This window comes from Ranitomeya variabilis, chromosome 1 (assembly GCF_051348905.1).
Source record: "Ranitomeya variabilis isolate aRanVar5 chromosome 1, aRanVar5.hap1, whole genome shotgun sequence".
In the NCBI taxonomy this organism is placed as follows: Eukaryota; Metazoa; Chordata; class Amphibia; order Anura; family Dendrobatidae; genus Ranitomeya; species Ranitomeya variabilis.
The window spans coordinates 455,032,257-455,300,251 of NC_135232.1; the positions used below are offsets into that span (position 1 = coordinate 455,032,257).

Consider the following 267,995-nt stretch of genomic DNA (forward strand, 5'->3'; position numbering starts at 1 on the left):
GCTAATAGTGTCTGCCCCATTGGGTTTTTACCTTCCCCTTGGTCAACATGTTAGGTTATTGGTTGAATTCGATGGACTTAAGTCTACCTTCAACCTTAAAAAACTATGAAACTCAATTAAGTGGGAAAGAAGTGTTTGCTCGTTCGTCCACTGACTGGCAGCATATTTCAATGGGCCAATAATTGTAAACAAGTGTTCTTATGTACAGCTCTGGCAACAATTAAGAGACCACTGCAAAATTTTCAGTTTGTCTGATTTTTCTCTTTATACAGTAGATATATTTTTGAGTAAAATTGTTCTTTTATTCTATAAACTACTGACATGTCTCCAAAGTTCCAAGCAATAAATTTTGTATTTATTTTCTGAAAATGAGAAATAGTCAAAAAAACAAAAAAATGCATTGCTTGCAGACCTCAACTAATGCAAAAAAACAAGTTCCTAATCATTTAGAAACAACAATACTAATGGGAAGAGTTCAGAAATCAATATTTTGTGGAATAACCATGATTTTTAATCACAGCTTTCATACGTCTTGGCATGCTTTCCACCAGTCTTTCACATTGCTTTGGGGTGACCTTATGCCACTCCTGGTAGAAAAATGTAAGCAGTTTTTTTTTGTTTGATGGCTTGTGACTATCCATCTTCCTCTGGATTACATTCCAGAGGTTTTCAATGGGGTTCAGGTCTGGAGATTGGGCTGGCCATAAGAGGGATTTGATGTGGTGGTCCTACATCCACACCTTGATTGACCTAGCTGTGTGGCATGGTGCATTGACCTGCTGGAAAAATCAGTCCTCAGAGTTGGGAAACATTGCCTGAGCAAATTGCCTCCATCAAATTTCACAGTGGGTGCAAGACACTGGCTTGTACGCCTCTCCAGGCCTCCGTCTAACCATTAGAGGACTAGTTGTTGATCTGGGGATGCTTTAGCAAGGTTGGAATTGGGCAGGTTAATCTTTGTGAAGGACGTATAAACAAATGTCAATTTACATAGCTGAACAACAAAAATATCCAAACCCTGTTTGTGATATTGTGGTACATATCAATAACCTTGTTTCTTTCTACTTCTTAGTTCAGACACGGTCTTCTAAAACTCCTCTGCTTCCAATACTGGAGAAAGCAAGCAATAGGGAGAAAGAAACTTGATGGAGCCAAAGTGAAACAATGTAACAGACAAAAAAAATGTAATAGACAAAAGAGAGTCGCTTTTAGCTCATCCTCTGTCAGTTCCACAGTAGCAACTGGTGAGACAGACACCCAGGAATCAGTTAAAAAGACAGAAAACATTTATGGGACTAAAGTTAAAATAATCTATGTAAGGTCTCTACAGCTTCCAAATATATAAAAATATTGCATCTAGAAAATGCGCTGTACTACAGTTGTGTTCAAAAGTTTACATACTCGTTCAGAATTTTTGCTTTCTTGGCCTTTTTTTCAGAGAATATGAATGATAACACCAACACTTTTTCTCCTCTCATGGATAGTGGTTGGGTGAAGCCATTTATTGTCAAACTACTGTGTTTTCTCTTTTTAAATCATAATGACAACCCAAAACATGCAAATGACCCTGATCAGAAGTTTACATACCATGGTGATTTTGGCCTGATAACATGCACAGAAGTTGACACAAATGGGTTTGAATGGCTACTAAAGGTAACATCCTCATATGTGACCTGTTTGCTTGTAATCAAGGTGTGTGCATAAAAGCTGTGTGAGTTTCCGGGATCCAGACAGACTCTTGCATCTTTCAAAGCAAAAGAATTGTCAACAAATCTTCGGGAAAAGTTAGTTGAACTGTATAAAACAGGAAAGGGATGCAAAAAGATATCCAAGGAATTGATAATGCCAGTCAGCAGCATTCAAACTGTGATTAACAAATGGAAAATCAGGGGCTTTGTAAAAACAAAACCACGGTCAAGTAGACCATCAAAAATGTTGTCCACTACCGCCAGGAAAATTGTTTGGGATGCAAAGAAAAACCCACAAATAACATCAGCTGAAATACAGGACTCCCTGAAAACTAGCGGTGTGGCTGTTTCAAGATGCATAATAAGGAGGCACTTGAAGAAAAATGTGCTGCATGGTCAAGTCGCCAGAAGAAAGCCATTACTGTACAAATGCCACTAAGTGTCTCGTCTACAATATGCAAAACAGCACAACAGACAAGCCTCAAAACTTCTGGAACAGGGTAATTTGGAGTGATGAGACCAAAATTGAACTTTTTGGTCACAACCATAAATGTTACATTTGGAGAGAGGTCTACAAGGCCTATGGAGAAAAGAACACCATTCCTACTGTAAAGCATGGGTGGATCACTCATGTTTTGGGGATGTGTGAACTACAAAGGCACAGGAAACCTGGTCAAAGTTTAGTAAAGATGAATGCAGCATGTTATCAGCAAATACTGGAGAGAAATTTGCACTCATCAGCCCGGGAAGCTGCGCATGGAACGTACTTGGATGTTCCATCATGACAACGATCCAAAACGCAAGGCCAAATTGACCTGTAATTGGCTACAGCAGAACAAAGTGAAGGTTCTGGAGTGGCCATCTCAGTCTTCTGACCTCAATATCATTGAGTCAGTCTGGGGAGATCTCAAGTGCACAGTTCATGCTAGACAGCCCAGGAATTTACAAAAACTGGAGGCTTTTTGCCAAGATTTGTGGGCAGCTTTACCATCTGAGAAAATAAAGAACTTCATCCACAACTACCACAAAAGACTTCAAGCTGTCATTGATGTTAGAGGGGGCAATACACAGTATTAAGAAATGGAATATGTGAACTTTTAATCAGGGTCATTTGGATGTTTTGGGTTGTTATTATGATTTTAAAAGAGAAAACACTGTAGTTTGACAATAAATGGCTTCACCCAACCATTAACCATGAGTCGAGAAAAAGTTTTGGTGTTATCATTCATATTCTCTGCAAAAAGGCCAAGAAAGCAAAAATTCTGCTGGGGTATGTAAACTTTTGAGCAAACTGCATGTGCACCTGACAGTCTATGTACAGGGAAAAACCTTTTACTGCAAGAAAAATTGCATTATTTAGATTACCTACTGTAGCAAAGCCAGGGTTAAATCCTAGCTCTACAGATTCTGATTATGTGCACCGGGCTGGCTCTGCATATTACTAGACTGTGTGTTCACCTTTGTCAGTCTGCTAGGGGAAGCTGAGCAGACTGGATTATGGTGGAGCTCAAGAGAGAGACAAGTCAGAGTCTCTCTCTGTGAAGAGTCTATAGTGCCATGGGTAATAACATGGAGGACCTTGCAGACCAAAAGCCAATAAAGAGAAAAAGATCCTCCAAAAGCAAAATAAATTAATTATTTTGGTTTTAATTACAAATGCACATTAAAGAAATGATGACGACATAAAAATGAAGGAGATGGCAACACATGCTGTACAGAAAATTAAAGACACTCTGCAAGGGAATAGATGATGAATACATGCAGATACTGTTAAATATAAAGTGCATCGATAAACAGGTAAACACCTGTTGCCAGCAAAATCTCATAAAGCAGTGGTTGTTATAGATACTGAACATCTCAGGGAGCAACAAAATATATAGGGTAGAAGACAATATTACTAAAGTGCTAAGTGCTTGAGATACAGATATAAAGCAACGTGATGCTGGAAGGCGCCCCAAACCTGTGTTGCAGGACAGAAGGGACAGATGTCAGAAGTAACGCTTGTCCACCAGACGTTGTATCCGGTTGCCTTAGTTACTGTCATGTGGCAGCGCTTACCTCCTGAACCGCGTCACACACCACGATGAGATAATGCATATGACCGGAGGGCATCAACCAGAAGTTATGCCGGAGAGTCATGGTTACCGTCGTGTGATCATCGTAGGTTGCGTCCTATGAGAGACGCCCACCTAGTAGCGTCATATGGGTATGCCCCTAAAACAGAGTTCATTCATCCCTGGGATCATCCTAGAGCAGTACTAGGAATAAACCATGCCCACTTTGTTGGGTCACAGAGGAGCAGTGTGCTTGTGTGTCCATGTATGCAATATTGGAGTCTAACGTCACATGCCGGAAACCATGGCTCTCCGGCGTAACAACCACTGCTTTATGACATTTTGCTGGCAACAGGTGTTTACCTATTTATCGATACACTTTATATTTAAGAGTATCTGCATGTATTGCTCATCTATTCCATTTTACAGTTTCTTTTGTTTTCTGTACAGCATGTGCTCCCATCTCCACTTTTATGTTGTCATTATGTTTTTAATGTGCATTTATAATTAAAATAAAAAAAATAATTTGTATTTATTTTGCTTTTGGGGGATCTTTTTCTCTCTGTTGGCTTTTTCTTCTCTCTGTGAAGAGTCTGCACCGGCTTTGTGCACCAAACCACATATATCAGTGGTTGCTATGAATAAGTTTTGTTTGACTGAACTGGGACTAGCTCAGCTGTGTATGAGTAGCCAGGGTCTCTATTGTTTAGTTAGCGCCTGGAGAATGCTAGGGATTTATATGTATAGTTTTGTTTTGGTATTGTACAACCAGTCGAAATAAACCTAATATTGTTTTGATACAAGAATCCAGTGTCTGTGTGAACACTACCTCTGCTGAGCGTGAATCCCTACACTACCTGAACATAAAGGGGACCTTTCACTGGATTTTTTTAAAAATTTAAACAGAATACCTCTTCCAATTACTGATGTTCCACTTATTCTGAAAAATATTTTATTTTTCTCTGCCTCTCTTTTACAAATTTATGCCCCACGAAAGTAAAATTGCAAATTTTTCCTTCAACCTAGCCTATAGTACAGAATTTCTAAGAGGGTGTTTGCTTTTTCTCATCTGATGACAGCCAATGAAAACACCGCCATGCTTAGTTTTGTGATATATGCCTATTTAATTTAAGGGAAAACTTGCACCTTTATTACCAAGGGGGAAAACTTTGGAACAAATGAGCGCAGAAAAATAAGAAAAAATGGTCCAGAATTAGTGGAACATCAGGAATTGGAGCAGGTACTCGGATAAAATGAAAAATATTCAATGGAGCAGAGAAAAAGCAATCAGTCCCATAGGTGTATGTGAAATGACTTCTATAAAGCTGATTGGTCCTCTCTTATTTGCCCAGCACCAATGCAGCTAGGAGTGTTTAATCTGAGATGGGGCATTTACCAGGCTGCACCTTCCTATCAGCCAGCCTGTTTTGGATTTCTTATATATCAATATTAAGACTAAAGGTACCAGTATACAGTAGTCTAAAGTTTATTTAAATGGACAATTTTAATCAAAATAATCATCTGTCAAATTAAATTTAACAATGAATGATTTACACACCATCATTGCCTGAAAATAAGTCAGCTATGTTAACCTTTTTCACCCAATAGTGGGTATAGTCCATGAAAGATTTATCTTTAAAAGTACAATACCAGAAAGACAGTTTGACCTAGACTCCTATTCTAAGTGTTAACAAAAGGGTTTTCCGGAATAACATTCTTCACCCCATTGGTCATTGCCTAGATACAGTACATAATAAAAAGAGCTGATATTTACACCTTTCTGAGTCAGGTACTGCCTCTCCGACACTACTCCAGAGATTATTTACAGGCTGTAGTGGGAATGTCAAGACTAATTTTCTATTCATTAGAAACATGAATTTATAAAAATAGCTACTGTGAAACATGGGGTGGCTGTGTTCTTTACATGGAGCTGTTTGAGTGCTGATGGTGTCAGCAGCTACATTTCATTCATGGTATCATGAATTCACAGATGTATTGCTGTATATTGAAAGAGAAGATGCTTTCATCACTCCGTGCCCTTGGTAGAACGGTATAAAAAAAGGCAATTCCTGAATTGCTGGTTTTTGTCCATTCTGTCTCCTAAAAATCGGAATAGAAAGCGATCAAAAAATGTCATGTGCCCGAAAATGGTACCAATAAAAACGTCAGCTCGTCCCGCAAAAACCAAGCCCTCACATGGCTCCGTCGGCCGAAATATGAAAAAATTATAGCTCTCAAAATATGGCGAGGCAAAAACTAGTTTTCGCAGCAGCCAAACATAAAAATTCTATATGAATCTGGAATAGCTGTAATTGCTCCGACCAGAAGAATAAAGTCGCCTAATCACTTATACCGCACGACGAATGGCATAAAAAATAAAACCAATTCTTCAACTGCTGTTGATTTTTTCATTCTGCCTCCCAAAGATCACAGTAAGGCTCTGTGCACATTTGTCCTGCGCTGAGCGCTTACAACGGGATTTCCATGTAACTCTCTGAAATACATGATTCAGACGGAACATCTGGCGGAAGATTCCCTATAATGAGGCAGATGGAGGCACTGTGGGCACCATAGGACCTGTGATCCGACGGTGTCCATCTTTTTAGGATTAAATAAAAGTGTTGTCGGCTAGTTTTGTGTTCTGAAAAAAAGTAAACCACGGAACAGAGGACAGATGGAGTCCAGCGTAACTCTGCTGCCTCATTGTAGAGAATGGATCCATCGGGGGTTTTATCTGAATCACGTCACTCAGATTTAGATGGAAACCGAAAAGTAAGTGACCAGCATAGAGCGCAGGATAAATGTGATCCCAAACGTTATGCAAAATGTTCCCAGTAAAAGCTTCCACTCAATTCACAAAAAAAGCAAGTCCCCACTCAGGTCTGTCATCTGTTAACGGAAATATTGGGGGCTTGCACGTTACTGGTAGTACAAAGGCTCTGGAAAAGCGAAATGGCTCCTCGCCCGCCAAAAGAAGTTCAGCAAATTCTCAGCTCCCAAATCCAAATGCCCCCCTTCCTTCTGAGTCCCAGTATGCCTAAACAACATTTAGCGCCCACGTTTGGCATTTCTGTAGTGGTGAGAGCCCACCTAATTTACAAGTGCGTGTCTCCAGAAGCACAGGCTGGGCATAATGTCCTGGTCACTACAGCATACTGGTCACTACAGTTTGCAATTTTCACTCGTCAACATCCACTGCTGCCTGTTTCTGGAAAACACCCATGGAGTCAAAATCATCACTACATCTGCAGATAAATTCCCAAAAGGTTATAATTTCCAAAATGGGGTCACTTGACGGGGGCTCTGCTTTTCTAGCACTTAGCGGCTCTTTATATGGAATCCAAACTAGTCTTGGAAAAGCTGCGTTCCATGAAGCAAATAGCGCTGTCCATCCAGTCACTTCATATGGCAAAGTTGTACTGTACAGCCACATATGGGGTATTTCTACATTCAGCAGAAATTGTGGGACAAATTCTGGTGCCATTTTTACCCATTTCCCAGTATGAAATGTAAAACTTGGGGCTAACACACAATTTTGGTGGTAAAAATGTAAATAATTTTTTCTTCACTTCCCAATGGTATAAAAGTTTATGACAAACCCGTGGTGTCAATATAATCACTGCTCCCCTAGATGAATTAATTGAGGTTTAATTGGTAAAATGGGGTCACTTATGGGGCGTTCTACTGTTCTGGCACCTCAGGGGCTCTGGCAATGTAACATGGCACCCTCAAACAAGTGCAGCAAAATCTGCACTGTAATATGGCACTGCTTCCCTTCTAAGCTTTGCACTGTGCCTCAAAAGTAGTTTGGGGTATCGGTGAACTCAGGAGAAATTTCACAACAAACTTTGGGGTCCATTTTCCCCTTGTGAAAATACAAAATTTATAGCTAAAAAAGATTTTTGTGGGAAAAATTTGATTTTTTATTTTCACGGCTTAACGTTATAAACTTCTGTGAAGCACCTGTGGGTTAAAGGTGCTCAATACACATCTAGATAAGTTTCATAAGGGGTATAGTTTCCAAAATGGTGTCACTTGGATCAGCGACCTGTCAGAAGCCATACTGATGAATACCTAATCAGAGCATCACATGATGACCCCCCCTGTAGTGTGAATATAAAAATGAATATTTTGAGTCCATATTGAAATATACAGAATGCATTCAGACCATGACAGAGCAGCATTTCACATCATACATTTACACAGACAATGCTCATAATGACACCATCTTGACAACTGTTTACTGATTGTCTGAAAGCTTTTAACTCACAAATAGTTCTATGTTTTTCTATGTATGTTTTATCTTATTGTAAAACATGGAGGTTTATTTAACCTCTGTCTGTTGTGGACTTATGTAATCCTTTTGGAGCTTTTATATTCTGGGGTTTATTGCCCATTGTCTGATGTTTGCCTGATATCTCTGATTCATCTTATCCCAAAAGCTGGCCACTGGAGGGCGAGGCTGAAACCAGAATTACACAGTGTAAGTCACTATATAAAGGCCAGAGAAACATGACTAAAACAGAAGCAGAAAGTTGGATACTGTACTTATACATGTACAGTGTTGTAATACCTGCACAAGTGGGGATGCCCATGCAGTGTTGTGAATTTTCCCAGGAGGCTCTCTGTCTTGGTGCATGCTCTGATATTTCAAACAGACGATGTTAAAAAGCTCCTCGGTGATTATGTGAGTATATGTACTTAATCTTTATATGTATTTAATCTTTGCATGTTAAAATATACAAAAATGTATGCAATCATACTATTCCTTTAATTTTGTACTTTGAAATAAAATTGCGTTATTTCGCAAGTAGTAAACTTCTTTAAAGCCGTATATGAACCTTAGTGTTAAAAACTTGGTAATACACCACCACAGGCCACCCCAGAGCATGAGCATATCATTAACTCAAAACTGAAAATAAAGATTAAACAAAAACCACAAGTCAGATTTCATCAACCAAGATATCATCATAATCAGTATAACGGTGCTGACCTGACACTGTCTGTAGGTTACTGTGCACAATCCTGCTGACAGGTTCCCTGTATTTTGTGTGATACAACTCTCTAATTTAAGCCCCTTTCACACATCAGTTTTTTGCTATCAGTCGAATTTTGAAAAAAAAAACGAATCCAGCAACTGAGGCCGCCGGATCCGTTTTTTTCTCATAGCCTTGTATTAGTGATGGATTGCCTCACGTTTCATCCGTCGTTCGTCGGATCCATCGAAAATTGTTTGTCCAGCGGCCAGAGACGACGGACAAAGTAACGCTTTTTGTGTACGTCGAAAAAACGAACAGCGACGGATCCATCGCTGTCCGTCGTTTGCTCGAATGGAAGCCTATGGGCGCCAGATCCGTCAAATGATGAAATCGGCGACGGATTCCATTTTTTTTTTTAACTGAGCAGGCTCCAATTTATTTAGGATCCAATTAGCCAGATCCGCTAGTCGGATCTGTCGAAAAAACAAATCCGTTGCATCAGTTTTTCACAATCTGCAACGGATCTGTCGATCCGTCGAGCCAATGGATTGTGACTGACAGCAAAAAAACTGATGTGTGAAAGAGGCCTTAAGGGAATAAAAATTAAAAGTTTGAAAACTGCAAAATTGTCGCCAAATTTCTGCTTTTTTTTCACAAATAAACAGAAGTCATATTGAAGAAATTTTACAATTGCAAAATTTGGCCTGGTTATAAAGGCGCAAACAGGCTTGGGGAATTAAAGAGGTTAACCGTGATGTAACTCAAGGACTCAGTACAAAATTTAAACTCTGAGCCCCCACCTGCAGGTTCGTCAGATGTAATAATAAATAATAATTTTTATTTCTACAGCACCCGCATATTCCACATCACTTTTAAATTTTACAGGGGACTTGTACAGACCAAAAAGACATAACTCAATATATACCAAAAGGAGTGAGGGCCCTGCGCGCAAGCTTACATTCTATGAGTAAATAGGGGAGACAAGAAAGGTAAAATGTTTGGCTCCTTATAGCGTTCCAGATCCTGTGAAGACAACCGTGTTTGCCCTGTTATGTAAAGATTTCCCCATTCTGTAATAATGCCCCCTATTCTTACCCCTTCCTGCAATGTCCCTCATCCTATGCCCTTTCCTGTAATAATGTCCTCCATCCAGGCCCCTTCCTGTAATGTCCCCCAATCTGGGCTGTTCCGGAAATAATGTCCTCCATCCTAGGCCTTTTCCTGGCATAATGTCCCTCATCTTGGTATGTCTCCATCCTGGGCCACTTCCTGCTATAATGTCCACCATCCTGGTATAATCCTGGGCCCCTTCCAGTAATATATGCCGCTCATCCTGGTATAATGCGCCCCTTCCTGGGCCCCTTCCAGCAATATACAGTTGTGTGAAAAAAGTTCGCCCCCTTCCTGATATCCTATTCTTCTGCATGTTTGTCACACTTAAATATTTCAGATCACCAAACAAATGTAAATATTAGGCAAAGATAACAAAAAAATGTAGTTTTTAAATGAAGGTCTTTATTATTAAAGGAAAAAGAAATCCAAACCTACAGGGCCCTGTGTGAAAAAGTGATAGCCCCCCTCTGCTCTTAAAACATAAATTGACTGTGGTTTATCCCATCTTTGGGAAGCGAAGTTCAAATTCCCTAGCCACACCGAGGCCTGATTACTGCTGTGCATGTTCTCAATCAATAACTCACTTACATAGGACCTGCCTGACAAAGTGAAGTAGACCAAAAGTTTCTCAAAAGCTAGACATCATGCCGCAATCCCCCCAAAATTTGGAACAAATGAGAAACAAAGTAATTGAGATCTATCAGTCTGGAAAAATTTATAAAGCTATTTCTAAAGCTTTGGGACTCCAGCGAACCACAGTGAGAGCCATTATCCACAAATGCCAAAAACATGGAACAGTGGTGAACCTTCCCAGGAGTGGCCAGCTGTCCAAAATTACCCCAAGAGCGCAGCAACGACTCATTCAAGAGATCACAAAAGACTCCACAACAACATCATAAGAACTGCAGGCCTCACTTGCATCAGAGTTCCAAGATGAAAACCACTGCTGAGCAATGACAAAGACTCATTTCAGTTTTGCCAGAAAACATCTTGATGATCCCCAACACTTTTGTGAGAATACTCTGTGAACTGACAAGACAAAAGTTGAAACTTTTTGGAAGGTGTATGTCTCATTACATCCTGTACAGAAGTAACAGCATTTCAGAAAAGAAACATCATACCAACAGTACGATGGTAGTGTGATGGTCTGGGGCTGTTTTGCTGCTCCAGGCCCTAGAAGACTTGCTGTGGTAACTGGAACCATGAATTCTGCTGTCTACCAAAAAAGCCTGGAGGAGAATGTCCGGCCATCAGTTTGAGACCTCATGTTGAAGCACACTTGGGTTTTGCAGCAGGACAATGATTCAAAACACACCAGCAAGTCCACCTCTGATTGGCTTAAGAAAAACAAAATTAAGACTTTGGAGCGGCCTAGTAAAAGTCCTGACCTTAATTCAATTGAGATGCTGTGGCATGACCTTACATAGGTGATTCATGCTCGGAAACCCTCCAATGTGGCTGAATTACAACAATTCTGCAAAGATGAGCGGACCATAATTCCTCCAGAGTGTTGTACAAGACTCATTGCCAGTTATTGCAAATGCTTGATTGCAGATGTTGCTGCTAAAGGTAGCCCAAACAGTTATTAGGTTTAGGGAGCAATCACATTTCACACAGGGCCCTGTTGGTTTGGATTTATTTTTTCCTTAATAATAAAGACCTTCATTAACCCCTTCACCCCGAAGCCTGTTTTCACCTAAGTGACAGGGCCAATTTTTACAATTCTGACCACTGTCACTTTATGAGGTCATAACTCTGAAACGCTTCAACGGATCCTGGTGATTCTGACATTGTTTACTCGTGACATATTGTACTTCATGATAGTGGTAAAACTTCTTCGATATGACTTGCATTTATTTGTGAAAAAAACTAAAATTTGTCGAAAATTATGAAAATTTAGCAATTTTCAAACTTTTAGTTTTTATGCCCTTAAATTAGAGAGTTATATCACATAATATAGTTAATAAGCAACATTTCCCACATGTCTGCTTTACATCAGCACAATTTTGGAAACATAATTTTTTTTTGTTAGGGAGTTATAAGGGTTAAAAGTTGACCAGCGATTTCTCATTTTAGCAACAAAATTTGCAAAACCATTTTTTTAACGGACCACCTCACACTTGAAGTGACTTTGAGGGGGTCTATATGACAGAAAATGCCCAAAAGTGACACCATTCTAAAAACTGCACCCCTCAAGGTAATCAAAACCACATTAAAAAAGTTTATTAACCCTTCAGGTGCTTCACAGGAATTTTTGGAATGTTTAAAAAAAATTGAATATTTAACTTTTTTTTCACAAAATTTTTACTTCAGATCCAATTTGTTTTATTTTACCAAGGGTAACAGGAGAAATTGGACCACAAAAGTCGTTGTACAATTTTTCCTGAGTACACCGATACCTCACATGTTGGGGTAAACCAATGTTTGGGCACATGGCAGAGCTCGGAAGGGAAGGAGCGCCGTTTGACTTTTCAATGCAAAATTGGCTGGAATTGAGATCGGAACCCATGTCGCGTTTGGAGAGCCCCTGATGTGCCTAAACAGTGGAAACCCCCCACTTTTGGAAAGAAGACCCCCTAAGGAACTTATCTAGATGTGTGGTGAGCACTTTTAACCCCCAGTTGTTTCACTAAAGTTTAGAATGTAGCGCTGTGAAAATTTAAAAAATCATTTTTTCTTTCCACAAAATTATGTTTTAGCCCGCAATTTTTTTTCTCCCAAGGGTAACAGGAGAAATTGGACCACAAAAGTTATTGTCCAATTTGTCCTGAGTACGCTGATACCCCGTATATGGGGGGGAACCAGTTTGGGCGCACGGCAGAGCTCGGAAGGGAAGGAGCGCCGTTTGAAATGCAGACTTAGATGGATTGGTCTGCAGGCGTCATGTTGCATTTGCAGAGCCCCTGATGTACCTTAACAGTAGAAACCCCCCACAAGTGACCCCATATTGGAAACTAGACCCCCCAAGGAACTTATCTAGATGTGTTGTGAGAACTTTGAACCAACAAGTGTTTCACTACAGTTTATAACGCAGAGCCGTGAAAATAAAAAATATTTTTTTTTCCACGAAAATGATATTTTAGCCCCCACGTTTTTATTTTCCCAAGGGTAACAGGACAAATTGGACCCCAAAAGTTGTTGTCCAACTTGTCCTGAGAACGCTGATACCCCATATGTTGGGGGAACCACTGTTTGGGCGCACAGGAGAACTCGGAAGGGAAGGAGCACTGTTTTAGTTTTTCAAAGCAGAATTGGCTGGAATTGAGATCGGACGACATGTCGCGTTTGGAGAGCCCCTGATGTGCCTAAACAGTGGAAACCCCCAATTATAACTGAAATCCTAACCCCAACCTTAACCCCAGCCCTAACCCTAGCCCTAACCCCAACCCTAACCCTAACTCTAGCCCTAACCCTAGCCCTAACCCTAATGGGAAAATGGAAATACATACATTTTTTTAAATTTTATTATTTTTCCCTAACTAAGGGGGTGATGAAGGGGGGTTTGATTTACTTTTATGGAGTTTTTCGGCAGATTTTTATGGTTGGCAGCCATCACACACTAAAAGACGCTTTTTATTGCAAAAAATAGTTTTTGCATCACCACATTTTGAGAGCTATAATTTATCCATATTTTGGCCCACAGAGTCATGTGAGATCTTGTTTTTTGCGGGACGAGTTGACATTTTTATTGGTACCATTTTCGGGCACATGACATTATTTTATCGCTTTTTATTCCGATTTTTGGGAGGCGGAATGAACAAAAACCAGCAATTCCTGAAATTCTTTTAGGGGGGGCGTTTATACCATTCCACGTGTGGTAAAATTGATAAAGCAGCTTTATTCTTCGGGTCAGTACGATTACAGCGATACCTCATTTATGTAATTTTTTTATGTTTTGGCGCTTTTACACAATAAAAACTATTTTATATAAAAAAATTATTGTTTTTGCATCGCTTTATTCTGAGAGCTATAACTTTTTTATTTTTCTGCTGATGATGCTGTATGGCAGCTTTTTTTTGCGGGACAAGATGACGTTTTCAGCGGTACCATGGTTATTTATATCCGTCTTTTTGATCGCGTGTTATTCCACTTTTTGTTCGCCTGTATGATAATAAAGCGTTGTTTTTTGCCTTGTTTTTTTTTTTTTTTTTTGCGGTGTTCACTGAAGGGGTTAACTAGTGGGATAGTTTTATAGAGCGGGTCGTTACGGACGCGGCGATACCAAATATGTGTGCTTTTATTGTTTTTTTTTAATTTACATAAATAAATGGATTTATTGGGAAATGCTTTTTTTTTCTTTATTTGGGGATTTTTTTATTTTATTTTTATACATCCTATTTTTTTTTTTTTTTACTTTCTACTATTGTCCCAGGGTGGGACATCACTGTTTTAGATCAGATCGTTGATCTGACAGTGTGCATAGCACTCTGTCAGATCAACTATCTGACAGGCACGTTCCAGAGGCTTGCCGTCGCCTGCTATTAGGAACTCTCAGCAGGCGCCGGCAAGCCAGGTCATTTCATGACCCGGAAGGAGTCCCGCGGCCATCTTGGATCCGGGGACTCCTTCCGGATCACCGGAGCAGCGCGAACTCATCGCGTTGCTCCGGTGGGAGAGCGCAGGGAGCCCCCGTCCCTGCGCGATCCCCCTCTATGCCGCTGTCACTACTGACAGCGGCATCAGAGGGGTTAAATGCCTGCGATCGGCGCTAGCGTTGCTGCGGGGTGTCAGCTGTCATATACAGCTGACATCCGCACCCGATCACCGCGGCGCTCAGCGCGAGACCGCGGTGATCGATGCGCCGTACTAGTACTGCGGCTGGCACTAATGCAGTGCCGGCAGCGCAGTACTAGTACGGCGCATGTCGCGAAGGGGTTAAAAAGTAGCATTTTGTGTTTACTTGTGTTATCTTTGTCTAATATTTAAATGTGTTTGGTGATCTTAAACATTTAAGTGTGACAAACATGCAAAAGAATAGGAAATCAGGAAGGGGGCAAACACTTTTTCACACAGCTGTATGTCCCACATCCTGGGCTTCTTCCAATAATATTTTCACTGTTCTGAGTCTCCATTCCAACAACTGTAAAAATAAATAAATAAACGATTTTTCTCACATTCCCATGACGTGCGGTATCCTCTTCTGTAACCAGAGCAGAGGCCAGCAGCTGACTTAAGCATGCCGGTGCCAGAAAAATCATGACATCACTGCCATGCGCTGCCAATGACTGGCATGCAGACGTCAGCAGCTGGCCACTGATTAGCTGGCAGTGTGTATTACAGAGCAGGGACCCGACGTCAGCAGCTGGGGTCTGCAGGCCCCGTTTCCAAACACGAGCCCGGTCACGGTCACACCTTCTGTAACCGTGATCATTACGCTCCTGATATTAAATGTTATTAAAAAAAAGTAAAAAAAATGTTGAGATATTAAGTTCTGTACAAGTTAAATAAAGATATTAAAATAGTATATAATATATATTAAAATATATAGATTGATGACACAAAAGATCAGTGCTAACATACAAAGCAGACATGATCATAATAAAGAACATTTACACCGTGGCATTTTGCCTTTAATAACTGACAGGACTCATTTTATTCTGAGCAGAGCAGTTATATCTTAGATGGCAGCTCCTGCATAGTTCTTGCTGTAAAGTGGCTCCCAGATGAGATGTCCATAGGCTGGAAACTTCTGCTGCCTCCATGACTAATGTTCATATGGCTTTGTGAGAAGTCTGGTTCTGCCCACAGTGGCAAAAAGTCTGCATTACTTCGTTCTGCGTGAATTTCTCCTCTGGAGCTCGCAAGAGTGTGGGCATCAAGCTTTTCCTGGAATATTAAAGAAACAGTGTTACAGCCACACCGACACCGCATGGGCAGCCTACGCTTTAAACACCACTATGGCAACAAATAGAAAAAAATTGTTACACTAGCGTTAAGCTAACATTGGCTGCATTTATACATAGCCTACATATTACTATGTTCACATGCAAAGTTTTTGCTGCATTTTTTTTTTATGTAGCCAAAACCTGCTGTCTTGGCAGTAAAACCGATACTCGTTTTGCGGCGTTTTTGCTGCGTTTTTTTAAGTGTGGATTACATGTGCGCTTTGTCTACAGCACGTTTAATAAAGTCAGTTTTGTTCACCAAAAACACAGCAAAACATGCTATTGCTATGAAGAAGGATCATAGGTTATCCGAAACGCGTTGCATTATTGTACTTGTGTTTTCTCTATTTTGGGGGGAATATCTAATAAAGCGATTACAGAGTTTTATTGGAGCTGGATGTTTCCACACTTTTCTGCATTATCGCACACAGCCCATATTATCCGTGCATACGCTAGCATAACTGGACTTTTTTCATTTCCATTGCAAAGTAGGTTTATTAACAAAACATTCTGATATTCACAATAAACCGATAACACAAGAAGAATTTAAAGGGAATGTATCAGGTCTCCAAACGCTATTAATATTAATCCGCAGCAGGTTAATAGAGTTCTAAAGCTACCTGGCCATTTTACTTAAGGGAGGAAATTAACTTTATTCTTTCCAGCCTCTTTCAATCATAGAGGCGTGCCGGCGCGGCGTCAGTCACCATAGTGAGCGGCAGCTATAAGCAGTCTCTGCACTAGTACAGCCCGGACTGAGACTGAAACTGCTCCTCAATGACTAAAGCCAGAGGCTGCCAGTACTTATAAAGTTCATTTCTTCATGGCAGCAGGGCTTTCAGTACAGCAGCCGGGCAGCTTTAGAACGCCATTAGCCTGCAGATTAACGCTATATTTGCAGGTTAACAGTAACTGGGTCATTACAATTTCCCTTTAAATAGCTCAACACAACTAATAAAACAAGTGGTTTCTCCAGACTGAGTCTGCTCTCCTGGTCTACGTGTCTCACACTGGTAATGCCCACTGTCAGGTACAATAAGCCCTGGAGACAGATTCTCAGGAAGATCTATTTCTGGACCATAGATCTTAACAGCTCATTTAAATATTAAAATAAACATGGATTTCTCTGGAATAACACACTGGAGTGCAGATATCAAGATATTATTTTATTCAACATCCTAGAACCTACAGTACATGACCATGTAGACTATTTAGGAGGGTTGATCCAACTGACCGATTCCCTTTGACAGTTCCTAGATATTCACTTGGCAGCATAGTTCGCAAGTTCGAGGTTATAGGTATGGTCACAATGACTAAACAGCCTGGGTGTGAAAGAAAGTGGAAGCTGTCACCACCAGATTCCAGAGGAGGCAGGTGGTCAAAAGCTATAGGGGGACTGCAAAAGACCTGCAGCAATATTTGGTGACAGCAGGCACAGTAAGGTCATGTTCTCTCAGCAGTATTTTGGTTGGCATTTCACATCAGTATATGTAAGTAAATTTATGCATGTGTTTCTATTACACTTTTCCTCTGATTGGTCAGTATTTTACATCAGTGTTTGTAAGCCAGAGCCAGGAGTGGAACAAATACTGAACGTGTGAATGTGGCTTAAGTAGCCTACTTAATGCTGAAGGTCTCCATGACCGAACTCCAAGACCAGAAAATACTTGCTCAGCAATCTTAGGCAAATGCTTAGCCTACAGGAGTCCCTGTACCCATTTCTGTGGCTTAGCCAACAAAGCATTTAGTTTGCCACATATAATATTGATGAATTTCTCTAAAAAACATATCCCTTCTATTTTATGTTAAAAGATGAATAGATCCAGAAGAGAGACACAATATATAAAAGAGCCCTTCTGTTTATGGTGATACATTATTTCACTGCCTGACCCCAAAATAGGTTAATAACAAAAAGCAAACTCAATTATGGTAAGCCACCACTGCCCACACATGGAGTCCCGTGTATATGGATCAACGTTTACCACAGTTAGGACCTTGGCCTCACGAAGACAAGCGGTCTGCAGCTCGGATTTGAGAGCAGCAATGTGCTTTTCATGGAACACTATCTCGCTTTCCAGATTAGATACTTTGGTGCACACCATCTGATACATGTCCAAGAAGCTCTTGATCATGGTCTGTAACAAAGAGAAGACAGAATAACTCAACATATGCATACAGTATTCGTTTATTCCCTGGATTACTTCTTACTTTGGAAATCCAGAGTCTATGAAACTCACATTAATCCATGTCAAGGTGGCCACCTTCATTTATGCTTTTGGACAATATCTTATAGACATAACGGAAGGAATGAGTCCTAAAATGTAAGATCCGTATTTCTATAGCCCAGAATACTGATATAAATGCAGAATCACCAATAACGGTGGCCTGGAATATAATAATTAGTTCAGAATGCACAAGCACCTCCAGCTTAAAATACATGAACATCATGGATGAGATAAATACTTGCTACAGAATAAATGTTCAGAGCAACTGAATTTTATTGTAAAAAAATAAATAGATTAAAAAAAAAAGTAAAGCAGATTTGATTTTTAGATGACTACAGCCACCACAAGATGGAAGTTGGAACAATACCGAATACAGAGGCTGTATATAACTAAGTGCAGTAAGTTCTTCCATACTGTGCATGCAGGCTCTTTAGGGTTGTCTCAAGATGTATTTTTAGGAGCTCACCATTCCCCTGCCTCCTGACTTCCTTCTTGCCAGGGGATGATGCGCTTCTAATGATGGACAATTTATGCCCACAGAACGGTTATGGTGATGACCTGAACTGTGCTATCTTAGATGCAGCTTTGCCTCTGAAGTATCGGAGGAGCACTAGAGCATTAAAGCTGGCTAGATCCAGCAATCCTATGAGTTTCAGAGCAGCACTTACAAATTCTATAGCAAAGCGCTTGAAAGCTCTAAGCTTTCCTTGCAGTAGTGGCAGGAATTCTAGATAACAAGTAATACACAATAGAATCAAAAATATCTCTGTTTTTGAAACAGGCAGAGGATTTTTAATAAGAAGGAAGTTGCCTAGTTTTAAAAGAACTTTGTAAATTCACTCATATAACAAAAAGGAGACAATCCATTCAAAGGAGTTTTCCATGATCACAGTACTGGTGGCTATTGATGATCGAACATGCTTGGATAAGGTGGTCTCAAACATATTTTTCGAGCATGCCAAAGACACTCGGTTAGCACCTGAGCATCACTACTGATAGCCTAACCTTAAAATAGGCCCTTATTATCAGATTGGTGGAAGTTGGACTCTCAGCATCGCAGTCAAGCTGTTTAAATGAGTTGAGATCTGCGGGTGCAGCTGTCTGCTTGTAGGCCACCAACTTATTAACTGCTGTTCTTGGTATTGCAGCATAGCACAGGCCCCCTTTAAGAGCTGATTGCTAGGGATGCCAAGAAAGAAAAACAAAGAAATATGGTGCTACTGATTTTCTATACTTCTGATGCCTCCAATGGTAACTTTTTTTAAATTATTTATGTTAACCAAGATGAAATTTCCATTTCCATCTAGCTCAAATACACTAATGAAAAATAGGGATTTTTGTGTACTCACAATAAAATCCTTTTCTCCGAGCCAATCATTGTGGGACACAGACCGTGAGCGTTATGCTGCTGCCACCAGGAGGCTGACACCAAGTAATACAAAGAAAGTTAGCTCCTCCTCTGCAGTATACACCCTCATGCTGGCTCCCAGAGAACCAGTTCAGTGCAAAAGCAGTAGGAGATCAATAACAACATATAAGAGTATAACATGTCAAATTACGAAAACAAGCACAAGGCCATTAACAGGGTGGGCACTGTGTCCCCCAATGATTGGCTCAGAGAAAAGGATTTTATGGTGAGTACACAAAAATACCTATTTCTCCTTCGCCTGATTGGGGGACACGGCCCATGGGAGGTCCCAAAACAGTCCCTGGGTGGGGGCAACATAACAGATCAGGCCATGCGTAACCGCTGCCTAAAAGTGCGCTACTGCGGCCTGCAGAGTCCGCTAGTCCAGATTCGCCGGTGCGAAAGTCTGGGGGAGAATATTTTAGAGCTTGAAAAATGTGTGCAGACTGGACAAAACCGTAGCTTTGCAGGCCTGCTCTGCCGACACCTGGGCCTAATGGCCCAAGAAGCCCCTATCGACCTACTGGAGTGTGCCCTGATCCCCGCTGGGATAGGCCGACGTCTGACAAGGAAATACCCCTGGATAGTGGAACGAATCCACTTGGTTATCGTGGCCGATGAAGCGACAAGACTCTTCCTGTGACTATCATGAAGCCCAAACAAAGCGTCCGACCTTCGGAAGGATGCCGTCCTCAATAAGTACCTCTCAGAGCTCTACTTTGTCCAGAGTGTGTGGAGAACCTGTTCCATTTTGTGGACTGGTGCCGCACAAGACGAGGGAAGAACGATGGCCTCGTAACGGTGGAAGTACGATACCACCTTGGCAAAAAAAGACACGGGGACGGCCTGATGACAACCCTGACTGGAAGGAAAAAAGAAAAGGGGTCTGAAAGGACAGAGTGGCTAGCTCCAAAAGCTCGACTGAATGACATGACCGCAGAGAAAAGGCGACCTTTCATGACAGTAAGGCCAGTCCGGATAAGAAGGAGTCTCCTGAAGACCCCCAGGACCATTTTAGGTCCCAAAGATCTAGCGATATGCGATAGGGATGTACCACATGTGAAAACTCCCTGCATGAAAGTCTTTACTTACAGTGTTGTTGCAGTAAGACCAAAAAGGCCAAAATCTGGACTTCCAGCAAGCTGAGTGCCAGGCCTGAATCTAGATCGTTTTGAAGGGAAAAAGGGGTATGTATCCATGATCCCTGCCCCAGGTAAAATGTGTACTGAGGCGACTTGTTGTGAGAGTCCCGCCTGGATCAGAACCCAGGATTCAATGGTTGATAAACACGGGACCCCCGGGATCTGGTGACAAATCCGTCCCTGGGGAGAGGGGAAACGGAACTGACACCACGGAAGAACCAGTGCATGCCCTGCTATGGCTTTTAGATCTCTAAACCGAACTATGAACTTGAGTACTTTGGCATTCAGTCTGGACGCCATCTGATCTACATCTGGAGTTCCCTAGTGAAGGCAGAACTGTTGGAAAACTTCTGGATGAAGATCCCGCTCGTCAGAGACGAGACCCTGATGGCTGAGGAAGTCTGCCGCCTAGTTTTCTACTCCTGGGATGTGCCCTGCCGAGATCACCGAGTGATTGATCTCGGCCTATCGGAGAATGAGAGCTACCTGGGTCATGGCTGCCCGGCTGTGGGTACCCCCTTGATGATTGATGTACGCCACAGCTGTGGTGTTATCCGATAGAATTCAGGTGGGGAGACTCGCTGAAGACAGTGGAACTGCTGTAGGGCTTACTGTATCGCTCGTATCTCCAGAACATTGATCAGGAGTTTGGATTCCCGTGTTGACCGGCGGCCTTGAGCAGTGTGGTGATGCTCCCCAGCCCAGAAAACTGGCATCTGAAGTCAAGAATAACCATTGACCCGGGAGAAAGGATCTCCCCTGGTTGAGGGAGGAGCTCAAAGTCTACCATTTGAGAGCTTGACCCGCAGAGACAAGCGAAGCAAAAAGGACTGCTTCCATTGCCGCCACCATTTATCCCAGAATCCTCATAGCAAATTGGATGGAATGAGGAGACAGGAGTGACAAAGTGCACGAGCTCCATGTTGGAGGACTAAGGCCTTGTTTCTAGGGAGAATCACCAACCCTCTGGAGGTGTCCAGGATCATCCTCGAAGGGATAGCTGCTGGGCTGGAAATGGGGAAGACTTACTTAAGCTTATCAGCCCGCCTGGTGAGAAAGGGTACAAGAGATACAGACTGACTCAGCGCAGTCCTGGAAGGACGGACCTTTGACTAGGACGTTGTCCAGACAGGGCAGGTCGACCCTCCCTGAGAATGCAAGATGGACATGACAGCCGCCATGATCCTTGTGAACACTCCAGAAGTGGTAGCACGGCCAAAGGTCAAAGCCGTGAACTGAAAACGCTGTTTACAAATGGCGAAGCACAGGACTTTTTGGTGAGGAGAAATCGGACTGTGGAGGTAATCATCACGAATGACGATAGATGCCAGAAAACTTCACCTTTCTCCATTGAGGTAATGACCGAAAGGAAGGACTCCACCCAAACAAGGCGGACCTTGACAAACTTGTTAGAAGTTTGAAGTCCAGAATCGGTCCTACCTTCCCGTCCCTTTTTCTCTTTTTTTTCTGAACCTAGATCCCCCAGATCAGACTGTCTTGGACAACCCTTCCACTGCTGGTTGGTTCTATAGGCAACTTGCGATCCTTTGATCCTGCGAGGGGAAACGCCCTGATTGGAAAGAAGTAGTGGATTGGTTCCAACTTGTCACCGAATAACCGACCACTCTGGTAATGGAGTTATGTCAGAGACTTGCTTGGACGCAGAGTCTACTTTCCATTCTCTGAGCCATAATTCTCTTCTGATTGTAATGGCCGCGGAACTAGTCGCATCCAAAGGGGCGTGAACCCAGTCTCCCGCTCGAGAGATTTGATTGGCGATCTGTACTGCCTCTGAGGGAAGGTTACTTGTCCTGAATCGAAGTAGTTAGGGTCCCCGACCAGGAGACCATTGCTTTAGCTACCCATGTGGTGGCTAAGGAAGGGTAGAGCGCTGAAAGCGAGGCCGCAAAGACGTAATGAGTCAGATTTTTTTTATCTATCGGTCCGAGGGATTTTCGATTGATGACCCATTCTGCAGAGATAGAAGGGTGTTTGGAAGCCAGTCGGGATACTGGCGGGTCTACTATCAGAGACTTGGCCCAATCTTCTGCACGTACCCGGAGAAGCTGCCGGGCGGTAGAATGCGCAGCTGTATCCAGCAGGTCAGAATAAACCATCTCTTGCTGTCACTGCTGTCTTTGGACAGTGTAAGGTTAAAGTGATGAACCCTCGATCCACCATCCCCTTAACAGGGAAGTGTAGAGGGGCCGTCCGCCTCCTTGCATAATCCGTTAAACAATGGTGATGCAGTGAGGGCTGCACGGATGCCAAAGGAGCTGCCTCTGTACATCCACGGAGTGGACAGGGCTGGCTGTCCGGCATTAAGCCTGGCTGCAGAAGAGGATACATGAAGGTGACACTCCATGTGCTCATCTGTTGATGGTGTGAGGAGATCGGTGCCCTTTAAGGGACAATCAACCCTAAAAATCAGCCGAGACATGGCATCCCATGTCGCAGAAGAAGATACAAGGAGGCAACACTCCATGTGCTCATCTATTGATGGTGTGGGGAGATCGTTACTAGTGATGAGCGAGTATACTCGTTGCTTGGGTTTTCCAGAGCACGCTCGAGTGGTCTCCGAGTATTTGTGACTGCTTGGAGATTTAGTTTTCCTCGCAGCAGCAGCATGATTTGCGACTGTTAGACAGCTTGATTACATGTGGGGTTCTCTAGCAACCAGGCAACCCCGACATGTACTCAGGCTGGCTAACAGCTGTAAATCATGCAGCTGACTCAACAAAAACTAAATCTCCGAGCAGTCACAAATATTAGGAGACCACCCGAGCATGCTCGGGAAAACCCGAGCACCGAGTATACTCGCTCATCACTAATCGGTACCCTTTAAGGGACCTGTAGCCTCTTTCGCTACAGACTTCTGGTGAGAGAGAGAGAGAAGAGGTGCTCTCAGATGCCAAAGCGCATGATCGGTCGGTAGACGTACTACGGATCCATTTTCCAGACTCCTGCATGTTTCAAGAATGCTTGAGGCCCTGGTAACCAACGGCCTCCTTGTAGAAAGGGATCCATCTACCTCAGTCATGGGAGCTGTCCGATCCACGGAGAGATTCAATCGCTTTGTTCAGAGAAGCCATGGATAGCGACAGCGACCCCACTTAGGGGTGCTAGGTACACTGGAACTGGAGACAGTGGAGGGCTCCTGAGCGCATTTGGGATCACCGGCATTGCGAACTCGGAGCTTTTAGGAAAAAAAACATATGCTGACATGGGTTATAAAACAAGTGCGATTTCTGATAAGCCTTAGGATGGGACATCGTGTACCCCTGTATGTGCCCCCTTTAATAGGGTTTCCCACAGAGAATGGGATACTCAAAAGAGAAAGAGGGAGAGCATTGCTCTTTTACCCAGATCCTGTGTCCACAGCCACTCCTGCAGCTCACTGTGGTCAGCGATGAGATGGTCAGTGATGAATATGGCTTCTGTGCATGTAAACTGTCGCTTCCGGATTGTAGAGTGTATGTCCGAAAATGACAGGGGTTCCGGAAGATGGCTGCCGAGATTTGCATGGGCGCTTCTCGATTCAGAGGAGAAGCACCAGAATAGTGGGCGGAGCAGCCGATGGCGCGTCACAGCGCGAGGCGGGTTCTCCGGCTGTGACCTACACAAGGCCTAAGCTGGGGGTTAAATTTAGACCCAACGCTGTCCAATGCAACCGGAACAACGCCGGACGGTCGCTACCGCTGCCAGAGGGTCTCAAGAACCTGTGCCGCCTGCGCTGACCCCCCCAGCCATCGTAGCTTCATCGGAGCGGACTCAATGAGAAAACCTCCTGCGTGAGGCGCCGGCATCTCCGGGAACGAGCCAGCCTGTGCTGGGCAGGGCCGAGGTTCTTGGGCAACCCCAGCATCTCCTATTCGTGGCCTTGTATGACCAGGCGGCCCTGAGAGACCAGGCAACAGTGTACAGGGCTGTTATGGGTTCGCACAGAATGCCTCCACGGTTCTGGCATGGACGCCAGATATGGACTCAGTCCTGACATCTGCATCCCCCTGGTACAGGAGGCAGCTGGACAGTTGGAATGCTCAGAGCCCATAGTCCCCGCTTACCCGGAGAGGCTGCCTGATGGCAGGCACTTAAGCTGACACAGCAGGTGAGGAGTATTACCTCCTGTTTGCCGTACTCACGGTGTGGGGATAAAAGGGAAAAAACCCTCGATCCACCATCCCTTTATGGAGAGGTCTCATCAGCCTCCTTGTTGCGGTGGGACTGCACAGACGCCAAGAGAGCCTCTGCATATCCACGGAGTTCAATCCCCTCTCGGGTGGTCAGGGATAGTAGTCCGGCTTTCGACCTGGCTGCAGAAGTGGGTACATGGAGGCGACACTCCATGTGCTCATCTGTTGATGGTGCGGGGAGATCGGTGCCCTTCAAGGGACCCATCGCCCCTAAAAATCAGCCCAGGCATGGCGTCCCACGATGCAGGAGAGGATACGTGAATGCGACCCTCCACGTGCTCGTCTGTTGTTGCATTGCCTCTTCATCCGAGGAAAAAGTAAAAATCAAATGTGTAAAAAATTTAAAATAAAAAATAATTTCTTGGTCTGAATAGCAGACCCGTGTGCCTCCTACGGACACTAAGCAAGAACTGGTTCCCTGGGAGCCAGCATGAGGGTGTATACTGCAAAGGAGGAGATCACTTTCTTTGTATTACTTAGTGTCAGCCTCCTAGTGGCAGCAGCATACACCCACGGTCTGTGTCCCCCAATGAGGCAAAGGAGAAAACGTCCTTACAAAAGATAAGGCAATGTTACATTCAAACTTTTGAAAGGCAAACAATAGTCGGATATTAATACCTGGCAAACAGTAAAGTCCGATCCTCCTGTGTACCCTTTCATTTCAAAGATTTTTGATGATAATTTTGGAAGCTGGAAAGTGAAATCTTGCCGTGATGTTGTTACCCGTGATAAGGAGATTTGATCTCTAATCTAAAAGAAGGAAAAAAAACAAATAACAAAATTTTAAAAATGAATAATTTGCAATGAGACATTTCACTAATTCTAAATGCTTAAAAAGAAATACTAAATATTTAACAGATTTAAAAAAATGCTAAGTTTATGCGTTTTTTACGCTGCGTATTTGTTACAAAATGCAAGTAACCGATTTTACTTAACAAGTGCAGAAATAGTGTGCAGAAAATCTGCAACATGTAAAACTCACCAAAAGCTCATCGTGGGAATGTAGCCTAAGGAAAATAAAAATTAAAGCAAAAAAAAAAAAAAAAAAAAAAAAAGGTTTACAGTATGAAAAAAATATATAGATGTAAAAATTCAAATCACCTTCCTTTTTCTCCATTAATAAATAAAAAATAAGAAGATTTGGAATCGCAACATCCATAAAAATTTCTACCAAAATATTTTAATTAACCAAAACAATAAAGTGAGAAAAAAAAAATTGAAACACCAAAACTGCAGGAGCTATGTTTTATTACAGCATCTACCTAAAAAATAGAAATAAAAAGAGATTGAAATGTCTTATGTGCCAAAAAATGGTAACAATACAAACATCAGCTTGCCATGCATAAAACAAGCCCTTCAAAGGCTTCCTCAACAGAAAAATAAAGATTGATTTTTTTTGTACACACAGTAAAACGAATACTAAGCATGCAGAAGAAAGTGTAGCATTCCTTTAATAACTGCTCTGGTAACGGTCGCTTGTAGTATCCTTATGTTAAGACTATGCATCCCTAGATGCACAGTTAATAGCCACACAAAGATGTGGACCGCAGACTAAGTAGCAGCCCTATGGAATAAAATGCAGATGCCTTTAGACACAAGACTCAAGAGGCTTCTACACAGAAGGGTGTGAGAAACGTGCCCTAGCCGATGAGCCCTCGCTTCCGAATAGGTACATGGAAACTAGACAATATTAGCCCTAGAGGTTGTTTGATCTCTGCCAGAACATACTGGGATGAACTACAAGGCAACCAAATGGAGCTGTGAGACAAGTAGAGCTGCAAAGCACTGACTAGTCAAATTGTGTAAGCACCTCTCAAAGAGATAAAAGGCAAAGTACCTAGAGGAAGTAGAGTAATCTCCTCATTAAGCTGAGAAACAAGGCAAAAGACGGGAGCTGAAAGCCAGACCGCTCTGTTTCAAAGAAGTAGAGAGACAGTTGAGAGCCCCCTTGGAGAGTTGCCTGATGGAAGAGATCGCTGGAGAGTACAAATTTGCCCTGGCAGAAAGCCGAAATGGGGAGATTTCTCTGATTAGCACAAAAGGAGAGAACTAAAGGGCGTATAAGACCATATTGAGGTACCCCAGATCTAGGCAGGCTAATACAGTGGCACCTAAGTTTGCCTTGCCCAGGTGGGTTCAGACCTATGGCCTACAAGTAAAGTCCTGATGGACCACGATAGCCAAAAAAGGAATCTGATCATTGCGAGGCAGCCCTGGCTCAAGACAGACAAGCAAAAATTAAAAAGCAGGTAGGTTCCCACCTAAGATGAAGAGGCTCTCTAAATATGATAGTAGAATCGTGACTACGGCCCTTGTTCTCTGATTGTAGTCCGACAAACCAAATCAGAAAGGCTTGAAGCCTTCTGAACTTCGGACCCAACAGTCATGCTCAGAATTCTGAGCTTAGCATCCATTCAAAATTTTCAGTCCAAACTGGGAATGGAGAATCCTGCCTTGATAGGGAAAGACCAAGATTTCCCTAAAATGTAGAAGAGCCTTGATCAGTTCGAAACCTGTCACCTACAGTGGGAAACTCCAGAAGTGGAGCAGGTAGGCTTCTTGGAAGACCATCAGAGACATAACATCTTCAAACGCCCTGGTGGTACAGGCATCACAACAGAAGTCAATCATCTGAACAACCTGTCTTAACACTCGAATGAGAAAGAACTGGCTGATGCTATCCTAGGATTTTAAAAGACTGAAACACTGCTTGTATTCTTTAAGCCACCCATCAAAGCCAAAGGTGAAAAGGGCTAGGGTAATGTGGAAACCACCTTGGGGACCGAGATAGATAAGGCAACCATTTGTTCAGTTTAGTGTTATCTTTTATGCTATGTGTGTATTTTTCTTGTGATATATTTTATCATTGGACCAGGGTTGGGTAGGGGGGGGAGTGGTTGGGAATGGGGAAAAGATTGTGGGGTATTTTGGAAAAAAATTCTGTTATGTTCTGAAAACTTTAATAAAAAAATATGTGATTAAAAAAAAAACTGAACAAATGGGTGTCGGCTGCCCAGGTGTAGTCTGGTTGGAAGGAGATAGCTTTTTTTCGAAGATGTATTCTTAGCTTCAGGCCCAGGTGGCAGCATATTAAAACTTGGGTTCCTGTGCCCTCCAATGAAGCAACCGAGAAATCAAAAAGGTTTGGGGCTCAGATTCTAACACAAAATTCAAAATTTATTTTCACCACAGTAAAAAAAAACTGAAAAAAATGATACATGTTTGGCATCACCGTAATCATACTGAATCGGATAATAATTTTGTGAAGTCATGTTCACATTGCAACAAATGAATACAATAAAAAGAGAGCCCAAAAGACAACAGTAGAATTACCGGTAGGTAGCCGATTCTCTCGGATTCTACGGTCGTGCGACCCTGCTTACATTGTCTGTTGCTAGCTGACCATTGACTTAACTGAGGTGTTAGTGAGCTCGTTCATGGGAATTTTGAAACTCTAAGGTTAAGTTCCCACAATGAGTTTTTATGCTGTGCATTTTTTGCTGGCTACATTCCCCATGAGATTTAGTGAGTCTTTGATTCTGCAAATTTTCAGCAGCATTTCTGCACCTATTATGTAACGTTCATTTTTTTTCACTGCCTTTATATTGTGTTTTTTATGCTGCAGTTTTTGTCTCTTTTTGGTATGATATGCTGCTTTGTTTTTGATAGTTTCTGGTATTTGGCTTTGACAACACTTTATTGATATTGTCATGCACGGATCACATGTGTTTTACATGTAATGTCAACTGTTATGATCTGGTGACCTTGGAGCCGCATGAGAGAATTTCTCAGGAGTAGGTGGTACCTGTACTGACCGCAAACCCTAAACTAACACCGCAACTAGAAGTAGCCGTGGGATGTACCTAACACGTCCTAGACACCTCGACACAGCCGGAGGACTAAATACCCCTATAGATGGAAATGGGAATTCTATCTTGCCTCAGAGCAGAACCCCAGAGGATAGGCAGCCCCCACAAATATTGACTGTGAGTATAAGAGGAAAAACACACGCAGGCAGAAAAACAGGATTTAGCAAAAGAGGCACTTCTAGCTAAACAGAAAAGGATAGGACAGAATTCTAAGCGGTCAGTAATAAAATCCTAAAAATATCCACAGCAGATAATACAAATATACTACATCTAACTAAAGACATAGAAAGTATATCTGCATCTCCTGAGAATCCAGAATGACTGAAAAATCCAAACAAAGTCTAAGCTGGACAAAAACACAATAAATAGCACTGAATTGCAAAGCACACTGCATGTGTGCACAGAGACAAAAAACCAGACACTAATCTTAGCTGAATTGGCAGCAGGGCATGAGGAGCCAGAGAGAGATGCAATCCCTCCAAGTACAATGGACAACTGGCGAGGACTCATGGATCCTGCACACCTAAATACCTAATAGAGCTGAAATCAGCAGAAACACCTGCCCAGGATTACAACCCCAAGACAACTGCACTTCCACCAACAACCACCGGAGGGAGCCCAAGAGCAGAATTCACAACAGTCAACATGACATATTAAAAAGAGACAAAAACATAATGAAAAAGCGCAAATAACCTAATTTAGCTAATAGGTGCCGAAAATATGCAATATCAAATACTTATCTTTGGAACATAGCATTGTTTGGAATATAGCTTTAGGCTGCGGAAAATAAAGCACAGGGGTATGAGATTTCTGCTGGAACTATGGGACGCTGCGTTTTTTGGGTAGTGAAAATACGCAGCATCAACTACTCACCAAAAACTCATCGTGGGAACTTAAAATTAATGTTCTTTTACTGAGCTCCTCTCTGCTGATTCATGATCCAATGAAGTGCAGCTCTCCTTTAATGCGGTTTGTGGTCATAAATCAGCACAGAAGCCATCCATAAAACAGATAAAAGAAGCTCACTGACAGATTCTCAGATAACTCATTCTGCATCCAGCAATATACAGAGCAGCCCAGAGGCTACAGAAGGCAGGCAGTGCAGAATTTTTTATTAAACCGAATAGCAAAAACAAAATAATTGTCCATAAACTTTAACCCCTTCACGACATGCGCCGTACTAGTACAGCGTATGTCGTGTCTCCCGTTTGATGTGTGCTCCAGCGCTGAGCCAACATCTTTTCCGGCACATGTCAGTGCTGTTTTGAACAGCTGATGTGCCCAGAACAGCCGTGGGTAGAATCGCGATCCACCCGCGGCTGTTAACCCGTTAAAGGTCTTTGACTAGAGAGGACTCACATTAGGTTCCCATTCAGATGAAGACTGTATTCTCAGAGAGGAAAGGTATTGCTAGGACCTTGTATATAAGAAATGCCTTATCGTGGCTACCAGGTACACATGAATTCGCCAATTTATGCGCTAAACTTTCTAAATTTTTCATATTTCTAGTGCAGTAGTGCAGTATAATTTTCATGTATCATGTTTGCATGTTTTAGCGCCGCAGTGTGCTGCCTCATTTATTTGACTGTGTACGAGTTGGTGACTCTAGGTTCAGCACCTGTTCACACTTAGTCTATGTTTGGATGTGACAGTCAGTTTTTTTAAATTAAGAACTTATAATAACCTGGAGAATCCTAATGGCAGGTGAGTTTTAGCATTTGGTGAACATGTTAAAAAAAATCATTAAAAAAAAAAAAAGTGTGGGATTGCACTTTTTTTGCAATTTCATCGCACTTGGAATTTTTTTCCCATTTTTGAATACACGATATGGCAAAACCAATGATGTTATTCAAAAGTACAACTCGTCCCGCAAAAAACAAGCCCTCACATGGCCGTATTGACAGAAAAATAAAAACGTTATGGCTGTGGGAAGAAGGGGAGTGAAAAACAGAAACGCAAAAAACGGCTCCGTCATGAAGGGGTTAAGCCTTAAGATGTAGATTAACCTCTGGCCACTAGAGAAGTTCTTACCTTCTGAAATGTCACTGCAACTGATTTCATGTGATCTGTCAGGATTTCCTTTTCTCTGTAAAAATGAATAGTAAAGTTATGGCGGCATAATTCATATATCCTTCACAGAAATTATTAATCTGGGGTGGCCTTAAGCAGGGAATAACTAGGTGGAACGATGCATGGCGTGCCTTCAGAGAACTATCAGACTAATTGAAATGGAATTCACTAGAAAAACAGGACTAAAAATCAATAAAATATCACTGAAAGAGAAAAAGCTGCCATATTTGCAATACCATGTCCAGACAAAAATGCAAAAACAGGATGCAGCAGACCCCCATGATGAAGGTGGGGGCAGCACTGGTGCAACACACTACTAAACTAAACACACAAGATAATGAGGATCCGCCATGTGGGTTGCGAGCTTGTGCATTTTGGCCAAAATAATAACAAATACCTCATTCATTATTTACATCTTTTTTGCACCTTTTTTTTGCAGGGTGCAGACCGGGTCTTTCCAGTGGAGGCTGGGTAATGTGGGGTGTCTAGCTGTGGGTGCACATATGGTCTTGGCAGCCCACCTAATGTAATAGTAGGGGCGTTAGTAATAGGCTGCTATACGGCTAGAGGTGCATCTCATGTAATGGTGTGAACGACACTCTATGCAGTCATGTGTGCAATTATAATATTAGGCAGCAGCCCCACAGATATTTGGTGGGTCAGTAAGTGGTTGCACCGCACCGGTGCTGCCCCCGCCTTCATCATGGGGGTCCTACTGTATCCGGTTTGGACATTTTTGTCTGGACAAGGTAGTGTAAGTATGGCCGATTTTTCATTTTCTAATATAAATCTAGTTTCACAAGTGGATTCTTTTCTGCAATGGTTCATCAATTTCGGATGAGAAAAGTATAGAGGAACTTCTCCTTTACGATTTGCAAGAATTAAGATTCAAGCAGCATAATGCACGCAATCCTTGCTCTTACGGAAATTACCATACACATGGTTAGGTTGTTGACATGAGTTACTGACAAATGTAAGGTGTGTCTATCCTCTCCATGTTCTAGCACATCGTGTCTCTGGCACACAAGCGATACCCCATGCTCACCGAGCTGCTGTGCGCAGGGCACCCTCTGCCCTAGAGAGGCTCTCTTCCAGAAGACGCTTGTCCTGCTCCACCTGGGTCAGTTGTCTGTCCTGCTGATGCACAAGTTGATCTTTCCTATGCAGTACCAGTTTCGTCTCAGAAAGACTCTAAGCCAGAGAGAGAGGATAAAAGCTCTGACACAGCAATGTATGCAACAAGCTACCGAACGAAGAACATAGGCTGGCATCATGGGCGCATTTCATTGGGCTCAGAAAACCGGACACTTTTGTTTTTGCAGCTCTCAGATTCATTTATTTTAGACTAATGTTAAAAGATACATTTATTAAGTAATCCGGTGACACCAGTCATCGGATCGCCATTGTGACTACAGCCAGATTATCCCCTATCCTTGTATGCATGGTTCCTATAAAAAAAAAAACACATCTTACTTACCTTCCCTGTGCGCCCTCGCTGCATCTCGTTCCGGTGCCAGCAACTCTCCCGGCCAAGTGATCACGTGGTACTGCTCTTTAAAATAATGAATATTCACTCCACGCCTATGGGAGTGGAGAGGGTTGAATATTCATTACCTTAATGAGTGGGGGACACGTGATCGCTCGGCCAGAAGACTGGGACCGGAGTGAGATGCAGCGAGGGCGCGCAGGGAAGGTATGTAGGATGCGGCTGTAACTGTGCGCGCTAAAAGAGAAATGAATACTCACTGCCAGCGCAGTGAATATTCATTTCTCTTTAGCAGCGAGCACAGTTATAGCCGCAGCTGCCGGCTCCTGCCTCCTGTGACCCACTGATCCGCCTCTTTACGTCCCCAGCCGTCTTTCTGGGACAATGACTCGTGTATAAGCCGAGGGGGTGTTTTCAGCACAAAAAAAATGTGCTGAAAAACTCGGCTTATACACTAATATATACGGTAATTTGTCCACCAATAGATCCTAAAAGATCTCAGGGAAGCACCCGTCCCGTGATGATGCCAGAAGTCACAAAATTTAGGTGCAGCTCTGAGTTGCGCCTAAATTGTGTGACTTTTCAAAGCTTTTACACCAGAATTCTGGAAAGCTTTGATGAATAGGCTCCATAGTCTTTATCAGGCCAAGGGCATCATGTACAGTCAATACAATATTTAAAGTGAACCTTGCACATTCACAACAAAGCTCGCACCTTATGAGCTTCTGAGAGGGTCTTCTCTTGCTCTGCTTTCTCCCTGGAGTGGAAGTCAATCTTGGAATTGAGCTCCAGTAACTGCTGAGACTGCTCATTCAAGAGAGTCTGCGCTTCTTGCTCTCGCACCAATGCGTTGTTCAGCTCATTGAAAATGCTTTTATACGTCTCATAGGTAATCATTTTCTGGAGAAAAAAAAAACTAATAAAAACAATCCCCTAATATTGAATAAAATCTAAAAGTATACTTATATAAATACTTATGTAAATAAATAAAATCTATAATTACTGTATATTCTAACTTTCTAACACGTTAGTTCTTAGCCTTTTTTGACATTTTGGAAAACTCCTGTTCCCCTGCTGTAGTTTGAATTCAATTAAAAATGCGCTTTACTCACCCTCCTCGGGTCCAGCGTGTAGTTCCCCGTCATTCCTCCTGGTGTCTGTTCTTGTCTGAAGCCCAAACTACACATGGACAGAGCCGCGGCCAATTCATGACCTCAGCGGCTAGAGAGGCTAGTGCTGTCAACTCAGGCAGAACCGCTGAGCTCAGGGATTGGCTGCAGCGCTGTCGACGTAAAGTCATCACTGTAGACAAAAACAGGCACCGGGAACAACAGTGGAGACTCAGCGATGGAGCCAGGGAGGGTTTTGAAGTCAAACAACAGCTTTGAGACAAGTCTTTCAAAACCAGAAAATCCCTGTAAAGGGAACCTGTCACCTCAAATTGGCGGGATATTAAAATGATTTGTTACCGGTCCGATGGGCGGCGTATCCTCTTCATTTCTCCACCCCGTCCGTCCTGGTTTTCCACAATATTTTAGGAATAAGAGTATGCGTGCACCATAGTTGGCGCGTGCGCCATGCAGTCTTCGGTGGCGCACGCGCAGTATGCTTTGCCCTACTGCGGGCAAAACCGAAAAGCACTACTGCGCATGCGCCCGCGCACTATGTCCCGGAAGTATTTTGCTGTGTTCCGGGACATAGTGCGTGGGCACATGCGCAGTAATGCTTTTACTCTTATTCCCTAAAATATTGCGGAAAACAGGGACGGACGGGGTGGAGAAATGAAGAGGATACGCTGCCCATCGGAGCGGTAACAAATCATTTTAATATCCCGAAAATTTGAGGTGACAGGTTCCCTTTAAGCAGCACAGGAATTGGTGTAAGTGTATGAGATCTTTTTCCACTGGTCAGTATAAATAACATGTAATCAGAAAAAATAATTCTAAGCAAAAACACACAGCTACAGTATACACCAGAATGTCGCTTAGAAATTATTCACTTTATTAGAATAGCGAAAATTACAATGTATTGGGATAATGGCCAAGGAAGGAACACTAACATTGTTTGCAACAATACAAATAAGAATACTAAAATAACCAAAAGGTGAAATCTGAAAAATGGTGGGGAACATGGAACGGAGTGATCTCGGGAGCCGAGATCTTAATCTGTGCATACACTGCCTCCGGCGGCCATTTTCTCGGAGACCGCAGCATCGAGGCAATAGAAGTGCAGGGCTTTCACAAAATGTTGCCGGGGCCGCCTCCCGCACCACTGAGCACCGCCGAACCTGCCGCACCAAGATGGGATGGGAGGGAGATCATCACCCTGCAACGTCGGACCACTGAATTTTGGGGGGAAAATAGTGCGTCTTATACGGTAATTCGTCATTTTAAGTATTCTAATGAAGTGTCTCACTGCTGTTATGATTAAGCTATATTAAGCTCAGGGGTTCTGTTAGATATAACGGTGATACCTATCATGTATAGTTTGTTTGTTGTTGTTTTAATGTCACTTTAATTTTGTACAACACCTCATTTTATAGCAAGTAATTATTTTGTGATTTCTCTGCATTCCAAGTGACTTTCTGTTCCTGGGTTTAATGGTCTTAGCACCAGGACCCTCATTGATCAATACTTACGACATGTCACCATATGTTAAAGGGCTTTTCCAAAACTTTTTTTTACTTTGCGACTAAGAGCTAACAGGGCAGATAGTTAACTAACCGCCTGTTCTACTCATTGCTAGCTCCACCTCTTCTGGCTGCTGATGTCATGCTGATTGACAGCCAGCTCCCTACAGTTTGGCAATGGGGAAGGGGCTGACAATCAACATGACATCAGCAGTCACATGACTTCCACATAGCAGAGCGGACGATAAGACTATGCTCTGATGCCACAGAATCGCCGTCAGGATGTGACGACAGAGATTGTGCTGGGCAGAACAGGCAGGTAGTTAGCAACTTTCTGCTTGTTAATTCTTAGGCTCATAGTAAAAAAAAAAAAATTAGTTTTGGATAACCCATTTAAATATTCTAAGACAATGAGTAACCTTTAAAGGGAATCGGTCATTAGGTTTTGCAACCCTTTCTGAGAGCAGAATAATGTAGAGACAGAGACCCTGATTCCAGAGAGGTATCACTTACTGGGCTGCTTGTTATAGTTTTGATAAAATCACTTTTTTCAACAGGAGATTATCACTAGAGGATTAGAAAACCTGCTGCCATGTAGCCCTCCATATTCATGACCTCTGTATAACCTCACCCCTGATTGGCAGCTTTCTGAGTATGCACAGTGTAAATGGAAAGATGCCAATCAGTGTTATATAGGGGTTATACAGAGCTCAGCATTCAGAGAACTGGTAGATCTGCAGCCAGTAAACCGCTGGAATTGTGGTCTCTGCCCCACTGTTCTCAGTTGGGGTAGCGAAATTATGGTGACAGGTTCCCTTTAACATATTCGACAACTGGCTTAGAGTGGGGTGAGTTTTATGCTAGCCATTAACGTCCATTGGTACTGCGCCATTAATCAGACATGATGGCTTAACCCTCTGATTTATATTTTTTCCTATCCATAGGCATTTTATAGTTCATAATGAAAACAAACAAACAAAAAAAAAAGTAAAATGAACAAAGGCATAAAACGCAATACGCAAATTAGGTGTCCCAAGACAACACCAAATCCCAATAAGAATGACATGTCCTTACAGATTGCTGGAGAGGTTGGTTCTGTGCTGCACTTGTGTCACGGATTTTCTGCTTAATATTCGACAGCTCCCGGCGCAATGAACGCCGATCTATTTCTGCTGCATGTAGCCGCTGGGTGAACGCAAGGATTTGCTTTTTCAAGAGAGCCAGGCACGTCTGTAAGCAGATAAGAGAACTAGCATTACTGGAGTGTGCAATGGGTACACGATGTCCTAAATTGGGAGAGGTAATAACTCTACACAAGGATCATTGTTATGTCCACACTGGTTGGCTATGCTTCAGCAGAAATTTCACAGAAGTAAAATCTGCACACGAGAGTGGATTTTATGGTAAAAATCATGCAGAATCACCGAATATTTCACCCTTTGCATTGCTAAGAGTGAAATCCGCCAGTCAATTTATGCTATAGATTTTCGTTGTAACGCGTGGATAAAAATTAGCAAAATCTCATCCACAATACAGAGGATTTTTTTGGCAGACTGGATGTACCCTAAGTGAGCAAACAAATCCAAGTCCTCAGACTAGCCATAATAATGTATTGAGAATTCTGCACTTCCATGAACAATGGGCATGGTGAATAATTAGGCAGCGGAATGGTTTTATGTCTCTTATAAATAACTACGTTGTAAATGCTCTCATACCACAATGGGAGTTGTGCTAGTAAGCTCCACAGATGAAGTCTGGAAGTTGATTCTGTGAAGTCCACACATCAGTCTGTGCACAAGACTGTCAGGGTCCCCAGAAATGGAGAATCTCTGGAGTTCTGCACGTCTAGCTTCAGACCCCACATTCAGATGGCTCATCAGCTTAGAGAAACAGTTCTTGGACGCATCTGTAAGTCGCATTTGTGATCTAGAATCCAGGTCTACAGTGGAGAAATATCAACAAAATCATGAATCCAGGAGTCAATTTGACCCTATTTAGAGGCTATAGAGCGGCAGTAGAAAATTACAAACATGTGCAAGCAGGGCTGTGGAGTCAGAGTCTAAGTCGGTGTCTATTTTGGTGGAGTCGGAGTTGCTATAAAATGGACCAACTCAGACTACTAAAATATATAATAAATTGGGTAAAATAGTACAATGCAAGATGTGCTGAATATTTTTTCTTAAGATTTTGGGAAAGTTATGAAATGTCTTATAAATGTCTGTTCTGTCCTGATCTGGACTTTTAGTTGAGATGAATCTGTGCTGCACTTTATGCACATGCTCAGTAGTCTAGCTCCTCCTCCACAGATGAGATCAAAAAGGCACTCAGTGGTGCAGCACCTAATTAATGATTGAGCGATTGCTTGCGCTGAAACCCTCTGTTGTAGACATGGCCAATCCTCAGGTAACAGTAAATGGAGGTGAATGGACACAGGTGGCTGAATTAAAAGAATTACTTCTTCACTCATTTACTACAACTAAAAATTTAGGAGCTGAGAATTTAACTCCTGGCATTTTTAGAAAGGAGAGGAAGAACTTGTTGTTTTGCTTGTTCCACAGAGAAGGTTTAATCACAGATGGCATTGTTGCTTCAATGAAACAGAGAGGGATACTGCTATTAGAAAATAAAATTCTTCTGGCAGCTGTTTATGTGGACCAGAGTCATCATATATTGCTGGATGATCAACAGCTTACTAAAGAAAAAGGAGCTTTGATTGAGGTAGCAGTTAGGAGGAGTGGGCTACAGGACAGCCAAGAGCAAGAGGACTCAGGTCCTGCCAGTGCTGTTGCTGCCGTTTCTTTATCCTCATCAGATGAAAAGTTTCATTCCGAAAAGTATTTGGACATGGAGCAGGCAAAGCGTTACTGAAGGGAAAAAGATTTTACTCCCACAGTAAACACGTTGACCATATTTCAGCAAAGTTTTCATTTGCTCTTAAAGAAGTAGAAGAGTTCAATCGTTCATCAAAACTTACTGTGCACAAGGCAATTCTTTTATACCCTGAAATTGTTAGAGATGTTGCCCGTGTGGTCACCGCTTTGCAACCAACCCAAGTTAGTGTTGAGAGGTTGTTCTCAAGCCTTAAAATAATTAGGTCAGCTTTGATGCCATCTATGAAGGAGGACCTGATGGAGGCGATACTATTTCTCAGAGCAAATTCATAGACTGCACAAATGTTATTCAGTACGTTTTTGTTAACTGTTTTTCCCACTTACTTCATAGTGTATTGCATGTTTACAATTTATTAAAGTTTTTTTGTGTTCGAAAGATGTATTACAATAAATATATTCTATGTTCTATCTAAATCGTGTGATTATTGTATCATAATGGTCATTAAAAGCCTGATGTTACCATTTTACTACAGTAAATGTATCATTTAAACATAAGCCATGTATGAGAGAGTCAGAGTCGGAGCCAGAGAAATTGAAGAGTCTGAGTTTTGGCTTACCGACTACACAGCCCTGTGTGCCAGCAGTAGATTTCTAGGCACACTGACTGACTACATGGCACTGGACGTAAAATCTAATTTATGGAAAATATTAATAAAATACCACCATGTTATGATCCAGTCCGGAGTTTGTTTTCTGCTATTCTCTCTCTGCAGTGGTCATACGGGGATTAACCCCCTCTGCCTCGTTCTGGAGCAGGCTGGGCTTTTTCAGAACTCTGCAGTTTACTGGCCAGCGTTAGTGATAGTTCATGCTTCCAGGATACAGCCGCTGACCCGGATACCCTGGTAATCCTTCTGCCGCTGACATCCCGTATTTGTGTGAGACCCGTTCCCTACCCCTGACTTAGTGTTCGTCTGGTGATTTTCCTTACAGTGTATGACTCAGCCTGATCTCTGAACCCACCTCTTGCTTTCCATTTCTGATACTTCGTTCCCCGACCGGCTTTGACTTCTGGCTTGTACCCCGACTTCGTCTTACGTCTCACGTTTTGAATAACACGCTCCTGTTTGGTTCTGACTTCTGGCTTGTCTCTGACTTCGTGCTTTGCTGTTACCTCTGGTACTTCTGCTCCTGACAGTTTCTGACTGCTCGTCTGACCACTCTTTCCTTACCTGTAGCACCTGTGCGGCTGCTCAGTGTTGCTACGCTGTGAGTGTGCAGCCTCCCTTCCCTCACCAGCACCCCCTGGTGGAGGCTGTGCTGAACTGCACTGCAGCTGCATCACACACCAGAATTATAGAGCTTAAAGACATACATTTACCTTTCTGGTTTAAAACCCCAAACAAATCAGACATCGAAGTGGTGACGGCAGACAAAAGGTCAGTGCTGGTAATCCACTTCAAGGCTTCTTGACAACGCATCATTTCATCCTGTGGCCCTATAAACCAATAATGAAATAGGTAAAGTGTTAATCCCATCTTAGCCTTTCATGACAGACAGGAATCTCTCATTTTAGTGGCCGGCCACTGCGCGTTTTTGTAACTTCCATAGAAATGAATGAACCTAAGCTGGTGTCCGATTGAGGTTATTCACATCTCAGCCATGAAAGGTTGGGATTGGAATAACCTTTTAATTCACATTTTTTTTATGGACTGTGGCCAAAAGCAAAGGAAAAGAAAAATCTGTGATATAGCCCAAAAGCAATTGTTGTCATTGGCAAGGTTATAAATGTCTGATCGCTGGGAATCAGCCCAATCACCAAAATAGAGGTCCAGAGACACATCCCTGAATTTGGTGTCTCAGCCTCTATTCTCCTACTGTCTTCAGATTAAATATCAAATACTTTCTGAAAGATTCCCTTTAAGCATGCACAATACCGCTCCATTAACAACGTATGGGACTGACGGAGATCTGAGAACAGCAAACAACTGTCTCAGTCAGCCCCACAGACACTGAATGAAGTGACCACAGTTACATTTAAACTACGCAGCAGATCCAGTAGGATCAGAACTTCCAGTCTAGTGGCTCCCACCAACAGATATTTATCCTGTGAACAGATGAGAATTGTTCATGCAAAATGCATTAATTCTATGAAAGAAATGGAAATGGATTGTAATTTATTACACAAATAGTTTTATTCTACATGGCCAAAAGAATATGGAGCTCTGAGCATCACGTTCTACATGGCCAAAAGAATATGGAGCTCTGAACATCACGTTCTACATGGTCAAAAGAATATGGAGCTCTGAACATCATGTTCTACATGGTCAAAAGAATATGGAGCTCTGAACATCACATTCTACATGGCCAAAAGAATATGGAGCTCTGAGCATCACGTTCTACATGGCCAAAAGAATATGGAGCTCTGAACATCACGTTCTATATGGTCAAAAGAATATGGAGCTCTGAACATCACGTTCTACATGGTCAAAAGAATATGGAGCTCTGAGCATCACGTTCTACATGGCCAAAAGAATATGGAGCTCTGAGCATCACGTTCTACATGGCAAAAAGAATATGGAGCTCTGAGCATCACGTTCTACATGGCCAAAAGAATATGGAGCTCTGAGCATCACGTTCTACATGGCCAAAAGAATATGGAGCTCTGAGCATCACGTTCTACATGGCCAAAAGAATATGGAGCTCTGAGCATCACGTTCTACATGGTCAAAAGAATATGGAGCTCTGAACATCACGTTCTACATGGTCAAAAGAGTATGGAGCTCTGAACATCACGTTCTACATGGTCAAAAGAATATGGAGCTCTGAGCATCACGTTCTACATGGTCAAAAGAATATGGAGCTCTGAGCATCACGTTCTACATGGCCAAAAGAATATGGAGCTCTGAGCATCACGTTCTACATGGTCAAAAGAATATGGAGCTCTGAGCATCACGTTCTACATGGCCAAAAGAATATGGAGCTCTGAGCATCACGTTCTACATGGCCAAAAGAATATGGAGCTCTGAGCATCACGTTCTACATGGCCAAAAGAATATGGAGCTCTGAGCATCACATTCTACATGGCCAAAAGAATATGGAGCTCTGAGCATCACGTTCTACATGGTCAAAAGAATTCTGTACTTTACTGTGTTAACCTCACAAGTCAAACTGTAACCAACTGTAACCGTCATTTTAATTTTTATTTGATAAATCAATAGTACACATGAAAATAAGGCATCAAAACTATGAATTAACACATGTGGAATTATATACTTAACAAAAAAGTGTGAAACAACTGAAATTATGTCTTATATTCTAGGTTCTTCAAAGTAGCCACCTTTGGCTTTGATGACTGCTTTGCACACTCATGGCATTCTCTTGATGAGCTTCAAGAGGTAGTCACCGGGAATGGTCTTCCAACAATCTTGAAGGAGTTCCCAGAGATTCTTAGCACTTGTTGGCCCTTTTGCCTTCACTCTGCGGTCCAGCTCACCCCAAACCATCTCGATTGGGTTCAGGTTTGGTGACTGTGGAGGCCAGGTCATCTGGCGTAGCACCCCATCACTCTCCTTCTTGGTCAAATAGCCCTCACACAGCCTGGAGGTGTGTTTGGGGTCATTATCCTGTTGAAAAATAAATGATGGTCCAACTAAACGCAAACCGGATGGAATAGCATGCCGCTGCAAGATGCTGTGGTAGCCATGCTGGTTCAGTATGCCTTCTATTTTGAATAAATCCCCAACAGTGTCACCAGCAAAGCACCCCCACACCATCACACCTCCTCCTCCATGCTTCATGGTGGTAACCAGGCATGTAGAGTCCATCCGTTCACCTTTTCTGTGTCGCACAAAGACACGGTGGTTGGAACCAAAGATCTCACATTTGGACTCATCAGACCAAAGCACAGATTTCCACTGGTCTAATGTCCATTCCTTATGTTCTTTAGCCCAAACAAGTCTCTTCTGCTTGTTGCCTGTCCTTAGCAGTGGTTTTCTAGCAGCTATTTTACCATGAAGGCCTGCTGCACAAAGTCTCCTCTTAACCGTTGTTGTAGAGATGTGTCTGCTGCTAGAACTCTGTGTGGCATTGACCTGGTCTCTAATCTGAGCTGCTGTTAACCTGCGATTTCTGAGGCTGGTGACTCGAATAAACTTATCCTCAGAAGCAGAGGTGACTCTTGGTCTTCCTTTCCTGGGGCGGTCCTCATGTGAGCCAGTTTCTTTGTAGCTCTTGATGGTTTTTGCAACTGCACTTGGGGACACTTTCAAAGTTTGCCCAATTGTTCAGACTGACTGACCTTCATTTTCTTAAAGTAATGATGGCCACTCGTTTTTCTTTGCTTAGCTGCTTTTTTCTTGCCATAATACAAATTCTAACAGTCTATTCGGTAGGACTATCAGCTGTGAATCCACCAGACTTCTGCTCAACTCAACACAACTGATGGTCCCAACCCCATTTATAAGGCAAGAAATCCCACTTATTAAACCTGACAGGGCACACCTGTGAAGTGAAAACCATTCCCGGTGACTACCTCTTGAAGCTCATCAAGAGAATGCCAAGAGTGTGCAAAGCAGTCATCAAAGCCAAAGGTGGCTACTTTGAAGAACCTAGAATATAAGACATAATTTCAGTTGTTTCACACTTTTGTTAAGTATATAATTCCACATGTTTTAATTCATAGTTTTGATGCCTTCAGTGTGAATGTACAATTTTCATAGGCATGAAAATACAGAAAAATCTTTAAATGAGAAGGTGTGTGTCCAAACTTTTGGTCTGTATATAGAATTTGTTTTGCGGTTGCTGGATTTTACACTATCTCTTGCATGGTTTCAGCGCTCAGGAGCCAGCCTGATCCCTCTGTGCACTGTCTCAATGTATCTCCTACAACAGTGAGCTGATGAACTGTTTGTTTTTCTCGTAGTAACGCAATCCCTTTACTGTACTGATAGTTGCCTGCGCGTGTATAAAAGATCTGTTTTGGTGCAAGAGATGTGAAGGAATATAGTGACCATGATTGACATGATTCTGTATCCAATCACACACATTGCTTCCATCTTTGGCTTCCTACATGCATTTATATTGAATAGTATGAGCTAGTGCTGTAATTACACACCGAGAGAGATAAATGCAGCTGAATTCTGACTCAATTTACATCAGATTGCAGTCACTTTTGCTCCTTAGTCAACAAGAGGCTGAAGGGGGCATTGCTTAAAATGAAACCTATGCCAACATTTTTGCACAAAATATTGGTGCAATCAATTCCAAACACATATGGGTGAAAAGTTGTCTAAAGCATGAGAAACATGATTCCTCCATATACAAGGGAAGCTAGAGAGCAGTGGGGATAGAAGCATGTGACTTGTGATATATTGCACTTCAGGGAGGAGGAGATGGGAGATAACCACCTATTCAGTGTATCAGATGTCAGACAAGAATGAGATAAAACACCAGAAGCACGATCATGTAACTGAATGATATATGCATGGTCTTACTGATGGTTTTGCTGTTTTGGTCTCCTCCAGGACACACCAAAAGACTGGGTCCTTTATTCCTGACTCCTCTCCAAGTAAAGAGTGTCCTGCTAGATCGTCCAAGTTGCTGAAGTCTTTTAGTTGCCAAAACCACTATGACACCACGTCGAAATACATACATCATACATGCAGAACATTTAGGACTTTTTGTGGAACCACTATTCTTTTGAACGTCACTGTCAGACAATGCTTGTACTAGATTCCGGATTTCGCTTTGGACATCTAAATAAATGTTCATCTGGTCTTGAAGGAAATTTCTCTGTGTGGATAAAGTGTGAGCTCTACTGTACAGTGGGTATAACGCACCAGCCATGAGAGCACAGGCTGCAAGTAGAGACTTATGGTCCTTTTCTGTGTTAATCAGGAGATTTTTTATGTGCACATTCTCCAGTGCCATCTGATCTTTGGTTTTTTCACAAATGGAGATCTTATCTTTTGATTTTTCTGCAATTTTTAGATATTTCTGCAAAATAAAAACATAATGTATCACTTTAATATCAATGTACAAGACCAGTATTTACTGGTATCAATTCTACAATTGGCTGCTCTAAATTCAGAAAATCACATTGGATCTTTTTATGTAAAATGCTGCACTTTCAATTTACAACTATGGAGGAATCCAAGAACCTAAAGCAGGCTAGTCATCATAGACCTATCTTACAGGAGCAGACTGGGCAGTTTTAAATGGGTTCTTCAGGAATAGAAAAACTATATATATTCCATTGGATATTCTCTTTTAATACTGGAGATACCAGCAGTACTGAAATAAGAAAAGACTGCTCACATACCTGACCACACTGTCTATCTAATCTAATATTGGAGATACCAGGAGTACCGAGGTAAGAAGAGGCTGCTGTCCACCCTATCTGATCTAATACTGGAAATACCTGGAGTGCTGAGGCAAGAAGTGGCTGCTGTCCACCCTGGCTATCTGATCTAATACTGGAGATACATGGAGTACTGAGGTAAGACGAGGCTGCTCACACTACTGTCCACCTGTCTATCTGATCAAATACTGGAGATACCTACAGTACTGAGGTAAGAAGAGGCTGCTGTCCACGATGTCTATCTGATCTAATACTGGAGATACCTGAGTACTGAGGTAAGAAGAGGCTGCTCACACTGCTGACCACACTGTCTATGTAATCTAATACTGGAAATACCAGGCGTACTGAGGTAAGAGGAGGCTGCTGTCCACCCCATCTGATCTAATACTGCAAATACCTGGAGTGCTGAGGTAAGAAGAGGCTGCTGTCCACCCTGTCTGTCTGATCTAATACTGGAGATACCTGAAGTACTGAGGTAAGAGGAGGCTGCTGTCCACCCCATCTGATCTAATACTGCAAATACCTGGAGTGCTGAGGTAAGAAGAGGCTGCTGTCCACCCTGTCTGTCTGATCTAATACTGGAGATACCTGAAGTACTGAGGTAAGACGAGGCTGCTGTCCACCCTATCTGATCTAATACTGGAGATACCTTGAGTACTGAGGTAAGAAGAGGCTGCTGTCCACCCGTCTTTCTGATCTAACACTGTAGCTACATGGAGTACTGAGGTAAAAAAAGGCTGCTGTCCACCCTGTAATTCTGATCTAATACTGGAGATACTTCAGTACTGAGGTAAGAAGAGGCTGCTCACACTGCTGACCACACTGTCTATGTAATCTAATACGGGAGATACTAGGCGTACTGAGGTAAGAAGAGGCTGCTCACACTGCTGACCACATTGTCTAGCTAATCTAATACTGGAGATACAAGGCGTACTGAGGTAAGAAGAGGCAGCTGTCCACTCTGTATCTGATCTAATACTGGAGATACCAGGAGAACAGAGATCAGAAAGACAGTGTGGACAGCAGCCTCTTCTTATCTAATATTGGAGATACCTGAAGTACTGTGGAAAGAAGAGGCTGCTCACACAGATGGCCACCTTGTCTATAAGATCTAATACTGAAGATATCACGAGTGCTGAGGTGAGGCTGCTTTCACACATCAGGTTTTTTGTTTCAGGCTAAATCCGGCGAGTGTTGGAAAAACTGGATCCGGCGCAGATTGTGACAAACTGATGCGACGGATCCGTTTTTTTGACGGATCCGGTTAGCCTATCTAGAGTATTGGCTAAAAAAAAAATGGGAGCATGCTCAGTTTAAAAAACCGTATCAGGCCGCCGGATCCGCTTTTTTCCGGATTCGGCACCTTCCGGCTCCCATAGGCTTCCATTCTAGCAAACAGCCGGAAGCGCCGGATGCGGCGCTTCAGGCTTTTTCGCCGGAGACAAAAAACGTTGCAGTAGACGTTTTTTTTCAGAAGCCGGAATCGGAATTTTAGCCGGATCCGGAAAAAAACGGAAGGAACGCTGGGCCATGCGGCGCGATCCGGCGCTAATACAAGTCATTGGGGGAAAAACCGGTTCCGGTTTTTATTTTTTCCGGTTCCGGTTTTTCTCTTAAGAGCCGGATTTAGCCTGAAACAAAAAAAAACTGATGTGTGAAAGCAGCCTAAGAAGTGAATGGTCATACTGGTGACCACACTGCTTATCTAATCTAATACTGGAGATACCAGGCGCACTAAGGTAATATGAGGCTGCTGTCCACACGGTCTATCTGGTCCAATACTGGAGAAACCAGGAGTACTGAGGTAAAAAAGAGTGGATAGCAGCCCCTTCTTATATATTACTGGAAATACCTGTAGTACTGAGGAAAGAAGACGCTGCTCACAATGCTTTTTTCCTCATAATCAATTTCTCAAAAAAGACCTTTCTTTGTGATCTGGGCAAATTAAATACTGGAACCACTGACATTTAAGAGGGCAGGCTAGTTTGGTCCCCCATTACTGAAGTGTCTGTTTGTCACTCTCTATTAGGGTGTAGGAGACATGAGCACAACTAAAATATTTTGCCCTTTTAAACCAGAAATGAACATTTAAATAGTAATAATTATGAAAGATAAAGCATGTAGATAATGTCATAGTTTTTTCCTTTACCTGTGCTTTGGAGTTAGTCTCCCCAAGGAGAACTGAATAATGTTGTTCTAAATCTTTAGTCTTTTTTTGCCAGGCATTTTGCTGTTCTTTCATCTGCTGAGTGAGTCGGTCAAGTGAGTCCTCATGTTTTTTTTGCAGATCCTTCAACACATCAGCCTTGTTCTTGCAAGCATGTTCTAGATGGAAAACCTAATAAAGAGAAGGAGCATTGGAGCATATGTAGCTGGCATAGGAGTCAAAATATCATGTGTATGTGTGCGACACTTAACCATGCAGAATACATTCTAACATTATATGCATGAAAAAAACAGACTCAAATAACTGTACCTTATTTTTGGCTTGGTGGACGTCAGAGAGAAGGGCATCTACATTCTCCTGCAAAATAACACAGAGTTCTGGCCAAGAGAAGTTACCCTCTAGGCTTTCTGGTTCTTTTAGAAGCACACAACCTGATACCAGCTGCTGATATAGACCGTGAAGAAATGTTATCTTCTCCTGAAAAAAAAAAGAAAGTGTTTCTATCAAAATGTGTCAAATGTAATTAAACACATATGTAAAATGTATAAATATTACAGAACAACCACTTATTAATTTCTCTTGGATGTTGTAGAAGTATAAAGTAAAAATCTATACCGGCCTCCAGTACCGAAACCGCTACCGCCTCCCTCAGCTCTTTGTCCTTGGTTGGTCTCCTGACATAAACAATGACACTTAATCACTGAAGTCCTTTAGCACCCGTTGATTGGCTGCAGCCTTCACATTTACAGTTTCTTCCACTCGGATAGGTCTATGAAGGCTGTAGCCAATCAGCGTCCACCTACTGGCTGCAGTAGTCAAAAGACATTCCTTATGTTAAGAGACCAGCACAAGGCTGAGAGTGGAGGAGCAGCACTAGCCTGGGAGTCTAGTATAGACTTTGGTAGCCTGGGGCCATTAATAAGGGGTTGTCCACTAGTGGACAATCCCTGTAATATAGAGTTTGCTCCACTCTTCCTAAAAGGTGTTTAGGTGAAGCTCTAAGTGGATATTTGTAGTTCTTCCACACCAAAGTCACCCAACCATGCCTTCATGGGCCTTGATTTGTGCACCAATGGGGCAGCCATTTTGGACCTTCCCAAAAGCTGTTCATACCAAGATGGAAACATAACTGTCCACAAAGTCTTTATATACTGAAGCAGTAAGATTTCCCTTCACTGGAACTAAGGGGCCTATGCCTTAAATGGGTTGACCGGTCCAAATCGTTAAGTCTGCAGTCACTTTGTGTGACTGCAGACTTCTGAATCCCCCCAGTGAACGCACTGTGAGTTGTGGGAATTTGCAGCGTTCTGAGCCAGGACTGGAGGGTATGTTAATCTTATACATACGTCTAGCCACAACCTATGTAGTGGGTGCAGCCTCGCTACATACAATTGTGTTGAGAAAGGGTGAGACCTGACTAGACACGTGGCCAACTAGATGGCGGGGCCTTGAGCCATACAACTGTATTGAAAGAAGTATTTATAACTCATACATACCCTCCGGTCCTGGCTCAGAGACCGGTGAATCAGTGCACTGGGGGGGATTCATGAGTCTGCAGTCGCACAGAGTAACTGCAGACTTATCTATTTGGACTGGACAACCCCTTTAATGAATCGGGGGCCAATGGCCCTCATTTATGCAACCTGTCAAGCAAAAAACACCACGTTTCTGTTATCGGCAACCAATCTGTATCAGCTTTCATTTTTTTTTAACTTCATTCGTAAAATGAAAGCTGCGCTATGATTGGTTGACTGACAACAACAAGTCTTTCCTGTTAGACAGTTTTGATAAACCAGGCCCTTTATACAATAAAAGAATGCGCAGCCACAGACTGCTTTGTTCTATTTATTAATTTTATTAAAAGTTAGGGCCAAAACCACTTCTAAGTGCTCCTAAGGCCCCCAAAAGGTCCCGACTTTCTACAAAAGTCAGATGCTAACTAATCTTACAACCCTCTGGAGCCGCTTTCAGTTAAACAGTGAGATTTTGCTCCTTGCACTAACCCAGTACTGCCAAGTACGAGGATACCCAGGAGTAACATATTGAATATTTGGCAGTCCAGGGATATTGGAAAGTGCGCGATCTCGCTCTTCTACTGCGAGAGTGGCCACTGAGGTTCTGCATGTAGAAAGTCAAGCTCTTGAGGACCCAAAAATAAAGGTGGACATGTCGGTATGTAAACTTTCCAGTAGCATTTAGAAAGATGTTTTATACCTCTGCCTCCTTCTGAAAAGTTTGGGTTATTGTCTGGATTTCACGTTCCAACTCCAAGCCTCTCATCTTTTCCTGCTCCCAGATGTCACGCGCCTTCATAAGTTCGGTCTTAAGCTGGGCTATGTGAGACTCTCTCTCCACACAAGCAACATCGAGTCTCTGTAACTCCTTCTTGGACCCTTGTTGTTCCGATCTAGTGTTCTGAATGACACAAAGACATTTCAAATGAGAATACTAGTCGGTAGGGTTGAGCGAAACGGATCGTTCATTTTCATAAGTCGCCGACTTTTGGTAAAGTCGGCGTCTCGTGAAACCCGACCCCTATGTGGGGTCGGCCATGCAGTACGCGATCTTGGCGCCAAAGTCGCGTTTCGTATTACGCGTTTAGCGCCATTTTTACAGCCAATGAAGGAGCGTGGGCAGAGCGATGGCATAGGGGTTAGGGCGCGCATCATTTTATCGCTTGTGCGCAGTAGCGATCTGGCAGCTACAGCGCCCAAATTTTGCACATACACACTACTAACATTAGTAGTGTGGAATATGCAAAAAAAAAAAGGGATATGAGATGGTTTACTGTATGTAAACCATGTCTCATATCATGTCGGGTTTAGGCAGGAGAAATGAAAAGCCGGCAATTGAATTACCGGCTTTTCACTAACACCGCTGCGTATTTCTCGCAAGTCACACTGCTGGTCCGTGTGGAATCCGTATTTTTCTCGCCCCCCATAGACTTTCATTGGCGATTTTTTTGCGCAATACGGTGACAAACGCAGCATGCTGCGATTTTGTATGGCCGTACAGGACCGTATATTATGGATGCGTAATATACGGCAGATAGGAGCTGGGCCATAGAGAATCATTGGGCCGTGTGTAATGCGAATTTTACGGACGTAGTTTATGCGCTCATACGTCCGTAAAACTCGCTAGTGTGAGGCCGGCCTTAAGCTGTACACAGATGAGAGTTGGGAGGCTACATAAGGCTATGTTGACACATTGCGTTTTTGGCGTTTATATATATACATTATATATATATATATACAAAGTTTAAGCTTACAAAAAGCCGGTTTTGCTGCTTTTATTTTTGCTTAGTTTTTGCAGCATTTTCATCACGGTACTTTTGTCTTTTGTGTATGCTGATAAAGTTTAGTTAACCCCTTCATGACCCAGCCTATTTTGACCTTAATAACCTGGCCGTTTTTTGCAATTCTGACCAGTGTCCTTTTATGAGGTAATAACTCAGGAACGCTTCAATGGATCCTAGCGGTTCTGAGACTGTTTTATCGTGACATATTGGGCTTCATGTTAGTGGTAAATTTAGGTCGATAATTTTGCGTTTATTTGTGAAAAAAATGGAAATTTGGCGAAAATTTCACAATTTTCAATTTTTGAATTTTTATTCTGTTAAACGAGAGAGTTTATGTGACACAAAACAGTTAATAAATAACATTACCCACATGTCTACTTTACATCATCAGAATTTTGGAAACAACATTTTTTTTGCTAGGAAGTTATAAGGGTTAAAATTTGACCAGAGATTTCTCATTTTCAAAAGTTTGAGGGGTCTATATGGCTGAAAATACGCAAAAGTGGCACCATTCTAAAAACTGCACCCATCAAGGTGCTCAAAACCACATTCAAGAAGTTTATTAACCCTTCAGGTGCTTCACAGCAGCAGAAGCAACATGGAAGGAAAAAATGAACATTTAACTTTTTAGTCACGAAAAAGATATTTTAGCAACAATTTTTTTTATTTTCACAAGGGTAAAAAGAGAAACTGGACCCCAAAAGTTATTGTACAATTTCTCCTGAGTACGCCGATACCCCATATGTGGGGGGAAACCACTGTTTGGGCACACGACAGGGCTCAGAAGGGAAGGAGCGCCATTTGACTTTTTCAATTAAAAATTGGCTCCAATCTTTAGCGGACACCATGTCGCGTTTGGAGAGCCTCTGTGTGCCTAAACATTGGAGCTCCCCCACAAGTGACCCCATTTTGGAAACTAGACCCCCCAAAGGAGCTTATCTAAATGCATAGTGAGCACTTTGAACCTCCAGGTGCTTCACAAATTGATCCGTAAAAATGAAAAAGTACTTCTTTTTTTTTTCACAAAAAATGTATTTTAGCCTCGATTTTTTCATTTTCACATAGGCAACAGGATAAAATAAATCCTAAAATGTGTTGGGCAATTTCTCCTGAGTACACCGATACCTCACATGTGGGGGTAAACCACTGTTTGTGCACACGGCAAGGCTCGGAAGGGAAGGAGCGCCATTTGACTTTTGAATGAAAAATTAGCTCCAATCGTTAGCGGACACCATGTCGCGCTTGGAGAGCCCCTGTGTATCTAAAGATTGGGGCTCCCCCACAAGTGACCCCATTTTGGAAACTAGACCCCCCAAGGAACTTATCTAGATGCATAGTGAGCACTTTGAACCCCCAGGTGCTTCACAAAATGATCGGTAAAAATGAAAAAGTTTTTTTTTTTTTTTCACAAAAAATTTCTTTTAGCCTCAATTTGTTCATTTCCACAAGGGCAACAGGATAAAATGGATCCTGAAATGTATTGTGCAATTTCTCCTGAGTACACTGTTTGGGCACATGGCAGGGCTCGGAAGGGAAGGAGCGCCATTTGACTTTTTTGAATTAAAAATTAGCTCCAATCGTTAGTTTGGAGAGCCCCTGTGTGCCTAAACATTGGAGCTCCCCCACATGAGACCCCATTTTGGAAACTAGATCTCCCATGGAACTAATCTAGATGTGCGGTGACCACTTTAAACCCCCAAGTGCTTCACAGAAGTTTATAACGCAGAGCCGTGAAAATAAAAAATCATTCTTCTTTCCTCAAAAATTATTTTTTAGCCCTCAATTTCTTATTTTCACAAGAGTAACAGGAGAAATTGGACCCCAAAAGTTGTTGTCCAGTTTGTCCTGAGTATGATGATACCCCATATGTGGGGGGGGGGGGGGGGAACCACTGTTTGGGCACACGTCGGGGCTCGGAAGGGAAGTAGTGACGTTTTGGAATGCAGACTTTGATGGAATGATCTGCTGGCGTCACGTTGCGTTTGCAGAGCCCCTGATGTGCCTAAACAGTAGAAACCCCCCACAAGTGACCCCATTTTGGAAACCAGTCCCCCCAAGGAACTTATCTAGACATGTGGTGAGCACTTTGAACCCCCTAGTGCTTCACAGAAGTTTACAATGCAGAGCCGTGAAAATAAAATATCATTTTTCTTTCCTCAAAAATTATGTTTTAGCAAGCAATTTTTTATTTTCACAAGGGTAACAGGAGAAATTGGACCCCAATAGTTGTTGCCCAGTTTGTCCTGAGTATGCTGGTACCCCATATGTGGGGGTAAACCACTGTTTGGGCGCACGTCAGGGCTCGGAAGGGAGGGAGCACCATTTGACTTTTTGAACGCAAGATTGGCTGGAATCAATGGTGGCGCCATGTTGCGTTTGGAGACCCCTGATGTGCCTAAACAGTGGAAACCACTAAATTCTAACTCCAACACTAACCCCAACACTAACCCCAACACACCCCTAACCCTAATCCCAACTCTAGCCATAACCCTAATCACAACCCTAACCCCAACACATCCCTAACCACAACCCTAACCCCGACACACCCCTAACCCTAATCCCAACCCTAACCACAACCCCAACACACCCCTAACCACAACCCTAATCCCGACACACCCCTAACCCTAATCCCAACCCTAACCCCAATTCTAACCCTAACCCCAACACACCCCTAACCCTAACCCTAACCACAAGCCTAATCTTAACCCTATTTCCAACCCTAGCCCTAATTCCAACCCTAACCCTAAGTCTATGTGCCCACGTTGTGGATTCGTTTGAGATTTTTCTGCACCATTTTTGAAAAATCTGCAGGTAAAATGCACTGTGTTTTACCTGCGGATTTACCGCGGATTTCCAGTGTTTTTTGTGCAGATTTCACCTGCGGATTCCTATTGAGGAACAGGTGTAAAACGCTGTGGATTCCGCACAAAGAATTGACATGCTGCGGAAAATACAATGCAGCGTTTCCACGCTGTATTTTCCGCACCATGGGCACAGCGGATTTGGTTTTCCATAGGTTTACATAGTACGGTAAACCTGATGGAAAACTGCTAGGATCCGCAGCCAAATCCGCACCGTGTGCACATAGCCTAATTCTATCCCTAACCCGAATTCTAACCCTAACCCTAGTTCTAAACCTAACCCTAGTGGAAAAATAAAAGTAAATATATTTTCTTTATTTTATTATTGTCCCTACCTATGGGGGGTGATAAAGGGGGTTCATTTACTATTTTTTTTTAGTTTGATCACTGTGATAGGTTTATCTTTGGGGAGAAAGATTTGCGTTTAGTAAATATATATAGTCATTATTGGACATTGAGCATCAGGGATTGTGTCGAAAGAAAAATTATATGATAGGACATAAAAATACCTCAAGGTTTTTTCGCATGGCATGTATGATTTGTTCAGAAGATTCAAGTTCCTCTTTCATTCCGGCACAGATCCGTTTTCTGGTCTCCAGCTATTGAGGGGAAAAAAATACACAAAAATGTCACTTGGCTCAATACTGGTTCGTCATGAAAATTTTACACGAGTTTTCGAATTATTACTGGATATTTCAAATTAAATCATTAGTATATCACATTATTCTGATACTACTTAAGGCCTCATTCACACATTCGTGGGAAAAATCCTGCGATCTGTTAATATACTGAGCTTGAACTGAGGTGACCTCATCACTGGCTTTTTCCCACAGTACTGAGGCCACAGCAGTTCAGCCCTGCCCTGGACACGCAGCCTCACTGACCAGCAGTAACCACGATAATGTCACCGCTGGTCAATGATGCTGCACTCGCAGCAGTTCAGTCACGGTTGCATTTTGGTACTGTCCAGGTAAAAAAAAACTATTTATCCCCTAGACATGGATTACGGCGTGGGACAGAACGACGGAGAGGTAAGGGATATTGTTGTTTATTTATTTTTGGTTTATTACAGGAGATGAGGGCTTTAGTGGAATTAGGCATTAGGTGTATAACTGTGTTTGTTATTTTTAAATAAAAATGGAACGGTGTTTTGTTTTATTTCTAATAAAAGACTTTATACTGGCTGTGTGTTTATTTACCATGTGACTATAGGATTAGTAATGGATAGGTATCTTATCCATTACTAAGCTGTGGACTTGATGTCACCTGAAAATACAAAGGTGACATCAACCCCACAAACATGAACCCCACTTGCCACCGCTACCGGGCAAGTGGGAAGAGCCAGGCAAAGCACCAGAATTGGGGCATCTAACAAATGCGCCGTTTCTGGGCAGCTGTGGGATGTTATTTTAAGGCTGGGGGGCCTATATCAATGGCTCCTTACCAGCCTGAGAATACCAGCCCCCAGCTGTCAGCTTTACCAAGGCTGGTTGTCAAAAATGGGGGGACCCCATACCATTTTTTTTCAATTATTTATTGAAATCATTAAAAAAACAGTATGGGGACCCCTCTATTCTTGATAACCAGCCTTGCTGAAGCTTACAGCTGAGGGTTGCAGCCCCCAGCTGTGAGTTTGCCTGGCTGGTTATAGAAAATATGGGGGAACCCACGCCGGGTTTTTCATTTATTTATTTATAGCACAGGCTGCGCGTGAGGAATACTGTCATCAGCTGTTCCTGCTGTCACTGTTATTAGTGGCAACAGGTGTAGGCTGATGGGAGTAATAGTCTCAAAAGTCCCCGCCTGCTGTCATTGTTCTCACTTGAATACAACTCTCAGCATTCTCCCCTGATCGCGCTGATTGCCGGGAGAGCAGGGTAGAATGATGAGAGCCATCTTAAGCACCCGGCGTCGGGAACAGCACTTACTGTAGTGCTTCTTTCCTGTCGCCCATCCGTGTAGTACTGATGCGGCACACGGTTGCCACACATGTGTCGCAAGTATTATACACACGGACACTGTCATCTACGGTACCGGAAAAAACAGACGTGTGAAACCAGCCTAATACAGTTTTGGAAACACTATAAGTTACAACTTACAGAAATATTTGATTTTTTACACTGGTCAGAGACTGATTGATCATTCAGGAAGATACAATGTCTGACTGCAATAAGAGTGATAGTAAGCAATGCACCAAAGCCTTCAAAAGTCTATCTTCACATTTGTATCTCAAGCCCAGGCTCAGCTGTATCTCAAGCTCAGATTATAAACACAACAAAGTGGAGCTGACTGTGCTTTCTAGGAGGACTCTCATTTTGTCCAACTAAGGCCCTGGATAAAACTGAACCCTGCAGTAATATGGAACATTTTTTCAGGAGACTGCGCCTGAGGGAATATTTCAATGATACAGAAGATTCAGAAAACACTAGGACTGAAGGAAAAGGGATCCCAACAACCAAGAAGAGGTCAGACTGGACACCTGCACCTGGAAGCAACCCTCAGTTGGATAAATATATAGACTCCTTCAGACATTTGATAAAATCCACCATCATAGATACAAACAGGAGACAACCATCCAACATCAGTGCCCAGGAGAGAAAGGCCATACAGTGTCTGAAAACCAACAAAGAAATCATCATTAAACCTGCTGACAAGGGAGGTGCAATAGCCATGATGAACACATCAGGCTATATGAAGAAAGAAAATAGACAACTTATGGACACACGCTACTACAAAAAATTGGAGTCGGGTCCTACACAGGACTATTACAAGGAACTAAACAAGTTGGTATCTTGTCTGCCCGACGAATCCATAAGAGCCGATGACCTGATAGCAGAAAATCCACAAATCTGGAAATGTGGGCACCCTTACTGAGCAGGTATCTGGATGGGTAGAGGGTATTCTTAAACCCCTGGTAAAGGATACACCCAGCTTAATTCAGGACACAACTGACCTATTGAATAAACTATCAGCAATAGGTCCTCTACCAGAAGGAACCATCCTGGCCACCATGGATGTGGAATCTTTGTACTCCAATATCCCACACCAGGATGGATTAAATGTCTGCAAATTCTTCCTGAAAAAGACAGGGACTGATGCTGATTCTATGGTGAAACTTATAAAATTCATCCTCAGCGGCAATTTCTTTGAATTTGACAACAAGATATATCTACAGGAGACTGGCACAGCAATGAGAAGTAAAATGGCCCCACAGTATGCAAATCTTTTCATGGGCAAGCTTGAAAGTGACTTTTTGTCCTCATGTCCCATCAGGCCTCTGGCCTACTACCGCCACATTGATGACATTTTAATCATCTGGACGGAGTCTGAGCCACAGCTAAAGTCATTCCATGAACAGTTTAATCAATTTCATCCAACCATCAACTTGACACTCAACTACTCCTGCACTGAAATTAACTTTTTGGACACCATTATTAAGCTGCAGAACAATGAAATGGAGACATCCCTGTATCAGAAGCCAATCGACCGTCCAACATACCTTAAATGGGACAGTTTCCATCCAAAACACATAAAAAACTCCATTGTCTACAGCCAAGCCATCAGATACAATCGTATATGTTCCAACCCCATGGATAGGGATGAACACCTTGGTCGCCTCAGAAAGACCTTTTTGAATCAGGGCTACCATCCAAGAACAATTGAAAACCAAATTACAAGAGCCACCAGAATATCATGGAATCACCTGCTACATTACAAAGCTAAAGAAGAAAATAACCGGGTACCTCTAGTAGTCACCTACAATCCAAATCTGGAGGTGCTAAGGGGAGCTGCACGGAAATTACAACCTTTACTACAAAAAGATGCCCGATTACGATCCATTTTTCCAGACCCCCCCCACTACTGTGTTTTAGGCAGCCCCCAAATCTAAGAAGCATCATTGTCAAAAGCTCCCTGTCCTCTCCCACAGCTGCAGGAACCTTTCCCCGCAAACAGAAAAAATGTAAAACCTGTCCATTTATAATGACCACGGACAAGATAAAGATCCCCAATTCACATCAGGACTATAAGATCCCAGGTACTTTCAGCTGCGACACTTCTAATGTGGTGTACCTAATTATTTGTACTAAATGTCCAACTGGGGGTCTGTATGTAGGGGAGACAGGGCAAAAACTGAGAACAAGGATGAACTCTCACCACCACACAATAAAAGAAAAAAAGAATGGATCTACCTGTGGCAATACACAGTGGCAATGTCTCGAGGATCACAGCATTATGGACATGAGATTACTTGTATTATAGGGTAATTTCAAATCTCAGAGAGACAGAAGAGTTTGGGAGTATAAATTGATGACAACTTTTGACACACTCAGTGCAGGAATGAATGTGTCACATGGAGTTATGTCTTTTTACATCAGTTAAGGAATTTGCTCCTCAGACTGTGTGGGGGCATCATAACACAGAACTAGACCCCAATCAGAGGACAATAAAACATTCACACGCTTTATCTATGAACTGTTCCAATATTTATGCACACAACTGTTTATCACTCTCCCATAATGGTAATTCTGCTTCACGTCACTTGTCTTATCTATAGCATTATTTCTGGGCTGTATTGTGCATAAATGTGTGATTCTTCAGAATTTGTATTAGTCTATGCTTGATGAAGGGACCTGAGTATTCTCAAAAGCTTGCAATTTGTTACCATCTTTTCAGTTAGCCATTAAAAGGTATCAACCACTGAGGACTCTCAATCTAATATATAAAGCTGAATGTGTGTGTGTGTGTATGTATGTATGTATGTATGTATGTATGTATGTCCGGGATTGGCATCTGAACCGTAGCAGCTACAGCCACAAAATTTTGCACAGTCACACGTCTGGACCCCGAGAGCGTCATAGGCTATGTTGTGAGGTGAAATTTTAACCCCGCGCTTTCCAATTCACCAAACAATTTTGCCCCTATCTACATAATGGGGAAAAAGTGAAAGGAAAAGTGTTGGAGGCGTCGCAGCTACAGGCACAAAATTTTGCACAGTCACACGTCTGGACCCTGAGAGCGTCAAAGCTATATTGTGAGGTGAAATTTTAACCCCGCGCTTTCCAAGTCACCAAACAATTTTGCCCCTATCTACATAATGGGGAAAAAATGAAAGGAAAAGTGTTGGAGGCAAATTAACAGCTGCCAGATGTGAACAAGGGGGACTTAAAGAATGACAGCGATGGCACCAAAGAGTATATACTGTACAGTTGCTAAGGTGGGGCCCCAACATGGGATAATCACACCACCACGGGGATATGAACACACACACAAAATGCGCCACACACTACCACGTGCTCGAACACATATACCACCCTCAGTGCACATTTCACCACACATACACCAACCTCGCCACATACAAGTAGAAACACAAAAGTCGCCGCTCAAAACTCGCCACGCGCAAAACTCTCCACATGCAAAACTCGCCACACGTGCAAAACTCGCCACACGCAAAACTTGCACACGCAGAAAAATTGCCACACGCAGAAAAATTGCCACATGCACAAAAGTTGCAACACATGCAAAAGTTGCCTCACACAAAACTTGCACATACTCAAAAGGCACCACACATAAAACTCGCCACGCGCAAAACTCGCCATGCGCAAAACTTGCTGCACACAACTTGCTACACTAACCTGTCACATGCAACTCGACACACAAAAAGTTGCTACACGCATGTCGCCACACAAAACTCATCTCACAAAAGTCCCTACATGCATGTCGCCACACGCAACTCAACACACACAACTTGACACACGAAACTCGCCCTAAAACACACACAAGTCTGGTATCCTTCAAAAATAAAAATCTGATTAATAAGCAGACAAACTACAAGAGCAACAAATGTACCATATAGGAATCCGGCAGCTGTCAGTCACATGACCAGTCTATTATGTGTATGTGTGAGCTAATATATACTGCCAGGGGGTGGGCTTACTGTTGGCTGGGGATTTATCAGGCTGCCATTTTAGCTTACAAATACTGAGGTAAAAATACTGACCAAATAACGTGTGAACGAGGGCTAATACAGGAGGAGATGGCATACAGCTATATACTATATACAGGAGATGACACACAGGTATATACTATTTACAGGGGAGATGACACACAGGTATATACTATATACAGGAGGAGATGACACACAGATATATACTATATACAGGAGAGATGACACACAGGTATATACTATATAGAGGAGGAGATGACATACAGGTACATACTACATACAGGAGGAGATGACATACAGGTATATACTATATACAGGAGGAGATGACACACAGGTATATACTATATACAGGAGCAGATTACCTACAGGTATATAGTATATACAGGAGGAGATGACACAGGTATATGCTATGTATAGGAGGAGATGACATACAGGTATATACTATATACAGGAGATGACACACAGATATATACTATATATAGGTGAGATGACACACAGGTATATACTATATACAGGAGATTACATACAGGTATATCTAATATATAAAGCTGAATGTGTGTATGTATGTATGTGTGTATGTCCGGGATTGGCATCTGTACCGTCGCAGCTACAGCCACAAAATTTTGCACAGTCACACGTCTGGACCCCGAGAGCGTCATAGGCTATGTTGTGAGGTGAAATTTTAACCCCGCGCGTTCCAATTCACCAAACAATTTTGCTCCTATCTACATAATGGGGAAAAAGTGAAGGGAAAAGTGTTGGAGGAAAATTGACAGCTGCCAGATGTGAACAATGAGGACTTAAAGAATGAGAGCGATGGCGACAAAGAGTATATACCGTACAGTTGCTAAGGTGGGGCCCCGACATGGGATACTCACCACACACGGGGATATGAACACAAACACAAAATGCGCCACACACTACCACGTGCTTGAACACATATACCACCCTCAGCACACATTTCACCACACACACACACCAACCTCGCCACATAAAAGTCGAAACACAAAAGTCACCACTCAAAACTCGCTACATGCAAAACTCGCCATATGCAAAACTAGGCTCACGCAAAACTCGCCACACGTGCAAAACTCACCTCATGGAAAACTCACCTCATGCAAAACTTGCACACACAGAAAAATTGCCACATGTACAAAAGTTGCACCACATGCAAAAGTTGCCTCACACAAAACTTGCACATACTCAAAATGCACCACACATAAAACTCGCCACGCGCAAAACTCGCCATGCACAAATCTTGCTGCACACAACTTGCTACACTAACCTGTCACATGCAACTCAACACACAAAATGTTGCTACACGCATGTCGCCACACAAAACTCATCTCACAAAAGTCGCTACATGCATGTCGCCACACGCAACTCAACACACACAACTTGACACATAAAACTCGCCCTAAAACACACACAAGTCTGGTATTGTCCTTCAAAAATAAAAATCTGATTAATAAGCAAACTACAAGAGCAACAAATGTACCATATAGGAAATACGGCAGCTGTCAGTCACATGACCTGTCTATTATGTGTATGTGTGAGCTAATATATACTGCCAGGGGGGAGGGCTTCCTGTTGGCTGGGGATTTATCAGGCTGCCAATAGCAACCAATCACAGCTCAGCTTCTATTTTGCTACAGTTAATTAACCTGAGCTCTGATTGGTTAATATAGGCAACAAAGACATTCTCAGTATAACAAAGCTAATATATGTTGTGAAATGCTTCTATTTGCTTAGTTTTTGCCTTTTAATAATTACATTTCTATCTATTTGTTTTGTGGTTTTTGTGTGCAGAATAAATTTTTGTTAACACATTCTATTTTGCTAACAGCAGTCATTAACCCGGGCGAAGCCGGGTAGTACAGCTAGTTCTAAATATTTTTCTATCTCAAGCTCAGAAATTAGTTGAAAAACAGGTCAGATTTAATGGCGCAAATAGAACTATTTAATACACAATTCTTCCCTAGTAATTACAGCACCGAATACTAATCAATGGGATAAGCTGTCCGCTGCATCCAACACTGCACCGTGAACGGAAACCACAACAGAGACGCAAATAAAGCCTAGGTTACACTTTATTTCAAGATATTTGTATTTTCCAATGGAGATTTCTGTGTATATTTGAAAGGCATTATATTAAAGGGGTTATTAGAAATTTGGCTTATTTTTTTCGTATGGTGCTAATAACTTTCCAGCAGTTATTTGCGGATTGCTATGTTAATAAAGCAGTGCCTTCTCTTCAGCTCTCCTGTCAACAAGGCATCTCTTCCGATGTCATGCTGATTGACAGTTGGATTCCTGAAGCCGGAGACGGCTGTCAATCATCATGCTGTCGGAAGTGAAGCCCTGTCAGAGCTGCTCTGTTGACTTGAGATTGAAGAACGGAGGAGAGTCACCTCATGAGCCGGAAGAGATAGTCACTGGGCAGAACAAACCGTTAGTTAGCAATCACCTGCTGGCAAGTTCTTATACCTGTATATTGTGAGCCCCATCGGGGACAGCGATGATAATGTGTGCAAAGAGCTGCGGAATATGATGGTGCTATATAAGCAAAGCATAATAAGAAATCTTGCAACTTGATTTATTTTTCTTTACATTTGTAGATCGAGTTATATAATTTTACTTTTTTTTTTTTTAATTTTTTAACTAGAAAAAAAGGGGATGACAAACATTTAATCTTATTATTTATTTTGATCCGCAGTGTTTACTGACAGTGTGCACATACCCTTAGATTTCGTTAACTTTTTTTTCCCTAATTACACATTTTTTTGTCCCATTATGAGACTTGTAGCCCGGAATTGTTTCATAGCTTGTGCTATATACTGCAGTGAACATTTGCACTTCCAACGTGACAATGATCCAAAACATGAGGTTTATGATTGAAGTAGAGAAAACTGATCTTCAATGTTCTGACCCCAACATCATTGACACCTACATGAGAACACAAACATTTAATTTTGCGCTAGACAAGCAAAGGGTTTCCAGGACCTGACATTTTCTTTTTTTCATCAAGGATGTGACTTTTTTTGCAGCAAAAGGAGGCAATACAATCTAAGGGAGTGCAAACTTTGGAACAGGAGCATTTCTTTATTTCCTTTATTGCTATGGCTTGTGGACTAACTTTGCTATTCGGTGATGTATGACAGATTCATTTAAAACTCAATAAAAAAATAAAAGATCTGTTTTATCTCACGTTTTCGTCAAACGTGTTGCACAAGTTACAAATTCTGCCCAGGGTAAGTAAGCACGACTCAATTCTTTCCTCTTTCAAATATATGAGCCACTTCTTCATGCAAGAAAGGATGCTAGGTTTTGAATGAAGATGAGACTAAATAAGCAGAAATGCCTGGGTTCATAATGTGACTAAACCTGTAAGTGAACTCATTTAATTCAGCACTTTAGGCCATGTCGGAAGGAAAATCGATGACAGCAGTGATTTCATTCGCTTGTGCTGGAAAGCTGTCAAGTCTCAATTCCCAGACCCCAGACCTTTGATATAAACTGGAGGAAGAAAAAGCTACAGCAGGCCAGAGGCGAGTTGTTTGGAGCCAAAAAGTGGCAGCGTTACCTCATTAGACGTGCTTTCCAGCGTGTTCTGGTAATCTGTCAAGGTATGTCTCAGAGCCGCAATAACAGCAGGTCCAGCAGCGATATCTTTATCACTGAACGTCCCTGGGGAATACAAGTAAATGATAAGACACGGACAAAGTCACAAAAGGTTGTTAAACACTTGTAGAAAAAAAATCAAGATACGTGACTTCTCCTGTTATATGAGCCATCTTAATCATTTTAACTAGTATAAGTATATATGTAGAGATTATAATATATATCTATATATATATCTATATATCTATCTATATATATATCTATATATCTATATATATATATATATATATATATATATATATATATATATATATATACACACAGTACAGACCAAAAGTTTGGACACACCTTCTCATTTAAAGATATTTCTGTATTTTCATGACTATGAAAACTGTACATTCACACTGAAGGCATCAAAACTATGAATTGACACATGTGGAATTATTTACTTAACAAGACAGTGAGAAACAACTGAAAATATGTCTTATATTCTAGGTTCTTCAAAGTAGCCACATTTTGCTTTGATGACTTCTTTGCACACTCTTGGCATTCTGTTGATGAGCTTCAAGAGGTACTCACCGGGAATGGTCTTCCAACAATCTTGAAGGAGTTCCCAGAGATACTTAGCACTTGTTGGCCCTTTTGCCTTCACTCTGCGGTCCAGCTCACCCCAAACCATCTTGATTGGGTTCAGGTCTGCTGACTGTGGAGGCCAGGTCATCGGGCGTAGCACCCCATCACTCTCCTTCTTAGTCAAATAGCCCTTATACAGTGCAGTGGCAAAAACCATCAAGTGCTACAAAGAAACTGGCTCACATGAGGACCGCCCCAAGAGTCACCTCTGCTTCTGAGGATAAGTTTATCTGAGTCACCAGCCTCAGAAATTGCAGGTTAACAGCAGCTCAGATTAGAGACCAAGTCAATGTCACACAGAGTTCTAGCAGCAGACACATCTCTACAACAGCTGGAGACTTTGTGCAGCAGGTCTTCATGGTAAAATAGCTGCTAGAAGAAGAAGAGACTCGTTTGGGCTAAAGAACACAAAGAATGGACATTAGACCAGTGGAAATCTGTGCTTTGGTCTGATGAGTCCAAATTTGAGATCTTTGGTTACAAACACCGTGTCTTTGTGCGACGCAGAAAAGGTGAATGGATGGACTCTACATGCCTGGTACTGATGCTCAGTAATGTGTGTGGCCTCCACGTGCCTGTATGACCTCCCTACAATGCCTGGGCATGCCCCTGATGAGGCGGCGGATGGTCTCCTGAGGGATCTCCTCCCAGACCTGGACTAAAGCATCCGCCAACTCCTGGACAGTCTGTGGTGCAACGTGACATTGGTGGATGGTGGGAGACATGATGTCCCAGATGTGTTCAATCGGATTCAGGTCTGGGGAACTGGCGGGCCAGTCCATTGCTTCAATGCCATCATCTTGCAGGAACTGCTGACACACTCCAGCCGCATGAGGTCTGGCATTGTCCAGCATTAGGAGTAACCCAGGGCCAACCGCATCAGCATATTGTCTCACAAGGGGTCTGAGGATCTCATCTCGGTACCTAATGGCAGTCAGGCTACCTCTGGCGAGCACATGGAGGGCTGTGCGGCCCTCCAAAGAAATGCCACCCCACACCATTACGGACAGACTGCCAAACCGGTCATGCTGAAGGATGTTTCAAGCAGCAGATCGCTCTCCACGGCGTCTCCAGACTCTATCACTTGTGTCACAAGTGCTCAGTGTGAACCTGCTTTCATCTGTGAAGAGCACAGGGCGCCAGTGGTGAATTTGCAAATCCTGGTGTTCTGTGGCAAATGCCAAGCGTCCTGCACGGTGATGGGCTGTGAGCACAACCCCCACCTGTGGACGTCGCGCACTCAGACCATTCTCATGGTGTTGATTTCTAATCGTTTGTGCAGACACATGCACATTTGTGGCCTGCTGGAGGTCATTTTGCAGGGCTCTGGCAGTGCTCCTCCTGTTCCTCCTTGCACAAAGGCTAAGGCAGCGGTCCCACTGCTGGGTTGTTGCCCTCCTACGGCTCCCTCCACATCTCCTAGTGTACTGGCCTGTCTCCTGGTAGTGCCTCCAGCCTCTGGACACTACGCTGATAGACACAGCAAACCTTCTTGCCACAGCTCGCATTGATGTGCCATCCTGGATGAGCTGCATTACCTGAGCCACTTGTGTGGGCTGTAGAGTTCATCTCATGCTACCACGAGTGTGAAAGCAAAACCAACATTAAAAATTGACCAAAACATCAGCCAGAGAGCACTGGTAAGAGATGTGGTCTGTGGTCCCCACCTGCAGAACCACTCCTTTATTGAGTGTGTCTTGATAATTGCCAATAATTTCCATCTGTTGTCTATTCCATTTGCACAACAGCATGAGAAATTGATTGTCAATCAGTGTTGTTTCCTAAGTGGACAGTTTGATTTCACAGAAGTTTGATTTATTTGGAGTTATATTCTGTTTAAGTATTCCCTTTTTTTGAGCAGAGTATATACTGTATATATATACATACTGAGTATGTACTGTATTATATATATATAAGTTTGATTTAATTAGAGTTAAATTCTGTTGTTTAAGTGTCCCCCTTATTTTTTTGAGCAGTATGTGTGTGTGTATATATATATATATATATATAGTGAGAGAGAGTTATTCTGTATAAAATATCGGCACTAGTGATGAGCGAATATACTCGGTACTCGAGATTTCCCGAGCACGCTCGGGTGTTCTCCGAGTATTTGTAAGTACTCGGAGATTTAGTTTTCAGTGCCACAGCTGAATGATTTACATCTGTTAGCCAGCATAAGTACATGTGAGGGTTGCCTGGTTGCTCGGGAATCCCCACATGTACTTACGCTGGCTAACAGATGTAAACCATTCAGCTACGGCACTGAAAACTAAATCTCCGAGTACTTACAAATACTCGGAGGACACCCGAGCGTGCTTGGGAAATCTCGAGTACCGAGTATATTCGCTCATCACTAATCGGCACCTTTTAGAAGCACTTGTAAATGATGAAATTAATAAAGCACAACCACATTCTGCAGCGCTACAATATATTTAATGTTCCCTGCATCTGTATAGCCCGATTCTCATTTCTATAGGAGCTAAGAAAATTGCAGCCTTCTTGGTAATATTTGGGGCTTCCATAGAAATGAATAGAGAGATACACTAGCAATACTGCCTCTCCATGCAATGGCCCCCTTCTGTAGGTACATGCATGTCGAATTAGTGCAAGATGCATCTTAGTATGTATGGCATATCCTGTCGATATGCCGTAAATTTCCCTTCTCTTTTCACGTTAGTAAATCACGTGAAATATTAAGCCTCATTTATCATAGCAATTTAACTGTAAAACTGTCCTGTTTCCCAAAACAACCAATTAGTGTTCAATTTTCATTTCTTAAATTAGTGAGAACATTTCAATTCTTGAGAACACCGATTCTGTTAGGCCCCTTTCACACATCAGTTTTTTGCCATCAGTCGCAATCCGTCGAATTTAAAAAAAAACGAATCCGGCGACTGATGGCCCCGGATCCGTTTTTTTCTCATAGACTTGTATTAGCGACGGATTGCGACAGATGGCCTCACGTTTCATTAGTCTTTCGCCGGATCCGTCGAAAATTGTTAGTCCGGCGGCCGGAGACAACGGACAAAGTAACGTCTTTTGTGTCCATCGAAACGGACAGCGACGGATCTGTCGCCGTCCGTCGTTTGCTCAAATGGAAGGCTATAGTCGCCGGATTTTTAACTGAGCATGCTCAGATTTTTTTAGGATCCAGTTAGCCAGATCCGCTAGTCGGATCCGTCGAAATAACGAATCCGTTGCATCAGTATTTCACAATCTGCGACGGATCTGTCGAGCCAAAGGATTGTGACTGATGGCAAAAAACTGATGTGTGAAAGGGGCCTTAACAGCGTAGCAGACAAGGCAGCCCACAACCAGATAGGCCCTTCTGGCATTTGCCAGAATTGCCAGATGGCCAGTCCGGTCCTGGACACCACTCCAGCAGAGAAATAAAAAAAACAAAAATGTTTTATTGCTGCTTTGGGCTATGTGCACACGTCCGGAATTGCCGCGGAAATTTCCGCGGCAATTACGGAACTCCCTGCCGCGGGAAATACGCATGCGGAATTGGCATGTGTTTTCCCGCTAAACACTAGCGTTTTGCAAGCGTAATTAACTTGCAGAATGCTAGCGTTTTCCAACCGATCTGTAGCATCGCTTGGAAAACTGATTGACAGGTTGGTCACACTTGCCAAACATAGTGTTTGACAAGTGTGACCAACTTTTTATTATTGATGCTGCCTATGCAGCATTAATAGTAAAAAGATATAATGTTAAAAATAATAAAAAAAAAATTAAAAATGGTTATTCTCACCTTCCGACGGCCCCCGATCTCCTCAGCGGTGCACGCGGCGGCTTCAGTTCCCATGGATGCTTGGCGCGAAGGACCTTTGTGATGTCACGGTCACGTGTCGTCATCCCAGGTCCTTCGCGCAAAGCATCCATGGGAACGGAAGCCGCTGTGTGCACCGCTGAGAGGACTCCGGGGGCCATCGGAAGGTAAGTATATCATTATTTTTTATTTTAATTCTTTTTTTTTTAACAGGGATATGGTGCCCAGTCCGTGGAGGAGAGTCTCCTCTCCTCCACCCTGGGTACCAACCGCACATGATCCGCTTACTTCCCGCATGGTGGGCATAGCTCCATGCGGGAAGTAAGCGGATCAATGCATACCTATGTGTGCGGTATCCCCGCGATTCCGCAAAATTAATGAACATGCTGCATTTTTTTCCGGAATGCGTTTCCGCTCAGGAAAAAAACGCAGCATGTGCACAAAAATTGCGGATTGCATTCTAATAATAGGATGCTTAAGGCATGCCTTTTTTTTGCGGTTTTATAGCGAAAAATCAGGAACGTGTGCACACAGCCTTAATACGAGTAACACGGACAGCTTTTCATTTAAGTAATTTTTAAAAATGAGGCCCAATATCTTTAGGAAGGGCACATCATGTGGCTGGGAGACAACTGGCTGTAGAAGCAACCTTCCTTACTGTCAAGAAATTATGGAAACCAACCTATTATAGCTTAGTGCACAACCACTCTACACCTGAAGGCACATAGGCTCAGGGAGAGATAAGCTCCTTTGCTTTATACTTATAGGGGTTTCCAGTCTAAGGGATCATACTCATTTGGGAGAAAAACGGACGAGTGCAATCCGATAAAAAAAAAATAAAAATTGGGACCCGTGGAAGCGTGTATAACGCGAAACGGCCGTCGTCCTGTTTCTCTGCCTGTACCATCTGCCCTGTACCTGCTTGCATTACCTTGTCCATGCAATTCGTTTGAAATAAAGGACTAAGGTTTTTTCGTCACTGGATTTTGTGAAGTGTTGCTGCATTTTTTCTTTCTTTTAAAAAAATCGGATTGCACTCGGACCAATGTTATTCAATGGGTGACATCTCATCTGCGATTTTTTCTCAGCTGAAATCGGACTAAGAAAAAAATCGCAGCATGCTGTGATTTGCTGCGTATTTCGGATGAGACTCGCCAATGTAAGTCATTAGATGAGGAAAAAAAAAAAGGTGCACGGCATACGGACCATCCATATGCCATCTGTTTTTACAGATATATTACCATTCTGTGGCATAGAATACTGTAAATGGTCCTGTAAATGATTGTAGAAAAATAGTTGCAGCGGAAAAAAATGCATTGCATACACATGTCATACGGATGCTATGTGAGAAAAAGCATGACACTCGCATGGCACTCGTCCATTTTTTTTTTCGGTCCAGATTACGGACCGTTTTTTTTTTCTCGCAAATGGGTCTGAGCCCTAAAACTACAAGTCTGCAAGCACTCTATGTGACTGCAGACTTGCGAATCCTAACATTATGCGCACTGCACTGTGAGGATTCTCTTGTGTCGGGAGAATAGGGGATGTGATCGCAACTATGCGGTCATGTGCCAACTAGACTGTATCCAGCCTCACTCAATGCAAGTGAATTGAGTAATGAATAAATTGACCAAATTTAACTTTGCAGTCTTCTACACCTAGATGATGAATGCAATTGCTCCTAAACACTACCATAAACATCAATACGCAAAAAACACATATGTGTATAGTTACAGCGTAGTTAGGGAAGGATAGGGAATTTCTAATCAAAGAATCTTAGAAACTAGATTAGATTATGGCAATTAATAGCCAATTAGGATGAAAATTATTTTGCATTTAGGACCACTCCTTTAATGTTCCCTGAGAATAAAAAAAAAAATAAAGAAAATGTCATAATAAATAAATTCATAATTACCTTGAATTAGCAAATCACAACTGTTTTGTCTATAGAGCTAATGGTTATAACACATCAAAATAGCTGCCGTCTTGTTACACGGACAGAAGCCTGCCCTAAAATGTTAACAGGTCAGAAGCAAGTGTGCATATGTACTAGGAAGCTTTGTTCCTCTCCATTCATGTGCAGAAAAATATCCTCCAAGTGGATATTTTTATCGAATACTCGAGAAATTAGGGGTACCAATGTAAGAAGAGGCTGCTCACACTGCTGTCCACACTGACATTCTGATCTAATTCTGGAGATACCAGGAGTCGTGAGGTGAGGTAAGAGGCTGCTCACAACCAGTCATTCAAATCTAATACTGGGGATATCAGGTTGCTGAGGCAAGAAGAGGCTGCTCACACTGACATTCTCATCTAATAATGGAGATATTTGTGCTTCTGAGGTAAGAAGAGGCTGCTCACACTGCTGTCCACCCTATCATTCCGATATGATCTTGGAGATACCAAAAGTGTTGAGATAAGAGGAAGCTGCTCACACCACTGTCCACCCTGTCTTTTCGATCTAATACTGGTGATATCATGAATCCTAAGGTAACAAAAGGCCACTCACACATCTGTTCACCATATCCTTCTGATCGAATACTGGAGATATCAGGGATACTGAGGTAAGAAGAGGCCGCTCACACCCGGTCTTTCTGATCTAATACTTGAGGTACCAGGCATGTTTAGTAAGAAGAGGCTGCTAACACTACTGTGCACTGTGTCATTCTGAAAGCTAAGAGACTGCTGTGAGCTAAAAATTGCCTGACAGTATTGTGGCATAGATTATCTTCAGATGACAGCAGCTGGCACAAGCATCTGTCCTACCCCCACCTGTCTTCGTAATATTGGACAGGTTTCTGTCAAAGAAATATACAGCGGTACTAAAATGACAACCTTGCTTGAAAAACAAGTACGATTTGCATTCAGGTATTTCTATATTTCTATTTTTCTTTTTCTATTACCAGAGAAGCCTTTACCTCATTCTGTGGCTAACTATGTACAGTAATACACAAAGGCTGTATAAACCTAAAGGTTGAAGAATAAAAAAAATTACAAAATATTTTGTTTTCTTTGAAAGATTGACAATAAATATGGGATAGAGCCGATCATAAGACTGTAAAGCTGGGATCACAAGAACGTTGATTCTCTCATGCGAGAGAATTGGATTGATTATGGTAATGACTCTTAGATTGAACTCTGAGCAGAGCTTGAACAGAGTATCAGCTTAGTGTGATCCGAGTGTCTAGGATGAGAGAATCGTAGCACAGGTGCTGAGAAGAGGGAGAACTTAATTTATCCATCTTGTCCATTGTCTCAGTCTGCGGGAATCGGACTGCCATTGACGTCTTAGTGCAGTCCGATGTTTTACACACACCTATAGACTTGTATAGGTGCACGCCACCCAATTTGCGCAGCAAACTGGCATTTAAAATTACCACAGTGTGTATGCACACCTATGCATTGCACTTCTGCCAATATACGATCTGGCTCAAATTTATGTTTTGGTTTAGATTTTTGTACTTGTCCAAAAAGGAGAGTGGCTCCCCTTTTTGGGCAGTTCATTGTATTTATACAGCATTCAACAGGAAGGTGTCTGAACAGTCAGGACACAAGTTTTTTATTTTTTAAGTTCCAAAATGCAATCTCCGGAGACTACTCTTAAATGACATCTCTTTCCATGGCTCACAGCTCCAAACCAATTCCAAGAAATATCAAGCTATCACTGGCAAATACCCATGCTAAGAGGCTAAGAGGTGATTACTGATACCAGAGGGGAGTGGAAAAAGTAGAACAGCTGAGATAACTTAGGAGGAGAGCTCTAGAGCAGAGGTCCCCAACCGCCGGTCCGCGGACCAGGACCGGGCCGTTGGGGTTTTTCAGCCGGTCCGCGGCGCCGCTGACAGCTAGCGCCGCGTTTTCTGCCGTAGCCGTGACAGCTCGCAGCTCCCGGCAGAGAACATTATGCAGGACGGGGTGGGGCGTCGGGCGGGTCTTAGTGACGCAGCCCTCCACACTGTGAACACAGTGTTCCTGACGGGGTGGGGCGGCAGGCTCTCCTCACTGACACGCCCCCGGCAGAACATGTTATGTGGGGCGTGCTGGGGCAGCAGACTGGCTTCAGTGACGCGGCTCCCGGTACCGGTGTTCAGTGTGTAGCGCTGCTAAGCAGCAGCGCTGTATACACTGACGCTCAATGTACAATGCTGCTACTTAGCAGCGCTGTACACCGAGGTCCCGCCAGCATCCTCCCCATACAGCGCTGCTCAGGCAGGAGCAGGGACAAGCAGGTCATGTGTGTCCAGCGCTCCTTCCCCTCCTGCTAGCTGCGAGTTGGAGGGGGAGGGGCCATATGACCAAAGCCCCGCCCCTGCCCCACCCCCACCGGGCCATGGAAAACTGTGGTCTTGCTTAAAGCCGGTCCCTGGTGCAAAAAAGGTTGGGGACCTCTGCTCTAGAGGACAAAACCGAACAGCTCATCTCTTGCAGCACTAGAAGAAGGGAAAGCTGCACAGCTAACTGGAAGGCAAAGTAGATCCAACCAGTGTAGGTTTGTATTTAGCCAAACGCTGCGATCTTCTGACCTCGGAAATAAAGGAAAAACTCTGCCGTGGGACTCCTGTACTACTACTATTCATTTACTTACTACACAGTATTTGCTTATTTGGTTTTTAACTTAGGTTCTGCTGGTTAAATGGCCACAGTGTGAATGCCCACCTATGCATTGCACTTATACCAACATATGCTCTGACTCAATTTTGTTAGGTTTTCCCATAAGTGATGAGTAGAGCACAGGTCACACATGTGCATTGCTGCTCTATTCTAGTGGAGAAAAAAAGTTCCCAATCGGTGCAGGTTTGAGCGGTCGGGCCACCACCGAACAAAAAGTTATCATCTATCCTGTGCATAAAAATAACTTTTCACCAAACATCCCCTTTAATAAAAATGACAAATCTGTTATAGTTTGTGTTTTAAGATAATTGTGACTTTAATGAATATCATGAAATATTAATTGACTATAAAATAGAAAATAGCGGCTGCTGATACAAAAATTCTCTTGTTAAGTCTTTAGTGTCCTACATGACCTTTATGAATCTCCAACCTTACATGAGATGTAGAACTTGGCTTAGTCCCATGAAAACATCTGCTCCCTTTGCAGGTACATTGAGAAGACTTTTCTCTCTGTTGGATTCAATGTCTAACCTGTGTGCCCTTTCCTGATGGGTCTCCCAAATTATACAACTAGTAAATCAACGTATGGACTGACAACAGCAGGTCCTCTTCCCCTTAGCCTTTCCCGGGCAGTCAGCATAGTGGACTGCTGTGAGGACTACTTCAATCATGTCATCAAACGAGAATGTGCAGGGAAGGTGACTGAAGGAGACATCTGTATAATTCCCACAATGGAGTCATTTTATAACATTGACAGATGCATCTGTCATATTGGACCTTCAACTAACCTGATAGACGATGGTTTGGCGTTTTAAAGGTTTCCACCAGTATCTGCAGTTCGCTCATGTTACATCCGTAAGCCTCCTCCAAGGACAGCTGGTTTTTTTTGCTCTGATTAACATTAAGAAAGTCATTACATTTCATAATTAAACATAAAAGCCATGTACCACCATCACTGCATGAAATTATCAGAAACTGGCTAAAAATCTATTGATACTGAAGTGGTTGCCACACAATTCTTTAATTTACTTACACTACAGTTCAAAAGTTTAGGCACACTTAGAAATGTCCTTATTTTTTAAAGAAAAACACAGTTTTTTCCAATGAAGCTCACATTAAATGATTCAGAAATACACTCTATACATTGTTAATGTGGTAAATGACTATTCTAGCTGCAAACATCTGGTTTGTAATGCAATATCTTCATAGGTGTATAGAGGCCCATTTCCAACAACCATCACTCCAGTGTTCTTATGGTACTTTGTGTTTGATAACTGTGTAAGAAGGCTAATGGATGGTTAGAATACCCTTGAAAACCCTTGTGCAAGTATGTTAGCACAGCTGAAAACAGTTTGGCTGTTTAGAGAACCTATAAATCTGACATTCCTAATCTGGAGCATTACATTTGTTGGTTCCATTAAACTCTCAAAATGGCCAGAAAAAAAGAACTTTCATGTGAAACTCGACAGTCTATTCTTGTTCTTAGAAATGAAGGCTATTCCATGCAAGAATTTTCCAAGAATCTGAAGATTTCCTACAAGCTCTGACCAAAGTAGAAAGAGAAGTGGGAGGCCCTGCTGCACAACTGACCAACAAGACAAGTACATTAGTGTCTGTAGTTTGAGAAATCGACACCTCACAGGTCCCCAACTGGCAGCTTCATTAAATAGTACACGCAAAACGCCAGTGTCAACGTCTACAGTGAAGAGGCGACTCCGGGATGCTGGCCTTCAGGGCAGAGTGGCAAAGAAAAAGCCATATCTGAGACTGGCTAATAAAAGGAAAAGATTAATATGGGCAAAAGAACACAGACATTGGATAGAGGAAGATTGGAAGAAAGTGTTATGGACAGATGAATCCAAGTTTGAGGTGTTTGGATCACACAGAAGAACATTTGTGAGATGCAGAACAACTCAAAAGATGCTGGAAGAGTGCCTGATGCCATCTGTCAAGCATGGTGGAGGTAATATGATGGTCTGGGGTTGCTTTGGTGCTGGTAAAGTGGGAGATTTGTACAAGGTAAAACGGATTTTGAATAAAGAAGGCTATCACTCCATTTTGCAATGCCATGCCATACCTTGTGGACAGTGCTTGATTGGAGCCAATTTTATCCTACAACAGGACAATTACCAAAAGCACACCTCCAAATTATGCAAGAACTACTTAGGGAAGAAGCAGGCAGCTGGTATTCTATCTGTAATGGAGTGGCCAGCGCAGTCACCAGATCTCAACCCCATTGAGCTGTTGTGGGAGCAGCTTGACCGTACGGTAAGCAAAAAGTGCCCATCAAGCCAAACCAACTTGTGGGAGGGGCTTCTGGAAGCAAGGCGGGGAAATTTCTCCAGATTACCTCAGCAAATTAACTGCTAGAATGCCAAAGGTCTGCAATGCTGTAATTGCTGCAAAGGGAGCATTCTTTGACGAAAGCAAAGTTTGAAGGAGAAAATTATTATTTCAAATTAAAATCTTTTTTTCGAACCTTGTCAACGTCTGGACTAGATTTTCAATTAATTTGGCAACTCTTGATTAATGAAAGTATGAGTTTTCATGGAAAACACAAAATTGTCTGGGTGACCCTAAACTTTTGAACAGTAGTGTACATAAAATATAAAATTTTCTAGTAGGGTTTGTGCCTAGATAACGTCATTACAAAGTTCTTGTAGTGCCCCCATTCTGTGCTTTTCATTCATTTTTAGATTCTATTCAGTGCTCTTTTAGGGTATGTGTCCATGTGCTGTATTACATCCGGAATAGCTGTGGATTGAAAGCTGTGTACAACCGCAGTGTTCAATCCGCAGCGTCCAGATGTTACAGCATAGTGGAGGGGATTTTATGAAATCCCGTCTCCACTATGCGTGCGAACCCGCATTCGGCAGCCCTGCGCATGCGGCGCGTCGTTTTAGAACGTAGCATGTCTGTTTACCTTGCGCTGACGCTCCATCGCCGCAAGGTAAATAACAGGGTCCTACATATGGGGTGCAGTGATTCCGGATGTGTGCAATGAACACATCCGGAATCACCGCGCGTACAGAAGAGGGCGGCGCTTTGGGAGGAGTGAGTTTTCCGCTCCGTCCAAAATGCCGTCAATCCGGTCAGTGGACACGGACCCTTACGGTGTTAAAGGGAATCTATCAGAAATTTGTTGTGACCTCATCTGAGAGCAGCATAATGTAGGAAAAGAGACCCTGATTCCAACGATGTATTACTTAGTTTACTGGGTGCAGCGGTTCTGACACAGAGTTTTTAGATTTAGTAATGCAGCAGGGCTGAGAAAGTTAACCCCACCCACAACCGACTCCGTATGTACATAGTCTATAGACAGTGAGTTGATTATCACAGAAGGGGGTGGAGTCAGACGAATGATTGCTCGCCAGCTAGACCCAGCAATGATAATCACAAGGTGATAAAACCTTCAACGTTAGTAAACAACAGTATGCAGATTGACATGTGACAGATCATTGAAATCTGTGTTTCAACACCAACCTTATGCTGTCCTCAGATTACATAGATGTTATCAGCGATGTGTCACTTAATGGACTGCTTGGTGTAGATTTGATAAAAATCACTGTTTTATCAGCAGGAGATTATTACTAGAGGACTGGCAAACCTGCTGGCAGGTAGTCCAACCATGCCCTCACTGATTGACACCTTTCTGCACATGGGCAGTATACGCACATATAGTCTCCTGCACCTCTGTCATTAGAACAGATCAATAATATTTTCAATTATACAATAGGTCTATATGTCTGAAAAACCCCAAACAAGACCTCATTTTACAAACAGCATCCCTTAAAGGGAATCTGTCACCTCATATTTTGTATATAAAATGCGGCCACCGCCATTAGGGGCTTATCTACAGCATTCTGTAATGCTGTAGATAAGCCCCCGATGTTACCTGAAAGGTAAAAAAAAAAAGTTAGATTATACTCACCCAGGGGCGGTCCCGCAGCGGTCCGGTCGGATGGGTGTCTCAGGTCCGCTCCGGCGCCTCCTATCTTCATCAGATGACGTCCTCTTCTTGTCTTCATGCTCCGGCGCAGGCGTACTTTGTCTGCCCTGTTGAGAGCAGAGTAAAGTACTGCAGTGCGCAGGTGCCGGGCCTCTCTCGCCTTTCCCTCAACAGGGCAGACAAAGTATGCCTGCACCGGAGCCGCAGCATGAAGACAAGAAGAGGACGTCATCTGATGAAGATAGGAGGCGCCGGACCGAACCATCGGATCGGACCGCAGCAGGACCGCCCCTGGGTGAGTATATTCTAACCTCTTTTACTCATCTTTCATGATACATCAGGGGCTTATCTACAGCATTCCAGAATGCTGTAGATAAGCCCCTGATGCTGGTGGGCTTACCTCACCCGTGATTTTGGGGGTGACAGGTTCCCTTTAAGAAATTTTGGTGCAGTAAGCATTTTGCGCAGGTGTTTTTTCAGAGAATTGTGTAACATTTGGACACAATCAAGAAATACTACATTTTTTCCACTAAACTGTTGCTTTAGTTTCTTTTTTTTTTTTCATTTTCACAAGTGGTAAAAAATTAACCCGACAATTTGTTAAGCAATTTTTCTCAACACTGAGCAATAGCAATATGTGGTGGGAAACTACTCTATGGACACAATTGAGGTAATGAAGTAAGCCTTCACTCAATCTCAGATCATAAAAAATGGAGACGCTACAGGTCTCGGATCATTTTTTTTTACCAAATTTTGGAATTTTTTTTACCACCTAAATAAAAAAGAACCTAGACATGTTTAGTGTCTATGACCTGGAGAATCATAATGGCAGGTCAGTTTTAGCATTTAGTGAACATGGTAAAAAAAACAAAAAAAAAACAACTGTGGGATTGCACTTTTTTGCAATTTCACTGCACTTGGAATTTGTTTCCATTTTCCAGTACACAATATGTTAATGGTGTCGTTCAAAAGTACAACTCGTCCCGCAAAAAACAAGCCCTCACATGGCCATATTGACGGGAAAAAAAAAAAAAAAAAAAATGATGGCTCTGAAAAGAAGGGGAGCAAAAGACCAAAACTAAAAACCGAAATACCTCCGGTCATGAAGGGGGTAAAGGAGACCGTTACTTTTAATGTATGCAGCAATACGGTGGTTCAAGTCACTTAAGGGGAGTAATGAATGTAGTATAAAAAAAAAAAACAAACATAAAGGTTCAATATCATCCCCCATTCAAAAGTAAAACTCATCCTGCAAGAAACAAGCCCTCATAGTTCTATGTGGATAAAAAAGATATGGCTCCTGGAGGAGAGGGAGGACAAAATTTTAACAAAAAAAATAAAATTGGCCATGTCGGGCAGGGGTTAAAACTGCAAATATAAAAATCTCATGAGTCTGTACCTTTTCAATGTTCAGTTCCATTGCGGCCAAGCTTTCTTCGGAGGTCTTCAGTTTCATAGCCTGATCTATTATCATTCTGTTTTGCTTCTCAATTTCCGCTTTAAACTCCTTCACCACATAGGAATACTGCTTCTCCAAACTGGAATTAAGATGAAAAAATAAATATAAGTAATGAGATGGAGTACAACTTCAGAAATGTCTAAAAGTCTAAAGAATACTACACACGATATTCGAGCTATGATAATGATACAAATGCCCGAAATTGTAATGAAAACTGACATTACATGCATTGTTCTAATCTTCTGCTTTAAAGAGCGCACTGCTCCTGTTCTTCTCCACTTTCTGCTGCCTGGTGAGCAGTGCGCTCCCCTAGACTAACAGTTCAGATCAGTGGTATGGTCATGCCTCTGGTCTGAACGGTGCGCTCTCATATGCTGCAAGCAGACGCAAATTTGCCCTTGCAACATCGGAGAAGTACAATGGCACTAAAGCTTGTCGGATCCAACGAGTCGGTCAGCTTCAGAGCTGCACTCCTAGCCTAGGAAACCGGTCACCTTTGATAGGTTGCTGAAATGGCTGGTAACCTAGGCATTGAGCAGTAAACTATAACATTAAAAACCCTTCCATTTTTGAGACCTGAGAGAATTTTTTTACAAGCACTTTGCAATTTTAACCATTTAAAAAGTTGTGCTAACCCCATTAAATAAATTCCCCCATAATTATAGACCATCAAGTTGTCTTCTTGTCAAGATAGCAAATATTCCACGTAGTTGCTATATCTATCAAAGGGGCTTTCCAACTCTTATCATTGTCGGCATTGGTGAAGAAGCCACCACTGAGACCACCAATGGCTAGGAGCACTGTAGTGTGCTCGCCTTATTTTTTTTCCTTCACAGGCCTACAAGACTAGACAACAATAGCGTAATGTCAACAAAAGCTGCATTCATGTAATAATAGTGGAGATCTCACAGATGGGCTTCTATCAGACATACAGTGATGAAATATCCTAAGGAAATGTATATTAAACGCCTTGTTCCTAGTTTCCCAGCAGAATATTGCTAATTGCTGGTGATCTATAATCTATATAGCAGAACATACTCAGACACCTTATTTTTCCAGACAACCCCTTTAAAGAGGTTTTCCACTACTTGTACATTGATGGCCTATCCTTAGGATAGGTCATCAATGTCTGATCGTCCGGGGTCCGACACCCGGCAACCGTGCGACTCAACTGTTATCTGAGTCAACGGCGGCCGCTGCCGGAAGTGCTTACTTGCGGTGCTGGCAGTCTCACATTAGCCTCCTATTGATTTGAATAGGAGGCGGATGTGAAGTACCTTCGGCGACAACTACAAGTGGATGGCCAGATCCGCAAGTAATTACTTCAGACCGGCGGCTGCGGCCACCAATAACAGCTGATCGACGGAGTTGTCAGATCCAGGCCATTCAGACATTGGTAGCCTATCCTTAGGATAGGTCATCAATGTGAAAGTAGTAGACAACCTCTTTAATCATTAATATTATTACACTTACTCGAGCAGTTTTCCTGCCAATTCTACTGAAGTCGCCTTTTCTCTATTATAGGCATTTTCAACGTCTCGAAACTGACTCCTGATGAGGTCTAAATCTGATGAGGTTTGTGTCTGGCTGGCCTTTTCCACTTGCAGTGAACCTTCAAGATCCCGAATGCGGAGCTGGGAAAAAAAAAGTACTCAATTAATTTTACAGTGTATCAGGTCATTCTGTTCTGCAAAGCAATGGTAGTAAGTTGTCCATACATGGTAAAGTTTATTGTTACAATCCAAATTGTTCTACAGAGTTTACAGTTGTGCTCAAAAGTTTACATACCTCGGCAGAAGTTTTACTTTCTTGGCCTTTTTTCAGAGAATATGAATGATGACACCAAAACTTTTTCTCCACTCATGTTTAGAAGTTGGATGAAGCCATTTATTGTCAAACTACTGTTTTCTCTTTTTAAATCATAATAACAACCCAAAACATCCAAATGACCATGATCAAAAGTTCACATACCCCATTTCTTAATACCGTGTATTGCCCCCTCTAACAATAATGACAGTTTGAAGTCTTTTGTGGTAGCTGTGGATAAGGTTCTTTATTTTCTCAGATGGTAAAGCTGCCCACTCTTCTAGGCAAAAAGCCTCCAGTTCCTGTAAATTCCTGGGCTGTCTAGCATGAACCGCACGCTTGAGATCTCCTCAGAGTGGCTCAATGATATTGAGGTCAGGAGACTGAGATGGCCACTCCAGAACCTTCACTTTGTTCTACTGTAGACTATGACAGGTCGACTCGGCCTTGTGTTTTGGATCGTTGTCATGTTGGAACGTCCAAGTACGTCCCAAGCCCAGCTTCCGGGCTGATGAGTACAAATTTGCCTACAGTATTTGCAGATAAAATGCTGCATTCATCTTTCCTTCAACTTTGACCAAGTTTCCTGTGTGTTTGCAGCTCACACATCACCAAAACATCAGCGATCCACCTCCGTGCTTTACAGTAGGAATGGTGTTCCTTTCATCATTGGCCTTGTTGACCTCTTTCCAAATGTAACGTTTATGGATGTGGCCAAAAAGTTCAATTTTGGTCTCATCACTCCAAATTACCTTGTTCCAGAAGTTTTGAGGCTTGTCTCTGTGCTGTTTTGCGTATTGTAGGTGAGATACTTTGTGGCATTTCTGCAGCAATGGCTTTCTTCTGGTGACTCGACCATGCAGCCCATTTTTCTTCAAGTGCCTCCTTATTGTGCATCTTGAAACAACCACACAGCTAGTTTTCAGAGAGTTGTGTATTTCAGCTGATGTTATTCAAATTTTAAAATCACCAGGATATGTGAACTTTTGATCAGGGTCATTTGGATGTTTTGGGTTGTCATTACGATTTAAAAACAGAAAACACAGTAGTTTGACAATAAATGGCTTCATCCAAGCACTAACTATGAGTGGAGAAAAAATGTTGGTGTTATCATTCATATTCTCTGAAAAAGGCCAAGAAAGCAAAAATTCTGTCGGGGTATGTAAACTTTTGAGCACAACTGTAGGTCCTCAGATAACAAAACTGTCTAGCCCATGTTCACATGTTACGTATTTGCTATGATTTTTTTTTTTTGTAGCCAAAGACTGATCTCTTGGCTGTAAAAAAAAAAAAACCTGCATCCAAAACGCAACCGTGTTTTTCAGGATCGCAAAGTTCAGCTTTTCTAATAGCTTGCAAGCATAAACAATACCGGTTTTACACCACCAATGTAAGACATAAAACACTTTTTGTAAAAAGAAAGGGCAATTTGATCAAACTATTTAGGGGTAAGAATTTTTTCTTATGTTATAAGGCAAGACATTGTTTATTTTTAACACATATTATTTTAATTACCGTATATACTCGAGTATAAGCCGACCCGAGTAAAAGCCGACCCCCTAATTTTGCCACAAAAAAATGGGAACACTTAATGACTCGAGTATAAGCCTAGGGGGGGAAATGCAGCAGCTACCGGTAAATGTCAAAAGTAAAAATAGATACCAATAAAAGTAAAATTAATTGAGACATCAGTAGGTTAAGTGTTTTTGAATATCCATATTGAATCAGGAGCCCCATTTGATGCTCCATAAAGTTTATGATGGCCCCATAGGATGCTCCATATTAAAATATGCCCCATATAATCCAGCATAAAGGTTAATAATGGCCCCATAAGATGCTCCGTAGACACATTTGCCCAATATAATGCTGCACAAATGTTGATTATGGCCCCATAAGATGCTCCGTAGACACATTTGCCCCATATAGTGCTGCACAAATGTTATGGCCCCATAAGATACTCCATAAAGATATTTGCCCCATATAGTGCTGCACAAACATTATGGCCCCATAAGATACTCCACACAGACATTTGCCCCATACAATGCTGCACAAACGTTAATTATTGCCCCATAAGATGCTCCATACAGACACTTGCCCCATATAGTGCTGCACAAACGTTATGGCCCCATAAGATGCTCCATACAGACACTTGCCCCATATAGTGCTGCACAAACGTTGATTATGGCCCCATAAGATGCTCCATACAGACACTTGCCCCATATAGTGCTGCACAAACGTTGATTATGGCCCCATACAGACACTTGCCCCCATATAGTGCTGCACAAACGTTGATTATGGCCCCATACAGACACTGGCCCCATATAGTGCTGCACAAGCGTTGATTATGGATTATGGCCCCATAAGATGCTCCATACAGACACTTGCCCCATATAGTGCTGCACAAACGTTGGTTATGGCCCCATAAGATGCTCCATACAGACACTTGCCCCATTTGCTGCTGCTGCGATAAAAAAAAAAAAAGTCACATGCTCACCTTTCCGTCGCTCAGGCCCCCGGCACTTTCAATATTCACCTGACTTCGTTGCGGCGCCGCTCCATCTTCAGCGTCTTCTGCACTGACGTTCAGGCAGAGGGCGCTCACTAACTACGTCACCATGCCCTCTGACCTGAGCGTCACTGCAGAAGACGCTGAAGACGGAGCGGCGCCCGGAACAAGGAGAAGGTGAATATCGCGCAGCGCTCCCCTCCCCGTTATACTCACCTGCTCCTGGCGCTGTGCAGTCCCTGCTTCCCCGACGCTGCAGCTTCTCCCTGTACTGAGCGGTCACCGTTACCGCTCATTACAGTAGTGAATACGCGGCTCCACCCCTATGGGAGGTGGAGCCGCATAATCATTACTGTAATGAGCGGTACCATGTGACCGCTCAGTACAGGAAGAAGCTGGGGAGCCGGGCAGCCAGGGACCTGCTGGGACGGCGCCAGGAGCAGGTGAGTATAATTAGACAGCCCCCGCTCCCCCTCCCCTGCCGACCCCTGGGTATGACTCGAGTATAAGCCGAGAGGGGGACTTTCAGCCCCAAAAAAATGGGCTGAAAATCTCGGCTTATACTCGAGTATATACGGTATCATTGATTCAATTAAACTATGCTTGGAGTGGGAAGAACCTAAAGGATTGCTTTACAAACTTAAGGACAAATTACATTACTATAAAAAATTACACTACATCTAAGCTCATTGCTTTCTATGGGTGAAAAAAACTCCAAAAACGCTGAAAGAAGTGACATACTGCAGATTTTAAAAGTGCTGCAGTTTTTCAATCAAGTTAGGAAACAAAAACAAGGGTGTGCGTGAAATTTGAGAAATCTCAGCTTTAGCTAGTGCTGTAAAAAGCAGCTTTTAATTTGCATTAAAAAACGCAGAAAAATGAGGGAGCAGAGGCGGGTTTTAAGTGCAGAGGTGGTAGATAAGTGCATAGTTCAACACAATATCATAGTTTAACATAAGAGCAAAGTTGGTATTTTTCTTCTTTTATCTGTACTGTTTATCCCCATTTAACATGTGCTCCATGGACAATGCCACCAGGTGTCCACATTGTGAGATGTATGCATGCCTTGAACAGCCATTTGATGGTGAATATATTTGCACTTGATGTCAGGAGTTACATGTTTGAAAGCCCAGCTTGCAACACTCAGGAGCACTGCAAATCTGGAGAGGAGTTTAGAGCTCACTGAGCATGTGCTGGTGGAGGTCAGTGATATGGAGGAGGGTGGATGTGGGGAAGATCAGGACCCAGAAGTGGGTAGCTGGGTAACAGTTAGAAGAAGGGGTAGGGGAAAAGTGCCAGAGAGCCCAGTCCTGATCTGTCACAACCAAGTAAATATGCTTGTTTGGCTGAAATTAGGAATACAAGCCCAGGACTGGGATCACTACAGCAGGACATTGCTCCTAGCAACCAGGAAAATTACTGCTGTAGGAAGAAGGGAAATAGGAGTGCAGCAAAGGCCAGACAGATGGTGGTGGTAGGGGACTCTATAATTAGGGGGACAGACAGGGTCATCTGCCACCGAGACCGCGAGTGCTGAATAGTGTGTTGTCTGTCGGGTGCTCAGGTTCGACATGGGCGTGGAAAGGAGCAAATATTAATTTTTTTTTTAATAGCGAGCTCAGTGTTATACGCAGCAGCCGGCTTCTTGCAGCTGCCAGGCTTTCACGTGTGCCGCTACTTAAGGCAATGAATATTCACTGAATTCCACTCCGATATGCGTGGGATGCAATGAATATTCCTTCCCTTTAGTAGCGGCACACGTGAAAGCCCGGCAGCTGCAGGAACTTGGTGGCTGCGGCTGACACTGTGCTCGCTAAAGAGCAATGAATACTCACTGAGCTCCACACCATAGTCCCGACGTGGAAAACAGTGAGTATTCCGGCAGCTGTCCTCGGCAGCTTGTATGCAGCGCATGACGCCACTGCCATGCGCTGCTTACAAGCATAAAGCAGCCGATAGCATCTGAACAGGACGCTGCAAGGGCGCGCAGGGAAGGTAAGAATGTTTCTTTTTTTTTCTGCTGGGGCCCATGCATACCAGGATAAGGATGGGGGATACATACCAGGATAAGGATGGGGGATACATACCAGGATAAGGATGGGGGCTACATACCAGGATAAGGATTGGGGCATGCATACCAGGATAAGGATGGGGTACATACCAGGATAAGGATGGGGGCTACATACCAGGATAAGGATGGGGGCATGCATACCAGGATAAGGATGGGGGATACATACCAGGATAAGGATGGGGGCATGCATACCAGGATAAGGATGGGGGCTACATACCAGGATAAGGATGGGGGCATGCATACCAGGATAAGGATGGGGGCTACATACCAGGATAAGGATGGGGGCATGCATACCAGGATAAGGATGGGGGCATGCACACCAAGATGGGGGCCAATCATACCAGGATAAGGATAGGCCATGTATACCAGGACGGAGATGGGGTCCATGCATACCAGGATAGGGATTGGGGCCATGCATACCAGGATAGGGACCGGGGCCATGCATACCAGGATAGGGACCGGGGCCATGCATACCAGGATAGGGACTAGGGCCATGCATACCAAGATGGAAATGGGGTCCCTTCATACCAGGATAGGGACTGGGGCCATGCATACCAGGATGGAAATGGGGTCCCTTCATACCAGGATAAGGATGGGGCCAATTATCTATATATATATATATATATAAAATTGTCTAAGGGTTTTTCTGTCTGTCTGTCCTGGAAATCCCGCGTCTCTGATTGGTCGAGGCCGCCAGGCCTCGACCAATCAGCGACGGGCACAGCATAGCGACGATGATGTCATAAAGGTTGCCTCGACCAATCAGCGACGGGCACAGTCTGCCGCGAATTCGCCTCGACCAATCAGCGACGGGCACAGTATCGACGTAGATGTCATAATGGTTGCCATGGCGACGATGATGTCATAAAGGTTGCCTCGACCAATCAGCGACAGGCACAGTCTGCCGCGAATTCTGGAATCATCATTGTCCATATACTACGGGGACATGCATATTCTAGAATACCCGATGCATTAGAATCGGGCCACAGTCTAGTGTCGGGGTCGTAACGACAATAAATCCTCATTCACCAGTCATTCCAAATTAAACTATAAGCACGTGGTACCGGGTAAGAATGAGTCAGACAGGTAGCTGGTTCAATCTCAGTGCATGCTCGTGTGACTATATGTGTCAGCCACTGTCACAGCAACTGAACTTTATTTTCCAAATACACGGTACTAAAAAGGAATGCAATAGGCGGGGTTTAAGCAGTATATGTCTAGTGCTCAGTCCTTCTGATTCGTTCGGACGTCTCCTGGTGATTTCTCCTTCCTTCACATTCCTGAGTTCCGATTTCAGAAGAAATGAAACTTAACCTTTCAGATTCTAAACTGAAGTGAAGAATGAACACTGGCAGCCATCTTTAATACAGTTACATTTGCATTAGCAAGGGAAAACTTATTGTTTCACAGTATAAGATATAAAAGTACAAAAAGTATATAAGAAAATATATTTTCACCTTGACACTAGTCTACTATATAATTGTCTAAGGGTCACTTCCGTCTCTGTCTGTCCTTCTGCCTTTCTGTCTGTCACGGAAATCCCAAGTCGCTGATTGGTCGTGGCTGTTTTGCCGCGACCAATCAGCAACGGGCACAGTCCGGCGGCAAAATGGCCGCTCCTTACTCCCCGCAGTCAGTGCCCGGCGCCCGCTCCATACTCCCCCCAGTCAGCGCTCACACAGGGTTAATGGCAGCGCTAACGGACCGCGTTATGCCGCAGTGTAACGCAGTCCGTTAACGCTGCCTATGCAGCATCAATAGTAAAAAGATCTAACGTTAAAAATAAAAAAATCGTTATATACTGGCCTTTCCAGCTCCTCACCGGTGACTGCTCCATGCATTGCGATCTCGCGAGACCGCTACGCCATCATCTCGCGAGACCGGAGCGTCGGTAACCGCTTCGCCTGTATCCGGGGGCCAACGGAAGGTGAGTATATAACTATTTTTTATTTTAATTCTTTTTTTTTTTTTAAAAAAGGGATATGGTGCCCACATTGCTATATACTACGTGGGCTGTGCAATATACTACATGGGCTGTGCAATATACTACGTGGGCTGGGCAATATACTACGTGGGCTGTGCAATATATAACGTGGGCTGTGCAATATACTACATGGGCTGTGCTATATACTACGTGGGCTGTGCTATATACTGCGTGGGCTGTGCAATATACTACATGGCTGTGCTATATACTACGTGGGCTGTGCAATATACTACGTGGGCTGTGCTATATACTGCGTGGCCTGTGCAATATACTACTGGGCTGTGCAATATACGTGGGCTGTGCAATATACTAAGTGGGCTGTGCAATATACTACATGGCTGTGCTATACACTACGTGGGCTGTCTTATACACTACGTGGCCTGTGTTATACACTACGTGGCCTGTGTTATACACTACATGCGTGGGCTGTTATATACTACGTGGCTGTGTTATATGCTATGTGGGCTGTTATACACTCCGTGGGCTGTGCTATATACTACGTGGCTGTGCTATATGCTCCGTGGGCTGTGTTATATACTGCATGGCTGTGCTATATACTCTGTGGGCTGTGCTATATACTCCGTGGGCTGTGCTATATACTACGTAGCTGTGCTATATACTACGTGGCTGTGCGATATACTACGTGGCTGTGCTATTTACTACGTGGGCTGTTATATAGTACGTGGCTGTGCTATATACTACGTGGCCGGCTGCGAACAATCAGCGAACTGGCGCGGGATTTGAACCACGCTTCGCTAATTGGTCGCGGCTGGCTGAATCCTGTGTATTCAATGTATTATTCTAAAATCTTCATAAATAAACTACATACATATTCTAGAATACCCGATGCGTAAGAATCGGGCTACCATCTAGTACCAGGATAAGAATGGGTGTATGCATACCAGTATAAGGATGGGGCCATGTATACCAGGTTGAAGATGGGGGCTCTGCATACCAGGATAGTGATTGAGGCCATGCATACCAGGAAGGAGATGGGGGCCCTGCATACCAGGATAGCGATTGGGGGTCATGCATACCAGGAAGGAGATGGGAGCCCTGCATACCAGGACAGAGATTGGGGCCATGCATACCAGGCCGGAGATGGGGGCCCTGCATACCAGGATAGGGATTGGGGGTCATGCATTCCAGGATGGGGGATATTAAGTGTAGAATTGACCACATTTTTTGCTTCAATTTTTTTTCTAATTTCCTCCTCTAAAACCTAGGTGCATCTTATGATCCGGTGCGTCTTATAGTCCGAAAAATACGGTAGATAAATGTCGAGTAATGCACCTAGGACGGAGTAATCCTTTTACTGCATATACGGTACATTAAATGGGACCATACTTGGGACTACAGAACAGGAGAAGGACTTGGGTATTCTCATTACAAGTAAGCTGAGCAGCAGTACTCCATGGCAAGCAGCAGCCGCAAAAGCAAATCAGATTTTAGGGTGTATGAAAAGAGATATAAAATCCCACGATCCCAACGTATTATTACCCCTTTATAAACCACAGATGAGGCCACTTCTAGAATATGGGATCCAGTTTTGGGCTCCACATTTTAAAAAGGATATTCAGAAGTTAGAATCAGTTCAAAGATGGGCACTAGATTATTACAAGGGATGGAAGACCTCTTGTATTATGAGATGTTGGAAAAGGTGGGCTTGTTTAGCTTAGAAAAATGGTGTCTCAGAGGGGATCTCATTTACATGTATAAATGTCTGGCACATGACTTAGTCCTCAGTATGGTCTTTAGAAGGAATATGGGGCACTCATTACATTTACTGTTAGAGCAGTCAGACTGAGGAATACCGACCACAAGAGGTAGTAATGGCAGACACTATAGCAGTATTTAAAAAAGGGCTGGAAGATTTCCTTGATACACATAACATTGAGGGTTATAGTTACATTAGTGACAAATGTACAATTGGTGAAGGAAGGGTGAACATGATGGACCTAGGTCTTTTTTATACTTATATAACACTGTAAAAATGCAATGTGTGAACAGATCCTAGTAACAGGACTGCTTTATTTCCCCTTGGCAATCAGTCTGCCCTAACTTTTCACATCATAGACTACTCAGAAAAAATAAACTGGTTTGATAAAAGAGATCCTTTAACTCTTTTCCCCATACAGACTTCTTGCACTTTTGCTGTTTCCTTGCCCCCTTTTTCATTTTTTTTTTTTTTTTTTTAAAAACATGAAAAAATAATTCTTTCAAATTGGGTGAAATGGTTGAAAAAAAAAATCCCAATTCCACCATCAATTATTTTACAGAGTTCTTAGGCTGTGTGCACACGTTGCAGATTTTTCGCATTTTTTTTTCGTGTTTTTTCGCTATAAAAACGCGAAAAAAACGCATACATTATGCATCCCATCATTTAGAATGCATTCCGCAATTTTTCTGCACATGATGCGTTTTTTTTTGGTGGAAAAAAAACGCATTGCGGTAAAAAACGCAGCATGTTCAATAATTTTGCATATTTTTTGCGGATTTCCCACTATATTATTGCATTTTGAACCTCCGAAAAAATCCGCAAAAAAAAACGCACAAAAACCGCGGTAAAAACGCATGCGGATTTCTTGCAGAAAATGTCCGGTTTTGCACAGGAAATTTCTGCAAGAAATCCTGAACGTGTGCACATAGCCAGTTGTAAAAATGAGCCGACAACAAAAAATATATAAAAAAAAAATAAACTGGTTTGTGTCGTCATTTTCTGAGCCACCGGTAATAAATTGGTTTAAAGGCGTGCTGAGCTGCAGTTTTTCTTGAATCCATTTTAGGGTGCATAAAATGTTTTGTCGCTTTTATTCCATTTTCTGGTGAAAGTGCAGCAACCAAAAAAGGTAATTCACCTGTTTCAGTATTTATTATTTTTGACCATTAACAGACAGGTTTAATAATTTTATATTAGGAAAAAATAATCAGACTTTTACATACACAAAAGATACCACACGGTTTTTTTAAATTTATTTTCCTTATTTAAAATTGAGAAAATTTTGTATTTTTTTTTTTTAAATGCTTTTTTTTTTTTTTTTTTACTTTCACCGACTTGGACCTGGCGTGGTTTGATAATTTGTTCCATATAGTGCAATAACACAGTATTGCAGTATATAGTAAAATTCTACTATGATAGAAAGACCAGGACTGGGGCGACGGGGTTGTTAGAAGCAGATGCACACTCCATACTTGCACACCCTAATTGTGATGTACTATTACATAAGGACATGTAAAGGTGTAAGGGTATGTGCACATGTTGCGGAATTTGGAAAATCCGCAGTGCAAAACCACTGTGGTTTTCACTGCGGATTTTCACGCGGTTTCTTCTGCGGATTCCTCTGCGGGTTTTCAACAGCACTTTCCTATTGGTGCAGGTTCAAAACCGCGCGGAATTTTCTGCAGCATGTGCACTACGGATTTTGTTTTCCATAGGGTAACATTGTACTGTACACCGCATGGAAAACTGCTGCGGATCTGCAGCAAAAACCGCAACGTGTGCACATAGCCTTAAGGTTTAAGGTACTAAACAGAATTTGGGACAATTAAAGGGAATCTGGAAACAGATTTTTTTGCTATCAAAAAATCTGAGAGCACCATATTATGGGGCAAAAAGGCCAGATTCCAGGGATGTGTCACTTACTATCTTGTTTGTTTGTTTGTCTGCTATAGATGTAGCAGTGCTAAGGCTTTTGGGCTGTGTATTACCCAGCCCACACCCCTGACTAGCAGCTGTCTACACTGAGCAATGTGATCAAGCTGCTAATCAGTGGCGAGGGTGGGGTTACACAGATTAGCCGGACTGATCTGCACGTGAGATGTAGTCCTGTAGTGTTAACCTCCTACTGATAAAATACTGATTTTATTGAAGCTACAGCACACAGCCTAATAAGGGACACATCCCTGGAATCAAGGTCTTATGCTCTATATTATGCTACTCTTGGATTTAATAACAAAAAGCTACAGACAGATTCCCTTTTATAAGTGTTTACTCACCTAATTAGGATGCATTTTATAAATGGGGTTTCAAGTCTTGTAAAGTTGGAGCATATATATAACTAGGATACATCCTGACCTTATGATCACTTGAGGACAGACCTCTTGGATCCCCACTGATCCTGAAAATAAAGAAGTCAAAATGCTGCAGACTTTTCACTCTTTTCCTTGAGAATGGCAGCGAGGCTTAATTCATAGAAAATGTAGTTATACTACAGTTCTCTCAAGCACTGGTGACCGATGCACCACAAGGCAGAAAAGCAATGAACAGGCCCCCTTCATTTGCCCCACCAGTCTGACCCCACTGATGATATACTGGTGGCACATTCTAGTGATATGTATAAAGACGCGAATACACCATTAATGCGAACAATGGTCTCTGAGCAGAAAGTGCAGAGATACACAGTGTTAACAATTCGGATTGCACTCCGCGATTTGAGTTAATTCTATAAAGGGGCTTCATCTTCATAAGCAATGAATGTTTTCTGTGCCTGTACAGAACGGGAAAATCTGGGAGGCTGTCATGTAGTATCTGTAGGATTGCCACCATCTTCACATATGGACGCAGAGACGGTTCAGTCCATATTTTACACAGCAGAAAGAGGGGAAGCCATTGATAGTACTCCCTTTCCAAGCACAAGATCCCCGCGTACTACATTTGATTGCTGGCCCTGCAGTGGACACCTCCCTTACAGCTACTGTAGTGGGTCTCCGAATAACCCGATTTGTGAGCTACCTGGATGATTTCAGAGTTAAACTTGGATTCCAGATGTGCTGCCCGTTCTGCTTCGATGCCCTCCACCAGACTCTTCACTCTCTCGGTTGCAGCCTATAAGAAATCAATGATAGGACATAGGGATGGTGTTAAACAGATTTTGCTTATCTATTTAAAGGGAATCTGTCACCAGCATCTAAGTGCAGCATAATGTGTAGAAAGACTCGGATACTAGTGATGCATCATTTGGTTTACTGGGTGCTGCAGTTGTCATACAATCAGTTTTCAGATGTAGCAGAGCTCAGAAAGCTAATCCCGCCAACACCACAGGTCTCTGTGTACATAGTTTATTGACAATGAGCTGCTAACCAGTGATGTGGGTGGAGTTGGACCAGGAGGCACGTGAACAATAGTCTGAGCAGTGATAATCTCCTACTGATAAAACAGCAGCACACAGCCTAATAAGTGACATATCACTGAAATCGGTGTCTCAGCCACTACCTCATGGAGTACACAGCAAATATCTGTTGACAGATTCCCTTTAAAAAGACTGTGAATGTTCCACTGATAAAAATATAAATAAATTTTAAGATCTATTGAAAAAAAAAAAAGACTACAAAAAAAGCAAACAGTAAACGTATTATGCTAACCATCTGTATAAAATTCACAGGGTGAGGGTATTAGAAAAATGTAACCCTCCAGAAAACTCACCACCAATTGCCCTGTTCTGTTATTAGGAAATCAGGTAAGGCATAACATCAAAATGCAATAATACGACACATATAACACATTTATTCTACCATTGGACATGAAAATTATGCAAACACATACTTTTATGATACAAAGCATGTCGAAAAACTGTTCACTGACGGATTTGTAAATTAAAAAACAAACAAAAAAAAAAACAAAACATGGGCTCGTCCAATTACAGTTTATCTATGAAAGTGCTGATTTTCCAAGGCTGAAAGTGGTCTACCTATGATGTCAATTACAGGCCTCTCTCGCCTTTTTAAGTGGGAGAACTTGCACAATTTTCCCCACTATATCTCTTACCGATAGATGTAACTGCGCAAGCGCAACCGCCATTTTGCTGAATGTAAATATTTTTTTGTAACTGAACAATAGCATGTATGTAAAATAGGGGACCGGTCACTGAGGGATCATTGACCTGTCATAAGCCATCGGTGAATATGTAAGCAGATCACCATAAAAAGCCCCACCACCACCACAGGCCGCCCCGAAGCACGAGAATCTTATTAACTGAAAACTACAAATACAGATTAAACAACCACAAGACGGATTTCATCAGGTATCATTTTAATCAGTATAACAGCACCAACCTGACAGTGTCTGTAGTTTACTTAGCAAAATCCTGATGACAGGTTCGCTTTGAAGAATAAAAAAAATATACATATTTGGTATCACCATTAATTAAATGTGTTAATGAGGGTAATGTAATATTTGCATGGAGCTGCACAGGGGGCCCGGGGAGACGATGTTACTGGTGAGCTCTTAGTACCCTGAATTCAATGAACGCTGTAAATAAAACTACCTATATCTCTTCACCAGGCACAGGATAATAATTTACCTCAAGTTCCTGCTTCAGTCGGTTTTCTCTTTCCAGGCCGAATGCAATCTCGCTCTTTTGTCTCCTCGCAGTATCCAGATGGCTGTTCTTTTCTATATCCAGTTCTTTTAATTTTTGCTGCAGTTCTTGTATGATCAGGCTTTGCTTCTGAAAACAAAAAAAATGGAAAAAAAAAAATCACAAGATATTACATTAACATCTTATAAAGGCTTGTCACAAATCAGAATATTAATTGCTAATTGTTAGGAGAGGCAGTAGTTTAAAGAAGGTGTGGCGCGCATCCAAGCAGTGAAGCCTTTTCAATGTTTCCATTGCTTTGTCTATTTGTCAATGGTCGTGTTCTGAACTGCAACATGGTCCTATTCATTTTTATAGGACAACACTGTAATAATCTCTCCTGTCGCCCTTATGTAGATGACAAGCAGGTAGACGAAGATGTAAAAACTGCAAGAGCGCTGTGGCCCCTTCACAGAGATGATCGGCAGAGGATCGTCCTACATTACATTTTTCAGTTAATGTTCCCAGTGCTGGTGAGAAGCAGCTTCCACTGAGCGGTGTGAGGCAGTGACTAGTGTCACAGGTTGGGGTATCGCTCTACGTTCTCCCCAGGATGCGCACGGAGGTGTATTGAGGCCATGGGGGTGCATTGCACTTGCTAGACAGGTTCGGGTGCGACATGCTCAGAGTTGCCGTGGCGGGCTGTGGTGTTTCAGCGTGACAGTCACCAAGGCATGGGTAAGGGTACGGAGGAAACGATACCAAGGGCCCAAAAGCAGATATTTAGATGACAACCTGAGCTGCGGGGTTAGGGAACCCAAAATAAACAAGGTCGATACCACCCAAAACTGGCCCAAATCTACGGTTAATCAGGAAATTAGCGTGTCGTCTGCAATGGACAACGGGGTGGTGGGTGGTCCCGTAATGAAGTATGGAGAAGAAACACAAAGGGGAGGGATGCTTGCGTCAAGCGATGGTTTCGGTCCCTACTTTGGTTTCTCAGCACAGTGTTGGCGGGGATGTCACAGGGTCATGCAAATGCCCTGTCACGCGCCCATGTGGGATGACAAGTGTTCAACCCCACAGGTTTGAGATGTGTGAGACTTACTGAGTCTTAACTAGAAGATACCACCGTGATACCGAGAGGGTGCAGGCAGCTTGTAAGCACAGGGATACAGGGGCTGTCGTCTTTATGTGGATTAAGCAAGAAGCGATGTATCCTTGATTTCCAAGCTTTATAGAGCTGCTGGGGAGGCGAGAAACAGCAACTGAGGTAAATCTTGACATAGCATGTACTCAATGTGTCTGCAGGGGGCTCTGAGTGCATGCTGTAAGAGACTCAAATAAACCCTTTAGGAGCAGCTATGTCCCCCCCCCATCAATTAGATTACACAATAGCTGCTTGTAAATTGTTATTCTAGTAAATTAACCATTTACAAGCAGCTACATCCTCCTCTTGCAGATCGAAACCTCAGAAGCAACTGTATCTTCCTCCCTTATCTGGACTGCGTAATACACAGCCATAATTTATTTCGTAAAATTCAGGCTCTTGACTGGAGGAGAGAAAAAATTGAATTTCTCAGAGAAGAGAATCTGTTAAAATGATAATTCCCAGTGGGTCATGTGATATTGCTGTGTCACATGACCACTGCAGCCAATCAGCCATCACGGATTGCCTGGAACCTTTACTATTTTGGCAGAGTGGATGACCACTATCAAGAAATGTTGATGTGCTTCAGCCAATCAGTCATCTGATTGGCTGTAGTGGTCATGTGATACAACGTCATATGAGCCACCGGGAATAGCAGTGCCTGTAATGTAGAACTCATATCAGATATAAGCTCTGTATTATGTACACAAGTTTAGCAACGTCACATCACAACTGGTCATATATATCATGTGTCCTTTCCTTAATTTCCTCGTGTCTCAAGATGTCCCAAGATGATAAACTTAAAAACAAAAAACAACCAAGATCTGAGCTACTCTACGTGCCATAATGTAGCCATCCAGCAGCCGTGATGTGAGGGCAGCCAGTGGACAGTTCTGCTGGCATGCTGCAGTCATACACCCACACGGCAGATACCTGAATGTCGGCTTCCAGACTGCTCTTCTCTGACATAAGCATCTCCTGGTCCTTTTGGTACTTTTCAATCTCAAGGTCTTGACCCTTCAAATCACTGTCAAGTTTTTTCTGTGCTTCCTGCCAATTAAACTGTGTGCTCTGGAACTTTTCTTCTACGGTGTGCATCTTTTTTTGGAGTTCTTCAATTTGTGCTGTTTGTGAAATACAAATTCCTTTTTCATATTAATACATATATTGCAGTAATATCCTAAAAACAAGTTTTACAGCAGGGCAGGATGACAAATCAAATCACCAGTAAGTGTTCAGTAAATATTTGCTCATCACAGAGGTCATCCCCTCTCTGGGGGAGATCCATAAGACAGAGCAAATAGCTGCCCGGTAAGGGGGACTCACTCTAGTGAACCCAGCCTCTCCATACGGTGTACTACATGGTCAGACACTGACTTAAAGGGAACCTGTCACCAGGAACAACACTGTTAACCTGCAGATATGGGGTTAACTGGCAGGTTAACAGCGCTATGATGCTGTCAGGCGCCTGCGCACAGCCCAATGCAGATGGGAGAAAATGATATATATTCTCCCCGCCGCATTCAGTCATAGGGCGGCACTGGTTTAGTCACCGCTCTTAGTATACAGTGTGGCCGCTGTGTCATCGCCGCCGGCCCTGACTGACACTGGCTCTACATTGGGGTCGGCTGTCAGGCAGGACCTGGTGCATAACCGGTGCCACCCATCCATGACTGAATACTGAATGCTGGCAGGGAGAATAAAGATCATTTTCTCCCCACTGCACTTGGCTAAGTGCAAGCGCCGGACAGCATCATAACGCTGTTAACCTGCAGAATGACCCCATATCTGCAGGGTAACAGCGTTATTTCTGGTGACAGGTTCCTTTAATAGTCCTTAGAGTGCTAGATCACTACTGTAAAGTGCTGTCAGATAAAGCGCTATTTTTCTGGAATAGAAGCCTACTATAGTCTCATGACAGATTACAAGGCTTGAGAAGTCAGCCGACTTTGATAGTGGTTGGGTGCTTGCACCTAATGGAAAGCTACTTTACCTTTAAAAAGTTCTTGTTCCTCAACGAAATTGTCTTTCTCCTCTTGCAGAGCTATTCTTTCCACACCACACTGCTTCCTTGCCACCGCCAACTCATATTCCAGACTCTGACGAACAGCTTCTCCTTTCTCAACTTCAGAACGGAGCTTGGCCAACTGGCTCTCACAAGACAACAGCTAGGGACAAAATGGGATATGCATGATTTGGGTTCCATTATTACAGTGCTCATTTTTAGATTAGGACAACTAGCTGAAAACGTACTGCATCATTTACTAGGAGCTTCTTCTGAGAGGAAAAGAAGAGGAACTCTAGTGCCACCCTGTCAGAGGCCTCTCACCCAGCCATACTAGATTTCCCGCTTTGCACTGATGAGGGGGCAAATACTTGAAACCGGTGTCTGTAAATGGAGATTCTGGTTTGGCCTCTTATCCCAAGTCGTGTGGGAAGGCTACTTCCAATAGGCGGCACTAGACCTCTTCCTAACTAAAAAGGCTACTTCATTATTCAAATTCTTAGTGAAGAATTGTAAAGCTTATAAGGCAAAAATGTAAGCTTAAAAGGGAATCCGTCAGCAGGATTTCACCCTTAAACTATTTATATACTTATGTAGCTCTTTCAAAGGCAAGTCCAGCAATACTATTACATGACCAGTCTGTTCATCAATTACTGAGATATTAGCGTTCTAATTGATATGCAAATGGATATGGTAGATCTGAAGCCTTTGTCACTCCAGCTCTATTCTTTGCCTAACCCCTCCTCCTCCTGCTTCAGCTCAAGAATTTACGCTGAGTAAGGGCTGTCATTGAAGTAGGAAAAAGCAGTGCGGAGCAAGGAATAGAGCTGGAGTGACAGAGGCTTTAGATCTACAAATAGTTCTACAGCCTCATCTCCATATCAATTCAAATGCTGATTTCTCAGTAATGGAGGAAGGGACCGGCCATGTAAAGATGTTGCTGGACTTGTCTTTGAAAGACCTACATGCACATATACGTAGTTTGGGAGGGTGAAATCCTGGTGGCAGGGTCCCCTTAAAATCGCTATACATGTTAATGAAACTACTGAAACTGCAGATTTCAGTAAAATCAGCTATTTTGTTCCCTAGGAGCACCAGCGAAAGAGCACAGCGAGTCCACATGGGGAGTTGAAGGATTGAAGCTCTACTTACTTGGCATGGTGGAGAACGATTCCCATCCCCCCTTCTCCTAGGTCAGCCTCTCTTCTTTGCACATAGACCAATGCAGTGCAAGTGAAACCACATACTGGAGTTATTGCCAATCCAGCAAGTAATTCGCAGAATGAATTTAATAGATTAAAAAAAAACTTTTACAACTCAATAGCAAATAAACAAACAGAGCCAAATCTACCGGTTTCAGAGTCCCCCTTCATCAGGATATTATCAATCACTCTGGTATACTGTATGGTGTGACTGAGTGTGCACTGATAATAGCTATATGAAACCTGCTAAATTAGTTAAAATAAATGGAATACATTTTTTTTTTCACTGTAAAATGTTGATGTAGCCCCAAATCTTTTCCCCAACTAGGGGATTGAAGAGCCAGTGTCAGTGTGCACACCAACACTGACTGTTGCTGCAGAAGATTGGATGTCAGTTAAGTCGCACACCTTCACACTGATCAGCGAGCGAATAGGTGAGCATATATACACTGCTCGAAAAAATAAAGGGAACACTAAAATCCCACATCCTAGATATCACTGAATGAAATATTTCAGTTGCAAATCTTTATTCATTACATAGTGGAATGTGTTGAGAACAATAAAACCTAAAAATGATCAATGCAAATCAAAATGAATATCCAATGGAGGTCTGGATTTGGAATGATACTCGAAATCAAAGTGGAAAATTAAATTCCAGGCTGATCCAACTTCAGTGGAAATGCCTCAAGACAAGGAAATGATGCTCAGTAGTGTGTGTGGCCTCCATGTGCCTGTATGACCTCCCTACAACGCCTGGGCATGCTCCTGATGAGGCGGCGGAAGGTCTCCTGAAGGATCTACTCCCAGATGGGTTCAATCGGATTCAGGTCTGGGGAACGGGTGGGACGGTCCATACCTTCATCTTGCAGGAACTGCTGACACACTCCAGCTACATGAGGTCTGGCATTGTCCTGAATTAGGAGGAACCCAGGGCCCACTGCACCAGCATAAGATCCTCGGACCCCTTGTGAGACCATATCTCGGTACCTAATGGCAGTCAGGCTACCTCTGGCAAGCACATGGAGGGCTGTGCGGCCCTCCAAAGAAATGCCACCCCACACCATTACTGACCCACTGCCAAACCGGTCATGCTGAAGGATGTTGTAGGCAGATCGCTCTCCATGGGGTCTCCAGACTCTGTCATGTCTGTCACATGTGCTCAGTGTGAATCTGCTTTCATAAGCACAGGGTGCCAATGGCGAATTTGCTAATCTTGGTGTTCTGTGGCAAATGCCAATCGTCCTGCACGGTGTTGGGCTGTCAGCACAAGCCCCATCTGTGGACGTCAGGCACTCAGACCATCCTCATGGAGTCGGTTTCTAACCGTTTGTGCAGACACATGCACATTTGTGGCCTGCTAGAGGCCATTTTGCAGGGCTCTAGAAGTGCTCCTCCTGTTCTCCCTTGAATAAAGGCTGAGGTAGTGGTCCTGATACTGGGTTATTGCCCTCCTATGGCCCCCTCCACGTCTCCCGATGTACTGGCCTGTCTCCTGGTAGTGCCTCCAGCCTCTGGACACTACAATGACAGACACAGCAAACCTTCTTGCCACAGCTTGCATTGATGTGCCATCCTGGATGAGCTGCATTACCTGAGCCACTTGTGTGGGTTGTAGAGTCTGTGTCATGCTAGTGCAGCGCCCCAGAGTCCTGGTCGTTGCAGTACTGTCGCCCCGCCACTAAGGGGAGTGATGGTACGTCTGATGGCACTTAAGGAGTTTACCTGACCAGGTATCACTGTCACACATTACACTTCACATTCTGGCCACCAGGGGGAGCAAAGGGTTCTATGTATTAGGCCACTCCTCACACTCTGGTAAAACTGGGGGCTGGATAGGAAGTTAGAGAGAAGCTGACTGGGTTTTGCCCAGGTAACATCTAGTGAGAGAAGAGCGTTGCTTGGGAAGATCCAGGGGGGTCCCTGTCAGGGGTGGGATCCTGGCAGTGGCCTAGTGAACAGGACAGATCGTTACGGAGCCGCGCCTGCACTTCATTGAGGCGGCATCCTAAGAAAGGACACGAAGCGAAGTATATTGTGGAGAAGTGAGAAACGAGATCAGAGCACAAAGGCGATAGAACCAGTAGGAGTCGTGCCCCGAGATCAGCAACATCCTACTGAGGCGCGTAGCCGGAACGCTGAGGAAGTATTGGGCTCCACGCATTACTTCAAACCAACGTCAGGGCAGTTAACTTTAGGTTGGCTGTCTCACCTAAATCACCTAATGAAGACAACGGAGGCAATTGTGGGAGAGGGGCGTCTCTAGGGTCCCTATAAAATAACTCTAGGCCTACCCCGTCATACGGGTGCGTCCTATCCATATCATCTGGGGGACGGAGAGAAAGAACAGAAACATACACGACAGTTGTGAGGACTATTCCGTGGTGCTCAGCAGGGAAGTACTACAACACCCAGGCGTTAGTAGGTAGGCACTGATTTCCACCTGCAAAGGGAACTCTGGATGTGCCTTCGGACCGGCCGGTCTCAGCCAGCCCTGTTAGCAGTGCTCTGGATTGTGGATGCCGAAGCCTTCAGTAAAGAGGTAAAGAGACTGCAACCCTGTGTCCTCGTTATTTACTGCGACCTACACCACCACCTACACCTTTTATTGGGCGCCCCTTAGCAGGACCACAGACGGGGTCAGGCCACCGTGACATCCTCAGAATCGATAGACCCGGTATACCGAGTACCCCGCCGTCCTGCGTCTGGGGGCCGCTCCACTAACACGAGTGTGAAAGCACAACCAACATTCAAAAGTGACCAAAACATCAGCCAGAAAGCATTGGTACTGAGATGTGGCCTGTGGTCCCCACCTGCAGAACCACTCCTTATTGAGTGTGTCTTGATAATTGGCAATAATTTCCATCTGTTGTCTATTCCATTTGCACAACAGCATGGGAAATTGATTGTCAAACAGTGATGCTTCCTAAGTGAACAGTTCGATTTCACAGAAGTTTGATTTACTTGGAGTTAGATTCTGTTGTTTAAGTGTTCCCTTTATTTTTTTGAACAGTGTATGTATATACACATTGGGGCTGCTGGACACACACTAGCACATACCTTATGGGTGAGATTAACATGGCCTTATTACCTCTTTTTCTTCCCACCTTAGGATTTATTATAGGTTACACAACAAGTTACTGATGTGGCCAAACTAGGAACATACACTGCTGCATTTTATAAGGCACTATGCCCTTTTTTGAAATAGCTTATTACATATGTGTTCAGCATGGTATGTTTATAGTGTTCTGTTAAACTGAACCCGTGTTGCAATTTCAATGTGTTCTGTCCCCCGTATACGAGCTCTGTCTGTACCTTGTCTATGAAGTCTGGATATATATTTAGTCTACATTAATAAATTGAATTGTTATATTTTAATAAGAAATAGTCTTGGGTTTATATACTCCGAGCTTTGTTGTAGGAGATATATATATATACACACAGTTATATGAAAAAGTTTGCGCACCCCTATTAATCTTAAGCTTAATGTTTTGTAAAAATTGTTTTTTTTTGCAACAGCTATTTCAGTTTCATATATCTAATAACTGTTGGACACAGTAATGTTTCTGCCTTCAAATGAGGTTTATTGTACTAACAGAAAATGTGCAATCTGCATTCAAACAAAATTTGACAGGTGCATAAGTATGGGCACCTCACCAGAAAAGTGACATTAATATTTAGTAGATCCTCCTTTTGCAGAAATAACAGCCTCTAGTCGCTTCCTGTAGCTTTTAATGAGTTCCTGGATCCTCGATGAAGGTATTTTTGACCATTCCTCTTTACTAAACAATTCCAGTTCAGTTAAGTTTGATGGTCGCCGAGCATGGACAGCCCTCTTCAAATGATCCCACAGATGTTCAATGATATTCAGGTCTGGGGACTGGGATGGCCATTCCAGAACAGTGTAATTGTTCCTCTGCATGAATGCCTGAGTAGATTTGGAGCGGTGTTTTGGATCATTGTCTTGCTGAAAGATCCATCCCCTGCGTAACTTCAACTTTGTCACTGACTCATGAACATTATTGTCAAGAATCTGCTGATACTGAGAGGAATCCCTGCGTCCCTCAACTTTAACAAGATTCCCAGTGCCGGCATTGGCCACACAGCCCCAAAGCATGATGGAACCTCCACCAAATTTTACTGTGGGTAGCAAGTGTTTTTCTTGGAATGCTGTGTTTTTTGGCCGCCATGCATAACGCCTTTTTGTATGACCAAACAACTCAATCTTGGTTTCATCAGTCCACAGGACCTTCTTCCAAAAAGAAATTGGCTTCTCCAAATGTGCTTTTGCATACCTCAGCCGACTCGGTTTGTGGCGTGCTTGCAGAAACGGCTTCTTTCGCATCACTCTCCCATACAGCTTCTCCTTGTGCAAAGTGCATTGTATAGTTGACCGATGCACAGTGACACCATCTGCAGCAAGTTGATGCTGCAGCTCTCTGGAGGTGGTCTGAGGATTGTCCTTGACTGATCTCACCATTCTTCTTCTCTGCCTTTCTGATGTTTTTCTTGGCCTGCCACTTCTGGCCTTAACAAGAACTGTACCTGTGTTGTTCCATTTCCTTACTATGTTCCTCACAGTGGAAATTGACAGGTTAAATCTCTTAGACAGCTTTTTGTATCCTTCCCCTGAACAACTATGTTGAATAATCTTTGTTTTCAGATCATTTGACAGTTCTTTTGAGGAGCCCATGATGCCACCCTTCAGAGGAGAGTCAAACAGGAGAACAACTTGCAAGTGGCCACTTTAAGTAGCTTTTCTCATGATTACATACGCCTGGCTATGAAGGTCAAAGTTCAATGAGGTTACAAAACCAAAAAAAGTGCTTTAGTAAGTCAGTAAAAAGTAGGTAGGAGTATTTAAAACAAGAAAATGATAAGGGTGCCCATACTTATGCACCTGTCAAATTTTGTTTGAATGCAGATTGCACATTTTCTGTTAGTACAATAAACCTCATTTCAAGGCAGAAACATTACTGTGTCCAACAGTTATTAGATATATGAAACTGAAATAGCTGTTGCAAAAAAATTTTTTTTTATAAAACATTAAACTTAAGATTAATAGGGGTGCCCAAACTTTTTCATATAAGTGTATATATAGATATATCTCTATCAGAAACCATGAAGGCTCAGTTAAGAAAACTGCTTCACAGTCATAAATGGATCCCTACTAAATATGTGTTCACAATATGTGAACGCATATTTATAATGAAGTGAATGTGGCCGACACTCCGCCCACCCATGGCCAAAACCCCGCCTTCTTTAAGTCAGCCAATTAAATTGACGAATGGGTGGAGTTGGGGTCAGGTGGGCTGAGTTACGTCAGCCAAACACCGGAAGTTCATGCCCAGTGAGAGCCATTCAGAGAATTCAGATGCTGTACAACCTGACGGGTTGTTCATCTGCTCACTCCCTTGTCTCCTGCACACCACACCATTCACTTTATTGAGATGTTGATATCATCTTATATGGATTAAAGGAATTCAGCAAGAAAGACCGGGTGAATGTTCCATTTCTTTGTCTACGTAATAAAAGTAGGTTCTGTCAAGCGTGTAATCGTATGGAAAAAAAAAAGGAGGACGACAATATTGAGGAATACAATGAATGGAATTTAACACACTAAGAAATGTGCTCCATAAATCGGGAAGGCAGTGCGGGTAAAATGGAGATGCCCGTTTGTTAGGCAATCCCTGCATATGTTGTGGCTGTTGACCAGCATCGAAACATGCAGGCATGGGGACTTGAACATATTATTAGAGCACGTCGAGGTCACTCAGTTAGCACCCGAGCATGAACGGACTCGGATAACACCTTATCCGAGCACGTGCCCTCTTCAATAATTCCTATATATTATTTTTTCTTTTTTCACATGAATCATTCATGTTTATTATGCTGGCAGCATATTTTCTGCATTTAACATCTTATTGTAATTGGGTGGGCTCTACTTAATTTAATATGGCATTTCAGATGTTATAAGTTCTATGTACAAGTAGAGAAACTTCTTGAATGTGTCATGACTGTTGTCGGGTGTCCCAGGACCAGGGGCTCCTTCCCTCTCCCTAACACTAGGGATGCCCTAGTTCGCCCTGTTCCCTGGATTACTTTTGATGGTGAAGACGCCGGGGCCACATACCTTGCCTTAGCTCCTGAATCTGCCCTTAGTCCGAACCCCTCCCCCACCCAGGGAAGAGGGGAGTAGTAGTATACCCTAATACACCAAACAGACTAACAAGGTAATACGAACCAGGATAAAGGAAAATACCAATCATACAAATATACTCACACGAACAACAAACGCAACAACAGGGAGTGAGGATGGGGTTAAACAAAAATAGGAGAATAAAGGGGATTATCACACTCTCAAAACCTAGCAACAGTCTCAGATAAACCCACCAAACGCCTTCTCCAATAACAAGCATCAACCAATAACCACAAGCCATGCAGCATAAGCCAGCTCTGACAATGAGTGTTAGCCAGGGCCTAGTTTATATATGAGATGGGAGTGGCTAACAGTGAACAGCTGAGAGCCTTAATGCAGGGAAGCTTCCAGGAGCTCTTTAACCCCTTCCCGACCTGTGACACAGCGTATGCGTCATGAAAGTCGGTGCCAATCCGACCTGTGACGCATATGCTGTGTCACAGAATGATCGCGTCCCTGCAGATCGGGTGAAGGGGTTAACTCCCATTTTACCCGATCTGCAGAGACAGGGGGAGTGGTACTTCAGCCCAGGGGGGGTGGCTTCACCCCCCCGTGGCTACGATCGCTCTGATTGGCTGTTGAAAGTGAAACTGCCAATCAGAGCGATTTGTAATATTTCACCTATGAAAATGGTGAAATATTACAATCCAGCCATGGCCGATGCTGCAATAGCATCTGCCATGGCTGGAGACCCCGATCTGTCCCCACCCCACCGAGCGCCCCCACAGTCGTCCTTTTTGCCCCGATCTCCGTTCCGCTCCCCTCCTCCCTCCTGTCGGCTTCCCCGGTCCTCCTGTCCGCTCCCCAGGTCCTCCGATCCCCCCCCCCCCGTGTTCCGGTCCCACCCCCCCATACTTACCTAGCTCCGATGTCCCTCCCGGTGTCCGGCCGTCTGCTTCATGGGCGCGGCCATCTTGGAAAATGGCGGGCGCATGCGCAGTGCGCCCGCCGAATCTGCCAGCCGGCAGATTCGTTCCTGCACATTTTGGTCGCTGTGATAAGTTCTATCACAGCGATCAAAATAAAAAAAATAGTAAATAAATCACCCCCTTTATCACCCCCATAGGTAGGGACAATAATAAAATACAGAAAATATAATTATTTTTGTTTTTCCATTAGGGTTAGGGTTAGGGGTAGGGTTAGGGGTAGGGTTGCACTTAGGGTTGCACTTAGGGCTAGGGTTGCACTTAGGGTTGCACTTAGGGCTAGGGTTGCACTTAGGGTTGCACTTAGGGCTAGGGTTGCACTTAGGGCTAGGGTTGCACTTAGGGTTGCACTTAGGGCTAGGGTTGCACTTAGGGCTAGGGTTGCACTTAGGGCTAGGGTTGCACTTAGGGTTGCACTTAGGGTTGCACTTAGGGTTGCACTTAGGGTTGCACTTAGGGCTAGGGTTGCACTTAGGGCTAGGGTTGCACTTAGGGCTAGGGTTGCACTTAGGGCTAGGGTTGCACTTAGGGCTAGGGTTGCACTTAGGGCTAGGGTTGCACTTAGGGTTGCACTTAGGGCTAGGGTTGCACTTAGGGTTGCACTTAGGGCTAGGGTTGCACTTAGGGTTGCACTTAGGGTTGCACTTAGGGCTAGGGTTGCACTTAGGGCTAGGGTTGCACTTAGGGCTAGGGTTGCACTTAGGGTTGCACTTAGGGCTAGGGTTGCACTTAGGGTTGCACTTAGGGCTAGGGTTGCACTTAGGGCTAGGGTTGCACTTAGGGTTAGAATTAGGGTTAGAATTAGGCTATGTGCACACGGTGCGGATTTGGCTGCGGATCCGCAGCGGATTGGTCGCTGCGGATTCGTATCAGTTTTCCATCACGTTTACAGTACCACGTAAACCTATGGAAAACCAAATCCGCTGTGCCCATGGTGCGGAAAATACAGCGCGGAAACGCTGCGTTGTATTTTCCGCAGCATGTCAATTCTTTGTGCAATTCCGCAGCGTTTTACACCTGCTCCATAATAGGAATCCGCAAGTGAAATCCACACAAAAAACACTGGAAATCCGCGGTAAATCCGCAGGTAAAGCGCAGTGCGTTTTACCTGCAGATTTTTCAAAAACTGCGGAAAAATCCACACAAATCCGCAACGTGAGCACATAGCCTTAGGGTTGGAATTAGGGGTAAGACTAGGGTTAGGGGTGTGTTGGGGTTAGGGTTGTGGTTAGGGTTGGGATTAGAGTTAGGGATGTGTTGGGGTTAGTGTTGGAGTTAGAATTGAGGGGTTTCCACTTTTTAGGCACATCAGGGGGTCTCCAAACGCGACACGGCGCCACCATTGATTCCAGCCAATCTTGCGTTGAAAAAGTAAAATGGTGCTCTCTCCCTTCCGAGCCCCGACGTGTGCCCAAACAGTGCTTTACCCCCACATATGGGATACCAGCGTACTCAGGAGAAACTGATCAACAACTTTTGGGGTCCAATTTCTCCTGTAACCCTTGGGGAAAAAAAAATTGCGGGCTAAAAAATTATTTTTGAGGAAAGAAAAATGATTTTTTATTTTCACGGCTCTGCGTTATAAACTTCTGTGAAGCACTTGGGGGTTCAAAGTGCTCACCACACATCTAGATAAGTTCCCTTGGGGGTTTAGTTTCCAAAATGGGGTCACTTGTGGGGAGTTTCTACTGTTTAGGCACATCAGGGGCTCTGCAAACGCAACGTGATGCCCGCAGAGCATTCCATCAAAGTCTGCATTTCAAAACGTCACTACTTCACTTCCAAGCCCCGGCATGTGCCCAAACAGTGCTTTACCCCCACATATGTGGTACCAGCGTACTCAGAAGAAACTGATCAACAACTTTTGGGGTCCAATTTCTCCTGTAACCCTTGGGAAAATAAAAAATTGCGGGCTAAAAAATTATTTTTGAGGAAAGAAAAATTATTTTTTATTTTCATGGCTCTGCGTTATAAACTTCTGTGAAGCACTTGGGGGTTCAAAGTGCTCACCACACATCTAGATTAGTTCCTTGGGAGGTCTAGTTTCCAAAATGGGGTCACTTATGGGGAAGCTCCAATGTTTAGGCACACAGGGGCCCTCCAAACGCGACATGGTGTCCGCTAATGATTGGAGCTAATTTTCCATTCAAAAAGCCAAATGGCGTGCCTTCCCTTCCAAGCCCTGCCGTGCACCCAAACAGTGGTTTACCCCCACATATGGGGCATCATTGTACTCAGGACAAACTGGACAACAACATTTGGGGTCCAATTTCTCCTGTTACCCTTGGGAAAATAAAAAATTCTGGGCTAAAAATCATTTTTGAGGAAAGAAAAATTATTTTTTATTTTCACGGCCCTGCGTTATAAACTTCTGTGAAGCACTTGTTGGTTTAAAGTGCTCACTATGCATCTATATAAGTTCCTTGGGGGGTCTAGTTTCCAAAATGGGGTCACTTGTGGGGGAGCTGCAATGTTTAGGCACACAGGGGCTCTCCAAACGCGACATGGTGTCCGCTAACGATTGGAGCTACTTTTCCATTCAAAAAGTCAAATGGCGCGCCTTCCCTTCCGAGCCTTGCCATGCGCCCAAACAGTGGTTTACCCCCACATATGAGGTATCGGCGTACTCAGGAGAAATTGCCCAACAAATTTTAGGATCCATTTTATCCTGTTGCCCATGTGAAAATTAAAAAATTGAGGCTAAAATAATTTTTTTGTGAAAAAAAAAGTACTTTTTCATTTTTACGGATCAATTTGTGAAGCACCTGGGGGTTTAAAGTGCTCACTATGCATCTAGATAAGTTCCTTGGGGTGTCTAGTTTCCAAAATGGGGTCACTTGTGGGGGAGCTCCAATGTTTAGGCACACGGGGGCTCTCCAAACGCGACATGGTGTCCGCTAAAGATTGGAGCCAATTTTTCATTCAAAAAGTCAAATGGCGCTCCTTCCCTTCCGAGTTCTGCCGTGCGCCCAAACAGTGGTTTACCCCCACATATGAGGTATCAGCGTACTCAGAACAAATTGGACAACAACTTTCGTGGTCCAGTTTCTCCTTTTACCCTTGGGAAAATAAAAAAATTGTTGCTAAAAGATCATTTTTGTGACTAAAAAGTTAATTGTTAATTTTTTCCTTCCATGTTGCTTCTGCTGCTGTGAAACACCTGAAGGGTTAATAAACTTCTTGAATGTGGTTTTGAGCACCTTGAGGGGTGCAGTTTTTAGAATGGTGTCACTTTTGGGTATTTTCAGCCATATAGAACCCTCAAATTGACTTCAAATGTGAGGTGGTCCCTAAAAAAAATGGTTTTGTAAATTTTGTTGTAAAAATGAGAAATCACTGGTCAAATTTTAACCCTTATAACTTCCTAGCAAAAAAAAAATGTTGTTTCCAAAATTGTGCTGATGTAAAGTAGACATGTGGGAAAAGTTATTTATTTACTATTTTGTGTCACATAACTCTCTGGTTTAACAGAATAAAAATTCAAAATGTGAAAATTGCAAAATTTTCAAAATTTTCGCCAAATTTCCATTTTTTTCACAAATAAACGCAGAAATTATCGACCTAAATTTACCACTAACACGAAGCCCAATATGTCACGAAAAAACAATCTCAGAATCGCTACGATCCGTTGAAGCGTTCCCGAGTTATTACCTCATAAAGGGACACTGGTCAGAATTGCAAAAAACGGCAAGGTCATTAAGGCCAAAATAGGCTGGGTCATGAAGGGGTTAATATGAAGGTGAAGTGCTTCTAAACAGTGAAGGAGTAGGAGAAATCAGAGGCTCTGGTCTCCTGGCTCCTCTTTGTTGCGGTAAACCTGTGACAGAATGATAATTTAATACTTTACCTCTGTTTAAGATATTTTCATACACACATTTCTGGTTAGCAAGGGATAAATACAACCCCATTAATGGGGTTGTTTGGTTTGGTCTTATAGTCATGGGCTTTTTTAATTGTTTTAATCATGTTTGTGGTTTGTTGTATATTAAATAAAATCAATTTATTAGGTGATCCCTGTATTTGTATACTTCTTTTCTTTGATTGTGTGTATTTTGTACTCATTAGGTGGATCCCATTAATATTTGGTGGTGCCCGATACTCTTATATTGATAGCTCACCTCTTCATTATGCTTTGCAACCAACTCTACATTTTCACTTTTAGCCTTGTTAAGTTTATAACGGAGCTCCGCCACTTCATTTTGATCTTCAAATTCATGCTTTAACCGCAAAGACCTAAAAAATAGACAAAGTTTCTTAGAAAGAGAAAGTCCCTTATGGAAATTACATTCTTGTATGAGCCCTTAATCCATATGTGTGTACATAAAGAGAGTCATGACAAGCAACTGGAACACGGTGGGGAGAATCCGGCTGGTGACTGCACAGGACTAATCAGGTTCCTCCCTATGGTTATCGGCTGGCTTTTCAAGTTATGTTTTCTCAAAAACGCCGCAGTTTTTCAAAGTAAAACATACCTCGCTGCAATCGTGGAGCAAGGATCCAATTCATGTTGCCCCTGATGTGGGCATCATAAATCTAATGCCAGGTTCCCTTTAGGATGAACATTTTAAAGGGAGAGAGCACATGAGTCCAAATATATCCAGTGTCCACCCACCCAGCCTGAGTGACCTCTGCAGATTGTACTGAGCAGTGTGAGGGACGCTGTCAATCAGGCAAGGTGAGATGGATTTTCATAGCGAGTACACCAGCCTCAAAGTTCAAGATCTATTTAACCCCTTTCCGAGCCCACATCTTTTCCGGCACAGGTCAGCTGTTTTGAACAGCTGTCATGTGCCACTAATAGCCGTGGATGGAATCGCGATCCACCTGCGGCTGTTAACCCGTTAAATGCTGCTGTCAAAGTCTGACAGCAGCATTTAACTTGTGCTTCCGGCAACTGCACCCGAAATCTTGCACAACGGTGACCCCGCCACGTGATCGCGGGTCACCGATGGGTTGGCATGACATCCAGAGGTCTCTAGCAGACCTCTATGGTTGTCACTGCCAGACTGATATGAGCACCACCCTATGGTCAGTGCACATAGCAAGTGAGCAATTCTGTTACATACAGGCGATCTGATCATCACCTGTATGTAGCAGAGCCGATCGAGTTATGGCATCTTCTAGTCTTCAATGGAGACTATTGAAGCATGCCAAAAGTTTAAAAAAAAAAAAAAGGTTTTTAAAAAAATATTAAAAATATATATAAAATCACCCCCCTTTTATCCCATTCAAAATAAAATAAGAAAAAAAAAAATCAAACATACACATATTTGGCATCGCCGCGTTCAGAATCGTCCGATCAATATTAAAAAAAAAAAGTCAACTCGATCAGTAAATGGCGTAGTGAGAAAGTCAAAACACCAGAATTAAGTTTTTTTGTTTGCCGCAACATTGCTTTAAAATGCAATAACAGGTGATCAAAAGATCGTATCTGCACAGAAATGGTATCATTAAAAACACCAGCTCGGCGTGCAAAAAATAAGCTCTCAATTAAACCGAGATAATGAAAAATGGAGACGCTACGGGTATCGGAAAATAGCACAATTTTTCTTTTTAACAAACTTTGAATTTTTTTTTACCACTTAAATAAACAAGAACCTAGACATGTTTGGTGTCTATGAACTCGCAATAAACATAAGGGTGAATGACCTCGGGGAGATCAAAACATCCAACACCGCGGAGACACCATCACGTGTTTCTCAACGCAGTGATCCAGAACACTGCCCCCATCTCTTATGGGAAATATGCAAATGCATGTAGAAAAGCCGCGGAGACACCATCACGTGTTTCTCAACGCAAGCAATGAATAGCCAGGTCTTTCACCGGGAAGGAACAACCACGGGAAGGGCAGCATCCAATAAAGGAAAACCACCTATGCCAAAACATGGTATCCATCCACAGACAGCTGTTTCGTGGTGTTTGCCCCTCATCAGTGTGGAGTAGGAAACTGGCTATTTTACTAGGCACTGCTCCTAATAGGCAGTTTCCTACTCCACACTGATGAGGGGCAAATACCCCAAAACAGCTGTCTGTGGATGGATACCATGTTTTGGCATAGGTGGTTTTCCTTTATTGGATGCTGCCCTTCCCATGGTTGTTCCTTCCCGGTGAAAGACCTGGCTATTCATTGCTTGCGTTGAGAAACATGTGATGGTGTCTCCGCGGCTTTTCTACATGCACTTGCATATTTCCCTTAAGGGATGGGGGCAGTGTTCTGGATCACCGCGTGGAGAAACACTTGATGGTGTCTCCGCGGTGTTGGATGTTTTGATCTCTTGATCTCCCCGAGGTCATTCATCCTTATGTTTATAGTCTTTTCACTAGGCACTGCTCCTAATAGCCAGTTTCCTACTCCACACTGATGAGGGGCAAATACCCCGAAACAGCTGTCTGTGGATGGATACCATGTTTTGGCATAGGTGGTTGCCCTTTATTGGATGCTGCCCTTCCCGTGGTTGTTCCTTCCCGGTGAAAGACCTGGCTATTCATTGCTTGCGTTGAGAAACACGTGATTGTGTCTCCGCGGCTTTTCTATATGAACTCGCAATGACCTGGAGAATCATAATGGCAGGTCAGTTTTAGCATTTAGTGAACATGGTGAAAAAAAAAAAACACCCAAAAAGCAAGTGTGGGATTGCACTATTTTTGCAATTTCACTGCACTTAGAATTTTTTACCCAATTTTCTAGTACACAACATGGTAAAACCAATGGTGTCGTTCAAAAGTACAACTCGTCCCGCAAAAAGAAGCCCTCACATGGCCATATTGACGGAAAAGTAAAAAAAGTTACGGCTCTGGGGAGCGAAAAACGAAAATGCAAAACCGAAAATAGCTCTGGTCGTTAAGGGGTTAAATATGTATGCAGGGTGTATTGTGAAATCTGGCCACAGAGCCACTTGAATGCAAGTGACCACCATAGAAAGTAACTTTTTGAGTGTTCAGGACCTCCACTCTATGCGCGCCTATTTTATAATATTTTACTAGTACTCCTTTTACCTCAAGGGATATTTGAAATGTATCTGAAAACACAAATCAAATCAAATGTGTGGACGACATACTGTTAAGATTACGGAAACAACAGGTTAATAGTGGACTCCATTTACAGGAACAGCACATTGTGCTTTAATAAGATAGGGATCTACAATTAATATGGCTATTAATCACAATCTTACCATGTAACTTCATTAGCAGCGGCGTGGTTTGGAGAAATTAACGTCATCTTGTCCATGATCGTAGCTGTTATATTCGGCACAGGACAACGTCTGTTATTTTAAATTGGTCTTCGTCTCCCAGACGCGGAGCCCCATGATGACATCTTATATGGATTTATGACTGCGGGTGAAAGAAAAAAAAACAGATTGATAGAAAAATAACGGTAAACCCTTTTTGAAGAAGAACATGGTGTCTGATTTGCTCTGAATGTTGCCCCATGTCAGGGCAATGTCAAAAGCCGAATTTAATAATTATCCGTAGAAAAAAGGATGACCACCGAAGCCGCACAAGTTGATGCTATTGCTCCCATTGGCCCTCACACATGTAGGAATCTAAAAAAGGCAAATTAAAGCCGAGCAGAAGGATATGTGGGTTTGTTGGAAAAGACCCAGTATAACTTGTAATTTATTCATTGTGCTGCCTGGAGTTTGTATATAAATGAGTCCAGTGGGCGGTCCTACTAGTGATTGACAGCTACCTCTGCATACACCGACTAGGCCTGCCCACTGGACTCATATATACACTATGTTCCAAATTATTATGCAACTGACATTTTTATCGGATTTTCCTAAATGGTTGGTGCAAATGACAGTCAGTCTAATAAAAGTAATCACCCATTAGAGTATACATCGCATTTTATTGAAGAAACCTCCCAATGATAACAGTATAATCCCCCAAAATGAATAAAAACTCAAAACGCACTGTTCCAAATTATTAGGCACAGCAGAATTTCTAAACATTTTATATGTTTTAAAGAACTGAAAATGCTCATTTGTGGAATTAGCAGCATTAGGAGGTCACATTCACTGAACAAAAAAGCTATTTAACTCCAAAACATCCCAACAGGCCAAGTTACATGTTAACATAGGACCCTTCTTTGATGTCACCTTCACAATTCTTGCATCCATTGAACTTGTGAGTTTATGGAGAGTTTCTGCTTGTATTTCTTTGCATGAAGTCGGAATAGCCTCCGAGAGCTGCTGTTTTGATGTGAACTGCCTCCCACCCTCATAGATCTTTTGCTTGATGATACTCCAAAGGCTCTCTATAGGGTTGAGGTCAGGGGGAGATGGTGGCCACACCATGAGTTTATCTCCTTTTATGCCCATAGCAGCCAATGAGGTATTCTTTGCAGCATGAGATGGGGCATTGTCATGCATGAAGATGATTTTGCTCCTGAAGGCACATTTCTGCTTTTTATACCATGGAGGAAAGTTGTCAGTCAGAAACTCTATACAGTATACTTTGCAGAGGTCATTTTCACACCTTCAGGAACCTTAAAGGACCCTACCAGCTGTTTCTCCATAATTCTGGACCAAAACATGACTCCTCCACCTCCTTGCTGACTTGCAGCCTTGTTGGGACATGGTGCCATCCACCAACCATCCACTACTCCATCCATCTGGACCATCCAGGGTTGCTCAACACTTATCAGTAAACAAGACTGTTTGGAAATTAGTCTTCATGTATGTGTGGGTCCACTGCAACCATTTCTGCTTGTGAACACTGTTTAAGGGTGGCCGAATAGTAGGTTTATGCACCACAGCAAGCCTTTGAAGGAGCCTACACCTTGAAGTTCGAGGGACTCCAGAGGCACCAGCAGCTTCAACTATCTGTTTGCTGCTTCGTAATGGCTTTTTAGCAGCTGCTCTCTTAATCCGATGAACTTGCCTGGCAGAAATCTTCCTCATTATGCCTTTATCAGCATAAACACATCTGTGCTCAGATACAGCCACAAATCTCTTAACACTTCGATGATAACGCTTAAGTTTTCGGGAAATTTCTAATGTTTTCATCCCTTCACCAAGGCATTGCACTATTTGATGCTTTTCGGCAGCAGAGAGATCCTTTTTCTTTCCCATGTTACTTGAAAACTGTGACCTGCTTAATAATGTGGAACATCATTTTTAAGTAGTTTTCCTTTAATTAGAATCATCTGGAAAACCAATTATCACATGTGTTTAAGATTGATTTCAGTGATACATTGAGCCCTGAGACACAATACCATCCACGAGTTTATTTGAAAAACAAAACAATTAAATCTTTATCACACTTAAATCCAATTTGCATAATAATTTGGAACACAGTGTACAGTGGGTACGGAAAATATTCAGACCCCTTTAAAATTTTTCACTCTTTGTTTCATTGCTGCCATTTGGTAAATTCAAAAGAAAAACTGAAATATCACATGGCCATAAGTATTCAGACCCTCTGCTCACTATTGATTAGAAGCACCCTTTTGAGCTAGTACAGCCATAAGTCTGTAGCGCTCTGGCCGACGGGCCCCATTTTTAAGCTGCAGGTGGACTAGGTCCCGCCTGCCCTCAGGCATCCCCCTGGTCTCCGAAGTCCTGCTCACCCAGTCAACGCTCCCGTGACAATTCCTCATGCAGCAGCATCTGTCCGGAGTACGTCCTCCGCTCCCTCGCTTCCTGGTTGCAGGGGAGCGAGCACAGAGTGCGTGTGCGCCGCTGTCAAAGCATTTAAAAGGGCCAGCGCACCCTTTTTCTTAAAATGTCCTCTCAGCCAATCGTGGTGAGTTCTGGGTGTATTTAAGGTCCGCACTTCCTTTGGGAGGTGCCTGGGCAATTTTGTGTTTATTCCTTAGTTGCTGTCCTCAGGTCGCAGACAAGCGCTTGCTCGTGTGGTCTTTATCTTCCTTTCATTAACACTCCATGTTTTCTTCTAGTTCCGTGTCCCATCTGTCCATCATCTGTCTGCGGACTCTGTGGGTACTCTCTGGATCATCTGGTACTTCCCCCTCCAATTCCCAGGACCTCCCGTTTGCTTCTCAGGTGTGTCTCTATCCCTCTCGGGTCTGACCCTCTGGTCTTGGAGCCGTTTCACTTGAGTCTCCTTAGTTGTATCGGCACAGTCCCTGTATAGGTATCTCAGTCCAGGGGGTATTCCCTGTGGGTCTTCTTGTTTTATGTCACCAAAAAAGTCTTGCAATTTATCTTATGTCTTTGTCACCCTGGTTCCTAGGGTTCAGCTTCCACAGTATACTGTGGTCCAGTGGGTTCACTATCCCCATTCTGCCTGCCTCCGTGTGACAAAGTCTTCTTGGGAATGATGCAACAAGTTTTTCACACCTGGATTTGGGGATCTTCTGCCATTCTTCCTTGCAGACCCCCTCCAGTTCCGTCAGGTTGGATTGTGATCGTTAGTGGACAGCCACTTTCAGGTCTCTACAGAAATGCTCAATTGGATTTAGGTCAAGAATGGTCAGAGTTGTTCTGAAGCCACTCCTTTGTTATTTTAGCTGTGTGCTTAGGGTCATTGTCTTGTTGGAAGTTGACCCTTCAGCCAAGTCTGAGGTCCAGAGCAGGATATCTCTGTACTTGGCTGCATTCATGTTTCCTTCAATGGCAACCAGACGTCCTGTCCCTGCAGATGAAAAACACCCCCATAGCATGATGCTGCCACCTCCATATTTCACTGTTGGGATTGTATTGGGCAGGTGATGAGCAGTGCCTGGCTTTCTCCACACATACCACTTAGAATTATCACCAAAAAGGTCTATCTTCATCTCAGACCAGAGAATCTTATTTCTCATAGTCTGGGAGTCCTTCATGTGTTTTGTAACAAACTCTATGCGGGCTTTCATATGTCTTGAACTGAGGAGAGACTTCCGTTAAGCCACTTTGCCATAAAGGCCTGACTGGTGGAGAGCTGCAGCGATAGTTGACTTTGTGGAACTTTCTCCCATCTCACTACTGCATCTCTGGAGCTCAGCCACAGTGATCTTGGTTCTTCTTTACCTTTCTCACCAAGGCTCTTCTCCCTCGATTGCTCATTTTAGCTGGACGGCCAGGTCTAGGAAGACTTCTGGTGGTCTCAAACTTCTTCCATTTAAGGATTATGGAGGCCACTGTGCCCTTAGGAACCTTGAGTACTGCAAAAATTCTGTTGTAACCTTGGCCAGATCTGTGCCTTGCCACAATCCTGTCTCTGAGCTCCTTGGCCAGTTCCTTTGACCTCATGATTCTCATTTGGTCTGACATGCACTGTGAGCTGTGAGGTCTTATATAGACAGGTGTGTGCCTTTGCAAATCAAGTCCTATCAGTTTAATTAAACACTGCTGGACTCCAATGAAGGAGTAGAACCATCTCAAGGAGGATCACAATGAAATGGACAGCATGTGACTTAAATATGAGTGTCTGAGCAAAGGGTCTGAATACTTATGACCATGTGATATTTCAGTTTTTCTTTGTTAATAAATTTGCAAAAATTACAACATTTCTGTTTTTTTTCAGTCAAGATGGGGTGCAGAGTGTACATTAATGAGAAAGAAATGAACATTTTTTAATTCACCAAATGGCTGCAATGCAACAAAGAGTGAAAAATTTAAAGGGGTCTGAATACTTTCAGTACCCACTGTATATAAACATGGGGAGTACAAAGAAACAAATTACAAGTTTTATGGAAACTTTTCCCACAAAACTGTATATCAATCTGATCAGCTCCTCCTGCCTGTAGATCACTTACCATTTTCAACACAACAGGTTCCCTTTGATATACAATAAAACAACATATCGGTGTCCAAAAATATGCACAGCTATCTATCAGGCCATACTGTTGTTTAGCACCCAGGCTTTCCATATACTGTTGTTTAGCACCCAGGCTTTCCATATATAAATGCAAATCCTTGGCTTTTATAATATTGGGATTCACAGTACCAGAAAAAAAAGTAGCCCTCATTTGTTGGCAACAATATCACTATTGATTGCTTTTTCATCCCCAAAAATGCATAGTAAAGTAACTGTATAGTGAGCTAGAGGACTTAGCCCATATAAAAAACCATACCAGTACTATACATTTTAGTAGTTCAATGCCTGAGAAAAATACTTTTAATTCAAATGCAAACTGGGACTCGTTACACCACCGGAAATAGAATTTTGGTTATTTTCCCCCACTTCTGATTGACCTGAACTCATCCCGCGGGTGTGCAATTCTATAACTTTAGCCTAGCTTTCCATAAATAAATGGGTGTACACATTCTCCCTGGCTCCCCTAAGCAGACGCTGCTCGCCAATGAAGATGAAGCTGGAGATCTTATCACCGAGCACAATGTGGGTTAAAACATATTTCTTCACATATCACTGCCCTGCCCCAGGCCACCGACTGAAGTATGTGATACAGCTCGTCAGCTGACACACAGGTCTTGAGAGTGGTACGTCTTCAGTCTGCAGCCCATTTTAGCTCACTCTGGAAGAACTCCTTTAGCCCCAGAAGAAATGTAATTCTAGTGGTGTTGGCTATTTCTCCCGGCGCCATGACGCCTTTATGTAATGTGACAATTGTAGTCAATCAGCGGACGTCAGCTCTGAACGAATACTGACAGCCTGCAGCCGATCAGTGGTTATTTCACTGAGGAGAGACATAGTGCCAACATCATGCTAATTGCCGCGAGCAGGACTTTTTTCTTGATCTTTCAGTATTTGAGTATTGATGACAAGTTATATCACATGAAAAAAATCTATTTTTTCCTGACTACTTTTCTGAAGTATGTTGTCAATTATAAGAGATAAGAAGATGGATTCATGCGATTTCAGCCCAGAATCGTGGTCAGTGGTGTCTGGCTGCTAGACAGGAAGCCCGCAAATCACTTACCTTCCAGCGTCCCCAGCGCAGCAGTTCATTTGTCAGGGTTGGTGCAATATCATGTGCGCATTGTGATGAATAAATGACGTTATACTGGCCCTGGCTAATAAAAAACCCAAGCCATGGATGCTGGAAGGTAAGAGATTCGAGGGGTTCCCATCTACTGGCCAGGTTCCACTGACCTGGATGATGGACCAGACCGACCTTCTTGTTTGTGTAGTAGGTGAAACATGAGAAACTTTCAGCAGTCTCATTTAGGCTACTTTCACACTAGCGTCGTGCACTGCCGTCGCTATGCGTCGTTTTGTAGAAAAAACGCATCCTGCAAAAGTGCTTGCAGGATACGTTTTTTTTCCATAGACTTGCATTAGTGACGCAGTGCCACACGTCGCAAACGTCGTGCGACATATCGTCGCCACCAAAAAACGTTGCATGTAACGTTTTTTGGTGCGTCGTGACCGTCTGCCCCCGCCTCCCCGCACATCACAATGGGGCAGCGGATGCGTTGAAAAACAGCATCCGCTGCCCCCGTTGTGCGGCGCTTTCACTGCTTGTGTCGGTACGTCGCAACGACGCAATTCGTCGTGCGTCGTACGATGCTAGTGTGAAAGTAGCCTTAGGAGAACCTAGAATGCTAAATGCTAAGAATGCTAAAAGCTGACGGGGGTACACAGTGTTATTTAGACCCCGTGTCTTCTCTACGGCTTCAGGTGGTCATTTTCCTGAGGTGACTTTGCTGTCGTGCTTGCGGTTCTTTACACTGTGAAGTATAGGGAGCAAGTGGCTACTTAGCGGAAGCCGCTAGAAGAATGTGCATAGCTCTTTTCAACCACTTCACTGTTTCTGAACACAGAATTAAGAAATTACGTATGGAACATATGCACAGCAGTGTTGTTTTGATGTTGCTGCGCACTATGTCCATTTTATGGGGTGAACTCCACCTCAACAAGACTTTGTATGCATATACCCACACAATGATCAAGCACTGATGAAAATCTGACTGAAACTGGTCCAGTTGTTTTTTTGTTTTTTTTCCACAAACGGAAAAAAAAATTGTCTGAACTTGGCCTCAAGCCTCATTCATATGGTCAGTTTCTCTCTTACATAAAATAAAAACACAGTGACATGGGTTTGGGCAGTTTACACCATCAGTTTCATCAGGGTTTCTTGTATGCAAAAGCAAGTGACGGAGAATTCTCAGGCCTCTCCTATCCCAGGGTGAGTACCGGACATGCACCTGGGATGCCATCAGAGGGCTGCCTGAGTATTTAGCTGACCCATATAGACTTGAAGGACTCAAATCAGTCATGTCTTTGCTTTGATTTGTTTTTTTTTTTATAGGTACTTGTATTTATTTTTTAGCAGATCATATGAATATCCCCATAGATTATAATGGATACATGTTTCATCCATGAAAACCAGAACACCTACAAAGAAACAGATGCCTGAAGGAAGACTAAGGCTATGTCTTCAATGAAACCCTGCAAAGTGCCCTGGATGAAGCTGCACCTCCTATACATAGAACAACTCAGCACAGACGGCGACAACCGTGGCACACGTTGCAAACACGTTTCCTGCAGCGGTGCTACAGGTGCGCCGAACGTCTGTGGAGAAAATCTAATCTACCCGAAGATTTCATCCATTATAAGTTCATGCTAAAAACATACAACTCTGCCCTTCACCTCTCCAAACAAACCTATTTCAACACCCTCATCATCTCACTATCCAATAACCCTAAACGTCACTTTGACACTTTCCAGTCCCTACTCAACCCAAGAGAGCAGGCCCCAACCATGGATCTCCACGCTGACGATCTGGCCAATTATTTCAAAGAAAAAATTGACCACATTCGACAGGAAATCATCTCCCAATCTCTTCATACCATGCACTGTCCTCCCTCCCCCACTGCATCTAGTTCACTCTCTGACTTTGAACCAGTTACAGAAGAAGTAAGCAGGCTCCTTGCATCTTCTCACCCGACCACTTGCACCAGTGACCCCATTCCGTCACATCTCCCCCAGTCCCTTTCCCCGGCTGTCACCTCTCACCTAACAAAAATATTCAACCTTTCCCTCACTTCCGGTATTTTTCCCTCCTCATTTAAGCATGCCATCATACATCCATTACTTAAAAAACCCTCCCTCGACCAAAACTGTGCCGCTAATTATAGACCTGTCTCTAATCTTCCCTTCATCTCTAAACTCCTCGAACGCCTGGTCCACTCCCGTCTTACCCGCTATCTCTCAGATAACTCTCTTCTCGACCCTCTTCAATCTGGTTTCCGCTCTTTACACTCTACTGAAACTGCCCTCACTAAAGTCTCTAATGACCTACTAACAGTTAAATCTAATGGTCACTACTCCATGCTAATTCTCTTGGATCTCTCTGCAGCATTCAATACTGTGGATCATCAGCTCCTCCTCACTATGCTCCGCTCCATCGGCCTCAAGGACACCGTTCTCTCCTGGTTCTCCTCCTATCTCTCTGACCGCTCCTTCACTGTATCTTTTGCTGGTTCTTCTTCCTCTCACCTTCCCCTTACTGTTGGGGTTCCTCAAGGATCAGTCCTAGGCCCCTCCTCTTCTCTTTGTATACTGCCCCTATTGGACAATCAGTAGATTTGGGTTCCAGTACCATCTCTATGCTGGCGACACCCAATTATACACTTCTGCTCCTGATATCATGCCGACCTTTTTAGAAAACACCAGTGATTGTCTTACCGCTGTCTCTAACATCATGTCCTCCCTATATCTGAAACTGAACCTGTCAAAAACTGAACTCCTCGTGTTCTCTCCCTCTACTAACCTACCTTTGCCTGACATTGCCATCTCTGTGTGTGGTTCCACCATTACTCCAAAGCAACATGCCCGCTGCCTTGGGGTCATCCTTGATTCCGAGTTTTCATTCACCCCCCACATCCGATCACTGGCTCGCTCTTCTTATCTGCATCTCAAAAACATTTCTAGAATTCGCCCTTTTCTTACTTTCAACTCTGCAAAAACTCTTACTGTTTCACTTATTCATTCCCGTCTGGACTATTGTAACTCTCTACTAATCGGCCTCCCTCTTACCACACTCTCCCCGCTCCAATCTGTCCTGAATGCTGGAGCCAGAATCATATTCCTCACCAACCGTTACACCGATGCCTCTACCTTGTGCCAGTCATTACACTGGCTACCCATCCACTCCAGAATCCAGTACAAAACTACTACTCTCATCCACAAAGCACTCCATGGCTCAGCACCACTCTACATCTCCTCTCTGGTCTCAGTCTACCACCCTACCCGTGCCCTCCGCTCTGCTAATGACCTCAGGTTAGCATCCTCAATAATCAGAACCTCCCACTCCCGTCTCCAAGACTTTACACGTGCTGCGCCGATTCTTTGGAATGCACTACCTAGGTTAATACGATTAATCCCCAATCCCCACAGTTTTAAGCGTGCCCTAAAAATGCATTTGTTCAGACTGGCCTACCACCTCAACGCATTAACCTAACTATCCCTGTGTGGCCTATTAAAAAAAATAAAAAAAAAACAAACATAATCAGGTTCCTCTCATCATGTTCTCATACACTTCATGCAGTTAATAGCACTCTGTGTCTGTACTGCTACATACTTAGGCTGTTAACTGGTTCATGCAGCTTTACATGAACACCCGAGCCTTACACTATGGCTGGTCCAAATAACTAAAGCAATTGTTACCATCCACCTCTCGTGTCTCCCCTTTTCCTCATAGTTTGTAAGCTTGCGAGCAGGGCCCTCATTCCTACTGGTATCTGTTTTTACTGTTATGCTGTAATGTCTATTGTCTGTACAAGTCCCCTCTATAAGTTGTAAAGCGCTGCGGAATATGTTGGCGCTATATAAATAAAATTATTATTATTATTATGTCTAAACGTTGCGCTTTTGCTGTGGTTTTTATGCAAATTTTAAGCCGCAGTATCTCTAAGCAGAGGTTGCACGTCCCGCGCCTGATGCTGCCCACGGATTGGCCATGTGTTAGCGGTCAGCATCGCATGGACCAGTGTTCCAATAGGGCAGTTCAGATGACAGTTTCTCCTTGTGGACCAAGTGGCCGTGGGAAACCTATCGCAGCAAGCACTGGATAGCATCAGGATATACGAGTGTCTGATGGCGGTCTTACGGGGTGAGGAAGGACCCACCAGCCCCCTGTACGTGTCGGGGTGATGTGCAGCAGCTCAGTCCTACACAGAATTGCCCCCACATGGATGGTTGCTATGGCAACCACCGGTTGTGTGGCCGGCAGGGGTGTATGGACTAGGTGCAGGGGCGTCACAGGAGAAGTGGGGCTGTGCTGCATTGGGGCTCCCGCCTTGCCAGTATCACCACTGGTGGTCCTAGTGTGCGGTGGGCACAGGTTCCCCGGTCCGCAGCACCCACCAATGTTGAGCAGCTAGTGCCACAATATGGGGGTCTCACACAGTCCTACCCTAGGGATGAAGGCAGAGGACCGGCAGCAGCTAATGGAAGGAGAACCACAAGTGTCAGCTCGCCATCCGCCTGCACCATGGCAGCACGGGCCCCTACCTGCTCCCTGCGATCCGGCCGCTTATTGTTCCCATTGATGACGTTCCTCGGCTTCTATGTCCCGCTGCAGCGCCCGCCGGAACAATCTCTGGCCTCTGATTGGTGGAATCTGTGCTCTCTTGTAGAGCGAGAGATCTAATTGGTGAAGAGGAGCAGCCGGATTCCACTCTCCGGAGGGACAGTCGGTTGCTATAGGCAACAAGGGGGACGCTATGGAAGCCGATAGGAGGAAAAAAAGATGGCGGCTGACAAAGTCGCAGCTATGTAAAAATTCTGTAGAAGTCACACAATTCTATACACTGATAACAACATAACGTCAGATGCGGCTAACGTCAATTGCAGTAACACTGATAACCACTAGGTGCCGCTCACACACGCTTCCTATAACATACAGAATGGATTTTAAACGTCTGCATTAGTCACATGTCATAGCTGTCAAGCACCTCGCAGCTTCCGCCAATCCGGGCAGAGGGGCGTGGTCTGTCACAGGACCAACCAGTAACGGGGAAGAGGCGTGGACTTTCAACAAACAAAACTTTATTCCGGGCTTGGTGTGCTAGCAGTGCACTTCCTTTCTGGGCTCCTGACGTGCCTGTCCTGGTAGGGCTCGGGTCAGGTCTATGCCCCACGTCTAGGAGGAGCAGCCACCCGTGGCAGGTGAGGGGCTGGGTGGGCTCACGCTGGCTGTGCCTGTCATGTGACCTCTCTGTAATGGAGGGGATGTGCTGCTGGTAGCATGAGTGCTGTGCCTGCAGAGCCTGAGCAGCAGTGTGGAGGCCGGACTACTGCCATGTGTCAGCGGGACTACTGCAGGAATAGCTCGAGGGGTTTCCAACAAGTGGTGCCTGTCACGACTAATGGGGGCTCCAAACTATCCCCCGTCAGGACACGCGTCTGGGGCGCCTCTGGCTGTTCTAACCTGCTCCATAGCCAGACAGCAGACCCTGAGGTGCAATAGGCCCTGTACAGGCTGGTACCATTACACCCCCTGAAGAATCCTTTATGGCTGGAGTATTTGAGCTGTGAGGGCAGACTACTTAGCCCGGAGGCGCTGGCTTACTGTGGCACCTTATTGGTCTTAATGCATAGCTAATAAAGTGTATTTATGTAGGTATGTTATTCTCTATCTCCCACATATCCATATATAAGGTGCTATTCCTTGGTGGATATTGAGGTTTGTCTGCTATTATATTGTTGGGAGGTGTAAAGATTCCCAAGCTCCCTCACAGAAGGTTTTCTCCTTGGATTACATGATTGAATCCATTATTATTATGATTATTATTATTTATTTATATAGCACCATTAATTCCATGGTGCTGTACATGAGACGGGGTTATATACAAAGTTATAGATATCACTTACAGTAAACAAACTTACAGTGACAGACTGGTACAGAGGGGCGAGGACCCTGCCCTTGAGGACTTCTACAGGATTATGGGGAAGGAGACAGTAGGTCAAGGGTTGCGGTAGCTTCGATAATGTTGAGGTGGTCGTGTGGTCATTACAGGCTGTAAGTTTTGAAGAGATGGGTTTTCAGGTTCCGTTTGAAGGATCCAAATGTGGTGGAAAACCGGTTGTGTTGGGGCAAAGAATTCCAGATGATGGGGGATATTCGGGAGAAGTCTTGGAGGTGATTGGATGAGGAGCGAATAAGTGTGGAGGAGAGAAGGAGGTCTTGGGAGGACCGGAGATTACGTGAGGGAAGATATAGAGAGATTAGTTTGGAAATATACGGAGGAGACAGGTTATGGATGGCTTTGTAGGTCAGTGTTAGTAGTTTAAACTGGATACGCTGGGAAATTGGGAGCCAGTGAAGGGATTTGCAAAGAGGGGAAGCAGGAGTGTAGCGAGGAGAGAGATGAATTAGTCGGGCAGCAGAGTTAAGGACGGACTGGGGGTTGCGAGAGTGTTAGAAGGTAGACAACAAAGGAGGATGTTGCAGTAGTCAAGACAGGAGATGATGAGGGTATGCACAAGCATTTTGGTAGAGTGAGGGTTGAGGAAAGGACGAATTCTGGAAATATTTTTGAGCTGTAGGTGGCGAGAGCTTGGATGTGTGGTTTGAAGGACATGGCAGAGTCAAGGGTTTCTGAGGCAGCGGATTACTGGGACAGGGGAAAGTGTCAGGATTTTATGCAGGTAAAATCCTGACCAAAAATGCACCTGAGGTCACTGGCAGGTCACCTGCGGTGTTCCTGCGTGTTTTGCTCATTGTAGCAACATGCTGCGTTCTGAAAAAACGCAACGCATGTGCGTTTTTGCTTGAAAAACGCATACGTTTTTTAATGCACAGTGGAGACGGGATTTCATTAAATCACCCCCACTATGCTGTAACATCTGGACGCTGCGTTTTTGACGCTGCAGCTCAGTGCTGCATCAAAAACGCAGCGTTTCCTGAACGTGGACACATACCCTTGTATAGTATTTAAGATTACGCAACTAAATTTTATGTCCTAAGAGAAGTCATCAGTGTCAGATTTGTGGTCTGACACCCATGACTCCCACCAATTAGATGTTAGCAGGTACTGGACTTGTACAGTGTATGAAGCCACAACACCTCAGCTGTGTACACATTGTGATATTTTCTGGTACCGCCGCTCAGTTCCCATAGAAGCAAATGAGGGCTGAGCTGTAATACCTGAGCACAGCCATTACAATCTATGGCGCTGTAGTATTCTGCCTTTGAACACTGTGTACTACTAGTCTGCTTTACTGACTATGTGGGTGGCAGGTGTTTACTCCTTCCATTCTGATACTGATCTATGCGAAGGGCAGAGTCAGACATCCCTATAAATTGGAATGAGATTAGATTGCAGTGCACAGACTGGCTGGTGGCTCTCCAGACCTGAGCGTGACACCTGCATAGTAATACCTGCAGCTTTTGCGTGCAGGAGAGCCGCCAGCCACTCCATGCACTGTGTTCCGATCTTGCTCCGATTTTATACGGACTTCTAAGGTAGGTCATTAATATTTGTCTTGGACACCCCTTTAAGTTCTTGCTTTATTTGTATGTTGTGAGAAGTCATTCAAGCCTTGCCTAAAGATTGCAGCACGATTAATAGAATTGAGAAGCCTAGTGCTGTAGATTTCCTCCTTGGAGGGGTAGTGGTGAGGCTTACATGACGAAGCCGTATACTAAGAGTATATATCTGTACGTGTGTGTATGTGTGTATGTATAATATATATATATATATCTCCAACTAACACAGCTTTAGACTTCCAAACATTAGAAAACCTAAAATGACAACACGAGTGAGAGCAAAATGGGTTTACTCAGACAATGTTGTCAAAGCTGACTCATTTGTATATATAAAAAACAAAAACGACACAGCTTTATGCAGCATGCAGGGTAACCCACAACATGAATGCTACTTCTACTAAACCCAAACAGCCATAATAAAATATTTGAGAAAATGAGGCAATTATTGAAGTTCACCCCGGTGCTACCTACTTCTGCCGCAGATATACAATAGCTGGGCACGTCGCAGTGTACACCTGATAAACGTCAAGCTGTGGTGCTTATCTCGTAAACTTTGGACTTTTCCACCAGTGGCAATCTCTGAGTTGGTCATTTAACATTTCATAGCACCTGATTCTGTTTGCTTAGCTTTTTATTCTTTTTGAATTTGCTGGATAATCGTTTTTGCTTTTGTTGGAAATGCATAATGGAGTTTCGATGAGTCAGCCTGATTCCGCTGCACGACCAGCTCTACCCTCACCTACTGTATCCTCACCCATCCCTTGTAGATTGTGAGCCCTCGCGGGCAGGGTCCTCTCTCCTCCTGTACCAGTTGTGACTTGTATTGTTTAAGATTATTGTACTTGTTTTTATTATGTACACGCCTCCTCACATGTAAAGCGCCATGGAAAAAATGGCGCTATAATAATAAATAATTCCATATGATTGAATGCTGTAGGTCTCGTTAGGTGAACATTTTTCAGAGAATATGAATTTTCCACTTTTGACAAGTATCTTTCTTCTTGATAGAGCTCTTTTTGATGATCTGCTCACGGAAGACTAGTAGCCATAGCTGTTCCTGCTGAACAGTCACAGATTTTCCCCACTGATGTCTTTGTCTTCTCGAGTGTGTGTAGGGGGTAGTCTTACCTATACATTTTATGCAGGAACCCATAAAGTTTGCCGTCCTGGCAGCCCTAGCCACACCACCTGAGGTCTCAGTAAATTAGTTTGTGTGCAGAACTTTTTGTTCAGCACCCACATCCTACACACACATACCTTTTGCGGTTTATAAGAAATTTCATGAATTTCATATGACGTCCTTCGCAAATATTAACCTGCCCAATTCCAGCCTTGCTGAAGCATCCCCAGATCATCACCGATCCTCCACCAAATTTCACAGTGGGTGCAAGACACTGGCTTGTACACCTCCCCAGGTCTCCGTCTAACCATTAGACGACCAGGTGTTGATCTGGAGGATGCTTCAGCAAGGCAGGAATTGGGCAGGTTAATCTTTGCGAAGGATGTAAGAATCAAACCGCATACAAGGTTATCCTGGAAAAACAGTTGATTCCTTCTGCTCAGGCAATGTTCCCCAACTCTGAGGACTGGTTTTTCCAGCAGGACAATGCGCCATGCACACAGCTAAGTCAATTAAGGTGTGGATGAAGGACCACCACATCAAATCCCTGTCATGGCCAGCCTAATCTCCAGACCTGAACCCCATTGAAAACCTCTGGAATGTAATCAAGAGGAAGATGGATAGTGACAAGCCATCAAACAAAAAAAAACTGCTTACATAATTTGTGTACCAGGAGTGGCATAAGGTCACCCCAAAGCAGTGTAAGACTGGTGGAAAGCATGCCAAGACGCATGAAAGCTGTGATTAACAATCATAGTTATTCCACAAAATGTTGATTTCTGAACTCTTCCTGAGTTAAAACATTAGTATTGTTGTTTCTAAATGATTATGTACTTTTCTTTTTTTTTTTTTTTTTTTTGCATTAACCCCTTCACCCCCAAGGGTGGCTTGCACGTTAATGACCAGGCCAATTTTTACAATTCTGACCACTGTCCCTTTATGAGGTTATAACTCTGGAACGCTTCAACGGATCTTGGCGATTCTGACATTGTTTTCTCGTGAAATATTGTACTTCATGATAGTGATAAAATTTATTCGATATAATTTGCGTTTATTTGTGAAAAAAAATGAATATTTTGCGAAAATTTTGAAAATTTCGCAATTTTCCAACTTTGAATTTTTATGCCCTTAAATCACAGACATATGTCACGCAAAATACTTAATAAGTAACATTTCCCACATGTCTACTTTACATCAGCACAATTTTGGAACCAAAATTTTTTTTTTGTGACGGAGTTATAAGGGTTAAAAGTTGACCAGAAATTTCTCATTTTTACAACACCATTTTCTTTTAGGGACCACATCTCATTTGAAGTCATTTTGAGGGGTCTATATGAAAGAAAATACCCAAGCGTGACACCATTCTAAAAACTGCACCCCTCAAGGTACTAAAAACCACTTTCAAGAAGTTTATTAACCCTTCAGGTGTTTCACAGAAATTTTTGGAATGTTTAAATAAAAATGAACATTTAACTTTTTTTCACCAAAAAATTATTTCAGCTCCAATTTGTTTTATTTTACCAAGGGTAACAGGAGAAAATAGATGCCAAAATTTGTTGTCCAATTTGTCCTGAGTACGCTGATACCCCATATGTCGGGGTAAACCACTGTTTGGGCGCATGGCAGAGCTCGGAAGGGAAGGAGCGCCATTTGACTTTTCAATGCAAAATTGACTGGAATTGAGATGGGATGCCATGTTGCATTTGGAGAGCCCCTGATGTGCCTAAACATTGAAACCCCCCACAAGTGACACCATTTTGGAAAGTAGACCCCCTAAGGATCTTATCTAGATGTGTGGTGAGCACTTTGACCCAACAAGTGCTTCACAGAAGTTTATAATGCAGAACCGTAAAAATAAAAAATCATATTTTTTCACAAAAATGATCTTTTCGCCCCCAATTTTTTATTTTCCCAAGGGTAAGAGAAGAAATTAGACGACAAAAGTTGTTGTGCAATTTGTCCTGAGTACGACGATACCCCATATGTGGGGGTAAACCACTGTTTGGGCGCATAGCAGAGCTCGGAAGGGAAGGAGCACTTTTTTACTTTTCAATGCAAAATTGACTGGAATTAAGATGGGATGCCATGTTGCGTTTGGAGAGCCCCTGATGTGCCTAAACATTAAAAACCCCCACAAGTGACACCATTTTGGAAAGTAGACCCCCTAAGGAACTTATCTAGATGTGTTTTGAGAGCTTTGAACCCCCAAGTGTTTCACTACAGTTTATAACGCAGAGCCGTGAAAATAAAAATTCTTTTTTTGTTCACAAAAATGATTTTTTAGCCCCCAGTTTTGTATTTTCACAAGGGTATCAGGATAAATTGGACCCCAAAGGTTGTTGTCCAATTTGTCTTGAGTACGCTGATACCCCATATGTGGGGGGGAACCACTGTTTGGGCGCATGACAGAGCTCGGAAGGGAAGGAGCGCCATTTGGAATGCAGACTTAAATGGATTGGTCTGCAGGCGTCACATTGCATTTGCAGAGCCCCTGATGTACCCAAACAGTACAAACCCCCCACAAGTGACCCCATATTGGAAACTAGACCCCCCCAAGGAACTTATCTAGATGTGTTGTGAGAACTTTGAACCCCCAAGTGTTTCACTACAGTTTACAACGCAGAGCCGTGAAAATAAAAAATCTTTTTTTTCCCACAAAACTTATTTTTTGGCCCCCAGTTTTGTATTTTCCCAAGGGTAGCAGGAGAAATTGGACCCCAAAAGATGATGTCCAATTTGTCCTGAGTACGCTGATACCCCATATGTTGGGGTAAACCCCTGTTTGGGCACACGGGAGAGCTCTGAAGGGAAGGAGCACTGTTTTCCTTTTTCAACGCAGAATTGGCTGGAATTCAGATCGGATGCCATGTCCCGTTTGGAGAGCCCCTGATGTGCCTAAACAGTGGAAACCCCCCAATTATAACTGAAACCCTAATCCAAACACACCCCTTACCCTAATCCCAACAGTAACCCTAACCACTCCTCTAACCCAGACACACCAACCCTATTCCCAACCATAAATGTAATCCAAACCCTAACCCTATCTTTAGCCCCAACCCTAACTGTAGCCCCAACCCTAGCCGTAACCCTAGCCGTAACACTAACCCTAGCCCTAACCCTAGCCCCAACTCTAGCCCTAACCCTAAAGGCCCCGTCTCACTTAGCGACGCTAAAGCGATCCCCACAACGATACGACCTGTCAGGGATCATTGCTGCGTCGCTATGTGGTCGCTGGTGAGATGTCAAACAGTGAGATCTTCCCAACGATCGCTGCTGCGATCTCGCTGTTTGACATCTCACCAGCGACCTGTAGCGACCTGTACAACGATGTCACATGGGAGCTATTATGACGATTCAGTGTCTGAGTCGTCAACGAGGTCGTTGGTAAGGTGTCAAACACAGCGATGTGTGCTACCCAGCGGGACCTCAACGATCAAAAAAAGGTCCAGGCCATTTCGACACAACCAGCGATCTCACAGCAGGGGCCTGGTCGCTGCTACGTGTCACACATAGCGAGATCGCTACTGAGGTCGCTGTTGCGTCACAAAACTTGTGACTCAGCAGCGATCTCGCTAGCGATCTCGCTTAGTGAGACGGGGGCTTAACCCTAACCCTAATGGGAAAATGGAAATAAATACATTTTTTATTTTTCCCTAACTAAGCGGGTGATGAAGGGGGGTTTGATTTACTTTTATAGCGGGTTTTTTAGCGGATTTTTATGATTGGCAGCCGTCACACACTGAAAGACGCTTTTCATTGCAAAAAATATTTTTTGCGTTACCACATTTTGAGAGCTGTAATTTTTCCATATTTGAGTCCACAGAGTCATGTGAGATCTTGTTTTTTGCGGGACGAGTTGACGTTTTTATTGGTTACATTTTCGGACACGTGACATTTTTTGATCGCTTTTTATTCCGATTTTTGTGAGGTAGAGTGATCAAAAGCCAGCTATTCATGAATTTATTTTGGGGGAGGCGTTTATACCGTTCCGCGTTTGGTAAAATTGATAAAGCCGTTTTATTCGCCGGGTCAGTACGATTACAGCGATACCTCATTTATATCATTTTTTTTATGTTTTGGCGCTTTTATATGACAAAAACTATTTTATAGAAAAAATAATTATTTTGGTATCGCTTTATTCTCAGGACTATAACTTTTTTATTTTTTTGCTGATGATGCTGTATGGCGGCTCGTTTTTTGCGGGACAAGATGACGTTTTCAGCGGTACCATGGTTATTTATATCAGTCTTTTTGATCGCGTGTTATTCCACTTTTTGTTCGGCGGTATGATAATAAAGCGTTGTTTTTTGCCTCGTGTTTTTTTTTTTTTTTCTTACGGTGTTTACTGAAGGGGTTAACTAGTGGGGCAGTTTTATAGGTTGGGTCGTTACGGACGCGGCGATACTAAATATGTGTACTTTTATTGTTTTTTTTTATTTTATTTAGCTAAAGAAATGTATTTATGGGAATCATATTTTTTTTTTTTTTTTCTTTATTTAGGATATTTTTTTTTAATTTTTTTTTTTTTTTTTTTTACACACGTGGGGAATTTTTTTTTTTTACTTTTTTACTTTGTCCCAGGGGGGGGACATCACAGATCATTGATCTGGCAGTGTGCACAGCACTCTGCCAGATCTGCGATCTGCTGTGCAGGGCTGCAGGCTTACCAAGTGTCTGCTCTGAGCAGGCACTCGGTAAGCCACCTCCCTCCCTGCAGGACCCGGATGCCGCGGCCATCTTGGATCCGGGACCTGCGGCGAGGAGGGAGGTAGGAGACCCTCGGAGCAACGCGATCACATCGCGTTGCTCCGGGGGTCTCAGGGAAGCCCGCAGGGAGCCCCCTCCCTGCGCGATGCTTCCCTATACCGCCGGTACACCGCGATCATGTTTGATCGCGGTGTGCCGGGGGTTAATGTGCCGGGGGCGGTCCGTGACCGCTCCTGGCACATAGTGCCGGATGTCAGCTGCGATAGTCAGCTGACACTCGGCCGCGCTCCCCCCCGTGAGCGCGGCCGATTGGCTATGACGTACTATCCCGTCGAGGGTCAGATAGACGTACTATCCCGTCGAGGTGACCTGGGCCTAAGGTCACAGAGGGGTTAATTGAGGTCTGCAAGCAATGCATTTTTTTATTTTTTTTTGTTTTGACCATTTCTTATTTTCAGAAAATAAATACAAAATTTATTGCTTGGGACTTAGGAGACTTGTCAATAGTTTATAAAGAAAATAACAATTTACATTTTACTCAAATATACCTAAAAAGAGAAAAATCTAGACAAACTAAAGTTTGCAGTGGTCTCCTCTTAATTTTTGCCAGAGCTGTATGTTCAGTCCAGCACTAGATGATTTACTGGAGAAAGCATCAGATTAGCACAAATCCTTGTCTGAACCAAGGGTTTTAAGAAGAAAAGCCTTTTGACCCCCTCAGTACAGGGAAAGAGGGAAACTGTGACGCAGCAGTTAAAGGGAATAAACCTCTTTTTCGGTCAGAACCAGCGACAAGACAGACCATGATGGCGCCAGAGCGGTAGGAGGCCTTATCTCAAGATTCCTTTCCTAGTGGCAGAAGATTTCCTCAGATCGGGAGTCCCTGGAGTCTATCAAACTAGGAATGAAAATGGAGTTCTCCTCCTATACCCCCCCCCCCCCCACACACACACACAGTGCCTGAAGGTAACTTACATTTGATCCCACAGGTTACAAAATGCCCTAATATCCGGTTTCCAGGATTTACTATCTTCAGGGGCAATATCTCCAGTTACAGAGAGAGATTACAACAGAAGTCATTATTTTCGTCTGTTTCTTGTAAAGAAACTATGCTGATCTTGCAGGATAATCATAAAACTAAAAGCTCTGTCTAAACCATCGCATCACTTACAAAAGGTTCAAAATGGAGTCCATAAAAATCTACCGATAGGGGAAAACTGTCATCATGGCAACCATCAACTTCCAGGAAGTTTATTATCATGACCCCATCCATCCAGCATACCGAAAATTCTTGATATTTGCAGTTACCCAGAGACAAGAGACGCACTTTGAGTTCAATGTCCTGCCCTTTGGAATTTCATCAGCACCGCAGGTTTTTACGAGAATCATGGCAGAGGAAGGTTCATCAGGAAGCAGGACATCTGCATCATAGTATTCATGCATTTTGCGATCATTCTCTAGTAATGGAAGCAATGATACGTTGTTCTTTCAGCGGGGATCCACCTGGTAACCAGCAATGGTAGCAATCCGGGCCACTCAGAAGTTATTGCTCAGTCACAGCAGCATATACTGGCTGGTGTGCCAGGCTACCCAGAGGCAACGACAACCTGTCCTTTTGTTGGAGGTTTATGATCTGGGTCCTCTGTATTCCCCTACCTAGCCATGCTCCAGTGATGACTGTGAGTTGCTTTGAGTGTCACCCTGCTGTAAACACTGTTCCTCATACTCCAAAAGTGTCCCCTGGCTGGACAGTTGGGTACCTTGCTGTTGTTGATACAGGAACCCACCCTCCGAGCAATGTTTGAATGGTCCCTGTTCCTCTTGCTCCTCTTCCTCGTGTGCCATCCCCTCATCCATCATCTCCTGAAGTTGATTTTAAAGCAGGCATAAAAGTGGTATAGTAATGCTCATGATGGCCTCATCACCGCTGGCCATGTTGAAGTATTCAAAGCAATGAAACACAACACACGCGTCCCTCATGGAGGGCCACTCGTTGATGGTGAAGTGGTGGTCAGCAGAGCGACTCAGTCTGGCGTGCTGCAGCTGAAACTCCACTTTTGTCTGCTGCTGCTCCCACACTCTCCAGCATATGCAAGGTGGTTGGCTGCAGCTCGAAACGCGAGCAGCAGCAGGACAGTGAAAGAGTACCTTCACAGTCAGCAGCAGCTCTGGCATATTTGTGTAATTTTCTAGGAAGCTCTGCACCATCAAATTCAGCACATTTGCCAGGCAAGTGATGTGCATCAAACTCGCTAGGTCCAGAGCTGCTATGTGACTTTGCCCATTATCGCATACCACCAGGCTGGGCTTGAGGTGCTGTTTAATCCTTGTCCACAGCTCCTGCGTCGTGTGGGATTTCCGTGTGGCTGTGCTGAAGTTGGTTGTGCAGGTCTTATGTGATCGGTTGATGAGCGAATGGTGGAAGCTGAGGAGAAGGCACCCTGAACAGAGAAACGTCCAAAAATCCTCACTGCTGGTAGGACGTGCGCTAGAATGCTTTTCCGCCACCACTACATTTAACCAGTGGGTATTTAGGTAGATGTAACATCCCTGGCCATGCTTACTGGTCCATGTATATTGGTTATGTGGACCTTGCCATTGATGGTGTTGAGCATTGCACACCTAATTTGGTCCGCAACATGTGCGTACAGAGCAGGAATGGCCCACCTGGAAAAGTAGTGGCTACTGGGAACAATGCATTGTGGGACAGCTACTGCCATCAGTCTTTTTTTTTTTGTTTGTTTGTTTAAAAAAAACTGTGTACACCAGCCGGAATGGCAGCATTTCAAAGACCAAAAATTTGCAAATACTGTCAAGCAGGGACCATGAGTAGGGGGATTATTTCCTCCCTAACTCGAGGAATTGGGATATAGAGAGCTGAACGCTTCCATAGGATGGTGTGGAGATGCTCAATGGTTCTGTCGCATTCTTTCTGGGGAGGCAGGTGTCCCTACTGATCGTGAGCTGGAAGAAGTGACTTGGCAGCAGCAGAAGAGGGATCAGGAGGAGGCTCAGATCTGTCATATTTTCTGAAGTGTGTACTTCACTGCACCTTGTGCTTATAATTCAGATACCTCATCATGCAGGTGATGCTCAGGTTCAGAATATGTATGCCTTGCTTCAGGCTCTGACAGTACAGCGTGCAAATTGCTCATCTTCAGCACATTGCCTGAAGAAATGCCACGCGAGGGAGCTCCTTTTTGAGATTGCTTTTGCGTCAGTGTGGTGAGCAGTAGCAGCCGATGTATTGGCAAGGGGCTGCCTGCTGTGCTTTTGCGCCCTGCTCCCTCTTTTGCTGTACTGATGAGGCAGCGTGACCACCTCGTTTTTCTCCAAACTGCGCACTTCACTGATATGGCCTTTGCTCCAAGTGAAGTCTAGGACCTAATCACTCCTCTCATCTTCCACCCACTCCTTACCCCTGCCCTCCTTGCCGGTCTGCACACTGCAGAAAGCCGCTGCTGTTGGCAACGGTTTCGTCATCCTCTGAGATGTGCTTCGGTGGTCCACTAAAAATGTGCACTAGTCCTCTCGCGTACTTCATTCTCCAACCTATTGTCATTATTGCCACATCTACAAGGCAGGCTTGAGGTGGAAGGAAATGTCGGCTCTATATCCCATATGCAGTCATTTCATATTCGATTGTAGGAGACAGAGGCGTAGCTAAGGGTTCAGCTCAGGGGGGGCGAACCATCTGAGTGGGCCCCTAACCCTTGATTACAACTATGGTGGCACACTTTAATCATGGGTATAAGGGGAACCTCAGCAGATGATCCTGCTGTAATCGAAAATGTATAATGGCCCCCGCATTAGCCCCCACGTTGTATCTCCCTTGGATTCTGGTCTCTGTCCCTTTCTGTGGGCTGCAAATTGCAGAAAATAAAAACAACTAAGGCTACGTTCACATTTGCGTTGTGCGCCGCAGCGTCGGCGACGCAACGCAAACAAAAACGCAACAAAACGCACGCTAAAACGCTGCGTTTTGCGACGCATGCGTCCTTTTTTGCCGAAAGTTGGACGCAAAAAAAATGCAACTTGCTGCGTTATCTGCGCCCAACGCTTGCGGCCAAAAAAACGCATGCGTCGCAAAACGCAGCACAACGCATGTCCATGCGCCCCCATGTTAAATATAGGGGCGCATGACGCATGCGGCGACGCTGCGGCGCCGAACGCTAATGTGAACGTAGACTAAATGCGCATAGAGTCCATCATATGGGAATAGGTCCCTGAATGAATCCAGGTAACCCTAAAAGGAATACTCTTGTCTGGACAAGACCCTAAAGAGGTGAATGGAAAGAAAGAGGAAAGCAGAAGAAAGGGGGGAGATAAAATATCACACAATGAAAGAAGAAAGTGCACCCCCCTGTATGTCATCTCTTCTTTTTTTCCCTTCTCCCCATTTGCGGGCCATGTTATTCAGACTGAGTATACATATGCATCAATATGTGATTGTGATTATCTATACTCAACTACTGGCTGTTCCCATTTTTATTCTATTTGGCTCATCATATACAGTATATTTGTCCCCAACTTTTATAGGGGATTCTTATTGTTTATATAAATGGCATTTTCATGTTTGTTACCTTGCATTTACTGATATGAGATCACACACACTGGACTGCTAGGACCCTGACCCCAGCTACAGGACCACATTACAAGAGAGAGTCTCTCTCTGTGTCTCTCTCTCTCTCTGAGAGACAGAGAGATAGACAGAGAGAAAGAGAGAGCGAGAAAGAGACTGACAGAGAGACAGAAACAGACTAAGAGACAGACAGTCAGAGAGAGACAGAGAGAGACTGAGGCAGAGAGAGACTGAGAGAGACTGACACAGAGACTGAGATCGAGACTGAGAGCAAGACAGAGAGAGAGTGAGACTGAGACAAACTGAGAGAGTGAGACAGAGAGACTGCCAGAGTGACAGAGACTGAGAGTGACAGAGACTGAGAGAGACAGACTCAGAGAGAGACTAAGGCCGGAGACACACTGGTGCGAGATACGGCCGAGTCTCGCTGGTTAAAAGCAAGCTGTGGCACCTGCATTCCGGAGCTGAGCGTGCAGCTCCATGTATTGCTATGGAGCCGCACGCTCCGCTCCAGAGTGCAGGTGCCACAGCTTGCTTTTAACCAGCGAGACTCGGCCGTATCTCGCACCAGTGTGTCTCCGGCCGAAGACAGAGACACAGAGAGCGAGACAGAGGGCGAAACCTTGACTGAGAGAGACAGAGAGACAAAGAGACAGAGACTGAAGAGAGACTGACAGAGAGAGAATGACAGACAGAGAGACAGACAGAGACGGAGAGACTGACAGAGACTGAGAGCGAGACAGAGAGAGAGCGAGACAAACTGAGAGGGAGACAAAGACTGGGCCAAAGAGAGACTGCCAGAGAGTGACAGAGAGACTGACAGAGACAGGGACTGAGAGAGACAGAGACTGAGAGACAAACTGAGAGAGAGAGCGAGACAAAGACTGAGACAGAGAGAGACTGACAAGAGACAGAGACTGAGAGACAAACAGAGAGACAAAAACTGAGACAGAGACTGACAGACACAGAGAGACTGACCCTGAGAGACAGACTCAGAGACTGAGAGAGAGCGAAACAGAGCTAGATAGAGCGAGACTGAGAGAGCAAGATAGAGAGTGAGACTGAGAGACAGAGAGTGAGCGAGACAGAGAGGCTGACAGAGACAGAGCAAAACGGATGCAAGAAACCTCAGGGACATGTCAGGAGGGGAGCAGTGTCCTGCCTCCTCCTCACTGCACAGTGCAGTCACCTCCAGCCCCCTGCAGCCTGAGCTCCTACGTCGTCCTATCTCCTGCCCTGCTCCTGTATGCAGGGCTCAGGGAAGAAGCAGCGTCCTGAAGTCTCTTCAGCAGACACCACACAGCCGGCAATGTGTGCATGTCTGCAGTATGCTGGAGGCAGCAGGTACAGTGCTGGCACCCAGCGTCCCCGGGTACATGCTCCTCTACAGAACAGACCGCAGCAGAGCAGGGAGATTCTGTCCCTGCTCTACCGCAGAGCTCAACTATATTGGCGTGCACAGCAGGCTAATGTAGTTAAGGGTAGCGAGGCTCCAGGTGGGCCCCCTCTGAGCTCCGGGCCCGGGGCGACCGCACCCTCTGCCCCCCTGGTAGCTACGCTACTGGTAGGAGATCATCTAGGTATGTCTCGTAACTTGGATTTTGTTAGCTAGACTTGTCTAATTGTAAACCTTTTTTTTATATTGTTATATACTTGTTAATGTGGCACTTGGTAGTACCTTGAATTTTAGTTGATTTGCAACTTCTAAAGCTGGCTAGTGGTTGTCTGGTGTCTTATCTAGTCCACATGGAGCTGTTCCACACATGAGCCTGTGGGAGGACCCTGTGGGAGGACCCTGAGGAGTCATGCAGAGTGGATCAGCAGATAATCCTTCCCTGTAGTACAGAGGTAGCATGCACTATGTACGGAGAGGCGGGTGGCCCGCGGGTGGAGCTGGGTGACTTGTCAGTCTTCTCACTGATACAGATGCCTGTGTGAAGTTGCTGAAGTATAGAAGACTATGGCTCCTGGGGTCTGAGGTCTGTCTGCTTCTGTATTGTGAGTATTTGTGGCTCTTCTCGTAGTGAGGGGTTTCTGTTAATACAAGCTGTGTAAGCGCCTCAGTATCTTTTTATACATGAAGGATTTTTTTGTTTTTAAATCCTTTTTTTTCATGAAAAATCTGTAACAGACATTAGGGTATACAACATTTCAGAGCGTTTAGTTATCCCAGAAAGTCTGTAGGTTTAAATACCATAGCAATTGGAAGGCACATTTATTAGGTATTGCAAGTATCAATATGTGAAAGCCCCTCTCATAAAACTGCAAACCACGAATATCGGCTCTTGAACAAGGTTTCAAAAAATTATCAGATTCAAACAGACTAAAAAGCGTGACCTACAGCAGTTGTGTAATCCTGTAACTGGAGGAGCCGAGTACAGCAGAGGATATGGTGAATGGCACCCTCACCAACCATCCTAGATTTTATTACATTTCTAAAGACTCGCTTTTTGGATACATAGAATGTTAAGTTGGAACTTGGGGGCCTCTAGGGTCATCATGTCCACCCCCCTGCTCAATGCAGGATTCACAAAGGCTATTTGCGTGTACACGTTGCGGATTAGACTGTGGAATTTTCTGTGCAGATTCAGCATTTCTTGGCAGGTCAAAATCTGCGCGTTTTTTATGCTTTTTTTTTTTTTTTTTTCCGTTCTTTGCGGATTTCTTTTTTTTTTTCTACCCCTGTGGATTTCTATTATGGAATGGGTGCAGAAACGCTGCAGATCCGCAAAAAGAATTGACATGGTCCTTTTTTGAATCTGCTGCGTTTTCTGTGCAGAGTTTTCTGCACCATTAGCACATAATTTTTTTTTTCCCATTGATTTACATTGTACTGTAAGGCTAGGTTCACATTTGCGCCTCGTCCGCAACCGCATGCAAAAATGCATGATAACGCTGCGCTTTTTTATCCGCATCAACTTACGCATGACGGATAAAAAAAAGGAACGTTTGTGTGCCTTTTTGCATGCGTTTCCATTTTTTATGCGCATGCATTTGATAGGAAAAAAATTTCAGGAGAATTTCCTTTTCCTTGGCACAAGCCATGCCAAGTGGGCGTGGCTCAAGGGATTTCTGTCTATAGACCCTTGTGCAAACGCAATTGTATGCATTTTCTTGCGTTCCCATAGACTGTAATGCGTTTATCCTTGCGCATGCGTATGGCGGTGGAAATTTGCCACCACAAAAATTCTAACATGGTGCGTCATCCGCACCAGGGCCAGACTGGCCATTGGGCTCTTCTGGCAAATGCCAGAAGGGCCAGTGTCAGTAGTGGGTCGCTCGCCAGCGCCGTCAGAGAGCTCCCAACAGCACCAACTCACCCCCCCCCCCCCCCCCCCACACCAGCACCAACTCGCCAGCGCCGCCGCATTCAACTATACCGGCGTCATTACAGTTGAATGCAATGATGGAGGAAAGAGCGTCTGCTGACGCTCCCTCTCCCATCATTCCCCGCTCTGCCTCTGACACTGCAGGTGTGCGATGATGTCATATCATCTTGTACCTGCTGTGTGTCGGGCGGGCAGACTGCAGCTTCTGAAACCGGAGCAGCGCGGGGCACGAGGAGAGTTGTTTTGTTTTTTTTTTGTTTTAATATATCAGAGTGATAACTGGATTGTGGGGGCTGTATTACATTCTATGGGGGCTGGATGCATTACATTCTATGGGGCTGTGCTCCATTACATTCTATGGGGGTTGTTCTGTATTACATTCTATGGGGGCTGGCTGCATTACATTCTATGGGGGCTGTGCTGCATTACATTCTATGGGGGCTGTGCTGCATTACATTCTATGGGGGCTGTGCTGCATTACATTCTATGGGGGCTGTGCTGCATTACATTCTATGGGGGCTGTGCTGCATTACATTCTATGGGGGCTGTGCTGCATTACATTCTATGGGGGCTGTGCTGCATTACATTCTATGGGGGCTGTGCTGCATTACATTCTATGGGGGCTGTGCTGCATTACATTCTATGGGGGCTGTGCTGCATTACATTCTATGGGGGCTGTGCTGTATTACATTCTCTGGGGGCTACATTTTATTCTATGGGGGGGGGCTGTATTGCATTCTCTTGAAGCTACGGTATAGTCTATGGGGAAAGCATTATACTATATGAAGAACTATGGGGTGCATTATACTATGGGAAGTGAATTGTACTACAGGGATGACAATGACGGCATTATACTACATGGAGCACTATGAGGAATGTATTATACTATTTGGAGGACTGTGGCAGTACATTATACTATATGGAGGAGTGTATTATACTATATGGAGGAGTGTATTATACTATATGGAGGACTAAGGTGCACATTATAATATATGGAGGACTATGGGGTGTATTATACTAAACAAGCAAAATGCTGCCTATTCATCGAGTGATTGGATTGTTTATGTGGGAACAGAAATCCTTGTTCTCAGCAGCACATCGCCAGTGTAAACTGTAGTTGTTCTGCTGATAACATGATACTGTATGGGGACAGATTGATCTAATTGTGATTGTTTTGTTCCCTTCATTCTTTCTCAGTTGGTGTAAAGAGGCCGGGAAACAAGCGAACGACTTCAGTATTGTCGATCACACTCGTTTAGCGGCCTGAGATCAGTGCATGTAAATACAGCAGAAATGCTTCGAAGGGAGACCAGGCAAGGATGGTGACAGTTGTAGTTAGCACCCGGCGCCTGGGAATAGCGCTAACTCTACTGCTTTTCCCAGCCGCCAGAGCATTTAATTCTGGTATGTGTAATGATTTTTAGGGTTGATGTCAGCTGCGTAATGTCAGCTGCTATCAATCCCTGGTGTATGTAATGGAGAGGTGTCTATCAGACACCCCCACTACTAGCCCAGACCTGGTGAGACCCAGCGACTCTGAATAGCGTTGACAGTAGTAAAAGTACCGCTCTTCACACTCGCCGAGCTCAGCGCAAGACCCGGAATATCTGGAGAGCGGTGACGTTACTGATGTCACCGCTCTTCAGAGTCACCGGGTCTTGTGCTGCACAGCGGAACCAAAGTGGCTGTAGGCAAAGTGTATGGAGCATCAGAATGAGGTTCCATAGCCTTTGGTCGTCTCAATCCCTTCATTATCTAAGAGATCCAGTTATGTAGGTAAAGTAGCGGCTTTTCTTGGTACTGCAACTAAAAGCAATAAATGGGACTGAGCTGTAATGCTGGATACAGCTGTAATTGTTATATAGTCGTGTTACTCTCCCCTCACTTCTTTTAACCAACAAGTGTACAAAGTTATTATACAGTCACCATGTGACAAGTGGGCCTGTGTAACTTCAAATGCCAGGGCTGAATTTTAGTCCCAGTCCGACCCTGATCTGCACCCAGCCGTACGCAGCAAAAATACGCATGCTGTAAAGCGTTGCGGAATATGTTAGTGCTAAATACAAATAAAGATTTATTATTGTCTTCCATGCATGGCAGTCGATGGACAGGCAGTGCTAATTCAGCAGGGCAAAGTTACCCAAAACATCTGCCGTATATGCCGTGGGCCATGTTTTTCCCATGTAAATACTTTTTCATTCTTTTCAAAAAAGTCTGTATTACTGGGTAAGTAGTTAGTCCTGAAATGCACCACAGTTTGGTGTAAAGTTCTGATCTAAAGTGAGCCAACTGAGAAGTGGCATCATTAAGGCAATAGTGTCTTACATGTGTGAGGATGTGCCAGATGTATTATAGCGTGAGCCACTGCTGTATCTTTAGCACTTCTCCTGCCCGTCTCTAGGATTATGATGTCCTTAGCAGTGAAAACATAGGTATTATTGTTCTGTTGGTATCATTACAGCTACCTGTGATAGCGGAGCATATCATGTGATTTCATAAAAGCATGTTCTCACAATCCGTATCATTTTCCATAGCCTTACTATATAATGTGCCACGGTTCCACCCCTCAGGGTGTCAGTGATGCAGTTACTGGCAGCTTAGGACGGGTTCACATTAGCGTTTCTGTGCACAGCCTATGATCCCCATAGATCCGCATGCGTCATGCGTACATTATATTTAACATTGTGTATTCAGGGACATGAGTTTGCATGCGGATGCATGTGCATGTCGTTTCGCGGTGTGCGGCATTGTCCGGCAAGCACATGTCGCTTTTTTTGAGGCGGCAAATATTGCGCAATCATGCGCATGCGGATGAGTGCGTAAAATAAAAAAAAACGCATTACTGCCTATGGGAACACATTGGTACGCAAGGACACCTATAGTATATAGCAATGTGGGCACCAAAATAAAAAAAGTTATATACTCGCCTTCCGGCGGCCCCTGGATCCAGCCCAGGCATTTAGCGATGCTCCTTGCAACGCTACGGTCCCAAGAATGCATTGCTTCAATAACACGTGGTGATGTAGTGGTCTCGCAAGACCGCTACGTCCTCTCCGGTCATTGCTGCAATGGATTCTGACATTGGCGCAGTATTTAAACACCGCTTCGCTGATTGGTCGAGGATGGCCGGGCACGACCAATCAATCAGCGAAACGGTGGGACAGGAGCATCGTGAGGGGCAGGAAAAGCTGCTGCCGATGCCGGAAGGTGAGAATATCACGATTTTTTTTTTTGTATTTTTAACATTATATCCTTTTTCTATTGATGCTGCATAGGCAGCATCAATAGTAAAAAGTTGGTCCAGGATGGTCGCTGATTGGTCGCGCCCCACCGGCCGCGACCAATCAATCAGTGAAGCGGTGTTTAAATCCCGCGCCATAACCCGTGATGACGTAGCTGTCTCGCGAGACCGCTAAGTCATCTGGCTAATTTCGCAATGCAGCACTGGGAACGGAAGCTGCCGAGAGCATCGCGAGGAGCTGGAAAGCTGTGGAGGAGATGGAAGGTGAGAATAGCATGAATTTTTTTTTGTTTTATTATTTTTAACATTATATGTTTTTACTATTGATGCTGCATAGGCAGCATCAATAGTAAAAAGTTGGTCCGAGATGGGGCGACACACTGGCACGGACTGGAGGGGAGTAGGGAGGGGGCACTGACTGGAGGGGAGAAGGGAGGGGCCAATTTGCGTCCGGACTAAGCCTGTCGCTGATTGGCCATGACAGACGGAAGTGGACCTTAGATGATTATATGTATAGAAGTGTGTGTGTGTTTTTTAAAGGGTGGTCCCAAGACAGAGTAATTTTAATTCTAAATTCCCATTTGATGCCATAATATAAACTCTTTTCTAATATTGAATTAAAAATTTCCAATCCTTCCCTAACTACACTCACTTCTTTTTCTATAATTTTTTTTCCCCCCTTTCCATTTTGATGCTTTCTTTGGGTGTTACAACATGTACTGGGATTCTCAAAAGACAGCATTATTTATTAATTATTATTATTGACATTAGTGAGACTTGTTTCAGGGGCGATCTATACAATGGTGGCGTGCTATGTAGCCGGCTCAGATCAGCAGTAACGAGCTGGCAACAGAGCTGTGTGAGAGTGTACCAGCTATGCAGAGACACACGCCACCCCCACAAGTGATGTGACTGGTTAGACCGCTTATTATTTTTTTTCTTCTTTTTTTTTGCGCCGAGCTGACGTTTTTAATGATAACATCTTGGCGAACTTTTTTTTGTCGTTACACTGTTTAGCAATCGGGTTAATCCTTTTTTTTTTTTTTTTTTTTTTTTTTTTATATTGATAGATCGGGCGATTCTGAACACGGCAATACCAAATATGTGTATGTTTTTTAATTTTTTTTATTTTTTTTTATTTGAATGGCTAAAGGGGGGTGATTTAAACTTTTATATATTTTTTTTAATATTTACAATTTTTATTTAATTTTTTTAAAACTTTTTGCGTGTTTCAATAGTCTTAATGGGAGCGTAGAAGCTGCAGTTGTCTGACTGTGTAGCAGAAATGCTCACTCTGCTGGAGACCTATGGTTGTCATGCCAACCCATCAGTGACCTGCAATCACGTGATGCGGTCACCGATGGGTGGCATTTTCTACGCACTTCTGGTAAGTACAAGTTAAATGACACTGTCAGAGATTGACAGCAAAATTTAATAAGTTAACCACCGCGGGTGGATCGCGATTCCACCCGCAGCTGTTAGAGGCACATGTCAGCTGCTCAAAACTGCTAACATGTGCCAGGAAAGATGTGGGCTCAGCGCATCAAAGGGGGAGACACGACATGTGCAGTACATGCCCACATCAAATGGAGGGATTCCGATGTGGGCATATTATTACGCCCAACGTCTGAAATGGGTTAAAACAAACGTCATTGGTGCTTTAGGGAGCGGGGGCTGTGGCAGTGACTGCATCCTCTGCTCCCTGATGACGCTTTGAGTTTCCCAGCATGCACTGGGATTCTCAATTGAAACATCATCAATAAGGAAGCTGGGAAATGCAATAGAATAGCTGTTAGTCAGGGAAGGAGAGGAAATGTTTAATGCAAGTGTATTATAAGAGTTTAAATTATGGCACTAAATAGGGAGGTACAATGAAAATTACTTGGCCTTTAAAGGGATGGTCTGAAGGGCAAAGTTTCCATTGTGACGATGAGTATTTGGTGAATTTTTTGCACCCACCCTAGGGTATGTGCACGTTTAATATATATATCTGAAGAGCCTTGCGTTGCCTGGGCATAGTAAATATCTGTGGTTAGTTATAGCACCTAATTTCTCTTTTCCCGAATGGGTGAAAAATGCTCAAAAACTTGATGTTCTGCCGATTTGAAGCCGCTTCAAATCTACAAGGATACCATAAGATACTGTAAGAATTTCCCCATGTTTCAGCGTTTGCATCTTGGCGCAATCTGCAGATATGCTGCAGGTAATGTAAGTACATGGGGTATTTTATTCTTCATTCACCTGCTGGGACACAACCTGTGCGGAAACTTGTAGATTAGCCCAACTGAATTGGGCTCTGGCTGATCTGTGTAGATTGCAGCACGTCTGTGGCAGATAGCTGAGATTTCTCCTGTGGTAAATCTGACACCAGAGTCTAGCCATTGAAGCTATGGGTGGGTTGCTTTCAATCTGTGTTCCCGTATATAATTTCTTTAGGATCCCTGCCATGTAAGGAGCCATGGTTAGTGCTGCCCTTTGGCCCCGTTTCATATCTCTTCTGGCTTCTCATTGATTTTTATGAGAATATCCTGTATTTGGGAACTGAGACTTCACCTTTGATCCAGTAGATTTGTTGAGGCAAAGTTCTCTGCTGGGCGGGCTCTGGTATAGAGCTGGGGGTGGCCATGTTCTGACAATGTCAGGGATTTCGCTGAGTCACCGCCAAGTGTTTGTTTTTGTTTCGCAGCCATATTACACATCAGTATTCTGTATAGGACATAGTTATATAATTAAAGAAAAAGCTCAGTATTACTTTCTACAGTCAGTGACCTATTGTAATGACGAGCACGTTCCATATGCCCAGTTACTTCAGGTGCAGCTAATATACGGTAGCGGTTTCCTATCTGTCTGGGGTCATTCTGTACTCCTGCAGCTAGTGATGGAATACAAGGAATAATAGTTATGGCATCAAATAATGGTTTGTGGTCTCATCAATTTAAAGAATTTGTCCCCCTTCAGAAAAGTTTTACCTACAAGCTCCGTCAGCAGCATAAAGACAAGCTAGAACAGCTGAGTGAAGCGGTTGTCTGTCACTGTGGGTTTTGGTTTTTTTTTGGGGGGGGGGGTCTGGCTATGAACGGAGATTATAGAAAAATCTTTTCTGAAAGTGGGAACCCATTGGACCTCTCTGGGGGGCTCAATCTAGCAATGAGTATTCTAGCATTCTTCACTTTCGACATTCCTGTTTGTGATTTGTTTATTATCAAAAGACTCTTGCTGAGACCTCCTGCAATCAGCTGTAATCTGTTGTGGAGTCTGGTAATGAGTGTTCAGTTTTCCCCTTCTCCTACTACAGCACCACCTGAGCAAGAGAGAGGGGATTTGCCCATCAAGGACAGGAAACCTACTGAATATAGGGGCGGTACCTCTTACCCACATTGGTGTGGTTTCCTGTCCTTGAGGGAACCTTAAGTGAAGAAGCAAGGACGGTACTGAAAGAAATCTACTCACCTGGGCCTGGCTGGTGGCTGTCGGGATACTTTCCTGCAGTACCAGTGGGTCTGGAAGAGCCACTGTCTGTCTGAGATTGGGCAGAGGTGCGGATGCTTGCAGGCAGAGACCTCTTTTCTAAATGTGTTCGGCAGTCGCACTGACCCGAGTCTGCGCATGCACAGGGCGAGTTGTATTGGCATGTCCTGGTGTCGAGTGTGCCAGAGAAGTCTGACCCGGCAGTAGATGGTGAAAACTTGCAGGAGGGGTCTGGAGAAAGTGCTGGAGCTGTGGCTGGTCCCTCATCTAACCCCTTCACTACTGGGCTATCTTGCATTTTTGTTTTTTGCTCCACATCTTCCCAGAGCCATAACTTTTATTTTTCAAATCAAAATGGTCATGTGAGGGCTTGTTTTTTGCAGGACGAGTTGTACTTTTGATTGACACCATTGGTTTTACCATATAGGGTACTGGAAAACGGAAACCAATTGCACATGCGTTTTTTTTAAAAAATTTTTTATTTACCTCATTCACTTAATGCTAAAACTGACCTGCCATTATGATTCTCCAGGTCATTATGAGTTCACAGACACCAAACATGTCTAGGTTCTTTTTTAGTTAAGAGGTGAAAAAAGAATCCAAAGTTTGTTTAAAAACCTAAAAAAAAATTCTGCCTTTTCTGAGACCCATAGCGTCTTCATTTTTCGTTATCTGGGGCTGGATGACAGCTTAGTTTTGGGCGCCGAGCTGATGCTTTTATTGATACCATATTGGTGTAGATACGATCTTTTCATCTCCTGTCATTTCATTTTACCTATCGGATTAATTCTATTTATGTATTGATCTTGCGATTTCTGAACGCGATGATGCCAAATGTGTGGGTTGTTTTTTTTTATGGGGCTAATGGGGTGTAATTTTTTTGTAACCCCCCCCCTTAACGACATGCGCCCATATATATACTGTTTTGTGGGAGCTGTTTTCCCGCAAACAGCATACATGTATATAGTATATAATAAATACAACAACCACTGATGCATGTCATTTGCAAAGCTCCAACCAGGAATGCGCCCCGCAATAGACATGAAGGATAACAGGGAAACTCCACTAATGCATAAATCCTATAGAAAAACTCGGAGTATATATACCCATTGAGTCATAAGTAAAAAATGACAACTTTTATTAAGCATAATCAAATCACATAAGTCACAAACATTACAGACAAAGTGCACGTATAATGCATGTGCGGCGGACAAACCACACTGCAGATATCACCTGGGGTATATAAGAGGCAGAAATTGCTGACTACTCTGGGCCTGCTAATAAATCAGTAGAGCATGTTTATCAATTTAAAGTGCATAGTGCTCCTTAAAAAAACGGCATGTGCCTGATCCTTCCATCCATATCATTGCTCCATAACCCACAGTAGGTACAAGTGTTAATCATATACTACTGCCAACCTTACCCAAATGTCGTTGGTGTCAGTGTGTGTCCGGCGGCCCCGACGCGCGTTTCGCGTGAGCTTCCTCGGGGGGACGTAATTGTGTGTCTAACTGGGGCTGCATTTTAAAGGACAACAACAGCTGTGGCGGCCATAGCGTTTCTTAATTGGCGCATGCGCACCGTCACCTCTGGGACGCCGCGCCCATCATCCCCGGCGCTCACGGCGCTGCGAACAGGCAGAGGAAAAATCCTCAAGACGTCATTTCCTGTTCCGCCGCTGATGAGCGCAGGTGGATGATGGTCAGCAAGCCCCAGTACGGCGCGCGTGCGCGCATACACCAGCGGCCATTTTACCCAAGGGATAAACTAAGGGCAACTGAGACACGTAACGTATCATTATTTATAAAAGTGTGGACCTAAAGTGACCGTGCCAAATAGAAAACAATAAAAAGAAAAAGGATAAAACAAAAACAGAATGAGGAATTCGTACAACTAACTCCTATAATAAGAATTAATTCTCACATAATTACTATATAAAGTGCATAACTTCGTGACTGTTCACAAATATGACAAAGTGTATAATGAAGGACTAAGTCTAACAAAAAATTATTATGTGTATACCTCTTGTGCCAACTGTATATAGTATATGTACGGCGACACGATTGCACGGCCTAATGCTGCGTGCCGCAGCGATCAGATGCAGGTGTCGGCTCTGTGTGAGATGGGACACCCTGCAGCAATGCCCATGATTGGTGCTAGCACCAATTGCGAACATTTTCTCCGCTGATGCTGCGGTCACTAGTGGGGTCCCTGCACGCTTCCATCAGAACAATGCATTCGTGTAATCCGGATGAGCTCAGTGGAGACCCACAGCCGCAAGATGGCCGCATGATCCTTCAGGGTCCAGAAGGGAAGGTGGCTTGTGAGTGCCTACTCTCAGCAGGCGCTACCATGCCTCCTTCCCTGCCTGTCAGGTGTTAATGTGGTAACCTGCAGTACAGAAGCATTAGAGAGTATCAGATCAGTGATCTGATACTATACAGTTATGTCCCAGGATGGGACAATGTAAAAAAAAAAAAAAAAAAGTAGGAAACAAATTAAAGTAATTAAAAAAATAAATAAATAAATAAAAAATAATCCCCAAATAAAGAACAAAAAACAAATATTTTTCCAATAACTGCATTTTATGTAAGTAAAAAATAAGCAAAAGTGCACATTTGGTATCGCGTGTCTATAATGGCCCGCTCTATAAAACTGTCCCACTAGTTAACCCCTTCAGCCAACACTGTAATAACATACAAATTAAAAAAATGCTTTTATCATCATGCCACCGAACAAAAAGTGCAATAAAACGCGATCAAAAAGACGAATGTAAATAAAAATGGTACTGCTGAAAACATCATCTTGTATGCCAAAAAACAAACCGCATTACAGCTCCATCAGCGGAATAATAAGTGTTATAGCTCTCAGAATAAAGGAATGCAACAATAATTATTTTTCTATAAAAGTTTTTTCTGTAAAAGCACCAAAGCACAAAAAAAATCACTGTAATCGTACTGACCCAAAGAATAAAGCAGTCTTATCAATTTTAGCACACGTGAAATAGTTAAAAAAAAAAAAAAAAAAAGAAAAAAGCAATTCCTGAATTGCTGGTTTTTGTTCATTCTGTCTCACAAAAATCAGAATAGAAAATGTTCAAAAAATGTCATGTGCCAGGTACCAAATAAAAACGTCAGCTGCAAAAAACAAGACCTCACGTGACTCTGTGGGCCAAAATATGGAAAAATTATAGTTTTTGCATCACCATATTTTGAGAACTATTTTTCACAATAAAGTCTTTTAGTGTGTGACAGCAGCCCAGCATAAAAACCTGATATAAATCTGGTATCGTTGTAATCGTACCAGCCCAAAGAATATAGTCGCCTAATCGCTAATACCACACGAGGAATGGTTTAAAAAATAAATAACCAATTCTTCACATGCTGTTGTTTTTTGCCTCCCAAAGATCGCAGTAAGGTTTGGCGCACATTTATCCTGCACTCTACGCTGATTGCTTACATCGGGGTTTCCTTGTACAACTCTGAAATATGTGATTCAGACAGAACCCACGGTGGAAGATTCTCTATAATGAGGCAGTTGGAGGTCTTGTGGACACCATAGGACCTGAGATCTGGTAGTGTCCTTCTTTTTAGGATTGCATAAAAGTGCCGTTGGCCACAGTTTTGTGCACTTCTGAGAAGGACACTGCTGAACAGAGGCCAGGCTGAGTCCACAGTAACTCTGCTTACTCATTATAGTAAATGGATCCCTTGGGGGTTTCAGATGTCACATTACTCAGAGATTTAGATGGAAGCCCCAAAGTAAGTGCTCAGCGTAGAGCTGCGGATAAATGTGATCCCAAACGTTATGTAAAATGTTCCCAATAAAAGCTTCAGCTCAATCCATAAAAAAAGCAAGTCGCCAAACAGGTCTGTCATCTGTTAACGGAAATGTAGGGGGCTTCCACATTACTGGTAGTACAAAGGCTCTGGAAAAGCTAAATGGATCCTCGCTCCCCAAAAGAAATTCGGCAAAACCTCTGCTCCCAAATCCGAATGCCCCCCTCCCTTCTGAGCTCCAGTGTGCCTAAACCACAAATAGCGTCCACATGTTTGTCATTTCTGTGGTGATGAGAGCCTTCCTAATTTTACAGGTGCGTGTCTCCAGAAGCATGAGCTGGGCATAATGTACTGGTCACTACAACGTACTGGTCACTACAACGTACTGGTCACTACAACGTACTGGTCACTACAACGTACTGGTCACTACAACGGCAGTTTGCAATTTTCACTCAGCAACATCCACTGCTGCTTGTTTCTGGAAAACACCCATTGAGTCAAAATCGTCACAGCATCACTACATTTAGCCATGATAAATTCCCAAAGGGTTATAATTTCCAAAATGGGGTCACTTGAGGGGGTATTTCTATCACTAGGGGCTTTTATATGGAATCCGCAAACTAGTCTAGGAAAATCTGCGCTCCAGGAGGCAAATAGAGCTCCATCCCTCCCGAGTCTCCCTGTATGGCTAAGTAGTACTGTACATCCATATATGGGGTATTTCTACATTCAGCAGAAACTGGGGGACACATTTTGGTGCCATTTTTACCCATTTCCCAGTATGAAATGTAAAACTTGTGGATAATACACAATCGTGGTTGTACAAATGTAAACTATTTTTTCTTCACTGTCCAATGATATAAAGGTCTGTGACACACCTGTGGTGTCAATATAATCACTTCACCCCTAGATGAATTCATTGAGAGGATTACTTTGTTAAATGGGGTAATTTATGGGGGGTTCTGCTGTTCTGGCACCTCAGGGGCTCTGGTAATGTAACATGGCACCCTCAAAAAGTGCAGCAAGATCTGCAAAGGAACTCCTTTACTTCTGAACTTTGCACTGTGCTTCATAAGTAGTTTTCCACCACATATGGGGTATCTGTGAACTCAAGAGAAATTGCACAACACATTTAGGGGTCCTTTTTCTCTTGTTACCCTTGTGAAAATACAAAATATTGGGTAAAAACACTTTTGTGGGAGAAATGTGATTTAAATTTTCACAGCTCAGTTATAAACATCTGTGAAGCACCTGGGGGTTCAAGGTGCCTACCACAAATCTAGATAGGTTTACTGAGTGGTCTAGATTCTAAAATGGTGTCACTTGTCGGGGGTTTCCACTGTTTAGGTGTCAGGACTCTGAACATTTTGATTACCTTTTGTGCATTACTGCCCTTTTCCAAGATGGCACCTTTGGTCTCATGTGCACTGTGTCTTCCAGCTATATAACTCCACCCCAGCCTTTAATCTGTGCTAGAGTATTCTGCCTTGCATCCAGCTCCACCCTGGTGACTCCCTGGCTTTGCACCTGCTCCTGTGAACCTGTGTGGAGATCCTGCTACTCAGCTCTGAGTTTCTGCTGCATACATCGGTTTCCAGTAATCCTCCTCCATCTGGCTGCTTGTTTGTTTCCATCTGCATTTGCTGGACATGTAAGCTGTTGCTGCTCTGCTTAAACCTGAGACTTTTACCCAGGCCTCCCTGGTTGTGCCAAGATATTATTTGAACTGCCTTATAAGCATATCTATCTGTGTTTGGACTACCAAGGACTTATTCGTGTCAAGTATCCTCAAGAATAATTGTGCTTCATAGACTTTCTGCTTGATTGCATTTTGCTCTGAAGTTTCCTATAGACTGCTGAGCTGCATTTGATATTTGCACCAAGTGTTGTGGACTTGACTTTCTCTCTGCACCTGTTTGAATCACCGTGTGATAATATAGACTTTACCACTTATAAAACTGTGTCCTGTAGTTGTCTTGTTCCACGCAAAGAGTCTCCTGAGTTATCCCTTATAATCATTACATTAGGCACATCAGGGGCTCTCCAAACACAACATGACAACCGCTAATTATTCCAGCATATTTTTCATTCAAAAAGTGAAATGGCGCTCCTTCCCTTTCGAGCCCTGCCGTGCACCCAAGCAGTAGATTTCCCCCACATATGGGGTATCGGCGTGCTCAAGAAAAATTGCACAACAAACTGTATGGTGCAATTTTTCCTATTACCTTTATGTAAATGCAAAATATGGAGCTAAAAAGATTTTATTTCGGAAAAGTTATTTCTTTTATAACGTTGAGCCGTGGAATTAAACTTCTATGAAGCACCTGTGGGTTCAAGGTGCTCAATACACATCTAGATAAGTTCCCTAAGGGGTCTAGTTTCCAAAATGGTGTCACTTGTTGGTGGTTTCCACTGTTTAGGCACATCAGGTGCTCTCCAAACGCAACGCGGAGTCCGCTAATTATTCCAGCAAATGTTACACTCAAAAAGTCATGGCGCTCCTTCCCTTTCCAAGCCCTGCCGTGTGCCCAATCAGTAGATTTCCCCCCCCCCCCCCCTTTCCACATATGGGGTATCAGCATGGCCAGGAAAATGTGCACAACAAATTGTATGATCCATTTTCTCCTGTTACACTTGCGAAAGTAACAAAAAATTAGGTCTAAAGGAAAATTTTGGTCAAAGAAAAGTACCGTATATACTCGAGTATAAGCCGACCCGAGTATAAGCCGAGACCCCCTAATTTTGCTACAAAAAACTGGGAAAACTTAATGACTCGAGTATAAGCCTAGGGTGGGAAATGCAGCAGCTACCCGTAAATGTCAAAAATAAAAATAGATACCAATAAAAGTAAAATTAATTGAGACATTAGTAGGTTAAGTGTTTTTGAATATCCATATTGAATCAGGAGCCCCATATGATGCTCCATACAGTTCATGATGACCCCATAAGATGCTCCATATTAAAATATGCCCCATATAATGCTGCACAAATGTTGATTATGTCCCCATAAGATGCTCCATAGAAATATTTTGCCCCATATATCGCTGCACATGTCCCCATAAGATGCTACATACAGATATTTGCCCCATATGTTGTTGCTGCGATAAAAAAAAATCACATACTCACCTCTCGTCGCTCAGGCCCCCGGCACTTGCTATATTCACCTGTCCCACGTTTCACTGTTGGCGCTGCTGTATCTTCTGCGTCCTCTGCACTGACTGTTCAGGCAGAGGGCGGCGCGCACACTAATCGCGTTATCACGCCCTCTGACCTGAGCGTCTCTGCAGAGGACGCGGAAGACACAGCGGCGCCGACGGTGGGACAGGTGAATATGCCCCCGTTATGCTCACCTGCTCCTGGCGCGGTCCCTGCAGGTCCCTGGTTCTCTGGGCGCTGACAGCTTCTTCCTGTATTGAGCGGTCACATGGTACCGCTCATTACAGTAATGAATATGCGGCTCCACCCCTATGGAAGTGGAGTCGGGTCCATATTCATTACTGTAATGAGCAGTACCATGTGACCACTCAATACAGGAAGAAGCTGCCGGCGCTGGGGAACCAGGGACTGCGCCAGGAGCAGGTGAGTATGATTACACAGCTGCTGCTCCACTTCCCCTGCCGACCCCTGGGAATGACTCGAGTATAAGCCGAGAGGGGCAATTTCAGCCTAAAAAAAATGGGCTGAAATTCTCGGCTTGTACTCGAGTATATACGGTAAATGTTTCTTTCCTTCCACATTCCAAAAATTCCTGTGAAGCACCTGACAGGTTAATAAACTTCTTGAATGAGAAATCACTGGTCAACATTTAACCCTTTTATAACTTCCTAACAAAAGAAAATTGTTTAAAAAATTATTCTGATGTAAAATAGACATGTGGGAAATGTTATTTATTAACTATTCTGTGTGATATGGCTCTCTGATTTTTAAAGGCAGACAAATAAAAAGTTTGAAAATTGAGAAATTTTTGCCAAATTTCCGTTGTTCGTGGAAAAAAAAAAGAAAAAAACAAAACACAACAAGTTATCAAAGAAATGTTACCACTATCATGAAGTACAATATGTCACAAAAAAGGAAGGTGAAAACATTCTTCGGGTAAAGGGATTATATTTTTGTGTTTGTTTTTTTAACTTTACCTGCTTCAATAGTCTCCATGGCAGACTAGAATCTGCGATTATACGATAGTTTGTGCTATGTAGAAATCGCAGGAACGCGGGATGTCGTCACGGAAAGGAGGCAGATCAAGAGTTAAAGGTTTTATTTAACATTAAATGCACTCCATGCAGGGAGTATTAAGTTACAGGGTAGTGATGGGGAATGGGGACAGAACTGGGAGAGTGGCAGGTTAGGACAGAGACAAACCATAGTTCAGTAACTAAAGAAGACTACAGTCTAAGTCTCTCCTCATGTGTGCAGCGTCTGAGTTCCAACGGTGGCACCGACAACAGTGGCTTGTGATTTCTCGATGAAGTCTGTGACGAATGGGGATCCAACGGTGGCACCAATAACAGCGGCGAGTGTCATCTCAACTTAGTCTTTGAAGAGAGAGTAACTTTCCCATGCCCACGTGTGTCTGGCACGGTACTGAGTCCAATGTATGAAACCGCCAGAACAAGACTTCGCTCCGCTGTGTACATGAATCCTGGGTAGCCGAGCACGGGCCTAATATGCCTGTCTCTGTGTCGCACACCCAGTGCAGTCTCCGGCGTCAAGCCTGAGTCACCTCCAGGCTCGGAGGATAGCGGGGTATGGTTGGTTGATCGTCTACCAGCAATGGACCTGTATGCAGGGGTACTGTCGAGTCGGTCTGCCCAAACGGATCGCTCTGCCCTCACAGCGGACACAGCACCCGACTCGCCACTCAGCTCTCCCACCCGGCTTCTTTCCCATGTGAAGGCGCTATTTATCTCAGCCCCGCCTACTACAGTCACATGCAAGGGTTCGTCCTGGAGTGAAAGTCTTCCACACTGCAACATAAGTGCCAGCCCCGGTAGTTCCAGAGCCGGCATGAGAAAGATACCCTCGTTCTGGTTCTTTCCCTTACAGCTACACAGAGCACGGCTTCAGCTGTCTGGCAATGACAACCACAGGGGTCTCCTGCAGACCCTGGATTGTTATGGCGACCCGCGGTCATGTGCGGGATTAGTGACTCTTCGAGCGAGATCATGTTAAGTGCCGCTGTCAGAGATTGACAGTGGCATTTAACATGTTAACAGCTGCGGTTGTATCACGATTCTACCCGGGGCTGTTGGGGGCACATGTCAGCAGTTGAAATTCACTCACATGTCCTTGAAAAGACGTGGGCTCAGCGCAGGAGCCCACATCAAAGGGGGAGATCTGACATGCGCTGCACATGTAAGACGCATGTCGTGAGTGGTTAAACGGAGATCTGACTCCCAGAGAGCGGGTTTGCTATGGCTCTCATTCTCTTGGTAACCTGGATGGGCAGCAGCATCACTCCGGGGGCAGCAGCGGCAGCCGTCTGAATGACTGGAAGACCAGACAGAAGAAACTGGCCAGGTTGTGAGTCCACAGATCCAGGGGAGAAAGATCATGCAAGAGCTGTTCCAGCCTCTGATTCCGGTACCCTAGAACAAACTCCAGAGTGGAGTGTTCACCATGTTAAATGGGTCCTGTTTCTGTTTATTTTTACTGTGAAAGGCCTAAGAAGTTCAAGAACCTAAAAAAAAGTGTGCACTGTACAGAGATAAGTTACCAAGTTCATAACAGAAGACAGATTGCGTACAGAAAACTATCTGTGCAAAGTACCGCAACTTAGCCACCATGTTTTCAAAATCCGTGATTATGGCAGAAGTGAAGGATTCCATTAAGTCTCTTATTCAAAAGGAAGGTAGTGAAATGGAGAAAAAGTTTAGGCGTCAAGTGACTGACTCAGATGATTCTATAAAATAAAAATGAATCTGATTTCTCTTCCATGTTTTGCCATAGAAAACACAGATAAGTTATTTAAAGCTGTAAGAGGCCAGTATGGGTATCTTGGATACTAGAAGCCCCAGATAAATTCAAGACCTCATGTTTGGTGTATTTGAAGAGAAAAACAGACGCACCTTTCCCATTAATGAGCAGTTCCAGATGCTCATTATTAGGGAATGGAAAAAGAGAAAAAAGATTTGTCATATAAAAAGAGAGAGCCTTATGATGATGAATCAGCGTTATTGAGTAAAATAGATGTAGCGGTGGCACAAATCATCCAGCAAAGTCTACTTTGCCCTTTTGACGATTTGGGCGCTCTAAAGGACCCCCCTGGATTGGAAAGTGGTTGGGTATCTGAAGCAGACCTCGGAGTCCTCGGTAGGAGAGATTCGGCATTCCCAGAAGCTGGTGGCGAAACGCGCATCGGGGCGCTTTACATGTAAGGAGGGGTATACATAATAAAAAGTACAATAATCTTAAACAATACAAGTCATAACTGGTACAGGAGGAGAGAGGACCCTGCCCGCGAGGGCTCACAATCTACAAGGGATGGGTGAGAATACAGTAGGCGAGGGTAGAGCTTGGTCATGCAGCGGTTTGGTCGATCGGTGGTTACTTAAGGTTGTAGGCTTGTCGGAAGAGGGGGGTCTTCAGGCTCTTTTTGAAGGTTTCGATGGTAGGCGAGAGTCTGATGTGTTGTGGTAGAGGGTTCCAGAGTAGGGGTGATACGTGAGAGAAATCTTGTATACGATTGTGGGACAAGGAGATCTTGTGAGGATCGGCGGTTGCGTGCATGTAAGTACCGGGAGACGAGGTCACAGATGTATGGAGGAGACAGGTTGTGGATGGCTTTGTGCGTCATGGTTAGGGTTTTGTACTGGAGTCTCTGGGCAATGGGGAGCCAGTGAAGGATTGACAGAGGGGAGAAGCTTTGGAATAGCGGGGGACAGGTGGATTAGTCGGGCAGCGGAGTTTAGAATAGATTAGAGGGGAGGCCACAGAGCAGGAGGTTTCAGTAGTCAAGGCGAGAGATGATGAGGGCATGGACTAGGGTTTTTGCAGATTCTTGGTTGAGGAATGTACGGATTCGTGAAATATTTTTGAGTTGAATTGGGCAGGAAGTGGAAAGGGCTTGGATATGTGGTTTGAAGGAGAGATCAGCGTCAAGGATTACCCCGAGGCAGCGAGCTTGTGGGACTGGGGAGAGTGGGCAGCCATTTACTGTAATGAATAGGTTCGTTGGGGGGGAAAGAGGATGAATTCTGTTTTGTCCATGTTAAGTTTCAGAAAACTAGCAGAGAAGAAGAATAAAATATTAGACAGACATTGAGGGATTCTGGTTAGTAGGGAGGTGATATCTGGTCCACAGATGTAGATCTGTGTGTCATCAGCATAGAGGTGATACTGAAAGCCGTGAGATTCTATGAGCTGTGATCAGTTACATTCCAGACAACTACAGCAAGCCATATTCTGGGGCGAAAAAGACTTGGCTGTTTAGAGTGGAAGATAACTCTCGCTTCAGTGACTATCGATCCCCTGGCAAGGTGGCTGAAAGTAGGGAATATGTCGGTAGGAGTTCCTTGGGTGTATCGGATCAAAGATATAACTACGGACACAAGCTCAAATGTATGGGGAGAGCATCTGAGGGACTGTGTGGTCCAGGACATTTGGTCAGGAAGCAAAAGGATAAATTCATTGAACACGTAAGAGCTGCTGGCAGTAAAATATGCAATGGCAAAATTCTTTCATCCCTTCCGGGTCGTTATGTTCGCATCCTGGCAGACAATCGGACAACAGTAGCCTACTTCAACCATCAAGGGGGCATTAGATCCCGCTCTGGTGGTAGTAAAAGCAGAACATCTTTTGATACTAACAGCATTGCATATAAAGTGGAAGGAAAACAGCAGAGCAGATTTTCAAAGTTGGAACCAGCTAAGATGAGACGAATAGGTGCTAGACCGGAGAATATTTCAACAGATTGTAGATCTGTGGGGCCAGCTAAGCATAGACCTGTTTACTAACAGCAGCAGGGTTTGGTTTCTTGTAGGTTTTGTGGCCAATGCGAACATGCGTTTATGTGCTGCATGTATGCCAACTCAACCCAAGCTTAATTTTTGTGTTTTTCTGTTTGCAAAAAAACAAAACAGGAAGGTGAGAATATTGCTCTCTAGATCCAAAGAGGAAACCTCACGGCCAATACGCGTTTTTAGCTGAGACCCCAGAGAACATGATTCAAGTCATTTTTTTACCGACCCAGTGTTACAATCACCAGTAACGGAATAACTGCGACAGCAGAAAGTCCGATTTTCCCATTTTAATTTCTCTCTTCTCTGATGTGCTCCCCTGATACCCCTCTTCCCCGGTACCTCTGATGTCCCTGGAACCCCCCTGTGAAGTCCCCCGGACCGGCAACATCATCTTCTGGGAAGAAAATGGCAGGCACATGCACAGTGCGCCCGCTGAGATCTGCCGGCCGGCACCCAGCAACAATAGGGTCTCACAGTGATCAAAATTTAAAAAAGTAAATGAAACCCCCCCTTTATCACCACCTTAGTTAGGTAAAAATTATTAAATTAAAAATATATTTATTTCCATTAGGGTTGGGCTAAAAATGGGGTTGGTGTTATTGTTGGGATTAGGGTTAGGGTTGGAGATAGAATTGGGGGTTTCCACTGTTTAGCGTCCCCATTGATTCCAGCCAATTTTGCGTTTAAAAAGTCAAACTGTGCTCTCTCCCTTCCGAGCTCTGGCATTCGCTCAGTGGTTTACCCCCACATATGTAGTATCGGCGTATGCAAGAGAAATGGCGCAAGAAATTTTGGGGTCCATTTTCTCCTTATAGCCTTGTAAAAATAAAAAAAATTGGTTCCAAAGAAAATTTTTTGTGACTCTTTTTTTTTTTTTTCTTCATTTTTTCCTTCTTTTTAGTTCTCGTTAAGCACCTGAAGGGTTAATAAACTTCTTGAATATGGTTTTGTGCACCTTGAGGGGTGCTGGTTTTGGGTATTTTCTGTTATATTGGACCCCCCCCCCCAAACTCGCTTCAAATGTGAGGTGGTCTCTAAAAAGAAAAAAAAATGGTTTTGTAGATTTTGTTGGAAAAATGAGAAAATCGCTGGTCAACTTTTAACCATTATAACGTCCGAACAAAAAAAAAAAGTTTCCAAAATTGTGTTGATGTGAAGTAGACACGTGGGAAATGTTATTTATTAAGTATTTTGTGTGATACCACTCTAATCTAATTTTCCGCTTTTTTTTTTTTTTTTTTTTTTTTTTTTTTAAATAAATAAACGCAAGTTATATCGAAGAAATTTTACCACTGACATGAAGTACAATATGTCATAAATAACATTCTCTGAATCAGTGCGATACGTTGAAGCTTCCTAGAGCTATATCTATAAAATGACAGTGGTCAGAATTGTAAAAATTTGCCTGGTCATAGGTACCAAATTGGCTCTGTCACTAAGGGGTTAAACAAGCAAATTAACTGCAGCCCTGAACCCTGTGTTTTCTGAAACTGGAAAAACCCTTTTAATTCACTTGGACTGCATTTTCTATTCAGTCTATACTAATAGTCTCCTATCCTCAACGTTGGAATTGAAACACGTGAAAAAAGTTATGGAATGATTGAAATTATAGCATTTGTAGATCATGATATACAAATGACGCAAAAATGGAAACCACATTTTCCAAACCTCTCAATTCATTAGCGTCAGTGCCATACGCAGAAATGTACGTACGTGCACGCCTTGCCATGCTATCAATCTGTTATATGGAGGTTTTTGCAACCTAATCTGAGGGCAAAATAACAGATACCTGATTATAGCGATGTCACTTAGTGGGTTTCCTGCTGTAGTTTTAGTTTCAGTATATTTATTTGAAATTTTCAACATAACATAACATGAACAATTCTCCATACAGAAGAACAAGGCGAATCATTGTTATGTATAACAATTATTAAATGGAGAACGTAACTAGACATGGGTATAGACAAACATAGAAATATGAATATATCACATACAAAGGGAAGAAAAATCAGGGTAGGGGACAGCACTATTGTCTACATAATAATCAGTAGCTACTATTCAGAAGGCGATAATATACATTTAAATTATCACTCGTGTTAATCCGGGATTCAAGTTGACTGGGTCTAGAAACCCTCAAATAACCAGGATAATGTTTATAAATCCTAGGAAGACTCACTCTACTATGGGTGCGACAGTACATTAACATCGGACTACCTATGAATAACCTGTTAAGGGGAAAGTGTAAGGGCCCGAGTCAGAGGAGCATCGGGGCAGAGGTCAATCCAGGGACTCCAAGTCCGCAAAAAGGTGTTCCATTCATCATTCCTAGTTGCTTGAATCCGTTCATATAATAGAATCACATTTACCCTATCTTTTACTATCTTTTACTAATGAGATGGAAAGCATCGGGGTTCTCCATTTAGCTGCTATGTGGATTTTGGTTGCCATGAAAATGGCAGTTACCAGTTTATGTAGACTCTTTGAAAACCCACGGTGCCTCACTCCCAGCAGAAAAACTGTGGGATCCATGGGTACCTCCCTTCCAAAGATCCGGTCCACAATTGACTTAACCTCACACCACAGGGCCTTGACGACTGGACATGTCCACCATATGTGTAGCATATCACCTGGGACATTACAGCCCCTAAAGCAGTTTTCAGATATGTGAGGGTATATAGCATGAAGTCTTGATGGGACATGGTATGTTCTATGTAGTACTTTAAGTGACGTTTCAGCTAAAGAAGCCTGATGACTGCCTTTTGATAAGGTGTCACAGCATGTATGCCATGTCTCTATAGGGATAGTGAGTCCTAAATCTTCTTCCCACTGTAGCATATATTTTAATTTCCCTTCCGTATGTGGTATGTTAATAACGGAGTATATCAGGGAAATAGTGCCTTTTCCCATGGGGTCATTTATACATTTCTGCTCAAAACTGGTTGCACAAAATGTGATCCCATGGGACATAATTTGCCTAGCAAAATGGAAGACTTGGTTTATGCGTAAGGCTAAACGGTGGTTCATGTCGCTGAATGAATTCTTGCCTGGTGAATAGAATATTGAATGGGGAACCAAGATGCCTCAACATAGTAATACCTTTTAAGATCCACCAGGCAAAGAGAGGGTTCCAAGCCCGGTAAGAACATAGGGTTATGGAATAATGAGGTGAGCGGGGAAAATTTGGACTTCAGCCCGTATCTGAATCTCTCCTTCCTCCACAAAATCAAAGAGAGAGCCGAAAAAGGTGCATTAACAGAGATATTTTGCGGGAGCTTCTCAGTAGTCCACAGAAGACCTGGTAATGAATATGGCCGTAGAAGAAAAGATTCCAACTGTACCCATCTAGGGCTACCACTATTAGAGTTGAGTTTGGCCATTTGGGCTATTTGGGCGGATTTGTAGTAAAGTGCGAGATTGGGCAGTGATAGTCCTCCTATTCTTCTATGTAGAAACATTATATTTTGCTTAATGCGGGGTCTCTTTCCATTCCATATAAATTTTGATATAATCGTTTGGATATCCCGGAAAGTCTTGGATGATATCTTTATGGGGAGCGAGCGAAATAAATATAAGAATCGCGGGAGGGATATCATCTTTATAGTGTGCAACCGGCCCAACAAAGATAGATGACCATTTAGCTATATCGACCTGGAAGCTTCTAATTAAAGGGGAGTAGTTCCATTTAAAAAGAGATGATTTGTGGGTTGTAAGATAGGTCAAGAAGTGTTCCTTCTTAGTAAATCCAAACTGTGATACTAAGTTATCCTGATCTCTCTTAGGAGTGTTAATAAATAGTGCTTCAGATTTATCAACATTAATTTTAAGGCCCGATATTGTTTCGAAGGAGCTAAGAGAGAATAGGTTGGGGAGGGTAGAATAGGGATTGGTAAGAGTCAGAAGGAGGTCCTCCGCGAAGAGACTGACTTTGTATTGTTCGCCAATACCAGCGGGTCCTAATATGTTGGGATTATTTCTAATGGCTTCAGCCAAAGGCTCCATGGCCAAAGCAAACAATGCTGGCGATAATGGGCACCCTTGACGTGTTCATCTTTGTATGGCTATAGGGGTTGGGTTGGCAGATGGGAGTTTGAGGTATGCAATTGTTGTATCATATATTAGCTGGAGACTAGAGATTAATTTTTGGGGAAAGCCAAATTTAGTCAAGACTGTGAAAAGATAGGGCCATGATACTGTATCAAAAGCTTTTTCCATGTCAAGAGCTAACACCATAAGTGGCTTTTGGGAACAGTTTGCTGAGTGAATAATATTCAGGTTTCTTCGTAGGTTATCTGGTCCTTGCCTCATAGGAATAAAACCTACCTGGTCTCGATGTATTAGTGAGGGGAGTATCTTGTTAAGTCTATCGGTGATAATTGATGTGAATATTTTAAGGTCGACGTTTAATAACGAAATAGGTCTGTAATTTTTAACTAATAAGTGATCTCTTTTTGGTTTAGGAATGACCGTCACGTGAGCCACATAGAACTCAGGGGGCATTTGGGAGCCATTTAGGAGGGCATTACAGAAACTTTTAATATGGGGTGTGAGGAGGTTACCAAATTTTTTATAATATAAAGCCGTGAGGCCGTCAGGGCCCGGGGCTTTTCCAGCTTTTAGTTTTTTGATTATCAAATTAATTTCTTCAGTTAGTATTTTCCTGCTGTAGTTTTGATCACTGTTTAATGCTTTAGCACTTGGTGAACAAGCATTCTGATCTTTCAATAGCTTGACTGTACATAGTATAAAACATGCCACCAGTTACCCATCTTCAAATCAATGCAACGACACAGCGTTCAAAAAGACAGGGTAGGCATCATCTTGAGTAGCCTCTTTTTTTTATCTCCGCACTTCTGCTACCTCCAGTAATCAATCACATAGGCCCATTAGGCAGTAGTTAATTTTTGCCAGGGGCTGTAGATCTATGTAATCACCGGCCTTGGAGGATGTTCAGCAGATCAGTTGTGGCACAAAACTACAGTCCTTTCAAATGACAACTTTCTGGCTTTAATAAACACCAAAAGAAATCAAGAATAAAGATGTTGTGGTCAGTATTTGTTACTTTTTTAGAACAAGCAGAGGGGAAAAATTATGGACTCACTCAATTATGTGGGGAAAAAATTATGGAATCACCCTCTTTAATTTCAATTCCCAAAACTAACACCTGCATCAAATTAGATCTGCTCGTTATTCTGCATCTAGAAAGGTGTGATCACACCTTGGAGAGCTGTTGCACCAAGTGGACTGACCTGAATCATGGCTCCAACACAAGAGATGTCAATTGATACAAAGGAGAGGATTATCAAGCTCTTAAAAGAGGGTAAATCCTCACGCAATGTTGCAAAAGATGTTGGTTGTTTACAGTCGGCTGTGTCTAAAATCTGGACCAAATACAAACAATATGGGAAGGTTGTTAAAGGCAAACATACTGCTAGACATCAAAGTGTCTAGACCGGAAACTTAAAGCAATATGTCTCCAAAACAGGAAATGCACAACAAAACATGAGGAACGAATGGAAGAAAACTGGAGTCAACGTCTGTGACTGAACTGTAAGAAATCGCCTAAAGGAAGTGGGATTTACATACAGTACAGACCAAAAGTTTGGACACACCTTCTCATTTAAAGATTTTTCTGTAGTTTCAGGACTATAAAAATTGTACATTCAGTGAAGGCATCAAAACTATAAGTTAACACATGTGGAATTATATGCTTAACAAAAAAGTGTAAAACAACTGAAATTATGTCTTATATTCTAGGTTCTTCAAAGTAACCACCTTTTGCTTTGATGACTGCTTTGCACACTCTTGGCATTCTCTTGATGAGCTTCAAGAGGTAGTCACCGGAAATGGTCTTCACTTCACAGATGTGCCCTGTCAGGTTTAATAAGTGGGATTTCTTGCCTTATAAATGGTGTTGGGACCATCGGTTGTGTTGTGCAGAATTCTGGTGGATACACAGCTGATAGTCCTACTGGATAGACTGTTAGAATTTGTATTATGGCAAGAAAAAAGCAGCTAAGTAAAGAAAAACGAGTGGCCATCATTACTTTAAGAAATGAATGTCAGTCAGTCCGAAAAATTGGGAAAACTTTTAAAGTGTCCCCAAGTGCAGTGGCAAAAACCATTAAGCACTACAAAGAAACTGGCTCACATGAGGACCGCCCCAGGAAAGGAAAACCAAGAGTCACCTCTGCTTCTGAGGATAAGTTTATCCGAGTCACCAGCCTCAGAAATTGCCGGTTAACAGCAGCTCAGATTAGAGACCAGGTCAATGCCACACAGAGTTCTAGCAGCAGACACATCTCTGCAACAACTGTTAAGAGGGTACTTTGTACAGCAGGCCTTCATGGTAAAATAGCTGCTAGGAAACCACTGCCAAGGACAGGCAACAAGCAGAAGAGACTTGTTTGGGCTAAAGAACACAAGGAATGAACATTAGACCAGTGGAAATCTGTTCTTTGGTCTGAGTCCAGATTTCAGATCTTTGGTTCCAACCACCGTGTCTCTGTGCGACGTAGAAAAGGTGAACGGATGAACTCTACATGCCTGGTTCCCACTGTGAAGCATGGAGGAGGAGGTGTGATGGTGTGGGGCTGCTTTGCTGGTGACACTGTTGGGGATTTATTCAAAATTGAAGGCATACTGAACCAGCATGGCTACCACAGCATCCTGCAGCGGCATGTTATTCCATCCGGTTTGCGTTTAGTTGGACCATCATTTATTTTTCAACAGGACAATGACCCCAAACACACCTCCAGTCTGGGTAAGGGCTATTTGACAAAGAAGGAGAGTGATGGGGTGCTACGCCTGATGACCTGGCCTTCAGTCACCAGACCTGAACCCAATCGAGATGGTTTGGGGTGAGCTGGACTGCAGAGCAAAGACAAAAGGGCCAACAAGTGCTAAGCATCTCTGGGAACTCCTCCTAGATTGTTGGAAGACCATTCCCGGTGACTACCTCTTGAAGCTCATCAAGAGCATGCCAAGAGTGTGTAAAGCAGTCATCAAAGCAAAAGGTGGCTACTTTGAAGAACCTAGAATACAAGACATAATTTCAGTTGTTTCACACTATTTTAAGTATATAATTCCACATGTGTTAATTCATAGTTTTGATGCCTTCAGTGTGAATGTACAATTTTCATAGTCATGAAAATGCAGAAAAATCTTTAAATGAGAAGGTGTGTCCAAACTTTTGGTCTATACTGTACATAAAAGGTAAATGAAAGCCATCATTAACACCTAAACAGAAAAAAAATAAGGTTAAAATGGGCTAAGGAAAAGCAATGGTGGACTTTGGATGACTGGATGAAAGTCCTATTCAGTGATGAATCGCGAATCTGCATTGGGCAAGGTGATGATGCTGGAACTTTTGTTTGGTGCCGTTCAAATGAGATTTATAAAGATGACTGCCTAAAGAGAAAATGCAAATTTCCACAGTCATTGATTTATATGGGGCTGCATGTCAGGTAAAGGCACTGGGGAGATGGCTGTCATTACATCTACTATATAATTGTCTAAGGGTCACTTCCGTCCTTCTGTCTGTCACGGATGTTCATTGGTCGCGGCCTTTGTCTGTCATGTAATCCAAGTCGCTGATTGGTCGCGGCAAAACAGCCACGACCAATCAGCGACAGGCACAGTCCGGCGGAAAAATGGCCGCTCCTTCCTCCCCGCAGTCAGTGCCCGTTCCGTACTCCCCTCCAGTCTGCGCTCACACAGGGTTAATGGCAGCGTTGACCGCGGTGTAACGCACTCGGTTAATGCTGCTATTAACCCTGTGTGACCAACTTTTTACTATTCATGCTGCCTATGCAGCATGAATAGTAAAACGATCTAATGTTAAAAATAATTAAAAAAAAAATCGTGTTATACTCACCGTCCGTCGGCCCCTGCATCGACAACAGGCCTTTCCTGCTCGCGACGCTCCGGTAACCGGTCCATGCTGCGATCTCACGAAGTGATGACGTAGCTGTCTCGCGAGACCACTACGTCATCATCTCGCGAGACCGCAATGCACTCTTGAGACCGGAGCGCACGAGCAGCGTCGGTAACCTCTTCGCTTGGATTCGGGGGCTCAGAAAGGTGAGTGTATAACTATTTTTTTTTTTTTATTCTTTTTAACAGGGATATGATGCCCACATTGATATATAATATGTGGGCTGGGCAATATACTACATGGGCTGTGCTATATACTACGTGACTGGGCAATATACTACGTGGCTCTGCTGTATACTACGTGGCTGGGCAATATACTACGTGGCTCTGTGCTGTATACTATGTGGCTGGGCAATATACTACGTGGCTCTGTGCTGTATACTACGTGGCTGGGCAATATACTACGTGGCTCTGTGCTGTATACTACGTGGCTGGGCAATATACTACGTGGACATGCATTTTCTAGAATACCCGATGCGTTAGAATCGGGCCACCATCTAGTCTTCAATAAATGCACAAGTTTGTTTATATTTTGGACACTTTTCTTATCCCATCAATTAAAAGGATGTTTGGGGATGATCAAATCATTTTGAAAGACAATGCATTCTGCCATAGAGCAAAAACTGTGCAAACATGCCTTGAAAAAAGACACATAGGGTCAATGTCATGGCCTACAAATAGTCCGGATCTCAATCCAATTGAAAATCTTTGGTGGAAGTTTTAGAAAATGGTCCATGACAAGGCTCCAACCCGCAAAGCTGATCTGGCAACAGCAATCAGAGAAAGTTGGAGCCAGATTGATGAAGAGTACTGTTTGACACTCATTAAGTCCATGCCTCAAAGACTGCAAGCTGTTATAAAAGCCAGAGGTGGTGCAACAAAATACTACAGATGTGTTGGAGTGTTTTTTGTTTGTTTTTCATGATTCCATAATTTTTCTCCTCTGCTTCTTCTAAAAAAAAAAAAAAAAGTGACCATTACTGACTGCCACATTTTTTGTTCTTGATTTCTTTTAGTGTATCTTAAAGCCAGAAAGTTGCCATTTGAAATGACTTTAGTTTTGTCCAACGTCCGTGATCTGCTTTTTTTTTTTTTAAATAATAAACAATTGAATGAACATCCTCCAAGGCCGGTGATTCCATAATTTGTCAGGGGTTGTGGAATACTTGGTGGACAGCAGTGTGAGCAGCCTCTTCTTACCTCCACAACCCTGGTATATTTTGTGTGAGATCAGGTTCTCCAGTGGGAGGACCGCTTTCTACACGTGAAGGGAGGAAGCAGAAGCAGAGCTTTGTACTGCACACATTGACTGACTGTCATACGAACATTCTTGTATCTGGTTACATTAACGGAAACCCATCCACGTGTGTGTGCTCTGACTGTCTGCAGCCTTTACTACACTCAGCGGCCACTGTTTGGCTGCTACTGTGGCATAATATTTCACTTGTCCTCCAGGAGACTCTGGAGGAATGGTACTGATCCAGGAGGGAAGTATGGAGTGTTTTTAATCTGATAGTGGAGCTATTAAGAATCCGTTCTTCAGTAGAAGACAGTGAAGGAACTGCACACCTCAAGGCACTTGGAGATGCTGCAAATAGGATTGGTCAGTATTCCTATCCGTTGATTACACCGCTGTAACTACAGTATTACCTTCGTTTCGGTTGAAGACCCTTCATCAGATATATATATGCTATGTTGAATGCATATAGGTCTAGGGGCTCCAGGCTGTGCGGTGGGATTCCCCCAAACTGGGACAGACGGGATTCAGCTGTAACAATGGCTGCGGTGTGTCTTAGCCTTAGAAGAGCTTTCACTTTCTGCTTGTCTAAATGTTTCTATAATTATTGCAATGATGTATATAAAGCATGATTTGTGCTCTGGGCAAAATGTTTTTCCTTTTTTGTCTCCTGCTCTAGTTGCACTCCCTTTACAACAAAGCATTCCTCTGAAGAATAGAACATTGCTTCCTTGAACTTTGTCCCCGTTCTTAGTCTGACATGTAGAAATTTGAAATGGAGCAACTAATAGTTTTGCTGAGCAAACTGTTTTCTTATTTACTCTGTATTCCTGAACTAGAACTTATTGCATATGTTCTATAGTTTAACAAGTAGTCACCGTTCCCTTTTTTACATAAAGTGCTGTGCAAAAATTTGGCAGGGATGGGTAAAATGCTGCAGAAAATGTTTTTTTGAAACCTACAAGTGTTACTACTTTACTATCAATTGACAGAATGCAAAGTGACTTGACTACCCTTTTGCCTTCGAAAGAGCATCAATTCTAGATGCGCTGCACAGAATTTTTGAAGGAACACTTGACAGTGAGACTGTTCCGAACATCTGACAGAAGCAGGGTCATAAGCGCATATAGTGACATGTAAATGTTTGAACACCCCTGGTCAAAATTACCTACTTGTGAAGAGTTAAACAAGTTAAAGATGAAATGATCTCTAAAAGAGTCTAAAGTTATAGATACAGGAAAGATGTATCTCTTGGTACCGTGTTAGCCAGTAGATAGAAAAATATTTAGAATTGAGAGTCCTCAGTGGTTGATACCTTTTTAATGGCTAACTGTTGAGAGTCCTCGGTGGTAACAATTTGTTACCATCTTCTCAGTTAGCCATTAAAAGGTATCAACCACTTAAGTTATAGATGACACATTTCCTTAATATTTTAGACAAAAAAAAAAAAACATAACTTTTTTTTTAATATATTTTCAAAATTCCAAAAAAGGAAAATGGGCTGATGCAAAAGTTTGGGCACCCTGCATGTTTAGTACCAAATAGCACCCCCTTTTGAAAATATCACAGCTTGTACATGCTTTTTGTAGCCGGAAAAGTCAATTCTTGTTTGAGGGATTTTCATCCATTCTTCCTTTGAAAATTCCTTCAGTTCTGTGAGATTCCATCTGCTTTTTTGAGGTCTAGCCATAGATTTTCAATGATGATCAGATCAGGGGACTGTGAGGGTCATTGTAAAACCTTCAGCTTGTGCCGTTTACAGGTACCGTAGTTTATTGTGGATTTTGACGTGTTTTTAGAATCATTATTCACTTGTAGAAGCCATCCTCTTTCCAACTTTAGCTTTTTTACAGATAGTGTTATGTTTGCATCAAGAATTTTGTTGACATTTCATTGAATCTATTCTTCCTTCTACCTATGAAATGTTTCCCGTGCTATTGGCTGCACCACAACCACAAAGCATGATTGATCCACCCCCATGCTTAATGTTGAGTGAGGATGTTTTTTCCTGAAATTCTGTGCCCTTTTTTCTCCAAACATACATTTGATCATTGTGACCAAAGAGTTCTATTTTAACCTCATCGGTCCACAGGACTTGTTTTCAAAATGCATCAGGCTTGTTTAGATGTTCTTTTGCATACATCTGACTTTGAATTTTAAGTTGAGGACACAGGAGAAGTTTTCTTCTGATGGATATTCCATGAAGACCATATTTGTGCAGGTGTCTCTGAACATTAGACCCATGTACCACAACTCCAGTCTGCTAAATCTTTCTGAAGGTCTTTTCCAAATAAGAGGGGGTTTGGATTGGCCTCTCTAGCACTCCTATGAGCAGCTCACTGAAATTTTGATTTGTCTTTCAGAACTTATCTTGACCTCCACTGTTCCCGTTAACTGCTATTTCTTAATTACATTTCGAACTGAGGAAAGAGCACCTTGAAAAAAAACACTTTGCAATCTTCTTGTAGCCTTCTCTTGATTTGTGGGCCGTCACCATTTTCATTTTTAGAGTGCTGGGCAGCTGCTTAGGAGAAGCCATGGCTGCTGTATTTTTGCACAAGGTTAGAGGAGGCTGGGTTTTCATAAAGGTGGGAAATTTGCATCACCTGGCCTTTCCTAATGAAGATGGTAACAGGCTAATTAACTTTGACCAAGGTTTCAAACCTTATCAAAGCACACACATCTACAAGGGTACCCAGACTTTTGCACTGGCCTATTCCCCTTTTTGTTATTTAGGCTATGTGCCCACGTTTCTTAAATGCTGCGGAAATGTCCGCAGCATTTCCGCAACTCCTGCGGGTAAAACGCATGCGGAATTTGCATGCGTTTTCCCACAAAACACTAGCATTTTGCAAGTGTTTTTAGCTTGCAGAATGCTTGCGCTTTACAAGCGATTTGAAGCGTCGCTTGGAAAAGTGATTGACAGGTTGGTCGCACTTGTCAAACATAGTGTTGGGCAAGTGTGACCAACTATTTACTATTGATGCTGCCTATTTACTATTGATGCATCAATATTAAAGGATAGAATGTTAAAAATAATAAAAAAAAATATATGGTTATTCTCACCTTCCAACAGCCCCCGATCCCCTCAGCGGATCTTCTGGTACGTTGCGTTCCCAGGGATGCTTTGCGCAAAGGACCTTTGTGACGTCACGGTCACGTGACCGCGACGTCATCTCAGGTGAATCGCGCAATGCATCCCTGGGAATGGAAGCTGCCGCGTGCACCGCTGAGTGAGCGTTTCAATGCAATCCTATGGCTGCGGAATCGCAGCGATTCCGCAGAAATAATGAACATGCTGCGGATTTTACCGCTATGCGATTCTGCTGCAAGAAAATCCGCAGCATGGGCACAGCAACTGCGGAATCTCATGGGAATGTGGTTTTTTTTCAGCGTTTTTATGCATTTCCGCTGCGGCAAAAAAACGTGGCAAAAACGCATAAACACAATGTGGGCACACAGCCTTAAGATGCTAAAAAATTACTTTTCCTTTGTGCTTTAGGCAAAAAAAAAAAAAATGACATATTTTTCTTTAACCCTTGCAGTGATCATTTGATCTTCAACTTAACTGTTCACAATAACAGTAATTTTGACCAGAGGGGCCCACAATTTTACATGAACATGAAGTGAGGCTGAGGAAAAGTCATCCTGCTCAGTCAGCCAAGAAAATGGTGTATCATATTTCTTCTCCTGTCACACACTTCTTGTCTCATGGTGGTACATGTGCATATGATTCTTATTATACTGCTCCTGTTGAGACCCAGGTAAGTTTCAGGAGCTGTGTTTCTTCAGACTGTAGCCCATTATCACATGACTAGGATGGGCTGCTGTTTGAACTATGTGACAATGGCCATTTTATTACATTCTTGGAAAACCTCTTGAAACTGTTTTAGAATGGCACCATGTACTACCATGTAGTATGTAACATTTCCCATGTTGTGTTTTATAGTTATAGCCATGTTGTTTGGAGCTGGACTTGGCTAATGTATTGTTTAGGAATATAAACAATGAATATACCATACTTGTGCTTTACAATTAAATTCATGTTTTGGGCTAGCCTTATCCAAAGTCTGTAGAGAGTAGAAAAGTATATATTCTGCTGTTCAGCTTGGCAGCTTTTAATGAGCACTTCATGTGTGGTCTATGCATGGGATCTGCTATGCATGTTTCCGCATAAGTTGGAATAAATTACAGGGTTTTTTCATGATAGGAAAGGTTAACTTCTTTGTTAGATTTCAGATATAAGCATAATGAATTGTAATTCTTTGTAAAAAAAAATAAATAAATAAATAAAAGTAGTTATCTGTTTTACAGCTATTGCTGATAAGCAAATATTATAGCGCCCCTGCAGTTGTTTAGCGGTTTTCTGATTGTCCACAATGGACTTTTTAACCTGGCATCTAAAATGCAGCAGGACAACATAAGAATGTACCATAACTTTAATATCTAAACTATGTTCCAAATTATTACGCAAATGATATTTTTCTCGGATTTTCCTAAATGGTCGGTGCAAATGACAGTCAGTCTAATAAAAGTCATCACCCTTTAGAGAATACATCAATTTTATTGAAGAAACCTCCCAATGATAACAGTATAATCTCCAAAATGAATAAAAACTTAAAATGCACTGTTCCAAATTATTAGGCACAGTAGAATTTCTAAACATTTGATATGTTTTAAAGCACTGAAAATGCTCATTTGTGGAATTTGCACCATTAAGAGGTCACATTCACTGAACAAAAAAGCTATTTAACTCCAAAACATCCCAACAGGCCAAGTTGCGTGTTAACATAGGACCCCTTCTTTGATATCACCTTCACAATTCTTGCATCCATTGAACTTGTGAGTTTTTGGAGAGTTTCTGCTTGTATTTCTTTGCATGAAGTCAGAATAGCCTCCCAGAGCTGCTGTTTTGATGTGAACTGCCTCCCACCCTCATAGATCTTTTGCTTGATGATCCTCTAAAGGTTCTCTGTAGGGTTGAGGTCAGGGGAAGATGGTGGCCACACCATGAGTTTATCTCCTTTTATGCCCATAGCAGCCAATGACTCAGAGGGATTCTTTGCAGCATGAGATGGTGCATTGTAACATAGTAACATAGTTAGTAAGGCCAAAAAAAGACATTTGTCCATCCAGTTCAGCCTATATTCCATCATAATAAATCCCCAGATCTACGTCCTTCTACAGAACCTAATAATTGTATGATACAATATTGTTCTGCTCCAGGAAGACATCCAGGCCTCTCTTGAACCCCTCGACTGAGTTCGCCATCACCACCTCCTCAGGCAAGCAATTCCAGATTCTCACTGCCCGAACAGTAAAGAATCCTCTTCTATGTTGGTGGAAAAACCTTCTCTCCTCCAGACGCAAAGAATGCCCCCTTGTGCCCGTCACCTTCCTTGGTATAAACAGATCCTCAGCGAGATATTTGTATTGTCCCCTTATATACTTATACATGGTTATTAGATCGCCCCTCAGTCGTCTTTTTTCTAGACTAAATAATCCTAATTTCGCTAATCTATCTGGGTATTGTAGTTCTCCCATCCCCTTTATTAACTTTGTTGCCCTCCTTTGTACTCTCTCTAGTTCCATTATATCCTTCCTGAGCACCGGTGCCCAAAACTGGACACAGTACTCCATGTGCGGTCTAACTAGGGATTTGTACAGAGGCAGTATAATGCTCTCATCATGTGTATCCAGACCTCTTTTAATGCACCCCATGATCCTGTTTGCCTTGGCAGCTGCTGCCTGGCACTGGCTGCTCCAGGTAAGTTTATCATTAACTAGGATCCCCAAGTCCTTCTCCCTGTCAGATTTACCCAGTGGTTTCCCGTTCAGTGTGTAATGGTGATATTGATTCCTTCTTCCCATGTGTATAACCTTACATTTATCATTGTTAAACCTCATCTGCCACCTTTGTGTCATTGTCATGCATGAAGATGATTTTGCTCCTGAGGGCACATTTCTGCTTTTTATACCATGGAAGAAAGTTGTTAGTCAGAAACTCTATATACTTTGCAGAGATCATTTTTACGTCTTCAGGAACTTTAAAGGGCCCTACCAGCTGTTTTCCCCATGATTCCGTCCCAAAACATGACTCCTCCACATCTTGCTGAAGTTGCAGCCTTATTGGGACATGGTGGCCATCCACCTATCATCCACTACTCCATCCATCTGGACCATCCAGGGTTGCTCAACACTCATCAGTAAACAAGACTGTTTGAAAATTAGTCTTCATGTATGTCTGGGCCCACTACAACCGTTTATGCTTGTGAACACTGTTTAGGGGTGGCAGAATAGTAGGTTTATGAACCAAAGCAAGCCTTTGAATGATCCTACACCTTGAGGTTCGAGGGACTCCAGAGGCATCAGCGGTTTCAAATAACTGTTTGCTGGTTTGTAATGGCTTTTTAGCAGCTGCTCTCTTTATCCGATGAACTTGCCTGGCAGAAACCTTCCTCATTATGCCTTTATCAGCACGAACACGACTGTGCTCAGCCACAAATCTCTTAACAGTAAGATGATCATGCTTAAATTTTCAAGAAATATCTAATGTTTTCATACCTTGACCAAGGCATTGCACTGTTTGATGCTTTTCGGCAGCAGAGAGATCCCTTTTCTTTCCCATATTACTTGAAAACTGTGGCCTGCTTAATAATATGGAACATCATTTTTAAGTAGTTTTCCTTTAATTAGAATCACCTGGAAAACTAATTATCACATGTTTTAAGATTGATTTCAGTGATCCATTGAGCCCTGAGACACAATACCATCCACAAGTTTATTTGAAAAACAAAACCATTAAATCGTTTTGACACTTAAATCCAATTTGCATAATAACTTGGAACACAGTGTAGACCCAAGATTTTTTTTTCCCATTTATTGTGTGTCCAGTTATGCCTGAGCTAAAGGAATAAATGAATAGTTGTGGTGCAGGTAAAACCTTTAAAGGGAACCTGTCACCCCCCTCAGGCGTTTGTAACTAAAAGAACCACCTTGTGCTGCATTCTGACAAGGTGGCTCTTTTAGTTATGCTCCCTGTACACGTTGAAATAAACGTTTATAAAATGTTCCCCCTGATACCGTGAAATGTTCCCGGGGGCGGGTCTTTCCGCCCTAATCATACGCATAACAGCCTTCACTCCGGACCTGTGCGCGTTGGGCCCCGCCTCCTCTTGCTGCATTATCGTCCCTGGCACCTGCGCGTTAAGTTGTTTTTTTTTTTCTGGGCATGTGCAGTTGTGCTGCCCTTCGTACTTACAGCGCCGGGGACGATAATGCAGCAAGAGGCGCGCACAGGTCCGGAGTGACGGCTGTTATGCGTCTCATTAGGGGGGAAAGACCCGCCCCCGGGAACATTTCACCGTGTGCAGGGAGCATAACTAAAAGAGCCACCTTGTCAGAATGCAGCATTAGTGCTGCACAAAGTGGCTCTTTTAGTTACAAACACCTGAGGGGGGTGACAGGTTCCCTTTAATATTAAATCCATCTCCTCAGCCAACCTTGATTTGTCATTGCCTTTACACTCCCCGGTTTGTATGACTGGTTTTTTAGTTAACCAAGTAATGCTAAACATGTTTTATTTGCAGATTAAAAAGATAATAATAAATGAATCTAATAAGTTGCCATATATCCATCCTCAGGTCTGTTTGGAAGAAGAATGAGTAACCCATTTCAGCACTTGGTGGAGCCGCTCAACCATGCGGAGCCCGACAAGAAATTTTATAATCTCCAAAAGTTGAATGATGCAAGATACGGTATGTTCTACTTTTTATAACTGCAGGTCAATCGTGGAAACGCGATTGAATTTCACACTAGTGGGTTAAGAATAGAGATGAGCGAAGCCCTGTAAGTTCGAGTTCGGGCCGAACTTTAGTCCAGTTCGGGTACCAGAACTTGCCTCAAATTCCATATAAGTCAATGGGGGTCCAAACTTTGGTGCATGGTAAGTGCTAGGGTGCTGCAAAAGGAAGAAAAATAGTGGTAAAAGCAGCACATTTGCCCTACAAATGTGGATAGGAAAATGACTTAAAATAACATTAACCCCTTCATGACCTTGGGATTTTCCATTTTTCCATGTTCGTTCTTCACTCCCATCCTTCTCGGAGCCATAACTTTTTTATTTTTCCGTCAATTTGGCCATGTGAGGGCTTATTTTTTGCGGGACGAGTTGTACTTTTGAACGACATCATTGGTTTTACTATGTCGTGTACTAGAAAACGGGAAAAAAATTCCAAGTGCGGTGAAATTGCAAAAAAAGTGCAGTCCCACACTTGTTTTTTGCTTGGCTTTTTTGCTACGTTCACTAAATGCTAAAACTGACCTGCCACTATGATACTCCAGGTCACTACGAGTTCATAGACACCTAACATGGCTAGGTTATTTTTTACCTAAGCGGTGAAAAAAAAATTCCAAACTTTGCTAAAAAAAAAAAAAATTGCGCCATTTTCCGATACTTGTAGCGTCTCCATTTTTCGTGATCTGGGGTCGGTTGAGGGCTTATTTTTTTGCGTGCCGAGCTGGCGTTTTTAACCCCCGCTTTGATGTGCGCTCCGGCGGTGAGCGCACATCAAAGTCGCGACATGTCAGCTGTTTTTTACAGCTGACATGTGCGCGCAATAGCGGCGGGTGAAATCGCGATCACCCGCCGCTATTAACTAGTTAAATGCCGCTGTCAAACTCAGACAGCGGCATTTAACTACCGCATCCGGCCGTGCGGCCGGATATGAGCGCATCGCCGACCCCTGTCACATGATCGGGGGTCGGCGATGCTCCTCCATTGTAACCATAGAGGTCCTGGAGACCTCTATGGTTACTGATCGCCGGTGGCTGTGAGCGCCCCCCTGTGGTCGGCGCTCACAGCACACCTGCATTTTAGCTATATAACAGCGATCTGATGATCGCTGTTATGTAGCAGAGCCGATCGGGCTGTGCCTGCTTCTAGCCTCCCATGGAGGCTATAGAAGCATGGTAAAAGTTAAAAAAAAAAGTAAAAAAAAATGTGAAAAAAATAAAAAAAATATAAAAGTTTAAATCACCCCCCTTTCGCCCCAATCAAAATAAATCAATAAAAAAAAAGCCCAACCTACACATATTTGGTATCGCCGTGTTCAGAATCGCCCGATCTATCAATAAAAAAAAAGCATTAACCTGATCGCTAAACGGCGTAATGAGAAAAAAAATCGAAACGCCAGATTTACGTTTTTTTGGTCGCCACGACATTGCATTAAAATGCAATAACGGGCGATCAAAAGAACGTATCTGCACCGAAATGCTATCATTAAAAATGCCAGCTCGGCACGCAAAAAATAAGCCCTCACCCGACCCCAGATCACGAAAAATGGAGACGCTACGGGTATCGGAAAATGGCGCAATTTTATTTATTTATTTTTTTGCAAAGTTTGGAATTTTTTTTCACCACTTAGGTAAAAAATAACCTAGTCATGTTAGGTGTCTATGAACTCGTACTGACCTGGAGAATCATAATGGCAGGTCAGTTTTAGCATTTAGTGAACCTAGCAAAATAGGCAAGCAAAAAACAAGTGTGGGATTGCACTTTTTTTGCAATTTCACTGCACTTGGAATTTTTTTCCCGTTTTCTAGTACACGACATGGTAAAACCAATGATGTCGTTCAAAAGTACAACTCGTCCCGCAAAAAATAAGCCCTCACATGGCCAAATTGACAGAAAAATAAAAAAGTTATGGCTCTGGGAAGGAGGGGAGCGAAAAACGAAAATGGAAAAACGGAAAAAGCTCCGGGGGTGAAGGGGTTAATGATACCATTTCGGTGCAGATGCGTTCTTTTGATCGCCCGTTATTGCATTTTAATGCAATGTCGCGGTGACCAAAAAAACGTAATTCTGGCGTTTCGAATTTTTTTTCTCGCTACGCCGTTTAGCTATCAGGTTAATGCTCTTTTTATTGATAGATCGGGCGATTCTGAACGCGGCGATACCAAATGTGTAGGTTTGATTTATTTATTTTTTATTGATTTATTTTGATTGGGGCGAAACTTTTTTTATATAATTTTTTTTATATATATATATATATATATATATATATATATATATATATATATATATATATATATATATATATATATATATATATATATATATATATATATATATATATATATATATTTTTACTCTTTTTTTTTTTTTTTTTTTTTTTTTTTTTTTTTTTTCTTTTCTCTCTCCTGCAACCTATGGAGCGTCCTTCTGAGATTAACGCTTTATAGATTGCTCGCGGTCATGTCTCGCAAGCGATGACGTCAGCTTGATGCCAGCTGACATCATCCCCAAAAAACATTACCCTAATTGCCACTACCCCAGGGCAATTGGGAAGAGCCAAAGCTAAGCACCAAAATTGGTGCTTTTAATAGAAGTGCCATTTCTGGAAGAGCTGAAGGCTTGTCTTATTATACTGGAAAGGGCCCGATATCCATGGACTTTCCCAGCCTATTACTATCGTCCCCCAGCTGTCTAAGTTGCCTTAGCTGGTTATTAAAAGAGAAAAAAAAAAAGGGTCCCCCCTTTTATATTATCTTTTTTTGGGGGGTGGGTATCCCCCATTTTTAATCAGCAAAGGCAAAGCAGACAGCTGGGGGTTAATAGGCTGGGCTCTATGACTGAGCACTCCAGCCGTCAGCCTATGGGGATTTTAATTGCATCAGAATCCTACTTTTCCATATAAATTTAGGCCAATGAGCAGATTCTCATTAGATAGGTTCCCAGCTACAGCAATCGCCTTATCGTGGCTGCTGGGTACACATGAATTGGCCAGTTTATTCGTGAAGCATTCTCAATTTTTCCTACTCACTAGAGCAGTAATGCAATTCAAATTTCATATACCGTATATACTAGTGTATAAGTCGACCCGAGTATAAGTCGATACGCATAATTTTGCCTCGAAAAACTGGGAAAACGTATTGACTCGAGTATAAGCTGGGAATGCATTGTCCTCTTGTCACTATTCTGGTATGCATGGTTCTTCATCCCCATCTTTGTCTGCATGGCTCCTTATTCCCATCCTTGTCTGCATGGCTCCTTATTCCCATCCTTGTCTGCATGGCTCCTTATTCCCATCCTTGTCTGCATGGCTCCTTATTCCCATCCTTGTCTGCATGGCTCCTTATTCCCATCCTTGTCTGCATGGCTCCTTATTCCCATCCTTGTCTGCGTGGCTCCTTATTCCCATCCTTGTCTGCGTGGCTCCTTATTCCCATCCTTGTCTGCGTGGCTCCTTATTCCCATCCTTGTCTGCGTGGCTCTTTATTCCCATCCTTGTCTGCGTGGCTCCTTATTCCCATCCTTGTCTGCGTGGCTCCTTATTCCCATCCTTGTCTGCGTGGCTCCTTATTCCCATCCTTGTCTGCGTGGCTCCTTATTCCCATCCCTGTCTGCGTGGTTCCTCATCCCCATCCTTGTCTGTGTGGCCCACGTGAGAAAAAAATATCCTACTTTCCTTCCCTGCACGCCCTCGCAGCGTCTTGTTTTGGCTCCCAGCAGCTCCTGCGGCTGGGCGATCACGTGTTCCTGCTCATTAAGGGACTCTCCAGCCTATGGGAGTGGAGAGAGGTGAATATTCATTACCTTAATGAGCGGGCACCCATGAGAGCCTGGCAGCTGCTGGAAGCTAGCAGCTGTAACTGTGGGTGCTATAAGAGAATTGAATATTCATTGCCAGCGCAGTGAATATTCATTTCTCTTTAGCAGCGGGCACAGGCTTTAGCCACCTGCCTCCTGTGACCCTCTGCTCCCCCTCCCCGCCATGAACTGGGACAATGACTCGTGTATAAGCTGAGGGGTGCATTTTCAGCACAAAGAAAAGTGCTGAAAAACTCTGCTTATACACGAGTATATAGAGTATTTTATGTTTGCATGCTGTAGCACTACAGAGTAGTACTTTGTTATATGTGGAAATGGCTACTGTTAGTAAGCACATGTAAACACCTGATTGCTGTTGGCGTGACGTTAGTCTCCTGATATTTGTATTCATTTGGCATTAACAAGTGTTTGAATAGCCATAGCTTACAGCAACACAATGTGGTAACGTATATCAATAAGGGTTACATATCCTGAAAGGGCTGCCCAAGCCCTATCTGAGGATACTATTAGTAGCGTATGCAAAAATTACCTGACAGATTTCGTTTAACTGCTCTAGCACCCATCTACTTAATAAAATACATATGATTAGGGGAACCCACATCCCAGCACTTATGATTGTACAAAGCTTATTAGGTGTTTTGAATTTAAATATTATATCCTTGACATAAAATAAAGTACCTAGGCACTAACAGGCGGGTAGCTACCTGCCTATTGTGCCCGGCGCTATTCTCTTCTGGCACTGGGTGGTCACAGACTTATGCTGCTGTCAGGCCAACAGAGCAGCGGTTTCTTTTCCTGCTGACAGGATGGGACTACTGGTGTCATGCTGATTGTGAGCCGGCTCTCCGCTGACTAATTTGGGGAAGCTGGCTATCAATCCGCATGATGCCAGTCCTCCCGCCCTGTCAACAAAAAGAGAAACTGCTGCTCTGTTGACAGTTAGCAACTTAATCTCCAGCATGAGCGGTCAATTACCGACACCGGGTACACCAGGCAGGTAGTTGCCTCTGTTAGGATCTACATGCATGTGGGTGCTTAGACACATTGTTGTTTTTTTTAAAGTCCCCAATATCTTCTTTAATCTTATTTTATTGGACTTAACCAGGAAAATTGACTTCCTTACAATACTGGAAAGGTTTTTGTTAGTGACAAATTTTTTTTTTCGATTGACCAGTCAAGAATGCGTCTTATAATCTTAAAGGGATCGTGTCAGCAGGATTGTGCACAGTAACCTACACACTGTCAGTTCGGCACCGTTATACTGATTAAAATGATGCCTTGGTTGGTGAAATCAGTCTTGTGGTTGTTGTTCAATCTTTATTTTCAGTTTTGAGTGAATATACTCGTCCCCCGGGCCGGCATGTGGGGGGCTTCATGTGGTGCTCTGCTTAGGTATTCATAATGAAGGCTCATGACAGGTCACTGATCCCTCACTGACCTTTGCTCCCTAGTTTACATAATGAATATAATGTATGTTTTCAGAAAAAAAATCACATCTATAATGTCCATGCAATTAGTTTATTTGGTGATATAAATTTATGCTAAAAAAACAAATAAAATAATTATATGAATACTAGATGTTGGCCCAATTCTAACGTATCGGGTATTCTAGAATATGTAGGTAGTATATAGCACAGGCTACGTACTATATTGCACAGTGACGTAGTATATAACACAACCGACGTAGTATATAACAGAGCTACGTAGTATGTAACACAGCCACATAGTATATAACATAGCCACGTAGTGTATTGCACAGCTACGTAGTGTATTGCATAGTAACAGCCACGTAGTATATTGCACAGTCGATGTAGTATATAACAGAACCGACACAGCTACGTAGTATATAACACAGAGCACGTAGTATATTGCACAGCCACGTATTATATTGGACAGTCACGTTGTATATTGCACAGTCACGTTGTATATTGCCCAGCTACATAGTATATAGCACAGAGATGTAGTATATAACAGAGTCCAAGCAGTATGTAACACAGCCCACGTAGTATATAGCAATATGGCCACTATATGCGTGGTTAAAAAAGACTTAAATTAACATATACTCACCTTCCGAAGGCCCCTTGAAGTCCTGGCGCCTGTGTATGGTGCACGCGGCAGCTTCCTGTCCCAGGGTTGGTATGAGCGCAGGACCTGTGATGATGTCGCGGTCACATGACTGTGACGTCATGGCAGGTCCTTCTCTCATTGCATCCTTGGCACCGGAACTTGCCGCTTGTACTGCCGAGGACAGCGCGCGATGTCGGAAGGTGAGAATAACTTTTTTTTTTTATTATTATTATTATTATTTGTAACATTAGATCTTTTTACTATTGATGCTGCATACGCAGCATCAATAGTAAAATGTTGGTCACACAGGGTTAATAGCTGCGTTAACAGAGTGCATTACACCGCGGTCCGTTAACGCTGGCATTAACCCTGTGTGAGCGCTGACTGCAGGGCAGTAAAGCAGCGGCCATTTCGCTGCCAGCCTATGGCCGTCGCTGATATATATATATATATATTAAAGCATACTGAATATTGTATATATAACAGGGGGCAGGTCAGTGAGGGATCTGTGACCTATCAGAAGCCATACAGCTGGGCATACCATACCTATGCAGAGCACCCCAACCCCACCCCAGAGCACGAGCAGATCATTACCTGAAAAGTGAAAATAAAGATTAAACAACCACAAGACGGATTTCATCACCAAATATCATTGTAATCAGTATAACAGCGCTGACCTGACCCTGTCTGTAGCTTACTGTGCACAATCCTGCTGACCGGTTCTCTTTAAATGCAGTAAATGTGACTGAATTCTCTCGCTCTGCTACAAGCATCTGATTCCTGTTTGCATTGTATGAAGCTGTGATGCTCGCTCCCCATTTCTTTCCAGCCCGCTTGCCCTTTTCCATACGAGTCCTCCTGGAGTCGGCCATCAGGAACTGTGATGGATTTCTGGTAAAAAGAACAGATGTTGATGCTATCCTCAACTGGAAAGTCACTCAGAATGAGAATGTGGAAGTCCCGTTCCGTCCAGCAAGAGTTATTCTGCAGGATTTCACGTAATTGCCCTGTTTTTCTACTACTGCTGATCTGTCTGATTTTTATTTTTACTGTGTTTTGAGGTTCATAATGCAATGAATTGGGGGTCTCTGCCCTCGTACCACCACCTATCAAAATGCTACACTGTACAAACATGGGCAGTCGGAAGTGCTAGGTATTGACTTCTTTGTGTCTGTCTTGCACTAGACCCTAATGTGGATGATATGTAATGTGAAGGTAGTGCCCAATGGTCCTGGCATGTTCTTGTACAGTGTTGGAGGCATTGGAGCATGTGGTCACAAGGAAGGGCAGCTATTTGGTTAACGTAAGAATTTTGCTGTCCCCAAAAACTGCACTCCCTATGAATGACCTTCACCACTGGAGACCTAATGATTCATCCTCGGTGTCTTATGTGTCCGTTTTGTTTTCAGAGGTGTCCCTGCAGTGGTGGATTTTGCAGCAATGCGAGATGCAGTAAAGCGATTGGGAGGAAATCCAGAAAAAATCAACCCTGTGTGCCCGGCAGACTTGGTGATTGACCATTCCATACAAGTTGATTTCAACAGAAGGTGAGACGGTTCCTGGGCAGTGCATCTTATACAGCCTTTCTGCATTCTTCTGCATGGCCCAAATGCACGGCGCATTCTACATCTGATTTGTTTCCAACCTCACATTTGCTGGACATATGCAGAGAAATCTTTTTATTTATCGCTTTGGCAATTCCACTGCATCACGCACACAACTTGCATGAAAGTAAATGCACCAATATCGGAGACTGGTTAAAGGGGTTGTCTAGAACTTTAAAAAGGATCTGCTCTTATTTTCCCAGAAACTGCAACCTTGGGTCTGGCATTGCAGCTCATCCTCATTGACGTGAATGCAATACAAGATGGCCCAAGGACAACAGTAATGCCGTTTTTGGTAAAATAGTCCATTTTGGACTTCTTTTTTTGAAAAAATAAATAAATCAGAGTCCCTTAAATTGTGCATGGTGGTCTGCACAGCTTCAAACATCACTTTCTGCACACCTATCCAAAATGGTTGATTTTCAGAAGAATAAATGTGGCCTTTATCTGCGCATCTCCTCCTTCTTATGTCGTGTGTTTTAGGGAAGATAGCTTACAAAAGAATCAGGAATTGGAGTTTGAAAGGAACAGCGAACGTTTTGAGTTTCTGAAAGTGAGTATGCAAGGATTTCTGTGTCATAAGATGGGATATGCCATATCACTGTTATTGACGTGGTTCGGTCAATTCTACTTCCAGTGGGGCTCTCAGGCCTTTCAGAACATGAGAATCATTCCACCAGGCTCTGGCATCATTCACCAGGTCAACCTGGAATACCTGGCAAGAGTAGTCTTTGATCAAGATGGCTTCTACTATCCTGATAGTCTTGTTGGGACAGACTCGCACACCACAATGATTGATGGTCTTGGTGTTCTAGGTTGGGGTAAGTTTAACCCCTTGATTACAGAAGTGTTGCTTTGTTAACTGTAAGAGGGTTCATAGACTTGACTTCCTTGCTACGGGACTCATGTGTAAGATGCAGTATGAACTGAAGGCATCTTCTAAAGAGGGTCTCCTACTATGCGCTAGGATGTACCATAAATATAAGACCAGTTATTTAGACAGCATATGTCACAATGTTTAGGCTGCCTCCACTGACAGCAGCTTAAGACTCTGATTCTTATTCTGGTTCACTTACTGGGCTTCTTGCAGTACTATTTTATTTGCTGCAGCTCTGGTAGTCCTCCTAATGATAAACCCCTGCTATGTGGTCTTTGATATTCATGATCTCTGATTATTCTTGCCCCACCATTGATGTGTGCTACTTGTGCACCAGGGAGAAATCTGAGCTGTCAAACATTTGCCACAGATTGGGTTATACACAGCTCATCATTGAGAAGACTAGCAGAGCTGCAGCAGCTAATACAATCAATTAACTAACTACTGGTATCCTATTGATATTTGACAATGACAATGGTGGCCTCTTAGAAACACACTTTTACCCTCTTTTACTCAGTTTTGTTTTCTTTATTTGTGCATGTGAGATGGCCATTTCTGGTTGCCGTCTGTTAACCCCTGTTACGTTTGCTTGATCAGGTGTTGGAGGAATTGAAGCTGAGGCTGTCATGCTTGGCCAACCAATCAGTATGGTGCTACCGGAAGTAATTGGATATAAATTGATTGGGAACCCTAACCATTTAGTGACTTCTACAGATATTGTGCTGACAGTGACTAAGGTATCTCTTTTGTATTTTTATTTAAAAAAAAGTACTTGTGACTCTTCCATTACCAATATTAAAGACCAGCCTATAACATTGTGTGTCTTTATTGCAGCACCTCCGTCAGGTTGGAGTAGTGGGTAAATTTGTTGAGTTTTTTGGCCCTGGTGTGGCACAACTTTCTATTGCTGACCGTGCCACTATTGCCAACATGTGTCCAGAGTATGGTGCCACTGCAGCGTTTTTCCCTGTCGATTTGGTCAGCGTTCAGTATTTACAGCAAACAGGTAAGGGCAACCCTTTATTATACATGTGTATATAGTGTAGTACTTGTGTAGTTTAGGAACAGAGAAGCCATGTAGTTTTCAATCCTGTCTTCTGGCAACGTGCCATAGTCTAATGAATGCCACCCTTGATTTCTACTGTGTGAAAAAGCTGGGCATGTATTAAGCCTACAAATTACATTTTTAACATCATTTACATTCTTCTAATCACACTTTCGCTAGTTTTCCCTACTTGGAATGTCTGGTATGCTGTGATATGCAGAAACGGCATTCGTCCTGGTCTTTTTAAGCGGAGAAGGGTTTGTTTTTTTTATGCAGTTTATTAGTTGGGGATTAAATATAAGAATCTTAATAGAAGTGAATAACAAGCCTTAAATGTAAAAGGGAAAGGCAAACCTAGTAATGGTTTCAGGCATAGCAGAGCAAATCTTACCGAGGTTTAGGAGCCAACGCTTTCAATTGTAACACCAGACACCAACTGCTCCAGAAATGTAAAAAAATAATAACCACATGGTCACCCCTCCTCCGTTCCCCACCTTAATGATTCTTCGAGCAGTGTAACCTTTCTCTTTCATTCCACAGTCAAGACAAGCCTGCAACTTCCTTAGTAAGAAAAGTCCTTCTTGACATTCCTAGTGGTTAAAGCACACTATCTCCCGCAGTTCCTCATTTCTTAAAGCTAAAGCCTAGTCCTCATTGTCTCTGAAAATAATCATCCCAAAGAGTGGAGTGGCTGGAGAACGCAATGATAAACCTTGTTGGTCCTTAGTAGCCCATGTCTAAGTGCCTGTCAAGTCATCGAATAAAACATTCATACTTTGTGTCCCAGGTCGTGAAGAAGACAAAGTGAAATACATCCAAATGTATTTAGAGGCTGTTGGTCTATTTAGGGACTTCAGTAATACAGACCAGGACCCGGACTTCACCCAGGTAATAATGAAACGGATCACCCAAGGACTTGTTACATATGGTATATTCAGGCTTCGTGTATAACACACCTAGAATGGATGTCTTATTGTCCGCAGCGTATGGTAGGTCACTGGGCATATATTCACTCCACAGGTGGTAGAGCTGGATCTGAGCACGGTGGTGCCCTGTTGTAGTGGACCCAAAAGACCTCAGGATAAAGTGGCCGTGTCTGACATGAAAACGGACTTTGAGAGTTGCCTAGGAGCCAAGGTAAGAAGCGCCACTTCTTTACCATTCAGACAGCAGATTTTCTGTTCTTTTTGCGTCTTCAATGCTGTCGTTGCTTGATGTGACAGGCCAAAAGCCTATGGTACACTATTGGAAAAATCAGATGTCATTCTAAATTTCTGTCCGATACAGATGGTAACTTTGTATGATATAATATTACAAAATCCATAAAGGGGTCTCCATGATCAGCCGGTTAGGATGTAGATTTTGTGATTTGTAGCTGCCCAAGGGGTCTGGTAACACATGACACAATTGGCACAGGACATATTGCCATTAAATTGAAGCCCGGGGCTTTGGATCTGGAAAGTGAAGTGGGTTCCACAGATTAAATGCCCCATAAAATGCTAACCAAAGTAAGTTAAAAGGGCTCTTTTTATTTTTTTTATTTATTTATTTTTTTAACAGCAAGGGTTCAAAGGCTTCCATATCCCTCAAGGACACCATAACGACTGCATGAAATTTGCCTATAATGATGCAGATTATGAGCTGACCCATGGCTGTGTGGTCATAGCTGCTATTACCAGCTGTACCAACACTAGTAACCCTTCTGTCATGCTGGGCGCAGGTGAGCACCGCTTATTTTAGCATTTTCATTTGTGGGTTTTTGTTTTTTTTTTCCTTTTATTGGGACCAGTTAGGTGTTATCAGCATGGATCATTTGTTTAAGGGGGGAAAAAACAGTTGACCACATTTTAGATTGGGGTGCTTGGTATTGCGGAAATTCTTCTTTATAGTTGTGGATGGGAATTACACAATCTCTGATTTTTATGATTTATTTTTATTAGGATTATTGGCCAAAAATGCAGTTGAAGCTGGACTAACTGTGAAGCCTTACATCAAGACAAGTCTGTCTCCTGGCAGTGGGGTAGTGACTTACTATCTTCGAGACAGTGGCGTCATGCCTTACCTTTCTAAGCTTGGGTATGTTAACCTAAAAAGGAATGATTACTACAATACTAGGTATAAGGAAAATTAATAATTATACTTTGCATCTTGGCACTCACTGTGCAACTCCATTATCTTGATTGAGCCGGTTCTTTATTGGTTTAAAGTGTGAGCACATTCTAGAGAATGCTAAATGGGCCACAGCCCCTTCATTCATGGTCACTCGTGGTTCCTCAAACTTGAAACCCCACTTATCTGCGTATTCAATCACATGGAGAACCCTATAACATTTTCAAGTGATCTATATCAACAAGGGGGTCTGGTGGGACTGCGGGGATGTTACACTTGCATGCAATCCTTGTTGTCAGTCACTCATGCAGATTTCAATATCTAAAAGTGTACCTTATCTCTAAGGTAATCCCCATATTGATTTAGCATCACCCTGCCCTGCAGCTTAGATCTTGGGGCAGAAGTGGTTTAATAATTCAAATTCAATATTGACTTTTTCTCCTTCGCCTCATTGGGGGACACAGACCGTGGGTGTATGCTGCTGCCACTAGGAGGCTGACACTAAGTGATACAAAGAAAGTAAGCTCCTCCTCTGCAGTATACACCCTCCTGCTAGCTCTCAGCTAACCAGTTCTTGCTTAGTGTCCGTAGGAGGCACACGAATGGGTCTGCTATTCAGACCCAAAACTTTATTATTTTATTTTTACCTTTTACATTTTTGATTTTACTTTCTACATCGAAGGGGCGACGGATTCTTTCAAGGCTCCGATCTCCCCGAACCATCAACAGGTGAGCACGGAGAGTGTCGCCTCTCCATATCCTCTCCAGCAATGTGCCACGCCTGAGCTGATTCTTAGGGGCGACGGGTTCCTTCAAGGGCACCGATCTCCCCGCACCCTAAACGGACGAGCACATGGAGTGTCGCTTCTCCGTATCCTCTTCTGCAGCCAGGTCTAATGCCGGACAACTGGCCCTGTCCACCCAGGGACTGAACTCCGTGGATGTACAGAGGCCCCTCTCTTCGGCGTCCGAGCAGCCCCCACTGTCCCACTACTGTTAAAACGGATGGCATAAAGAGGCAGACGGTTCCTCTCCACCTCCCTAACAAAGGTATGGTGGATTGAGGTTTATCCCTCTATCCCTGCACCGTCCACGCTGCAATACCTGACCTGCGGCAGAACAGTAGAGTGTGTGCGCTTTCCTCGGCGCTGAAACCCACTATGGCGCGCTAAGGCGGCTCCGCCCACCTTTTATGGCGCTTCTTCCCTGGCACAGGAGCGATCACTTATCTCGGCAACGCCCACTCTATTCTACCCCTGGTATTGCTCACGCTGGCTGCAGAAATTTAGGCCCCGGCTTGGGCCTATTCATGGAAGTCACTAGGCTCCGCCCACATCACGTCTGTGGCTCCACCCCCAAATTGGCGCCTCTCACTCTCTGCGAGACTTTACCACCTCTGCAACTTCCGGTGGCCATCTTGGTTCACCCTGCCAACACACACAGGGGCTATGGTTTTGCATTAAAGGGGCACAACGACTCTGCAACCGGGTAAGGAAGTACTGCTCTCTTCCCCTGCATCTTCCCCCTGTTCTTAAAGACACATGTCTATTATCTCCTGTCTGGTCTTTAAGGTACACGACCAGCCAGTATTCCCTAGTCTTAAAGGCACATAACCCGTATTCCCTGGTCTTAAGGGCACATAACCAGTATTACCTAGTCTTAAATGCACAGAACCAGTATCCCCTGGTCTTAAAGGCTCATGACCAGTCCAAAGCCGGTCACTCTAAATGAGCTCAGGAGCCCTCCACCGCCGATCCCAGCTTATCCCAGAGTACCTAGTTCCCTGAGTGGGCTTCGTGAGCCTTCTGTGGCTCGGAGTGCTCACAGGACCAATATAGATGGTCCCTTTCCTTCATACGAGCCGTCAGCTAGCAGGAGCCGCAAGTTTTCTAGAAACGTACAGGCGTCTAGAAACGTACACGTGCCTAGAAAACGGAAGTTTCATTTCCTGATCCCTCACCAATGATTTGCTGAGAACAAGTCTGTGAATATGGATCCGATATTGCCTTGGTTCTGGACTCCAGAACTTAAGAAAAGGATAGATTCGCCTATTGATATCATCAACCAATCTCTTTAGATTGATGAGGACTTCATTTCTACTCTAGATCACGCAGTGTCCCTCATAAGGAGACTAAACTCCCAGCAGAGCATTTGCCATTCACTCGGACAGGGAGCGTCCGGATAAGCAATCCACTGGACAGAAACCTCTGCAAGGGCAGTATCCTTTTTTCAGCCAATATGCAAACACGTGGAGTGTCCCCTCCACATATACTCACCTAAGACGTGAGATGCCATGCCTGGTCTGATTCTTTTAAAGGACACCGATCTCCCCACATCATCAATAGACGAGCACGTGGGCGTGTCGCCTCCATATATCCTCTTCTGCAGCCAGGCCAACGCCGGACAACCAGCCCTGTCCACCCGGGGACCTAAACTCTGTGAATGTACAGAGGCTCCCTTTTTGGCATCCAAACATCCCCCTCTGCATCTCCACTATTTAGCAGATGATGCAAGAAGGCGGATGATACCTCTCCACTTCCCTGTTGAGAGAATGGTGGATTGAGGGTTCATCATTTTAACTCCGCACCATCAAAAGAGAGCGGCGATGGCAAGAGCTGGCTTTTCCTGACCTTCTGCATGCAGCCGCGCATTCTGCCACTTGGCATATTAACCGGGTAGAATCTCCTGTGGTATACCTACCAGTATCCCTGCCCGATGGGTCATCAATTAAAAATACAACCGACTGTCAGATGGCAAATCTGGTTAGTTCCGTCTTGCGATCTCCGGTTCAGCGCTCTACCCTTCCTTAGCCGCCGCATGTGTTGCTACAGCAACGGTCTCCTGGTCAGAGACCTTAACTACATTGATTTCCAACAGTAACCTTCTTCTGAAGAAGGTACAGCTGGTCAATCAAATTTATTGAGCGAGGAGACTAGCTGCTTCACGCCTCTCGGATGCATCTACTAGCACGACGCTGTCAGCAGCAAATGCCATCACACTCAGAAGGACACTATAGCTCAGAGAATGGAAGCGTACTCTGCTTTCAAAAGGCCTCTGACATCACTCCCTTACTAGAGTAATCGGTTATTCGGTGAGAAGTTGGGAGTGTTTCCCACGCAGGAACAAAGGATCGCATGTTTCCTATAGACCCAACCAGCAGTGGATCAGTGGTCCGGGACGGTCTAGATCTGAGGGATCTTGGTTCTAAAAAGGGGACTGAAAAGTAAGACTGACCCTGAACTTCAAACTTCTACCAAGCTTGACAAGGTCCCCCTTCTTCGGATGGAGTTCCTCCACTCAGCCATTACTTCAACGGAAAAAGGTGGAGTTTCTGGCATCCATCGACATTCGGGATGCTTACCTTCACATTCCTAAGTTTTCCCCTCTTCAAAAATTCCTTTGCTTTCCCTTTCATGAACAGCATTTTCAAATCGCGACCTTGTCCTTCGGCCTTGCTACCGCACCCAGAGTGTTCGCAAGGGTTATGGCGGCTGTCATGTTCCTCTTGCACCCTAGAGGCATGATCGTCCTGCCCAATCTGCTCGACTTTCTAGCCGCTCTTCCAGCCCTGCGCTGAGTCGTCTATATCTCTTGCGATACCCTTTCTCTCCTGGGCTGGCAGCTAAACTTAGACAAGTTTTTCCTCATTTTCAGCCCAGCAGATATCCTTTTTGAGGATGATCCTGGAATCTTCCAGAAGGTTGGTGATTCTCCCTTGAGACAAGGCCATGGCCCTTCAACAGGGAGCTCGCACACTTTTTCACTCATCCCCTCATTCCATTCGATTTGGTAGGAGGGTTCTGAGGAAAATTGGTGACGACAATGGAAGCAGTTTCCTTCGCTCCTCTCATTTTCTGCAGGTCAAGCAGGCTTTCAGAGGGTAGTCTGAGCTCCTTCCTCATCCAGGAGAGATCCTTTCTCCCGGTTCTATGGTTATTAGTGACTACCGATGCCAGTCCTCTTCTCCTGTTCATTGTTCTGGGGATCTAGTTCTACAGCAGGTCCACTGCCTTCTGGTGGGTCACCCAATCCGATTCAATCAGACAATCTGTGCCATACGTCAAATCATCTAGCAGGTACCCACGGTCAGGCGTCATGGCCGAGGTACCTCACATTCTCTGTTGGGCCACGATTTATCATTCTGTGATCTCTGCACTACACATCTCAGGAGTAGAACTCTGGGCGTCAGATGCCGTCGGGGTCCTGCTTCATGTGAGTGGGAACTTCACCCGGAAGTCTTCAATCAGATCTGTCTTCTCTGAAGCACTCCAGATGTAGGTCGATGTCGTCCAGACTGAATGCCAATGTACTCTAGTTCATGGTTCGGCCTCCAGATCCAAAAGCCATCGCAGTGCTTGCTCTGGTTCTTCCGTGGCACCAGTTTCCATAACCCTTCTTCCAATACTTCCAAGATCTTTACGGAAGCAGGAAGCTCCCCAGTGATCCTGGGAGATCCGCACTGACCATGTCAGGTTTTCTCGTTTGCAGAACTAGTATTTTTCCATCTTATTGCAACAAAACTGCAAATATGGACTCCTTGCAGGGAGTCTTCACATGTGGTTCTTCCCTATCGCATACCGTTAGGTATTTGGGACCTTAATGGTCCTGGGAGTCGTACAGTAGACTCCTTTTGATCCGGACAGACTTTACTATCAGGGAAGGTCGCCCTTTTTTTCTCTGCGATCTCCTCACCCTGATGAATTTTCGGAGCTAGCCGCTCCGTTCTTTCAGACTTTTTTCCCTTACCATCAAGGTAAAGTTGCCCTCAGGCCATCCCCGTCCCTTTGTTACCAAGGTGGTATTGTATTCCCAGAGTTATAAGGGCATCGTTCTTCCCTCATCTCTTTCGGCACCAGTCCACAAAACGGAATGGGTTCCCCGTATTCTGGACGAGGTGAGTGCTCTGAGTAGGTACGTCTCGAGGACGGCGTCCTTCCAATGGTTGGACACTTTATTTGGACTACTTCACGGCTTCCTGACGGTTACTGGAAGGGTTTAGCCATTTCATCGGCCATGTTAGCCTGGTGGATTCAGTGCACCATCCAGGAGTCCTGTGTTAGATGTCAGCATATCTCCCTGTCTATCGAGGTTTCTTGTGTTCGAGGCACCAGGCGTAGGCAAAGCACGCCTGCAAGCTTGCGGTTTCGTCCAGTCCGCATGCATTCTTGAAGCACTATAATTCCCAGACTTTCACAGATGTGAGTGTGGGCAGGCGGACTCTGCAGGCCGCGGTGGTGGACTTGTAAGTAGCAGTTTCACAAGGCCTGATCTGATGGTGTTCCCATTCAGGGACTGCTTTGGGACGTCCCACGGTCTGTGTCCCCCAATGAGGCGAAGGAGAAAATAGGGATTTTTGTATACTCCCAGTATAATCCTTTTCTCTGAGCCATTCATTGGGGGACACAGACCGTGGGTGTATGCTGCTGTCACTAGGAGGCTGACACTAAGTGATACAAAGAAAGTTAGTTCCTCCCTTGCAGTATACACCCTCCTGTTGGCTCTCAGCTAACCAGTTCTGTGCAAAAGCAGGCGATCAATAACAATATATGAGCGTATAGCATATCACAATAAATTATATATATATATATATATATTCATGTCAAATTATAGAACAAGGACAAGCTAATAATAGGGTGGGAGCTGTGTCCCCCCAATGAATGGCTCAGAGAAAAGGATTTTATGGTGAGTACACAAAAATCCCTATTTTTCATAACCTTTAAATACCGATGAGTTGTTGTAAAATTCAGCTTTTCAAGATAATCCGAGTAATTGAACGGCGTTCTACAGCAGAGCTTTGTTCAATATTTGCATCCAGCCACCACCTTAGCTAAAAGCAGCTCATCAGTGGAGTGCCGGGAATCAAGACTCACACCCTTCTAATGTTCTTTTCTGTGGGTACGTCATCAATACTAGATGCCTTGAAAAGTCCTTTGATTTGTCCATTGTTATCAGTGCTGTGTTGGACGTTGGAGTCGTGTGTTAATTTCATAAATTACTTTTCTCAGCTTCGATGTTGTAGGCTATGGCTGCATGACTTGTATTGGAAACAGCGGACCTTTGCCTGAATCAGTTGTGGAAGCTATTACTCAGGTACAGTGTGGTATTTATTGGAACTCTAAATGGGGCTAAGGTTAAAGGGGTTAACCGAGACTTTTTTTTTACTATGGGTACAGGCACACCCAGATGCTACCTACCTGCCTGTTGTGTCCAGTGCTGATCTCCACCGGCACACAACTTATCTCCTTTTAGCAATTCAGTGGCTCCCGCTGACATACATCGACATCGGCATCTGATTTGCTCTGACTGGGCATGATTTCAGCAGTCATTCCTGTCAACAGAGCAACCTGTAAGAGGAAGAGCTGATCTACTGACGTGCAGTAGCTGTAGTGCTGGCAGGAGCGGTCATTGATTGCTTTCTCATGCGGCCGGATAGAATAGTTTTTGGGCCCATAGTAAAAAAAAAAAAAAAAAAATCTAAAACGAAGTCCTGGATAAACCCTTGAATTGTAGGGTCATATGGTGAACAAAGAAATAGTTTACACTTTTAGACAGTTATTCATATTAAAAGTAAAAAATCAGCTTTATTTGAGCTGTCCATATACAATAGCTCTTTTTCTTTCTTCATGCATTGTCCAGTATTTGTATCTCATTGTGGGGTGCACTTGTATAGTGCTGGGAAGCCCTCCTGATATTAGTATGGGCATAACTAATGGCCAGACACTGCATCACACACCTGTGTGAAAGGTGCCTTACGTGTTCATATATAATACTAGGCAACCTCCGTCTCTGTGAATGGGGGAGTCTGCTGATTCCTCTAGTGCTTTATTGTGACCTGGTGTTGGTAAGTGAGGCTGCCCTTTTTTCTTTATTTGATTATTTATTTTTATTTTATTTTTTTTTAAATCCTTTTTTGCGAATGCCCAGTAGGTAACCACTCTTTGAGTCAGATTGTAAACTATTGTCCACAGTGTCCTCCTCACTTGTGAAATCTATGTTGTATGTCTTAAAACACACACACGCACGCACGCACGCACGCACGCGCGCACACATGCACACATACATATAACCACACACTAGATGGTGACCAGATTCTAACGCATCGGGTATTCTAGAATATGTATGTAGTTTATTTATGAAGTTTTCAGAATAATGCAATTTATACACAGGATTCGGCTGGCCGGGCGCGACCAATTAGCAAAGTATGGTTCAAATTCCACGCCAATTCGCGGCCAGACTACGCCTGTCGCTGGTCACGCCCGGCCGGCCGCGAACAATCAGTCAGTCAAGCCAGGGCCGGCTCCAGGTTTTTGAGGGCCCCGGGCAAAAGTCCCAGTGGGCCCCCCTCTTTAACATATACCATGATTCATGATGCATAGATACAGCAGAGAAATATAGCACAGCCCACGTAGCATATAGCACAGCTACGTAGTATATAGCAATGTGGGCACCATATTCCTGACCGCTACGTCCTCATCTCGCGAGACCGCAATGCATGGCCCGGAGTGTCGCGAGGAGCGGGAAAAGTGCCGGAAGGTGAGTATATATTGATTTTTTTTTAATTTTTTTTTTATTTTTATCATTAGATCTTTTTACTATTGATGCTGCATAGGCAGCATCAATAGTAAAAAGTTTGTCACACAGGGTTAATAGCAGTGATAAAATGGACTGCGTTACACCGCGGTGTAACGCAGCCATTAACCCTGTGTGAGCGCGGACTGGAGGGGGCACTGACAGAGTAGGAAGGGGCGAATTCGCGGCCGGACTGTGCCCGTCGCTGATTGGTCGTGACCAATCTGCGACGCGGGATATCCGTGACAGACAGACAGACGTAAGTGACCCTTAAACGTGTGTGTGTGTGTGTGTGTGTGTATGTATGTGTATAGAGAGAGAGAGAGATATCAGTATTTTTAAGATTATAAGACACACACTTTACCTCCACATATGGCAGGAAAATGGGGGTGCTTTTATAATCCGAAGTGGGCTTACTGGAGGGATCTCAAGTGGCAGGGTCGCTGCTTCATGAGGACAGCGGCGGTAAGCTATTGTTAAAACGTATTATAAGACACACCACCATTTTATTAGAATTTTTTTTTCCTATTTTCCACCCCAAAATTTTGAGCACGTCTCAGTCTGCAAAATACGGTACACTGCAAGCCAGTTGAGTTGTCACTTAACAAGGCCTATTATACTGTCTACTCAAAACAGAGAGTGGAGCAAGGTGAAAAAGCAGGCAGCGGCAGCCACAATGACTGTTTTTTTTTTTGTTTTTTTTTATCGTATCCTAGAGCTAATTTACATCCTGTTATCTCAGTACCTCTATAATAGTTTCCTTCATGCTGTTGAAGAGATGTGCTAAAAATGAATGAAAAGCAGGAATTCCTCTGTGTGCTCTGTTTGGGAGAGAGTGTTGCAGCTAGATTCCTCCCACTAGCTCAGAGTGGATTGCAAATTAGAGCGAGAACATGCAGAGGAGAAAACCGGTGAAAATGCCGGATACAAGTCATATAATGGTCAGGTATAAGCGAACATAAGTTTCCTTAAAAAATACTATTAAATATATTAAAATATCCACACTAGCAAACACAAATTAGTGTTAAAATTCAATAAAGATTCAAAATGGTCACCCTAGTCCTCATCCCCACGTATTGGTTAGGGATGTCACTGATCAATAGTCCACTCAATGAAAGATATACACCAATCTAGAAGAATAGGCGGAATCTGTTAAATCTTAACCAATAACCAAATCTCTCCCTAAATAATATCCCTGCCTATGCCGAAGAAGCTGGCACCCTGGATGAAGGCCCTATAAGTAGAGATGAGCGAATTTGTTCAGAAAACATTAGCCAATCTCAAATTCGGCACGCACGTAGCACATTCGGATTCGTGTTCACTTTCACGAACATTTTTACTCAGTCGGCACAATTCGGTCACAGTTCGGTAAGTCATCACATTTCTACAAAATTTTTTATTACTTTGGCTAGGATAGTGGTGCTGTATGATGAGCAGGGGTGATGCGTTTGAGAGATGTGGCAAAGTTAGTGGAGCCGCACGCCTTTTTTTTTTCTTCCCCCTTAACTTTGTGTAATTCCGGCAGCTAATCAGGGCACAGATACCATCCACAACATCACGACACAAGGTCTACTGTGATTGGCTGCCGAAGTCGCATGTCCCCGGCCATATAAAAAGTGGACATCTTGTTTTGCGGGTACCATTTTCTCATTTTCACAGTACAGAGAAGCAACTCCTGATAATGCTGCAAGTGAACTTGTCAGTTAGTTAGATAGGATGCTGTTGTGTGTGAAATCGATCTTCCAGCATCTAACCAGATTTTGTGCTAAAACTGTGTTAGTGGCAAATTAGAAGGCCATATTGCCATTTTAAAACTCATTGGTCCTAATATTGGGGTGCAGCCACGAGGCCCAATTGGTTAATCCAAATAGTTTGTGATAAAACTGTGTTTCAGTGAGAAACCAGAAGGCCAGATTTCTTCTTAACCCCTTTCTGCCAGCTGACGGAATAGTACGTCAGCTGGCAGAACCCCTACTTTGAGGTGGGCTTCGGCGGTGAGCCCACCTCAAAGCCGCGACATGTCAGCTGTTTTGTACAACTGACGTGCGCGCAATAAGCGTGAGCGGAATCGCGATCCGCCCGCGCCCATTAACTAGTTAAATGCCGCCGTGAAACGACGACAGCGGCATTTAACTAGCGCGGCCGGAAGTGCTCGCACCGCTAACCCCCGTCACATGATCGGGGGGTCATCGGTGTATTGCCATAACAACCAGAGGTCTCCTTGAGACCTCTATGGTTGTTGATGGCCGATTGCTTTGAGCACCACCCTGTGGTCGGCGTTCAAAGCAACCCTGCATTTCTCCTACATAGAGGTGATCTGTGCTTCACCTCTATGTAGCAGAGCCGATCGTGTAGTGCATCCTTCTAGCCAAAATTTAAAAAAAGTGTTTTATATATTTTTTATTTTTTTATATTTTTAAAGTTCAAATCACCCCCCCCCTTTCGCCCCAATCAAAATAAAACAATAAAAAAAATTCAAACCTACACATATTTAGTATCGCCGCTTTCAGAATCGCCCGATCTTTCAATAAAAACAAAGGATTAACCTGATCGCTAAATGGCGTAGCGATAAAAAAAATCAAAACGCCAAAATTTACAACATTGCATTAAAATGCAACTACGGGCGATCAAAAGAACGTATCTGCACCATAATGGTATCATTAAAAACGTCAGCTCGGCACGCAAAAAATAAGCCCTCACCCGACCCCAGATCATGGGAATTGGAGACGCTACGGGTATCGGAAAATGGCGCAATTTTTTTTAGCCAACTTTGGAATTTTTTTTTACCACTTGGATAAAAGAGAACATGACATGTTTGGTGTCTATGAACTCGTAATGACCTGGAGAATCATAGCGGCAGGTTAGTTTTAGCATTTGGTGAACCTAGCAAAAAAGCCAAGCAAAAAACAAGTGAGATTGCACTTTTTTTGCAATTTCATCGCACTTGGAATTTTTTTTCCCGTTTTTGTTACACGGCATGGTAAAACCAATGGTATCGTTCAAAAGTACATCTCATCCCGCAAAAAATAAGCCCTCACATGGCCATATTGACGGAAAAATAAAAAAGTTATGGCTCTGGGAAGGAGGGGAGCGAAAAACATAAAAAGCTCCGGGGGTGAAGGGGTTAAAGGGAAGGTGCCACCAGTTTTCTTGTAGTTTGCTTTTTTGTGAAATTAAGCTTAAAATAGTAATTAAAAAGTATTAATGCAATGTTTGCACTGTTTGCAAACATTTCTACGTGAAAAATATTATATACTAGATCAGGGGTGGGGAACCTCGGCTCTCCAGCTGTTATAAAACTACAACTCCCAGCATGCCCTAGCAACTTGCAGCAGTTGAGGCATGCTGGGAATTGTAGTTCTCCCACAGCTGGAGGGCCAAGGTTCCTGACCCCTGTACTAGATGGTAGCCCGATTCTAACGCATCGGGTATTCTAGAATATGTATGTAGTTTTATTTATGAAGATTTTAGAATAATACATTGAATACAAAGGATTCGGCAAACCGCAACCAATTAGCGAAGCGTGGTTCAAATCCCGCACCAATTCGTGGCCGGCCACGTAGTGTATAGCACAGCCCACGTAGTGTATAGCACAGCCCACGTAGTGTATAGCACAGCCCACGTAGTGTATAGCACAGCCCACGTAGTGTATAGCACAGCCCACGTAGTGTATAGCACAGCCCACGTAGTGTATAGAACAGCCCACGTAGTGTATAGAACAGCCCACGTAGTGTATAGAACAGCCCACGTAGTGTATAGAACAGCCCACGTAGTGTATAGAACAGCCCACGTAGTGTATAGAACAGCCCACGTAGTGTATAGAACAGCCCACGTAGTGTATAGAACAGCCCACGTAGTGTATAGAACAGCCCACGTAGTGTATAGAACAGCCCACGTAGTGTATAGAACAGCCCACGCAGTACGCTGCGCAGCCCACGCAGTGGGCATCCTAACTCTGTTAAAAAAAAAAATAAAATAAAAAAAATATTAAAATAAAAAATGGTTATATACTCACCTTCCTTTGGCCCTGGATCCAGGCGAAGCGGTTACCGACGCTCGTCGCGCGCTACGGTCTCAAGAGTGCATTGCGGTCTCGCGAGATGACGACATATCGGTCTCGCGAGACCGCTACGTCATCATCTCGTGAGATCGCAATGTATGGAGCGGTCACCGGAGCGTCGCGAGGAGCGGGAAAGGCCTGCTTTGGATGCGGGGGCCGACGGACGGTGAGTAAATAACGATTTTTTAATTTTTAACATTAGATCTTTTTACTATTGATGCTGCATAGGCAGCATCAATAGTGAAAAAGATGGTCACACAGGGTTAATAGCAGCGTTAACGGAGTGCGTTACACTGCGGCATAATGCGGTCCGTTAGCGCTGCCAATAACCCTGTGTGAGCGCTGACTGGAGGGGTTTATGGAGCGGGCACTGACTGTGGGGAGGAAGGAGCGGCCATTTTGCTGCCGGACTGTGCCTGTCGCTGATTGGTCGTGGCAAAACAGCCACGACCAATCAGCGACTTGGATTTCCAGGACAGACAGAGGCCGCAACCAATGAATATTCGTGACAGACAGACAGAAAGACGGAAGTGACCCTTAGACAATTATATAGTAGATTTTCTTACAAATATATATATATATATATATATATATATTACCACTAGGGGGAGCATTTTCCGTTTTAGACCTCATGCAGCTATAGTGAGACTTACCAGCTTTACTGTTAGCTGGAAAATTGTTGCAGTAACTGCTGACATCACCATTTCCCTCCCCTTTTGGGTGGTCTAGTATCCCTGGGGCAGAATGAAGAGTAGCAGCACAGGGCAGCGCCATTTTATGTGTGACTGCCCTGTGATCTGCTATCACCAGCAGTTACTGCATCGGATGCACAGCTTGTTTACAGAGGAGCAGAAGACCATGGACTCAGCAGCATCTTGGACCCGAGGAAGAGTGAAGACATCTGGTGTGTATGGAGCAGCATTATCGGAGCGGGAGCTATCTGTGACTCATCCATATGTGTCTCACTCATCATACTACATGTCTCTTTCTCTCTCTCCCACCAGTCTCTCTCAGCCATACTAATGTATCTCTCCCCTCCCTCCACAATGCCTGGCCCTTCACTGCAGACCTGGAGCTCCTTCTTATCTTACTGAGGGATGAGTCACAGACAGCTCCCCAATGATAATGCTGTTCCTCCTTGATGTCTTTGCAGTCTCTGATACTCTGCCTGCAGTGCCCAGGCTTTTCTCCTGCATATTACTCCTGTCAGTCTAGGATCTGTTCTGAAGCAGTAATGCTTCTGTTAGCAGATCCGAGGGCTCCATGAATATGGCAGCAGAACACTCCCACTGCTGTGAATTGTGCGGCCCACAGAGGCGTGCCCAGGTCACTGCTAATGCTGCTGTAATGCTGGAGATGGGGTCAGCGCTAGTCTGTTATCTCCTATGACCATGGGTATTATGACACTGATACTTTTGTGCTGCTGCTGTGAAAGCAAGATGTCAGCCTCCAGTGCCTTAAGGGTAAGTTCACACAGGGCATTTTTGCTGCGTTTTTTAATGCTAATTTTCAGCTGCTTTTTACAATACCAGCAAAGCCTATGTGATTTCAGAAATCTCATGCACACACTGATTTTTTTGTTTGATCAGTATTTTGTGCTTTGCTGCGTTTTTTGGACATGGAGCATGTCACTTCTTTCAGCGTGTTTGCTGCGTTTTTTCACCCATTGACTTGAATGGGTGTTAAAAAATGCAGCAAAAACGCAGGTATCATTATTTGCTGCATTTTTGCTGCTGAAAATCCAATGACATTAGCATGGACAGAGGAAAAAAAACCACACCAAATGTGCAGCAAAATACGCACCAAACCTGCGTTGACGCAGCTTCTCTCCTGCCAAGATGATCAGGTTTTGCTGCAGGAAAAAAAAAGCAGCAAAAACGCCCTGTGTGAACTTACCCTTAAACTCCTATAACTCACAAAATGTTTCAAATGCAATCAAATATTGGTTATAACAGCATGTTATGCTACATTACATTGATTTATTAATGACCTACAAACGCAGTACCTTCCCTTTAAATCGTTAGTGTGCCTGAACAACACTGTTACACATATGTAAGAAAATAAATAGTGGTTGTTGATTTAGTGACAGGTAACTGACTGCTATGGGTCTAAGGCCGGAGACACACTGGTGCGAGATCCGGCCGAGTCTCGCTGGTGAAAAGCAAGCTGTGGCACCGGCACTTCGGAGCGGAGCGTGCAGCCGCATAGCAATACATGGAGCCGCACGCTCCGCTCCGGAGTGCCGGTGCCACAGCTTGCTTTTCACCAGCGAGACTCGGACGGATCTCGCACCAGTGTGTCTCCGGCCTAAGGTTGTGAAACAGTAGGTTACAAGAGATGAAAGCTACTTATATCAGTGGAGAAGGGGGGAAACAACTTGGTGTTAAACGTATACATGGGCTAGGTGTTAATGAACGCTCAAGTGATAAACATCGTCTCGTCCTATCGAAAGACCACTGGCAACATCTGTTACTGGACAGGTTACTCCACTCCCTTTGACAGACGCACAGCAGTACGCCTTGTAGATGAGGCTCAGAAACTGCATGGGAAGCGCTGAATCACATGGCCTCTCCTCCTCTTCCTCCACCTTAACATCACACACAAAACAATCCTTAGGTCGCACCCCAATCACCCTTGTTTCCTCCCTCATCAAAACTTTCCAAACTCCCAACTGACTGTGGAGAACCACAGATGGGCCATTCTGCAGAGCTGTTCACTCATTCTATTCCATGTGCATCAGAGGTCTGCTCCGAAGAATCACAGAATCCAGAGGAGGAAAGCATGTGCACTGATGCCCAAAAGTTTTTCATGTTCAATACAGGGCTGGACAAAATAGGGTCCTAGCAGAATCCAGACCATCATCACCAGACATTAACCACCAAGGGATGAGGTGATTGTGATGAGACTCAGATACCAGAGGTGCATGCAGACTGTACTGTGGTGTCGAGGCAGGAAGAGGAGGAGGGTGATTCTCAAGGTGAGGATGACGATGAGGTTGTAGATCCCACTTGGTGTGAACCCAGAGGTACGCAGTTGATAAGCTCAGAAGAGGAGGAGGAAGATGAGGTCATTATGTTTTGGCTTCCCACACAGACACAAAGTGATGCGACTACGACAAGCACTGCACCAGCAGCCTCTGGCTGTGGCCAGCACTGGTCGCGAGTATGCAGTTCGCAAGGACTACCAGGGTTGCTTAGCCTGGGCCTTTATTGAGACCACAAAAGATGACCCAACACGTTATTTGTCAAATCTGTACACAAAAAAAAAAACTCTGAGGCAAAAATTGCAATAATTTGACAGCTACCTGCATGAACTGGCACATGCACGATCAACATGCCTTAGTGTGGGAATCTCGCTGCACTAAAATGCAGACTAGCTGGCCTCGCCAATCACCAACCGTCCAATCAACCCAATCTGCTGCTTCTTCCTCCTCCGTCACCATGACAAGTCTTCTCACACAGGTCTCTGGCCGCAGAAACTCCACTTATTTACCCCCTACAGTCAGGGGAGTGAGAGCCCCTCGGCTGTTACGGTTGTGGGCATAACTGCTGTTTTTGTCACCTAGCACAGCATATTTATAAATCCCGCATAAGATCTCCACCTGCACATCACTCACAGTCCACCAGTTTGTCCTGTTCTCTGTACTCCACTCTCTCTCAGCACAGCTGCCAGCTCTTGGTCCAGCAGTTGTGGTCACGTAAAAGAATGTTCCCTCCTACACATGCCAAAGCTAAGAGCTTGAACTCCACTATCTCCTATCTGTTGGCCATGGAAATGCTGCCTTTTCCTATCGCCACGACAGCACCCACAACGAGAGAGGGGATCCGCCCACCTTCCGGACAGGAACCTACAGGTTAAAAAGGGGCGGCCCCCCTCGCCCTCCAGTTTGGGTTCCTGTCCGGACGGCGGGAGCCTACAGTTTTCGCTTACCCAGGTCCGCCAAGCCTCTGTGCGGTGTCCAGGTGAGAACGGCAGAGTCGGGGGCCCGGAAGTAGCGTCGGGGGAAGTTCTGTGTCCAGCTTCCCCCCTCGTCTGGCAGGGACCGAGTGATGATGGCGGTCGTAGTGGCGTTCCCGGGGGAAGGCGCGCCGCCCAGGGTCGTTATACGCGCGCGACACTGCAGGAGCAGGTCGGCGCTTATGACCCGGAAGTGAATTAACGACTTCCGGAGGAGGCCGGGAGGAAGAGCGCGGGACCTTTGAAAAGGAGGCAGCGCTTGGTGAGTGGTGTGCGGCAACATGTCTTCCACAGGAGACGCCGAACACCGACAAGGAGAGCAGAGGAGCAGCAGCAGATCTCATACTGGAGATGTGGCACGCGGGCAGCAGGACCCTAGCACGTCACGTCGCACCTCACCCCCTCAGAAACCGGTACTCTATTCTTCATCAGCGGTGGTGAGTTGATATCTGAGCCGTTGGCTAACACAACTGTCTCCTTTACTATGCTTTTTTATAGGGAAAAAAGGTTTCAAAATCCAAGCATAAACAGTGTGCATTATGCACGGAGCCACTACCTGACACCTATTTAAAGAAATTATGTCAGTTATGTATATGCCGTACGTTAGAGGAAGAGGCCCCCCTCCGTGTATCGGATTTAAGGGAAGTAATTAGGGAAGAAATAAAATCGTCCCTAAAAACTAAACGGCATGAGAAGAGTAGTATGGAAATAATATCCGATTCCAGCCTTTCATTGCAGGAGGGTGAATGCTCGGAGAGTTCATCATCAGCCTCCTCAGATGAGGAAGGAAGGCCTTGCTTTTCCACCGACAATATGGAGACTTTAATTAAAGCAGTCCGTGCAACTATGGGTGTGGCAGAGAGTAGAGAGCCAAAAACAACCCAGGAGATCATGTTTGCAGGACTGAACCAGAGAAGTCACAAAGCTTTCCCCGTGGTAGATACCATTAAAGATCTGGTCAGACGAGAGTGGGACAAGCTGGATAAGGGATTCTTACCTTCGGCCGCAAAAAGAAGGTACCCCTTCGAGGATGACACCTTATCCCAGTGGGTGAAAATCCCGAAAGTAGATGCGGCAGTAGCCTCTACCTCGAAAACAGCCTCGCTGCCATTAGAGGATGTAGGACTCCTTAAAGATCCCTCAGACAGGAAGGCTGACATGCTCCTTAAGAAAGTGTGGGAAGCCTCATCTGGAGCCTTTAAGCCTGCAATCGCAGGCACCTGTACGGCGAGATCAATCATGGTCTGGGTGACGCAGCTGGAAGAACAGCTTAAAGCTAAAACACCTAGAGATAAATTACTAAACTCCCTGTCTCAGGTCAGAGAAGGAGCGGCTTATCTGGCAGATGCCTCAATTGACTCCCTGAGATTGGCTGCAAGATCGGCGGGGCTCTCAAATGCAGCCCGACGGGCACTTTGGCTAAAGACCTGGAAGGGGGATGCCCAGGCAAAGGCCAAATTATGCTCCATTCCATGTAGGGGTGAGTACCTATTTGGCCCGGTGCTGGATGACATCCTTGCAAAGGCAGAGGACAGAAAGAAGGGATTTCCTAAAGCATTTAATCCCACTTTTAGGAATGCCTTCCGGAGACGCTTGCCCTTCAGAAAATTCCAGTCAGACCAGCAGGAATATAATCGTGACTGGGAGACGTTGGATCAGAAGAAGAAAGGTGGATACTATAAGAACCCTTCATCTTTCTCAAGACGGAGACGTAATTACAGATAAAACAGAGCTGCCAGTAGGGGGAAGACTAAAGTTCTTCTCAGCAGAATGGCAAAAAATAACTTCTAGTACCTGGATAATGGGGGTTGTTGAGTCAGGATTAAAATTAGAATTTTTGAGAACTCCCCCAAATCATTTTATTATAACATCACTGGATACTCAGGCCCAACAACAGGCCTTAGAATTAGAGATTCAACAATTGCTTACAAAGCGAGTTATTGAAGAAGTACCAAAACATCAGGAGAAGACGGGCTTTTATTCTCCGCTGTTCTTGATCTCTAAGCCTGATGGGTCCTTTAGGACTATCATAAATTTACGTAAATTGAATAAATATCTTCAGTATCACGCTTTTAAGATGGAATCCATTAAATCAACAACTAAGCTTTTGTTTCCTAGGTGCTACATGTCAGTGTTGGATCTAAAAGATGCGTATTACCATCTTCCAGTTCACCGAAATCATCAGCAATTCCTCAGGATGGCAGTATGGGTAAACCATCAGATTAAACATTTCCAATTTTTAGCAATGCCCTTTGGCCTATCCATGGCACCTAGAATTTTTACAAAAGTTGTGTCGGAAGTAATGGCCCATGTCAGGGAAAAAGAAACCCTGGTAGTGCCCTATCTAGACGATTTTTTAATAATTGGAAATTCAATCGCTCAGTGTACATCTAGGGTAAATGCCATAATATCATCCCTACAGGGACTCGGATGGATAATCAACTGGGAAAAGTCAAAACTAGAACCCACAAGACATCAATCATTCCTAGGAGTTCTCCTAGACTCAGAAAATCAGTCATCCTTCCTACCAGAAGAAAAGAAGCAGAAGATCATTCAGAGGATCACGGCCGTGAGGAAAGCTCCAAACTTAAGTTTAAGAGACGCAATGTCTCTTCTAGGATCTTTGACTGCGTGTATATCGGCGGTGAGATGGGCTCAATCTCACACCCGAATGCTTCAATACGAGGTTCTTCAAGCAGAGAAAGATCTTCACGGTGCTCTGAGCGGGAAGTTCAGTATATCACCTGCCACTCTTCACGACCTCAGATGGTGGCTCAATCCAGTACATTTATCAAAAGGAGTCCTCTGGACCATCACTCCGGACAACGTGGTCACGACAGATGCCAGTCCGTTCGGTTGGGGAGCCCATATGGGAGACATTCTAACCCAGGGGCGTTGGTCAATTCTAGAGTCCCAGAATTCCTCAAACCTAAGAGAGCTGGCTGCAGTCAACCAGGCTCTTCTTTGCTTACTACCTTCCCTGAAGAATTCGCACGTACAGATACAGACAGACAATAGGACTGTGGTGTCCTACATCAATCATCAGGGAGGGACAAGGTCACGATCCCTAATGACCACTGCAGCACAGATATTGTCTCTGGCCGAGGATCACTTACAATCTCTGTCGGCAGTTCATATAGAGGGGAAACTCAATATAGAAGCAGACTACCTCAGTCGCCATTCCCTTCGTCAGGGAGAGTGGTCCCTAGATCAACACATATTCAATCAGATAGTCAATCTGTGGGGATTGCCGACAATAGATCTGTTTGCTACGAGGGAGAACAGGAAGGTCAGGAGGTTCGCATCCTTACACATAGCAGACCAACCTCTCATAGTGGACTCCCTTCGCGTCCGTTGGGACTTCCGGCTAGCATATGCCTTCCCCCCTATGTGTCTAATTCCGATAGTTCTCAGGAAGATCCGGGAGGAAGGAGCCAGAGTAATTTTAATCGCCCCCTTCTGGCCCAGGAGGCCTTGGTTTTCTCTCCTCAAAACAATGTCTGTCACCGATCCCTGGGTGTTGCCAGTGGTTCCGGATCTCCTCTCTCAAGGTCCATTTCGTCATCCAAATTTGGAGACTCTTCACTTAACAGCGTGGAACTTGAGAGGGAGCTTCTGAAGGAGAGGGGGTTCTCCGATGCTTTAATAACTACCTTATTGAAAAGCAGGAAGGAGGTTACTACAAAAATCTATTCGAAAATTTGGAAAAAATTCCTTATGTTTTATCAGAAACCATTGGGAGATAATGCTCTGATTTCAGCCATTTTAGAATTCCTTCAGAAAGGCTGGGAATTGGGTTTAGCGGTCAACACTCTAAGGGTTCATGTTTCAGCCTTAGGAGCTCTGTACAACAGTGATATAGCTGGTAATAGATGGGTTGCTAGGTTTATTAAGGCATGTCAGCGTTCTAACCCAATCCATATTGTAAGAATACCCCCTTGGGACCTCAATTTGGTGCTTGAGGCGTTGACTGAACCTCCTTTTGAGCCATTAAAATCTATTTCGATTAAAAATTTAACCTTAAAAACAGCTCTACTTTTAGCATTAACGTCTGCCAGGAGGGTCAGTGATATACATGCGCTGTCAGTAGATCCTCCCTACTTAATAATTCTCCAGGATAAGATTGTCTTAAAACCTGATCCTGCATACTTGCCAAAAGTAGCAACTAAATTTCATAGAAGTCAGGAGATTTATTTACCATCTTTCTATGAAAATCCAGGTTCAGAGGAGGAGGAAAAATATCATACCTTAGATGTAAAGAGGGCAATATTAGAATACCTGGATAGGACACAAAGCTTGAGACAGAGTAGGGCTCTGTTTATTTCTTTCCAGAATCGGAAAAAGGGTTCTGGTGTCACGAAAAACCCTATCGCCAGATGGATTAGAGAAGCGATATGTCTTGCCTACTCTGCCAAGGGAGTAACACCACCAGAAGGCATCAGGGCGCACTCCACTCGGGCCATGGCATCATCCTGGGCGGAGAAGGCAGATGTCCCCATTGAAATGATATGTAAGACGGCAACTTGGTCATCACCTTCCACCTTTTTATAAACACTATCGCCTTGATCTATCTGCTAATTCCAGCTTACAGTTTGGCCGTTCAGTACTTAGTGCTGTGGTCCCTCCCAGTTAATAGTCTTTGAAAGTCTCTCGTTGTGGGTGCTGTCGTGGCGATAGGAAAACCGGTTTTTACGTACCGGTAATAGGATTTTACAGAGTCCACGACAGCACCCATGCATTCCCCCCCCATATTTACTTATTCCTGCACTCTGTTGGAAGGTGTGCCTTAGAGATCACTCTATAGAGGTGGTGGTATTTAGTAATGTTTAAGATAATATTATCATGTACTGATTCATTGGCGGTATCCCTTGTACTCTGGAACACAAACTGGAGGGCGAGGGGGGGGGGGCGCCCCTTTTTAACCTGTAGGTTCCTGTCCGGAAGGTGGGCGGATCCCCTCTCTCGTTGTGGGTGCTGTCGTGGACTCTGTAAAATCCTATTACCGGTATGTAAAAACCGGTTTTCGCCTGCTGGATACAGACTGTTTCAGAATGTTAATGGCCGTCGCCATTACTTCTCTAAGAAAACTGTGCTTGCGCTACACCAGCATGTCGCAGACAGCATCATCTGTTCCCTGAAAAAAAATCTGTCTGACGGTGCATTTCACCACTGACACCTGGACTAGCAAATATGAGCAGGGGCGCTACATCTCATTGACTGGGCACTGGGTGACTCTGGTGGCAGGCGGTCAAGGGGCTTCTCCACAAGTCTTTGAATCCCCAAGGCTTGTGGGACAAACCTCTGTATCTAACACTTTTGCCAACCCTTCTGGCTTCTCCACCTGTGCCCTTAACCTCTCCTTTAATCCGACATATGTTCCAACAGAGCAGATAGAATTTCCTATCCTTCCCCCACCTCCATACTGCTCAGCCATGGCTCACCGCAATGAGGCAGTATTCAAATGAATATGCCTTGGGGATCGCAGTCGCACAGCTCGAGTTGTCAACAGCTATCCAGGTCGAGTTAAAGCAATGGCTGTCTCCACTGAACCTGGAGCCAGAAGGGGGTTGCATTTTGGTCTTCAAAAATGGGAGAGAAGCCTGACCTCGCCTGACACTCCTTGGAGGTTTTGTTGTGCCCAGCAGCCAGCGTTTTTTCAAAACATGTCTTCAGCGCTGGTGGTGTCTTGATGGATAAGCGCATCCCTGAAAGTGTAGACCTCCTAACTTTCATCAAAATGAACAAGTCATGGATCTATAGTTACTTTGACATCCCAGTCATGGACTAGGCAATGGTGTTGATTTTAGTGTCATGCATTGATCTTGCGTTATTGCAGTCTGCAATCTTTGTGGTGTCTTCTGTACCTGCTGTTGCTATTGCTGCTGATGTTGCAAACAATTTTTTGAATTGTGGAGACTCCAAGTTAGGTCTCCAGCTGGTCAGTTGCATGTGGTGGAAGTTGTCAGGGGCCTATTATAATAATTCTACTCTGTGGAAATTGATGCCACTTTAGTGGTGTGTGTGACAATTATTTTTTGAAATGTGGACACTCCAAGTTAGGTCTCCCTCTGGTGGGTTGCTAGTGTAAGTAGGGCTCACAGACAGGCAGGCCTGCACTTTGTCATTTTCCTGTGTTACTTTCCTTACATTTTTCTGCCAATGTTCCTGTATGAAACTGATATTTGTGCCATCTGAGTGTGGCTGGAATAGAAAAAAAAATTGGAGGTCTTGCATGAGGCATCAGGTCCCCCAGCTAAGAAGGCTTACTTTTTAACCACCAGGTCCTCATTGAAGCTTCAAGTCAAATCGGTAAATGCTGGCTCAAACCCTGATAACCTCATGCATGGCCCATGGCAGACTACTGCTGTGCCACATGCAATTTTCTAATGTAGGTGAATTGATGCCACTTTTTATGATGTCTGCCCCTAATTTTAGCTGTTTGGAAAGCTTATTGTCTTAAGGTGTTGTGTATACGTTTTGGTTTGGCTTCCCATTGAATCTAATGGGGTTGGGGTACGTTCAGCAAACCGAACCTTGAAAGGTTCGCTCCTCTCTACCTATAAGGATAGTCACCTATCTTTCTCCAAACGGGAGGCATATATATCTATAGAGATTATCAGTATGATTATTTCTCTAAAAACTGAACACCAGGGAACTTAAAATATTTTTGTATTCGGATATTCAAACCAGTACCTCAGATTGCAAGAAAAAAAATGTATTTGAGTAATATAACCAGTTACATACTCAAAAAAATAAATAGGTAATGGTGGTCTAATCACAATATATCAGAATGTTTACTGTATGTATGTGGCAAATAGTGAATGATGACACCTTTTCTAGAGATGAAAAAGGTTGCATGAGGCCTGTGTCCTGTAAGTATTGAGGTCTACAAGTCAGTAAATACTCCTCATTCCTTCAAACAAGCAAACAAATACAGGTGTGTCTCACAAAATTAGAATATGATCAAAAAGTTAATTTATTTCAGCTCTTCAATGCAAGAAGTTTGTACTGACCTTTTGTGGCTTACCCTCCTTATGGAGTGTGTCAATGACTGCCTTCTGGACATCTGTTAAGTCAGCAGTCTTCCCCATGATTGTGGAGCCTACTGAAACAGACTAAGGGACCTTTTTAAAAGCTTAGGAAGCCTTTGCAGGTGTTTTTTTTTTTTTTCTTAATTCTAATTTACTGGGATAATGACTTCTGGGTTTTCATTGTTAAGCCATAATCATCAAGATTAACAGAAATAAACACTTGAAATGGATCACTCTGTTTGTAATGACTCTATATAATGAGTTTCAGTTTTTGTATTGAAGTGAAATAAATTAACTTTTTGAAATTCAAATTTTGTGAGAAGTGTGTGTGTATATTTGTGTAGACATTGTATCCAGATCATTTGTGAGTAACGCTGACCACAGGATACGTCTTGACTCATTTCTCCTTGTGCTGTCAGTTCATCGGGAGCCATACTTGAAGATTATCATGGATGGGAGGCAATGAGTGTACTAGAGACCGCCATATTTATATGTTCCAGAATTATGACCTAATTTAGTTAGTTTGAGGAATGAAGCCTACCAGATTCCTTTGTCCCCAGAGTTTATTGCCCACGTGTTCGATAAAGTCTGTTGAATGACAGGCATTAGAGGTCCGGATATGTCATTCTCTCCAGCACCACAAAAAAACGGTCAGGTATAATTGTATTCTTTCTGTGATATATGATGGCTTATTGTGAAGTTACTTGAAAGTACAGTTACCCTTTAATTAAAAGCTAGTCTACGTTATCATCCATGTTACTTAGTGACGAGGTATTGTGAAATTGGATCTAGGACTGTAATGAGCAGGGTAAATATTGGTACCTGTACAGACTTACAGCTGACATTGCTCTTTTTTTATTTGTAGGGAGATCTGGTTGCTGTTGGTGTCTTGTCTGGTAATAGGAATTTTGAAGGTCGTGTTCACCCAAATACTCGCGCAAACTACTTGGCGTCCCCTCCTCTTGTCATTGCCTATGCCATAGCTGGAACCATCAGGATTGACTTTGAGACCGAACCCCTGGGTAAGCCCTGCCTATTTGTCATGTCTTGCCTGATGATTGATATTGTTTAATGTTCCTCGTTATTTGTTTGGCTAACCATTTTTTGTGAAGGCTTTGAAGAAGATTTAAAAAATATAATAGAAATTGTGTGAAATTGGAGAAATCGCTGCCATAATGGTCTTCAAGAACCTGATGCCATGATATTTGCACCACTTTATTGCATTATTTCCCCAGATGGAAGATGCTTTGCTGTCCTCTTTGCCTGATCTTTTTTCCACTAACTACATAGGTGTGAATGCTGATGGCAAGCCGGTGTTCTTAAGGGACATCTGGCCCACAAGGGATGAAATCCAGGCTGTGGAGCGCAAGTGTGTGATCCCTGGAATGTTCAAAGAGGTCTATGAAAAGATTGAGGTATGAATCCATCTCTAGTGTCTGCTATTTGGACATAAAGAGCAACTTTATTAGTGTGGCAGAGCTGTGATAAAGTGTCTGCACACGTTCAGTATTTGGTCAGTATTTTACCTCAGTATTTGTAAGCCAAAACCAGGAGGGAACAATAAGAGGCAAAGTATAATAGAAACACGTAACCACTTCTGTATTTATCACCCACTCCTGGTTTTGGCTTACAAATACTGATGTAAAAAACTCACCAAATACTGAGCGGTACCATCATTGTAACTTTTATTTCAAAAATCGATGCTATACAGGAAAATAAAAAGAACTACTGCAGAAATTGTACTTGGTACTATAGGGGGGTCACAGTATAAGAAAACGCCACTGAAATCTGAATTCTTCAATAAATATATTATTGCAACCATATTTCCTGCCATCTCCTATATCAGTGATGCAACAATCTGTCTGCACTGAATACAGATTTTCCCCGTGAATTGAGAAGTTTGAGCGTAAATGTTCAAGTCCAGGAGGAGAAAGCAGATTTCTCTGATAAGATATATTGCAAAGTTTCTTGTTTTCATGTGCATTAATTATTATTTTGTGAAATAAAAAAATTGAATCACTATTTAGGTTGCACTTGGCCTTCAAGATCATCGTAAACGAGCGGCGGTAATGCTTGTTTCATGATTATCTTGCGGTGTAACCAGGCTGCCTATCGCCCGATGAAGGAGCGAAACACTTGTTAATCAGGAGAAATAATGTTTTGTGCAGCGCAAATTATTGTTCTCAGCTGTGCATCGTTTGTAGAAATGGGATTCACACTGTCAAGAGCTATGGCAGTCTATGCACACTGAGCGAGCTAGTAAAGGTCTCTCAGTGTGCATTGTTTAACTTATTCGGCCTGTCTAAACGGGCATTTTAAATGACCAGCGATTGGTAAAACTTTACTGATCGCCATTCTGAACGTGCCACAGGTTGTTCCATATAAACTGACCCTAAGACAGCACCACCTTTTTTATTTATTTTTTTTTTTTTTCAGCCCCGATCACTTGAAAACAAAACTAAGAAATATAATTGGAAGAGTGTATAGGAGAAAAGGAGATGGCAATTGCAGTGTTCACTGAGGAGATAGTGTTATATTCCTATAAAAAAAACTTTATTCAGAAATGAGGAGCTGGCTCTTCCATTCTTGTGATTGATTGTCGCATAACCTTTTTATGGTGTGATAAGAAAAATATTCAGATGTCTTAAAGAGAGTGTTGTATCCCCCAGAGGACACAATGTGGGGTCTGCTATCATGCAGTTATCCCATCTTATCCATATTTCGGTGGTCCGCTATTAAGTCCAGACTCACTGGTCTGTGTTTTGGACTGTTATGCTTTGACCGGCCACACGTCTCCTGATCTGAGCTTAGGCATCTCTAGGACTGGTCTGGTCCCTGCAGCTAGTTTGTACTCTGATGGTTGTTTGGATCCGACTGAAAGAGAACTGAGCTAAAGAACGGTTTCTGTTTTTAGGTTTCACTGATGAGGCTAAAGATAGCTGAAAGTTCTCCAAAGTGTGTCTCACTTGAATACTGGATGTACCTCTACACTAGTATTGTAAGGGGATGCGTCCCCCTTTTTGTCATTTGAGCATGTTCTGTTCTGTTTTGCAGAAAGTCAATGAGAGCTGGAATAACCTGAAGGCGCCTACTGAAAAGCTATATCCTTGGGATCAAAAATCAACATATATCAAATCGCCACCTTTCTTTGACGAATTGGTATGTATAACTTTTGGTACAAAAACAGTTTCTATTACTGATGAAGCTGAATTTGAAGTATAAATGATTAGTCATTAAATACAGTAAAAGTGAACTGTGTACTGTGAACAGGGACTGGAATAACCAATTGCACCTCTGTACCATGCTATGGGATGTGTATAAATGAGCTACAAGTGAAAGCTCGTCAATGCTATAGACTTTGTTACATACTATATAACCAAAGGAAGTTTGATGAAGGTTTAAAGGGCATTTCCTAACAAAAAGGTGGTGGTATATTGCTGGAATATGCCATTATCTTGATTGGCTGCAACCTGACGTCTGGGAATCCTACTGACCCAGAGATGAAACCTTGTCTACTGCCCTATACCTTAATTTCTTCCCCCTGCGCAGTGCACCCATATACCCAGCTTTGCAGAGCACAGCAGTGTTGCCCCTTTAGATGTCGTGGGCTGGCTGGCGTGATATTGAGTACCGTACTACTGTGGAATAAAAAAAACTAGATGCGGACACAGTGATCCATTCTAGCCGTGTCTGTTTCACTCTTTGGATGAGATCTATTTGGAAAGAATCATTTTGGTTGTTGGAGGTCTGAGATAATCCCTTCTCAATCATTATTTCCCCCATGTAAAATAACAGCTATACTTTTCTCTGGTGCGGCGATGGCACATGTTCTCCCTTGCTCGTATGACCTAACCATTGTCAGCTGCTTCACTCTTTCGGACTGAACTGATGTTTGGAGGAAATTTGGAGAGCAGCAGCAGCCCTCCCTACTTCTGGGTGTCTGCTTAATCCGAAGGAAGGGAGTGAAGTGGCTGCTGATTGGCTGCAGTGCCCTAGGAGACTGATAGCTGACTGCTGGAAGGGTGCCCACATCGGAGGGGAGTATAGCTGCTGTTATTTTACATGGAAGTATAGTTATTGAGAGGGGGTCGTTGGAGCAGTGGACAACCCCTTGTAATCAGAAAGTGATCTAGTGTTCTAGTGATGGGCCATAACCTTAAGATGGAAAACCCCATTAAACATAATTGCAGCAAACTTTTACCCCTAGTGCTGTCCAATGGTGGTTTACATTTGGCTCGTGATGTATTGGCGAATTGCCTAAACTACAAATCCCAATATTTTTAGTTACATATGTGACATTTAGAATCAATCTCTTTTTATCCAAGATTTCTACAGGTAACAGCAGGTGATGAGCGAACATGCTCGGGTGCGAAGTGTCTTCGTTCGGTGTGCTCGAATAATATGTTCAAGTCCCAGTGCCTGCATGTCTCGCAGCTGTTCGACAGATGCAGGGATAGCCTAACAAACAGCCTATCCCTCCATGTGTTGCAGCTGTCGAACACCCATGAGATATGCAGTTGCTGGGACGTGAACATATCATTCGATCACGCCAAAGCCATTCGTTTGGCACACAGGCATGCTCTGAGGACACCTTATCCCAGCACGTTTGCTTATCACTAGTAACGGCAGAGATGACGTACATCTACTCAACTAAGCACTATCTGTTTTCACTAGACAATGGAGCTTGTACCTTCTCAACCAATCACTGATGCTTATGTCCTCTTAAACTTGGGCGACTCCGTTACTACCGACCACATTTCACCTGCTGGAAACATTGCGAGGAACAGCCCTGCAGCCCGATACCTAACTAACCGAGGGTAAGCTGAACAATCTTCAGCAGGTACTGATGCAATTTCTGAAAAAGCTCTACATAACGGAACCACCATTTGTCTCTGGGTAGCTATAGAATAGTTTTTAGTTTTTTTCTGCTGACAAAGTAGTGCCGCTTGGTGCGCAAAGCCATGGCCAATCATTTATAATACGTCTTTCCACCTTGTTTTACATCAATCTCCACCCCCTTTTCTTAGAGCCAGAGAAGGGCAAATCTCTCAATGAAGTGAGAGATGGGTGGAAAGTTGTAGTTAAATGATTGACCCCGCCATAAAGCATATGAATACAAAGGAGGGACTCCACATGGAAAACCCTATCTATTAACCATAGTAAAGAGTGTGATTCTCTCTGGTGGTCCAAGCTCTTGTGGATTTCGCTTGATATTTTCTACATTTGTGCTTCTTGTAGATTCTTTGGGTGATTAGCTCTATATCAATCTAATCCCAGATGGATCAGCACCTCAGAAGACCTTTGAGATCTGTAGGGTTGCCTTTATTGGGCAGCTCTTTAAATCTTGTAATAATACTCGGTATTCCTTGGTGAGTTAAGGGCCTGTTTGTTGGCAGCTTGTCACCAGATCTTTCTGTTTTCTGATAGAATCTAGCGCTCTAATGTCAGTCTGGGGTAGCAAGGAAAAAATCCAATATGATGACATTTTGTTCCTTTCGATAAGTAGCAAATGCTGAATCTGAATCTCCATACATTGATCCTCATGTTAAAATCATATTGTAGGATGATTGTTTTCAGCAAGTGGTCATTAAGCCGTCAACTGCCTGGTCTACGGCCGACTTCGTCTGTGTCATAACTTACTTGTCATCGTATTTGTCTTTTTCATAGTCTAACACCAAGGGAGTTCAATTCATATGGCTCTCGGCGGGGTAATGATGCTGTGATGGCAAGAGGAACCTTTGCCAACATTCGCTTGTTCAACAAGTTCATCAACAAACAGGCCCCATTAACCATACACTTTCCATCCAATGAAACGGTAAGTGGATGCCTTTCAGATGCTGTCTGCATAACATAGCATGTGCAGCATCGCTAATCTTGGGATGTGTGAACAGCTACATAAGGTTTATATTTTTTCCTAGGTTGATATTTTCGATGCAGCTGAAAGATATATGCAGGCGGGACAGAACTTAATCATTCTTACTGGCAAGGAGTACGGATCGGGAAGCTCCAGGGACTGGGCAGCCAAAGGACCCTTCCTCCAGGTACATCTGATCCAGAAAATGCTGGCATCAATAGATATGTGGCTTTTTTACACTTTAATGAGCACATCATTAAAACCTTAGTTTAGCCATCATTTTCTTCTTGCCCATTACAATGAATACTTTACCCATAGCTGCAGTTTGGGTACTATTAAGGATATAAAAATGTTTTCTTTCTCCCACAGGGAATCAAGGCTGTCCTCGCTGAAAGCTATGAACGGATCCACCGCAGTAACCTTGTAGGGATGGGAATTGTTCCTCTGCAGTATTTACCAGGAGAAAATGCAGAAGCTTTGGGCCTAACTGGACAAGAGCGTTACACCATTCTCATTCCAGAAGAGAAAGACCTCCGGCCAGGCATGACTGTAGAGATCAAGGTAAAAAGACCCGGAAAAACTTGCAAAGACGAAAGTGGAGATGCCATTATGGATAAATAAATTAATACATGTATTAAAGTGGTCCTCAAATGATAACGCGCATGAAAAATACCAAAATCAGATAGTACTTATCCTTCCCGGGGCCCGCACTGGCTCTATGGCGCTCCTCTTCTGTATTGGCACATTGGCTGAAGTGATGCATGATGTCAGTTGCTTGTGCTGTCGACATCAGCACGGCCACTAAACTCAATGGTTGGTAGCAACATTCTTGTGTGTCGGCGACCTGACATCCCCACTGCAGCCACAATGGACAGGAGCAGTGGCCATGAGACGTCACTGGACCGGGGGAGGACTAGAACTATCTGATTAGATTTTACATGAGTGCCAATGTTTGAGAACCACTTTTTTAAATATGGGAAACCATTTTTCATTTTGTCTAGAATAGAGGAACAATATGGTGCCAGTAAATGAAAGGAGTCTGCTGCAAAGTATTTCCTTTACTTCCAAGCCTTTGTATTGTCTCCCTCCTGCTTCTTATTGACAATGCCTATCATCAGAGCTTTTCTTAAAGGGTTATTTCAGGTCTTGAAATTCCCCATCAGTGAGCAAATGATCAACTATTTGAAAAATGGGAAATTGCTTTCAATGTTGCGAATAATCCTTTAACCCATTAACATTACTTGATGTCTATATCTGTCAGGAGTGCTGGTAACTTATTGGTCAATCATGATCAGTTACATAGGCCTGGGTGATGAACATGGCTAGGCTTCTGCTGAAATTGTCAGGATCTGTGTTCTGAAGTGCTGTGGTTTTAAACCCTTAGATGCCCTTATCTATAGCCGCCATGCCATTTAGGTGTTTGGCCGACTGGTGCTCCCTCTGTCTAATCGTCCGCACCCTGCTGTCACTTTATCACAGGGAAGCGGAGTCTCTCTGATGAGGAACATGTTTGTGCTTTAATCAGTTTCGCAGCAGCAACCTGACAGTGTCTGTAGGTTATTTAGCAAAATCCTTCTGACAGGTTCACTTTAAGAAATGTGCTGCCCTGGAGTTTAAGACTTCTCTTTCTCTGAAGAGGTTTTTTTCCATATTTAATTTCCCAGAGGAGCATTGCATGGTCTAGAAGTCTTTGAAGTCTTTGTGCCAGAGATTGACACTTTCCATAGCGAAACAATTCCCCTTAGATTCCCAGTCAGAGGGGTCTCGCCTACGCAAATCAGACCTCCTACTAAGCACTGACGAGGAGCGTGCACTCCAAGACAAGTATCTGCTAATGGTGGGTGTAGTTTGTTGTCTTATTCGAAGTCATGTGGAAACACCCTTTAACCCCTTCACAACATGCGCTGTACTAGTATGGCGCATGTCGTGTCTCCCCCTTTGATGTGGGCTCCGGTGCTGAACCCAGGGCTGGACTCCATAGGAGGATTAAGTTAGTAGCCGTCTGTGCAGTCTTGCCATGAGTGAGTGGGTGCGATGGTGACTAGTGCTTTGGATGGTCAAGCTATTTAAATGCTGCGGTCAGTGATTGAACTGCTACATTGAAATGGTTAAACAGCAATGATTTGAAGAAAGCTTGAGTCGCTGCTGTGTATCACATCCCCTTCCGACATGTGAATGCCGCTCCATACTTATTAGAATATGGCTAAGATATGAATTTTATTACACAAACTATATAACATTTTATATTTCCATAATTGTACTGATACAGATGTCACTTATGACTCGAAAATTAAACCGCTATGTCTGTTAGAGAAGAGTGATTTAAAAATGAAAAAAGTGTTTTTTTATAAATCAATAGTGCACATGAAAATAAGCAACTTTAACAGAGAAACCTGCATTTTCCTCCTCAACTGATCATTTTCAAAATTCTCAATTCTCGACTAAAATCTATTTAGTGAAGGTTCCTGAGATGACAATTGGTGCTGATAAGATTCTATGTATAGAGAAGGGAGGAGCTGTAGCCAGAGCTCCTCCTTCCTCAGTTTTACATGGGATCTTCTAAAAACCAACTATAATCTCTTACATCAGTAATCTAAAAATCTGTCTTCACTGAAATATAGATTTTTATCAATGACTTGAGAATTTTGAGATTGATCAGTCCGGGCGAAGAAAGAAGCAGATTTCTCTAAGATACATCACAAAGTTTCTTATTTTACATATATTATTGATTTTATAGTTGTTGTTTTTTTAATTAAAACGACTGTTACTCTTAACATGGCATGGCAGTTTTTAATAACATTTTCTGCTTCATCCCTTTACAGTTGGATACAGGAAAAACCTTTGAAGCCATAATGCGATTTGACACAGACGTGGAGCTTACCTATTACCGCAATGGAGGCATCCTGAACTACATGATCCGCAAAATGGCCCATTCTAGTTAGGCGTGAGATCTGGAATATGAACAGTAACTTAGAAGGGTGGAGATAAACCTTGATCTGTGACCTTTAAAATGTGGAGGCTTTGGTGTAATAAAGCAGAAGGATATCCATGTGCTGCCATGTTTCTGCAGGCTAGTGACAATACTCAGGAATAAGTTTTGTGACAGTCCATTGCTCTGGTGTCACCATAAGTATGTATGTAATTCTGGTCTTGGAGCTTCTCGCCCATAATGCCAGAGCTACTAATAGAGAGGTGGTGCTCACATTTGTCCCTTATCACAATCGTCATCAGTTGTATTCATGTTTAACTCCTTGATCTCTCGAGCCTTCACTTGGCTCCGAAGCCATTCAGCAGTTGCACAAAACACATCTGATTTTTTTTTTCTAACATATTACAGCTCATTCATATAAATGGGGCAGAGCTGAATACCAGAGTGACCCCTATTCTGTAAAAAAAATATATATTTGTTTTTCTCACTTTGGATAACTACAATGTTGGCTGCTTTAATCATCCAAATATTACAAGTTTTCCAAAGACTTAAAGCCATTACACAATAAAGTTAATGAAAATGTAATTCTTTTTAGATTTTGTTCCCAGGTTTGCACATATTACCATTTTCCTCAATTTCTGCTTGTTTTAAAGTCCTATTCGCAATAAACGCCTTGTGTACAAAAGAATCAGTGGGAATAAATCTATTTTCAGATGTAAATGTTGTGTCCTTTTCATAAAGTTCCACTCCACCTCAATTGTACAGTTCACATTTGTTCTCATGAATGTATTCCTTCTCTTCGTATATGGTCATATTCCCATTTTTCTGATCAATTTTGAAGAGCAGGAAAAGATTAGTTGCAGGAAACATGCAGATGGATCCTTTTTCTTAAGATGTCATTCACACCTGTCACCCGTTTTTTTTTTTGAGGGGGGGGGGGGTTAAACCCTATTATGCACAACCTGCTATACATCAGCATCCTGACCATAGTATACGGAGTGGGCTCTGGAAGCTGTTGCTGCTCCATTAAAATGTTCTGCACACCTACAGGATATCATCCCCCAGGGAAGAACTAGCACTGGGAATGGACGTATTAAACCTAATGCAGAAACCAGTCCCAAAGAAGGTGCCAGTATACAGTAGTGTTGAAAATACCGGTAATAGCAGTCCAATATGACTAACCAGATTAATCATTGTTTTTGGTATAAATTATATTACCACGTCAAACAATTTACCAGTTGGTGCAGTAGATTTTAAGAAAACCAACAGATACAACATTCGTGATCTGTATGGTTTTGAGGCTGTGTATTAGAATAATTAATATAAAGCGGGTGTGTTCAAATTAATAGCAGGGTGGAGTTCAATTAGTGAGGTCAATAATTCTGTGAAGAAACAGGTGAGAATCAGGTGGCCCTTATATAAGGGTGAAGCCAGGACATGTTGTACATGCATTTATTCGGACTCCCATGACAGCACCACGAGAGAGGGGATCCGCCCCTTAGGAACAGGAAACCTTCAGATACAAAAGGGCGGCACCTCTCCCACGTATCAGTTGGTTTCCTGTTCCTAAAGGGACGGGATCCTACAGAATTTTGTCAAGGATCTCAGGCCGGCCGATTCAGGTAGCGAGGGGGTCTCCTACCTCGGCTGGTGCGGAGATCCTGGAAGACGTCACGGTGGTCCTGGCAGGACTGCACAGCGGTGGCGTTTCAGCAGGGAGCGGTCACCGGTGGTGTTCTGTCTCCAGGGGCTAGCGCGGGTAAGTATTTCCCTGGGGTCCCTCCTTTCAGGCAGGCGTGTGTGCGGGCTGGAGTTCGTGCGGCGGCATTGCGGTGGCGCCACCCGGGGTATCGCTGGTCCGCCGGGCGTCCCACGCTGCTCTCAGCGCTGACGGGAAGCGCTGTGGAGCCGGGTGACGCCTGGGGGCATGGCCGGCATCTGCTTCCGGGTCGGGGGTTCTGCGCATGTGCGGTGGCTCAAAGATGGCTGCGCCCACCGGGAATTTGCAAGCCGCTCAATTACAGCCCCCCCACCGATATCCTGCACCTGGAGGGAGGGACATTGAATCAGGGGAGTGCGCCTGGCGTGGCTGCTGACCAGAAGAAGGGTTATAAGAAGTTTCCAGAGCTTGGTCCCTTGCTTCTGGCCTCAATCCGTGATGTATGGAGAGAGACCGTGAACAGCAGCCTCAGCTGCTGGACAAGGTTTGTCAGGAGCCTAAAGGTGACAGAAGGAGTGATGACTCTGGCCGCAAAAGCTCCTCCAGACAGGGGTCTGGAGCATCAGCCAGGAAGAATCCCCCTCATATTCCGGTATTTCCTTTTTTGGGGGCAGGCACTGGTAAGTGATCTTCGAGAATGTTCACCCAGTGATGTGATTCCCCTCATATTCTTTATTGTAAGGGAAGAAATGCATCGGTAAGGCGAAACATAGAGAGTGTGCCATCTGCAGGGTTCCCTTACCTGATAACTGCCCTAAAAAGCTATGTGGCCCCTGTATCCAGCAGACGGTGAGGTCTCAGGAAGGGGGAGGGGGTGAGGGCATTAGATCTAGAATGCCTTACTTGCCCCCTCAGGTAGTGGAAGAATCCCTTAGTATGGCAGCAAGCCTGAAGGAGATGGTCAGGACGGAAGTCAGACATTCCATTAGGTCCTTATCTAAAGCAGGAAGCTCTAAAAACAAAGCTCCTCTGGCCTCTGACTCTTCCGTGGATGAGAATATAGATGAGATTTCCTCCGATTCAGCTGCATCGTCCTCGGAGGAAGATACCGCCCGCTTTTGTCTACCCCTCGAAAGGATAGATAAGTTAGTAAAAGCGGTCAGAGGGACAATGGGCATAGCAGAGCCCAAGCCTCAATTATCCAGAGAGGAAATGATGTTTTGTGGACAAGAGCAAAAAAAAGCGTAGTGTTTCCGCTAAATGAGAAAATTCAGGAACTCATTAATAGGGAGTGGAAAAAACCTGAGAAAAAGTTCCTTGCCTCCAGCACAAAAGCGCAGATATACCCGTTTGATGACCCGGCAGTTAGCAATTGGGAGAAGGCTCCTAAATTAAATGCGGCAGTAGCCAAAGTGGCGAAGCAAGCTTCTCTTCCTTTTGAGGATATGGGAACCCTTAAGGACCCCCTTGACCGAAAGGCGGACACCTTTCTGAGGGGTACCTGGGAAATGGCGGCTGGTTCCTTAAGACCTGCGGTGGCATCAACGTGTACGGCCAGGTCTATGATGGTTTGGCTGGACCAATTAGAGACACAGTTGAAGGAGGGAGCCTCTAGAGAGTCTATTCTAACTGCTTTACCAGTAATTCAGGAGGCGGCTGCCTTCTTGTCAGATGCTTCCATTGACTCTGTTAAAATGGCTGCTAGAGCAGCAGGACTCTCTAACGCAGCCAGAAGAGCCTTGTGGTTGAAATGCTGGCCAGGGGATATACAGACAAGATCAAAGCTCTGTGCCATTCCTTGTAATGGAGAATATTTGTTTGGTCCCACCTTGGACGAACTCCTAGAAAAAGCGGGAGATGATAAAAAGAAGTTTCCTAATTTGTTTGGATCCTACAGTCGTCCCTGGGGATATGGCTGGGGAAGGAGGCGTGCCTTTTCACCCGTTAGAGATCGGTCTAGATGGGATGATAGGCGTAGAAGAGGTACAGGATTTATGTTCCATCATTCCTCAAAGGAAAGGAAGAAAGAAGACAAATGACTAGCAATCCTGGTGGGGGGTAGACTGTTACATTTCTGTTCGGAATGGTCAAAGATCACAAATAGTGTTTGGGTACAAAACACTATATCCCAGGGTCTCACACTTCAGTTTATTCATACCCCACGGGATAGTTTTAAATTGACTCCTTTCCATTCCTTCTCCCTTTGAGCAGTCCGCTTTAGAGGAAGAGGTGTTGTCTCTATGTTCTAAAAATATCCTTATAGAAGTCCCAAAATCTGATAGAGGGAAGGGATTTTATTCTCCTCTGTTTCTTATTCAGAAACCTGATAAGACTTATAGGACCATCATAAATCTCAGACACCTTAATAGTTACCTGGTTAAACATTCCTTCAAGATGGAATCTATCAATACAACAATAAAAATGCTGTTTAAAGATTTTCATGGTAGTAGTGGATTTGAAAGATGCCTATTATCATGTGCCCATTCATGCAGATTTCCAACAATTCCTAAGGGTAGCGGTTTTAATGTGGGGAATAGTTCGCCATTTCCAGTACAGGGCGCTTCCCTTCGGTATAACTTCTGCCCCTAGAGTATTTACAAAAATTATTGCGGAGGTTATGGCACATTTACGGGAGTCTAATATTCTTATTGTCCCCTACCTTGATGATTTCCTCATTGCAGGGAATTCGATGGATCACTGTTTGTCTCACTTAAAAACAGTTAGACTTAGGCTGGAGTCACACATGGCGTAAGACAATACGCCACGTATTATACGTCCGTACTACGGCTGTAATACGGAGAAATGTTCCCAAAATAGTGATCCGTAGTCAGGGTGTGTCAGCGTATTTTGCGCATGGCATCCTCCGTATGTAATCCGTATGGCATCCGTACTGCGAGATTTTCGCGCAGGCTTGCAAAACCGACATCTAATGGATTTATGTGCTCAAATGTTAGGGAAAACATATATATACAGTATATGTGTGTGTGTGTGTGTATATATATATATATATATATATATATATATATATATATATATATATATATATATATATATATATATATATATATTTATTTCTGTATTTAGATTTCATTCAGCGCGATATCTGTGAACAGCCGGTAATTCAATTGCCGGTTTCTCATTCTCCTGCACAAACTCGACAGGATATGAGACATGGTTTACATACAGTAAACCATCTCATATCCCCTTTTTTTTTTTGCATATTCCACACTACTAATGTTAGTAGTGTGTATGTGCAAAATTTCAGCGCTGTAGCTGCTGAAATAAAGGGTTAAATGGCGGAAAAAATTGGCGTGGGCTCCCGCGCAATTTTCTCCGCCAGAATGGTAAAGCCAGTGACTGAGGGCAGATATTAATAGCCAGGAGAGGGTCCATGGTTATTGGCCCCCCCTGGCTACAAACATCTGCCCCCAGCCACCCCAGAAAAGGCACATCTGGAAGATGCGCCTATTCTGGCACTTGGCCACTCTCTTCCCACTCCCTGTAGCGGTGGGCTATGGGGTAATGGAGGGTTAATGCCACCTTGCTATTGGAAGGTGACATTAAGCCAGATGATTAATGGAGAGGCGTCAATTATGACACCTATCCATTATTAATCCAATTGTTGGAAAGGGTTAAAAAACACACACACACACATTATTAAAAAGGATTTTAATGAAATAAACACAGCGGTTGTTGTAATAATTTATTGTTCTCGCAATCCATTTCCAGGCCCTCGCTTGGCAAAATAATAAACGCACAATATACATACCTTCTGATGTCAGATCACGTCCCACGAAGTAATCCATCTGAAGGGGTTAACTAATATTACAGGCAGAGCTGCGATAAACCACTCGCTCGTACCTGTAATCCCCGGGTGCTGAAAGGAAAGCAGGATCTGTACTTACATTGAGTCGCGGTGAGGCGCCCTCTGGTGGATGTTCTCATGAACTGCAGCCTGGGAACTTTTTCCCACGCTCCAGGTCATATGAGGACATCCACCAGGGGGCGCATCACCGCGACTGAAGGAAATGTAGGTCAATGACCTACATTTCATTCATTCGCCGGGGATTACAGGCACGGAGCACAGCTGCATTAGCAGGGCTCCTGCCTGTAATATTAGTTAACCCCTTCAGATGGATTACTTCGTGGGACGAGACGGTTCACCAGAAGGTATGTATCTTGTGCGTTTATTATTTTTCCAAGCGAGGGTGTTCCTGATGGATTGAGAGAACAATAAATTATTACAACAACCGCTGTGTTTATTTCATTAAACTACTTTTAAATCGTGTGTGTGTGTGTGTGTGTGTGTTTTTTAACCCTTTCAGACAATTGGATTAATAATGGATAGGTGTCATAATTGACGCCTCTCCATTATTAATCTGGCTTAATGTCACCTTCCAATAGCAAGGTGGCATTAACCCTTCATTACCCCATATCCCACCGCTACAGGGAGTGGGAAGAGAGTGGCCAAGTGCCAGAATAGGCGCATCTTCCAGATGTGCCTTTTCTGGGGTGGCTGGGGGCAGATGTTTGTAGCCAGGGGGGGCCAATAACCATGGACCCTCTCCTGGCTATTAATATCTGCCCTCAGTCACTGGCTTTACCATTCTGGCGGAGAAAATTGTGCGGGAGCCCACGCCAATTTTTTCCGCCATTTAACCCTTTATTTCAGCAGCTACAGCGCTGAAATTTTGCACATACACACTACTAACATTAGTAGTGTGGAATATGCAAAAAAAAAAGGGGATATGAGATGGTTTACTGTATGAAAACCATGTCTCATATCCTGTCGGGTTTGTGCAGGAGAAATGAAAAGCCGGCAATTGAATTACCGACTTTTCACTAACAGCGCTGTGTATTTCTCGCAAGTCACACTGCTGGTCCGTGTGGAATCCGTATTTTTCTCGCCCCCATAGACTTTCATTGGTGTATTATTTGCGCAATACGCTGACAAACGCAGCATGCTGCGATTTTGTACGGCCGTAGAAAGCCGTATAATACTGAACCGTAATATACGGCTAATAGGAGCAGCCCCATTGAGAAGCATTGTGCCGTATGTAATGCGGGTTTTATGCAGCGCCCCAGAGTCCTGGTCGTTGCAGTACTGTGGCTCCGCCACTAAGGGGAGCCATGGTGCGTTCGATGGCACTGAAGGAGTTCCTCCAATCAGGCATCACAGACACCAATATGTTTCACAGCTGGGCCTCTGGGGGGAGCTAAGGGTGCTATTCATTAGGCCACTCCCCACCATAGTGGGTAAACTGGGGGTCAGGCAGGAAGTTAGTAGAGAAAGCTGACTGGATTGAACGAAGCAACACCTAGTGAGAGAGGGTGTTGTGGAGGAAGAGACAGTAGGGTCTCTGCCAGGGGTGGGATCCTGGCAGAGGCTTGGCATTGAAAGAACGTAACGGGACCGTGCCTGCTCAGAATAGCGGCGGTGCCCTAAGAAAGGATTAGAAGCGAGATAGATTGTGCTGAGTGAGAAACGAGATCAAGCAGAAGGAGAACACCAGCAGGGGTTTTGTTGAAAGAGGCAGCACCTTGCTGAGGCGCATTACCGGTGGCCGGAACGCCGAGGGAGTGGAATAAGATACAGCTTTAAGCCATACTCCAAACAGCGGCAGGACAGTCAGTCTCAGGCGGGCTGTCTACCACATATCACCTATGAAGTCTTGGGGGGCAATTGCGGGAGAGGGGCGTCTCTAGGGTCCCGGAAGAACTCCAGGCCTACCTGACAAACGGGTGCCGTTCTTACTGTAACATCAGGAAGGGACGGAAGATTAGCAGAAGATCAGTTAATCGAGTTGTGAGGGAACTTAAGAAACAGACACAACAGTTGTGGGGTACTTTCCGTAAGCACAGCAGGGAAGGACTACAACACAAAGCGCTAAGAAGGAAGGCACTGATTTCCACTTGTGAGGAGAACTCTGGAAGTGCCATTGGACCGGCCGGACTTGCGCAGCCTGGTGGACCGGATTCTGGACTGAGGACCGAGAGATCTCCAGTAAAGAGGTAAAGAGACTGCAACCTGGTGTCCTCGTTATTTACCGCGACCTGCACCCCACAACTGCACCGCTATACCACCGTTAACAGTACCTATTTGCAACGGACGTCCCCCACTGACAGACAGGGCCACGGACCGGGTCTAGCCACCGTGACAACCCCAGGACTGAGATCCCCGAGGCCCGGCTCCGGGTACCCCTCGGCCCTGCGGCGGTGTGGGGGGCGCTCCAAATCTTGGCGTCACGAACAGGATCTACTTAAGCCTGAAGAATCAGGTCATGTGTGCCTAGAGACTGTGATTTACTGTACTTGAACCGTACTTTATTGAAAAGACTGTGTGTTGTGCCATTTGCCGCCAAAATCCGCCGCCATTGCAGTGCTGAGGAGAGCGCAGGAAGAGAAGAGGGGCGTGGAGTGGGCGTAGACAAGTTGGAGAGCGCGAACAGCAATGGCCGCCCAGTCTAAATATTTCTGTGTGTTGAGGACGTGCCCGTCAACAGCTGAGGTCCGCCTCCTGATCCTGGCCGGAGGGTGGAGACCATGGGGACGGGGCCGCCCACGGAAGAGACCGCGGGAAGAAGACGCGGGAAAAGAACAAGAAATGGCGGCACCAGGAGCACAGCGCGGAGCTGACCCGGCCCAGTCCGAGGCCGCAGAAGCTGGGACAGGCTCCGAAACGCCAACGCTGCAGGGTCTGACCCTCACCGAGCCACTGTTGGGCCGACCCCCTGTGCCACTGTCCAAAGAATGTGTGGCTGCAGCCGAGGCCCGACAGCTGGCCCGCCGCCTGAAGGCTGATGCCCGTGCCCTCACCCGGGTGGGCCAGCCCACCGAGATCAAGTTGTCTCCTGTTGCTGCTTACCCGGTCGCGGCGGAAGGTACGCTACCCGCACCGGGCCTGAAAATCATGCCGGATGCTGAGCACTTACGGCGTCTTATGGCAGAGTGGCGGAGCCGGCCCCAGGCGGAGCAAGTTAATTTGATTAGTGTTCCGGAGATTCCGTCCTCACACTGGGGTGTGGTGGTGGCCTTTAACCCCCGGTATGGAAGAGGGGTGATCCAGGAAATTGGAGAGCCGCTGCAGATCCGCGTGGACCGGGAGGAGGTGGAGCCTTGCAGCGGAAGGTTCGATCGTGACCTGGAGCCGGGAGACGCCGTCACCTACACGAGGTGGAGAAGGGGCACTGGAGAGACGGGCTGGTTCGCCCGAGGTGTCCAACGATGCGTCGCCCTCCAGGCTGCGGCGGGAGCACCGGAAGGAGATAATCCCGTAGGGAAGGCAGCAGGACCCGGCCCCGAGGAATCGCGAGAAGCTCGGCCTCGCCGTGCCCCGGAGGGACGGGTGCACCTGCCGACAAGGAGGACCTCCCGGCGAGGGATTTTATCGTTACTGGGACCGGAACGGCGTCCTGGCTCACCGGTGCGATCTGTTGGCCTGGTGAGGCCGGATAAGAGGTCGCCTTCCGCAGAACCCCAGTAAGATTTTATTGCTCTTTTATGAAAATGTAAATAGTTACTGTTTGTTCTTTAAGTTGCTGCTAAACCCGTCCAGGGTAAACTTTAAAAAGGTGACCCCTTTGTTGACCCGGGGTCACTATTGTTGTTTTCTTGAAGTTTTGCACAAAGTTACACAAACTGCGAAATCATGGACTGTGCATGATTTGAACTTTCTTGTAAATAGTTTGCACCTTCTTAAAGGTGCTTCCTACTGGTTTTGTTTAAAGACATTTTGCGAAGATACCATTCCGGAGCCTTTGCATGGACTGGTAGGCTGAGAAGAAGAGCTACCTCAGAAAGACTTGATCTCCTCTTAAAGGGGAGGTTAGAATTGAACTTGAAAGTGATACTGTTTTAGAACAGTAATGTCAAGATAATGCTTTGAAGGAAATTTAACTGTTTTTCATGGAAAAGTTATGTGTGTTTAATTTGTTTAAAATGTGAAACCTAGATAATGTTCTTTGAAGAGAAAGATGTAGAAAGCCCGTAGGGGTAGATGTAGAGTTCCGTTTAACTGAAAGTAAAGAAGTAATAACGAAGGTGAGGATAGAAGGTAAACCCTGCGTCCCCATAGAAAGTTAGTTCGTTACTAAGGACAGAAAGTAGACCCGTAGGGGTTAGTGAGTGAGTCCTTATAGGAGCCAAGCAGAGTGTGCTCCATGCTCTCAAATTGAAAGGAATGTTATGTCTATACTATGTATAGTAGAGAAAGGCAGTAGGCCCTGGCTGAACGGGGCGGTCCTGTAAAAGAAAGGAGAGGCAGTAGGTCTGGTGCCATAGGGACAGGCGGTCCTGCAGGTTCAAAGTAGGAGAATGTGAAGTTACCTTGCCCTGTAATGTGATTATAGGAAGGCCTTTGATAAACTAAGAGTGTATGTTTCTTAAAGGCAATGTTAATTTATTGTTCCAGCATTTGCACTTAGTAGAATACCCGGTTGGGTAATGAGAGTTAATTGTAGCCTGTTGCTATGATATTTGATTATGTTTTGTAACGTTAAAGTGTCCTCACCTCCCATAAAGGGAAGCCTGTTCAAGTATGCTTATTGTTTTGCACTCAACAAATTTGTATGTCTTTTTGCTAACCTGTATTGTTGTTTTCTTCCCAGTCCCGGAGTACTGTGTTTAACCAGGGGGGAGTGCAGCGCCCCAGAGTCCTGGTCGTTGCAGTACTGTGGCTCCGCCACTAAGGGGAGCCATGGTGCGTTCGATGGCACTGAAGGAGTTCCTCCAATCAGGTATCACAGACACCAATATGTTTCACAGCTGGGCCTCCGGGGGGAGCTAAGGGTGCTATTCATTAGGCCACTCCCCACCATAGTGGGTAAACTGGGGGTCAGGCAGGAAGTTAGTAGAGAAAGCTGACTGGATTGAACGAAGCAACACCTAGTGAGAGAGGGTGTTGTGGAGGAAGAGACAGTAGGGTCTCTGCCAGGGGTGGGATCCTGGCAGAGGCTTGGCATTGAAAGAACGTAACGGGACCGTGCCTGCTCAGAATAGCGGCGGTGCCCTAAGAAAGGATTAGAAGCGAGATAGATTGTGCTGAGTGAGAAACGAGATCAAGCAGAAGGAGAACACCAGCAGGGGTTTTGTTGAAAGAGGCAGCACCTTGCTGAGGCGCATTACCGGTGGCCGGAACGCCGAGGGAGTGGAATAAGATACAGCTTTAAGCCATACTCCAAACAGCGGCAGGACAGTCAGTCTCAGGCGGGCTGTCTACCACATATCACCTATGAAGTCTTGGGGGGCAATTGCGGGAGAGGGGCGTCTCTAGGGTCCCGGAAGAACTCCAGGCCTACCTGACAAACGGGTGCCGTTCTTACTGTAACATCAGGAAGGGACGGAAGATTAGCAGAAGATCAGTTAATCGAGTTGTGAGGGAACTTAAGAAACAGACACAACAGTTGTGGGGTACTTTCCGTAAGCACAGCAGGGAAGGACTACAACACAAAGCGCTAAGAAGGAAGGCACTGATTTCCACTTGTGAGGAGAACTCTGGAAGTGCCATTGGACCGGCCGGACTTGCGCAGCCTGGTGGACCGGATTCTGGACTGAGGACCAAGAGATCTCCAGTAAAGAGGTAAAGAGACTGCAACCTGGTGTCCTCGTTATTTACCGCGACCTGCACCCCACAACTGCACCGCTATACCACCGTTAACAGTACCTATTTGCAACGGACGCCCCCCACTGACAGACAGGGCCACGGACCGGGTCTAGCCACCGTGACAACCCCAGGACTGAGATCCCCGAGGCCCGGCTCCGGGTACCCCTCGGCCCTGCGGCGGTGTGGGGGCGCTCCATTTACGTACGTAGTTTTTGCGCTCTTACGTACGTAAAACACGCATGTGTGACCCCGGCCTTAGATTGGAACACCTGGGTTGGATAATTAATTATGAGCAATCTCGGTTGCAGTCCCTAAAAATTCGAAAGCTTTTAGGATTGTTATTAGATTCAGCTACACAGCAGTGTCTTCTCCCTACTGAGAAATCAGATCAAATTCAGTGCCAGGTATTAAGGGCAATCAATACACCCTCCATGACTCTTCGACAGGCTATGTCCCTGCTAGGATCCCTCACGTCATGCATTCCGGCGGTCAGATGGGCTCAATTTCATACTAGAACCCTACAGAAAGATGTTTTGATTAACGATAAAATCTTGGGGGGGAGCCTTACGGGAAAAAATAACCTTGAGGCCGGTAACTCTTGAATCCCTAAAATGGTGGCTAGATAGAGATAATTTATCAACAGGGGTTCCCTGGATGACAGACAGAACCCGGGTGATAACTATGGATGCCAGCCCCTCAGGGTGGGGGGCCCACATGGGTGACATTGCGGTTCAGGGACAATGGGAACCATATATACCGTCTTCATCCAACCAGAGGGAATTAACCCCTTTACCCCCAAGGGTGGTTTGCACGTTAATGACCGGGCCAATTTTTACAATTCTGACCACTGTCCCTTTATGAGGTTATAACTCTGGAACGCTTCAACGGATCCCGGTGATTCTGACATTGTTTTCTCATGACATATTGTACTTCATGATAGTGGTAAAATTTCTTTGATGTTACCTGCGTTTTTGTGAAAAAAACGGAAATTTGGTGAAAGTTTGAATTTTTATACAATTAAATCACAGATGTCACACAAAATACTTAATAAGTAACACTTCCCACATGTCTACTTTACATCAGCACAATTTTGGAACCAAAATTTTTTTTGTTAGAGAGTTATAAGGGTTAAAAGTTGACCAGCAATTTCTCATTTTTACAACACCATTTTTTTTTTTAGGGACCACATCTCATTTGAAGTCATTTTGAGGGGTCTATATGATAGAAAATAACCAAGTGTGACACCATTCTAAAAACTGCACCCTACAAGGTGCTCAAAACCACATTCAAGAAGTTTATTAACCTTTCAGGTGTTTCACAGGAATTTTTGGAATGTTTAAATAAAAATGAACATTTAACTTTTTTACACAAAAATTACTTCCGCTCCAATTTTTTATTTTACCAAGGGTAACAGGAGAAAATGGACCCCAAAAGTTGTACAATTTGTCCTGAGTACGCTGATACCCCATATATGGGGGTAAACCACTGTTTGGGCGCAAGGGAGAGCTCGGAAGGGAAGGAGCACCGTTTGACTTTCCAATGCAAAATTGACTGGAATTGAGATGGGATGCCATGTTGTGTTTGGAGAGCCCCTGATGTGCCTAAACAGTGGAAATCCCCCAATTATAACTGAAACCCTAATCCAAACACACCCGTAACCCTAATCTCAACTGTAACCCTAACCACACCCCTAATCCCAACCCTATTCCCAACCCTATTCCCAACCGTAAATGTAATCCAAACCCTAACTTTAGCCCCAACCCTAGCACTAACCCTATCCCTAATGAGAAAATGGAAATACCGTATATACTCGAGTATAAGCCGACCCCCCTAATTTTGCAACAAAAAACTGGGAAAACTTATTGACTCGAGTATAAGCCTAGGGTGGAAAATTCAGCAGCTACCGGTGAATTTCAAAAATAAAAATAGATGCTCCATACTGTTCATTATGGCCCCATAGCTGTGCCATATAGTGCTCTGCACCGTTCGTTATTGCCCCATAGCTGTGCCATATTGTGCTCTGCACCGTTCGTTATTGCCCCACAGCTGTGCCATATAGTGCTCTGCACCGTTCGTTATTGCCCCACAGCTGTGCCATATAGTGCTCTGCACCGTTCATAATTGCCCCACAGATGTGCCATATAGTGCTCTGCACCGTTCATAATTGCCCCATAGCTGTGCCATATAGTGCTCTGCACCGTTCGTTATTGCCCCACAGCTGTGCCATATAGTGCTCTGCACCGTTCATTATTGCCCCATAGGATGTGCCATAGAAAGCTGTGCTGCTGCTGCTGCAATAAAAATAATAAACCACATACTCACCTCTCTTGCTTGCAGCTCCTCAGCGTCCCGTCCCGGCGTCTCTCTGCACTGACTGATCAGGCAGAGGGCGGCGCGCACACTATATGCGTCATCGCGCCCTCTGACCTGCACAGTCAGAGCGGAGAGACGCCGGGAAGATGGAGCGGCGCCCGGCGTGTGGAACGCGGACAGGTGAATATGACATACTTACCTGCTCCCGGCGTCCCGCTCCTTCCCCCGGACAGCTGGTCTTCGGTGCCGCAGCCTCTTCCTCTGTCAGCTGTCAGCGGTCACCGGCACCGCTGATTAGAGAAATGAATAGGCGGCTCCGCCCCTATGGGAGTGGAGTCCATATTCATTTCTCTAATGAGCGGTCCCACGTGACCGCTGAACAGGGGAAGAGCTGCGGCACCCGGAGACCGTGGGACGGGCAGGGGGAGCGCCAGGAGCGCTGGAAGCAGGTAAGTATACCTCAGCACCCTCACCCGCCGACCCTGCCGCCACCGTGACTCGAGTATAAGCCGAGAGGGGCACTTTCAGCCCAAAAATTTGGGCTGAAAATCTCAGCTTATACTCGAGTATATACAGTAAATACATTTTTTTTAATTTTTCGTAACTAAGGGGGTGATGGAGGGTTTGATTTACTATTTATAGCACGTTTTCTAGCGGATTTTTGATTGGCAGCCGTCACACAATAAAGATGCATTTTATTGCAAGAAATGTTTTTTGCGTTACATTTTGAGTGCTATAATTTTTCCATATTTTGGTCCATAGAGTCATGTGAGGTCTTGTTTTTTGCAGGACGAGTTGACGTTTTTATTGGTAACATTTTCGGGAACGTGACATTTTTTGATCGCTTTTTATTCCGATTTTTGTGAGGCAGAATGACCAAAAACCAAGCTATTCATGAAATGGGGGGCGTTAACACCGTTCCTCATTTGGTAAAATGGATAAAGCAGTTTTATTCTTCGGGTCAGTACGATTACAGCAATACCTCATTTATATCATTTTTTTATGTTTTGGCGCTTTTATACGATAAAAACTTTTTTATAGAAAAAAATAATTTTTGCATCGCTTTATTCTGAGGACTATAACTTTTTTTTTTAATTTTTTTGCTGATGCTGTATGGCGGCTCGTTTTTTGCGGGACAAGATGACGTTTTCAGCGGTACCATGGTTATTTATTTCCATCTTTTTGATCGCATGTTGTTCCACTTTTTGTTCGGCGGTATGATAATAAAGCGTTTTTTGCCTCGTGTTTTGTTTTTTTTACGGTGTTCACTGAAGGGGTTAACTAGTGGGACAGTTTTATAGGGCGGGTCGTTATGAACGCGGTGATACTAAATATGTGTACTTTTGTGTGTTTTTTTTTTTTTTTTTTTTTTAATTTAGCTAAAGGAATGTATTCACTGGAGCAATATATTTTTTTTTAATTTATTTAGGAATTATTTTTTTTTACACATGTAAATTATTATTTTTTCATTATTGTTTTTTTACATTTTTACTTTGCCCCGGGGGGGGGGCATCACAATAAAGTGACAGATCGCCGATCTGACACTTTCCTGTGCACTGTGTCAGATCGGCGATCTGACGTGCACAGCTCCAGGCTTCCCGGCGCCTGCTCTAAGCAGGCGCTGTGAAGCCACCTCCCTGCAGGACCCGGATGCAGCCCCGCGGTCTTTTTGGATCTGGGGCCTGCAAGGAGGAGACACTCGGTACAAGGTGAGCACATCGCCTTGTACCGATCGTCTCAGGGAAGCACGCAGGGAGCCCCCTCCCTGCGCGATGCTTCCCTGTACCGCCGGAACACTGAGCTCATATTTGATCGCAGTGTGCCCCGGGGGCAGTCCGTGACTGCTCCTGGCACATAGTGCCGGATGTCAGCTGCGATAGTCCCCCCCGTGGGCGCGGCCGATCGCGCTGGACGTATGATTCCGTCCTTGGGAAGTAGGGCCCACCCCACATGGACGGAATAGTACGTCCAATGACAGAAAGGGGTTAATGGCGATTGAATTAGCAGTTAAAAAACTCCTCATATATCTTCAGGGACACCACATCAGGATCCTCTCGGACAACCAGGTGGCAGTGGCCTATATAAATCATCAAGGTGGAACTCGTTCCGAGGCTCTGATGCAGGTCACAAATCGCTTATTCCGGATGGCGGAGACAAATTTTCAATCTTTGACTGCTCTTCACATCAAGGGGAAAGAAAACATAAAGGCAGACTTTCTCAGCCACAATATACTAAGACAAGGGGAATGGTCTCTAAGTCAGATTGTCCGCCGATGGGGTCAACCAGTGGTGGACCTATTTGCCACAAGAGACAACAAAAAAGTGAAAAGATTTTGTTCTTTAAATCCCAGGGAGAATCCTCTGGCGGTGGATGCCTTCCTAATAAAATGGGATTACACCTTCCCACCACTGAATCTGTTATCTCTAGTGGTGAGGAAAATCAGGGAAGATCGTGCAAAGGTCATTCTGATTGCTCCTTTCTGGCCCAGGAGAACCTGGTTAGCATGGCTCAGGACAATGTCGATAGGCGATCCCTGGGTTCTACCAGATATCCCGAATTTACTTTTCCAGGGGCCGATATGCCATCCACAAGTGAAGGGACTCCATTTAACGGCTTGGAGTTTGAGTGGTCACTATTAAAAGACAAAGGTTTCTCCCCAAATTTGGTAGACACCCTTCTAAAAAGTAGAAAACAAATAATAAAAATCTATTCAAGAACCTGGAGAAAGTTCTTGGCATTCTCAGATTTTAACATCAAAGAAGGGGTACCAATACGCCAGATATTAGAATTTCTGAAAAAGGGATTAGAATTAAATCTTCCTGCAAGTACACTGAGAGTACAGGTATCAGCCCTTGGTGCCCTGTTCTCTTGTAATATTGCCAATAATTATTGGGTGTCAAGGTTCATTAAGGCGGTCTGTAGAGCTAGACCTTTGTATAAAAACAAGGCGGTACCGTGGGACCTAAATCTAGTACTTTCATCTCTAACGAAAGACCCATTTGAGCCCTTACATGAAGCCTCTATTAAAATGTTGTCCCTTAAAACAGCTTTCCTGGTAGCTATAACATCGGCTCGCAGAATAGGAGACATCCAGGCACTTTCAAGACTTCCCCCGAATACAGAGTTCTTACGGAATAGGGTGATTCTCAGGCCGGACCCAGCTTTCTTACCAAAAGTAGCATCCCAATTTCACAGATAACAGGACATAGTTCTTCCATCCTTTATCCCTAATCCTTCTAACCCTAAAGAAAAAGAACTCCATACATTAGATGTTAGGAGATGCCTTCTACAAAATATCTCAGTCACTAATGATTGGAAGAAAGATAATGCACTATTCTTATCCTTCCAAGGTCCTAGTAAAGGGGTTAAGGTACCGTCACACTCAGCGACGCTGCAGCGATATAGACAACGAGCCGATCGCTGCAGCGTCGCTGTTTAGGTCGCTGGGGAGCTGTCACACAGACAGCTCTCTCCAGCGACCAACGATCAAGGGAACGATTTCGGCATCGTTGAAACGGTCTTCAACGATGCCGAAGTCCCCCTGCAGCACCCGGGTAACCAGGGTAAACATCGGGTTACTAAGTGCAGGGCCGCGCTTAGTAACCCAGTATTTACCCTGGTTACCATTGTAAAAGTAAAGAAAAAAAAACAGTACATACTCACCTTCTGATGTCTGTCACGTCCCCCTGCGTCCACAGGGTTACGCGCTGCTGCTCAGAGCTTCCTGCACTGAATGTGTCAGCGCCGGCAGTAAAGCAGAGCACAGCGGTGACGTCACCGCTGTGCTCTGCCGGAGCTGACACATTCAGTGCAGGAAGTTCTCGGCAGCAGCGCGTAACCCTGTGGACGCCGGGGGACGTGACAGACATCAGAAGGTGAGTATGTAGTGTTTTTTTTTTTAACTTTTACAATGGTAACCAGGGTAAATATCGGGTTACTAAGCGTGGCCCTGCGCTTAGTAACCCGATGTTTACCCTGGTTACAAGTGAACACATCGCTGGATCGGTGTCACACACACCGATCCAGCGATGGACAGCGGGTGATCAGCGACGAAATGAAGTTCTGGACTTCTAGCTCCGACCAGCGATATCACCGCGGGATCCAGATCGCTGCTGCGTGTCAAACACAACGAGATCACTATCCAGGATGCTGCAACGTCACGGATCGTCGTCGTTCTCGCTGCAAAGTCGCTTAGTGTGAAGGTACCTTTAAAGCATCAAAATACACACTAGCTAAATGGACTAGGGAGGCTATCTCTCTGGCTTACACAGCAGGTGGGGGTCCGGCTCCGCAGAATCTGAGGGCGCATTCCACCCGAGCCATGGCATCATCCTGGTCGGGAAGGTCTGGAGTGTCAATCGACCAGATATGTAAGGCGGCCACATGGTCATCCCCTTCCACCTTTTTCAAACACTATCGTTTGGACTTGGGATTCTCCTCAGATCTCACCTTCGGGTTAAGGGTGCTGCAGGCCATAGTCCCTCCCTAAGGCTGGTTTCACATTTGCGGTTGTGTCCGCAGCGTTTGTACCGCATATATGCATATATGCGTTATGTATTCCTATATTTAACATTAGGGACGCATGCGTTTTTGTTTGTTCGCGTTTTGCCGCGTTTGACGACGCATGCGTCGTCTCGTCGTTTGCGGCTTGGCGCGGAAATGCAACATGTAGTAATTTTTAGAGGCGTCAATTTGCCGCCTGGAAACGCATGCAGTCGATTGCGCAAGGATTGCGACAAAAAAACGCATTGCTGTCTATATGAACGCATGCGTTTACAAGCACATGCGTTTGGTTGCGTTCGTGAACGCATGCGTTTCAATAGAGAAAAACATGTCTAGACACTGATAAGCCACCCCCCACCATCAAGGTGATAAAGGGAGGGTGTGGACAGTTGCAGGTCACTTCTCAGCAGACAGCCAAGCAGAGCAGACAGACCCCAGCACCTTGGAGCAAACAAGCCTCTGAACAATGTGAGTATATCCTAGCCAATGCCATTATTTTCTATTTTCTTTCTCTACATGTCCTAATTTCTGCCATTTCTTTCTTTCTACATGCATCAGAATGTCGTCTTCTTCTGATGAGAAAGAAAACCAACCACCCTATGGATTTATCAGAGAGACCACACACAGGTATTATATCACAGAAATATCTTTATTCCAAATTATTCATGACAACCATCTAAAAACAATTAATATGTACGCACAACAGGACATACAGAATTAATATATAAGATGTTATCGGTACCCAGGTAACCACATAAATAGTCCCCCCCAAAAAAAAATGAAAATAATAAAATTTCACTAAAAATTAAAATAGTGTGCCTCAATCCACCACATATTGCCTGTATCCATATAATATATAAAGTGAAAATGTGCTAAAGGCCAGCGGCTGGCAAAGCGTGTACACACAAAAAAAAAAAAGTGCTATGTGCTCAAAGAACAGGGGAGTAATAAATATACATCTTTCAGTGTTCTATACCCAAAACAAGCAAAACATGTGCTCAAAAATCCATAAAGTGCTATGTGCTGAAGGGACATAAATAATAATGGGTATATACCTTTAAGGGTATCTGGGTCCTGTAATCGCGTACCCCGACACGCGTTTCGGAAGATTTCCTTTGTCAGGGGGTGATTACTAAGGCTCCAGAGTGTGTTTTTATACTGTGTGTCCACCTAACACTGACGCCCGAGCAATGCCGGCGTGTGCGCGGTCAGGAGGTCCCGGAAGTTCCAACCCACGCCCCACGTGACCAGACGTACGGGACAGAGTACCCGATGTTTCCAAGGACACGGGGAAGCGGTGTGAAGGGACTCAGGATCGCAGACCGGGCATGCGCACTTGCTTGAGGCGCAGTCTAGGAGGAAAATAGGTAAGGGAGCACAGCATAACTCGTATCAGGGGGATATACTCAGATACGTATTGGATCAAAGCATGGTTCCCTGTACGCAAGGACAGGAGGTAGTAAGTACCCGGGGATACTGTGTATAGGGTGGACCGTTAAACAACAACACGGTAAATACAATTAAACCATAATAACTAAATAATAACAATAGATTAATATATAATTATATAATATACGTGAGAGAACCAAAGCATCATAGCACCATAAATATTATAATATATAAAAATAATACTAAATAATGACAAAATAGTGAATATATATAGCATCCACAAATCACATACCAGTGTATGCTAAAAAAATCAGTTATAAATATAACAACCATTTTTGTAAACTAAACATTATATACTTTTTTCTCTACAGTATTCAGTCCTTATATCTCCACTGGGAACTTCAATCCAGAACCAAAGCTGCATACTCTCCAAGATGATCGACTCAACTGAGACACCCACACAGCAAAATACACACGGTAAATAGTATCTAAAATAAACAATAAAAATAGTGGTTGAACCTACAATATCAACCTTTTACCTATTGCCAAAAATCCACAAAGATCAAACTAACCCACCCGGGAGACCAATTATCTCAGGGTGTGGCAATTACTTGGAAAAAATTAACAAATTTGTGAATTCAAAATTACAACCATTAGTTGAAGGGTTACCGTCGTTTATAACAGATACGAATGAGTTCCTAAAAAAAGTTGATGGCCTACACATTGGTACGGACACTCTATTGGTGTCGTGTGATGTTGAAAGCCTGTACACAAATATCCGGCATAATGATGGGGTGCAGGCTGTGAAGTACTTTTTGGAGTCATCCTTTTTGCCTGAACCAATGAGACAGTTTACTGTCCAGTTGCTTGAATTTTCACTAACAACAATTTTTTTTATGTTTAAGGGGTCCCTCTACCTGCAGCTCCAGGGCACAGTAATGGGCGCGGCTTTTGCGCCAGCTTACGCAAATCTTTTCCTGGGGCTGTGGGAGAGGGACCTCTTTATGTCTGAACCTACGTCGTCAGTGGATTGCATCCCTCTGTGGGTGCGCTTCATTGACGATATATTTTTTATTTGGCAGGGTTCGGTTAAATCTTTACAGGATTTTATGTCCGTATTAAATAAAAATGCTCGCAACCTACGCTTGACGTATAAATTCAATATAAATGAGATGGAATTTTTGGATGTGAAGGTATACAGAGGTGATGATAACTGCCTATATACCAACATATTTCGTAAAACTACGGCAGTGAACTCACTCCTACACGTGACATCCTCGCATCCACCTACAATGATTAATTCTATACCCATTGGACAGTTTTTATGGTTGCGAAGAATCTGTTCGGACGATACTGAATTTGAAAAGCAGGCTTCTGAACTCAAAAATAGATTTTTGGAACGAGGGTATAGTAGACGTTCGATTAAAAAAGGTTATAATCGGGCGAAAAATACCACTAGGCATCAGGCTTTGTATGGGGTTAGACCAACCAAATCGAATCAGCTTGTTAGATACATCACCCAATATCATGGGCAAACCGAGATGATGAGATCCCTACTAAGTAAATCTTGGGGAATTCTTAAAGCGGACCCAATATTATCAAAATACATAGGTGAGAAACCCAGTATAACATATAGAAGGTCAAGGAACCTTAGGGATTGTCTGATAAAGAGTCACTATACACACAGTTTGGCCCCTCCCTCTTTTCTGGACAGTGCTAAAAAGAATCTGGGTTGTAGATCATGCGGGAAATGCGTGGCCTGCCCCAATATTGTAAGGGCACATAATTTTTGTAGCTCTAATGGGGCAAAGACCTTTGAAATCAGACACTCGGTGGCCTGCATGCAGACTAGAGAAGCAGCATAACTCACAGGCTCCTGCTTCTCCGGACTTAAACCGGCTAATATCAGCACTTTTTATTATCTCTTCTCCTCTCTGTGCACTGTAACGGCTCCTGGAAGATCTTGGGCACATGATGACCCGAGGGAGATCGCAGAAACGCAGTTCCCCACCGAGGCTCCCAGATTTCTTCCCCAGAAGACAGTCTGCACATGCGGCAGGTAAAATGGCAGCAGCTTCCCCCTCGGCTTCCTCCCACTCATCTGGTGGCTCTGGAGGGAGGGAGACATCTGAGACTCTTAGCAACTTGTCTCCTATTACTAAAGGAGACATGAAGGAATTTTTAGCCTCCATCCGTGCTTCTCTAAAGGAAGACATGCAGTCTATGTTGCAAGAGATTAGGGGGGAAGTCTCATCCTTGGGGGAGAGGACTGCACATGTTGAGAGCAAGATGGCCGAATATGCCACAGCTATAAATGCTCTAGTGGATAAAAACAAAGCTTTGAGGGAGGATATGGATATGGTACAAGATTAGATGCATGACTTGGAAGATAGATCACGGAGAAATAATGTACGTGTCAGGGGTATACCAGAGGACATTCCAGACAAAGATCTAGCTGACTTTTTACTTAAGTTCATGCAATCTGTGCTCCCTTCCTTGCTCCCCAGGGATTTCCTAATTGATAGGATACATAGACTCCCTAAGCCACGGCATGTGAACCCAGCCTTGCCCAGAGACACTTTGGCACATTTCTATTCTACCAAAGACGCCTTCATGCAGAAGATGAGGAAAACCCCTGAGCTCCCTGCTGAATACCATGGGTTACAAGTGTTCTCTGACTTATCAGCGCCCACACTGGCAAGGAGGCGAGAATTTGCTCATGTCTGTAAAGCACTACGTGATGTTCATATCCGATACAAATGGGGATTCAACCCTGTCAAGCTGATAATTTCCTATGAAGGTCGTGGTGTAGTCTGCCAATCTCCCAAGCAGGCTGAGATCATGCTAACTGAATGGAAGATTTCCTTCACTCCCCGTCAGAATCCGACAGGAAAGAAAATTGCTCAGGACTGGTTTCAAACTTGAAGAGGAGAATGAGTTGCTGTCCGGATGCAGGACTATGCTGTGAGGGTGCTACGGATCTTATATTCTGTTTCTCTATTTTTGTTGTTTTTTTTTTTCTCTCCACCTTTTTTTCTCTGCTCCAGCACCCCGTCCAAGATAACTCCTGGTTATTTTTACCTGTTTGGGAGTGACTCTTGGAATTGCCCTGAGCTGGCATCCACCTACGGTCTAGGACTGACCTTTTAGGTGTTTATCGCCTGACCAGCCTGGCCTTTGGCCTAGTGGCTACATGACTTTGTGTTTAGAAGTTCTTCTAGTTTTCTTTGTGGTTTGTTTCCCTTGTCTTTCTTTTTTTAGGTACACCTCCGAGATGGGTCTTTTTAATGTGGTTCCTGTGATCTTTTATGTGGCTAACACAGGTAACACAGGTCTCTGAATGTTAGGGGGTTGAACTCCCCCTGTAAGAGGTCCATCCTATGGAAAGAAGTGAAAAAATCAGGTGCGGAGATAATCTGCCTGCAGGAGACACATCTGATAGAAGCTGATAATTTTAGGCTTTGTCACCCACAATTCTCTAATATCTACTTCGCTAATAATAACACTAAAAAAGCTGGGGTGTGCATCATCTTTAAAAATACTTTAGCCTTTAAATATATTCAGAGGGTGGCGGATCCTGCGGGCAGATTTCTGATCCTCATATGCACATTGAATGGCGAGTTGCACACCATCACAGTCCTATATGCCCCAAATAATTCGCAACAGTCATTTATCCGCAAGGTATTACAAAGAGTGGATGGTTTGGCACAGGGTGAAAAGTTATATTGCGGAGACTTTAATCTCCCCATGGATAGAGATTTAGACTGCTCACGAGTAGGGTTGAGCGAAACGGGTCGTTCATTTTCATAAGTCGCCGACTTTTGGCAAAGTCGGCGTCTCATGAAACCCGACCCGATCCCTGTGCGGGGTCGGCCATGCGGTACGCGATCTTGGCGCCAAAGTCGCGTTTCGTATGACGCGTTTAGCGCCATTTTTTCAGCCAATGAATGAGCGTGGGCAGAGTGATGACATAGGTCTTAGGGGAGTGAACACCTATCGTCATGTTATCGCTTGTGCGCAGTAGGGATTTGGAATGTGCAAAACGAAATTTTCTGTGCTGGGACGGAGGGGGGGGAGAGAGAGAGAGAAAAAAAAATAAATAAATAAATAAATAATAAATAAAAAAAATAAAAAAAATAAAATCCTTCATTGGGTTTCGTGTTTCGGCCGAAACCCGACTTTTCACGGTGGTCGGCCGATTTCACTCGACTCGACTTTTAAGACAGTCGGGTTTCACAAAACCCGACTCGACCCTAAAAAACTAAAGGTCGCTCAACCCTACTCACGAGGTGGCGTTCGGCCTAGGGGAGAGTTGAAAGGCTTAACCAAAGAATATCATCTACATGATTTCTGGAGGTACTCCCATGCGAGTGAAAAAGATTATACCTTCTATTCTTTCCGACACCGTACATACTCTCGGATAGACCATATTTTAGTAGATACTACGGTTCTTTCAAGATGCATCTCCTCCAACATAGGACTAATTACCTGGTCTGACCATGCTCCCATTGTGTTACAGTTAGCATTAAAACATCATGTGAATCCTGCCTTTAGATGGCGCCTGAATCCTTCTCTCTTACTAAATGAGAGGGTGACGTGTGGTATTTCTAATGAGCTGACCCACTATTTCCACATTAACAATAATGGGGAAGTTTCAGATGAAACGCTATGGGCTGCACATAAAGTGGTTATTCGGGGATATCTCATACAACAAGCCTCCATACTGAAGCGCAATAGAGGGTTACGGGATGACCTCTTAACTAGACTTGATCAATTGGAATCACTGAATAAAACCTCACCCTCTCAGGCGGTATCGGATGAGATATACGGGGTTCGCTTTAAATTGCGGGAGAATTTGCTTTCTACCTATGCCCATAATTTACGTAAATTTAAAACTCATTTTTATGCCACTGGAGATAGGGCGGGAGCTATACTGGCCCGTAGGGTACGCAAGCGAGAGGCTAAATCCAGATTAGATGGTTTGCTAGGGCAGAATGGGTGTTTGGTTAGGAATCCGATTGAAATCGCAGAGACATTTGCAAAGTATTACTCCCATTTATATAACTTACATTCTGACCAGCAGACCCGTCAACCCACCCAGGTATCAATCGACTCATATCTACAGTCAGTTAATTTACCATGCGTATCCCAAGAACAATTACTCTTGTTAAATGCCCCATTTACAGAGGAGGAGATTAAAAAAACCATTAAAAGTAGTAAGCTGCACACCGCACCTGGTCCGGATGGACTATCAAATGAATATTATCGCACTTTTCAGGATCTTCTGGCCCCATATCTATTGAGGTTGTTTTCTAGTTGGAGGGAATCAGGCAAAGTTGCTGCCTCCAATCTGGAAGCTATTATTACCACTCTCCCTAAGCCAGGTAAGACCCCTGATAGTCCTGGAAATTTTAGGCCCATTGCTTTATTGAATTGTGATTTAAAGATATATACCAAATTGTTAGCCTCCCGCCTTCATTTGATAATCCCCTCTCTTGTCTCTCCTGACCAGGTCGGTTTTGTGGCTGGCCGGGAAACTAAGGATGGTACCCGCCGAATGTTGAATCTCATCAGGGTGGCGGAACTGTCGGGCCTTCCCAGTGCCTTTCTGTCTTTGGATGCTGAGAAGGCTTTTGATAGGGTACATTGGGGATATTTGGGAAGTGTTCTTCGGAAGTTCGGTTTGGAGGGCCCCATCCTATCGGCGATCTCGGCCATATATTCCACTCCATCTGCCAGAGTTCTCGCCTCTGGAGTAGTATCTGCCCCCTTTCTGATCACCAATGGGACGCGGCAGGGATGTCCATTATCCCCCATTATATTTGCATTATGCATGGAGCCATTGGCGGAGAAAATCCGTTTTAACTCGGATATTTCAGGCCTGATGGTGGGCCCGGCTGCTCATAAGATTGGTCTATACGCGGATGACGTTATCATAACTTGTGTGGATCTGGAGCGGTCGTTCTCGGCAGTCATGGCTGAACTAGAGGATTTTGCGTCAGTATCCTATTACAAACTGAACGCATCCAAATCTTTGGTATTCCCTGTCGCGGTCCCTTTGGTCGTCAGAACTGAATTAGAGAATAAGTTTCCCTTTCGTTGGACTGATCAGGGTATCCCTTTCCTTGGTATAAAGCTTACATGTTCTCAACATATTATAGAGGTGAATTATTCTGCTCTATTCAGAGAGATTAAGTCTGAGTTAGACACCTTGCATATGTTTATGACATCCTGGGTGGCCAGAATCAACATTTTCAAAATGAAAATTCTCCCCAAGATATTATATTATTTTAGATGTCTCCCTTTGAGGGTTCCAAGCAAAATTATAACAAACTTTCAACGCTTAACAAATAGATACATATGGGCCCACAAAACTCCTAGAGTGGCTAAATCCCTTATGTACTACCCTTATGAGTTGGGGGGAATGGGATTACCAAATTTGATGGCGTACTATAAGGCCTCGGTGGTGGCAGGGTTGCGGGACTGGTGGCAGCTTGATAAGGATCATAGATGGTTGCAAATTGAAAATTTCTATGCAACTAGAGGCTCCACCCGATTCATGCTGGAGGTTGAAACTTTGGGTCCGCGGACAGGTAGTCTCCCCCTACCGACCATGTCTACTGCACTGCATTTTTGGAGACAGACGGTCCCGTCTCTTATTAAAATTCCGTTAACTGAAGTGTCACTGAAGGCGCTAGAATTACATATTCCATATATAGATTTACAGCCATGGGTACTAGCTGGTGTAAAATCACTTCATCAGCTGCTTGATGACACAATGATTAAACCGTTTGATCGCCTAGTTGCGAAACACCCTGATATTCGGCATAGATTTTATCAGTTTTTACAATTAAGACATCTTATGCACACTACTCAACTGACGCCCTTTTTTAATACCAACCTAGTTCGTACAGTAAATGGTCTTTTCTTGGTGCCTGGTCCTAGTACTCGCAATGTATCTATTTTGTATAGAGCCCTGAATGATCCTGACCCAGAGGTTAAGTTGCAATTCATGAGCCAGTGGGAGGATGACTTGCAGGTCACCCTAGCGCCTGATGGGTGGCGGGAAGCGGTGTTAGAGGTTCGGAGAGTATCCTCATGTGTAAACCATCTGGAACAATTAAAAAAAGTCCACTTACGCTGGTACTATTACCCAGTTAAAGTTGCCCATTTTGGCCCTCAATGCTCCCCATTGTGCTGGGAAGGCTGCGGTATGTTGGGGACGCTTAGCCATATGTGGTGGTCATGTCCGAAATTACAAAATCTTTGGGTTAGTTTAGAGGACGTGATAGCGGAGGTGACTGGGATTCGGGTGGCCCTGCGACCTAGTATGGTTTTATTGCATATTGGTTTGGATGAGATCCCACATGGGCTGAGAGGTGTGTTCTCACATTTGTTTATAGCCGCTAGACTGGCAGTGGCTTCCAAATGGAGAGTGACTAGCGCACCGACCATACAATCTGTGATTGATAGGATGAACCTTCATTGCCAATACGAACGGGCACTGGTGTTATCTGCGTCATCAAAAACAAAAAAGTCTCAGATCTGGGAGCCGTGGCTTGATAGCCGGTTTTCCTTTATCCCAGCATGAAGACGCTTGTCCTACTGCGATCCGGGATCTGATACTCCCGGCACGTGAAAATCTTGCACTGTGCCTAGCTGTCTAGTTTATATGTCGCTTTGACTTTCAGGAACCTGTATTTCAGTAGGTTAGTTTATGTTTAGACCTTTGATCTAAATAATCTACAGTTGTATACCTATGTGTACCTACTCCCTTTCCCCCCCTCCCTTGCGTTGGTATGTCTGTTTTCTTATTGTATTAATAATCTACTCTGCTCTGTTTGCGGAATTGTTGTGTTTATCTGTGTAATCTGAAATTTTTTTAATAAACACGATTCAGTAAAATAAAAAAAATAAAAAAAAGAAATCAGACACTCAATAACATGCACTTCAAAGGCAGTAATTTACTACGCTACATGCCCGTGCCCCCTAATATATGTGGGGATGACCACGAGGCAGTTAAAAGTTCATGTCCGTGAGCATAGTTACATAGTTACATAGTTATTAAGGTTGAAGGAAGACTTTAAGTCCATCTAGTTCAACCCATAGCCTAACATGCCCTAACATGTTGATCCAGGGGAAGGCATGTGTTGGGGATACAGAATACAAGGGAAGTGGAGGACATTTCAACTTTGAAAACCATCCCCAAACACTATAGAATCCATCATAATAGTGATTAATCTCTGCTGAAAGTCATCGGTATTGATACTATTGAAACCAGTGAACGTGGCGGGGCAATTAGTATACCGTTGGCCAAAATGGAAACCAGATGGATCTGGACTTTAGATACAGTAACACCTATGGGTCTAAATGAAAATATTAGCTTTGCTCCCTTTCTGTGAATTGGGATTACTGCAAACAACTCTTTTTAAGCTCTTTTATGTTGTTTTAGTATTTTAACTTATTTTTATTGTTTATTTTAGATACTATTTACCGTGTGTATTTTGCTGTGTGGGTGTCTCAGTTGAATCGATCATCTTGGAGAGTATGCAGCTTTGGTTCTGGATTGAAGTTCCCAGTGGAGATATAAGGACTGAATACTGTAGAGAAAAAAGTATATAATGTTAAGTTTACAAAAATGGTTGTTATATTTATAACTGATTTTTTTTAGCATACAATGGTATGTGATTTGTGGATGCTATATTTATTCACTATGTTGTCATTATTTATTATTTATTTATTATTTTCTATATTATAATTAATATTTATGGTGCTATGATTCTCTCCCGTATATTATATAATTATATGTTAATCTATTGTTATTATTTAGTTATTATGGTTTAATTGTATTTACAGTGTTGTTGTTGTTTAACGGTCCACCCTATACACAGTATCCCCGGGTACTTACCACCTCCTGTCCTTGCGTACGGTATGCTTTGATCCAATACGTATCTGAGTATATCCCCCTGATACGAGTTATGCTGTGCTCCCTTACCTATTTTCCTCCTAGACTGCGCCTCAAGCAAGTGCGCATGCCCGGTCTGCGATCCTGAGTCCCTTCACACCGCGTCCCCGTGTCCTTGGAAACGTCAGGTACTCTGTCCCGTACGTCCGGTCACGTGGGGCGTGGGTTGGAACTTCCGGGTCCTACTGACCGCGCACGCGCCGGCATTGCTCGGGCGTCAGTGTTAGGTGGACACACAGCATAAAAAACACACTCTGGAGCCTTAGTAATCACCCCCTGACGAAGGAAATCTTTCGAAACGCTCGTCGGGGTACGCGATTACAGGACCCAGATACCCTTAAAGGTATATACCCATTATTATTTATGTCCCTTCAGCACATAGCAATTTATGGATTTTTGAGCACATGTTTTGCTTGTTTTGGGTATGGAACGCTGAAAGATGTATATTTATTACTCCCTTGTTCTTTGAGCACATAGCACTTTTTTTTTTTTTTTGTGTACATGCTTTGCCAGCCGCTGGCCTTTAGCACATTTTCATTTTATATATTATATGGATACAGGCAATATGTGGTGGATTGAGGCACACTGTTTTAATTTTTAATGAAATTTTATTATTTTCATTTTTTGGGGGGGGACTATTTATGTGGTTACCTGGGTAGCGATAACATCTTATATATTAATTCTGTATGTCCTGTTGTGCGTACATATTACCGTATTTTTCGGAATATAAGACGCACTTTTTCCCCAAAAAAATTGTGAGGAAAATGGGGGGTGCGTCTTATATTCGGAACACAGGCTTACTGGCATTGTGGCGGCGACAGAGGTGCGGGCATGATGTGGCACGGTGAGCTGTATGGCGTGAGCAGGTCCCATCCATATTTGAGGTGAATCCGCGGGCCGGTATTGATGGAGAGCAGCAGCGCTGGTGAGTTATGGTATTTTCCAGTGGCGGCGGCCATCTTGCTGAGGCCGCGCGTGCGCAGATTCACTACTCTGCGTCCCAGGGCTTCAGGAAAATGGCCGTGGGAGGCCGCGCGTGCGCAGATGGAGATCGCGGCGGCCATTTTCCTGAAGCCCTGGGACGCAGAGTAGTGAATCTGCGCACGCGCGGCCTCAGCAAGATGGCCGCCGCCACCGGAAAATACCGTAACTCACCAGCGCTGCTGCTCTCCATCAATACCGGCCCGCGGATTCACCTCAAATATGGATGGGACCTGCTCACGCCATACAGCTCACCGTGCCACATCATGCCCGCACCTCTGTCGCCGCCACAATGCCGGTAAGCCCGCCGCCACCAGGAAAACCACCCAGCTCTGCTGCTCTCCTTCACTACTGCTGTGGCGTCACCTCAAATGTGGAAGGGACCCTGGCCGCTGCCACCTGAGGAAGTGACCGCACGTCTGCCACCGCCACAGCAACCTCCCCATGGACACCAGGCCATGGCGTCGCCCACCTAAGCAGGATGGGACCCTGCTCAGGTGCACGCCGTTCCGCCCACCGCACCTCAGCATCACCTCACCTCTGCCACCACCATGCCTCCTGTGACCCTGCTCTGCCACTGCCTGCCCTCAGGTAAGAGATCTTAATTTCGGACAATAAGACGGGCCCCCATCTTATAAAAAATCTTTTTTTCTGCATTTTTCACCCCAAATTTGGGGTGCGTCTTATAGTACGGTGCGTCTTATAGTCCGAAAAATACGGTAATTGTTTTTAGATGGTTGTCATGAATAATTTGGAATAAAGATATTTCTGTGATATAATACCTGTGTGTGGTCTCTCTGATAAATCCATAGGGTGGTTGGTTTTCTTTCTCTACTTGGTGGTGGTAGTCACTAACATTCAATGAACACCGTGAGGAGTCAATGATTTGAATAATTTTATTGATTGTTATATATTGTATTTGAGTCATCTTTGGTGTTTCGGTGTGTTAACATTCTTCTGATGAGGAGTTTCGTCCAGGACAGTCGAAAGTGGAGCATGTCAGTGAGGTGAGTACTTGCCTCGTCAGATTGGTAAGTATTCACTGTCACATCTACACATGTGACAATTTGAATTTTTCTTTTTTTTAGAGCTCTTCTTCTACTGCGGCAGAGACTGGGCAGGAGCAGCGGAGTCAAGGTCCGGTGGAAAGACGGCAGCGGGTACGTATACAAGGCTGACTGTTTACTGTATCCTCAGTGGAATATTCTTGAATCTGCCTTTCTTTCCATTCGTATTTCTTTACTTTTTTCTTCTGGAATCCTTTTGTATGTTGACTTTCCTATTCATGCCATTTCTCAGCATTTTTTTTCTTTCTTTTCCTTATGTTAATTGAGCAAACTTTAATGACTTTATTTAATTTTTAGGTTTCACAACGGGAGGATGATCTAATCGAGAATGACCTCATCTCCCTGGTCCAGGAGCGAGTCCCGTTGTGGGACACCCGGGATCCACTGCACTCAAACAACGTCACGATCCGGCGCTTTTGGAATGAGGTGGCCCAAGCGATGTGGGATGGCTGGGACAACGCCCCGACACGGGTCCGAAATGCATTTGGTAAGTATTGCACTGCAGTGTGAAGCAGCAGAGACCTTGGCCGTGCTCACTCGACTGTGTGTGATGAAAGAAACTCTACAGAGTTTCTCTCATCACACACAGTTGTGTGAGCACGGCCAAAAGTCCTTTTTCTGACCACAATTTTTTTATTTAACAGTAGCCAAAGTCAAAACACGTTGGCGTTCGATGAAGGACCGCTTCAACAAGGAACTGCATCAAGAGAGCCGTGTTCCCAGTGGTTCAGGAGCAAGGATCAGACTATACAAATACCATCGAGTTCTGGCATTTTTAAGACCGGTCCTTGCCCAGAGAACGTAAGTATTAATCACGTGCATTAGGTTGTATTGTATTGCCATAATCTGTATTTTTATATTCCACAGGATTTTGCGTCTGGTAAATTTTTGATATTTTTTTTTCCTTTTTTCACAGGGCATACAGCACTACTGTTGGCCCAGGTTCTGGAGCGGTCCTTCATCCGACAGCCACGGACCCGTCCCAGCCATCCAGCAGCGTAGCAGCAAGTGGGCCTTCCACACTAATTGGAGACCAGGGAGCTTGTCCATCAGGTCTTCCCCTTTCGCAGTCCTCTTCCACTGCTCCTTTTTTTTGGGCTCCTCCCGGCAGAGGGCTTCGGACAGGTCACTCATGCCCGAGTTTTTGCACTTGAGCTCGGTTTTACACGAAGCAATCAATGCTTTGGGTGACCGAATGGATGTTTCACATAGCCTCTTGAATGCACGTATCCAGGAGGTCAGCAAAAGCCTTGATCAAGTGAAAGCCGACCTCCAGAGGCCAGCACATCATTTTTTTAACAAAATTGAGCAGGGCATGTTGGAACACCTTACTCCTGATCTCCAGCTGAGTGTCATGCAGGCCTGCAATGCTGCTTACGTGCAGGCTATGCAGCAGAGTCGGTATTTCCAGCAGACAGTGGCGGCATATCCACCTGTGCCTTCACTGTCACGATTGACCTCAATGCCGACGTCTGCTGCATCCCACTGCACGGCCACCTCAATTCCTTCCACAGCCGGACACCACTACAGCACCACCACCATGACGAGTGCAGTTGGACATCCCACCGCCACCACCATGACATCCGCTGCTCCTGTTTGGACCTCCTCCACTGACACCACGATGCAGCAGGACCCTGGCATTGCCTTCCGTACCGCCACCACCACGATGCAGCAGGACCCTGGCATGGCCTTCCGTACCGCCACCACGATGCAGCAGGACCCTGGCATGGCCTTCCGTACCGCCACCACCACGATGCAGCAGGACCCTGGCATGGCCTTCCGTACCGCCACCACCACGATGCAGCAGGACCCTGGCATGGCCTTCCGTACCGCCACCACCACGATGCAGCAGGACCCTGGCATGGCCTTCCGTACCGCCACCACCACGATGCAGCAGGACCCTGGCATGGCCTTCCGTACCGCCACCACCACGATGCAGCAGGACCCTGGCATGGCCTTCCGTACCGCCACCACCACGATGCAGCAGGACCCTGGCATGGCCTTCCGTACCGCCACCACCACGACGCAGCAGGACCCTGGCATGGCCTTCCGTACCGCCACCACCACGACGCAGCAGGACTCCGGCATGGCCTTCCGCTCTACGAGCGCTATGGACTCTGGCATGGCTGCACGCTCTACGAGCACTATGGACTCTGGCATGGCTGCACGATCTACGAGCACTATGGACTCTGACACAGTGCAGCCGGACCCTGACAGGACACCCACCACGCCACGCCATATGAGCCCACCAAGACCTCCCACAACCAGGCAAACCAAACCCCCCCCCCCAAAAAAAAAAAAAAAACAGAGGACTCTTAGCATTCCTCCCCCTTCACCTCCCAATGTGTCTGTAATGTCTTGTTTGTCTCACCCTTCCAGTGCGTCTCAAGCCTCTCATGTGTTAAGCCCCATCCCCGAACTTCCAGACCCTTCTAGTTTCATTGCCCCTTCTCCTGCCACCTCTGCTGTGTCGTTCACAGTTAGCCAGGCCTCAGTGCTTCACACCTCCCGTTTACATCACTCTACCCCAAGCCGGCGCAGTAAATACATTTTTTGGTTGTTAGAAAATAAAAAAAATTTGATTTGCCACAATTATGTTTGGTTTATTGTGTCTTCCGCCGCCAGCAACACACACCGTGCGCCAAGAAACTTCGCCACACACTTACTTTTTGGGCCACATCATATCTCCAGCAGTTATAAAAAAAAAAGACTGCAGCTTTGTGTGTCTTTAGTATACAGATATGAGGTGGGCCAAAAAATATTACATGTATCTCCATAATCTCTTTTTGTCTGTGACTAGTGTGGCAGTCTGAAGAGAAAATGGTGGAAATACAGTGCAGACCTCTACTGAACAGGTCAGGTGTCAAAAAACTCATTAGTTATGACACCTGACCTGGTGAGTAGAGAACTGCCTTGTATAACCACCATTTTCTCTTCTTTATACATAATCTATTACACACAAATTGAGGGACAATGGTGGTCACACACTGCTTATCTATGCTCACCTGCACAGGTGTCAAAAATAGTGAATTCATGAGGCTGTTATATGTGCATCATGAATTAATTATTTCTGACACCTGACTTGATGAGTATAGATAGTGTGACAGTCATTGTCTCTTCAGTCTGTGTCCAATGGATACAGCAGAACAGAATCAGGACGCAATGACGTCAACAAGCTTACCAATAAAGCAACATGGCTGCCATAACACTAGCAGTATGTGGCCAGTGTTTTATATCAGTATTTGTAAGCCAAAACAAGGAGTGGAACAATTAGAGGTAAATTATGATATTAACATAATAACTAGCGCCTCTGCCTTTATCACCCACTCCTGGTTTTGGATTACAAAAACTGATATTAAATACAGATCAAATACTGCCAGTTTTAGGACAGCCTTGGTTTGGAGAGGAAAAAGATAGGAGACACGGTCAACACAACCAAAACTAAAGTTTATTAATGAGAAATATTATTTTCATATCAGAAAATTACTGGTACAGATCGAATTACAACAGGACATTTACACAACATTGTCCTGCCATGACACACGTCCAATATCTGAATCAAAAAAGGCAGCAAATTGGTCCCGCATTTGACCAACTGCTGCAGTTGACCGCAGCGGGTGATGCTGGAAATCGGGCAGTGGGTGTGCAACTGGTTCATCCAGTTCAATGTTGGGTTGCTCCTTAGCCATTATATAATTATGCAGAACCACACAGGCTTTGACCACCTCGTCGACTGTTTCCACTTTTAGATTTATGGCTGATGCAAGAATGCGCCATTTAGCGACCAGAATGCCAAAGGTACACTCTACAGTTCTTCGGGCCCTGGTCAGTCTGTAGTTAAAGATCCTTCTAGTGTGGTTCAAGTCCCGACTGGAATAGGGCTTCAGTAGGTTTTCACACATCTGAAAGGCCTCATCCCCAACCATAACGAATGGCATCGGTGGACCTTGAGTGTTGGGGTGAAGTTGTGGCGGGGGAAAATTGAAATTTTTGCCATACACACGGCAGCCCATATCCGAGTTCTTGAAAGTCTGGGAAACATTGCCACGGCCAAAAGCTCCAATGTCCACGGCGATGAAGCGACAGTTCGCATCAGCTATTGCCATGAGCACAACAGAAAAATATTTTTTATAGTTGAAATACTCCGATCCTGTTCTGGCAGGTTTGATAATGCGGATGTGCTTTCCATCCTCCGCTCCTAAACAGTTGGGGAAATCACACACACTCCAGAATTTTTCCGCAATTTCAAGCCACATGTCGACGGTGGGTAGGGGTATAAACTCATCCCGGAGTACATTCCACAAAGCCCGACAGGTGTCCGCAACTATTCCGGACAGGGTGGATATTCCAAGTATTGGAAGTGGAGGGATGATAAACTCTCTCTGGTTGCCAGAAATCTGTACGAAAAAGAAACACAAAAAAAATTAGAAACTATTCTATTTATGGTGTGATTACGCTAAAGAAAGAAAGGAAAATACCCAAAACATGCATGTCAGAACACCAAAAATTTGGACTGTCATTGGTTTAGATTTGGAACGTACCTTAATGTAACCAGCAGATGTTCCTCCGGTGGAATCGCTCTATGGAGCTGGGTGTCCTGTCTCCGTATGGCTCCTTGGACACGACCAAGCAAATCCCGGAACGAGTCTTGCGACATCCTTGTGTATTCCTGGAATTTCTCCGGGTTGGCATTAAGCTCGCCATACAGAGTGTGATAGGCTCCACGGCTCTCACGTAGTTCAATAATGGGGTGTCTCCAAAAACGCCTACGTTGTCTCCTTCTCCATCTTTCGCGATTTCTGTCTTGCTCCCAAGCAAAAGCACAGGCTAGAAACAGCTTGATGCTTAAATCCAGGTTGAAATAAAAGCTCTCCATGCGAAGATCCATCATGACACAGGATACAGTAGTAAACCGTTAAGATTTCAGTAGCCCTAGGGTCTATATATAGAGATTCCATAATACACGCCCTCTGTAGTCCCATTGGCGGTGTCTGGTTATCTTGATTTTTATCTTGTGAAACTTCTCATCATGCGCATCAAAAACGCAAACGCAGGAAAAAACGCATATAAACGCGCCATTTTTTTAACCGCATGCGATACCTCATGCGTCTAAAAAACGCCGTGTTTGTACGCGTTTATATGCATTTTTTCCACCACTTGCGGATGCGTTTTAAACGCTGCGGATTTAAACGCTAATGTGAAACTAGCCTAAGGTAGCTTATATCTCTGTAAATCTCTCGTTGTGCTGTCATGGGAGTCCGAATAAAGCATTAAGCTACTTACCGGTAGCAGCGTTTTTCGGAGACCCATGACAGCACCCTTAGTTCCCTCCCTATTAATGTGGGGGTTGCATTTCCTTAAAATGTAAAAAAAAAAAAAAAAAAAAAGAAAAAGATTTTCTCAGCCTGAACAGCTGACATGTGCCCGGAAAAAAAAAGGTGGGTCGTGATTTAACCCGTTAAATGCCGCTGTCAAACTCTGACAGTGGCATTTAACGCACGCTTTCGGCATTTGCGCCTGAAATCCACCTCTTGCAGACCTCTATTGTTGTCAATGCTGGATTGCTATCAGCGCCGCCTGGTGGTCGGCGCTCATAGCAAGTCAGCAATTCTGCTACATACAGGTGATTTGATCATCGCCTGTATGCAGCAGAGGCGATCGGGTTATGGCAGCTTCTAGTCTACCATGCATACCAGGATAGAGATGAGAGGGCCATGCATACCAGGATAGGGATTAGGGGGCCATACAAACCAGGATAGGAATGAGGGGGCCATGTATACCTGGATTGAGGACATACAAATACTAGGATGGAGGATATCAGTAGAGAATTTACATTTTTTGCTTCAATTTTTTTCTATTTTCCTCCTCTAAAACCTAGGGCCATAACTACAATATGAGGAGGCTATCAATAATGAGATAAGACTACAATATGGAGACCTGGATGAGGACTTATCTACAATATGGGGATGTGGATGGGGCCATAACTACAATATGGGGATATGACTACAATATGATAATCTGGATGGGGACATATCTACAATATGGGGTCATAAATATAATATGGGGACCTGGATATGGGGACATAACAAATGTGCACTCATATTGTAGTTATCACCACATCCATAATGACCCAAACTCTAAAAAATATAATACACAGAGTTTGAGACCCCTGGGCTAGGGCTTCAAGCACTAACGCCCCACACTGCCTTACTGTCATGCAGCGTGTAGGAAAGGCTAAGTGCAACAAGAAGGGATAAGGGAAAGGAAACCAAACACTAGGGAAGGGGGGAGTGGAGACTCCTAGGCAGATCTAACGTCACCCTGTCTGCCCCATTGTCCCCCTATAGGTTCCAGACCTATCGCCGAGCAAGATACCGAATCCCTGCCTGACCCTGGTGATAAGCCCTGCAGCAGGAAGGACAGGATTTGCGATAGTCAATCCCCACTACCACTAAAGACAAATGGGATACACAAACAAGGGATAACACTTAACTTGAGTAGACTCAAAGAGAAACACAGACATTCTCCAGCAACACCAAGGAGGAAAATAGCCGACTACAATAGCTCCAAGCCGCATCAGGGAACTGGAAATAGAAATATCAACAGCAACTTCCAACAGCAAGCTGGAAGTCATAAACACCCTGGTCCATGTGTCAACTAGTGACGGGGGAAGGTTGCCACTGGGTCCTAGAGTCAAGTCCCAGGAATACATCTGCAAAGCAAACTGCTGAGACCTTCTGCAGTCAGATGCAGTGCGACGGTCTGCAACCTCAGGCACACCCGTGACACTAAGTGCAGACTCCAAGTTAGTGTCAAAGAAAACCACTAATTTTTCTTTCATTGTACTACAGTTTATCAGCTTGAACCAGAATGGGTACATCTTCTAGTCTAAGGAGTGCCTAGTCCTTAATGGTTCTATCTGAACCTGAAATAGTAGAGAAGAGTGATCCGATAAGGCTCTGGGGAAATGTTGAGGAGGTGCACGGATAAAACTTTTAACCCCTTAACGACGTTGGGACTAATAATAAGCCCACGTCGCACTCCCTCCCTTTGATATGTGCTCCGGTTGTGAACCCACATCTTTCCCGGCACATGTCAGCTGTTTTGGATAGCTGGCATGTGCCCGAAACAGCCACGAGTGGAATTGCGATCAACCTGTGGCTATTAACCCGACATTTAACATGCATTTCTGGCAGTAGCACCGGAAATTCACCCATCAGGGACCCCATCACGTGATCGCGGGTCACGATGGGTTGGCATGACAACCAGAGGTCTCCTGGAGACCTCTATGGTTGTCACTGCCGGATTGCTATCAGTGCCACCTGGTGGTCTGCATTCATATCAAGTGAGGCATTCTGCTACATACAGGCGATCTGATCATCGTCTGTATGTAGCAGAGCCGATCGGGTTATGGCAGCTTCTAGTCTCCCATGGAGACTATTGAAGCATGTCAAAAGTAAAAAAAAATATTTTTAAAAATATTAAAAAGAATAAAAAAAAAATATAAAAGTTCAGATCACCTCCCTTTCGCCCCATTCAAAATAAAACAAGAAAAAAAATCAAACCTACACATATTTGGTATTGCAGCATTCTATCAATAAAAAAAAGGATTAATCCGATCGCTAAACGGTGTAGTGAGAAAAAAAAGTAAAAACGCCAGAACTACATTTTTTTGGTCGTCGCGACATTACATAAAAATGCAATAACGGGCGATTAAAAGATATAACTGCATAAAAATGATATCAATAAAAATGTCAGCTTAGATAAAAAAGACCCTAGACATGTTTGGTGTCTATGAACTCGTACTGTCCTGGAGAATCATAATAGCAGGTCAGTTTTAGCATTTAGTGAACCTAGCAAAAAAGCAAAACAAAAAACAACTGTGGGATTGCACTTTTTTGCAATTTCACTGAATTTTGGATTTTTTTCCCATTTTCCAGTACAGAATGTGTTAAAACCAATGGTGTCAATCAAAAGTACAACTTGTCCCACAAAAACAAGCCCTCACATGGCCATATTGATGGACAAATAAAAAAGTTATGGCTCTGGCAAGAAGGGGAGCAAAAAACTAAAATGCAAAAGTTAAAATACCTCCGGTCTTGAAAGGGTTACGGAGTGAGCCCCGGGCGTCTGTGGACGCATAGTGGGCTTGAGATTTCTTGAAATCCCATCCACTATGCGGTAACATCTGGCTGCTGCTGGTTGAACGCTGCACAAGTACGCAGCATCCAACATGCAGCATTTACTGATCGTGTGCACCTACCCTTAAAGTCCCCATTACTATTAAAGGTACAGTGGGGAAAAAGTATTTAGTCAGCCACCAATTATGCAAGTTCTCCCACTTAAAAAAATGAGAGAGGCCTGTAATTGACATCATAGGCAGACCACAACTATGAGAGTCAAAATGAGAAAACAAATCCAGAAATTCACCTTGTCTGATTTGGTAAGATTTATTTTGCAAATTATGGTGGAAAAAAAAGTATTTGGTCACCTAAAAACATGCATGATTTCTGTCTCTCACAGACCTGTAACTTCTTCTTTAAGAGGCTCCTCTGTCCTCATTACCTGTAGTAATGGCACCTGTTTGAACTTGTTATCAGTACAAAAGACGCCTGTCCACAGCCTCAAACATAGTCCCAAGCATAAACACCCACACAAAGTTCCTTCAGAATTTTGCCAAGCAAGTGTTTTTTTTATTTTCAATACACCAAAATTTTAAACAATTCACCGCAGTGGTGTAAGGTAACGTTTCGACCCACTGGGTCTTTATCAAACCTTACTCATAGTAAAGAAACAGGAAGAGGGCATGTTCCCAGGTGAGGTACTGGAGTCCCGTTAGAGGCTATTTGTGTGCTGCATCTGGTATCTGTGGGGATTTTTCAGGAAACCAGATGCTAGCTGCCTCTCCATGCAGTCTCGTCCTTGTGTTGAGGTAGAAGGAAAAGGCTATGTGCCCATGTTGCAGAAATGCTGCGGAAATGTCCGCAGCATTTCCGCAACTCCCTGCCATGGGTAAAACGCATGCGGAATTCGCATGCATTTTCCCGCAAAACACAAGCGTTTTTAGCTTGCAGAATGCTTGCGTTTTCCAAACGATCTGAAGCATCGCTTGGAAAAGTGATTGACAGGTTGGTCATACTTGTCACGCATAGTGCTTGACAGGTGTGACCAACTTTTTACTATTGATGCTGCCTATGCAACATCAATTGTAAAAGATAGAATGTTAAAAATAATTAAAAAAATATGGTTATTCTCACCTTCTGACGGCCCCCGATCTCCTCAGCGGCGCTCCCAAGACGTTCCGTTCCCAGGGAAGCTTTACACTAATAACCTTTGTACGTCACGGTCGCGTAACCGCAACGTCATCCCAGGTGAATCGCGCAATGTATCCCTGGGAAGGAAGCTGCCGCGTGCACCACTGAGAGCCAGGAAGACTCCAGGGCCATCAGAAGGTAAGTATATCCCTATTTTTTATTTTAATTCTTTTTTTTTACAGGGATATTGTACCTAGGGTCTGGAGGAGAGTCTCCTCTCCTCCAAACCCGGGTACCATCCAAACATAAAGCGCTCACTTTACGCATTGTAGGCATAGCCACATGCATAAAGTGAGCGTTCACTGCAATCCTATGGCAGCAAAATCGCCACAATTCCACAGAAATAATTATTTCATTATAATGAACATGCTGCGAATTTTACTGCTATGCGATTCCGCAGCGGGAAAATCCGCAGCATGGGAACAGCAACTGCGGAATTCCATAGGATTGCATGGGAATGCATTTTTTAGCGCTTCCGCTGCGGCAAAAAAACGCAACGTTGGCACACTGCCAAAACCATACACACCCTACTGACACACCCCATTACAGTTTAATTCCAAACCAATCAGTCTACCCTCAGCAGACTCATAGTGACACTGACCCAGTGAATCTTCTTGGTGCTGACCTGCAGAAGATACATGCTAACATACAGTATCTGGAGGATGGTACTGTGTCTCTCCGGCACCCTAAACAATGAGGTTTGCATACTGGCTGCCTGTGATTATAACTCTTGTCTATGTTTGTCACAGGATGCTCCGAAGAGGAGACCGACCAGTTTCTGTCTGCTATACCAGAATAGCTGTTTCAATAGGCCACCAGATGTAGACCACCTGTCTTTGCGCCCCAGTTAGAGTTGATCTAAAGCCTGGAGCCCCTTTGCCAAGTAAGCAACAATACCCATTGAGCAAGGCACAGGCAGATGTAATATTCAAGACAGCGAAGGAGTATTTATAAAAAGGGATTATTGTCGAAATTACATCCCCAAGCAATACCCTACTGTACCCGGTCAAGAAAAAGGTAGAGAAAGGTCAGCCTGCCCAGCATGGTCCAGGACTTGCAGGATGTTAATGAGGCCACTGTCCTCAATACGCCCATTGTGCCTCAACCACATACAATATTGGCAAAGATCCCACACCCGGCCACACACTTCATGGTCATTGATCTAGCCAATTCTTTCTTCTCAGTGCCACTCCACCCCGATTCTTAGTTGTTTGCTTTCACACATCAGAGCAAACAGTAGATCTGGGAGGTACTCCCCCAAGATACCCAAACTTCATCCAGTCAATACATGGCAGCCATGTGTTTGGAGAAGGACTGCCTGGTGTGTGCCAGTCCTCTAGGACCAGTGTCGATGATTTACTCTTTTGCTGCCCCAGTAAAGAGGGCCATATTGAAAACTCTCTGTCCCTCCTACAGTTCCTTGAGACAGTGACTGCAAATCTTCTAAAAAGAAACTCCAGTTTTGCTGTACAACTGTCACATTTTTGGGCCACTGTATTTCTGCGGGGATGAAGCACCTCACTATAGACAGAAACAAGGCTATTGAGATGCTCACTCCTCCTTCCAATCCTGCAAGGTGGAAATCATAATCGGTTATTTAAAAAAAAGAAGCAAGGTGGATTTTTAATTCTGCAGCCCAGAGTCATTTGGGAATCAATGATGAATTGGATATGTTTGTGTTTTTATAATTATTTTCAAACTGCATGATGTCTTGCATGCACAGATTGTGATAATGATAATTATTCTGCACCTGTTTTGTTACAAAAGGAAGCAGTTGCTATGTCATTGTTCGTTTTAACCCGCTGAAGCGCAGTTGTGCAAAACAGCCGTCGTTCTTCCTTCCCCTGAACACTCTGCCCTCCGCTCAGTCATATCCTGGTCCAATGTACTGGAAATAAAGGACTCTTGAATCGCATCACTGGTGAGTGCTACTTTTCTTCAATTTTCTTCCATGCTTCTGGTGTATTAACCCAAGCACATGGCGGTCAACAGCAACCAGTGGCCTACTACTCCACCCACCTAGACCCTGTGATAAGAGGTGATTCCTCTTGTTTGAGAGCCATAAATGATGTGCATCTTCTAAGTCTGCTGAAATTGTTCTTTTTCACTTACAGTTTATGTCCTTCATGATGTTACTGCTATTCTTTCTCAAGTACAACCAAAACAACCCAGTACTGCTTGCGATCTTAGGTTTCAATGTGCTCTCCCCATGCCTGATAACCTCACCATTCACCTTTGCACTACTGTGAATCCAACCATCTTGTTGCCTCTGGAGAGGGCAGGGGGTGGTAGTGGTAATCTGGGTGACCTGCTAGTTGAACCAGAAGAGGAACATGACTGTACACATCTAATGTCGCAGGAAATGGGGGGGGGGGATTTCAGTCTTGTTACCGATGTCCCACTAGACAACCCAGACCAGAAGTTCTTTGTGGATGGATCGCAGTATGGCTGGATGGCTGATTCTACTCAGGATATGCTGTTGTTTCTCCCTATGAAACCAAAACCGCTGCCTCCACATGTCCACTCAGGAAAATTTAATTCTGTGCCCTAGAAGAAGCCTGCAGACATGCTAAAGACCAGACTGCCACCATTTATACAGTCAGATGCTATGCTTTTGGCATAGCTTATGACTATGGACCTGTAAGGAGAGTTCGATCTTTCCTCACCGCGGCATGCAAATCTTTTAAGAATTATAGATACGTTCACCCTGATGGAAGCCGTTCTTTTACCTGTGAAAGTTGCCATAATGAAAGTCAAAGGCCATGCAAAGGAAGACTCAACCACACCTAAAAGGTAACCACCTGGCTTCAAAATCTGCAGTTTGCCAACCAAGAGACAATCCTACTGGGTTGGCAGCTACACAGGTGGCCTCCACAGCAGATCTACCTGTGACCTATGACCTCCAGAAGCTACAACATTATGGTGTTAAAAACAGAAAACTGAGCCGTAGTATGACTTGAAAACATGCATAATGTAAAAGCATGTTCACACTGGCAATGAAACAAACAAGACCAAAGAAGAGACAATGTGTGCATATACCCTAATGAAAATAAATAAGTAAAAAAGCACGTGCATTAAATAATTAACATAGGGTACTTAGTAAACACTGTTTTTGAAAAAAAAAAAAAAAAAAAGCATAAAGCTGTCTCACCGCGACAAGGTGTACCCAATTGGGACAGTAACTACACTCCCTAATGTTAAAACCTACCTCGTGTGAGTAGTGGCAGAGATTTACCGGGTATATGCACACATTTTAACATGCTAGTGTTGAAGAATTTGCCAGACAGCAAGAGAAGGGAGCTGTGCAGTCACCAGGACTGTAGCACGAGGGCCAAAGTTTGCCTTCCCCAGGTTCTGTATCCCATGGTGGCTCATGTCTCCCATGGCAATACCCACCAATCGAAGACTGCTATGACAGACCTCGTCCACCGCCATTGGTATGCTCCTGGGTTTAGGCTTACTGCAGCCAAACATGTTCAAACCTGTTTAACATGTTCGCCCAACAATGTGGGATGCATCACAAAGAAGCCTATGAGACACACACCGAGGCCCTTGTACCCGTTCCAGTGCCTTAAGATAGACTACATTCAACTTCGCAAGATGCAAACCTACAAGTATGAACTTGGTGTGTCTATCTCTTTTCAGGATGGCAAGAAGTGTACCCCTGTGTGTAAAGCCACAGCCAAGTCAACAGCGAAGAAGCTTATATCAGAAGTCGCCTGCAGATATGGGTGCCTGACACCATAGGGAGAAGTAATGCAGGAAATAATGTTTGCCCTGGGAGTGGAACAAGCCTTTCATACTCGTACCATTCACAAAGTAGCAGTAGCGAAGAGAGATTGAATGGGACCCTGAAACTGAAAATCCAAAAAGCAATGGCTGAAACAGGCAGACCATGGACAAAAAGCTTGCCTCTTGCATTTTTTTCTATCAGGTATGCTCCCAACAAAAAGACAGGTGTCAGCCCATATGAGGTGCAGTTTAGATCAGCCACTATGCTAGTGTTGTATTTTCCACAGCAGCTCCAGATGCAACATAATATGTTATTGAACTTACAAAACTCTTGTCTTACTCTTCTCTTTCAGATCCAGATTCTGTGGAACGGAGCCACCCCCTGCAGCCCAGAGACTGGGTGGTGGTCAAAAGACAAGTCAGAAGAGCCTGTGAGCCTCGATTTGATGGACCATTCCAAGTTTTGCTGACAACGGAGACGGCCATAGAGCTCAAGGGACTGCCCAACTAGATCCACAGCTCACACTGCAAGAACACAGCTCAGCTCAAGGAAGCCACCGAATGATGTGCTCACACCCTCTGCCTTACCTTTTTTGCCTTGATAAATGGAGGCTCATCGAGGGCTATGTCCAAAGAGAGAAAGAATAGGTAGCCAGTTACCACTTTCTGGTTTAATATCTCAGACCCTGTAGTCAATTATAAATTTGACCTGTGTAACATGGTCTCCTGCCCTAAGATCAAGTGGCAGTGTGGGAACACCTATAAACTCACCGAAAAGTATATATATGCCACCACTGCCAATACTGGCTATGGGTCTGTGAGTCTTGCAATATAGTGAGGTAGAACACTGGGAAAGACTGGGCCTACAACCCTTCCAAAGCCAGAGAAATGACAGACAGCAAGAGTAGAAGCCTCTTAACTAGAATTGAATACAACCAGAATATGTGTCCAAATGTTATACAGTAGGGTCCTGTCTTAATTGTAAGTCTGGTAACAGTCTTCCCCTAAACTTGATGATAGAAAACCCCTCTGTCACAGATGCTGGACTATATGTGATGGGCATAAATAGGATAACATCTATAAGGAGTTTGTATGTTCTCCCCGTGTTTGCGTGGGTTTCCTCTGGGTTCTCCGGTTTCCTCCCACATTCCAAAGACATACTGATAGGGAATTTAGATTGGGAGCCCCATTGGGGACAGTGCCGATAATGTATGTAAAACGCTGTGGAATTAATGGCGCTATATAAGTGAGTAAAATAAATAAATATCCCAGGGGGCACTAGCCAATTAAAACACTTATCTTAAGGATATCAGGGACCGACGGATTCTAAATAAAACTGAGACCCTGCAAACTAATACTTCCAAAGACTAGTGCCCCTAAACTATGACAATAAAGACAGGATACTTGGAGACCAATTATTGGTTAAGAAAACTCTGAAAAACTCTGCACTCGCTATGAACAAGAGTGATTGTAGAGTCTGTGCCCTAACTAGAACCCATCTAGGCACGGTGCCATTCCCTATTATCAACCAGACAAACCCCATTGCTTTCTCCTGCCTAATTCAGCTATTTTCTGTTACAGAAAGAGAAAATACTTCAGAGTGTAATGTGCTTCAGCAGTTGTATGCCCCCATGAACCCTAAACATGTAAAGGCCAATGGTGTTAGCCCCTATCCAGAGAATTAGGTTTCCAGAGTTAACGGGTACCATTGACCTAAAGCATTTAGGTCCCACATACCAAGTTAGTGGTGGCTGTGGGACTGCAGTAAGAGGTCATGCACTCTTGAATCAGACGGTAGATAGGGCTGACTTGTTGTGGATATGTGGAAATGGTGGCTTTTATCAAGTACTGCCAGTGGGATGGAAGGGTACAGGTGCTATTGTTAAATTCCTGATACCATTCCAGATTTTGACTCCAAATACAAACTCCACGAATATGCAAAGGAAAACCAGAAGCAGGCACAAGCATGACACCAGCATTCCTTCTTCTTTCGACCCTCAAGTGTACATTGATGCTATTGGAGTCCCCAGAGAAATACCAGGTGTGTTCAAAGCCAAAGCCAGCGATCAAGTAGCAGCAGGATTTGAATAGCTATTTGCCATTGTTAAAGTGAATAAAAATGTGGACTGGATAATTTATATCTACTATAACCAACAGACATTTGTTAATTTTATTAGGGATGAATTCCGGGGGATACCTGAATAGTTGGGTGCCACTAAATACCAAAGTAGATTACTCAAGGGCATAAATAAACTAATATAAATCATAAACCTACCCTATAAAAGCCAATTTTTATTATTCATTAATAAAACCAATAGATAGGTCACAAAAGAACAAAAAAACACCGTGAAATAATAACCAAACAAAACTATGGGATATTAGGGGATCCCTAGTACTGTGTCTATGCTGTCACCTTCCTACCAGCGGGGGTTGGCACCCTATGGGAAACGGATTGGCGCCCCCGCTCAACGATGGCTGCCCCTAGTGGCCCTAAAAATATCATGAGCCGTAACCCTCCCCAAGTAGGGAATAAAGGGCACCTCTAGGTCTATACAGTGATCACTCCTACAAAACTAAGGATAACCCTAATCCCCAAATGTGCGTGCAAATAAAACCAAATGATGAACACAATCGGCGAATGGTGGAAACATTATGCATATAAATCCTGCTTAATTGATATCAATGGGGTAACCGTAAAGAAAAATCTCAACAATAAATATGGTTAACCCTTCAAAATAACAAGTACCAAAAAGTGATGTCTATTTCTAGTGACAAAGGTTTGCTGCAGTCCAAACCATGCCCTATTTGCCCTTTAAGAACATGAGCACAAATTAAGACATGACAAAAAGAAAATATATACAGGTCCTTCTCAAAAAATTTGCATATAGTGTTAAATTTCATTATTTACCATAATGTAATGATTACAATTAAACTTTCATATATTATAGATTCATTATCCACCAACTGAAATTTGTCAGGTCTTTTATTGTTTTAATACTGATGATTTTGGCATACAACTCCTGATAACCCAAAAAACCTGTCTCAATAAATTAGCATATTTCACCCGTCCAATCAAATAAAAGTGTTTTTTAATAACAAACAAAAAAACCATCAAATAATAATGTTCAGTTATGCACTCAATACTTGGTCGGGAATCCTTTGGCAGAAATGACTGCTTCAATGCGGCGTGGCATGGAGGCAATCAGCCTGTGACACTGCTGAGATGTTATGGAGGCCCAGGATGCTTCAATAGCGGCCTTAAGCTCATCCAGAGTGTTGGGTCTTGCGTCTCTCAACTTTCTCTTCACAATATCCCACAGATTCTCTATGGGGTTCAGGTCAGGAGAGTTGGCAGGCCAATTGAGCACAGTAATACCATGGTCAGTAAACCATTTACCAGTGGTTTTGGCACTGTGAGCAGGTGCCAGGTCGTGCTGGAAAATGAAATCTTCATCTCCATAAAGCATTTCAGCCGATGGAAGCATGAAGTGCTCCAAAATCTCCTGATAGCTAGCTGCATTGACCCTGCCCTTGATGAAACACAGTGGACCAACACCAGCAGCTGACATGGCACCCCACACCATCACTGACTGTGGGTACTTGACACTGGACTTCAGGCATTTTGGCATTTCCTTCTCCCCAGTCTTCCTCCAGACTCTGGCACCTTGATTTCCGAATGACATGCAAAATTTGCTTTCATCAGAAAAAAGTACTTGGGACCACTTAGCAACAGTCCAGTGCTGCTTTACCTGGGGAATGCGGCACCTGTAGCCCATTTCCTGCACACGCCTGTGCACGGTGGCTCTGGATGTTTCCACACCAGACTCAGTCCACTGCTTCCTCAGGTTCCCCAAGGTCTGGAATCGGTCCTTCTCCACAATCTTCCTCAGGGTCCGGTCACCTCTTCTCGTTGTACAGCGTTTTCTGCCACATTGTTTCCTTCCAACAGACTTACCATTGAGGTGCCTTGATACAGCACTCTGGGAACAGCCTATTTGTTGAGAAATTTCTTTCTGGGTCTTACCCTCTTGCTTGAGGGTGTCAATGATGGCCTTCTTGACATCTGTCAGGTCGCTAGTCTTACCCATGATGGGGGTTTTGAGTAATGAACCAGGCAGGGAGTTTTTAAAAGCCTCAGGTATCTTTTGCATGTGTTTAGAGTTAATTAGTTGATTCAGAAGATTAGGGTAATAGGTCATTTAGAGAACCTTTTCTTGATATGCTAATTTATTGAGACAGGTTTTTTGGGTTATCAGGAGTTGTATGCCAAAATCATCAGTATTAAAACAATAAAAGACCTGACAAATTTCAGTTGGTGGATAATGAATCTATAATATATGAAAGTTTAATTGTAATCATTACATTATGGTAAATAATGAAATTTAACACTATATGCTAATTTTTTGAGAAGGACCTGTATATTGGTACTCATCCATGCATGTCCACCCGCCACTTCCGCCTCAACGCGTTTCGCCCCTCTGGCTCATCAGGAGGCCCGATGTAGAGAAAGTGTTCCGATTCTAATATGATGCTTACCGATGGATACAACCCCTCCATTTAAATAGTCCCGCTATTATCTCTCTCCCCTTTACACTTCCGTTGCACCAAACCGGAAGTGCCGTGGCCACACAGTCATGTGGGAAACATTCCACTGCTCATGCCCCAGTTGGAACGTATAAGGTTAAACTGCGCAGACTCAGTATGGAACGCGCAGCCCTTGCAATGTGGAAGGGCTGCACTATGATAATATCCTCAGGCTTTTCAATGGATAGCCGATGGCGCATGCGTCCACCAGAATGCGTGATCCTAGCTAAATGCAGTCAAATGACTGCCACAGAATTGTTAACCCTATGAAATACAGATAACTCAAAACAAAACCAGAGCACTGCATTAATAGATTAAAGGGGCGACCCCTAAATTGAATCACATTATTCGATTGGCCCATAATTATTGTTTTTAAATAGCCAAAGGGAAAACAGGTTACAAATGGTAACATTGATTCTAAATAAAGTATCCTATATCATATAGAATTAATAAATTACAAAGAAACCCCTAGATTGAATCACATATAGAAATTGCAAAAAGTTTTCTCAACGGTGTAATAAATTCCAAATGGAGTATAAAACTCCACAACAATAGCCATTATAATTAAAGAGGAGGGGGAGGGAGAACAGGTCAGGAACCAATAGAGGATTTTTATTAAAAATAGGTTACAACAATATGTAAGACCCCAACATATGGCTGGAAATTTTTTAGTCCAGTACTTCCCTATTAGCTTTTCTATGTCTATATCTAAACAGTCCAAGTGGGACAATTCACCCATATGGCTGGAGCCACACACCCGGCCTACAGGAAGCAGGCAAAAGATATTTGTTCATTTAGACCTTTGGGCACCAGTGAGTCCAGTCTAAATGTCCACTCACATTCCCTTTAGAGGACGGACTTATCCCGGTTTCCACCTCTACAATTATGTATTACCACTTCAATGATCATAAAGTGAATATTGTCCAGTTGGTCTCCATGGACTGATCTCATGTGTTTGGCCAGGGGGGTATCCCTATTGTTCCTTATATCCCCCAGGTGTTCCCCCACCCTTCTCCGGAACTCACGTTTAGTCTTCCCTACGTAGTCCTTTGGACAAGGGCAGGTGGCCTTATAGACAACACCAGTCGTTTTACAATTGGAGAAGTCTCTCTGGTAGAATTTTGTACCCGTAGATGAGCTCTCAAAGGATTTGTTTGGCTTCATCCACTTACACATATGGCAATGGCCGCAACGATAGAAGCCACATGGCTTCCTATCCAGCCAAGTCCCTTCTGCCACTGGTCTTTTCTAGTGGCTATGCACCAAAAGATCTTTGATGGACTTTCCTTTGCGAAATGTAATATTCGGTCGCTCGCCTATACAATCACTCAGGTCTGGGTCCATTTTTAATATGTCCCAATGTTTATTAATGATATCTCTGACACTGGTGTTGATGATCAAAAGTACCAATGATTCTAATCACATCATTCTCAGATTCTTGTGTTTTTCTACCACTCTTCCCCTGCAACAACTTCTCTCTATCCTCTTTTTCAGCAACCCTATAGGCTGCCTCTAACACATATCCTGGATACCCTTTTTCCCTAAATCTATTGTACATGTCTCCTGCTTGACTCCTAAAGATTTTGTTGTCAGAGCAGTTCCTACGGAGTCTTAGGAACTGACCCCTAGGAATCCCTTTTTTCAGGGGGACAGGGTGATGACTTTGCCAGTTCAAGAGGTTATTTGTGCTCGTCGGTTTACGATATATGTTTGATGACAAACTACCGTCAGGTTCTTTCTTGATTTTGACATCCAGGAAAGCTATCTCCTCCCCCCAAATCTCTGATGTGAATGTCATGCCTATGTTGTTAATATTTAAAGAACCAATAAACCGCTCGAACAATTCCCTGGTACCTGTCCAGACCACGAAAACATCATCGATAAATCTATACCAGATGGCTATAAATTCATGCCACCATTCCATCTCTTCCCCAAAAACTATTGTCTCCTCCCACCAGCCCAGGTTCAAATTTGCATACGATGGGGCACATGGACTCCCCATCGCAGTGCCCCTGAGCTGGTGGTAGTGCCTCCCATTAAAGATGAAGGCATTATGAGAGAGGGTAAACTCTAAAAGAGACAAGACAAATTCATTATGTGCACTGCATGCTGTTGACCTTTGCCTAAGGAAGTGATTAACTCCCTCCATTCCTTTTTTATGTGGTATATTACTGTACAGGGCTTCCACGTCTATTGATGTCAGCCAAGCCCTTTTTTCCACGTGGAGGCCCACAAGTTTCTGCAAAAGGTCCGAAGTGTCTCTTAGGTAGGATGGAATTGATGTTACAAAAGGGTGCAGTATCTCATCTAAATATAGCCCACAATTTTGTGTTAGTGAATCTACCCCTGACACGATTGGACGTCCTTTCAAGGGGTCCAAACCCTTGTGTATCTTAGGCAGTGTATAAAACGTTGCCACTACGGGAAAAGAAGGTAATAGAAAGTCATATTCAGTTTTCAAAATGAGGTCCGCAGTAAATGCCAGATCAAGAATTAATTTCAAATCAGCCTTATATGTGTTCATTGGGTCAGATCTCAAGACCTCATAAGTATCTGTCCTGAAGAATGGCATTACACATTCTACAGTATTCCACATGGTCCATAATTATTAAGTTACCACCTTTATCAGATGACTTAATGATCAAACGATCATTCCTTTTCAATACCTCAAGGGCTTCTCTTTCTTTCTCTGTTAGATTAAATTCTATGTCCGAGTTAGACCCTTTTATTTTTCTCAGGTCTCTTTCCACTAATTGCAGGAAAATATCAATATTCATTATATCACCCTGAGATGCCATACGGGTGCTTTTATTTTTTAATGTGGTAAAGGGGCCCTTTCCACTTTCTAAATTCTGTGTTTTCGCTAATTAGTCCAAGTAAAGCCTGATACCCCTCGAGGTCCTCCTCCTGTAGACCAAGCCTATGACACTCTTCCCGATCATTTGACTTAAAGAATTTTTTCCATTTTAATTTCCTGCAAAACAGGTTGATGTCTTTAACCCATTCGAAACAATTGAATTTATTTGTTGGAACGAAATTTAACCCCTTAAGTAAAACATCAGTTTCAGTCCTTGAGAGGGGAATAAGAGGAAAGGTTGATCATCTGACCCCTATTTAATTGTACTTGGTTCTTAGAAAGTAACCTGTCCTCGCACCCTGCTTTAAAAAAGAGGAAGAAGAGGATACAGGTGCAGATGAGGAGGGGGCCACCCCAGATGTATTTCTCTGCTCTCCCCCATTTCCTAAACCTCCCTTCCCTCTCCTTCCAAGGCCACCTCGTTTTTTTGCCCTGCCATCTTTGTCATTGTGGAAAACTCCTAAAGAAATGTGTATCTCGGTTTGGTAGATCAGCCCTTTCTGAATCAGAGGTCTCTATATCTGATGATGAGGAACACTTTCTCTACATCGGGCCTCCTGATGAGCCAGAGGGGCGAAACGCGTTGAGGCGGGTGGACATGCATGGATGAGTACCAATATATATATTTTCTTTTTGTCATGTCTTAATTTGTGCTCATATTCTTAAAGGGCAAATAGGGCATGGTTTGGACTGCAGCAAACCTTTGTCAATAGAAATAGACATGACTTTTTGGTACTTGTTATTTTGAAGGGTTAACCATATTGTTGAGATTTTTCTTTACGGTTACCCCATTGATATCAATTAAGCAGGATTTATATGCATAATGTTTCCACCATTCGCCAATTGTGTTCGTCATTTGGTTTTATTTGCATTCACATTTGGGGATTAGGGTTATCCTTAGTTTTGTAGGAGTGATCACTGTATAGACCTAGAGGTGCCCTTTATTCCCTACTTGGGGAGGGTTACGGCTCATGATATTTTTAGGGCCACTAGGGGCAGCCATCGTTGAGCGGGGGCGCCAATCCGTTTCCCATAGGGTGCCAACCCCCGCTGGTAGGAAGGTGACAGCATAGATACAGTAATAGGGATCCCCTAATATCCCATAGTTTTGTTTGGTTATTATTTCACTGTGTTTTTTGGTTCTTTTTGTGACCTATCTATTGGTTTTTTTAATGAATAATAAAAATTGGCTTTTATAGGGTAGGTTTATGATTTATATTAGTTGGGTGCCACCTCGACCATGACCTTTCATAATAGACTTGCCCATGACATGATCCTGGCAGAGAGGGCAGGGGTCTGTAAGATGATTGGGGCATCATGCTGTACCTTTATTCCCAACACTGCTCCAGATGGTAGCATAAGTAAAGCCCTGAGAGGAATTGATGCCCTGTCCAACGAATTAGCTGAATACTCAGGTATTACTAACCCCTTTCAGTAAGTAGTTAGAAAACACTTTTGGTAAATGTGAATCCCTTCTTAGTAACATAGCGTGTACTTTGGTGATCGTACAGGTGGCCATTTGCGGTACTTGGTTGCTGCCTCTTACCCTGTGTCCGGGGCATTTTTTTTTAAAGGCATAAACAAGGTCACAGAGACCTGTTACTGGTTCACACCCTGTGATCGTGAGAGATGATGAGTACTATGACCAACTGTTGGATGCTAATTCTGATCGGCACATGAATATGGCACCCGTATAGTTTCCTTGCTTGTTGTGGCTTGTGTGTGTGTCCATCCAATGGTGTGACAGGCAGACGGATCTGGTGAAGAGGTGTAGGTAAACCGGCTTATTTTATTATAGAAGGAGAATGTATCTTGGGGAGTCTGTAGGTGTGCACTTCAGCAGGAACAGCCACTAGAGAAGGGAATTAAGAGAGCAGGATTCATTTATCTATCCTGACTTCATTTTGGTTATTCCACATACATCTCCTTGCTTTCCAAAATGGAGTATGTGTATGTTTTGAGATAGAGAGTCTTTCAAGAATTTTCCTGGTCTTAGAGACAACAGTAAAGTGAAAGAAAGTGAAAGAAAGTAGACTCTAAAAGATAGATGTGTATAGTGGTAACTTATTTGCTAAAGTTAACACTATAGACGGAAAGATAAAAAAAAAGTTATGGTTCTTGGAAAAAGGGGTAAAAAAAACGAGAACGAAAAATAGACCCATCAGGAAAGGGTTAAACATGGACATGTGAATAAGGCCCATCACTTCCTTGCTTTCCCCACATCCCTCA

The 267,995-nt window shown here is 43.8% G+C and overlaps 2 protein-coding genes across 8 annotated transcripts; one reads left to right on the top strand and one right to left on the bottom strand.

Annotated features, from left to right (window-relative positions):
- Positions 1–15,317: 15,317 nt before the first annotated feature.
- On the bottom strand, positions 15,318–119,892 carry CCDC171 (coiled-coil domain containing 171). 2 transcript variants are annotated; one of them, XM_077250025.1, is made up of 25 exons: positions 119,755–119,892; positions 109,563–109,722; positions 106,509–106,623; positions 94,055–94,229; positions 92,995–93,185; positions 90,915–91,061; positions 89,348–89,440; positions 77,722–77,882; positions 76,189–76,327; positions 71,629–71,731; positions 61,787–61,890; positions 52,769–52,858; positions 48,315–48,515; positions 46,410–46,577; positions 46,083–46,271; positions 43,068–43,569; positions 38,954–39,070; positions 36,457–36,680; positions 35,816–35,971; positions 32,827–33,012; positions 31,672–31,817; positions 30,588–30,642; positions 25,306–25,437; positions 17,714–17,854; positions 15,318–15,660 (listed from the first exon to the last, which is right to left on the bottom strand). In XM_077250025.1, exons 2-25 carry the CDS (start codon positions 109,616–109,618, stop codon positions 15,445–15,447), a joined length of 3,807 nt encoding a protein of 1,268 aa, XP_077106140.1. In that variant the 5' UTR covers positions 109,619–109,722; positions 119,755–119,892; the 3' UTR covers positions 15,318–15,444. The 2 variants fall into 2 exon arrangements, with proteins under 2 accessions (XP_077106140.1, XP_077106132.1); XM_077250017.1 differs by having other exon boundaries at positions 17,702–17,854.
- A 378-nt stretch (positions 119,893–120,270) lies between these two features.
- On the top strand, positions 120,271–215,520 carry ACO1 (aconitase 1). 6 transcript variants are annotated; one of them, XM_077250037.1, is made up of 21 exons: positions 120,271–120,411; positions 171,731–171,844; positions 178,595–178,763; positions 179,175–179,312; positions 179,853–179,922; positions 180,007–180,190; positions 180,844–180,983; positions 181,081–181,252; positions 182,079–182,179; positions 182,312–182,428; positions 182,852–183,011; positions 183,232–183,367; positions 189,406–189,490; positions 206,883–207,039; positions 207,308–207,432; positions 209,072–209,176; positions 210,692–210,834; positions 211,685–211,832; positions 211,936–212,058; positions 212,241–212,432; positions 214,694–215,520. In XM_077250037.1, the coding sequence occupies exons 2-21, from the start codon at positions 171,748–171,750 to the stop codon at positions 214,811–214,813; spliced, it is 2,682 nt and encodes an 893-aa protein (XP_077106152.1). In that variant the 5' UTR covers positions 120,271–120,411; positions 171,731–171,747; the 3' UTR covers positions 214,814–215,520. The 6 variants fall into 6 exon arrangements, with proteins under 6 accessions (XP_077106152.1, XP_077106186.1, XP_077106178.1 ...); XM_077250071.1 differs by having other exon boundaries at positions 120,278–120,411; positions 179,862–179,922; XM_077250063.1 differs by lacking the exon at positions 120,271–120,411 and adding an exon at positions 122,572–122,710.
- The last annotated feature ends 52,475 nt before the right edge of the window (positions 215,521–267,995 follow it).

Excerpts from the sequence above, each read along its gene's own strand:
- ACO1 (XM_077250037.1), top strand. The coding sequence starts at position 171,748 with ATGAGTAACCCATTTCAGCACTTGGTGGAGCCGCTCAACCATGCGGAG. Across the intron at positions 171,845-178,594 it reads GTTGAATGATGCAAGATACG|CCCGCTTGCCCTTTTCCATA; the intron begins GTATGTTCTACT and ends ATTTCTTTCCAG. Across the intron at positions 179,923-180,006 it reads AACGTTTTGAGTTTCTGAAA|TGGGGCTCTCAGGCCTTTCA; the intron begins GTGAGTATGCAA and ends TTCTACTTCCAG.
- CCDC171 (XM_077250017.1), bottom strand. The coding sequence starts at position 109,618 with ATGGACAAGATGACGTTAATTTCTCCAAACCACGCCGCTGCTAATGAA. Across the intron at positions 39,071-43,067 it reads CCAAAACAGCAAAACCATCA|GGCCACAGGATGAAATGATG; the intron begins GTAAGACCATGC and ends ATTGGTTTATAG. Across the intron at positions 36,681-38,953 it reads TGGGGTTTTAAACCAGAAAG|ACCTGGATTCTAGATCACAA; the intron begins GTAAATGTATGT and ends TCTCCACTGTAG.